At 51.0% G+C, this 212,347-nt stretch overlaps 12 protein-coding genes and 1 long non-coding RNA gene across 23 annotated transcripts; 5 read left to right on the top strand and 8 right to left on the bottom strand.

Annotated features, from left to right (window-relative positions):
• Positions 1-727: 727 nt before the first annotated feature.
• LOC122371379 (protein EFR3 homolog cmp44E-like) lies at positions 728-11,395 on the bottom strand (the record flags this gene model as incomplete). The annotated part of the gene is made up of 3 exons (XM_043347653.1): positions 11,154-11,395; positions 7,560-7,636; positions 728-855 (listed from the first exon to the last, which is right to left on the bottom strand). Coding segments are annotated over exons 1-3 (281 nt in total), but the record flags the coding sequence as incomplete, so codon positions are not given.
• Positions 11,396-16,895: 5,500 nt separating this feature from the next.
• LOC122371390 lies at positions 16,896-20,776 on the top strand. Of its 5 annotated transcripts, none has more exons than XM_043347675.1 (5): positions 16,896-16,955; positions 18,388-18,577; positions 18,768-18,946; positions 19,345-19,476; positions 19,952-20,776. In XM_043347675.1, the coding sequence occupies exons 2-5, from the start codon at positions 18,412-18,414 to the stop codon at positions 19,961-19,963; spliced, it is 489 nt and encodes a 162-aa protein (XP_043203610.1). In that variant the 5' UTR covers positions 16,896-16,955; positions 18,388-18,411; the 3' UTR covers positions 19,964-20,776. The 5 variants fall into 5 exon arrangements, with proteins under 5 accessions (XP_043203610.1, XP_043203609.1, XP_043203607.1 ...); XM_043347674.1 differs by having other exon boundaries at positions 16,896-16,992; XM_043347672.1 differs by having other exon boundaries at positions 16,920-16,939.
• A 208-nt stretch (positions 20,777-20,984) lies between these two features.
• LOC122371385 (vigilin-like) lies at positions 20,985-42,196 on the bottom strand. The gene is made up of 20 exons (XM_043347665.1): positions 42,145-42,196; positions 41,987-42,057; positions 37,018-37,270; positions 35,991-36,200; positions 35,394-35,600; positions 34,618-35,020; positions 33,881-34,011; positions 32,594-32,784; positions 32,059-32,318; positions 31,669-31,775; positions 30,984-31,331; positions 28,954-29,086; positions 28,155-28,315; positions 27,649-27,867; positions 26,176-26,454; positions 25,652-25,801; positions 25,162-25,357; positions 24,627-24,820; positions 22,151-22,362; positions 20,985-21,818 (listed from the first exon to the last, which is right to left on the bottom strand). The coding sequence occupies exons 3-20, from the start codon at positions 37,243-37,245 to the stop codon at positions 21,647-21,649; spliced, it is 3,801 nt and encodes a 1,266-aa protein (XP_043203600.1). The 5' UTR covers positions 37,246-37,270; positions 41,987-42,057; positions 42,145-42,196; the 3' UTR covers positions 20,985-21,646.
• A 967-nt stretch (positions 42,197-43,163) lies between these two features.
• Positions 43,164-49,650, bottom strand: LOC122371384 (putative histone-lysine N-methyltransferase PRDM6). Its single transcript, XM_043347664.1, has 7 exons — positions 49,541-49,650; positions 47,235-47,339; positions 46,769-47,007; positions 46,274-46,498; positions 45,909-45,982; positions 45,379-45,594; positions 43,164-45,022 (listed from the first exon to the last, which is right to left on the bottom strand). The coding sequence occupies exons 2-7, from the start codon at positions 47,335-47,337 to the stop codon at positions 44,890-44,892; spliced, it is 990 nt and encodes a 329-aa protein (XP_043203599.1). The 5' UTR covers positions 47,338-47,339; positions 49,541-49,650; the 3' UTR covers positions 43,164-44,889.
• A 262-nt stretch (positions 49,651-49,912) lies between these two features.
• LOC122371382 (ribonucleases P/MRP protein subunit POP1-like) lies at positions 49,913-55,462 on the top strand. 3 transcript variants are annotated; one of them, XM_043347663.1, is made up of 8 exons: positions 49,980-50,023; positions 50,289-50,346; positions 51,040-51,156; positions 51,481-51,599; positions 51,836-52,075; positions 52,594-53,569; positions 53,833-54,836; positions 55,094-55,462. In XM_043347663.1, the coding sequence occupies exons 3-8, from the start codon at positions 51,048-51,050 to the stop codon at positions 55,280-55,282; spliced, it is 2,637 nt and encodes an 878-aa protein (XP_043203598.1). In that variant the 5' UTR covers positions 49,980-50,023; positions 50,289-50,346; positions 51,040-51,047; the 3' UTR covers positions 55,283-55,462. The 3 variants fall into 3 exon arrangements, with proteins under 3 accessions (XP_043203597.1, XP_043203598.1, XP_043203596.1); XM_043347662.1 differs by lacking the exon at positions 50,289-50,346 and having other exon boundaries at positions 49,913-50,023; XM_043347661.1 differs by lacking the exons at positions 49,980-50,023; positions 50,289-50,346 and adding an exon at positions 50,406-50,467.
• Positions 55,463-55,645: 183 nt separating this feature from the next.
• On the bottom strand, positions 55,646-141,460 carry LOC122371381 (la-related protein 4-like). 5 transcript variants are annotated; one of them, XM_043347658.1, is made up of 14 exons: positions 141,163-141,460; positions 134,848-134,968; positions 91,617-91,890; positions 75,492-75,597; positions 66,549-66,794; positions 65,352-65,488; positions 63,974-64,086; positions 63,249-63,392; positions 62,131-62,397; positions 61,083-61,261; positions 59,420-60,595; positions 58,974-59,085; positions 58,088-58,295; positions 55,646-57,796 (listed from the first exon to the last, which is right to left on the bottom strand). In XM_043347658.1, the coding sequence occupies exons 2-14, from the start codon at positions 134,887-134,889 to the stop codon at positions 57,513-57,515; spliced, it is 3,288 nt and encodes a 1,095-aa protein (XP_043203593.1). In that variant the 5' UTR covers positions 134,890-134,968; positions 141,163-141,460; the 3' UTR covers positions 55,646-57,512. The 5 variants fall into 5 exon arrangements, with proteins under 5 accessions (XP_043203593.1, XP_043203594.1, XP_043203590.1 ...); XM_043347659.1 differs by lacking the exon at positions 141,163-141,460 and adding an exon at positions 137,286-138,048; XM_043347655.1 differs by lacking the exons at positions 134,848-134,968; positions 141,163-141,460 and adding an exon at positions 126,710-127,002.
• Positions 70,169-74,535, top strand: LOC122371380. Its single transcript, XM_043347654.1, has 2 exons — positions 70,169-74,196; positions 74,402-74,535. The coding sequence occupies exon 1, from the start codon at positions 70,250-70,252 to the stop codon at positions 73,886-73,888; it is 3,639 nt and encodes a 1,212-aa protein (XP_043203589.1). The 5' UTR covers positions 70,169-70,249; the 3' UTR covers positions 73,889-74,196; positions 74,402-74,535.
• A 4,458-nt stretch (positions 141,461-145,918) lies between the features above and the next one.
• On the bottom strand, positions 145,919-149,771 carry LOC122371377 (eukaryotic translation initiation factor eIF1-like). Its single transcript, XM_043347652.1, has 3 exons — positions 149,603-149,771; positions 147,097-147,254; positions 145,919-146,375 (listed from the first exon to the last, which is right to left on the bottom strand). The coding sequence occupies exons 1-3, from the start codon at positions 149,628-149,630 to the stop codon at positions 146,229-146,231; spliced, it is 333 nt and encodes a 110-aa protein (XP_043203587.1). The 5' UTR covers positions 149,631-149,771; the 3' UTR covers positions 145,919-146,228.
• Positions 149,772-152,529: 2,758 nt separating this feature from the next.
• LOC122371389 (forkhead box protein L1-like) lies at positions 152,530-156,297 on the bottom strand. The gene is made up of 2 exons (XM_043347670.1): positions 156,033-156,297; positions 152,530-153,019 (listed from the first exon to the last, which is right to left on the bottom strand). The coding sequence occupies exons 1-2, from the start codon at positions 156,288-156,290 to the stop codon at positions 152,597-152,599; spliced, it is 681 nt and encodes a 226-aa protein (XP_043203605.1). The 5' UTR covers positions 156,291-156,297; the 3' UTR covers positions 152,530-152,596.
• A 5,041-nt stretch (positions 156,298-161,338) lies between these two features.
• Positions 161,339-163,613, bottom strand: LOC122371388. The gene is made up of 3 exons (XM_043347669.1): positions 163,528-163,613; positions 162,836-163,028; positions 161,339-161,883 (listed from the first exon to the last, which is right to left on the bottom strand). The coding sequence occupies exons 1-3, from the start codon at positions 163,567-163,569 to the stop codon at positions 161,603-161,605; spliced, it is 516 nt and encodes a 171-aa protein (XP_043203604.1). The 5' UTR covers positions 163,570-163,613; the 3' UTR covers positions 161,339-161,602.
• Positions 163,614-165,309: 1,696 nt separating this feature from the next.
• On the top strand, positions 165,310-189,235 carry LOC122371386 (protein FAM110A-like). Its single transcript, XM_043347667.1, has 5 exons — positions 165,310-165,461; positions 165,772-165,919; positions 186,776-187,091; positions 187,779-188,679; positions 188,955-189,235. The coding sequence occupies exons 2-4, from the start codon at positions 165,826-165,828 to the stop codon at positions 188,629-188,631; spliced, it is 1,263 nt and encodes a 420-aa protein (XP_043203602.1). The 5' UTR covers positions 165,310-165,461; positions 165,772-165,825; the 3' UTR covers positions 188,632-188,679; positions 188,955-189,235.
• Positions 189,236-192,167: 2,932 nt separating this feature from the next.
• LOC122371387 (suppressor of cytokine signaling 7-like) lies at positions 192,168-202,790 on the bottom strand. Its single transcript, XM_043347668.1, has 5 exons — positions 202,570-202,790; positions 195,341-196,231; positions 194,926-195,094; positions 194,238-194,436; positions 192,168-193,897 (listed from the first exon to the last, which is right to left on the bottom strand). Exons 2-5 carry the CDS (start codon positions 196,220-196,222, stop codon positions 193,777-193,779), a joined length of 1,371 nt encoding a protein of 456 aa, XP_043203603.1. The 5' UTR covers positions 196,223-196,231; positions 202,570-202,790; the 3' UTR covers positions 192,168-193,776.
• A 1,117-nt stretch (positions 202,791-203,907) lies between these two features.
• Positions 203,908-205,951, top strand: LOC122371378. The gene is made up of 2 exons (XR_006254728.1): positions 203,908-204,112; positions 205,262-205,951. It is a non-coding gene; the product is annotated as an uncharacterized LOC122371378 (long non-coding RNA).
• Positions 205,952-212,347: the final 6,396 nt, after the last annotated feature.

The raw sequence follows: 212,347 nt of genomic DNA, 5'->3' as shown, positions 1-212,347 counted from the left end.
CATTTCTGGAAAAAAATACAGCTTGTCAATAAAGCAGGCACGTTCCCGATTTCGCACGAGGCAGCACTCTGCGGGCTGGCACCATCTAAGTGCTAACACTCGCCATAATATACGGCGCAAATACCGCGGTGTGAACAGCGCAGAGCTCATCGCCGGCTCCCGGGGGAAACACCCCAGACGTGGTGAATAGGTTATTCATGTCGGCACACTATTCCGAGGAGACCGGACAGTCTGGAATTGAGGTCGGTGGTTTCCCTCCGCTATCTGTTCTGCCGGGTGATGTTATTGGGCTGCTGTAGTTCCCTGTCCACTACTCAGACCTAACACTCGTAACATCACATACGGATCAGCCAAGCCTCCCTCCCTACTCCCTGAATTACGACACTATTCCCGTAAATCCGTCCAATCCTGTAGCCCTCAACTCCCAAGTCTCAGTGCTGATAGCCTTCCGTTTTCGCATGATTCTCTCCCACCCGTTTAACTCCATTCCCTCCCCATGACCCTTCCCCGCTTCCGTGATTATCTCCCTCTCCCGTGACGCCCTTCCCTCTCCACTCCCCTCTCCCGTGACTACCTTCCCTATCAACTCCCCTCTCCCGTGACTACCTTCCCTCTCCACTCCCTCTCCCGTGACTACCTTCCCTCTCCACTCCCCTCTCCCGTAACTACCTTCCCTCTCCACTCCCTCTCCTGTGACCCCTCCTCTCTCCGATACCCGTCCGCTCACCCGGTGCGCCGTCGGTAGATGTCCCGGCTGACCCTCGACTCGAGGTACTCTCCGATCCTGTCCAACTTTTCCGGAGACAAGTGCACGTAGTTGGTCAGCTTCTTCATGTTCGACTTGACCAGCCCATCCTGCGGAAAACAAAAGTGATATGTCAGCAGAGGACATCAGTGGATTGATTGGAAATGAGCAGTGACGAGGTGTTGAAGGTAGGTGATTAAAAACAAATTTGCTTTGAGCCGTGGTATGTAAACAGTGGGTGATAGGGTTGAGAGGAGGTAGGTAGGTAGAGCTGTGGTGCACACACGTCGTAAAGTTGGAAGGCAGAGTGAAGTTGTAATCAGCTGCAGCTGCAAGCTTTCTGATGCGGGATAATGACAACAGCATGATCAAAATAAATCCAATATCCGCTAAATGTCTTCGTCATTATGGATTTGTCAAATGTAACCGAAATGACATTTAAGGCTTACGAATTTTGACGAACGTCAAGTCAGCCTTGGAAGACGTTATAAAAGCCAAAGCGGATACGCAATGCTGAGAATCGAACATATCCGGCTTTTTAACCGATTTGTTTGGAAGTCTGTTTTGAAGAAAGCTGACATATGTTCAACCATTGGCTTTTAGCGCTGCCGCATCAACCCACACATTCCTCAAAGCTGAACTCATACGAAGTCAGCAGCAGCAGTTCCTCGTCAAACATATAAGCTATCGATCGGTTTTCGGAAGTACGCCTACAACACCTGCACTCTAATCGGTTTACATCCCCACAGTGCACGGAGGAATTCGTGCACAACATGGTCTTCGACGAACCCCTCAGGCGAGGGGTCTGCAACGCCAACACGAGCGTGTCCACTGGTGCTGTCTGGGAGGTGAGGACGAATGTAAGCGTGGACGACGAGAGAGGGACTGGGACGGTGTCTGGTGACTGGTGACAGCGGTGGTGAATCACCGTCACCACCACCGGGGATAGAGGGGAACTTCCACTCGGGCGGATTCCGCCGGATTTTTCCAGCGAACTGATTCAATCAGGCAGGTTTAGCACGAGCGCCGCCAGGCGCTCACTGCGGGACGGCTGGTGCGATGACTCATCGGTTCGTTCTATCACCACTATACCGGTGCCCTCTAGCCCGGACCCAGCAAAGACCCCTACCACTGCTCCCCCGTCGGGATGCACCTGGTGCCGCCCTTGGCAGGCAGGTTTGCTCACCCGTGCCCCGTCTGCATAGGCAGCGGCTCGCCGGCGGTCGCCGCAGATCGTCTCCGACCGCGCGGCGGGTGTGTTGTCTGTGTCGAGAGTCTCCTCACTTTGTGTCGCTGAGCTGCGAGTCCTACCGCCGTGCGGAGGTGACTGATATACCTGTGACGGTGAGATATAACCTGTGCGAGATGTTTGTCAGGGACGCCGTGATGCAGTCCTGGCTCGGTGTCACACTGCTGGCGGTGGGATCTCTCGCCGTGAGGGAACCTCTCCGAGTCGACAACAGACTACCGGCGAGAAGTGCCGACCTCGTCTCAGCGCCGGCCTCCATGTCAGTCACGACGACGGGGCCTCCAACTGTGGAGGCCACCAAACGACTGCTGACCACTAACCCCGGCATGCATCGGCTCAACGAGAAGGTGATGGGTCAGGTATTCACCGGCTTGGAGAACGAGGTCGTGTGCACGTTCTGTCTCCTGCAGGTCCTCTCACTCGCATATCAACTGGGAAACAGGACCGTGCGCACTGAGGTTGAGGTGGGTCTCGAGTCGACCCAGCCCGACGATCTGGCCGTGGCGCTGCTGTGGGCGGCCAGTGCTGAGAACCAGACCCTGACGGGCACTCTCCTGGGGTACTACCAGCGCGACGAGCCGCCGACCTGCGACCAGCCGGCGCCGGCAGTTCGCTCTCCTGCCCGCTCCCCGGCCCGCTCTCCGCCGCAGGACCCCGAGAGGTGTCGGAGAATCCAGGAGTTTGTGGCAGACAGCGGCCGCCCGGTGGATTTCAAACAGCCGTCCACCACGGATCAGATCAACGCCGAGGTGTCACGCGCCACCGGCGGACGGATCGAGGAGCTGTTCACTCCGCTACCCTCCGACACGCGGCTCGTGTTCGTCTCCGCGCTGGTGTTCGCCGACCACTGGCGCTCTCGAATGGTGACGGCTCGTGGTCTTTTCCACGGCGCAAAGAGGGATGTGCAAACCGAGCTCCTACTGCTGCGAGAGGACCTGCCGATCCTGGACGGCACCGCGGACGGCGTCATCGGCGTGTCGCTGCCGTACGAGCAGCCGGGGGTGCGCATGTTCGTCTTCACCACGGTGGACGGCAGCGACGTGCGTCGCAGGCTCAGCCAGCAGCATTACGAGCGTCTGGCCGCCGTGAAGCAGCTCACCTATACACGCGTCACCATGCCCAGCTTCGATATCGCCTCCAAGAAACGCTCCTACATCGACCTCGTCTCCGAGATGGGCATGGGCACCATGTTCGCTGGAGGCATGGGCGCCGACGATCAGCTCAGGTGGCGAAGCTGGAGCACAAGGCGGTTATCAAGACGGATCGAGACGGCACGCAGGGCCGGAGCGGCCGGCGTGGCCGTCGTGCCGCTGAGTGCTAAGCCGCAGCCGTTCCAGGCGCGGTTCGACCGTCCGTTCGTCTGCTCGCTGGTGCACACGGAGCTCGGAGTGCCCATCTTTACCGCCTACGTGGCCGACCCGCTGCTCAAGTAGAGAGCGGCAGTCGGGGAAGCTAGGAAAGGTCCGAGAGAGGAGGGAGTATTTAGACGCGTGCATGTCTCATAGAAAAGACACATCGCGCACGGTGAGCGCTATAGGTACCGATGCACGAGGGCATTGCAAATGTGATCCACCTAACTAGCGGTGAGGATAATGCGAGCTAGGCTGTTGTCTCTAGAAGTGATGTGCGAACTAAGTCGTGAGCGAGCGCCCCGCAGCATTCATCCAATGGGCAGCGTATGAGCTGCGTCAGCGACGCTCTCGACAGACTGAGAACGAATAGACCACACCAAATCAGACTGAAAGCCGAAGAACGGCGGTGCAACGAACACTAAGCGAGCTGTATTTTATTGTGATCGACCGAATGTGTTATATGGAAATACATGAGAGCTTTACAAATCGGACCTTGGTAATGTGCTTGGTAACATTAGATGTTGGTGCGTTTATGCGTTTAAGACACGAGAAGCACGCGAGACTGGGAAGGCATTAGAAACGGGCTTGCAGTGCATAAAAATGAAAAGCTTATTGTGACTTCCAGAACCGCGAAAGATCATCTGTTTCATGCTCATTATCGTCGGCAAGCAAATATAAATCATCTTCTTTTAAATGACGTAGTAACGTCGCATGAAAATCGTTGACATTTATTTCTGCTTCTGGACAAATTCGTGGTAGCAGCCACGATTACATACATAAACTGGCTGGTATTATTCCATAAGCTTTTAACAACGCAATCATCTAACATTAAACAATGACTTCTAATTTCATAGCTGGCAAATTGAGGTCCCGGACGTCACGTTCGGGCCTTTATTTTTAAACACGGGCTATAGTTATAACTTATACCCACAAGCTGATTAAGACCAGACCATGACCCCGTACCCTTCGGCATGTGATTATTTGGGACAGAGTGACGTCATCTCCAAAAGTCTTTGCGCTAACGACGAGACTAATTGAGGAAAAGGGCGCCGTAAAATACTCGCTCTATCATCACTTAAATAACACGCACTAGCATGGATTTATGTTAACAGGTTTGCCTACCGGGTCACCATTATAACTTGTTCATATCACAGGTAAATGAAGACATAAAACTAATAAAACATGTTCTAAATAGTGTAAGACTTCTCAAAACAGGTTCCTACGACAATAACGAACATAACCAGTAATCATCACCCGTGAACAAGCCGTTGAAATGCGCATTAAATCACACCCCGAGTGCAAGTCTCCACACAACATTACGTCCACGCCTGTATCCCCTTATCCTCGGACCTGCGTGATAACACCACGGGTCACACGAAGGCAGAGGAGGTCACCGGACGCCCTTGTCCGGGTAGCTCAACGGGACAGCACAGGGAGCTGCAAACTCTCCGCTGACCGGACTCTACTAATTAGCGACCTCCACAGAAACCTGCCGCAGGCGGAGGTGTCTTCTTTCCGATGCGGATCCCAGGATACAGGCAGACCGGTCAGAGTTATCGGTGGGGTAAGATGGCGAGTCCCCTACGGTAAGCATTGCAAGGAGAACGAAAGGACCACAAATACCTACACAAACACACCTAGCACACATACCTACAGACATACATACAGGCCGAGCGGTGGACAATAGCCAGCCCGGACAATGCTAATTGTCCAGCTTCGCCGCAGTACAGGCGTGACGTTACAGTGACGTAATTATGACATCATCGTGACGTCAGTATGACATGAAAGTAGGTGCCGGGCGGCGCGGGGACCGGCTAGGGCGCCTGCAGATGGGATGACCGTGAGCTTTGCACGGTGATACACAAACACGGGCACGTGAATAGGAGATGACGACAGAGCTGCATACGTTCCACGTAGAGATTGTGAATTTGCATCGGACGCGAGACCCGGCAGAGTAACAGACTGTCAATGAGATGCTGTCATGCTAGGCACGGATCAGTGTGTCCACAAATAAGGCAATAGGAATTACCGGACCGAAAGATCGAAGGTAGCTGGGCTTAGAGACCAGCGAGATCTAGGATCAGACACCAGTCACGGGATCACGAGAGCAGTGAATGCCTAACAAGGGTTACGCGAGAGAAAAGCGAATCAATATGGGGAAGAAATATTCAAGCTATTATTCAAATTTGCAGATTTTGTGGAAGCATACGAAATATTCATTGTTCATAAACGATATCTATTTATCTAATTTATACACACTTCGACTTGGAAAGCCTACTGTCGCCGCCCATAAGTCCACCCTGTGCCAAGCCAAGAGCCGGGTACCGGGGCCCTCGTCTGCAGAGAGCTTAGACCTTCGCCGAACACCGTGCGCGGATAGCTGCAGTAAACTCCCCGAAATCCGCCCACCACAGACGGCCGGCCGGCCGGCAATCCCATTCCGCACCGATTCAGCCCGCCCCATTCACGCCACCCGAGCTGCTCGAAACTCGGGATGACCGAGTTTAATCATTCGAGCACACGCCAGTCGCTCAAGTTTCGTCATTCAGTCAAGTCAGGAGGCTGAAGGCGAGCTGCAAATGGTAGTGGAGGCAGCCGAGCGCGAATCAACGAGAGCCCTCTATCACGCGTAGCTGGAAACGAATAAAACTGGAGATCGATGCGTCGCATCACGTAATTTAATTCTACGTTGTTCAGCAAGCGGAGTATAGAGTAATCCAGTTCATATTGCGATCCATGCCTACAAAGTTACGCCAGTGTGGGATGCGCAAAAAGGAGACATTGCGAAAAACGCTCACAGTCCACAGGGCAGTAGTTTGGTCCACGTTAGTTAACAAACTCTCCATAATTAATGAACTTCTCCGGGTGGGCACTGCCACCATCGCTCCCGAAATTGAGTTGACCAAGTTCTTGTCGTCGCCGGACCCCATGATACCTCTTTGAACCCTTCACACTGCTGTGTTACAAATTCAGAAAACTGGCAGCCATTAGCAAACAGGCCACCAGCAGGAGAATGAGTAACTCGTACAGCTGGGCCACTACTTAGGCGTCTGCGCAATTTCGTTTTCGAGAAATTAGCTAAGTCTGCTCTGACAGTCTGACGGAGTTCGGTGAGCTTGGAAACCAGGCAACAATCCATCGGCGCGACCATGCGGTATACGGAAAGAGAACACAAAACAATAGGTTTTGGCAACGAGTACCGTTTGACTGCCATAGCGATAAGCAATTACAATACAAAATACGCTTATTGTTTTTGTTTAGGTGTGACCACTTCAAAAGAAAGTTGCATACATCAATGAGATCCAAACAAACGATAATCGGAAAAGCTCCTCGAATTGGGACCTATTTGTTCGTATAATCTCAGCTGTCGACTTGGTAAGACCGAAACCGAACAAGACCTTCCAAAAAAGAGGCGGTTGGCACGGGCCTTACCAACAAGCTAACGGTGGCTGACGAATGTAGCGGTGTGGCGTGTTCCTGATGGCGTGACTCAGACTGTTTTGGCCAGCCATGTCGCTCATCGCTGTCACTAGTCGGTGAAAACAGACTCGTGGCATATGAATAGGCACATTCCATCAGGCATAGAAATTAAACATTCACAGATCAAGCAGGTGACCAAAGACGGCTACCCAATCCGAAGAAATAAACTAATACATATAAACAGTACGCATATTCGTACATACGCATACACTTCACATAAAAGTGAAGACATACACTGAAATATGAGCATTGAGCATGAAATATAGTGAAAAAAGTCGGATAAATCGGGTTTCGGGGCGCAGTAGCGCGGCGCCTGCCCAGTGCCCACCCTTGGCTCAGCTACAGCATATTAGCAAAGCGTGCGGTGTGCATTCATCTTGGTGTGTCCGACGTCTAACATGCAGTCTCTATAGAGTACTGACGTTCAGTAATTCCCACATGCACGTCCCACTGAGCTGGCGGTATGCCTCATTTTCTCATATGAATGTCTCAGTGTTCTGCAGGTAAGTCTCAGTGACTTGAGGCCGAGAGATGTCTTACTGTATGTCTCACTGACCTGTGGCCAGGTCTCGCTACCATGAGGCATGAGAGAATGCCTCAGTGCCCGGCAGGTAATGTCCAATGACCTGCTGATATGTCTCCCTGTTTCACTGAACTGCGGGTATGTCTCAGTGCCTCATTTTGTCTCAGTGACCTGCGGGTATGTCTCAGTGCCTCACTTTGTCTCACTGACCTGCGGGTTGACGGGGTAGATGTTGTCCACCAGTCGCTTCCATCTCGGTCGGAGAGCAGAGCACAGGCCGCAGCAGCCTGCAGCAGAGACACCGCGTCAGAGTCCGTGTCAGCGTTAAGGCTGAAACAGACTCTTTCCGCATTCAGGAAATCACTTGCGAGAGCCTATTCAAATACATTGTAATTCTTCTCGCATCAATCGCATGCGGGAGGTGCGTGCGATTGGTGCGAGCGAGCTTCCATGTGTTTGAATAGGCTCTCGCAAGCGGTTTCCTGACTGCGGAAAGAGTCTGTTTCAGGCTTTAGATGCACCGTGCCATTGATGCGTCAATTTGTAAGACAACCCACGTTGTCAGTGTCAACGGCGCAGTATCTGTAACACCGTGCTACTAAGGGAATAGCGCATACTAAATATTACAAGCAGCCATCGCATGCAGCTGCTAGTCACTCCATAGAGAGAGTGCGAGCTAGGTATTCGCTGACTGTACGCCGGGGGGGGGGGGGCATATTATATTTCATATACCACTCAGTATACTACATCGCAGAAACAATATCCATGCATCAACAAACTTCAGTATACTCGCGGTCGCGGTGCGATAATATAGAAAACAGTCCCAGTTTTACAGTCTTCCGTTACAGAGACCGCAGTTCCGGACGCCCGGCCACATCGCAGGATCTTCTAGTCGCGGAAGCGACAAGGCATCTTTGCCATTAGCTGTTCCGAGAAACGATTAGCTCAGAGGTGGCCTCGTAATGCATTTTCGCACATCCGGTGATACATAACTTGTGTTATAGGAAAGCTTGGTTGCCGGAAAGAAAATGTATCAAACATGGCCGCTTGGCATAACATCAAGTATTCAGCAGCCACGGCACCATTTAACGATATATGCCAAAGATGATGATTTCTTATTGCTATAGGCATCACTGGGACAGACCTCTTAACACCACTGATCAAAAGCACGCGACAGTCGGCCTCGAGCAAAGTATAATGATTTAGAAAATGTAATAAATTTCCTTGATCGTAAACAATAAATGGAGAAAAGCCTACGAGTATACCTAATCAAAATCAGCCGAGCAGATCAAATATTTAAGGCGTCACCATTAGCAGCCCCAGCCCGGCGTTCCGATGTGAGACGTGGGGAGCCTCCCACGGCTCTGCCGTATCAGAGCAGCACGGCGCGCATCGACACCTCGGCCGGGGCAGGGCCGAAGAATGCCTAATTGCCGCACCACCAGTCCTCCCGGAGATGGCTCCTGTTTGTTACCGGGGAGGGAACGAGAGTCTGTGCAGGACACACGAAGCGGAAACATGCGAGTAATTAAAGGAGCACCGCAACATGGTGACACGGTGACACCGAACCGAAGGCGTGTCGCATAGCGGGAAAAATATCGCCGTTTTCATGGTATGAACCGAGAGATGAGCAATTGGTGAGCTCCGGCTTGTGGGGCTGTGATTTGCATTAGTGATTTGATGGTGTTGCTGTCAAAATATATGCAATCATTATGTGGGAAAACGAGGAAAATTTAAATTATCATTAAGTGTTTACAATTAGCGAGTGAGTATGCGAACGTTACAAGAGATACACCAATTGACGGGCCAATAAAAGCCTCAACAGCTGCTTGGGCATAACAGGCAACAACCTTTTGATACCTTATAATTGTAGTCCAAGACTTGACTTTTACAGTTACATAACATTCAACTTCGTTAAGCACCATAAGTCTAATTAAAACTCGAACGAAAGTAAGAACATCCGAAATGAGCAAAATTAGGCGGAGCACATACTAGGCATCTCGAACTAGCGCAAAAGGTCGGTAGGTGACAACACCACTGCTGCAAAAAAAGAGCGTCTAGTTGGCAACAGCGAGCGATGAGCCACTCCACTCTGGGAAGCTCTCATTGGAGGGCCGGAACATATTGGACAATGGATGACACTGGACGCTGGTTAACGAAGGCTGACGGACGCGTGTCCTCTGGCCCCATCGCTGCTGTCCGCCGTCCATCCCCCGGAAAAGTCCCCGGGCCGCAACAGGCGGACGCTCCCACATCCCCGTGGACAAATGGCCCTCATCCATTCCGCAGAAGTAAGAGTAGATGCTTGCTGCACGTAATAGCCACTCTGCCGGACATGGCCTCGCGGCTGGCTCTGCTTTAGAATTGACGCGGCTGATGAACTACCCTGATGAACTAGCCTGAAAAGATAGTCCCGCACGACACAGAATACAGGTTTGCGAGGCATTTGCGCCGTCAGAAGAATAGTGATAAAAGATGTCTCGTTCTAGGAACCAAGGTAATGAGGACACGCGAGCGCGCAGAAATGATATTTCGAAATGATATTTCTGAGAGACACGAAGCGGCCTCCACTGCCTCCACACAGCAATAGTACCAGTAGACTCGATAAGACCATCCACTCAGACTCAGGGCTTTACACTCGTATCACGACAAATGAACATGATAAATCCAGAAAGGCCCAGCGAGAGGCAGCACACAATAAGTTCAACGAATTTAGAATAGTTGATTCTTTTACATTTTTCTGACACCCGCTTTGCGCTTCAGCCGAAATGTAAGTTAGGCTTCATTTCAAAAGTGAAAAAGGAGGGAAGTTAGGAGAGTCTATATGAAAGCATCTCTCACATTCCCGAATGCAGGCTACAGCTGCGGCCCCCTGAATCGGCCGGTGTATAGCAACATAAGGTTAAATCGTAAGCAGACTTGCAGCATCATTGTCATACGCTGATGCGACCGCTGCAGACTGCGCCTCCTCTGCGTCTTAGTTTCAAACACCGATCATCAAAATATATAGCCACAACTCTAGGGTCGTGCAATTGAGAACGTTACCTTCCATGCTCAAGCATATGTTTTAACGGTGACAAAAGGGCAAGAAACATGCGATGCATGGTCCATGAAGAATAGAAATACAATGGGTCTTACAAAAGCACCATAATGCGAATAAATAGATCAACCCCAAATCAAATCAGTAATGGGATCCAAAGTCCAATCATGCATTTTAGTTCAAATCCAGCTAGCCTTCATTTAAAACAACCAAGAGCCTGCCATCGGATCTGACAAATCAACAAATGGAGATAATCGGAGCGGGTCCATCAAACCAAAGAACGAGGAACAACGACCGTGAAGAGAGGGTACACCAAACAACAAACGACTAACGACTGGCGTGTAGCAAGGCGGTCGTACAATAAGGGTAAGACAACGACCAACGGCCATAGGGTAGAAGCACGATGAGGGCACGAATAGCGACCGGCCAGTCACAGCCCGGTCGACAGCCGGCCAACAATGGGGAAAATCCGTGACTAGCGTCGAGTCCCCGGCTGACAACTGACAGAGCAAGAGGGGCACCGGCCACCCAGGGAGAAAAGCAGCAGCAGGGGCAAAACGACTGCCCAACGCTACACCGAACACACCGGGAGTTCGCCACACGAACAGACATAGATCGAGCAGCTACGGAACAACAACACCAAACACTGGCGGGTGACTGCGTGACAACGGCAGCGGCAGTGGAGGGTCAAAAGGAGGGCAAACCTTGCCCTCCCCCGCCGCCGCTGCCGCCTCCGCCACCGCCGCCGCACCACTACCGCTCACAGGATGGACTGGTGCACTTGTCGGCGGCGGTGCCCAGCGCTTCAGAGAGCTCCGGCAGACCGCACCAGCCGAACATGTTGACGCGAGCGTGCCGACTGGCCGACCCGCCACCCGGCCGCCGACGGAGGCACACCGCATTGATCGGCGACGAGGCGACATCGACCGTGCGCGCGCCACCGCCGCCGCCGACGGTGGGGGTGGAGGTGGTGGGTGGTGGCAGAGAGTGGCTCTGCAACAGGTGTGTGCGGACGACCGGCAGGTCAGCCCGGGTGTCACGGGAGAGGGGAAGGGAGAAAGGGAAAGGGGAAAGGGAAATGAGAGTGAGAGAGCAGGGTAGGTGTCAGAGCGGGCGGCGAGACAGGGAGAGAGCATCAAAACACGGCAATGTGAAGATGCGAGAGGTAAACAGAAAAGATGTGGGAAGGGGACGGAACGAAAGGTCGCGATAATAAAGACAAGAGCTGAACGTGAAGGGAAGAGAGAATTTAGACACATAGTCTCGACCCGGCGTCATTGTGCACGGGGGGGGGGGGGGGATGTGAGTTGAAACGTGCATGAGCTTGACAGGGACGGACCTGTTGGTGGCAGGGGGTTCAGGAGGAGGAGCACACAGCGAACTCATCACGACCGGCCATACCGTGAGGACCTTTACCGGCACCGCACGAAACCGTCAGTCTAGGAAGCGTGGGCGGCATTGGTCTGATGATTGTGGCGTCATAGGAAGAACGACACAGGGAAAACAGCACTGGCAGGGTTCATTTTTGGCGTTAGTCACATCACATTAGTCGCGTGATAACAATCTATCGTCGTAAGCTAAGGACTGGACTAATCATAGCTAGCAGACGCGCAAATGTAGGACAAATGAGACTATCTAGCGCATACCGTGATGGAATTGAAGTGCGCAGAGGATGCGCATTACGCAAGACAATAAAAACTCATTTATCTTCAGTCATAGTCCAGACCACAAAAAGACATCACGTAGAAAAAAAAAATGACGGGAGACATGAATAGTACGATACCATGGCGGGAACAAGGATGCGTCTCGATTTTAAATGCTCCGCGTAACACATTTAACCACCTAAAAATAAGGTGGTATCAATATGGCCAATCAGCATCCTCATATCAAGCAGGATTTCCGCCGAGTCCCTTAGAGCAGGTATCTAAAATGGTCCTTAATTATTCCAATGACGTCATCAAGACAAATGGCGTCACAAAACGTCAATGTTGATCACGTTGTATGTACATCAGCAGTGACGATGTCGTCGGCCGGCGGGCCGCCTGCCTCCCAACTAGAGGTGGCAAAATGTGGAACCGGGGGCCCGGCCCATAGACCCGGTCTGGACTCATATGGATCCAGACCGGTTCCTGAAAATTTTCGGAAGGGTCCAACCGGGTCCTGCCATAAACCACACTTCTCACATACCTCCTAAAAATATGAAGTAATAGAAGGAAAACATTTGGTCATGGTATGTTTTTTTTTTGCGCACTGTAGCTCTAAGTAGGCAGGTATACCCAGTTGGAAAAACGATGTGTTAATTGATGCAACTAATGATTACAAAAAGTTTGAATTTATTGACTTTTGGGGAACGGGTCCAACTGGTTCCGTTCCGATTCTAACTTAGACCGGGTCTGACTGGTTCTAAACATGTCCAGTCGGGTCTGGTTCCAAACATTTCCAACTTTTGCCACCTCTACTCCCAACACGGCGAAAGAAACAAAAACCGTGCTTCTGAGTTCCAAAGCCCCGTACCCTGGGGGTTCGACCAAAGCCGCTCAGGAAAGGTAAGAGGCCCACCTTCCATTGCTGAGGCAGGCAAACTTCCACTCGGATAGCCGCATTCGCCCCCGTGGGTGGGTGTTTCGCCGGACTCACATTATCGAAATTACCTTCCCCACGTCAAAGTTAATGTAATTCGGTTAGAGAGCTTTCCTGTTCGCCGCCTTCGGCCGGTCAATATCGTCTCGGTGGCGGGCAAACACCCACGCTCTGTCAGCGTCCTGGGCCACTCTCACAAAGTGTGAAGCTAGGTCAGTTACGGCCAACAGTCGCCGCCCAGCGCCGGCGCGCAGTTTCGTAACCGAGAGCGACGTACCGGCGCAACAGGTTCCGGCTAGTAGGGAACTCGGAGATCCCTGTATGTCGAGCACGCGCCGGCTGCTGCGAGGCGCGTGATGCCACAGATTCGGAGTATCAGTCTGCATCGCACTACCGACTTCGACGAAAACATCAGAGGTCACCAGCCTGTGCACCGATCGGGAATAGACGCCGCGACTCCGTCCACATCACAGCCGAATCAGCACAGCGCTAACGAAGGACCGGAGACAATGGACCGGCCTTTCCAGTACGATCCGGGCGGGTTTTCCAGTTTGGCCGAGGGCGCGGAGGGCGTCCGCCGGACCTCTCGGCTGTGAACCGTGCCACCGAGACGGCGATAAGACACGACACAGGCAGCCGAGCGAGGAGCCGGCCGATCGCAGAGACTGGACACAATGAGGGGAGGAATGCACCGTCCAGAATACAGGCAATCCGGCATTGTTTGATCTTTGAGCTTTGTGCAGTTACAGGTGCTGTGCTTTGGAGTTCCACTAGCATGTCTGATACATATGCAGTCAAGACGGATGGCGCATGCATTGAAATTAAGAATGGCGCAAAAAAATAGGACATTGATATTTGAAAGCGCAAAGCACCTTGCCTCTATTCCTAAGCGAGTATTTCATCAGGATCAAAAGATCCCAGAATTCACGAGTGAGACGCGAAACAGCCATCAGGAGATACCTACAACTTTTCCGCGAAAGCATTAGCGACCCCGTAACTGACGCCACTTGCCTCACACTGAACACTCAAACCTATCTCACGTGTCACGCACCGCCGACTGGTGCATTATGCATCACCTGCAATCTATTTTACGAATTCCAAAGAGCAAAACATTCCAGAATTCAGGAGTGAGACTGCAAAACAGTCAGCAGCATTCACAATTGCCTGATGTTAGGATAGACATGAGAACTGACGACACATATTGGCTCCTTTTTGACAACTACCTATCAGTTTCCCAGCTGACAGCCCCATTGCTCGGCTCCAAATCCCTCTTCCCAAACGACCCATCCGAAGTTGGTTCACTCGGCTCTGCCTTGTCTGAAAACCACTCGAACGATCGCAGCGACGAGCAAATCGTTCTCTGAAAGCCGACACGCGATCAGAGGCCGGTGTAGTGGCACGACAACCCTACCATGACCGGAGAGCCGTCTGACCAGCCACCTCAGCTGCCTCCTACACACGCCAGGGTACGATAGAACCACCGGGTGGCACCCCCTCGATGACTCGATGCAGAGTAGACAGGCCGGTCAGGAGACGTGGAGAGACAAATAACCGGAAGAACGAACAACAGGCGAACGGACGAAAAGAAATGACAGTGGTTTTTAGCATCAGCACGACATGGGCTTCCAGGAATTCTTGTTACTCAGGCAGTATGACTCAACCGACGGACTGCAGCGATCCAAGACGAATCGTACAAATCGTATAACTGCATAACATGGCGTATAACGCAGGGCTTTGTTGAAGCACAGAATATGCAATCATTCATTTTTAGATGCTGATCAATATCCATACCTACCTACATCATAGTAATCCTTCTTTGGAACCTGAAAGATATGGTGAGCATGGCCGAAAACGAAAATTACACGTCCCAGGGAAACGACACGGCCGATTATCGACGACTGGCGGCGGAGCCTGAACTACTACTTCAGGCAGGGTCTGTGAGAGGTCGCCTCGCTCGGCCACTGCAACCGTGTACTGCTTTCGGCCCAGTTGATTACAAAGGTTGAGGGGAAACAAGCCCTAAAACAGGATATAAATTGCATCTGATGGATCAAGGAATTTAAATTCAGTGAATTCAACCATATAATGAATCTAAGTATGAATCTGAAAAACAAACAATGTGTTTAGGGTTAAAACTAGAGCAGCCCTCACTGGAAGTGTCTCATTTCGGGTTTAAATTACTTAAATATTGCATGTAAAAGCAAAGTATTTGCAGAGCCCATTCACATAGGTTGGCCATCGGCACTAGACTTTCAAAACCTGTCCCGTAGCTCAGTTGGTAGAGCGCTGGACTCCCGGTAGTGAGAGCCCGGGTTCGAGACGCTCCGGCGCTCGAAATTTGAGACTCTTGACGGGGATAGTCTGCGGTTGGTGGGAGTAGCTGCAGTCAGTTGAAGCCAGTTGAGTGGGACAGGTCGTGTCCGGCTTTGAAGGGCACGTTAAACTTTGGCATCTAAATTCTCCACTTACCCGGAATTGCGCACAGTAGGGGTAGGGGTCTACGCAACAAGCTCTGCTTACCGTGGGCTTCGGCTGTCAATCCGTCAATTCCAACATTCGAGTTAAATCTATATAAAAAACAAAAAAACTGCTTGAATTTGGCCAGGCATATGCCCTTATTGCGTAAAGGGCCTTGCATGTATTACATCTTCCCATGTCAATGAAGAGCTAACTGAGCACTGGCAAAAGGTCCTCCAAGCCCAAAGAGTCACCTCTGCCTGTCACCACCAGTATCACCTGTACAGTGTGTATGCCAAAAGGAGCATAAAAAACTGATGAGATTATCAGTGAAAAATACAATAACTCAAATTATTCTTCAAATGAAAGCAAGAATTGAGCATGGATATTTAACAAATCTGCTGAGGCTTCTCAGCCACTGAGCAAAAAATGTGAGCTGTACTGTATAGGTACCAAAGAGACTGAGAAGCACCGTCAGTTTCCACGGCAGGCGGAGCAGCGGCAGCATGGATGAGAAACAAGCACTGGATGGTGCTCAAGTCAAATTATCCATATTCCAGATTTCAAAAATTAATGAAAAAAGCATAATCAGGGTCTAGGGCCAAATCTTACCAGTGGCATAGATAGGATTTGACAGCACTGGCCTGAGTTAACGGCACTAACATAAGAATATCCTCTTTATTTGCATCAAGCTAACCTTGCCCAATGATTTTGATAGCATGAATTGTCTGAATATGAATGAATGTCATATCATGAATGTTGTCTGAACGAATGAATAAATGAATGCTGAATAGTTACGAATGTTACCAAATGTTGTGAATGCGCATTCATGGCATTTGGTAAGATTGGGCCCAAGTATCATCATAACTTAAGATACACACATTGCACATATATGTACACCTATACCAACACTTGAGGTTCAATGAAAAAAGACTTTGACTTGCCAAGACATGATACAAACAAGACACCACCTATGCTATACCTACCTATGCCCCACTAGCCCCCAACCTAATTAGTGGAATATAAATCCTATGTGGAATTCCTTATCCATAAAAGCTAAGTAAACAATAAACAAGACAATACTCACTCATCATGGATCAGCAAGTAGCATTCAACCTTCAAAATCCCAGAATCTCTAATCAGCACGCCCTAATGTCTATTTCGGTTCCAAGCTGTAATTCCCGATAAAAGTATTCAACAGGCAAAGTCGACTGATGTTGACGTAAACATTCAGTTGCTTTGCGCATGCCTTGCGTGATGTCAGTAAGCAGAAAAAGCGAGAGAGCGTGCTATTGAACGCATCAAATGCGGCATAGTTGTAAAAATATTCATTCTTGACTTTATGTTCGCTAGCAGGATAATTGCACTTTGAGGCCATAATCTGTCTTCTTGCACCAATGACTAAATGCATTTTGAAAACTTGCAGGACAAATAGCAGTTTTTGAGCAAAAGGTAGATAGTTCCCTTATATTTTGGGGTCAACAAACCCATTTCATTCCTTCCTCGAGGGCTTGTGTGTGTGGTGACCGGTGATAAAAAGCTATAAACCATATTTTTTAAAATAAGGTTCTGGCATACACTGTGGTTTTGGCAGGAAGCCACATCGTGATCTGGACATTTAATTTTGATTAATTATAGTTACCTCTTTGGTCATGATAAGCTCCTTTATTTATTAAAGTTTTTTGTTGTACTTACCTACCTGGCGGCTGGCTACTGTCGTGCTCTGCTATCGATTCTGGGTGGCCGCTTAATTTCTATCATTTATTTTTAGATAATTCAATGATGCACAGCTGCTGCTATACTCAGTTCCGTTTCAAACTTGCAGCTGAAGTGCCCTGCTGAAAGCAGTGCGTGATTTCTGTATATACAGCTCTTACATTTTAAAGGGACCCTCCCACCTTCAAAAAAGTTAATGAATTGGCATGAAAGTGATGTCGCTCGGTTCAGAAAGAGCAAAAACGAATATCTACCAAATTTCATCGAAAAATATTCACCGGTTTTCAAGATATTAGACTTTTACTTTTGTTTACTTTTTGGGATCTCCGCTGTTACTAGCGACTTTATTTGAAAGTGCGGCATTTGTTGCGCGCAAAGCAGCATATACCACCGCGTGCTACAAAACGTTTTAGTCAAACATTTAACGGACGTTCAAAAGTCTGATGACGTCATCAGATTCCCGTAATGGTTAAGAGATAGGGACCATGCTGGTCCCACCCTGCAAGTAAAGGGAAGAAATTTCTTGAACACCATAAAGCTGCGGGGGTTGCGACCAGGATAAATGGTGGTTTCTGAGCCTGGCCGCAAACTTGGCTATCTCAACTCAAAACTAATGTTAAGGTGGGAGGGTCCCTTTAAGACATAAATTCTTGAGCGGAGGAGCAATCTGCCGAAGAAACTCTGACTGCAAGCTTGATATGGAACAGACTATAGCCCTGAGGGCACCTTTCCCGCCTCTCCCGAACGACCACCTTAATCCTGGCTGCTGAATGATGATGTATGGATCCATGCACCAATGGAATGGATCCATGTGTAAGGCTAATTGGTTGTTTTTTATGGTGACAACTGATAAACATGCTTGAATATCCCTTATATTGCTGAAATGGCAGCATGCTGATGAAGTTCTTCCAAAAAGGCTCAGACTGTGAAGCATCGCAGCAAAAATAACATGAAACAGTTGGCTGAGTTGGTAGGAAATGTCTGTACCACTGCATTCGATGGCTCTTTTTCAGCACACAACACTACAATGAGCACTACTGGTATTGGTGCAGTTTCCATGAAAACATTATGCTCCAGGCTGTGCCATCTACTAGTTTTGTGCAAAATACTTGAGTGATGCCAATAAATCAGGATGTGTCTGCTAACAGACTTCATATTTTTCAGTGATGACTTATCATAAAAGTGGTGTGATAAAGACTTATCATAAAAGTGGTGTGATAAAGGTTTTCTTATGTTTTTTTACAGTATTGTGTCTAAGGGAGCTGGAATATGAGTCTGAAGACTACCCTCAGAAGAAATGTAAATTATGTGGCTGTCATTTGTTTGAGCTTTTTGGTACTTAATCACCTTTTAAAGATCATTACTCCCAGGAAATCTGCAGAAAATTATGGCATGTGCAATGAAGCCATTGAGTATTTACTTAGTGAATACAAAGGTAAGTGAAAAAGCATGTACATAAGACTGCATGAAATGCTAGGTTGAAGTAGATGTGAAGTGTTCCAAATAAAATGACCTTTGTGTTTGTGTATTGGTATCACCATGCTCTTCTTGTGCTGAGGTAAATGCCTCCAGTGTGAATCAATAATGCTGATAAATGAACATTGGACCCCTTCACATTTCTCCAGATCTTGCTGCCAAAAAGAATATTCTTCATAAAGAGAAGTATTTAGAAGTGAAGGAGCTTAGAAGCAGTCTGAAGAAGGCAACAGTTGATTTGAAACTGAAGGAGGAGCAGTGCATCACTGACCTACGTGGCCTCAATGGATCAGTCAAAATGTGGAAAAAACTGTCTTCTGATATTCAGGTATGATCATTTTTCTCTTTTCTAAAGCTACATGTTTGCATGTAGAGATGGTAACTAATAACTGTAATTCAAGGATATATTATTTATTGGCTATTGTGACTTATTTTGTGGTCATCACTTTGTCTAAATTCAGGCAGTTATTGGGGTTAAGAAAAATATGAACTGGCTTTGCTAGCTTTCATGTCAAAACTAGCCTCCAATAAGATATGCCAATGCACATTTCACCTACCAATAATCGATTATTGACTTATTCTCGACTTATTGACGATTATGGACTCATTGACTTATTCTCTTGCAACAGCCGTCACTACTGCCGATTTCCTCACAATTCGGAGATGTCTTGCTCTCTTGTCTGCATGAATGTTTCCATTTATATAACTGTTGTATGACTCTTCCAGCGTCACCTAGACGATGCGCACAACATGATGGACCGCAACGCGATGGTGCTGACGGCCGCGCTGGAGGCACTACGGGAGGCGGAGCTGAAGGTGGAGCGGCTGGAGAGGCAGCTCGGACTAAACGGCACCGTGGTCAGTGAAGGACGAAACAGAGCGGATGAGGAAAGGGATCTGAGTAGTCAGTTTGAAAAGGATAGAGGGTTCGGGAAGATTGAAGCGAGTGATAAGTGACGGAAAGGGAGACCAACACTGCCCTTATTTTCCTACCCTTATGGAAGGGAGAGAAAGGTGATACCGTGGCTAGTATCGGAAAGGGAGAGGGAAGGAGAGGACTGTACAGCGCTGTTAGCGGGCGGATGAAAGGAGAGCTGATTGGATGCTTCCGCAGTTACGAAGGAAACAGAGAGGGAGGGAGGGAGGAGACGGTACTAGAGAACCAGAGACTTGGGTAGTGTGGTATCGGTGGTGCAGCATTGGTCCAAAAGTGTTAACATTCCCATCTGTGGGTGATTACGCTGCTCGTTGTCTCGCCCCGCCACCGACTCGACTCCACGAGCATTTCATGACCTGTAATCCCTCACCGTTGGCTGTTGTGCGTGCCCCACAGGCCGTGGTCTGAGCTGAGCGTGCCGCTGTGACTGCGCCGGTGCACCGCCCGGCCAGTGGAGCCGTCGCAGGCAGGCTGGCTGAAGGAAGATACTCTGTTGACGGCATGGTGAAACGTCGTACGGCTATTCGGAGGCTTTGAAAAACGCCCTGCTCTGTTCGAGTGTCATTTTACGGCGATCGGTTAGAGGCTATTTTTGAATGTGTATGATGCAATGTTTGTTACATATGGGTTGCAGGAAGTTTTATATCTGTGGAATTGATCAGTATTTCCAGAATGACCAGTAACTCCGTCCAATTGACCAAACCTTACATAGCCATGACGTAGGTAACGTCAGTGTCATATGACTTGCATAGACAGCTGTTCACATCGATTTTATAGTGAATAGCCGGTCAGCATCCCGGAAATGGCTGTTGACTCCGTCCAGTTGCTGACCGATATTTTTGTACAAATATTTGTGCCTTTTTATTCGCGTAGTGGTTCCGTTGTATTGTTGGCCGTGAAGGACACGATCTGTTGTGCCAAGTTGTTATTGCGTTAGCTCGTTCGTGCGCAACTCTTTATTTTTTAAATTATTTTCCATTGTTAACCTTAGTGGCAAATGCTCGTTAGGGCTCCGTACCTGGATGTGCCAACTTCGCAGAAGAGGTGGGGAAAACATTTTAGTGTAATGCTATAGTGCGTGCTTAGGATGCCAGTTGCGGTCTCCTGTAAAAGGGACATTACTTCATATACTTACTTACCAGCTATCTGTTTAAAGTGTGCAATTTTTATACTTTTTTACGGGTGCCGAAAATGGAGGTAAAATAAAGCTGCTTCTAATCACGCCGTTGTCATACAGCACTCCGTTCAGCGACATACGAGTGCATCGTTGACCCAGTCCCTGTGACGCTGCCCCCCCCCCCCCCTACCACCCCTCGACACCATACCGCACCATAATGCTTTACCATATTGTCCATCTCGCCATAGCCGCAGACCCTTCTGCCAAACCAGCTCGCTGTAGATCAATCATTCGAACAACAAAACAGCAGTGTACCCGACGGGCCAAATGTGGTGTATTTCATAATTTATATTCGTCGTATACTGTCACCACCACTAGAGCTGTAACATAGAATATATGTATACCGGGCGACTGTCAGGCGTCGCCATGTCCATAGAATGCTATTATGACTTGCGTGCACCACACGCGGCGGCCCTTTGTACAAAATCGGGACCCAAGTCACAATCACATCCCATCCGTGCCCAGCCGCCGGCAGGAGCATCCCGCCCCGCCCGCCTGCCCGCTCCCCCGCCGCACAGCATTCACGAGCGCGCGCGCGCGCCAATTATTGTCGCGGTCAGTCGGGCCACGTCGAAATACCATGGCGCCCTAAAATAGCAACAAAAAGTGCACACTCTCTTGTCATGCACCGGTTAAAAACAACCATGCCAAGGCCAAACCAACCCTAAATAAACTGGAATCATTTCAAAATAGGCTGCCCCGTCTCGGCAAGCAGATCGCGTCCCCGCCAGCCCCACGCCGCCGGGATTCAAGGAAGACACTTGTGGCTAATCACGCTCCATTCACTCTGCTCGCTCTCGCTCGTTCCCAGTCGCTCTCTCCCTCTCGCGCGCCGATCGTCAGTCCGTCCGTTAAGCAGCAGTAGCAGCAGCGGTCCGTCTCCGTCTGTCGTCTCTCTCTCTCGTCTCAGTCGTCTAGCGGCGCGGGCCCCAGACCACCGGCGTGCGGTTGGCCGTGTCTCCGAAGCTGGGAAACTCCTCGGCGCTGGCCATGTTGGGGGCCATGGAGCGGGCCGCAGGCTGGCGAGCACCGGCCGCCGCCGCCTGCTGCTGCTGCCACGGGGCGCCGCTCACCACGAAACCGGCCCTGAGCGGGGAGAGCGGGGGAAGTTAGAGGCGAACCAGGGACAGGGCGGGAATCAGGGGATACAAAAGATTAGAGCGACATCGTGAGAAAATTAAGCACTGGATTTTAGATGAGTGGGTTTTGTATCGGACATGTCGTGTGGCAGAGTTCTGAGATAATTAGAGCGATCTAACTGATAAACCACCAGGAAAGAGACATATGACATAACAGTCGAACCCGATACGCCAAATTGTACGGCAGCTTTCAGGAAATTCCCTACACACCAGCTTTACCAGCCGCCACTTCACGATACACCACCGTCGCCCATCCCCCGGCCCCTCTCCCCCTCTCACCTGTCGGTGCGCTCGGTGCTCTCTCCGTTATACCCAGTGTCCCTCGGGCCGCGCACGTGGGCGTTCATCTCCTCCCTCTCCACCACATCCTGCATGTACTCCTCCTCGAGGTTACGGAGGCGCTCGGCGCACTCGAACACGGCGTCCTCTGCTCCGGTGATGACGACCAGGTCCGGCTCCGGGTCGTCGTAGCGCGGGAAACGCACGTCCACCTGACGGAAGGTGCGGGGAGGGGTGGTTAGGGGTATGGGGGACGTTTGTATTTAGGAGGGGTAGAGGTGGTGGGAGGGCCTGCCATGGTGCTGTGGGAGGTGGGTGATGTCGATGCTAAGTTCTGAACAGATCGAGAGAGGCTAGTTTAAGTTTATGATGGAGAAAGTGGACGATTTTCCAGATCAAAATTGCGGTACTGGCGCGTATGCTGTAGAAGGCGTGCGAGTTGAGACATGATATGTGCCAAGCCATATCTGTCAGCTATTTCTGAAGTTTCCATCACCGGTTTCTCACGCACTGAGCCATTGCTACCCGTGAGCAATAATTTAATCAGGTCTCCACCGCACAACGCGCGTTGGACACGCATGTCCTGGCCGCTGAGCGTTCAGGGCACGCAGTGAGGCAGGCAGATTAGTCGTGCAAAATTGGGGCAAGCCGTCCCCGGTCGGGACAGTCGCACAGCCTGCGCTCCGCCAAAGCGCCCCGTATAGCATCACGGGGTCAGTCATGATCGTACTGGGCTACGATAATGGTACACCCGAGACAGAACGCACTAACATGCAGCAGAAATGATCCCTATTACCCTGAATTATTCACCACGATACCGGCGAGGCGAAGGCAATGAGCACTCACTCGTCACGCACTCTGGTACTAGAGTAATGGTCATAACTACATAGATTATAATCAACAATCCGCCCCTAGGAAGCAACCAGTCAAAGACCCACAACATTCATACTAACCTAACCCCAGCACAAGCGTCCAACCCTACCAGCAGTTTCTTTTCACTACTGCTCAGCAAAGTGAAAGTGAAAAGTCCGACAAAGCACAAATCCCCATCCTCATGGAGTCTAACCACGGTCGGTAGGGGAGAGTGGGGCAAAGCGGCCACCCTAACGTTTCTAACGATGCCGACGCTTGATTTTTAAACTTGGAAAGATTCTTTCTATACCAATGTGATCCCTATTAAATTGTCTTTTATTCCAACTGCGTTTCATTTCCAAAGGCGTTCACATATGGGAGATATTGACAAAACTTTAAACCTATAGCATATTGGCCACTTTGCCCCATCCCTGAGGCAAAGCGGCCACTGGCGACTCCTCAAGTCCCGATATGAGAAACAGAATAGTTGCCTCATGCACGACTAGGGTATTTGAAGGTGACAATGTTTAAGGGAAGATGGATGTTTACTTTGTTATCTTCCCACCTATTGCTAAACAAAGAAAGAATTTTCTTGGAAAAACATTTAATTGCATAATTTGGTAACTCATGTAACCGAAAAGTGGCCAAGATGAATGCATGACGACACATTTGAATATAAATAATGTTTTTATCCAGATGGAAACAACTTATGACCAATTGGGGGCTGGCCACTTTGCCCCGGCCGCTTTGCCCCGCGCATACCGTCCGAGACAAAAATATTCCAGCTCAGCTATTAGTGGGGTAAAAAACATTAAAATTGGTAGAAGGCATGTACGATAACCACGCAATGCATGGACAAAAACGCTTATAAAAATTCCAAACGGTTATGGAATAAAATAACATTTAAAAATTGTAAACATAATTGGTAACCTGGCAAGAAATGCTTTTCCGTGTTTCACAGAACAATGGCGATGGGCCTGAAACCCCGGTCTGGCTCATTCGAACGACCGTGAAGAGAAGTATAATTGGAAATCATGAATTGGAACTGACGCCAGCTGTGGAGGGCTAAAACGATGGATGGCCGCTTTGCCCCGGGTGGCCGCTTTGCCCCACTCTCCCCTACCCATATGTCTTCATAAACCGTCAATGTAGCGAGAGCTGAAGACGGCAGCGGCGAAAAACACTGGCTGGGTTCAGAAGCAGACAGTTATGGGCCGGGTATCGGGTGGTGGACCCCACTCTAATGCGCCCGACGGTGGCAACTAGTTCGGTCGACTGATATATACGGTACGCCCGGGTACGAGAGGTAAAATGTGTGGAAGAGAGGGGTGTGGGTCTCTGGTGTCGATGGGTTGAACTCGCTACCCTAGCCAGCCAGTGAGTCACCATGGAATATTTTGCGCATTCTTAATATTTTGCTACCATGGTAGACACCAGTTGCTGCATTCGGCATGAAAGCTAAATAAAATTATCCGCACCTTCAACGAATGCACCATTCATTAAGTCCAGTTGCGCATTAATTAGCATACACCACGCTCAACCTTCACTGTCAACTCACCTCCAACCTCCCAAAGTCCAACACCATATTCAGCTCCCCCATCACTTCCCATCCCCCGTCACGCACCTGGAACTCGTTCATGATGGCGCGGATGTTCTTTCCGCGCCCGCCGATGATGCGTGCGTGCACGCGCGGGTCGATACGCAGCTCCTCGCGCGACTGTGACTCCAGGTCGCCGACGATCTGCCGGATGGCGGCCTCGGCGGCGTGCGCCTTCTCCTCGTAGCCAGTGATGGTGATCAGGTCCGGCTCCTCAGAGTCTGACAGAGACGGACGAAAGGGGGTTACATATTATAAAGGTAAAAGTATGAAGACGGGTTTAACCAACAACCCGTCACTATTATAGAGTTGAGGCTGAATGAGACGCACGAGAGAAAAACTGAGTGAGAAAGAAATCCGGCCTATGATTGCATTTTCATGCTAAGAGCTACGACCTCAGAAATACGGACTGCGATACGAGAAAGCATATACCAGACACGGTTTTGATATTCGGCGGGTTTTAACTTCATGCTTTCTAAAAAAAAAAATGAATATCAGTGTCGCCCTCAAACCATCACCAAATTTATTCCCCAACTCCCTCCTCAGAGCCGCTCCTGCTCACCCTTCTGCGGGAACTGGACGTTGACCTCGTGGTCCAGCCGGATCTTGGAGATGACGGCTCCCTTGCGGCCGATGATCTTGGGGTGGTAGTCGGGGTTCACGCGCATAGTGAGGGTGAACGAGCGCAGCTCCCGGTCGGCCTTCTCGGCGTCCAGCTCCTTGACTCGCTGCAGCAGGCCCTCGCGGGCGTCGTCCAGCTGAGGGATAAGGGCGGTGGGGGTGAGGAAGAGAAGATACCGTCCCGGATTCTCCCGGAGCAAGTACAACTGAAGAAGAACGGGGATAGTGAGACACCGAAAAGAGACGTGTAGACTGACCATCGAGTTAAATCATTAGAAAAAGTAAGCCATGACAGCATTTTCGCCGTGACTAATGAGAACGGCGTCTGCGAAAGGCGTTAAAAACCTAAACTGACCTACATCAATTCAAGGCAATGCATCCTCCCTCATCCATCCCTTCCGGGGATCACCCGGCGTCATACTGATTTTCACCTTGTCCGGCGTGCCGGTGATGCGGATCACGTTCGAGAGCTCCTCGGCAGGCGGGATCGAGATGTTGACGTCGAAGTTCCTCATCATGTCGCGCACACCCTTGCCCTTCTGGCCGATGATGAAGCGGTGGTAATCGAACGGCACTTCCACCTGTGCACAGCGGGGAGGACGTCAGTGGATCGCGAGAGACAGGGGCGAGAAACTTCATCTATCGCTAGACTCCGATGTGTTGATACATCGGGCACACGTTTTAATACTTAGTAGCCAGCTCAATATTCAGAACGACAACACAGCATTCACTACCCCATTATTCAAAGAGGAGTCAAGCAAGTTTGCCATGAATCAGAATGCTGCAAGCGAGAAACATCGTCATAACAAGACTCAAGCAAAGGTCACCTAAAATCGTCTTACACTGTATGAAGCACAACATCAATTTGCCTAAGCCAATCCAACAACTTATCATTCACATGACTACACCTGTCCAAATATTCAGCCATCAGTTCAGAAATATTGCATCCACCCACCTCGATGGTGATGGGCACCAGGGCCAGTAGTGCGTCCCGTGCCGCCAGGCAGGCCGCCTCTGGTCCGGTGACCCGGATCAGGTCACAGCGCCGGGGACCCGCCTCCGACTCCTCTGAGCCGTTCTGCGCCGGCGGCAGCGCGTTCGGGTCAGCCCGGTCCGGGAACTTGATCTGCACCTGGTGGTTCTGGGTGATTTTCTGCACGTGCATACCGCGCGCGCCCATCACAGTGCCGTGGTGCTTCTGCGGGATCTCCACCTCGATGGTCACCTGCGACTCCTGATGGCAGAGACGGGCGGGGGAAGCGGGTTAGCGCGCATAACTTTGAAGCAAGGCACACTTATGGCGTAACGGTAAGCCGCATTCACTTGGTATATTCCTCCCACCTTCATTCCCATCACATTCTCCTATGCCTTCTCCAGCCATTGGCAGCAGACATCCCCGCCGCCAACACAGCCCTAAGTCCTATATCATACCGCCCCGACCGCCAACACAGCCCTATATCTCGCCGCGCACACAGCCCTCCATCCCGCCGCCGCGGCCGTGTGCCACACTGATGGTGATTGTCGGCTCTCTGTCGCCGGGCCGGGGGGCTCTCGGCGGCGGCACGTCCCTGCCATAAGGTAGCACTAGGAGCGGGACATGACTCCGTCGGGACGGACGCAGTAGGCCGCCGACGGCCGGTTAATTCGCAGCGGTCGTACAGCGGAGACTTTTAGGGAGGTGAGATTGGTGTGGGGAAAGCCCGGGAATTAAAAGTTGAGCAACTTCACGCCTCGGGACATAATGGCCTGGCAACGTAGTATTGCAGGCTGCTGCAAGTTGTAGCATATGAGCTCAAATCTATGCTGCTTAGACAATTCGAAGAATCATATCATTACATACTAGGACGTGACCTACTAACTCACCTAGCATTACACCCTTCCCTTCAGCTCCCATAACTACAAATTGCACTTGAACGTCAACGTCAGCCCATGACGGCCCAACGTACGTCAAATTACTACCGACCACGACCAACAACCGGTCCCAGCGACCAAGTCACCATAGCAGCAATGGCTAAACACGCTACTGACCGAGCCGGGGACCACGGCGGTATAAATCACTTCCGGACACTAATCACAGCACCTGTGCCGGCAGAATGGCGACTCACGCAGTGAGGAAACAGTCGGGGATGACTGAGCCGCAATGCCAATTCTGTACTTATACTTTCTATTCCATCTCCCCATCAGCAGCAGTAGGGGAACTTATTATTTTCCTTTCCTCTGTTTAGTTGGCCTCTCGACACTGTAATTAGCAGGCTGATACCAGGTCGTTTGTTTGTTCCATCACCACCCTTCGCTATACCGATTGTCCCTTCCACACGTAAAATTGTCCCGCCTAACATCACTTGCATGAAATATATCCCTAGTCCCAACACAATGGCATGACGATCCCTGCCATTCCGTCCCCGACCCTGACTCCCCGTATACTCACCAGTCCGTCGACGATCTCCTGGATGCGCTGTTTGGCCGCCTCCACACACTCCTTGGCGCCCTTCAGCGACACCGTGTGGCTGTCACTGCCCGAGCGGGGGAAGCTGACGTCCACGCCGCCGAACTGGGCCTTGATCTCGCGCAGAACCTCGGCGCGCCGCGACACAAAGTGCCGGTGGTGTTTGGGGTCGACGCTCATCTCGGCCATCACGGTCTGGTCCTGTGAGTGGTGGGGGGAATGGCGTTAGAGCTGTGGGGAGGTGAAGGTGTGGCAGGGGCTGTTGGAGAGCTGGGGTGGCAAGCTGAATTTAGGAAGGTTAAATTAGAGGTTTCGTAATATGTTAAAGTCGCAACATTTGACTCGCTTACGATGTTCATGAGTGCGATCATAAAATCAGTGTCGCTCGTCAGCGTCATAACACCGCAAAAGTCGCACATAAAACCAACCCGAACACCAACCCGCACTGGTTGCCCCTACAAGTTACAACTCTCCCATTCCGCACTCACCAGGTCCTTGATGAGTTTCTCCAGCTGCTCCTTGGCCCGCTGCACGTCCTCCTTCTTGCCCATGATGGTGATTATTTCACAGTCCTTGTCGCTCTCGCTGGGGAACACAATCCTGGTTCCCGTGCCCGTCCGCAGCGCCTCGATCTTTGAGCCGTTTTTGCCTGGAGGAAGGGTCAGAAAACAACGGTTACTGGGCCGTCGGGACGTCGAGCCGCTGGTCGATAGGCTGTCTGGCTGAGTGGTAATAAATAACGTGAGGCTATTTACAGCCCACCCATTTGCCGCCTGTTGTCTTTTGGTACGACACCGAGCAGCCGTAACATAATTTGGCAGTATCAGGAGAGGGCAGGCCAGGCCAGAGTTCTGCATCATTGCACCTTGACGAACAGTGAAATTCAATGGTCGTCAGTGGTGATGGAATGGACGTTCCTCGTTGATATCAGAATAAACTGCCTGCAACGCCACCGCATAGCAAATAAACTAAGTAGTGCCTTAAGGTCAGATGCGCAGCCGGGGCTTGTACTGTTCCCTCAACACCAACAAAGCTGTTAGACGCATGAAAACCCCAATCCCAAGCATGCAAATCGAGAGCCATAAAAAGTGCGCCGAATGCCCACAAAAGATACCACAAGGACTATTATTGGTACTTGTACAAAAGTCAATGGCACTCGAGCGCAGCCCAACTGAGTCTCCCCATCCCCCTTCCCACAATGAGTCCCAGCCCTCTCCTATGGGAGTTAAACACTAGAACACTTAAAGTCACACTTATAGTCACACAGTAACACTCCTAGTCACTGACCGATAAGGAAGCGATGATGCTCGTGCTTGGCGCGCACCTCGGCCGTGTGCCCGTTGAGCGTCTTCTCGTTAGCCAGCTCGGTAAGGATGCCCTCGGCCTTCTCCACGTCATCCTTGGGGCCGCGGATTGTTACCTGTAGGGTAGAGATGGTACCGGGGAGTGAGCGTATGTAGGGAAGGGGTTAGATCACTCACAGTCAGCCAGTGTAAGGAGTGTGGACATTGTTCAGTGATCACCCAGACACTATAGGGAATGAGAAAATTACTGTCAGTCAGTATGGTGGGCGAGAGCTCCACCTGTACGCACCATGGTGAGAATAACGTGGAACATCGCCGGTCAGATGAAAATAATGAGCAGGAAATGAGAACGCCATTCAGAAGGGAACATTAGTGCGACATACGCTCGGGACGCCGGGGCACGGGTAACACTGATTGACGCACTCACAAAAAAAATAGCTGACTGCCACTAGATTTCGTTCGTGCATAATTTATCGATAGGTTACGCTATGAGTTGCAAGAAACTTAGATGTGCAATATGGGACCAAATAGCCGACTTCGCTTACGCCAGCGTTGCTCGGCAACCGAAAAACGGTGACGTCAAAGGCCCCGAAAATGCTCAGGTAATCGATGACTCGTTGGACAGGCATACACACACATTTGGGACGTACATACAGCGCTCGATGTTCTACCTACACACTCATCGCATAAAACACGGCTATATACAGAGGAGACGTAAACCAGCAGGACTACGCTGAAAATAAAATAAAACGGCGCAGCTAGCCAGGCAACTAAAAAGACACATTGCCAGCTGACAGTCTAGAACAGCCAGCGGTACAAGACTCTCGTTTCAGCAGCCAGAAGCGAGCGCCGCGTGCTCAAAAGCGCTGCGTGTGTGGCGGCCAGCCGGGCGGTGTCTGGGGAGGGAGGACGTCTCACAGAGCGCTACTCACTCTGTCTGTGCCCAGCTCCAGGGCCAGCGCGTGCCGCGGCGGCGCCGGCCTGCGCCGACCACCTACCTGACGGTGCGACTGGCACACGGTGGAGAGAGAGCCGCGGAGGAGACGGGGAGAGTGAGTGGGGACGTCAGGTTGGGGACGCACGTGGGTTAGATTATTATGGTACTATGCTACAACAATTTAGTGAGAACTGTGGCGTAGATGTTATGTAAGCAAGAAACAAGTTAGTTTAAAGTGTGAAAGCATATTGCCCTTAGAGACACGCGAGTTTTGAAAGCATTCCGTGCGCCTATCAAATAGGGTACTTTGAGAAAGCAAAAAATCGACAGCCGGAGTATAGTGACGAAATTTCAAGTCGCTAGAGTTTTGTCTGTCAGAAACAATGCATTGTGCATAAAGCAATGAGGCAATAAAACGTTAATGTACTGTGTCATTAAGATCACGCAAATGGGGAACTCTTGTTCCTAAACTGCACATGGCCTGCCCACGCGGCAATTATGGAACAGCTCTGGGCCATCGCACTACAATGGCGCACCAGCTGTTGACGCCGGCCGTAAATACACCCGGACTACCATAGCCGCCAATCAGGTGGGGCCATGCGACAGTGGCTGTTTGACAAAATACCGCTGGTGACGTCACGGTGACGTCAGAGGTGGTATCGGTAGCGGCGGCGCCGGCCGGTCGGCAGGGGCCGCCGCTCGAGAGCGGCCCGCGGGCAGCAGCGGCTATTTTAAAACGGCAGACAGCCGCCGATGCTATTATTAACGACACGTTGCTGCAGAGATTGAAGGTGCCGCTTTCATCAAAAATAGGAGTAGTTCTAAGTTCGAACAGCTGAAGTGGGTCAATCTATAAGCTTGAACGGCTATGAATAGCATAGCATAGCAACCAGCATAGCGACGGCACCAACACGACGCTAAGCCCACAGCTGACTGACAAGCTAACTCAACGCCTAAACTAAACCCTCCAAACCTACCTAGCTGGGTAAAGCCTTTAGCCATCAAGCGTCTACCACCACCTCCCCCCCCCCACCCCCCCCCCCCCCACCCCCACCCAAGCCCCACAGCCCTCCTACCTTGTCAGACTTGCTGTCGGCGGACGGGAATTTAATCTGCACGCCGCCGCACTCCTCCATTATGGACTGGATGAGGCGACCGCCCGGACCGATGATACTGTTGTGGAATTTGCTCGGCACGTTGATGTCCTTCTGGATGATATTATCCAGCTCGTTCTGAATCTTCTGAATCCGGTCACGGGCAGCGAGGACGTCTTCCTTTCGACCAGTGATGACGATTTCGCTGCTCTCGGAAGACTCGTCCGGCAGGTCGATCCGCGTGTTGGTCTCGTCGCGGATTTTGCGGATGTTGACGCCGCCCTTGCCGATGATGAACTTGTGGTGCTGCTTGTAGATCGAAACGCGCTCCTGTTGAAAGGAGAAGGCACATCAGCGGTCGGGAGGAAGAGAGAAAGATGCGAGAGATGAAGCGATCATCCGATACAAAATCTCCATGAATTGTCTAAAGAAAAACAATAAAAAAGACACGCTTTGCCAAAATTGTACGATTCAAATAATGCCGCAGGGCACCGTAAGGGAATTTGATGATTGGTAGTCGATGACATACTCGGCACACATATGCACGATAATCAATATCGGACTATACTCGGCGATACGCGGTCGCACATGAAATAATAATGGCAGTCTGTATATGAGCGCGTAGTATGGCAAGCACCCCGCGGCGAGCGTCCTGTTGAGCACCCACCTGGTACCCGGACTCCATGAGTCCCTTGACCAGCTTCTGCAGGTGCTTGTACGACTGGTCCACCATGTCCTTCGGGCCGCGGATCTTCACCACGTCCGACTTCTCACCTGTTGGAGACGAAAAGACGGTCAACGGTTATAGTCCACTTGTCTGTCTTCCAGCACCGCAACTTATCCACAATCCTCGATCATAATTGTTTCGTTTTAGACTAAACGACAAAATCTTTCGGCCATTGTGCACCATGGCTGAGCACAGTACCTATTTGAAAATCGGCCGGAAGAAAAACAATCCCGCATATAACTGCCCTGCTTCTCCGCTCTAAGCCCCTTCCCTTCCCATCAACTCGAGGAATCACCACACTCTAGCCTCTGTCTCATTCTACGGACTCACCCTGCCGGGGGAAGACAATCTGGACCTGGTCAAACTGCTGTCGGATCTGGGTGATGTTCTCGCCCTTCGTGCCGATAATCTGCCGGTGGAAGCGGCTCTCGATGATGATGTCCCGCTCCTTCTCGTTCTCCATCTTGTTCTTCATGTCCAGCAACTCAGCCTTGGCGCCCAACACTCCCTCCTTGGGACCCTCGATCTTGACGATGGTGGAGGCCTCGTTCTCCGGGATCGAGACGTAAACACCGTGCTCAGCCTTGATCCTGTGGGACACGAGGATGGAACATCAAGATTGCGCATGTATGCATTCAGCATTGACGTCAAGAGCTTTCCACGTCATATGGCGAGGCGATTATATAAATTCGGGCATCAAGGCGTGAGCGTAGCTGAAAGTGTACCTGGTGTTCACTTAGAAACAAGACCATATTCTATTTCACGTCGTTCCGTGAGGGATCCAAGCTAGTGACCGGACCCCTGTCATTTCCGCCGCCCCTTCATCCCTATCCCACACTACACAGCATCACCCGTCTTCACAGACCTGTTGATGTTGGCTCCGGCCTTTCCGATGATGTGCTTGTGGTACTTGGTGGGAATGTCCAGCTCCTCGACACACATGCTGTCCTCCAGCTCCTTGGCGCGTGCCGCGATCCTCTCGCGGGCCTTCTCCACATCTTCCTTAGGTCCTTCGATCTTCACCTTGCTAGAGCTGGTGTCGAACTCAACGTGGACCTGGACAGAGAAACGCGAGGTTAGGACGTGAGGTGATGGTTCGCGTTGGGTTTAGAAAACTGCGACGATTGAGTGTCTTTATTACAAGTCACGAATTCGGACGTGCCGGATAACCTGATAGGCAATTGTGCACAGCTGTGCTTACGCGTAACGAGTGCAACTTGTGAGTCTCGTATCAGTTAGCAAAACAGAGATAGTAAAGGGCAATGTCTTAACTAATTCTTGAGTGGGTGTATGGTTCCGAGACTTGCTTGTTTATTGGGGCTCGGGGCTGTATTGATATCGAGGGATCGAAGTCAGTTAGCCGCCTGTTTTCAATAATAAAAGCGACAGGTAGCATGACTCGGCAGACATTCAGCGAACGGTCTAATGGCGGATAGATCAGCTGTAACACCAGCGGAACTGAATGTCTGATTGAGCCGCGGGACGAACGCCATGGCCGGGAATACAGACAAATCGCGCTAAGCTTGGCGCTGTAAATCTGCCACAGTGAGTCGGAGGCTGCAAGATTGACGCTGCTAGTTCGAGACTGTAAACCTGACGCTGTAAAATATCTGCTACTGTGTGTCTAACACGATACGTCTGATACTAAAAGTCTGACATACTGACTGACGCTAATCGTGTTTTCGTTGTTCGGTGCAGTGACAGACGGTCAACCTGGGACCGATCAGTGAAGGGTCAGGGGCGGATGGAGGCAGCGACAGGGGTAGCCGGGGGCCGGGGGGTCATGGCAGAGGGGGGGGGGATGACGACTAACAGCACACAGGTGGCTGAAAATGTCACAGGTATGACACGGAGCTTCATGTACAGACGGCATGTCACAGCTGAGACAACCAACGGGCGGATTGGGGACAGACGCCCGGGGACGTGCTCCGAGTGGCACCATGCACAGTGCCAGCAGAATGAGAAACAGCAGGGGAGCAGGTCATCACACACCGTGACGAAACATTGAGATGTTACCACCAGTCGTCATGACGTCAACAACCCTTCCTGACGTCATCAAACTTCTGACGTCATCAGCGTTCAGTGAAGTGATTACCAACCACTAATACATAAATAATCACTACATCTGAGCACCCCACCCGCTCGCACTAACCTTAGGGATATCGGAAGTGATTGCCTTGATGTCTGCGCCCTTCTTGCCGATGATGTACTTGTGGCACCAGACGGGCGCGTTTACTTCGGTCATCACCACGCTGTTCGCCTTGTCGTACACCATGGTGAGGGCTGTCGGCGGGGGCGGGGGCGGGGGCGGGGGCGGCGCGTCAGAGCTCGGCTATAGGACGGCCCACCGGCCGGCGCCGAGGTTCCGGCTCCGTTAGGGGGAAGGGGGGGGGGGGTACCGACCGACCGCTAGCTGACAAATGGCTGACGGCTGTCACGGGTCGCCACGCGCCGTGGTGTCATCGGTCGGGTGGGGGAGGGGTGGTACGACCACCCGCGGTGTCGCTCGAATGGCCGGCGGGAGAGTGAGTCAGCGGTAAATTGTCATTGGAAAACCATCAGACAGCCTGGTCGGCAGCGATGGGACGACACTATCTCCTAACCGCTTAGGCCCCGGACACGTTCGACACGGTAAAGAAAAAAAATAGACAATAAGATAGATGATCAGCAAGATAGAAGAAAACGGTAGTCTATAAGACTGCCTTCATATTCTCGAAGCATCCACTGCACCACTTTCCTTGATACCTACTTTGCTTCTCTTTCACTTCCCTTCTCGATTCACTCTAGCCAACGCCTACCCTTCCCATCTTTCTCTCCCATCCACCATTCACCGCTTTCCCTGCTCTTCCCACTCTTCCTCCCCTCTCCTCTATCCGTTCTTCAACTTACCCTGCCCGAGCTTATCCTGGGGTCCGCGCAGCGTGATGGTATCCGAAGTCGAGTCGGTGGGCGGCATCTCCACGAACACGCCCGTCTTCTGGAGGATCTCGGCGATGTTGTTGCCGCGCGGCCCGATCAGGTATTTGTGCTGGGCCTTTACCACCTCCACACTAACACAGGTGCACGTGCGCTGCATTTCCTCATAGATGGCCAGGATCTGCTGTTTGGCGCGCATCACGCCCTCCTTCTCTCCCGTGATGGTCAGCTCGTCCTTCATCACGGAGAGAGGAGGCATGTTGATGCGGATGCCGGGGTTCTCGTTCTGCATGCGCGTGATGTTCTCGTTGTGAGCGCCGCAGATGAACGGGTGGTACTTCTTGGGAACCTCCAGCTTTTCGTAGGCCTGCTTCGACTGGAAATCGACCGGGACAGACAGGGAGCGATCAGCGGGGAGTGGACAAGTGGCGGAACAGCCGGAAAAGGGCATTAACTAGACACTGGATATCAAGCTATACATTTGAATCACGACAGATATTTTTGTGGACCTCATCAAAGGCAAGACCAGCTCCGAAGTGGTCTCCAAAACTGGTCATCGGATTGGCGAGTAATTAGAGTAAGTCTGCGTATTAGTTCAAATAAAAAATAAGCAGTGATACTTTGATCAACACGCTCTTACACAAGCCCCGCCCCTCCCCACAGACAGTCCTCATACCCAGCGCGTATCCATAATTATTCACCCTACACCCCAGCACCCCTTCCCTTCACCCCACGTCCACCCTCCGTACCTGCTCGTCGCTGATCATCTGCAGCTCGTGGATGGCCTTCTCGATACCCTCCTTGATTCCCGCCACGGTGATCTTATCGCTGGGGTCGGCCTGGCCCGGCACCTGGATCTTGGTGGCCGTCTGCGTCTCCAGATCACGCAGACGCTGACCGCCGCGGCCCAGGATGAACCGGTGGTGCTCCTTGGGGATGGTGATGCTCTGGGTGGCCTACCGGTCGGTGGGGAAAGGTATGGGGTTAATAAATGGGAGACAACCGCGTGTGTGGTCTCGGGCAGTCTCGGGTAGCCGCGATGGACTAACAGCTGACAAGGCGCTGTCAGAAATAGCAGCAAACTTCTCTCTGCTCACAGGATAGTGAAAACAAACAAAAATAGAGCTATTCAAATTCTCCGTAAAATAACGCAATCAGCGATTAGAGATGCATACTTTATAATAATCAAACAAAGCAAGCAGCCAAAGTGAAGGCGTAAATAACCATGCATCTCGGAATCAAGTTCACATATTCACCGTTCCCTCTATCCGATCTCCAAGTCATGTACCCGCCTCCTCACCCCTCCGCGTCGCTCCCCAGTCCCCACTCGCATGCACTCGCCGCACCTGGGTCTGGAAGTTCTCGAGGATGTGGCGCTTGGCGCGCAGCACCTGCTCCTGCTTGCCGCTGATCATGAAGGTCAGGCTGCCGTCGCGTCCGGTCGACACCTCGATGTTGGTGCCCGTCTTCTGCATGATGTCACCACAGCGCGTGTAGGAGCTGTCCTCGCCGAACTTGCTGTCCGACTTGCGCTCCTCCGTGGGCACGTGGAACACCTTGGTAGGAGGGGAGGGGAGGGGAGGTCAGGAGCCGAGCCGGTATCGGTCTCTGGGCGGTAGTCGGCGCAGAACGACCCCAAAGGTCAATCGGTAAGTGCAGAAGATAGCCTACTGGGGGCCGGTAATCATGAGCGGCTTAAAGATCGCACAATCACAAAGAACAAGATAGTCTCGGCACCTGAGTGGGTACATGACTTCCCCCACAGGACGGGTAGCATCGGTCGGTGGCATAACAACCACGCACGAGGCTCCAGCCGGACCGGGAGGAGGGGGAGTTGGGTCACACGCAGTCGGACCAGCCGGTCGGACCGCGAGGATCCCACACAATTGAGTGATAACAATCTGGGTCGCGACGGCGGCGGAGGCAAGCAGTGACGTCATACTGGTCAGCCGGAATATGACTGGTCGCTTCCCGATCCCAATCTGCGTCATATCTCCGGTGACCAGGGCTGTGTGATTTTGGGATGGCCAGCAAGACAGGGAAACGACGAACATTTAGAGAAATGGCCATTAAAAATCGATCATTTATCAGGACTGTTACTCTCATTAGTAAGAGTGATAGTGAAATCAAGGCAGTGGTGCTACAGATTCATGCCAGATAGAATGATCAGCAAAATATTTTATCATACTCTTCACAGTGCTGTCACTGAATGATCATGTCTGCCCCCATCAAAACCAATTATAACCCGTTACAATGATTGCTTAGCCACGTCGTTACCTCCCAATCACACCCCCCACTGACCACAAGTGTCTGTGTTGTGCCATCCCCCACTAGCTGTACCCTCCCCTGTCCCCTCTCTCCATCTTTCCGTACCTGGGTGACACTCGACGTTCCCACGCGCATGCGCTGCGCCCACGGGTTGGTCTGGCCGGGCGTGGGCCCGCCGGCCTCGATGCCGCTGTCGGGCAGTGCCGGGAACAGGTCGTTGTAGGAGACGGGCGCCGGCGCGTCGGCGGCCGGCGTGGGCTCCGAGACCCCTTCCGGCGCCGCGGCCGGCACCGCCTCCTCCTCCTGCTGCTGCTGCAACTGGCTCTGGTCCATGTTCGGTCCGAGTCGATACAGTACACTGCAGAGGGGACGGTCATAATATGAGATACCGTGTCCATGTTCGGTCCGAGTCGATACAGTACACTGCAGAGGAGTTTATCATAATATGAGATACCGTGTCCATGTTCGGTCCGAGTCGGTACAGTACACTGCAGAGGGGCAGATGGGGAGGGGAGGGTCATATGCACAGGGGAACACTCATAGGGGTCAGAATGACACTGTGAGTAGCCAAAATAGATAAATGGGAATTGGTGAAATAGATGAAAGAGAGACAGCCATTATGGGCATGAAACTAAGTGATACCACAAAGGTAGAGTTTCTCTCAATTGGCCAGCATTTTGAGCTCTTGGCTGGCAGAGTTGGTTTAGGTAAGTAAGGCAGGAATATTATGGTCTATCACCAAGTGACAGAGTGAATCACCATGCTAAGAAATGAGACTTGGGATTGCTTAGGTACTGCTTTGGCTCAATTGTTGGACATAAATTTTTTTTTAGAGCCATTTCTAACAATTTTTTTCTCACAAATTATACAATAATGGCCCATCCAGCAATAGCAGAACGCATTGCATGCTGATGATTTAGTCATCAAGGCAACTGATCAATAGCATGTTCAATTTATACTCACTGAACTAATGTTTCATTCACATTGATCGTCCAGAATTTGACCTGTCTAGCATTTCAATCCAAAAGCTTAGATAATGGAAAATATTCCTAAGCAATAATGTAAATTGAGATTCTCTTCAGAAAATAACAGGTGTGAATTACTCAGTTTCCAATTTACCTTCCTTACATTCCCAACATGAATGACTTACATATCCACATAGGGGCAATAAAACCCTTATCATGAGCAGTGCTGGAAATGTTATTTTGTTTGTTTGTTTGTTTGATGGGGTTAGGGGCCCGCCAACTGTTATGTCATTTTGTGCTCAGCAAATGTCATTTCAATGATTCCCATATGTTTCTATTTTCATCCCAAAATTATTTTTCAACATGTTAATTATAAAAATGAAATCAAACACGTTACATAACAAAGTACTTTCAAGATTGCAAAATATTTCAGTTTGGTATCATTATAGATCTGCATCTTATGTGGGAAAGGTCAGTGCAATGCACTACACTCAATTTTAGAATAGCTGCCCAAAATTGAAATGAATTTACTAAGAAAAAATCAACTGTTGCAATGAATTCAGTTTATTTGAAATTGAAATGAAATTTAATCTGATACTAATGAAGTAGTTTTGTTTTTATGAAGTTAAGGCCTTGTACCTAAACCAAACATTTTACCTGAAATACCAATTTAATTTGCAGAACAATTGTAAAATTTTTAACAGCTCTCGTAATTACAACAGAAAATGAGGGATTAGACAGACAGAAATCTTAAAAGATCATGGCTATAATAACTCAACTACATGGTGTGTAATGCATGCATCATTTAATTAGAAAGCATGAATGATGGGAGGGTGAACCATTCAGTTTCCGAACAAAACATGATTAGGCCTATATAAATTATTTGATATTTTGGTCCTCCATTGACATGGCAGGCTTTGGAAATTAGAGTGAATGTCAAAACTTAATAAATGAGCCTTCCTCAGAGCACATATACATATTATTTTGGCATTATTATGAGCCAGAACCATCAAATATACACAACAGTCGGTGACACACCAGGGAAATAAGCTAAAATTAGAGCGCTCTATTTATTGCTCCTGCCCCATGTTGAAGAGATACCCCTAAAAGCGTGATCTTTTATCGGCCCTTACGCAGCAAGGCAGTAATTCTCAGACCGGTGGATGGTATCAATAGAAAGAGAATGCGTCAAAGATTAACATGAATTAATTAAAATAACATTAAAATGTTAATTAAGCGTGGAAATTAGTCCCAAACATAAGCTACTTATTGCTCCTACCTCGGCGACGGCGCTCCCCGCAGTCGGCGGAGAAGCTAAAATAAAAGCCACCATCCTCCTCCGTAAGTCAATTTTAGAGCGGCCGAGTGGGCCGATGCGGGGCCACCAAACTGAGGTGAGACGTGGCTAGTAATTGCAAACCGCCATAGGAATCAATATCTTAAGACGTACAATATGGAATGATTACTCTGAAGCTGGAGTGAAAGCATGAGTAGATTGCAAGAAACGAAATGCATAGATTGGTTGAATTATGTACAATAGGCACAGCTCAGATGAAGCCATTTCTATGATGTTGACATATGACATAACCCTTCCTCTCCTCACCTATGACCTAAGTGCATTGGCAGTTACCGGCATAGTTTTTGAGCACGAGTGTAATTCGCAATCGGACCGCAATACATGTTGCTAGGCTGCTGCAATTACAACGAACATACGAATACTGCCTTCATTTGTAGACGTTTGTTTTTTAGGCGGTCTTTGACCCTGGTCTTTGACGTGCAAGGGGGCACACCTGATACCTGTCGACAACTTTAGTTTCTCCGAATTTCAAAAACTCCCAGAATTTCAATTCCTTATGCACTGTTGTAGGTACAGCTATGTTCACAAGTTTTCGTTTCCTCCTGTTCTAAAAAGGATGATATTTGTCGATTTCGTGCGTCGCTGATAGGAGGGTGCGTTTAATAATTAGGCCCAACGCTTTCTGCATCCGCGAGTACCTTCAAAAGGGAACAACAGTTTCCATTTATTACACTATGGGACATGTGACAAAATGACCACTGGAACACGCATGAAACGGAGCTCATATTCCTAAAAATGTCTACAATCACTTCTTTTCTGACACTATTAGCAAATACCATCTCAAGTTAGGTGGTTGACAGACAGTCAATGGAGATCTGGGGAGACTGAGTGATGCCAATTCACCACTTAACTGATAATGAGGGCCGAGGGAAGAGAAACATGCAACATGCACAACTGACAACTTGACAAGTGACAAAACACTACCACTATTGCGCAGTGCACAACAAATTACAGCAGCCAGCCCAAAAAATGCTTTTGGTGGCTAATTGCAAAACAAGTCACTAATAAATGTCTTAGTTGCAGCTGAACACTGCACAATAATCACACTGTTCACCACACACCACGAGTGAGATGCCACTGGTGGTTTGAATCACACTTTGGTTCAACTGCAAATCTGAAGTGTTGTCATGAGGTTCATGCCTCCATGATCACAGCACTTTGGTTGTGGTTGGCATAACACTTGTAGTCTGCAGAGTTCCACATGAACTGCAGACACCTCATCTGGTGGTCTTCATGTTGCTCAACTTCTTCAGGAGGCAAATGTCGACCACCCAGCGGAAGCATGGTCCTGCAGAAAAGAAAGGTAATGCATAAGGTACAAACATTATCTGCTGAAAAAGCTCCTTCTGTTGGCTGTTATTAAACTTTGAACATAGGTAACATAACAACATGTATTCCATGTATATTACATTTGTTGAAGTAAAATACTGCCGGCTATTTCAAAACCAGAAAATGAAATTATATTGTGGCATAATTCACCTGCTCAGCTATTGGTATCAAATAATAATTAATTTAATATTTGGCATATTCTATAAAACACATTCATAGAATATTCTACTTCACGTCACAAGGACTCACAATCTTTCTGTTGGGTGTTTGATTGACGCATTAACTAAGTTCGTCTTAGGTTTTATTATTGCAAAAAAATTCATATTGCATTATTGTATCAAAATACTGCCAGCAATAACAAAACAAGAACATGAAATACCAATGAGCAAGCCGCCTTTCCTTAAAATGGATTACTTTGAAAGGAATTTTAGTTTCTTTTAAGGAAAAGGAGAAATGATTATCAGGTAATTATCAGAAAACCACTCAACCAGCAAGTGGCTGGGTGGTTTCACAGCAAACATCAAGCCAAAACATATACTTACATCTATCTAATAATTGAGCCATTTGACTACTACAAGGATATGTGAGAAAAATAAGAATTCAATTATCCAATGTTGACTTCCTTGCAAAGTTTATGCCTTATTTTATGAAAATGTGTCACTAGAATATGATACTTATCATCGAATATTATTTAAATTACGATTTATTTCGATCGGAATGCACATGGAGTCCCGCGCCATTTTCGTCGACGATGAATATGATCGTGCTTCATGAAGAGATAAGGGGTTTCAATGGTCTTTCCAAGCAATAATTTGATGCAAAAATTTGTAGGAAATAATATGAAGCTGGTTCAAATGGCCATCAACCATTTAAAACACCGAAAATACTCACAACTCCGTCCCGACGACCACGCAGCACCGCGCACGCCACACTACTGGCACAATGCCAAAACTGCTGTCACAGCAGAAATGTTTTTTTTTCTCGATTGCCATTGTGGAATTATTTATTAAACAGAAGATGATCTTTCCGAAAATTCGACTGATTTCATACACAGATGCATGGAAAATAAAAAAATCCCGGTAAGTTTATTTGTATTGTTTTGTCGATTTTGACATGCTCCTAGTTTGCAGCCATATTTCAATATGTTCTACAGGGAGTTCAGAATTATTTCAGGACCAATCTTTTCCTCATTCATTTTCCCGTCGATCATGAAATTTTTAGAGCGGAACAATTGGTTTCCAGGCGGTCCGAGCGGTTTTCGTGAGAAGGGTGCAAAAATCGGCGTCATTTTTAGAGCCTCGACACCAGCTCAACACAGGACCCTATGGGAGACGGTGAAGTAGCGGGAGCAATAAATAGAGCGCTCTAATTTTAGCTTATTTCCCTGGTGTGTCACCGACTGACAATGTTAAGGTCAACTTACAGTACTGATTCCGTGAGGTCCGTCCTAAGGTACTGGAAATCCTTTAGTGGGATCCACTTTGTCGTTGGATTCTGAAAAAGATGAGAGGTTGTCAACCCCTTAAAATATCAAAATAGCAATAAAACCCAAAGAGACATAGCACACGTGCACCCACTCACCAGTCCAAAACGACACAAGACCGATTTCTACTGCGCCTGCGCAGTGCCAGGGCACTCGCACAGCTGATGCTGACGTTACGCGGAGGATCACAAACACATAAAAAATGTGGTTTCTTGGATAGATTGGGGTCTATTTAGCTAGTTAATGTTTAGGAAGTTGTCAAGTAGCAAAAATTGAGCCAGATTACGGGTAATTGTATTTGAGAATTGAGCAAATACGAGCACTATTTTTCTTGGAGAAGAAAAGCAGCAGGTAAATTATTTATGGCGACAGGTGTGATTTATGAAATGTCTAAAACGCATTTGATCTGCTATTTACTGACAAGTTAACACCTTCCTTTCATTTCATCGTCACCAAGTCCGCGTTGATATGGGTCAAAGTTGTCTGGTCAATTGACTGCGTCACATGCACTAAAATTCAACAACCTTCGATCAGCACTTCATCTGACCTCGTTTACCATGCTCGGCCAAATTTCACCCTTCAAAGCATCCTCAATTTGTTTTAGAGCGTTTAGCCGTCTACTTTTCATATGCCACACCCAACCGTTGAGCTGGGCTTGTTGCACCACCGGCGGGTCCAGTGAGCCGTTAAAATCAGGGAAGAGAACTGAGGAAACCATGAACGGTTTTTGTTGATTTATTGAACGGTATTATATCATACGAGCACTTTTGCCGCTTACCTACTTTTGCAGTTTGCTTCCTCGTAAAAGCGCGACTCCTTTTCCCGTCGTTTTTCCCCTATGGCATACCTATGCGAAAATGGAACAATTAGGTACCCTAGAATGATGCGACTACCATAGTACTAGTACAGGAATGCTTTGAAACGAGTCCGTCTTGCAGTGACCATTTTTAACGGCTCCGTCGTAACTTTCTAACCGGACCTCGTCGCGTGCCATCAGCAGCTAAAACCATCTTTGCCCCCTATCACAGTCATAATGGCCAGTGGAACAAGGCATCACCAGCGCCCAAACAGCACTTCACCAGACCTGCGAAATGCATATAGCAACAGCACACCGGTATGAAAAATGTTACTTATATTTCCACATAAGCTGCGTTATACCTTGACGCCAAGGTTCCTCTCTCGGCACACGCCCCGCACATACAGCCATCACTGCGAGACAACTGCCACTCGCACAAGTCGGGCGGACACCCCGCCAGGACCGCCGTCTTCCCGGTGACCCGTGGGTAGTCCGACCGTCCGAGGCACGTACCCAGCGACACACCGCCACACACAAACGGAGCGCGGCCGGTCGCCTCACACGGCAGCGCACTGGCCATAACTAGATATCATTCCTGATGGCAGACACGTTGGCTACGCAAAGCTCAGAATCCCCCAGCCCATCGGCTGGCGGTGACCATAGCGATTAGCTATAGTCGGGTCAGAATAATAAAACATACATGTTGCACACGAAAAATAACTCGCTTTTCGGCGACCGATTCCGACAGCCTAGCGAGCATACTGCAAACGAGACACGTTCCCATGGTTAAATGCGGCAATACGTAGCGCTGATAAACGGTTTATCATATGATACACATAAATCAATGCCAAGCACGACGTCAGCACACACAGCAGCGACATGCATAACTTGCAAGCGGTCACACGCGTACAGCGCACTTGACACACATGGTAAGCTACGCAGTAAACCAGTTTTGACATTTGCATGTAAGTTCCGGGATAAATCGAGACTCGTAGAGCGTTTACCTATAACGCGCTAGCAGCCTTTTGTCGAATCAATGAAATACTAGACAGAACCGTAAAATGATCAGAGCTATGCAGGCAACATTTTTCACTCACAAGTTGACAAAAAAAAAAAACGGAAAAATAAATAAGATTACGAATGACTGATCATGTTCATTTAAATCCGAAAGAAAAACGATGTTAAACGTTGCAAGCCATGGAGTTATTGCTTCGTTACATGTAAGCGAATCAGTGAGCGAAAATGTCATCAAATCACTTGTGTATCCCGGAACTGCAATCCACACATTCCAATCATAACCCGTTCGGTGAATAGAACGCTCCTGAATACACGACATACCGACTCCGCAGCACCCTGCAAGAAAGCTGCAGATCTCGCCACCATCTGAGAGCGCCCACTTTCCTCCTCAATCTCACATATTTCACGCGAGCCAGCCGTGCCACAGACCAGCCAAGCCACGGTCCCGTGACGGCGATAAAATGCCAGCTCTAATACACTCAGCCGGTTGGCGTGCGGCCCCACAGCACGAAGCACCCCGTTGGCAAGATAAAACCTCCCCTGGCCCAGGTCTGCAGTCTATGCAGATATTATGCCCCGTCAGGACACCAACCGCAGTGAAACGCAAAGCTATTCACGTACTCGCGGTGGTTTCCATGGCAACCAGCCATGTCTCTGGTGCCCACAGCATCGTCAACCGAACACCATGTTTGGATATTATGCAGTGTGCGACGCAGGTGTTCAGGAAGCGACATAACCATGTTGCACTCGGTCGTCCTGCCTGGTTTTTGGTGTAAATCGGTGCTTGGTCGCGCCGGTATTGCCCCACGGGACAGCGATTTCAGCACCGCAGCGACCAGCCGTTTCTGGGATAACACGGCACGCCACCTGGGTCCCAAATGCAGCTCCAAGCACAAACACGGGCCCGGCTGTGTTCCCCGCTCCTCTGCGACTACCTACCCGGCGGTAACTGGCGTTATTTGGTACGGTTCCACACACCTCACTGGAAGAGTGCCGGTCACTCGGGGTGACCCCGCGCCGCCCGGTCAGGTCAGCAGGGCGGCTCACCGGACGGGGGTCGGCCCAGGTCGGGCAGCGGGTCGGGCCGGACCTCCTCCGCTGCCGCCGCGCCTCCCAGACTGGCCGAGAGGGAGCGCAGACTCCGCACACCGGACGTCAGCTGGCTGAAAGGCACATAAGGAAAATGGTAACTGGGATGTATACCTGGGCTCGACATCAGTCATGCACTTCGATGAAACGGTATTTTCTTTTCAAGTCGGTTCGTCAGGCAAATATAAATGAAAAAGGTGTGCTTGCTTCCGTAGAATAAGTCTCGAGAAAACAATGAAGGGTTTCCATGCCACAAAAAGTCCTACATAACCTTCAGTTATGTAAGCTTCGGAGCCACTGTGGGAAAACAAACTGCAGTCTGCAGTACCACGAAATCTCACGCGAAGATCCTTGGCACCGAAAGACCTAACCCCCCCCCCCCTCCCCCCACACATACATACACACGCAGCCCACTGCAGTTACTACTGACCTAATCAGCTGCTCAGCGCTGGCGGCCGCCTGCTCCATCTGAGCGGCCGCCTGCTGGGCGGAGGGCACGGCGCCGGCGCGGCGGCGCAGCTCGGCGTTCTGCGCGCGCAGCGAGCGCACCTCCTCCTGCAGTCGTCCCTCGCCTTCAGGTGACGCTGGGGGTGGTACTGCCGCCGCTGCTGCTGTGCTGTCTAGCTGAGCCTGCAGCACGCTCGTCCTGTCCGAAGCGGGGGAGGGGCCGGTTAGTCGGCGACGAGAGATAACGGAAAGGTTAAGGCTGGCTGATAGAGAACTGATGCGTGAATCCTCGAGCGGTACTCCTTCTCCTTCCGTGACCTGTGGGTTCTTATGTAACACTGGATGGAGCGACCTTTCGTAACCCCTGGGCGATACCCCTGTACGCCACCTTTGGTCTGTAACCCTCCGTGAATGAACCCAACGGTACCCCTACACCAGCTGGCCACTGCAGCCCGTAACCGATCAGTCTGCCCCTCTCCCTTCTGTGCCCGGTGATCCGCTCCATCCCCTCACCGTGTTCGCTCGTGCTGCAGCTGCTGCTGTAGTCGCTCCACGTCCCGTCTCAGACCGGCGTTCTCCAGTTCCAGCTGACCAGAGCAACAACAGACGAGTTTAGTCACACTCCCCGTCCCACAAGAACTATCAGAAAGATAATAGCTCATAACCATTATGTTTAAAACCAAAATTCCGCCCCTGCGTCGTTTCACAGATCTCAAACTGAGTTTACTGATCGCCTATTTCAGTCATCTAAAAAGAGCTCGCTGCACTTTCTTCTCACATCCTCTAGACACTCCTCAGTCACTAGTGGCACTACTACACTCCTCTTTCTGTCTGCCATCCCCTTTCCCGCTGCCGCGTCCATCTCCTGTCTCGCTCACCCTCTGTATCCGCTGCTGTGATCCCTCTGCATGTCCCACCGCTGGCCTCAGCCTGGCCCCACCGGCACCGGCGCCGACCACGTCCCGGTGAGGTCCCTCAGCGGCGCCGGCCGCGTGCAGCGTGCCCATCGGACCGTCGGACAGGAAATCGGGCAGACCCAGCGGCTGGCCGGGCGGCACGGCCGCCGCGCCGCCCGCAGCAGCTGCTGCTGAGGACGATGGTACCTGGGGGAAGCCGGAAGGTAGATGATGAAAGTATAATAAAAATTATTTCAGCCGACAGTCGAGCGATTTTGTATTCTTCGTAAGACAAAGTAATGTTATCATTGCATCACTGCATACTTTCATGACAATTCAGCATAAAATATCTACACAAAGCATGACCGTTTTATATTACTTACTGGGAAATCTCAGAACTCTCAGAAGAAATGTAAAACGTTAGTCATGTTACCCACTGACAAAATTCCAATCCATCCATCGTAACGGACCGCTCACCTTCCTGCGCGTGCCTGTAGCGGCGGCGGCGGGGGACTGCCAGTCGCGCGGCTCCCGCGCCGCGCCGGCCTCCGCCGAGGGCGCCAGGTGATCGGGGAGGGCCTGTACGAGCTCCGGGAGACCGGCGGCCACGTACGGACGCGCCGCGCCGCCGCCGGGCGGCTCCAAGAACCGGCGGAACGACAGCGGCGCCTCTCCGCCGCCGCCGACGGCACCGCCCACCGCGCCGCCGCCGTTACCTACGCGTGGGTGGGGAGGGGTGGTCAGCTGGTGTTTGGTGTATTGAGAGATTGCTGTAACCTTGTCTATTTGATTTAGTCTTTATTTGGAGTTTTGACACATGACACCAGTCACACACAGCCCACAGGCATACAGGCCCTACGGGTGAATTTGATCAACAGATGCATTGTTGTTTTTGTTTGCAATTGTTTCAGCACTCCAGTACAATTCATCCACATTCCAATACCTTGACCATGGTTCACAGACTCATCGCTGGGCAGACCCAGATCAGGGACAAATGGTGATGGCTCCTCATTTTGACCATCCTGATTATCTTCACCATTATCCATCTCTGAAATACAATGACACAGTTAATGAAACACATTAGAGGTGACCAAAGAGGATCACATTCAAAGAAACCCACCTCCCAATGAGGTAAACAGTTCACATTGGTTTCCATCCATAAACCATGGAACAGATTATACATTCCTGATTCCATGCAATGAAGCTGAACACAGAACCAGTATATTTTACAGGACATCAGCATAATCAGAAATAAGTGAGAAATCATAGTCGGTATGCTTCTATTAAAAAATTGTGGTTCATCAGTCACAGTTTTCTCGTCATCATGCCTATGGCTTGTTAGGTGGCTGGTTATTCTTATTCTCAACCTCTCGCAGGTAACAAATGTGTAGACACTCAACAACAGTGAGAGACCAAGAAAAAGCAACAAGTACTTTCTGAGCTTACATGAATGGCAGAAAGGGCCGCATGCTCATAGCTCATGACTCATGAGGGATCAGGATGCCCAGTGGCCGCCACCAAACGCGGGAAACACCCAGAGGCCGGAGCACATCATATGATGCATAAAATTTAAGAATCCATGTGCCTTCTGGTGATTAAAATTATCAAGTATATGCCTAGGACCAGAATCTAATGAAATAGTAATTTATATTGGGAAAAAAATCTAGATTCACTGGGCACCAGAGAAAAATGAAATCACAAAATGTAAATCAAAATGTAATTCAATACTAACGAGCCTCAGGGGCGGATCCAAGGGGGGGGTCACATGGGTCATGGCCCCCCCTTGAGGCCCGGGGGCCCAAAGACCTGCCAGGGGCACCACCGGCCTATCAGGGGTATCACAGTCCTGACAGGGGCACCACAGGACCGCCAGGGGCACCACAGGCCTAGCAGGGACACCACGGGCCTGGTGGCCCTGGGCCCTGACAGGACTGTAACGCCCCTGACAAGCCTGAAGTGTCCCCAGCAGGCACGTGGTGCCCCTGACAGGCCTGAGGTGCCCCTGCAAGGCCGGTGGTGCCCCTGGCAGGCCTGTGGTGCCCCTGGCAGGTCTGTGGTGCCCCTGGCAGGTCTGTGGCGCCCCTGGCAGACCTGTGTTGACTGGTGCCCCTGCTAGGCCGCTGGTGCCCCTCACAGACCTGTGGTGCCCCTGGGCCTTGACAAGCCTCAGATGCCTGGCTATGACAGGCTCGTGGTGCCCCTGATAGACCAGTGGTGCCCTTGCTAGGCCTGTAGTGCCCCTGGCAGGCCTGTGGTGCCCTTGCTAAGCCTCTGGTGCCCCTGACAGGCTTGTGGTGCCCCTGGAAGGACTGTGGTGTCCCTGGGCCATGACAGGCCTGAGGTGCCCATGACAGGCTCGTGGTGCCCTTGCTAGGCCTGTGGTGCCCCTGGCAGGCCTCTGGTGCCCCTGCTACCCCTGCGCCCGGAGAGGACTATGGTGCCCCTGAAAAGCCTGAAGTGCCTCTCGACAGGCCCGTGGTGCCCCTGACAGGCCCAAGTTACCCCTGCGAGGTCGGTGGTGCTCCTGGTAGGCCTCTGGTGCCCTGGCAGGTCTGTGGTGCCCCTGGCAGGCCTTTGTTGACTGGTGCCCCTGCTAGGCCGCTGGTGCCCCTCACAGGCCTGCGGTGCTCCTGGAAGGACTGTGGTGCCCCTGCCCCTAGGGGTGCTCATGGGCCCAACAAGCCCGTTGTGCCCCTGACAGGCCTGTCGTGTATACTTGCAAGACCTGTGGTGCCCCTGCTTCATGGCGGGCCTGTGGCGCCCCTACAAGGCCGTAGGTGCCCCTGACAGGTTTGTGGTGTCCCTGGAAGGACTTTGGTGCCCCTGACAAGCCTGAAGTGTCAAGGACAGACCCTTTAGACGCCAGGGTCAAGTTCGTCGGACTGACAACGATTCGCTTACCTGATAACGCTCCTGGTAAGTACTCACTACTCAGCGTCCACAACATATACACACATAGCACATTCATATATACTTGCTTACAATTGGTAAATTGAAATGTGGTTGTGGCTAAGAGTTAAGATACTGACTAAAAATAAAAAAGAAAAAAAAACTGAAAATGGGGGCACCACCAAAATGAAGTGGACGAAATCCGCTGAGTTTTTAATTTTGGGTATAGGTAGGGGCACCACTTCGATTCATGACCCTCCCCTTGGAGTATTCCTGGATCCGCCCCTGACGAGCCTCGATGAATTCTGCGTGGGATCACGCTAGGTGTTAAGTAAATATTAAATAAAAAATACCACTCACCGACTTCTTGAAGTTTCAGTTATCCAAAAGTATCCTCCCCCTCATCAAAAGTCAAAAATCACAAATGTACATCTGTTGTTTGTGATTCACAAACTGTCCAAGATAAAATTGCTTCCATATTTCAAAACTCTTCGCATCCCTTCATCGCTGCAAAAAGTTAAGTACGAACTTTTCTTTTTTCTTTTTGAATTAAATCAAATTGCATGAAATAAATCAGTAAAACATTGGGAATAATTAATTTATTATAATTTAGCTAAATTTTATGCTGAAACTGCTTCTCAGTTTCAAAGCAAAGGATAATTGGAATCTTGGATTTAAAGTTTTTAGAAGATTTTCCTTATGGTAGCGTACATTTGTGTGTCAAAATGGCGCAAAAGATCCAATTCTAATAAACAAATGCACGCCAAAAAAAAAAAAAACGCCCTGCATGCACGCCGGTCTGATGAGAACATGCTTCTGAACTTTTATTTTTCAAAAATAGAGGTACGATTTCAGTCTATAACCTATTCACTAAGGTGTGCAAAAATAGTGGGAAATTGGGCTACAGCCTTGAGTTACCTACTTTGACTTGATGTTGACCCTTGTTTCAGTTTTGATTAATTCAGATATACATTGAGGTAGCCAAACAAAGTTGAAGTAGGAATTTAAATAAAGCTATTTCAATTTTAATCATAAAATGCTGCCCGTGGACTCTTCACAGAATTTTTGTATTGACTCGCATCGCCGCTCTCATCCATGCTTTCTTAAGTTTGCAGGACAAGGAATCCAGAAACTTTGATCTTTGGTGACCCACCTAGTTGCACTTGGTGGGTCACCTGTCTCCAAGCAATATGCAATATGCATGGATCCATTACACTGATTAGTGATTATCCATTATGATCGAGCACCCATTCTTCCCATGGCCTCTGGTACTCCATGATCTAAGGGGTATGGTGCTAGAAGTTTCTTATCCATGATGCTTCATGATCCATCATGATGCTTCATGATCCATCATGATGCTTCATGATCCATCATGATGCTTCATGATCCATCATGATGCTTCATGATCCATGATGCTTCATGATCCATGATGCTTCATGATCCATGATGCTTCCTTATCCATGATGCTTCATGATCCATGCTGCTTCATGATCCATGATGCTTAATGATCCATGATGCTTCATGATCCATGATGCCTTAAGTTGTGATCTATGATGCTTCATGATCCATGATTATTTGTGATCCATGAGTTATCACCCATGATCAATGACACTTTGTGAGCCATGATCAGTCAGTGGCTGTGTCTCTTTAGTTTTACTTGTACCTACTGAACACTGGTGTCTTATGGCTCATAGTGATGCACTCACCATGAGAAGTCTGTACTCTGTACTGCCTGCACCTATCTGCTACTTTGTGTAGGTATTTGCTGTTGTCCTGAAAAAAAAAATGTAGCCATGGTCATTGAGAATGTGGTCAGCATAAACCCCTCAAAAATAATTCACTTGTTTTATATTCTACAGGTATCAAAATGGCTGAAGGTCCTGCCCCAGAGCCAGTGCTTACTGGCAAAAACATCAGCTTTCTGGAGCTCACTTCAGAAAGAGCAACTGAGATTCAGCGACTTACAGATGCTATTGGTAAGCAGCTTTCCTCAGACAATGGTGAATTTTTCTGTCCATCAGACATTTGCTTTGAAATATGAGCATAGCCTGGGGCTTAATTGCAAGCCTAAAACTTATATTTTCTGTGGTGATTTCAATTTCACAAACATATGGGGATCCTATTGGTGTTGTAGTAATGTGTTATGATAAGTCAACTAATCTGAATTTTTAGACAGCATCTAACCATGCTCACCTATTGCTTTCCACATTCTTCCTATACCTCAAGAGGCTATATTTACAGTCACTCCTTCACGGCTACTACACATTCGCCTGCTGATAAGTGTCGCGTATCTCGCGCAGATAACCCGAACCGAACCAAGATGGTGTACCAGCGTCTGCCGAGGCACATGCAGCGACGCGCCATGAGCCACGACCCCAAACGTCTGCCGGTCAGGGCGCGCCAGGCCTTCACCGAACAGGTGAGGCCCGGCTCGGTGACCTCCGCCGCGAGATTTCGGGTGTATTTCTCCGCGATTTGTGGCAGTTTTCCGCGCGATGTTGGATGGTTCGCCGCATTTATGTTTAATTGTTCATTTTTTTACTGTCGGGGATAAGTAGTGACCGTGCCTGTACTGTAAAAAAACTTCCTTAGATATGGATCTTGTGGATTAGTTTCAATATTAACACCGCCTTCCCCCCTCGTTCCAATTTGCAGCGCGACTTGACGCAGATGAAGGTCTCAAAGCGGCCCAGTCGGCGGCACCGGCGGCGCCCCAGCAACCTTCTGCTCGAGTACAACCGGCGGCAGCGCGAGCACCTCTGGCTGGAGACGCACATCTGGCACGCGCGCCGGTTCCACATGGTACACCGCTGGGGCTTCAAGCTGCCGGAGAGCGCTACTGATAAGGGATTCCGGGCGGCGTACCGCGCCACGGCGCACCACTGCCTGGTACAGGTGAGCGAAGGCTGGACGATGCTGTGGTGAATTGGTGAGCGTGTATGAGTATGTGGGTATGAGTATGAGTATGAGTGGGGAGGAATGAATTAACTGTGAGGTGATGCGTGGAGATTACGCGCAGATAGACTGTTCAGTAATAAGTATGAGTGAAATGCGGGAATGAAAGGATGAATGGATGGAACCAGATGAAGAAGCTAACGGATCAGTGAGCGAATAGCTAAATGATTGAACTTGTATCAATGAATGAGGAGAGATTGAATGAATGAATGAATGAATGAATGAATGAATGAATGAATGAATGAATGAATGTGCGAATGAATGAATGAATGAATGAATGACCGGAAAGGAATTGAATGAATGAATGAATGAATGCTCGAACGAATATTCTTATTGTTTGATCCTGATGGGAAATTATTGAAAGAATACATTTTTGATGCCACCAAGTGTTTCTCGACTGTCAGTTGCCGTAAATTTGCGGAACTATCGTTAACCTCCCTCTCTCCGCCGCCCCTCAGGACGTGTCCTACCTGTGTCAACTGGAGCTGTCCGGCCCTCAGTCGGCCCTGCTGTCAGCTCTAACCTCTCTATCGGCCGGAGGTGCCGGCTCGGCGCGCCTCCTCTCCGGCCGTCACCAGGGCCGGCTACTACTGCGCTCATCCGACCCTCCCCACCGACCGCTGGCGCCCGTCTCCATACTGTGGGGACCGGCGGACGGTGCGCCGCGCCGGGCCCTCTGGCTGTGGGTCCACCCGGCGGGCTATGACGCGGTGAGAGACGCGCTGGTGGCGGCTATTGGAGCCTCAGGAGAGCCGGAGGAGGTGGAAGTGGAACAGATGGGACCGGGAGAGGATGGTGGACATGAGGGAGGCGATGCTGCAGCGGCAGAGGAAGGCGATAAAGGAGACGGTGCTGGAGACAAAGGCGGCAAAGACGAAGTTGAAGGTGAAGAACCCATGGAGTGCGATGATGCTACGCCAGCCGGTGATGTAAAAACCCCGGCAGCCAAACCCACCTCAAGTGCAGCAGCGGTAGATACGGCCTACAAGAAGAAAAACGTCGACCAGATCAAGCTTGCTCCTCGACGCTTGCATATCCTTCGTCGATGGACTGCGAAGCCGAAGACCACCACCGGCAGAGCCGACATTCCTGCGGGCACAACTGACACCGACACTGCTGCAGACAATAAAGACACCACCACCACCACTAGTACCCCTGTACATCTGACCGAGCTGAAGGGCCGCATGGTTCGGTTCCGTCTCAGCGGGCCCGGCTCTCAGGCGGTCCTCCAGTCCTGTCTTCGTGTGGCCGCCGACCCACCGCCGGCCTGGGACACTGCCGAGCGGCTGGAGGCCCAGCGGCGGCTCTGGAAGGCTGTTGGAGAGGCCACCTCTCCGGGAGAGCTGCCCCCGGGGTGTGTGATGGGGCTGACGGTGGATGATCCCAGGAGGCACCTTCCGCAGCAGCGCACCAAGGCCATTCAGCGGCCCGAAGGTAGGATACAGGACAGGCAGGCTGTGTGGGATCCTTCCTGTTACGGGAGGCATGTTGCTTACATATCCCAAGCGTGTCAGCAATGACAGCTATGTCAGCTAGTCACTGTTGAGCCAGTTCAGTGGAGTTAATTGGTTGATTGGGTACGGATCGCTTTATCTGCGAACTAGGATGTGGTCTCGCGATTCGTTCGTTTGTCCATTCTCCATTCGTTTGTCTTTGAGGGGCCGGATCTTATTACTAAGTGTCGTCTCCGTTTGCAGAGCTGTCGGACGAGCCCGTGGCGGAGCTGCCGGCGGGCTCCGAGCTCTCTCCTCTCTGGGACGAGTCGGTCCGACACCAGGTCACCACCACCAAACTCTCCGACAACCTTCTGAACCGAGCGCGCGGCCACCTGCTGGTACCGGGCGCCACAGCCGAGTCACTACGCCTACCGCCCGTGCCGGTCATTCTCCTGCAGAATCACCGCTGCCCCGGCTGGGACCTTCTGCTGCCGCCAGGCTGGGGTATGGCCTTCTGGGTAGCCCTGCAGTACTCAGGTGCTCGAGCCGGCGGGCTCCGGGAGACAGAGCGGATGGCGCTAGAGACTGGTGAGCTGCGCTTCCCGGCAGAGTACCCCGACTCGGCTGCAGGGAGAGAGTGGGAGAGAGAGGACAGACAGAGGAGGAGAGAGGAGTACTTCAAGAGACCGCCGGCCAAGAGGCCCAACTTTGTGAAGCTGGGTGTGCCGGATCCGTTCAGTTGCTGGTGGAGTCGCCTGGTGACGCGGCTGTGCCCGGTTGAGGGTGGGACAGCGGCCGCGGACTCTGACACTCCTATGGTCTGTCGGGACCCGGCCACGCTGCGGCTGCTCTCCGCCGCTCTGACGGCTGGCTCCGGCCGTCCGGCTGCCCTCCCGGCCGGCAGCGGTCGTCTCCTAGTCGCCGTCCGGGCCCGAGCCACCGGCCGCGGCGTGCCCCGTTCCGGCGCTCTGCTCTGCCTCCCCTCACCTGAAGACAACCCGTCAGCGGGCGCGGCGGCCGGCGCTGTGAGGCCGCTTACCGAACCGCCGGCGGAGGACCCCGCGGAGGAACGCCGCGATAAACTGCGGACCGCCTGGCTGAAGAAGCAGGTTACAGAGAAGAGGAAACGCCACCGGTGCCGACGGCGCCAGCAGGCGGACCAGGCGCGCCAGGCGGCGGCGCGCCTGGCGGAGCAGCGGCAGGGACAGAGGACAGAGATGGAGCGGCTCAGCCTGCCGCCGGCAGACCTGCAGCCGCACAAACAGGTGGGCACTGGGCACTGTGCAGGGGCGGCGGGCGGCGGCTGGGTTCACGGGCGTGGGACGATCTGAAGGAATTGGGAAAGCCAGTTGGGCATTCTGAGAGATTCAGTCGTCGCTAATTGGCGGTAAGACAGCACCGTGTTCAGGTTGATGGGTAGTGTGTGAGGTTTGTCCTAAGCAGAACTTTATCTTAATGGCATTGACCGTTGATCTCATTCGCGTGTATCCCCTAATCTGACCACTCCCCTTTTCGTCCCCAGCTGATCGGTCACGTGACCTCTGGCGACTTCTGTCTGTCGGAGGCGGTCGGCCGGGGCACGGGGTTCGTCGTGTTGGAGGGTCTGCTGCGACTCCTTGACATCGGCGGCGGGCCGCGGCTGCTCTTCAGAAACATCGACACAGACACGTACCGCTGGTGTACTCTGACGCTGATCACAGAGCCGTGCTGACGAGGGCGACGTCAGTGATGAGTCAGTGATGTGGGTGATGTTGCTATTGAGTGGTGACGGCATCAGTCAGAAGTGCTGGGACTTGTGGTGGCGCAGATATGGATGTTTCGCTCAGATTCCGAGGCATAAAATTTTCGACAAATGTATTTGATTGAAATAAAAAGAAACATACCTTTTTGACGAGATTGATTTTAGCGCTGATGTAAGACTTACGAGAATTGGTGGCAGTTATAGGCGTGGAAAAAAGCGGCGGGCCATAGACCTCTAGGAAGCATTGGTAGCAGACGAAACGTGGTCGATATTATCAGGAGCCAGCCTTTCGCACGGCTAAAGCCCAACGGTAAATACCCAACAAACAGCATCGGCATTTTCTCCAGATTCATACATTATCAAGAAACGCAACAGAATCATCACACTCAGCCAATAATTTCTCTCGTACAATCACACCAATCATGCCAGCCGGCCGGCCGGTCCGCCGCGCCTATCAAAACGCCCGATTATGCACAATATTGTAGGCAAGTTTATTTCAAACTTAATTTCAACAGAACCTAATACCCCAAAGCTGTATACACTGGCAGGTACACATCCCGACATAAAATCTAGTGGGAGGGGCGCACGTTCTCGACAGTCACTACCGTACCACGGAGACTACCACTGAAAGGCACGGAAAGTTCAATCATAGCCGAGCAGCGTACGACATCAACGACAATCGATTTTGCATGAAGGGATGGGTGGCCGGGCGGGCGGGCGGGCGCGGGTCGGGCGTCGGCCGGCTCCGCTGGGAAGCGGCTCCCGGCTCCCAGGCCGGCTCCGTGCCGCCACACCTCCCCGGCCGGCCGGCTCGTCATTACACAGGCTATGTACAGGGTACCGGCCGGCCGGCGGACGGGCGGGCGGCGCCGGACGGCGGCCGGTCACCTGACGAACCGACGGCCACCCCTCCAGAGCCGGGCCGGTGTAAGTGGGGCAGGGTAGGCTGCGCTCGAAACCAAGTTCACTTATATACATATAAAAATTAACACAACTAGTAAAACAAAATCATACAATATCATACCATACTCCTCTCCTGAGCAACTGCATGTGCGAGGAATCCAAACCAAACTAGGATTTATGAAAATCACTCCCGATTACAAAATTAGCATGTGTAGACCCCGGGCGGCAGTATACGCTTCATCAGTCGACGGCTTAAAACGGGGGGCGCGGTGGCAGCGGCCGGCCGGGCGGCGGCAGCAGCCGGCGGACAGCCCACGAGCCGCCGCCAGCTCCGCGCCACGCGCCCTACTCCGCGCCACGGGCGGTCGCAGCCGCGGCCGAGATCGAGTCCGGCCAACAGAGCACGTGAAACGACACACGTGCGCGAGCACGAGGAGACCGGGGGAGGGGGAACGCGCGACCGGAGGGGCGACAGAGGGGCGGGGCGGGGCGGGGCAGAGTACAGCGACGAAGAGACAGAGGCGGGGACAGGCAGACAGCGGAGCGACACAACCCAGTCAGATGGCAAAATCCTCAACAACTCACAGCCCGTCTATGTACAACTCAATCCACACTGACGGCTGCTGGCGGCGGCCGCGCCGCGCGGCAGTCCCCATCGGCCGCGCACGGCACTCGTCAAAAATAAGCCACCAGCTCTGTCACTCGCTCACTCGCTCACCGGCTATCTCACTCTCTCACACAATCGGCGGCCGGTATAAATAGGCGCGCCCGGCGGGCGGTGGCGACGCGGGCCGAGTCACCCGGTGGCGCGGTCCGTCGGCCGGCGCGTCCAGCGCTGAGCAGTTCGGCCGCCAGTTTTTGATTCGTTTGGCACACGCACACGCTGGTGGGCGGCGGACGGGGAGCGGCGGTGGCGCCAGCGCCTCCCGCACAACCATCGGCGACTAGTGGGAGCCGGCCGCCGAGCCGCCCCGTGTCACTCTCTCCCTGCCGGCCGGCGCTCGCTCGCTCGCACAGGCGCACGCTCGCAACAGTAGATATCCCTAAGTGAGGCACTTGTCGTCTGGACGCCGGCGGCGTGCCGGGCTCACCGGCGTCCCGTCTCTCTCTGGCTCTCGCGCGCTCCTGCTCCTCGTCTTCCTGCAGCGCGGACGGCCGCCACCGACTCCTGACCCGACGGCCGGCCGGCCCACTCACCGAGCACGCGCGTGTCGCATCATCACAGGCGCCAGCCGCCTCCCAATTGAGAAACGTCGATTGCACAATGGATCACTAGTCTGCGGACTGGTTAGATATATCACTTGGGCGAGCGGGGCCGCTCGGGCTTCCTGAAGGGCGGCCGCTCTATTCGCTCGTCGGCCGGCCGGCGGCGCTCGTCGCGCACCTCCCTGTAGTCTGCGCGCGGCGGCTCGCGGCCGTCCCGCGCCAACTCCCGAGTGTCCCGCAGCTCCCGGCCGTCGCGCGGCTCGGCGGCGCGCGCCTCCCGCGCGGCAGGCGGCTCGCGGTAGTCGCGCGGCTCCCGGCGTACCATCCGCTCCGGCTTATCCATCAGCGGCCGTCGCTTGTCGTCTCCGGGCTTTCCTGGAAAACGGGTGCAGAGACTCGGGTTAGTTCACAGACACGGGGCAGAATAGCAGATAATAACGAGTACGAATAGCAGAAAGTGGTAACAGGGCCAGCCATCATAAAGGCTCCATAGCTGAACACCAAGGCTGGATCTGTGCGAGAAAAAGAGAAGCTCATGCACCCAAAACCCAAAGCATATGCATCAGACAACGGAGAGTATGGTGCCTGGAATATTAAATGCTAAATACGACCCTACAATCCGTGGCTCGGATGGCTAATTACGTCTAATTACAGCGTGTCACTCACTCGCGCTGTTGGAGCGTTGCACGGCGTGCGAGGGCTGCGACTGCGCCTGGCCGGCCGCCGCCGCCGGCTTGGCAGCAGCGGCGGCCGCCTTCTTCTCTTCCTCCCGCTCCTTGACGTCGCGCTCTTTGACCTCCTGGGCCAGCTTTTCGTTCTTTTCGCGGCCCCGCTGTGCCATCTGTGCGTAGCTAACGGTGGCAGCCGGCGCCAGCTGGAGACGCCGAGAGGGGGCGGCGGTTAGTAACGGAACACCCTGGCAACACACCTCCAGCCGTGAGCACCGGCAGTATCACCGAATGAAATAATAATCCCTCACTACCGACCAGCGAACACAACACCCTCACTAATGAACCGCGAACAGACAAGCATTCTGTAAGAACAGCTGCACGATAATCCACAGGTCAGGTAGGCAAAACCGGTGTGTTCGGTGAGTGCAGCTTTGGGTACGGATAAAGCAACATAGCAGCGAGAACACGAAAATATGACGGGGATTAGCCGTCACAGCTGGCTGACGAAGCTCTCACGGAGCTTTGCCCACAAGTTACGGTTCATCTCGTGACACAACAAAAAGCCCAAACCTGGCTCGGACTAGGCGGTGCTAGACTAACAACAATCAACAATCCTTTGCTATTCGTGGAAGCAGTTTATCAGTCATAAACTCCGTATCAGTATTCCTTGAGTCGGCGGCGTCTGACGAGGGGATATCGATAACACTTTCATGATTTATATCCATGGTCCCGTACTTTGTCCCCAGCGACCGGAGGCGGAGACTCGGCCAATCCCGCCCAAATCCCATCACCACCCTCAGCTGGTTATGTAGTTTCAGAATATGCCCCTTTAGCCCTCTAATTGACCAGTTGAGTCTGTCCCGTTCTCCCAGTCGTCTTACCGATCCGTCGGCGGCCTCAGAGGTCGTCTCGACGTCTGTCCGCTCCGACGGCGCACCAGACTCCTCCGGCGTCGACTCGGGCCGCTCCTCCGTCCTCTTCGGCTTGGCCGCACTGGGACGGCCAGAGGTCAGGTCAAACGCGGGGGCACGGGACCGCAGCGGCCAGCACGCGCCCTGGTCACAACAGGAATTAGGCTGAGTATACAGGAACAAAATAATCGGTCTAGTTGGCAAACACAAAATAATGGTAACCTACCTGCGACAGTTACTTCAATCGAAGACATCATGAACAATTAACTCACTAAAATCAAAAGCAGCTAAACGCTCTAACTTATGACAAGCCCGAAGACAACTGGACTCTCCAGCGAAGCCGAAGACAGCAGTGGGGAATCAAGCTATCCCCACGTCGAAGCACATGAATGTCGTCCCTGCACCACCTTACTCACCTGTTTGGTGCGCCGGCTCCCTGGGTGGCGGGCGGTTTCCGCGCGGCGGCCGGCTGAGGAGAGGGCGGCTGTTTCCGGACGGCCGCCGCCGCCGTCGGCGCCGGCTGGGGCGAGGCGGGCGCCCGACGTCCCGCCGCCGCCGGCTGCGGAGAGCTGGCCATCTTTCTGACGACGCTCGGCTGCGGAGACTCGGGGCACGGCCGCGCCGACGGCGGCGTCGGCGGTTTTCGCTCGTGCACCCCGCCGTTGACCATGGGCGTCTCGGCGGCCGGCGCTGAGGAGGGGGCGGTGGTAGCGGCGGCCGGCGCCGCCTTGTCGCGGCTCTCGGCGGCCGGCTCGGGCAGCGCCGGGGAGTCGGGTCTCGATGGCTGTTTGCCGCCTGCCGTTGAGGATTTGGCAGGCGCTGGCGCTGCCCGAGCGGTGCCTTTCACCACGTCGGCCAGCCGCGACTCGAGTCCAGCGGCGGCCGGCGGTGGTGGCGGCACGCGCGGCGCCTCACCCTCCTCCTCGGGCGGCGAGGAGGCGTCGCCGGGCGGCGCGCCCGGCAGCGGCGGGAACATGGAGCCGCCCAGGTCAAACTCGGGCCCCACCGGCTTCACGAGCGGCCGCGGCTCGGCCGGCGGCGCGCCGCTCGCCGGCCGCTCTTTGGCCGCCGAGTGTGAGCCGCCCTGACCGGAGCCGGCCTTGTTGGGGCCGGAGGTGTGCGCTCGCGGCTCGTCCTCCCGCCGCCGCGGCCGCCGCGAGTTGTACGGTCGGGACGGCCTCTGTTCGCGCCCCTCCGACTGACTGTGATGCCGCCCGGAGCCGTACGAGCCGGACTCGTCCCGTTTGCCGTCTCCGGCGCCGGCCGAGCCGCCGCCCGACCCCGAGCCGCTGACCAGCTGACTAGAGGAGGAGCCGGCCAGCTGGTAGGCCGAGACGGAGGCCGGGCCGGAGCCGCCGTGGCCTCCCTCCGACCGGCCGTAGTCGTTGCTGTAGCTGCGCGAGTGCGAGCCGCGTGAGCCGCGGCCGTTCGGGTAGCTGTGGCTGCCGCTGCCGCCGCCGCCGCCCGGCGGTAAGCTCTGCATATGTGCCGGTTGATATGTACTGTGACCTTGAGTATTGTAGGCGCCCTGCAGGCCCATACCGCCCCGGTTGTGGTCCGCCGAGCTGCCTGACTGGCTCCGCTTCGCGTTCCTGGCGACCCAGAACAGAGGCATGTTAGTGTCTGCGGCGAAAAATTACAAACATGTTTTCCTCCACGAGCATAACTTACCTCGCCACCGCAAGTTTAATTAAAGCCACATACTCCGTACGAGGCTGCGTCACATCGCGTGATTAAGTGCCGGCTCAGCGGTGCTGCAACACTTCATCTATAATCCAGATACGCTTGCATGCGACACGGGGGCGGTAACAACTTACACGCATCGCGCACTTTATGGTACGGCTAATATGGAGCATATCAGCACTGGCAGCCCCTAATAAACTGTCAAACACTCTGGGGACTACATCTATTACAAAAAAAAAAACGATTTAACAGCTCGATTCACTTAGCACGCCACCTACAAGCTCAGACTTCGTACCTAGATGGACTAGGACCCGTTCACCTCAGCCTGAACCCTACCTCACTGCATGCGTACCGACCCAGCGCGCGTTTTCCGTCACCCCGCGCTCTCATTCTAACCTGTTGCGTCCGCCGCCGCCGCCGCTGCCGCCGTAGCGCCCATTGGACGAGTTGGGCTTGAAGGTGGCGTTCGGCGCCAGGCCGTTGAAGGCGAACACGGGTGCCGAGCTGATCTCGAACAGGCCCGTGCCGGTGGCGCCGTAGAACGACAGGTTGGGGAAGTAGGGCTGCGGCAACTGCTGTGGGGGAGGCACGCCCGGAGGAGACGGGCATAGCGTCAGAGCGGGCGTCGCGAAAATACAGGGACGGGTCACAACGTCACTCAGGGAGCACAAGGACAGATTCGGGTATAGACGGCGTTACGGGGGGCGTCACAGCCAGGCATGGCGTCACTGGGGACTGACAGCGTTACAAGGTGTGTTACGACTCCCGGACCGACAAGGGAGACGGCCACAGATGGGGTTAGACGGGGTAATACCAGTGTTCACTGGAGCAACCAGGATGTGGTATCAGAAACAACTGTTTGGTTTGTGTATTCGTTCATGGCGTCGACTGTTATTGACAACGCATGACAAATGTGCACGAACGTGTAGGGATAATAGGAGGTATGACACGGGAAAATACTCCAACGTCCGGAAAGATTGGGAACAAGGAGAAATATGCCGGCCAGCGGGACTGACAGCGAGCCTGAGGAGACCGCTTTCCGGCTCGGACCTGTCGCCGTCACATTGCAGCGTTCGATGACGTATTCTAACCACCAACCGATCAACAAACACGAACAAAACACAAACCAGAAGACAGCCAGACCGCAGGATCCGGGCAGACTATTCGTAATGAATCACGACAGAAAAGAAAGTCCTGATACCAGATAGCGTATTCGCATCGATCTCCCGAGTCCCGCCACGTCCCCACAAGCTCCCTAAGTCTCCACAAGCCAACTTATCACGTAAGTGTGTCCCACTTTCCCCATCAAGCCCCTTTGACCGGCCTCCCCTTCCATTCAGGTTCCCACTGATTCCTGTTCCGACCATATCCCCTCTTAGAGCCAGGTTATATCCTTCCCCATCCCTCTAAGAAGTTTCTACCCTTCTCCACCCCTCTCACTCACGTAGAAGGCGCTGAACTGGCTCTGCTGCGGCTGCGGCGGGGTGTAGGCGGCCGCCGTGGCCGCCGGCGGCGCAGACGTCGGCGTGGCCACCGGGTACTGGTAGCGGCCCGGCGGCACGGCACCGTTCACCTGGTAGGGCGCCGCCGGCGGCTCACCGCCGCCCGCAGTCGCCACGAACCCGTTCTTGGCGCCGCCCGAGCCGGGCGGCGCGTTGTACATCCGGTTAATGATGGGCTGCGCCTTGATACGAGCCATGATTGGTTTACCCTGCGGGTCAGACAATAGCGCAGGATTAGAGGCGAGACGCGATCAGTTAAAGACATTGACTGGGATAGGCTAGTGATCAGACAGGACAAAAATAAGCATGATCTCAATGAGTTGGAGTCTGGAGTCAATGAGTAAGAAAGTATTGAACAGACGCGCAATACGGATGTAGCGAAATTCGCTCGGCAACAGCCGGCGCATGCTATTGATTACTCCCACGCCGGTGCTCAATGCGACTGTGATACCGATCCTGTCTCAGCACAGTGCTCGCCTCCCGGACACGAACGTCCGCCCGGTAACCCGAGCCCAGTGTCCGAACTGCTCATGGGACGGCGGCGCGGCGTCAGCGGCCCGCAGCGGGGTCAGGTAACACACCAAGGCGGACCGGCCGGCGGGGTCCGTCCGGTACACAGTTAGTGAGGCTGAGATCAGACCACACTGCCCAAACCAGTCTAATTGAGCCGAGACTATATAGAAAGGTGTTCGGTTCGGTTGATCAGCTATCCATAATATTATGGTCGGTCCTTTTATCAGCTACGCGTTACTACCGTAAATTTAGACGCCGACCAACCGCATTCACGTTTAGGGAGATCCAAAGCCGACCAATCCCAGACACCCAGGATACCCCTTTCCCCACCAGGATTTAGCCACGCCATCAACAAACAAATAATGATCAAAAATTCCCCGTCTACACATCCGTTTGCGCATCCGTGAGTCAGAGAGTCCAAGGTCAGTCCATTAGTCCATGTGTCTGCGGCGCAGACAATCGCCGCGGCAGTGAAGCCCTGCCGAGCCCCAGTCGGGACAGTGGTCTAGCCAGGCGGGTTTAGAGGACACGTCGCGATTTCACTTACCTGAAAGCACCGAACCTCCTCTCGGAGGTATCTGTAGGCCATCTGCGCGTCTTCGTCCGACTCGAAGTTGACGTACCACGAGTTGTTGAGCCGCGCGTTCTGCACGTTTACCACTTTGGGACAGTTGGGACTCTCGAAAATGGCCTGCGAACAGAAAAGGGGGTCAGTCAGGCTATCAGAAAGCTGGGCATAATGGATGTGTGGTCAGGTATCAGCGATATTGGGTCTCGGGGTTATATTTGGAAACCACTGACCGGAGACTCAAATAGGCGTTAGTCTCTGAGCTGCTAACTGCGTCAGTCGAAGGAACGAGACGAGTTTTCTGAACACTTGTCAAAGCAAAACACAATACCTGTTCGCACCAAAAAGCGCAACACACTGACTACTTGACAGAACCACTAAGCGGCCACATCTACCAAAGCGCAGCTCGAATCTCAAGTTGGCCGTGAGCCACTACTTATATTCAGACAAAATGTCTGAGTGACCACACCAACTACGCTACTTTAACGCTAAGCAGACTGACCGATCCCCTTTGTGGAAAACCATTCATCTTCCAATATCACAAAACACTCGCCGACAGTAATTACAAACCAAACATCTCCATAGCAACTAACTTAACACCGTCTTCAAGGACTGGCAGACAGCTTAGCCGTGCCGCCCGAGACCTTTATCCGAGCGTGTCGGTTTAATCGATGTCACTCTGCTGCCTCTGTGTGATCACTGACCTTGACCTCTTCCATGGGCGTGGCGTCGGGCACCTCTCGCAGTATCACCGTGCACCGTTTGTGGTTGGGCCGCACCCGGGTACCCGTCGCATCCACCTGAACATTGGGCGAGTCTGCGAATAGAGCGGAGAGGTGATGGTTAAGCCACGCCGTGACACATCAGTAAATTGCACACGTACTAACACACAAACAGACTGAGACAGGCAAAAGCGTACTGACATAAATCGCTCCATGTTTGCTTCTCGATGTTTAGAGGTGTGTCGACAACAGAGGCCTCTTGCACCAAACTACCTAGCTAGGTAAAATCGAAAAACCGGTTTCAGAATAAGCTAATCTAACGGTGGTAATTTTTTTTTTTTGTTTATTGGGGCTTAAGTGTTTGCAATAGCCCAATATATAACCCTACATATGCTTGCTAAATTTTGCACGCACATTGTTACATTTGAGACTTGGACTGGGTATATGATGCAAAGTAATCCAAGTATTGGTGCAAGAGGATTTTGGTGCAAGAGGCCTCAGGCTGGGCATAGAATATGTCGACAGACAGACAATTGCCACACTGACAGACATATCTGGAAAAAAAAACACGTCAAGTTCACACTACACTTGAAGACCCAGACCCAGTGTACCAGCTCGACATTTCATTGCCAATTGATGACATATACGTCTCAGCACACCGGCCGTCATCGGAGGGATCGCCACGACAGCGAACGGCAGCCGATGCGGGGCCGTCGCTGGCACCTAAATAAACAGCCGTCTACCAGACACGTTCCTACCCGTACCGCTACACGTCAGTCATACCGGACCGGTACAAATGTCCATCCGTCTGTCGCTACGGTAACTCGGAATAGTAGGGAACATTCGAGAGCAACTTGGCGGTTGAGCGAGAGCAAACAGAATTGACGTTCAAACATAACTGACTGGCACCGCCTCGAATCTACTGTAAATTTAATGTTGAACAACGCCGCCGTCAATGTCGTAGAGCAAACTGTCAGGCAGTCGACGGTTGACAGATATTAGTCCTAACCACCGGGCGATGTCGGTAGCCGGGGCAGCGCCGACAAACTAGCTTCCCCGGAGCCAGTGTCGGCTAACCAGCTGCCGCAAACCGGCTCATGGAGGATCCGGCCGCACCGTCAGACAAGCGGCATCGATCGCCGCGTCCGGGGTCGGGGCGGCGCCGGCCGCCGGCCGACCTTGCCGTCGCCGTGATTCACCCTCCGGATGGAGGGAGCGAGCGCTGAGCACAACGGACAAGTCACACCAGGTGACGCAAAACGCCCAGTCAATGCTAAACTAACCCGTCCACGGCCACGAAACCCCTTGATCATCCCCTTCATTCCTAAGAGTGTGCAACGAGCATCGAGAGAACGCTTACCTTGTAGCACCTGCGTGATGAGCTCAATATTGTTGGTCAGCTTCTTGACCTGGTTAAAGTTGGCCACAGTCGAAATAGGAACATACTGATCGGGGTCCATTTGAGACATCAGGTAAGTATCATTGGCCAGGTTCTCCCTGAAAACAGACGGAGTGACAAAACAGTCAGTTTGAGTCCGGCGCCACAGCCTCAGGGTTGTGATTCTCACTCGCAGCCCACGTGGCGCGGCACCCCCTCCCTCCCCCTCTCCGAACGCGGAAGCAGACAGGGTCGATGGCGACAAGGGCAGGGGTTCCTGTCTCCCCCCTCCCCCAGTCAGCTGACCCAGACAGGACGGCTGCCCGGAGGGGGGGGGGGCAGCGGAGGCGAAAGGAGAACCAAAGTCCTGGATTTAAAACAAGAGGCGGATCAACATGATGCAACAATTCGGTTCGGGAGGCTGCTCATTATAAAAGCAATACAAAACAAAGACGAAACAAACATATTGATTCCGGCACTTGCTAGGCTTTTATTTCTGCCGTAAATAAACTTACAGGAAAGTGGTCGGATTGTAAGATTTGCCAAAATAACGTTTAAGGTTTCGACAATACCAAATATGAATTAGTTTGGCACTAGGGTACCGGGGACTTCGTTACTTAATAATTTTCTGTTGATAAAAATAATTAAGGAATACAATGATCATGTACCGTATTATAGTACTTCTCGAATTTCATTCGGTGCCCATTTCACCAGCCCAAGGAGCTACGGCAAAAACACGTAACGATCACAAATCTAACAAAACCACTGCTGTCGAGCAGCCGCTCAGCCCACGTGGCCGCTCCCGCCCACGCGCTCCGGGTTCGGCGGCACCAAACCGCTCCTCTCCAGCACCACTCATCATCGGTGCCCCCTCTCCCACCCGTCCCCCCCCCCAATCGGCCCGGTCCGGCTCCCAGCCGCCATTCACCATGAAACACGGCCGCCAATCATGGCTAGCCGGGCGGGCGCCGCTCGAAATAGACGCCGCTGCGACAAACGCGTCGCGCCATCAGCGGTGCACCGCCCACACGGCGCTGTCGTACAGCCGGCGCCGAGCGGCCTATCTGCGCGCCACAGACGACCACCGCCGCCCGCGCCCCGCCGGCTAGGAGGATGGACGATCAGACCACCGAGCCACCACCGGGGCGGGCGGCGGAGACGGCCGCAGTGAGAGCTCACCTGGAGAAGTAGTACTCGAGCTGGTGCTGCAGGCGCTGTTTGAGCTGGTCCAGCGGTATGCTCCCGTCCATCTGCGGCGTCGGGTAGAAGACGGGCCCGGTCTGCTGGAGGAGTGGCGCCGGCGCCGCGGCCGGGGCGGCCGCCGGCGGCGGGCCGGCCAGCAGCGCCGCCGCCTCGCCGGCCATCTGCGGAGCGGCGTCGGCCGCCGGCGTCCCGGCACCCGTCGTCACTCCCAGGCCACTGTCCCTGCGCGGTCAGGGGTCAGGGGTCAGCTGATATAGGTATCGGCAGAAAAGGAACACGGGGAATAACCGGGTGATGTGGCACACAGGAGGGAACTTCTGCTAGGACTGCTGGCCACTTTTCTAAGAATGAGACATGCAAGAGCTTTCCCTGCTCGCAAACGAATTTTATCTCTCAAGTGGAGGAATGCGGACTAGCTAGACTGTAGATAAAAACGACCACCGGGTGTAAGCGCGAAGATGTATTTCTGTCCTTTATTCCTTTTATTTACCGGCCGCAACCTCCAGCGTGGGCTCTCCTCATGTATGTTTTGAGACGTTTAGTTTTTGCCCCGCCGAGCCTGTGTAGAAGGCGGCCGGCCTGTGTCTGCAGTGGTAAAAGCGATATAATTCGGTAAGATGTTTATTTTTAGGTTATTTAGGCTGGTTTAGTTCAATTTAATTTGTTATTCTGTTTCTCGGTACTTTTATTGTGTTTTGTCGCTTTCGTTTACCTAGTTTGAATGATCTAAATCGTTTTGGCACGGCGCCAGGCGAGGAGGCGAATAGTAAGTCCTCAAGTGCTATATGGGACTTGACGGTGTGATTTTTCGTTTTAGGAACCGTGTGTTGTGTCAACCCGGCATAATACATGAGTACCGAGATATCGCCTCTAAGAGGGGCCCGGCGAGTGAGACACCTGCTACGAGCCCACTTTGAGGCAACAAGCGAACTGCTGCAAAACGCACAGGCGGTCACAGTTCCGAATTCGCCTGAAGGACGTCACAGACGCTGGAAACCACAAGTGCAGTCTCCAGATCTGCAACTGGCGTATCTACTGCTTCACCTCCTCCTGATGAGGGGATCTTCAGCCTGCACTTCCGCAGCCTGGCTGTCACCTGCTGCACAGCAACCTGCGTGAGACCTGACCAGTACTTGGCATTACGCCAACTGCATCTGAACTGTGGTGAGCAGAGACAGCTGTTTCATATATGCTGCTAAGGACTTGTCTTTACTGCTTGCTACCAAATTGCAGCTGGTGATTTAACTTTGTGATGATGTGCCTTCAGATATGTTGCTGTGCATAGCCTCGTTCGTCGTCAACTGGAGATAGTGAATGTGCTGCCTGATGTTAAATGTTGAGACGGTTGTTATATCTGTAGAATTGGCTGTTGAATGAGTGGAACATGCCCATGCTGTAGAAAGTGTGATTTTGTAGGGCATCCGTAACCAGCTTGACGGGTTTGACTTCTGTAGAAGGTGACATTTCAGTTGTCAAATGTTGAAACTTGAAAGCCCCTGATAATTCTGCCTGGAGTCCTTTGCCAGATATTCCTGAATCCTCAGCCTGGAAGGCCATCAATAAGTTCATTGAGGGGTTGAGAGGATCATTACTCTTCAGAAGATCTGAGGTTTCTGTCTTAAGTTATCATGGACTTGTCGAGCCTAACAGTTCCATTGTTGAAGGCACAGCTGCTAGCAAGAAATGTTGACATCAGAGGAACTAAAGCAGTTCTTGTAGAACGATTGAGAGAAGTTCTTCATGGTGAAGGTGTTGATGAGGCATTCTTTGTTGCTCAGCTGTTTGGCAACCCTACAGGTGGAATGGAACAGGCAGATGAGTCTACAGAAGATCCGTCAGCCATTGTGAGGCAGCACGTCAGCGCTCCAGTGCCCAGCCAGCCAGAGGTGAAGAGTCCAGGTGGTCCGGGCTACCTTGCCCCGGTGAATCCTGAAGATGCTGATCGAAGACTGAAGATGCTGATCGAAGACCAAGAGGACGGAAGAGGACGAAAGCAAGGGGACGGAGGTCAGCCAACTGATGATGTGAAGCCAGGTGACAGTGTGTCTCAAGTGGGTGCGTCCCTAGCATCCAGGCACTCAGGATCGTCAGGGACACTGGCGTCTCTGAGGGCTCAGCAGGCTGCCAAGCAAGCTGCTCTGAAGGTTAAAATGAAGTACTTGAGAGAGAAACAAGCACTGGAACTCAAAGAACAAGAGCTCAAGATGAAGAAAGAGGAACTCGAGCTGCAGCAAGCCCTGGCGGAGTCAGAGGCTATTGAAACAGCACTGACGGCAAGCAGCCCAAACTCTGCTGTCTCTGGAGGTGTTGACCAACATGCAAATGACTTTGGTCAGAACCCAGTCACTGTGAAGCAGGTCTCTCGCCCCCAGGTATCAGCTCCGGAAGTTGGAGGAGTAGATGGTGAGGACCCTCACTCTGCTTTGATGAGGAAGCTGTTGACATCAAGCATCCTTCCTAAACCTGAGATTCCGGTATTTTCAGGAGACCCGACCAGGTTTCATCAGTTTCTCAGGGCCTTTGACGGACGTATTGACAGCGTTGTGACAGATGAAGGCGACAAGCTTTGCTACCTGGAGCAGTTCACTTCAGGAGTACCACGTGATATTGTCAGAGGGTGCATGTTTATGTCATCAGGTGGATACCAGGAGGCGAGGAGATTGTTGCTGAAGAGATATGGCAATCCTCAAAAAATGACTGAATCTTTTATCGAAAGGTTGATGACCTGGCCTCAGGTAAGAAATGATGACGTGACGGCTCTGGATCGCCTGGCAGTGGAGCTGCGGACCTGCAGCAATGCAGTTGGAAGCCTGGGTGGAGCCGATGAACTCAACCATCCCAAAACCCTACGGAGACTTCTCGAGAAGTTGCCATTCTCGATTCAAGAGGGATGGAGACGAGAAGTGGACAGGATCGCAGAAAGGAATGAAAGACAAGCTTCATTCACAGACCTGGTGAACTTCGTTGAGGTAGAGGCACGGATAGCGTCAAACTCCTCTTTTGGTCGTCAGCTGTTTTCGAACTTCTCGAAGAAGACGTCAGACCCTAGAAGCTCAAGCCCTAGAGGTCAAGTAAAGAAGTGCAACCGTATCGAGGCTGATCAACAGCGGGCCTGCCTCTTCTGTGGAGAAGAGCATCACGTGGAGGCCTGCAAGAATCTAAGGATGAAATGTCGCACAGAAAGGGAGACCTTCGTAAAGAACAACGGCCTCTGTTTTGGATGTCTCAACAAAGGACATGTGTCAAAGTTCTGTAACAGAAGGAGGACATGCGCGATCTGTAAGAAAAGACACCCAACATCTTTGCACTATGAACAGCAGCCTCAGCAACCAAGTGAAGGAGAACGGATGCAGAGTCCTCAAGAACAAACAAGAGTGAAGAGCCTGGGGGTTGATCTGCTGAAAACAGGTGATGGGTTGAAGTCGAGGACGCCAGCCGTCATGATGTCCATCTTGCCAGTCAGGGTGTGGTCTTCGGATGGTGGTAAGGAAGTTGAGACCTACGCTTTCTTGGATGGAGGCAGCTCAGCTACATTCTGTTCAAGGTCTCTTCTGGATGAGCTGGGAGTTGTTGGGGAAGACACGAAGATCTCTATGACCACAGCTTCAGTCGAGAATCAGGAGCTGGACAGTCGTGTAGTACGAGGGTTGAAGGTTGCCAGCTTGGACGGCGACAACATGATTCCACTCCCTCCTACTTACACTCTCAGTGCCATCCCTGTGAAGCATGAGGATATGGCCTCAAGTGAAGATGTTGATCAGTGTGCCCAATTGAGGGGGATCGAGTTGCCCCGCATCGATGCAGAGATTGGACTCCTGATAGGAAATGATTGCCCAGAAGCTCTCCAGCCTGTAGAGATCAGAAGAAGTCAGAACGGTGGTCCGTACGCTATTCGAACAGACTTGGGTTGGGTGGTGCAGGGCCCGAGGCACAACTCTCTGCTGGATGGAAGAAGAGTGAAGGTAAACCGCGTGCAAGTTGACAAGATGAAGCTTGATGAGATGCTGGTCAACATGTACGACAAAGAATTTCCAGAGAAGATCAGCGCCACCGAGAAGGGGCCCTCAGAGGAGGATCGTCGCTGGATGGAGAAGGTGACTCGGAGTTGTAAACGACAGGCAAATGGACACTTCCAAATAGCGTTGCCATTCCGAGATACTGACCCTGCGATGCCAAACAACAAGACATGCGCTCAAAGAAGACTCGTGGGCCTCAAGAAGAAATTGGAGAAAGATGTGAAGTTCTCTCAAGACTACCGCAAATTCATGGAGGACATGTTCAGGAAGGGACATGCCGAGAAGGTTCCCACGGAGAGCCTGACAAGAAATGATGGAAAGGTGTGGTACATACCTCATCATGGGGTTTACCACCCGTTCAAAAAGGAGAAGATCCGAGTAGTCTTCGATTGTGCGGCAAGGTTTCGGGACGTTTCCCTGAACAGTGTTCTCATGCAGGGGCCAGATCTAGCGAACTCGTTGACAGATGTTTTGGTGCAGTTCAGAGAGGGTCCTTGCGCGTTTGTCGCCGACGTGGAAGCTATGTTTTATCAGGTAGCTGTTCCTGAAGAGGACCGAGACGTCATGAGGTTCTTGTGGTGGCCAGGTGGCGATTTCTCCAGAGATCCGGAGGAATTCCGGATGACCGTGCACTGCTTCGGGGCAAGCTCATCTCCAAGCTGTGCCAACTTCGCTTTGAGAAAGTGTGCTGATGACAAGGAAGACTGTGATCCCGAAGTGAGCAAGGCTGTGAAACAGAAGTTCTATGTAGATGATTGCCTTGTGTCAGTTGAAACGCCAGAAGAAGCTGTGAAGATGGCGAAGGAGTTGAAAGATGTGTGTGATCTGGGCGGTTTCCGACTAACGAAGTTTGTCAGCAACAGCCGTGAGCTGCTCGAGTCGGTTCCAAAGGAAGAACGTGGGAGATGTGTCACTGAACTGAACCTGAGTATCGACGCGCTTCCAGTGGAGAAGGTCTTGGGTGTGTGCTGGACGTTGAAGGACGATGCACTCAGCGTAAGGGTGACGACAAGAAGTTCGCCGGCTACCAGAAGAGGCATTCTCTCGATGATCGCAGCCATGTATGACCCCCTGGGAATCGTGTCGCCAGCCGTTCTTCGAGGACGCCTGATCATGCAGGACTTGATGAGGCTGCAGTTGGATTGGGATTCGTCCATTCCTTTGCAGCAGAAAACACAGTGGGAAGCATGGGTGGCGAATCTTCCTGGACTGGCAAAGGTGACGCTTCCGAGATGCTACCGACCAGTTGGCTTTGGCGACGTCGTATCGGCTCAGTTGCACAACTTCTCGGACGCCAGCCAACAGGCTTACGCCTGTGTCACGTACCTGCGCCTCACGAACTCTGCCGGCAAGGTTCACTGTGCGTTCGTTTTTGGAAAGGCACGCGTGGCTCCATTGAAGGCGATGACCATTCCGCGGTTGGAGCTCGCTGCAGCCACGATGGCTGTCAGGATAAGCACGATGCTGGAGAAGGCTCTTGAGATGTCTATCCACGGAGTCTACTATTGGACAGATAGTACCACCGTGCTGCGGTACATCCGAAACGACCGGGCCAGGTATCACACCTTCGTTACAAACCGCCTCGCAGTGATCCGTGATGGATCAGCAACCTGCCAGTGGAGACACGTCGGCTCCAAGCAGAACCCAGCCGACGATGCAACCAGAGGAGTGCAGACCGAGCGCTGGCTGCGCGGCCCAGAGTTCCTGTGTGAAGAGGAGGCGCGGTGGCCTCAGATGCCGGCAGCCATGGTCACTGAAGAAGACGACCCAGAAGTGAGGAAAGAAGTCAAGGTCGCCACAGCTGTCATCGAGGAAGAGACTCCGACCTGGAGGCTGATTAGGCACTACTCAACCTGGTACCGGCTAAAAAGAGCAGTTGTGTGGATCAGACGCGTGGCGCAGATCTTCAAGGCGCGGAAGTCAGGGAAAGAGGGAGCATCTTTCAGCGGACGCATCACGGTGGAAGAGCTCGATCAAGCAGAGAGGGCAATCGTTGGCGTCGTGCAGGCGTCGGCGTTTCCAGAAGAGCTGAGTTCTCTGAAGAGAGGTGGCTTGGTCAAGCGATCCAGTCCTCTGTTCCGGCTCAATCCCCAGATTCAAGATGGCATCATTTGTGTCGGAGGCAGATTGGGCGCTGCGCCTGTCCACGCGCGTGCACGTCATCCGTTCCTGCTGCCGGGTAAGGGCCACGTAACGGACTTGGTGATCCGAGCCTTTCACGCGCTGGCCGGTCATTCCGGCCGTGAACACGTGCTGGCTGCCCTCCGCAGCAGGTACTGGATCATCAAGGCCAACTCAGCAGTCCGAGCGGTGTTGTCAAGATGTACCAGCTGCAGAAGAAGACAGGCACCGGTCGTGAGTCAAGTGATGTCAGACTTGCCGCCTGAAAGAGTCACACCGGATGAGCCTCCTTTCACCAAGGTTGGATGTGATTACTTTGGCCCGTTCTTTGTGAAGAGTGGTAGAAGGCAGAGCAAGAGATACGGTGTACTTTTTACCTGCTTGACCACTCGTGGGGTTCACATAGAAGTGGCAAACAGTCTTGATACAAGCTCGTTCATCAATGCACTACGGCGCTTTCAAGCCAGGCGGGGTCAAGTTCAATACATCCGTTCCGACAATGGAACAAACTTTGTAGGGGCGGAACATGAACTGCGCGAAGCTGTGTCCAACCTGAACAGTGAAGAGGTGCACAACTTCTTACTTCAGAAGGGCATCACTTGGATCTTCAATGCGCCAGGAGCATCGAGCCACGGAGGCGTCTGGGAACGTCAAGTTCGAACCATCAGGAAGGTTCTGGAAGCCTTGCTTCAGGAGCAGACAATGGACGATGAAGCAGTTCACACACTCATGTGTGAAGTCGAAAACGTCATCAACAGCCGTCCGCTCACCCCCGTTTCCAGTGACCCTGCAGACCTGGAACCGATTACGCCAAATCACCTGTTGTTGCTCCGGGGCGGCGCTGTTCCACCCGGCATCTTTGTGAGGTCAGACAGCTTCTCCAAGCGACGATGGCGCCAGGTTCAATACCTCGCAGACATCTTTTGGAGAAGATGGGTGTCGGAGTATCTGCCGCTGTTGCAGCACAGACAGAAGTGGATGAAAACTGAAAGAAACCTCTCAGTAGGGGATCTCGTCTTGGTTGTTGACTTATCTCTTCCGCGACTTCAATGGCCTTTAGGACGTGTGGCTGAGGTGTTCCCAGATGCTAGCGGCCATGTGAGGACTGCTATTGTCAAGACGGCACGCTCAGTTCTCAAGCGACCAATCAACAAGCTGGTGCTCGTGCAAGAGGAGTAGCGGGTTTCTGTTTGAATCAGGTGGAGGTTGGATAGCTTACCTTGTATTGGTTGTAGTTCAGCTGGTGGCGGCTTGCCAGCCTTCATCAGGTCGGAGAGAGCCTAGAGTTTGGTTGAACCTTGATCGGTTCAAGGAGGAGGGTGTAAGCGCGAAGATGTATTTCTGTCCTTTATTCCTTTTATTTACCGGCCGCAACCTCCAGCGTGGGCTCTCCTCATGTATGTTTTGAGACGTTTAGTTTTTGCCCCGCCGAGCCTGTGTAGAAGGCGGCCGGCCTGTGTCTGCAGTGGTAAAAGCGATATAATTCGGTAAGATGTTTATTTTTAGGTTATTTAGGCTGGTTTAGTTCAATTTAATTTGTTATTCTGTTTCTCGGTACTTTTATTGTGTTTTGTCGCTTTCGTTTACCTAGTTTGAATGATCTAAATCGTTTTGGCACGGCGCCAGGCGAGGAGGCGAATAGTAAGTCCTCAAGTGCTATATGGGACTTGACGGTGTGATTTTTCGTTTTAGGAACCGTGTGTTGTGTCAACCCGGCATAATACATGAGTACCGAGATATCGCCTCTAAGAGGGGCCCGGCGAGTGAGACACCTGCTACGAGCCCACTTTGAGGCAACAAGCGAACTGCTGCAAAACGCACAGGCGGTCACACCGGGTGACAGCTGCTGAGGTCATAAGCTACACGAATCGCGAGGCAATCATTACGCAACCAGCAGCAAACGATCATCAACGTAACAAGATAAGACGACTAAAGTAACTTGTGACTTGTGTAACGTGCACTTAACAACTTGCAAGCGATAAGAAGTGCAGCCATTCGTAGAGGCTGCAAGTATCAGTAGTCGGTAACCGAAGCCAGCGTTATCGCACTACTAGCGGGAGGGGAATACCCACTCGACAGTCACCCTGTCATCCGCCCCACCCGCCGGCCGGAGCCACCCTACCATTAGACTGTCCCTCCCCCTCAGATGAGAATCCAACCCGGCCCAGCACTATCGGTAGGCACTGATCGTCACCAATGATTATTATTCGAGTTCGCCGCGGGCGCATGTCGCTGCAGCCGCCATGGCAACTATTTCCGCCGCCAGCCCCTCCCCTCGGAGCAGCGCAATTAGGCCAGATGTCCGCCCCAGAGTGGCGCCCGCGGCTAAGGATAGCCATCCGCCCCCAGTGACGTCACTGTATGACGTCACCGGGGGTGGGCAGTTGCCGCTAACGATGCCACAATGGAGCGCCGCCGGCCGGTCCAATGCACGCCGGCGCCGCGGGCGATATTTCGCCGTCACTGGCTGGGATTTATGGAGCGGTCCGCGGGGGTCGGCGGGCGAACAGCGGCAGTGGACGGGTCCCATGGTGAAATATCCGGTCACAGGTCAGCCTCGGCTGACCGCAGCGGGCGCTCCCTCCCTTAGTATACCCCAGCCATTAGTGTCAAAATCAAAGCCGCCGTAACCTGCACACTGCACAGCCCTCCCCTTCCACCTCTACCTTCACAGACGGATATGCGGCTCATTGCAGCCGTAACCAGCGCAGCCACCTCCCTCCCCTCCACCTTCACAGAGACACCTGCATTCCATGCCGCTCGACACGAGTCGTCTACTCACACCGACTGTGGGCTACCCTGGCTCAACAGCCCGTTGCCGTTCATCGGAGCTGTCACTGCGTACTCTCCGCCCGCCTTCTCCAGACCATTCACGTACAAAGAGGAGCCTGCAACAGACAGCGGGGGGAGGGGGAGGGTCAGTCTCGGACGCTGTCAGGAGCGGCGGGGATGACACTGTCACGGCTTAGCGCCCTTCCCCTCCCCTCTCGGCGAGTCCCGGCGCGACTCGGCTCGGCTTCAGACTAGCCGAGACCAGTCGGCGCCAGAGGCGATCAAACCGAGGCCAGGAGCGGGGGATCACACTCACAGAGACAGACGGAGGCCATGACTCAGCTGGTGCCGGTCGGACGGTGACAAAAACTCGGAACGGGCCGGTCACCCCCCCCCCCTCCCCGCCGCCGCTAACCAGGGCACTGAGGTTACTAATGCGACGCGATGCGAGGAATGTCACCGAAACAAGAAATGGTTGCCTGCGGCGCAGTAGCAGAGATGCTGAAAATATGTGCCCAGAGATACAATGTCTGTTGGATGTCAATGCACTTGCACATGTTTCGGGTCGTAATGAATGGGCTCACTTGATCATATCATAATGAAAGGCTTGTGGAAAGCTGCCAGCTGTCGAGAGTAGCCATGCATGAGGAAACCGAATTTTCTAATTGCAAACGGACATCAGTAATAAGCATGTCATCTGAAAGAATTAACCAAGGGAAAATGATGCCATGGGAAAACGTCTCAACGGTACCATGCCGTCAGTATTTGATTCACGAAACATGCTACAGCTACTGTCAACAAGTCCATAAATTTAGTCAACGATTCTATAATGAATCGAACCGGAACACCAGTCCAGTTGAAGTCAAAATGATGGAGAAAATACAATTTATCTCATCATTCGAGCCTTCGGTATGCATATGAAAATGATAAGATAAAGTGCAGGTGAGCGAATCTGTGCGATGGAAAAACGTCATTAGCGACCCACTTAGCCCGGTTGAATGACACTTTTCATAGCCCAACATTCCAGCAACTGCTTTATCTAATTATCTATCGACAGGCGTTCTCCAGCATCCGAGCAGATGCTGCAACATATCTTCTCAAGCATGAATGTTATCAAACTACTTTTGATAACATTTAAGTTTAACGTCACAGTACGTTCCATGTGCCGAGCAGAGGTGTCTGGATTGTTCCGCTTATATCATTCCGCAATGACTGGACGGATTACGTTGAAACTTTTTGCATAAGTAGCATAAATAGGGAGATACGCTTCAAGGGTTGGAATACCACTGTACACAGGACAGTGCCGCACAGCAACATATTCTTTATTCAAGCTTGTTCATCGTCAAGAAGGCTTACATATCATTAGTCATTACTATCAATAAATCATACTTTATTAGAACGAAAATAATGAAAGTATGTTATCTGATAGCCAATTCAGCAGCTCCCGAAGCAAAGGAATGTGGCCCGAGAACTTTTCCATTTGCATATGAAGAGTACTGGCGGGTCAAGGGTCACTTATCCAAAACTTCACAACAGCATCCAAGATTTATCATAACTTGTCGGCATCCTCACAAAAAATACAAATAAATTCTTAGGAAAACTTTTTGAATTCCACGGCGACGTGTAAGAAAAACGAAATCCGAGTTATAGTTTTGGAGAAACTCGAACTTTTGGGGAAGAACACCAGTCGCTCAGCTTCTAATTCTAAGCAGTTTGAAAAACAAGTAGCATCAAGCACGAAAGTTTGTGATGTGCGGTATACAATTTCCACAAATAACTAAAATGTTGCGCGGTACAGACTGCTGGTATGGCAAAGTTGGGTTGGATTGGCAACTAAAATATTGTGCAGTACAGACTGCAGATATGGCGAAGTTGGGTTGGATTGCCAAGCAGGTAAATAACAAATATAAACTACAGTACCTAACGTTCAAACCTTATAAGGTACCTAAGGTACCTTACATTTGAGGTCAGTCATTTAAGCACTTAATCATGTCACAATATGGCATATTATTAAATATTAAAAAAGTTATAACAATTACCTCAATAATGCAAAACTGCTTGTTTGGACATGCCTCTATCGTTTGCACTGAGGTGGGGGGGGGGGGGGCAGCTGCAAAGATATAAGGTGAGTTGAGCCTGCAGTATAAGAAACTTGAGCAATGAGTATGCGATAGAGCACCTTTATGATAATGCATAATGAATAAGCAATTCATTCAAGCTGGTCAAAAACTGCTGATTCTTAGATAAATATACATAATTATATGTCAATCTAGTTAACGTGCCACAACAATAAAGATAAGGGAAAAATTACCCCAGATGCAATGAACTCATGAAAGGTCTAATATAGATGGGTGTGCCAGCTTTATTGTTTCGATTTTGGGGTGCTTATCATTTTTCCAGATTTTATCATTTTGCCTTTCCTGCTTGCTAGGGAAATGGTGTCCCATTTCCAAAAATAGAGACGAGATTGTATTAGAACCCAAGCCACATAGGGATTTTGCCCAGAGAATGTGATTGTCAGCAAAATGACAAAAATACTTGAATCAGAGTGAACATTCATGACATAACCTCATGGTGCAGGCTGTACCTTCTCTTTGCAAATGAATATGTACTCTGAAAGAAACCTTACCATGTTTTGATTAGGTACTTATGTAACACAATTTGCAAAGCTCAAAATATCAGCATTCATAAGCTGCATGGGGATCCCACTTTTGCTGGCAATGATAATATGAATATAGCACATCAATATGATTCATGTCATTAGAGATCTTGCAGAGTGGATAAGAGAAAAAAATGGCAATGAGGTTGCACAGAAATTAACTAACATGCCTCGCATCTATTCAAAATAGACAGCTTTGATGTAATGAATCTGATAAGCCAATAATATCTAACTTTTGGAATTTGTAAATGTTCATTTTATGAAAAATCATTAGATGTGGGGCATTCCATGTCAACCGGGACAGCCAAAATCGGCCACCTCTGCGATTTTGTTCAAACTTGGTATACTTGTTGGCTATTGGGTGAAACCTCTGAGGGTCAAAGGATTTTGTCACGTGCCCTCGGGCTACAGAGATACAAGCCGCTAAACTTCTGCTTTTTTAGCAGAATTGGACGTGTATTGCAATCTCGAAAGATCTATAGCTTCAACATTTTTGAAGCTATTAATTTCAAACAAACGGAAACGTGTACATAAGGAGTTATGCTAGTTAAATTTGGCAATTTTAACATTTTTTGGTGATTTTGAATTCATTTTATTTTGAATTAATTTCTTAAAATCTAATTTGTGAAAAATGGGTACCCTTCGATTTTGCTCAAATTTAGATATTATCTTCCACCACACGTAAGGCATACGTGCTGAGAAAATTAGAGTGGGCCAACGATAACTTTGGATGATATAGCAACGTAACACGGGCGATGGAAGGGGCGGATTTCTCCAACCCCACCTGTTTTTCGCCAATAACTCACGCCATAACTATTATATTAACGTCAAACTTTCAGCATCTGTCCAGAATTGAATTGCAAATCCTCCCGTGTAAGCAATAGGTAAATCGGTCCACAACTTTTCTAGTAATAGCGGTGTAAAGTCAAACATCTTGCCGGAGCGGCGCGGCGGCCGTCGCCGGCCGTTGCCGCCTGAATGGTAGACTGGGCCGGCGCCGGACGGTTCCATCTTTGCACTGCGCTTCTTACCGCTGATTATGATCGATTCGTGTCAAATTTTGTGTGAAGGCTTAAAAATGTACAGGCAAACTAATGGTCAAATAAATACGAAAAACAACTGGTAAAAATTGAGTTATTAGGGTGCAAACACAATCTGTGACTGAAACGTTTCCAGCGTCGGCCGATCCCCGCGCCTTTGCCGGCGACATCTTACTCTTAGCACTTAGCAGGCCACTAACTAACTGCCAAATTTTTTGTTAGATTAACTAGAGATTCTCATAACACTACAAATGTCGTATAAAGGAAGAAATAGGAAAATCGGCCAGTAACTCTTAGAGCTATGGGCGTATAAACGCAAAATAGTCACTATAGCAAATTTCATCACGATTAACCTCATTCGTTCTTGAAGATATTGATCAAAGGCCATGAAATTGGCACACGATAAAGTACCCCACCCCGCCTACAATTCAAATTCCGTTTTTTTATACCTTTTTTGGCTAAACCCCCTAGCGCTGGGAGAGTCAGGCGTATTTCCTTTTTGCAACCAAAGAGAGGCGCTGCCCGGAGAATGCCCAATTGCATCATTAAAAAAAAAACTGGCTTACATCTCCGCGATGACCAGCTACCTATCTTCGTGGCTTAGTAGTTAGTGTGCCGAGTGTACCCACCTCGCAATCTAAAGGTGGCTGGCTCGTGGCCGGTTAGCCTCAAGCCCTCAAGTGTTTTAACATGCATTCGTTTTTTAAGTAGCATCTGGCCAGCCGGCAAATGTCGTGAGGGCTAATGTTCGTATCTAAGTAGCAAATGGCCAGTCGGCAACTGCCGTGAGGGCTGTACATATTTACGCGTGTTAGATTAGGTCAGGTCACGTCAGGTCAGGCTAGGTTTGCTTTGGTTTGGGGTAGAAAGAAGCATCTCCGGGTAGCGCCTCTCCTTGGTTGCTAAAACGAAACACGCGAGTGCCAGACATTACGAAGTCTAAAAGACAGTTACTTACACGTCGGCCCATTCTGGATTTTTTATATGATGTAGCTAATGTATGGGAGAATAAAATATGTAAAAATCAGCAAAATCGAAGGGTACCCATTTTTCAGAAAATCAAAATTTATTTTTTGAATTTTAATTTAGTTCATTAATTAGATAAATACGTCAATATTGTTATCCTCAAATTAAAGCCTGATCTATTCCCTCCATTTCACACTTTGTCTCATGGTGATATGTCTAAAACTTCAATGGTTATGACGCTTTAAAGATGATAATGTGCCTTGCCTAAGTCAATGTTTGATGACGTGTATCTCGGAAACGTGACGTCATATCTTGACAAAAACATGTCTCATTTCTTTTCACATATAGATGAGTAGTTTCACAAAGTTTCGCAAAAATCGGAGGAGGTGAGGTTCAAAATGGTCATTTTTTGTCTCACTTGACGTGGAATGCCCCATGTACAGAATAGTTTGAATTGCTCACAGTATCAATGTTGAATTATAATCAAATTGTCCCAGAAATCAATGCTTTCATGGGCCAATTTTTACAAAGTGAAAGGCAAGACATTCCGTTAGATTCTACTAACAAAATCAAATTGTCCCAGAAATCGATGCTTTCATGGACCAATCTTTACAAAGTGAAAGGCAAGACATTACATTAGATTCTATTAACAAAATGCAAAGTTCTAATAAAAATTCTATTGACAAAACTCAATTGATGACCTACCATATCACTCAAAACAATTCACATCAGCATAAAAAATGAAACAAGCTTCAAATGCTACATGTACTGGACCAGACAAACAAAACTCCACCCATTCCTTAAAAAAGGCACCTAAAATTATGCACTCAGGAGGAAGATGGGGATGAGAGGCCCTGACCTTTTCAGTGAGGTTAGTAAAACAAAGTAAGCTACCAAAACTAAAACCAATGGAATATAGGAGTCAGCATGAGTTACATTCATTGAATCAATGGAAAACATGAATTCAGTGCTTCTGTACTGTTGATCAAAAAATTGTAAGTTTTCCTAAATATTTGTGGATAAACTATCATTGGCAAAACATTTTAACTGTCTCATTACTCATGGCATTTTAGCAATAGCAAGTGGCAAAGAATCATTGCAGTAAAAATGGTGATTTATGACCATTAAAATAACAAAATATTGAAATATGTCCTCAAAGAAAGGCAACTTATTCCAAAAGGGAATGATAAAGTGGGAACAAAACTGAGTGTTGATGTCAGCAAGTGACAAAATTGTTGCCATCCAAATTCAACTAGAAAAACAGCAAAAACTTCAGCTCACATTAAACTTCCACTGTAATGTTATTTGGTTTCAGTTGAATAGGCACACAAGATCATGGATGCTGGTTATGTTCATAAGTTCTACTCACAGAAAAGCTTCAATAATTAAAAATTGATTGGTTCTCTTAGGTACACCTTTGACAAATCATATTGCATTTACATGTTACTTCTATAGATGCAATGCATTGTAGTAACTAACAGCAGACCATGCAAAAGCAGACCACCAGAGTCAGTTATGCTCAAGCAAGTAGGCATGATACACAGCTTCCGCACACCAATTCCAACTATGCACATTTAGATGTTACAGAAAGAAAAGAGGGACCAGGCTAATAGTGACTGCCTTGGCACCTATGTAAAAGCAGTTCTGACATCTTAGAAGTTAGGCTAGCACAAATTATTCACACAAAACTCCAAAGTAGAGCACCTTGCTAAAAACCAACATGCCAATGCGCCATCAGAATTAGAAGTGTCAAATCAAGATCAATTTTCCCCTCTCATAGGCCTCTTGCCCATTGGCCCTTACCAACAGTTTGAATAAGGCACTGGCCATTAATCAATATCCACCAATAGTGTCTGATGTACTCAACTATAAACAGCTGCAAAACAAAATGGGAAAATGTTTTGACTGGCCCACCCGAGTCTGCGAATAACGCTTTAATTTCTAAATGCGAATATGACCAGATATTTCAGTAGGCGGAACTATGGTCATGAGTACCCAAATATAGGAACGTTCCCATTTTTGGGAACGGAGTTCCCAAATATGGGAACGGGCGTTCCCATTTATGAGAACGGAAGGCAATTTTTCGGCCGTTCGCCCACTAAAACTCAAAAGTGCATCACGTCTCAAAAAAGTGCACGCTGATTTAAGTATCTACTAAATCTCCATAAAGTTATCTTTAATCTGACCGTGGAACAAGGAAATTGTCCGTGGAATGATATTTTTAATGATTTTTTAAAAATGACAGAATGGTGGAAATATGGGTTATACGACATTTAACATGCAATTTTAAGGAAAATGAAGCATTTTTTACATTTTGAGGTCAAGTATAATAATTTTCGCCTGGTTATGAAATTTCATTCTAGCGACACCAGATGCTGACATATGCAAGCGAACACGCGGACAGTCCCGAGGTAATATTGTTGACTTTTGGTGTCGGGGCGATCGACCGCGTGGAACGTCAGTGATTTTACCGAACTACTGTTGTTAACTCAGTTTCAGTGGTTTAAAATCATTCAGCTGTATTTTATCAGCCCTGAAAGACATATTTTATTTGGATGCTAGCTGTTTAGCGTTGTTTTATAAGCAGCGTCATGAGCGTGGTTTTTGTCTTCGGCGTTTCTAAGCATGATCGTTTGGGGGAATTTCTCTGATATAGGTCGCTCTGTGTGGCTTATTTATAATTTTTATGCTGATTTCGATCATACCTCGTGCCCATCCTACCAGGCCTTTTGCCACTTACACTCATTAAGAAAGGAAAAAACTAGATTTTCATTGGGACTAGGTGTTTTGAGGGTGTAACATATTCAGCGTTCCCATTTTTGGATACTTCTTGTGCTCGTCAACTCTCGGTGATTAGCAGACAGGTGCTTGACATGTCTCCACCCTCGGCGCGGACGGTGGATATAGGTATGGAAGACCTTGTTGAACATCGCTGAGCGTTGTGGATTACGTAATCCTGCAGAGGGGGCGTGCCCGCTGCGAGATCGACGGGAATAAAAGCGCAGAAGACCGGGCGAAACATGCGACGGTCTTGCCGGAAAGGTCATCTGATGATTGTTGCGTTAACAATAATTTGCGGCGTTGGACGTGATGCTTGTTAATGAAAAGAGCCCCTGAAAGGCGTCGGTGAAATCGTTCCCAATTTTGGGTACGCCGTTCCCATAATAAGGAACGCTTGCAGCGCCAGTGTACGAGAGCGTTCCCAAATTTGGGCTCGCGGCCCGGGTGATGGACTGCTTTAGAAATAGGGGAACGATTTGAAACTACGATGGGCCTTACAATATCAAACTCTTTCCCAACAATATTGAGACAACTATCAGGCGGTTCACGATCGTTTTATATTTTTTGGACGTCATTTAACAGTTCTTTTTCTTGTTTTAAATAATGCCTACATGGCGTTCCCATATTTGGGTTTATCGTTCCCAAACATGGGAACGAAAATGCGTTCCCGAAAATGGGTACGCTTGACCATAGTTCCGCCTACTGATTTGTGTTTAAGATGTGTAGCACACAGTTTAATGAGATCCATGCAGCATGTGAATCGCCAAACAAACATATTATAGGCTGCACCTAACTATGTTTTCGCTTCAGTCCCAGAAGGCTTCAATATGGGCGACAGGGGAAAACGCGTGCAGACAGAATCACAACAATACAATCGAGAAAAACCCACGTTAGTTTTACACATTATTACTAAAATTAGAGAATGTTTCTCAAGAAAATTATCCGCCGCCTTACCCTTTCGCAACAGGACCCACGCTTCCCCGGAAAACTTCACTCTCCCAAAATGGCTACCACCAGCATGTGTGAAAGTGATGCATTGTGGGTAGTGATGGGAAATGTCACCGAGCAGAGACTACCGAAAAAGATAAATGCTCTAATGCTCTAATGCTTCAAATGACAATAAAGTAATAATAAAAATCGATTTTGTCTGTAAAAACACGGACAGTAAAATAAGCATTATCTGTTAAAACATTCCAAGATAGGAGTGAAAAGTAACAGATAGCCTCCGCTGATGCCTCTAAAGGCGATGGCACGGGTCCTTTTCAATGGAAAAAGGGCTCATGGCATAGAATATTGACATTTGCTTCGGATGAAGATGGGCTGGATAGCATCTATCGTGCATATATCCAGTAAAGGACATGAAAAAAAACATCGCTCAATACTCTACAGCTTTGGCCCTGCGACGTAAGATGGCGCTGGCATCCGCCGCCGACGAATCGGCCAGGCCAGAGCTGGCGGATTTCGCCGTGAACGGACACGCCACGTGAGAGAGCCGCCACTTTGCCTAGTTATCTTGGTTATCGCAACACACCCGGTTTACATATAGCATATCTGACGAGGCTCTAGCTCGTTAATTTGGCGATAATTTCGTTGCAGTGGTCTTCAAATATTTAGAGGGGATCATTTTGTAAATTGTTAAGCACCATTGGCATCTTTTGCAACATCACGGACGGAGATATAAGCTTGCAAAAAACCCTATGTAAACGCGTCCATTCACCCAGGTCCATACAGTTTGAGCGTTGCCGGGACCTGCACGGAGAAAAGCTTGGATTTTGAATTGTAAGTTTAATTACCATTGACACAAATACGCGGTCCAAATCCTGAATTCCAGAAAGGCAGGGCCAGGGGTACACCAGAAAAGCTACTAACATTATGACAGCCATCGCCACACCACTATCGCCTGGCGGCCATAGAGGGCGGAGAGCAAGTGCACGCTCCTCTTCAGAACCCAGGACCTCATTTAAAGACATAATTTCTAGCATTATTATCACGTTTATGTCCGTGTACGGTAAAAATGCACACCGACCATTTTCGGGTGCGCCCCCCCCCCCCCCCAGCTCTGGCAGGGGACACCAGAGCTGCGTTTAGCAGCGTGGAGGTCACATCTACCACTAAAATGCATGAATATAGTTTTTTTAAGAAAAATTCGAAGATTATTTAATGGCCCGTAATTAACGCCATAGTGCACTGACGGCACTGACCACAATAAGGGTCATGACCTATTTTTTGGAAAAACATGTACCAAGGGGACTTCGTAACTTCAAAACTTCGATGCCTTATGTATGTTATGACTCAACACAGCCCATAAGCGCTGGTGCTAATGGAACACAAAAAAACACCCCCACCGAACCCCTCGCTGCCCATTAGGTACATGACGCGCTTAGTGCCAGCGTTTAGTTGGGACTGAAAAGAAGAACGATAATCAAGTTATTACATACCATCCATACAATTCAAGAGAGAAGAAATACCACCCCTAGCGTCAAACATCCCCGGAGCGAGTTATTTTTGGAGCGCGACAGACTATTGCGTCTGACGCAACAGCGGCCCGCTCGTCGGTCGGTGGTCAGTAACGTGCCTCGTCGACACTCGTCGGTCGGTGGTCACTGGTCAGTAACGGGGCTCGTCGACACCGATCACCCAGTAAATTGCCACTCGGGGGACGTCAGAGCGGATACGCATTTGTAAATTGAGCGAATGCATGAATGGGAGTTTTTGAAATTTCTAAACAACGATAAAAATATTGAAACAGGAAACGTACGGCTGAGCGTCCTCATTCAATAACGCAAGGCGAAGCTTATCCGGGGAAAGTTTTCGCCCGATTCCACCACTGCACCGACCGTCACCATGTCTAGCCTCTCCCTCTCTCTCCCACGCCTCTCGGTCAAGGCAGACAGCCCGCGCGGAGGCCCGTCAGCAGGGCACCCCAGTCAGCCGCTCCGCTGGGGCACCCCAGTCGCTCTCCCAGCTCAGAGCCAGGGCACACAGTGATGCAAATGGGGTTCACGAGTGGCCATAAATACGAAAAAGGCCCAAAATTCAAGTTCACTTAATCGAATAAATCGTAATATGGTCAGTCAGGCAAATGTTTGGGGTATCTGAAAAAGCATGATTTTAATGTTTTTGTCAAAACCGGCCTCGTGTAGGATTGTCAGAAGTCGAGACATTTTCGATGTCGTAAAATGACTGTCAGGTACTTGAAATTCAAGTGCCGCTAGCGTGCGTTCATGTCATACAAACTGCAAAAAATTATATATGAAAATGATCCCCGAAACCTGCTGCTTCTAATGCCACGTCATAAAAAGCCGTATTTATTTTGGTTTGGCGGTGAGCTAACTATTTGTAATCATGTTGCAACCGCAGTTTTTTGCCAAAAATATTTGCTTTCAATTCATCTACAGCACTTCACACAGTGTGTGCCCGTTAGTTCACCATATTATAGCATTCCCTAATCATTTCTGAGTCGCATCGTGAAAGAATTAAGGCGCTAGCACAGGGCTGACCGGCGCTACAGAAGTTTTCGTCCGGCACGGTCGGGTGCCGCGGCGCAGCGGGCAGCCCGGGCGGCCGCGCCGCCGCGCCGCGGACGCCGCGCGGCGGCACCCACCCGCCCACTGCGCGCCCACTGCGGCACCCGACCGCCCGGACAAAAACCTCTGTAGCGCCGGTCAGCCCTGTGCTAGCGCCTTAATTCTTTCACGATGCGACTCAGAAATGATTAGGGAATGCTATGGTATAGTGGACTAACGGGCACACACTGTGATAGGTGCTGTAGGTGAAACGAAAGCATTTTTTTTTCTTAGTAAAAAACTGCGATTGCAACATGATGATAAATAGTCAGATTACCGCCAAAGCGAATGAGATACGGCTTTTTGTGACCCGGCATTAGAAGCAGAAGGCTTTGGGGGTCATTCCTATGCTTATTTTTTTAAATTTGTACGAAATGAACGCAAACCAGCGGCGTTTGAACTTGCGAGCGTCTGCCCGTCATTTTACGACCTAGAAAATGTCACGACTTCTGACGATTATACACGAGGCCGGTTTTGACAAAAACATGAAAACCATGTGATTTCAGATGCCCCAAACATTTGTCTACTCGGCCATATCGCAATTAACTCTATTTGGTAAACTTGACTTTTGGGTATTTGTGGCCACTCGTGAACCCCATTTGCATCACTGTGGGGCAGCGGCACCCAGCCAGCCAAAGAAGCTCTCCGTAAGGGAGCGCAATCGGTATTAGAAGAGGAGGGAAAATTAGTACCGAAGACACTGTGTAAGCAACGAAGCGCTGATTCTCTCCTATACCGATCGCTATAACCCACACCAAAACACACGCATTATTTGGGTTTATTGGGCGTGTCCAGCGACAGTCTTCGGCGACAGCCTCTCGTGAAATGCTCACACGATGTTTTGCAGCTTCCAATAATGCTGAAAAACGGACAGCCATCCGCCGACTAAGACGGAACTATTGAAAACTTTGATGGCTCTCGGCAAAGCTGAATAAATATCCACTGGAGATGCGAAAAGGCAGGGAAAAGCTAGCATGCTGTCATACACTCCTACAGCACGTTTGAGAACCGCCTCGAATGTCCACAAGAAGAGGAAAAATGAGGAAGCACGTCTGATACAGACTTTTTACTGTCGAGAAGAAAGGAAAAAGAAATGTCAGGTATCAACATTCCGTTACACTGAACGAGATTGAACCAGTTTTGATATCTATAATAAACAGCAGTTTAAAGGAAGGGTGCCACCTTTTGGACACAACGCAGTTTTTACAAGATTAGCCTCACATGAACCTAAAAACCGGCTTCACTTACCTATGCTCGAGACGGTCAGCATTGAATCCGCACGTGAAGTTATCATTTGCGAGTTTTGCTGCCAGCATTCGGGCAGGCAAAAATCTTCAGCACTATTTCCTCGTCGTGTTAAGGGTATTTTATAAAACATGAAATCAGCAAAGGTATGTATAAAAGTTATACTTTTGAAGCATGTTTTATCATTTTGAAAGGGTATATTTTTTATTTATGGTATACACTTAAGTTTTAAAATTTTAATTGGGAAGTTTTTCTAGTAAGTTGCATGAAGGGTGAAGGGTTCCATAGATCTCTTAAGCATTGTAAAGGAAAAACCTTTACTCGACTTATTTGATGTTCTTATTTGATGATGAAATATGGCCAACAGTTACCTACTTGGTTACCTACAACTAGTTCAAATCATGTTATCTTCTTCCTTTTTATTTGTTCATCTTTTTGTCTCAGTTGCGCCATCAATGCAAATGGCAGAATGATATGTTGCCATGACAACAGGATATGCCAGCCGTCCTAGCTGCCACATCAAACGACCTTGAGTTGTAGTGGTGATATAAACAACGATCTTTTTTTTGGCCAATGTATTAAATGCAATGTTTCGGTTTTTTGTATATTGTGGACGCGCTAACCACGTCTAAAAATTCAAATAAGTAAAATAGATTCATAGAACAAAAATTTCGGAAGGTGGCACCCTTCCTTTAACTGTTTTACAGTTTATGCACCAATATTATTCAGTTTGGCTGTAAAAAGACCTCTCAGGTTAAATTTTTATCACATTTGATTGTCATGAAAGCCGCTGTCCTTTCGGCATGCGATGCGATAGTTGAGCAGAGACCAAGACATCTGTTCTAACAATGAATAAATATGCTCGAGTAGCTGAACAAGCTGCCGAGACCAACTCTGGGGAGGGAATGTGCACTGCTTATTCTAGGTTAGTATAACTATAGCGACATGTGTACATAGTGTGTACGAATGTGCATGCGAGCCCAACCACGCACAGCGAAGCCAGCACCGCGATTCGTATCCATGACTCACTTCGCTCTATGGTTTAAAAATGAGATACGTTTCACAATTTTACCCACATCTAGCCCACGTAATACCTAAACCTACAATTACCAGCTGACTCGTGGCCCAACAAACACCCATAACCGGGGTCGGCCTTGCATGTTCCCGTAACCACCGGCTCCGCGTCACAGCTGAAAACTTCGGTCACGCACCCGCCACCGTCAGGAATGCGCCTTGAGCGCGCACACAAAAACGGCGCACCCCGCCCGAGGCCGGGCCCGTTCCGGACGTACGCGCACAGATCGCACGCGCATTTTACCGGAACGGCAAATAACAGCGCGGGGGCTGTCGGTAATTCAGGTCACGAAACACGAAACGAGACCCTAAATATCGGGAGTCGGTATGCAAAACAGGGCAGGCTGGTTTCGTGATCCGACCAATATGCGGCCATACGTTACTGTAATGGCTATGTTGTTTCTTACAGGCGCAGCGATATCGAAAACAAATGATAAATGACTGCACCAACTAACTATTGTGTCACTGACGGAGGGATCTGTAGAGAATGCGCTAGACTGACACGAAATTACCACTATCTTGAAGATTCAGCCACAGCATGAAGTCTCATCCAATTGACATTGAGTGGATTTAAGCCTAACTCAAAGCACGCATTTCTACAGTGAGTAAATTATATAACCATGTTCATTTTTATTAATCAGTCTGAATGGTCTGAGCTAATAAAATGCAGCACATACAAAAGAATATAGTCGACTGACTTCCGGTTTTAACTGCTAACCAGCCTCAATTTCCGCCACCAATGGACCGCGAGTCCAAAAGTTTGGAAAACGCAACAAAAACACTCCCAAGGTCGACTTCACGAGTATGTTGGACTAGACAACTTTCCCGCCCGCTTGAAAAGACCTAGGCCTAATGGAATATTTATTCCCCTAATTGTGTACGATTGTTGGAAATGTTTTCGGGATGAAGAATCTCATTAGCAAATGGTTCAGCCGCTGCGCGTCAGACCAGGAAACGGGTGGAGGCGGCGGCCTAGAGAGGCAGGAAGACGGAGACGCATTTCCTCGGACAATGGCAGGAGGCCGTGACACCCCCCCCCCCCCTCCTCCCAGAAACGGAGGCTGCAACAGCCTCTTCCTCGGCCAGTGTTGGAAGGATGGCGACAATCTGCAGTCTGATCGCGAACACGTCAGTGTCGAGTGGTCCCCGACAAAATCACTACCATCTCATAGAAAATGCAAAAGGCCGCGGAAAACAGTTGCATTATTTCATAATGCGATGAAATCCGCAATCACTACAATTCATATTCATAGCGAGTCGCCTTGCTGCATCAGGATAAAAGGGCACCTAGCTGAGCCGCAACACTTCTAGAAACCGGCCCACCAAGAATCAAACGTCTCGGGGTTTGAGACACCCACATCAAGACAAGACCGGTGCACTCGGATTACTCAATGGGCGATTTAAATGACCAAGGAAGCATAGAAAACTTGCACAGTGCACAGCTCCCTATTCAAATAAGCTGATTGCTCTCCGTGCATGCTCTGTCTAATGACAATAACTAGCATCGCAAACGAATCTACCCAAACGCTGCACCACTCCCATTCAGTGACTGCATCTGCCCCCAAGAAGAATCAACAGTGGCCAAACACACCCAACCCGCCATAATACCATTAATTAAAGTGCCGCCGCGTCCTGTCCGCCACCTTAGTGCCAACCGTGTTGGACCTGCGTGACGCCGTAGCTGATGTGTGACCGCCCTCAGTCACGGTCGAGTGACCCCTGAGCTCACATAGTCAGTTCTCTGAGCCGACAGCCAGCCACAGCAGCTATGATCTCACTGAGCCTTCAGTTGATCACGGGTATTTGGGTTTGAATATTCCATCACCGCCACACAAAGACTGTTAGGTAGGGTTATTGGGATTGTTCCGCTATTCTACTCCCCTTGGGTACAACAGAACGACTTAGCAAAATACCAGACAGTTCCTATCATTCAGCACAAGAAGACAGGTTGACAGACGGATAAAACCCTCGAGACGTCGAGATCAACTATAGCTTTATCAGGAAGTCTTATGCGAGGGTGGGTAAAAGCTTTTCCTCCCACAGCACACTAAGCCCAATGCCAGCTAATAACTGCAGCTCTAACGACACAGATAAACGTCAGCACAAACCGGCACTGTTTCCGGCGACATTCATTACGTCTATTTTCAGCCTATGAAGAAATAATAGTTTAACTTATTTTCAGGTTTGGTTCATTTGGCGCGTAGATGCATAATCGGACGTTTCTGTGTATTCTCTATTTGAAGCTCACAGATTGTTTCGCTTCCTAGCAAAGCTACCGCCGACCTGCGAGAACCAGCTGTTTAACCGACAAATCGCCGATACCAGCTCAGATCAGAACTCGGTCCTTCCTCAAATACACTCGCACTTACCTTGCTGAAGAATAAAAAAGGCATGGTGCTTGAAGAGCTGTATAGGCGATCGACTAGGCAAATGAAATGTCTCACCTAAAGCTATTTTCTCTCAGCCGGACACAAGCTTCCCTCCCCGGCGACTAAACCTCAGTTTGACTGTCCATTTAACACATCGTCTACGAGGAAACCTAAATTAACTACGAAGTCAGATTGGGCGAGGTCCTCCCACTAGAGCCATTCTCTGTCCATGAGGGATCCCTTTAACACACCGCCACCTTCCCTTCTACCACTCGCATAACCACCCTCCTCAGATGTGTCTCCCACCTCCACTCCCCTCAGTAGCGTCTAGTAGCGCCCTTCCTACCCCTTAGCGTCTAGTAGCGCTAAGGGGTCCAGTAGCGTCTAGTAGCGCCCCCCTCTCGGCACTCCCTTACTACCCCTCTCGGCACTCACCGTCCCCTGAAGACTGCGGCGACACCGAGGAGGCGCCGTCAGACGGGGTCATCACGTATCCAGCTGCCGCGGCCGCCGCGGGGTCCGTCGCCGCCAGTCCGGTACCGTCACCGTCCCAGCCCTGGACGGCGATATGAACGGCAGCATCAGCAGGAGCGGCCAGTCCGGCAGCGGCGGCGTCCGAGGTGCCGCCCCCGCCGCCGGCAGAGGAGAGCTGAAACACGTGCGCCTCCGGGTTGAGGCCGGCCGCCGGCGCCGGCACCCCCGAGGACACCTGGGGACAGAGAGAGAGGGGACAGTCGTCAGCCAATGTCCACCGGCACCCCCAGTACAACTGAGAAGAAAGAGAGGAGACCGTGATTAAACCCTTCTGACACTGGAAACTTAGATAAATGCAAACACCCTAAACGAGCACAACAATACAAAGAGATCAAGGGTGTGCCTTCAATACCTCTCAAGGAACCGGCGGCGGGGTCGCGAGACGGCTTCGTCACCTCGTGAACCCGTGGCAGACGCACGAAGATGGGAGAATATTGCAAATTTGGCAACACATAAAAGCTGGAAGAGATAAGTCACCGGCTACACACATCCCCGTCCCACAGCTAAAGAAAATCTTATGACAGAAGATAAAGATTCAAAAGAATTTCAACCATGTGAGGAAGACCTGCATAGTCACTAGCCCCAGAGCACCCTACGGCATAAAGGAGGCTGCCAAATGTCAATAACCTCCCATTGCTGGTCACTGTGCCTGCGATCGCTGACACACCATGACCTGAATGCCGATACGAGTTATGAGCTGTCACCACAACATTACCGAGTTTGAATCGGCACGACAACTTCGAGGCAGCCCATCGACCCGGTGACTCCAGCATAACGTCCCGAATTTGAGCCAACAATCGCATTAATTCAGAATGCAGCCACCTCTGACTGTGCAGCCAGGACAGCCTGCGGCCGTCCGGGGTCCCGTCTAGACACTCGGTACCAGGCCGGTCAGTGGGTCGGGGTAGCACCGGGGGACAGACGTGGCTTACACAGGGGGTCCTGTGTCAGTGGTGGCTCTCCCAGAGGGTCCTGTCTAGGGGCCAGAACTCGCGACGTCATGGATCACGAGCGCCCGTGCCGCCGCCCCGCCGCGGCGTCTGTCCCCTCTGAACCGGTGGCAACTTTGCCGACAGGAATGGAATCGCCGCTCGCGAGCAGTGGCCGTCCATGCGTTCAAAATCACCAAACAATGCCAAAAGCGGGAGTCAGGGGCAGTTCCTGACTGCAGGATTCCCAAGTTGCCATTAAGTTATAATCGTTGGCCAACAGCATAATTCAGCATACAGATAGCGGATATCAGCTCCATAAAACAGAATTAGCAATGCACCACAAAGCAAACCAATAAAACCCGTTCAGGTCAAGTCTGAGCCGCGAACAAACCAACAAGTCACGGCGGCTCATCTTACCGGGCAGAAACGACCGAGCCTGGAAAGACTGGAACTTCTTGGCAACAACTACATAGTTACTGCTCCTCTAGAGAAGCGTGCTACATGGCGTACGTAGGTACTCTAGCACAGCTGAGACTAATTTAACGGCACACGAGCCGCCCCAAAACCTAGTCATCAATACTACATGTCTATACTACATCAATACTACATCATTACTACTGTATGTGACAGTGCACGTTGCACGTTCGCTCCCAAGCTGGCAACACATAGCAACCCACTGATCCAATGCAATGCGATGCCGCCCCAATGTTTTAGCTGTTGGGGGCACTGAGAAAAAATGACGCAGTGTACGCCAAAAACACCACACCGTGCGCTACTGACGTTTAAGGTCAGTTAATCATGCTCAGCAGAGCCCATACGTCCTGATATTTGATCCTGTAAAGCGCCTGGCACCAAGCTGCCAGCTTGACGATGTTTTGGGTTAATGCCTGGAACTACGCACGTCCAGGCTGTTGCCGACAAACTGCACTAGGTAGTTGGTGTTGCGGCTCATTTCGGCTCCGATCGTAGCTGCCGGGCCGGGCCGATTCGTGATCCCGGCCGGCGCCGCTCCGCGCCGCCGCCGCCCCATCCCCCTGCCACGCCGCCGGCAGCTGGGCCGTCCGCGAGAGACTTTATGGCAGTGATCGGGTGACGGGACGCTCCTCTCGCCCTGCGACCGTGTCCTACAGCTGCAGTTGTATGAAAGGATGCGCTGTTACCGGAGGGACTGGCCCGGGGGGAGGGGGTGGGCTGGCGTGGCGTCGCACGTGGAACTGTGTCCCCGGCGGGTCGGAGCCGTTAGGCCGACATGTGCCGACCGCGTGGTAGGGTTACCAGGACGCTGTGTAGTCTGTAGCTTCTTTGTTATTTCATCATTCCGTCGCCATCTGTGTCCTCCCGACCCAGTACATAAACGGGGCGGGAGCAACCCTCGCTCTCACTTCTTTACTTTTCGGCGCCGAGAGAGCACTGCCTCGCTCTCTCTGGCCAACTCTTCTTGTCAGTGATACTGTGTTGTCATCGCCTATTCGCCATCTGCAATACTCACCAGTTCGGAAGAATCTTGTGTTTGTGAATGGTGAAGAGTGGAGTGCAGCGGCGGATAAGAGCACGGGAGAGTGGCACACAGTCAGTTCGCACAGTCTTCTATTTCACGGTGACCGGGTCTACTTATCATTCCTATCTGATTCCTTATTTTCCTAATACCTCTTGCTCTCTGTAAAGAGGGTTCCTTTGTCTCTCTGTAAAGAGGGCTCTATATTTAGGTCTTAACATGCTCTCTGTAAAGAGGGTTCCTTTGTCTCTCTGAAAAGAGGGCTCTGCATACCCTTTTAGGTCTTAACATGCTCTCTGTAAAGAGGGTTCCTTTGTCGCTCTGATAAGAGTGCTCTTAAACCTTGATCCAAAATTATATCCATTCATATAGCATCCACTTCTTATATTATAAATTCCCAATTTCGCCTCATTACCATATCAACCTATATCCTGTCAGGCCCCGGTCGCCACACCAAATGATGCGAGACGTCAACGCACACACAGTTATACAGTCCACTGAGTCAAGTTGAAGAACGTCTGCAACATTTTCTGGTCCTCCGGGCCGGATGACCCCGGCCAGAGGTGAGAAGTCAGAGGAAGAGGCCCAGAGGCACAGCCCGCAGTAGCAACCCTCGCCAGTGTTCGTCAAGTGGTATCAACTCGCCCCCTGCAGGATCTAAGTGAAGACTAATGGAAGATTCAAAGGAGGGAGAAGACAGAGAGATGATGCTACGGAGCGGCGACGGCGCTGGAGCAGAGAATGGACGTGCTGCTGGAGAGTTGGGAACCCTGACGCCTCAAGACTCAACAGAGGAAAGCAACGGGAAGGCGATGCCGCAGAACAGGGTCGATGACGGAGTGAAAGAAGGAACAACCACCAGTGAGCTGAAGGTCCTGAAGCTGCAGCGTGGCCGCAAGGCCGCCCAGTTCACCCGTGCCTGTAACGCGGCTGAGACACAAATCACTTGCCGTGCGAACGAAGAGGAACTAAGGAAGCGGCTTGAGGCCCTGAACACGGCGCTGGACGGCGTCCTGAAGATAAATGATGATTACTCGGAGAAGGTGCAGGAAGTGAGTGAGATAGAAGAATCAGAAGAGTATGCCACCCGGATGACTGCCAGGCACGCCTCAACAGTCAAGGCTATCGAAGATGCCATCAAGTTGAAGTCCTCAGGCTGCTCAGCGTCCGAGACAGAGGGGAAGCCGATGTCGCTCGCTCCACGGCGAGACGGAAGTAAGGTCAGTGGGTCCCGGGCTTCAAAATGCTCAAAGGCCTCAACAGTGGCAAGGGAGGCTGAAATAACTGCAGAGATGAAGGCCCTCGAGCTGAAGCATCTCAGGGCAAGAAAGGAACGAGAAAGGCAGAAGAGAGAGCAAGAGGACATGCTGAAGCGGCAGAAGAAAGAGCAAGAGGACATGCTGAGGAAGCAAGAGGACATGCTGAAGAAAGAGCAAGAGGACATTCTGAGGAAGCAAGAGGACATGCTGAGGAAGCAAGAGGACATGCTGAAGGAGCAAGAGGACATGCTGGAGGAGAAGGCTATGGAGGAAGAGGTTGAACGAGCGCTTGTGAAGGCACGTCTCTGCAAGGCAGCTGAGAGCGACCTTGAGTGGGAGAGACGGCACGATTTCGATGGCGAGAACGTCGCTCTGGTCCCCAGGGAGTGCAATGTGACGGAGGGTCCAGTAACGGTCGACCTGCCTCAGCGTAGACCACCGCCACAAGAACAGCGCCGAACACTGCAATCTGAGCAGCAGACAGCCGCAAACAACGCCAAGCTGCCGAGCAGCAAGAACGAACAACATCCCGCTAACTGGGTGACAGATGTTCGCTCTGAGCAACAGCCTTTGTTTCATCAACAATCGGCGTTTGTGAAGAGCATCCCACGTCTTACCCTGCCGACGTTCCGAGGAAGCGCTCAAGAGTGGCCACGCTGGATTGGGCTGTTTAAAGCTTTGGTGCATAATCAGCCGTCGTTGTCAGACTCCGAGCGCATGGCACACCTTCAAAACGCGGTGGAGGGACCAGCTGCCCAAGCCATCAACGGCATGCTCTTCAACGGGGAACTCTACCAGGAGGCTCTCAAGACCTTGCAGGAACGCTTCGGCAGAGAGGAAGACATCATACAGGCCCATCTGCGAAAGATCTTCACCTGCACCCCGCCATCTCTCATGGATCTCCCAGCCATGGAGCAATTCTACTCAGTCGTCCACAACACGGTGACAGTTCTTCGTAATCTGGGCTACTCAAGCGACCTAGCGAGCAGCGAAAACTTGAGAAGAGTGGTGGAGAAGCTACCAGTCGAGCTTGGTCGAGAGTGGGGCCGAGAAGTGCATAGGCTCCGACCAGTGCGACCCACCCTGGAGGCGTTTAGCTCATGGTTGAAGATAGAAGTCGATGTCCTTAGCCACTCTGGCAGCCAGTTTGTGACAAACGACAAGACAGAAGCAGCCAAGTACAGGGACGGTGGGACGGCAAGAAAGTCGGCATTCGCGACAGGCGTCACTTCTTCGGAAGATCCAGAATCCCGACGGGCATGTGTGGTGTGTGAGGACACGCACAAGCTCCCAGACTGCCCGACGTTCAAGGCCAAAACTACCGAAGCGAGAATGAATATCGTGAGCGCTGAGACACTGTGCTTCTCGTGTCTCGGCAAAGGGCACTGGAGCCGAAGGTGCAGGGTGGCCAGAAGGTGCGGTATCGAAGGCTGCAAGTTCAAACATCATCCTCTGCTTCATGACAACAAAGGACAAGCGGTACCCGACAAACCTCGCAAGGAAGAAGGCAGTAACAGCGCGCCGTTCGTGGCGGCTTCACTGAACGAGGAGACGGACACCCTGCTTCAGGTAGTTCGGGTCCAAGTCCATGGCACCAGAGGCTCGAAAGAGGTTCTTGCGCTGCTCGATACCGGGGCGCAAACATCCCTCTGCCGTGAAGACGTTCTGCGCGACCTGGGGATCACCGGACACTGCCGTCAACTCCGAATTCAGAATGTGGAAGGATGTGGCGTCCGGAAGCCCTCGCAGCGCGTCTCACTGACCATAAGCGCACTGGACCCTGATGGAAGGAAGAGTGAAATCCAAATCCCGGAAGTGTGGTCCGTTCCAGCTCTCAATGTGACTGCCCCTGTGGTAAAAGGAAGCCAGCTCAAGGGATGTGAACACCTTCACGGACTTGAGTTCCCACAGTACGACGGTGGGCAAGTGGAACTGCTTATCGGAGCGAACGTCTTAGAAGCGGTCCTGCAAAGAGAAACGCGTGTCGGACGCCCGAATCAGCCAGTAGCAGTGAAGACCGACCTCGGATGGGCACTGACAGGATCGGTCTCGGCCATCGTTCCCAGTAGCTTGCGCCAAGTCATGTCCACGAAGCTGCTGCTGACGGAACAGGAGGACGAGCGGCCTGCTGCTGTAAGTGAAGGGCAGTCTACCGAGCCTTTCGGGACTGTGCGCTGCCAGACTAAACCCAGGTCAAAGGAGGGAGAAAGAGTGGTCAAACCGTTGGAAGAGAGCACAATCAGAAGTCAAGGACGATATAAAACCGGTTTGCTGGGGGCTCGATCGTCACCAGGCATCGCCAACTATGTCCTCAAAGAAACGCCCCAAGAGCACTGGAATGAAGGATGGACAGCGCCTCCGAGAGAACCCGAGCAGATCCAGCAAAGTTTCTGCATGGATGACTTCTTGCTGTATGACGCGGATGTGGATACCGCCAAGCATCTGAAGCAAGGAACCATCCGAGCCCTCTCTGATGGGGAATTCCAGCTGACTAAACGGAGGAGCAGCCGGCACGAAGTTCTGGAAGGCGCTTCAACCAGCGATCTGGCCTCCGCCTGGGTGCGCCGACGGCTGCAGCGGAGAAAACCTCAGGAGTCGTCTGAAAAGAAAACCTTCAGCGGCACCAGGCGGCACGTCCCAGAAAAGATGAACCCGGTCGATGACTGCTCGAGGGGACTGGCTGCATCCGAAATCACGTCCGAGAGCCGGTGGCTGAGCGGCTCAGCGTTCCTGAGCGACGACGAAGAGAGCTGGCCGGCGCAAGCGCCACCGCCACCGCTGACGGACGACATGGAGGAGGTGAAGTCAAACACCCTGGCCAGCGTAGTGAAGGGCGGCGACCAGCCGGAACGTCTTCTTCAAGGAGCGGACTACTGCCGCTGTCGCCGTAGAGCAGCGACGGCGGTGTGAGTGATGAGCTGCAGTTAGTGGATGTGCCGGAACGTTTGTCGTCTCCTTAGTGTGTGTGTTTAGAATGCATATCTAAACACAGGGGGGAGTGATGTTGCCGACAAACTGCACTAGGTAGTTGGTGTTGCGGCTCATTTCGGCTCCGATCGTAGCTGCCGGGCCGGGCCGATTCGTGATCCCGGCCGGCGCCGCTCCGCGCCGCCGCCGCCCCATCCCCCTGCCACGCCGCCGGCAGCTGGGCCGTCCGCGAGAGACTTTATGGCAGTGATCGGGTGACGGGACGCTCCTCTCGCCCTGCGACCGTGTCCTACAGCTGCAGTTGTATGAAAGGATGCGCTGTTACCGGAGGGACTGGCCCGGGGGGAGGGGGTGGGCTGGCGTGGCGTCGCACGTGGAACTGTGTCCCCGGCGGGTCGGAGCCGTTAGGCCGACATGTGCCGACCGCGTGGTAGGGTTACCAGGACGCTGTGTAGTCTGTAGCTTCTTTGTTATTTCATCATTCCGTCGCCATCTGTGTCCTCCCGACCCAGTACATAAACGGGGCGGGAGCAACCCTCGCTCTCACTTCTTTACTTTTCGGCGCCGAGAGAGCACTGCCTCGCTCTCTCTGGCCAACTCTTCTTGTCAGTGATACTGTGTTGTCATCGCCTATTCGCCATCTGCAATACTCACCAGTTCGGAAGAATCTTGTGTTTGTGAATGGTGAAGAGTGGAGTGCAGCGGCGGATAAGAGCACGGGAGAGTGGCACACAGTCAGTTCGCACAGTCTTCTATTTCACGGTGACCGGGTCTACTTATCATTCCTATCTGATTCCTTATTTTCCTAATACCTCTTGCTCTCTGTAAAGAGGGTTCCTTTGTCTCTCTGTAAAGAGGGCTCTATATTTAGGTCTTAACATGCTCTCTGTAAAGAGGGTTCCTTTGTCTCTCTGAAAAGAGGGCTCTGCATACCCTTTTAGGTCTTAACATGCTCTCTGTAAAGAGGGTTCCTTTGTCGCTCTGATAAGAGTGCTCTTAAACCTTGATCCAAAATTATATCCATTCATATAGCATCCACTTCTTATATTATAAATTCCCAATTTCGCCTCATTACCATATCAACCTATATCCTGTCAGGCCCCGGTCGCCACACCAAATGATGCGAGACGTCAACGCACACACAGTTATACAGTCCACTGAGTCAAGTTGAAGAACGTCTGCAACACAGGCAGTGTAAGAAACGTCGCGTGCCTTCTCAAATATACGCCGCCAGGTATTCCTATTTCATCCCAGACAAGCGTTTACAGTCCCATTATTTACTGCCAACAAAAATAGAGAAAAACGGCAAGATTTTCAGTTGGTGGCTCACAGCCCAAGCGCCGAAGGCCGTGAAGCGGTCGAGCGAGGGATACTCTGTCACAAGCAGCTCGGTTGGCAAATCTGCCACTTGTTACACTACGCGATGGCTTGTCCAGAAGCTGGCACCGAGAAATTCCGCAAGGACCCAGTGACTACCTCGAAGGGGCTCCCACGCCTGTCTGGGAGAGTCTGAGAACACCTCGGCCATTAACAGTCAACGAACCCATAGACAATTTAAGGAAAGGTCCCATGGTCTCAAGTGTGGAATGGAAGAGCTTGAGAGGGTCCAGCGATCGTTTGAGAAGGATCCCGTGAATACCTTGAGAAAAGGGCCCCTTTCCGTCTATGAGATAACCCGTTGAGCGCCAGAGAACTCCGAAGGTTCCGCTGCGCAGAGAGAACCCCACGACCGCCTGTGTGATCCGACAAGACATCACCTCCCGACGGCTTCTGGGCCCGGCGGATTAAACCGACCGCCGGCGCGGCCAAGAATACCCCAGAAATAATGATAATAAAATGGGTCGTCTCCGGTAATGGGGATGTGGCGGGAGGGGGTACGTCTCCTGTAATGGCCTCGGACCCGGCGGCAGCGGCGCAAACAACCAGCTCGGACGGTCGCGTCAGACAGGAGGGCGGCCAGACCAGACGGCGGCGGATTAGACGAGGCTCGCGGACCATATGGTGGCCGCAGGCGGGACGGTGGCCGGTGAGGGGCAGACAGTGGACGGTAGAGCACTTCACGGATAGGCTTTTTAGGATCCGGCCCGGCCCATATCCGGCAAGTCATATCCAGATCCGCCCATTATCCGCCTTTCTTTGAATATCAGAATCCGGCCCACCCATGGCCCGTATTGCAGCCAAACTTCCAAAAAATATCCGTAATAATCCGTTTCACCAATAACTGGTTTCACCCAAAACTGGACTAACAAATTCAATCTAAGAGACCAGACAGCCATACATCTCATAGACCATCATGGTTCCAAAAACCATGCATACATTGCATACATTATCCACTTGAAGACAAGTCTTGTGACAAGTGAGTGTCATAAAATGATGCCTATTACTTTAATCAAACCTCTGCTGCCGCTTAACACATTAGGTTAATTTTTAACTTCAATGTTGAATGTTAAAATTTTGATCCGTTTTGATCCGGGTTCAACCTTCAATTCCCAAATCCGGCCCGCCCATATCCGTTCTTTTTTAACAAATTTAGAATCCAATCCTATCCGGTCCGCGGATTTATCCGTGGATAACGGATTTATCCGGCCCATGAAGTGCTCTAGTGGACGGTGGACACTGGACAGAGGAGAATAGACAACCAACCAGAGAGGAAAACAGACAGCCGACTTTGGAATAGAGTAGACCAGACAGCGGACAGCAGATAAGACAACAAACTAGATCACGGGCATTAAATCTGCCAGGAGACATTGAACCTGACAGCTGACATGCCGACGCAAAGCCGACCAGACTGACAGCGGACATTGGAAACGACAGCGGACGTTGAATCAGACACCACACCACTGCCTCCACACCATATAGCAGATATAAATAAACAAACAGAACACAAATACAGGTACCGACCGGAAGGAAGAAAAACGGGCTACTCCGCCAACAAATGAGGCCCAGGTGACAGCAGCAAAAGGCCAGTCGGTCCCTGCATATCACATGTCAGGCTCCGTGAGCGCGGGACGGAAAAGACAGAGGGCACAACATAAAACAGACACTACGGGAGACAAACAGGCCGAATAAGCAAGCAAAACAGACTGATGGGATACGAACCAACCGAAGACACGAATCGAGGTGGTGTGAAAAGGGGGTAGGGCGACAGAACGGCAAGAGGTGTGGCGCGCATTTGTGCAGTTGCACACAGCAGGTAAGGCTCTCGTGAGTTTAACCGGTAGGTTTTGCCTTTTTACATTTCCGGCTACCTATATCTCAGAAACTAATCGATAGGGTAGACCCAAGGGTAGACTGGGGCAAGGCGCACCCCGTAACGTTCGACTCGTGTTATGGAATAAATTAGGAAACAGCGAAGGACAGCATAGCGCTTATGTCAACCACTGAACATTTGTCTTCATAGCCCCACGGACAAAATTCATGACTCACTCACTGGTGACGTGGCAAATGGGGAAAAGTAATCTAAGTCAAAATGGGCGTTTTGCCCCGGCACCGGGGCAAGGCTTCCGAGGAGCGTAAAAACAAGCCTCTGTTGCCCAACTGTCCCGGAAGACAGGTCCAGCATCCGCCCACAAACGGTCCATGAGACAGATGGAACGTAACGGCAGGTCAAAATGAGCTTCGCACACGTACGAGCGAGAACGGAAGACGGTCCAATTCGTTGCTCGCCACCTCCAACTATGAAGATTGAAACAACCTACGGTCAAGAGTACTGGTGGAAAATGGTGGGCACGCCAGTGAGCGCTGATGAGAACAACGGTACACGGATGATGCAACCATGTCGTGTAGAATTAGGGTGATGCAATTGCAGTCACAGGGAAGAATTAGGCCGACTGACGATGCTGATCAATAAAGCCGCTTGGTCCTTGAGCCGCTCAACACCCCCGAAAACCGGTGCCAGAGCCCAAACCATGCAACACGATCTTGACACAAACGTTTACCAATTACCGACACACCGACACATACCCACACTCTTCCTCCACATCCTCTGTCACCAGAATCGTCGCCAACCGCGCCGTGCCATCGCTGACCTTACCTTGGCCCTGACAGAACACACCATGGCCATCCCACGTGGTCGGCGCACAAACACCGAAAGGCCGGCGGCCGGCGCGGTGCGCACCCTTCCCCGGCCCACCAGACGGTCACGTGGTCAGCGCACGCACACGCACCGTGCCGCCGGCGCCCGGCACGTGATCGCGAGCCAGTCGCGCGGTCGCGCGGAGCGGAGGGCCGGGCGGGCGGGTTGGGCCGAGCGCGGAGCGGGCCGTCCCAGCCGCACCGCGCGGCGCGGGACCGGCCGGCCGGCGCGGTGGGACAGGGGCAGAGGCAGGGACGGGGCACAGGGCGGCAGGGGACGCAACGGCGCGACAATAGGAGCACCGGCGACCATGGAATGTCACGGATCGATGCCGCGCCGTTCAAACGCGCTCCAGGGGGGGGGGGGGGGCGTCAGGAGCCGACCGCCACCGGTAGCCAACGGGCCCGCGCCCGAGGACGGCGGCAGAGACAGGGGAAGTGGCCATTTGTGGGTCATTTCGACACGCCTGATGAGATCGGAAATTTATCGCGGTACGTCCAGTAGGCCACTCCGAGAAGATATGGTCTGCGTGCACGTATGGGACAAGTCAAGTGCAAAATTGACCCCATCAGGTCAGCTTCACGAGCAGCTGTTACAAAAAAAACTGCTTGCAGGGCTCAGGCCGATAATGACAACATTGCGTCCGGAACGGAATGCTTCTCAAAGTCAGCTCAGGACATCAGTTTACCAGCGGCTCAGTGCCTTAGCCACATGCAGGGGTGTCGCCACGGATTTTTGACTGGGGGGGACGGATTGGCTGACTAAAAACCCAAAAGTTAGTTAGTTTACCGTACAATTTCGGGCCTATGCACTACTTGTAACGCATACACAATACACATGTTCTCATGTTCTCGCGTGGAGGCGTTATTAGTCACACTCTTTTCTACCTGTGCATGAATTGGCGGCGCGAAGCGCCGCGAAATTTGGCAAAAACTCTTGGCATAACACTCCCAAAACGTATAAATTTTGCATCCCGCGTAATAAGTTTGATACCAGGACAGTTAGGGTCTGGTCACCAAGTCCAGCAGCCCTGCCTCTAAAAAATCGTGTGGTCCTCTGTAAACCGCTGTTAACCATAGGTACAGCTTTTTTCCAACTTCTGTGCAGTGGAGCTGCAGGACTGCGGTGTCGGAGTCGACTTCGGTCGTAGTCGACGGTTTTGGTCGGATACGGAGTTGGAGTCACCAAAATCGTATAACAGACCTCAACTCTGAAGTCAGAGTCAACGTCATCCCCGAGGATGGGTCGAATAAGAGCTGGAGATTCTGTTGGCTGTGGTGATTGTAGGGGTCATGGTAAGACCAATGTAGGGGCATACTGAGCATTACGTCCTCCTGGGCTCTCTCAGACCAGGACGAGGTCCTCTCACCCTCAAGCATCAAACGTTCAAAGGCCATGGTGAGACCTTCTGCTGTCGGATGGCCTCGAACGGGAAGAGGGCCGTTTGAGAGTGAGCTGAAGGTCTTGACTATTACGAATATCCTATGTAAAATGTGTGGTCTCTGCAAGCTGTTGTCCTACTGCACTCTGAGACTTTGGGACTGATCTTCAGCCCTTGTTGGATATGGTCGCCCCTACAACTGGAGCTTTGGCTCCCTATCGAGGACCTGGGAAGTGGGACGGACAGTCCAGAGCTGCACCTCGTAGGCAATGTTATCTTTTAACGTGCCAAGAAACGTTCAAAGAGACAAAAGCATCACATCACATGTTTTTTTCACTCCGATGCGGGCCGAAGGATGCCGTGGTCGGAGATGGAGTGGGGACTCCGAGCGTTTTTTTTTTTTTAAGCCGGAGTCGGAGTTACCAAAATCATCTACTCCGCAGCCCTGTAAGCAAGGGTACAGTGTCAGCAATTCGCAGATTCAATTTGTTTACGAGTAGGTATCCGCAATTTCATCCCAAAACGACAATACACCAATGTCGTAGGTCACTTTTTAAATCATTCATGGGGATATTTTTGCGGGGGACGTCCCCCCCGGATTCCTCGACTGGGGGGGACGCGTCCCCCCCGTCCCCCCCGGTTTCGACGCCCATGGCCACATGGAACCGAAACCGCGATAAACATCGCATTTGGAGGCAAATATTCCGTTCACACCGGAAACCAACGGTGTTGTGGGCACTCTCAAATAAACTAGGCAGAGCTTCTATGCATCAAACGACCTACAACCATACACCAACACCTGATAGTTTTGAATGGGTTCTTCTGTTCCTTATGCATGAATCGGTAAAAACATGCGCACACGCAGATCATTTACAAGCAATTGATGGCGATGCAGCGGCGATGACAGCCGAGACATAAAGTCATAAAGGAGCCACGCATCAGCCCATCTGCCAACCACAATCGCATTTTGATTCGTTTCGTCACAACTCGCTCTACAGGGCTAGAAACACCACTGTTTCCGATAAGGAGGGTCACCAGTCCAAAATAGCGTTGTTGTGTAACCGTGTTACCTGCAATACTGATAAGGTATTGGGACAATCTATAACCGCTGCTTCTGGTGTTATGCCAGAAGTATTCTCCAAAATATTCTTCAGAAGCATTCAAGTCATTTATCTGGTTTACATTCAACATTGGCAAATTGGGTTTAGCATACATCAAAGGTCAACAAATAGTTACTCAATATGAGGTTGCTTTTGAAAAGGAACTGGTCTATTTCAGAACGACTTATACTGAGAAAAACATTTCGTGGCTACTGAAATAGCGCTTTAAAAATAACTCAGTCACTCATGTGAGACTGGAGCTATTGCTATTGCAAGTCCGGCACCGCCGTAAGGCAAAACCAAACTGTAAGCCCGATCTACTGCAATTCCAATGGAAATAAAAACCCAGACGTTTGGCAGTCTGTCAGCCCCATTGAGAGTAGCGATTTGATATTTTTCTCGAACATAAGTCAGTGACAAACCAACTCAGATGCAGCTAAGGCGCCACAGGTATTTGTGGCATGTCGAGTCCGTTTACAACACAGTAAGAATGTGAGACAAGGAGGCACAGATCGTCAGCACGGACAGGCCGAGGGCCATGTTCCGGCCACGTGACAGTTTAGGGTGTAAACTGTCCAATGACCAGAGAGACCGGCCACAAGGAAATCCGCTTTAACCGACCCTCTCCATAATTCAGCAGCGCTGAACAATACGGTAGAAGCCAATAGTCATGAAGCCGCGTCAAAAATAAAACAGCATGCAAGAGTTATTAAATGAGGAGGTTGTCTTCCCAGAAAGCTTTGCGATTATGGCATCACATGTCAATGAGCATGCATGACAAAATAGCAGATGTTTGTACAAATGTTTAAAGGCAGTATCTATGCGAGCCATGGAACATGGAAAGATATTAATGTAAGCATGATTATCAGCCCAAACCGACATTGCACTTTGAGGCAGAACTATTGTCAGATTACATAAGTGAATGTGGACAAGTGCATGCCTTTGTGGACGTTTTGCAGAGCTGTCACGTGTGTGAAAGACATAGGCAATTAAAGCCAGCATCAAGATCTCCTGTAATATTTACGGTTAATTTACATGGCAACCCCAAGCAGTCATACGCTAACAATGCACGTCACTTAGGGGGAATTAGTACCTGCATATCCTACCGACAGCGGAGTCACCGGATCTGGTGTGCTTCGAATCACTTGGGCCTTGGGGAAGGGGAAATGGAGGAATGCAGACATACCAGATCGATAGTCTGGGGACACGGAAAGTAATAGTGGCTTACCGGGTACGTTTGCAGTTATTAACTATTCAGGATCATTAGCGAAGCATTTGCATTAGGAAATAGGAAGTTAGGAATGGTTAAATGCAGGGCCGAGTACCCATGGGTGGAACTGTTAATAATGTAACACATCCAGCGTGACATACAGGGTGATCCAAAAAATTTGGAACCCCTAACTTAAAATGTCTGTGAGTCCGAAAGTATTCGTTTTATTGACAAATTGCAAACACCATTAGAAAGAGCATTAAATCCTCTATAAAATCACGTCCAATTAGTGCATGTATGTTGTAAAGCATTGACACACTATTAGCTTTTGGAATGAGCGTCAGATAACTGAGTGAAACGAAATCGCCAATTGTTAACAATGCACTAAAGTCCGTTAGCACTCCATCTGTTGCTTTTTGCTAATAACACCACATCCAATTTCAATTTTATTACATAAAAGTTTACACAGAAGCACACAATAGAACAGATACACGCGTCCTAGCTTCCGCTGTTCATCACAGCATGTGCTCAAACCGAGCTCCGTTGGCCGTCACGCAGGCCTGCAGTCGCTTCGGGACGGGTCACGGCTCCGACGGCGCAGGCCAGCAGTCTCTGGGACAACTGGTCCCAGCAGGCCGTCAGCCTTTCCTTCAGCTCCTCTATGGTGCTGATCCTCTGACCTCGATACATAATTCGCTCCAGTTCGCTCCACACGAAGAAGTCCAAGGGGTTGAGGTCAGGACTCTTCGGTGGCCAGGCATCTGGCTCGATGAAGGCCGGGCAGGCCTGTTCCAGAAACTCGACCACTGAGTGGGCCGTGTGGCACGGAGCACCGAATGACTTTTTTTTTGCTCCTGTTGAAATTTAAATTCCTTACAATAGCACGTGAATGAGCATTTTTTATTCATGAACCTCCAACATGCGACATGGTCAGAACAGCAAACCGCAAATCACTATTTGCGCATAATGTTCAAAACTGTTTCAGTGAGTTTCGTGACACAAATTTTATAGGCATATAACTAGGGCAATATTTACAGTAATAGTTAAGTTCAATCAACTTGGTTTTATAGAGAATTGAACGCTCTTTCTAATGGTGTTTGCAATTTGTCAATAATGTGAAGAATTTCGGACTTACGGACATTTTAAGTTAGGGGTTCCAATTTTTTTGGATCACCCTGTATAAAGAGAAGTCGTACCTACTATGCATTTCAGACCCCATGAGACCCTGCTTTTCGGCGATAATTTCTTCAATTTTTGTCCAATTAGCTTGAAATTTTGGCAAACGATATTTCAGCTCAAGCGCCAATTTTTGTCAATATGGTCTCTTAACAAAATATCAAAATTTAGAGCACTTGTCGTTGGCTCGTAATGTTAATCAGTTTTTGCACCCGGATAGAGGCTCGCTCGCTACCGCACCGGATTGGATAGGAGCGCTGGCCAATCACGTTGCGCCGGGCCCAACTAAACTCCGCCCACTGGCCGTGACCGCGATGGGTCTATTCAGTCGGTGTCAGCACCGCGGAGAGGTCGGAGCGGAACCACATACTGGAGACAAGTGAAGCTGGCAAAGTTGTTTCGGGACGAAAGCAAAAAAAAAAAAATATCCGTTTGAGGGCATTTGGTATCCTCTTCACTAGGGCGGGTCGATGGAAAAAGTTTTCAAGTGAAGAGCGATTTTCCTACGGGCTGATCCATAAAACGGTTAAAACATATTTTTTTGCGAATTTTTGAAAATTAACTGGGCGCGCCGTCCACGGTTTTTCGAGACCACTTTTGCTAATTTTTCTCGTTGTTTGCAAAATTTAGTGGGAAAAATTCGAGAAAGGTACTATATTTACCTCTTTCCTAGTTCTACATGCTTACCCCCACCTCTTCACAAAGTTTGGAAACCCCAGTGGCAGAATCGTGCTCAGAATAGCGATTAGCATCGGCGATCTGAGCGCAACGAAACCAGCGCCATCTATTGAGCAAGTTTGGCATAACATTGATTTTGACGGCTTTCCGACCGTTAAAAGCTGACGCAGCCGCTGCCACGTCGGGTATATGGTGTTCTTTGGTGTTCCTAGGCGCCTGGTGTTCCTTATTTGACACTAAGTGAGTTGTAACCATTCGATCCGAAATACTTCAGGAATCATAAATTGCTCCGGAAGCTATACCTATAGTGATTTCGCCAAGAAAACAACGAGATGCTTAACTTTGATATATGTTTATCAGTTAAATTAAGTTTTGCAGACAGATAACATCAGTCCAAACCGTATGCTCATTTTTGAATGCAATGTAGCCAGCCACCTTACCATCCTAGGACAGAAAATCACACTTCGATAATTGATTCAAACGCCGGCATGAGAGCGTTGCATTGCGTCCTGATGGCACACGTGATGTAACCGAGACGTGCTCTTTTAATAACAACAGCGTATGCTGCCTAAGTTACGAGCCGGACGGCTCGCTCCACTGCCTGAGTAGTGAGTATGGGTATGCACCGGATCGAAATTAATTTGTTAAAGTGGATCGAAGGTCACCCTCTTCCAGCGACATTGTTATTGGTGACTCTGTAACGCGTTCTTTGGACCGATCTATGAGCTGCATGCAGGGTTGTATACCAATCAAGTCGATTGAATTGATTGATTTGTTTCAACGCGTATTTTGAGTTGATTGGATTGAGTCGATTGATTTTTCGAGATGACTGGTTGACTGAATCGTTTGACTTTAGCGACTGGTTGACTGATTTGATTCCCGAAAATTAGAGTGACTCGTATGATTGAGTCGATTGAATGGAAAGTTCAAATAAGTTTTAGTTGATGAAAAATAATGACACCAATTGATGACATCAAAGATCACAAAACTACACTGAAAACTGCTTGTCAATTGTCATCACAACTGCAATATGGGGTAGATGGCCAAATAAAGAACAGGGCCTAAACATGAACAGCCAACTTTGACTTTCAACTGCAATAACTCATAACTGCTCCAGCCTCCAATCCTGGTGATAGAACCTGGCGATGCACCTACCTACCTTTCTGCACTCAGCAGGAAACGTTTTTTTTTTTTTTTAAACCAGATGATAAAGTGCAAGGCCCTATATACTAATAAAGTGTGATTAATTAATAATTCACATCTCCACATCTCCTCAGAAACAACCCACTGAACTCTATAAATATCTGAAACCCCTACAAAAATAACTGAAACAAAAGCGCCGTTTTCGTCTCGCTAATTACGTTTACGTATACCAATTAAAGGGACTATCCCACCTTCTAAAATGTTGTTAAAACCAGTTAAATTGTGGCCGACTTTATAGATTGGATGACCAGGAACACGGTTCTAGCATTTATTTTTCATTAAACATCTTAGGCTTCCCATATTCCAAACACAAACTTTCAAATATGTGACGTCACAGCCCAAAATTACCTCCTTCCCCAGGCCACATTACTGTCATAAAGCTGATTCTTTTTACTCTGTAGGCACCACAACAAAGTTCAGACCAAGTTTTAAGCGATTTTTCAACGAACAAACCCATTTAAATCAGAATGAATAAAACGAGGTGACGTCACACTAACGGTCGCTCCATGTTGAAGAAAGGGCCTTGTACAAGGCCCATTTTCAAATGAAGGGAACGAATTTCTTCAACACCAAGAGGCCGCGGGGGTTGCAACCTAGATAGATAGTGGTTTCTGAACCTCGCCGCAAACTTGGCTATCTCAGCTCAAACCCCATGTTAAAGGTGGGATAGTCCCTTTAATAGCTAATTTGCTGCATTGTTTAAATTGCAGCAGAACGTTTGTTGATCCTTTTCTCCTGAGAGCCTAAGCATAACATATCTAATATATTTCATTTTCCTTAAAATATTTTACCGAATATTATTAAGTGGTTTTATTTCAAATGAAATAATAATTAAAACGAAATTGGTGTTGTACAACCGATTTATTTTATGATGATCTACCATAGGACATGATAATCAATGACGTCATCTTACAAAAAAATCAAAACACGTAGAATAAGGATTTATAAAAGCTTAGCATACTTATTGGCAAAACGTTTTCTTTTATTCGCAGTCGCACCGTGCCGTTTTCGCGTTTTAATTTTCTTTGTTCCTGCTTCCTTTGTCCTTATCTTATCCTGTGGTTCCAGAGTCCCTGTCCTCTCCATTTCCTTTTAAATATATTTTTAATCCTCATCCTTATCCCCCAGTCCTAACAGTTTCAAATTGTATTGCAATTAAATGTTTTGAATTCTTCACATAGGTACCTGACATTGACATCAACATGCCACGTCCAGAGTCGTGGACTACTAAATACTTCAAATCTCTTTCTTCCCAATCTGACAACATCTCACGCCTCAAATGCACATTGTGTGGAAAGATTTTTCAGGCTGCCCGTCAGTCTCTGTCTAACCGAAACCGTCACATGCAGGTAAGATATTTATTTCTATTTCCCTATGGTTAATATGTTATTGATGCATATTATCCATTAAAATAAGCGTGTTGTAGGGTAAATTGTCCAAATCACGAACACTGCCAAAATCCGAGCAGCCAACTTTCAACCGGAATATCTGATATTTAGTGTAAATGGAGTTGGAATATGGCCAAAATTAAATTGACAACCTTTAGGTGAAAGGTGGTGATTTGGGTTAAGGGGCGAATCAACTACTGGGTTATTTTGCACCCATTAAATGAAACTTCTGCTCCAATTCTACCCATTGAACCTCAATATCATGATCCACCTGTCCATCACTAGGTATCCATCCTTATTACATAGAAACTTTGAATGGCATGGCAATTTATAATTTTAAATGACAATATTTTTATGTTTCTTCTGTAGGTAGGTAGGAAGGTAGGTAGGTAGGTATGTACACCAGACTGCTATGGACACTTTTCCAAGTTGGTGGGGCAAAAAACCTAATGTATGTGTTGGTTTGAGTCGTTTGATTGAGTTGATTGATTCCTTTCATTGTCGCGTTTGAGTCGATTGAATCAATTCCCGAAAACTGCTCTGACTTGATTGATTTGATTGGTTTCCCAAATTTGTCGTGATTGAATTGATTGCTATTGATTGAGTCGTATACAACCCTGGCTGCATGTTTAAACATGACTTGTTTATTGCAAAATGCTGATAGAATCGCATATCTTTATGTCTCCTGCCTCATTCGTTTCCTACACTTTTTTGCCGTAAGTGGCTCGAGTCTTTGTATCACCATTCCTTAGTTCAGCAAGCATCGCAGTGTATGCACTGTTTGCTGGCTGTCTGTATCGGCCAGTGCCCAGTACAGCCCAAAGAAAGTTTCCTATAGTGAGCCCGGTACTTATTCCTGTCGATCACTGGGCAAATGACACAGACCGATGAGCTGAGAGGTCTCGCAATAGCTGGATGCTTTGGAGTAATCCGTCTCTGCAATGTTTACTCCGTAATTTCGGACCACATTGGGACATAGTGAACAACATTGAACTCGGTGATAGTTCGAAGCTGGTCAATTTATGCTGTATGATGGGCGATCGCGACGGAATACGTAACTCGCAAGCTGCCAATGTAAGCCATTTTACCAAATTCATTGGCTCAAGCTTCCTTACTGACAGCTACCTCGGGATTTGTCAAGAGGTGACGCCTGCTTCCGGGCTGTTCAGAAGTGTTCTCTGATCTGGACTGCATGGCGTTGCCCGAAACGGCACGAACGGTTCCTGCTCGATGCACAGGCACTCTTAGTAAATGGTCCACTGATCGGCGCGGCTTTAGTCCAGTGGCTTTTCCACAAATCTTGTAAACCTGTTTAATAATTTGGCCGTTGTCTGATTTTGGTGTAAAATAGAATTAAGCATTGACTACCGGGCTCATTTACTGAAGCAATATGCTCGTCCAGCAGGCTCGTCATAGCCGATGATCCAGCACGGCTATCCTATTTATCATGATAAACGACGCATCCTTATGCACGTAAAATGCAGAAGGGCATTTCCTTTGTAATTACTTGCCTCTCCGAGAGCAGAATGTGAAGTGTCACCGAGGACCACCACGCGGCATTAGTTCCGTTTCGACATGGAGGCTCCTTTCCACTAACTGCAACAATGTCGCATGATTTGGTGGATTACAAATTGCGTCGGCGACCGCTTAGCTATACCGCGGTTATTATGAGATCAGTTTCCCTCGAAGGCCGAAGCTCGATGCTCCACTGCTTGTAGCGGTGGCCCAGCCCCAATAGGTCATCAAAATAGGATCTGATGGTCCGATGAGAACGCGCACCTCGGGCAGTGATATGATACGCGGATCGCCGATCAGCAGGATACCTCGCAACTCATCCTCAGTCTGTTGTCAGATGAAGCCGGGCTAAGTTGACGAGGCCAACTTAGTACTTATTCTGCAATTGAGCTGCTACTGTTCAGTTCTAACACTAGGCTTGCATTTCAAAAGAAAGGTTAAATTTACAGGCAAGGAAATAATCGAAGCCAAAACTGAGAATAATGCTGCTGAAGTCTCAGCGCAGAATCAAATGACTAATAGGTCCAGCGGACACTATCGCACTTGGCGAATAATGGCTGTGCTAAAGTCAGGTGAACTCCTAATATGTACATTTCATGGCTACTTTTATTGCAATTGACAGCTTTCACGCTATATACGCTCCTGTGCCTCACGTTTTTCATCAGCGTCCTAAGATCGCATCAGCAGAATGCATATTGTCTCGACCGACGCAAGGTTACAGTCCTCTCAAGAGATGGCGCTGCGATCGAGTTGCGGAAAACCGATACAGAGAGCATGGCACCATGGCCACAGTTAGAGAGATACAGCCAACAGACTTACAGAATAGGTTGAGGAATAGCTGAAGTTTCGATGTATATATTTGAAAATAATTAATTATATGACATTTGTGCTCAAAACTCGCGTGCAGTGAAAATGTAGCGAAAAACCCGGTTGATTAATTGGCTGCGGCGACCCGCAGCCTCGACCAAAAAAATTGAAAAAATTCACACAGTCTTCTTGTGACATGCTCCGTAGGAATTTCGGTCTTCATTTTGTGTCCTCGAAAAAAAGTTCTCGGATGACCCGCCCTACTCTTCACCTTATTTTGGTATTTAAACGTCGAACCAGCTCAGAATATTCAGAATGATCAGAATCAAGGTAGGATCTATTGGAACGGAACCGGCCGTAGAAGGAAAGATGGATAGACTCTTGGGAGTCTGAACATTTATTTAAGCCGGAGTTGCACCTATCTCATCGTCAGGTTGGGTCAGGTCACTACCCGATTACCTATAAGATCATGTGTAAGCCTGTGCTTAACCCAAAAATATTGATATATTTGGCAGTGCCAATAAATGTTTCTGAGGAAGGCGCAGAAAGCAACAAAGTAGGATGAAGAGTCTCGGGCACGGCCGATTGCCTGGGGCATCGCTCCAGCGAAACGACCGTATTCGTGATTCGTGAAGCGGTGCGGGGCGCCGGGTGGGGCAGAAGCGTAATGTGTCGTATGGTAGAAATGGCCTTTATCGCGGTGTCATGTGTGTGTTATATTGTTAAGACGTGCACAAAAAGAAATAGCAATGTGGCAGGCGGACGTTGGGCACTACACGAGAACGATCATCAATAAACTCGTATCTTTTTTGTTAAACTTAAGTAACAGTAGATATGTCCTCAATGGTGAGGAAACTATCTCTAGGCTTTTACTTTTCATGTTTGCATTTCAACACACAAGCTCTGGGGGCAAAGTTAGTCTGGCGACCTCCTCAACCTAAGTCGATGGTCAAATGGATTAGTGCTGAAGGTGTTCAATGCTTAGTTGCACCGGGATTATATAAATCGATCACGCCGGCATACATTCCTTATCAAATTTCATATATCAAACACATAAATTGCATCATGTTAATGGTGATTCTGTTTTGCAATTTTGACTAGTCTGACGCGATACATTATCTTACGCAGTCATTTGAAATCAACAGCGTCTTTTATGCGCGTTTTTTTCACAAGCCCCGAATCTTGTGTGGAAATATATTTTTTTGTGACTGAACAAGATGTACGTACATTTGTGATAGATACAACGAGCGAGATAGTGAGCCCTGCACGTGCGGAAGGGCGAGAGGGTGCTTCCAACGGGCTTGCGCAAAGCACCCTTCTAACTGGTCGCTAGCGGTGTGCCAAATTTGAACGCAATCGGCCCAGCCGTTCCTGAGATCTGGAAGCGGCATTCTGCACGTGCGCACGTGCAAACGGGGTCCAAAATGACTTTTGCACGGCACCCTGCTAACTGGTCCCCAACCGTGTACCAAATTTGAGCGCAATCGGCCCAGCCGTTCTCGAGATCTGGAAACGCCCCTTGCACGTGCTCACGTGCAGTAGCACCCTAACCGCAACACAAATGGGAATGCATTGCCTGGTGGGTGCCTGCCTGTATGCCAAGTTTCAGCGAAATCGCCCAAGTAATTACCGAGTTACTGAAATGGGAACAAATTTGGCGCCTCTTATTGTTGTATTTTGCACGTGCACTGGGGGTGACCCACATGCACCGAGAGTATCCTATTTTGGGTAGAAGGGATGCTGCTACCCTATAAAAATTACCGCAAGTCAATCGCCCAAGCGGCTGCTGAGATATGAGCCTCTCAAAATCACTACTTTTGCAAAACAGCTTGAACACCCTTGACTTTTCACGTGGCAGCACGTGCCACGACGGTCACTGATATGTATCAAAAGTAGTCAATTACGGGGTAGAAGGGATGGGGCTACCCAACAAAAAAGACCGCAGGCCAATCGGTCCAGCGGTTGCTGAGATATAAGCCTCTCAAAAGCGTTACAGGCCGGGCCGGGCCGGGCCGCTCATACTGAGATTTTTCCGTTATATTGAAGACTCACTTCGCTCGCTGCGCTCGCTCGCTCGTAATTAGTCGAGGGCTTCAGCTGGTGCGTTACTTATGCGCGCTATTTAGCTCATTCGATGAAATTACGGCTGCAACGACAACTGCACGGCAGCTACGGTCCATGCGAGCCGCCCCGGTGCGACAGCTACTGCCCCGCCCGCTCCACGCAGCCGGCTGACCGGCCAAGGTCACTACCCCGTCCGCCGGGAGGGCGGAGCTTAATGGTCACGTGTTTGTGACGTCACACCTACGCACGGATAGCCTCTACTCCACTGACGGATTTACGGAGCCGATTTTAACATTACGAGGCAACGACAAGTACCCTAAAATTTGATATTTTGTTAAGAGACCATATTGGCGAAAATTGGCGCTTGAGCTGAAATGTGCATTGTGAAAATTTGAAGCAAATTGGAGAAATAGTAAATAAATTATCGCCGAAAATTAGGGTCTCATGGGGTCTGAAAAGCATAGTAGTCCTACCATAAAAGATCCTGCACTTTGCGTTAAGGGGAGGGGTCGCTCGTACTTCGAGTAGGTATCTCACTCTGGCCCTAAAAATGCATGACCAAAGTTTGATCGAACCTGCTTGATTAACGTTTTACCTACTTGGTAACAACGAAAAAGTCAGAAGGCTGTTCATCGTAAAAAAAATGTATCGCTACCGAACAAATATTTCTCACCTGGTAATTTGTTATCACAGCCCCATTAGCCTCGGATACAAAAACAGTGCCTATACCATTCAGAATCCGCTGCGGAGACACCTGCCTGGCAAACTGCATTCCGCGCTCGGATGCGCCTATGCGTCCCAGACCTGAGGACTGGCGCTGCCTTTATGTACTGCCTTGGACTGGCGGATCCAAGAGGGGCATCCGCCAATAAACCCGTCTTTTGGCGATTCCCGTCGCTGGCGATGACAATACATCCAGCGTTTGGTACAAGCTGAGCTAATTGTGGCACTGCAACACGCGGCACGTTGAAGTGCTCGCACGTAAAAATATGATCATAAACGTAAAAATACCGATACCGTGGGAGCTAATTGGAGCCTTGTCAGTGCTGTTATAAATTAATTCCAACCAAGGTAGGGCTCAAATAAAAAGTGATGCACCAAGCAAAACAAGCCCTCCTTCATCGCAGTCTTATTGGTCAATCGCTGCACTGTTACAGTTCCATCGTACGGTAAAGCAATTTGGTGTGTATGGCCGAGGACAGCATGACCGGAACATACACGGTGTGTACGGACTACGGATGGGGACAATGCCGTACACTATGTGTACGGCCAGCCGTACCCGGCCACAAACGGCCCCCTCCCCCGGCAAACTGCCACGATAACGAGCGCCTTTACTGCCCGCCTCAATCAGGCACGCACCATATGCCGGTGACGGTGCGGGCGCCCGCCGCGCGGCTATTGCCTCTGAAACATGCAGGCCGATGAGGTGCCGACCACGAAAGCGGCTGGCGGCACCTCTAGAGACGAGAGCTCCGTTGGTAACGCTGAGAGCTCAAGGTTCGTGGGCAGTCCCGAGAGATCCACAGAGTCCGAGAGGCTCTGTCGTCAGCGGCGGCGGGGAGTTCAGTCGAGTAGCGCTCATCGAGCGACGAGGAAAGTGGCGACGGTCGTGGGAACGCCGAACGGTTCTTCAGGTGTGCAGTGTGCACCGCCAGCCATGCACGTGTAGCGCCAGGGTGGGGCCGATTTTCTGCACGTGCACATGATCCCACGTTAAGTTCAACTCCACCACCTCAACCCTCCATCTCCTCCGCCGTTTTTCATCACAGCGGTTCATTTTCGGCTCCGATCCATCTCACCGCCATCCAGGCTGGCCGACAGCCAGCCGCAGCCAGCCGCAGCCAACCGCAGCCGACCGCATCGGACCCCCTCTGGGGACATCAGACCGGCCAGGATACGACCTTTGGCACCGGCTGTCGCCATTCGGAGCGCGCGCCCACCTTTCCGCCAGTGTTCCTTCACCTTTTCGCCGGCGGGATCGGCAACCTTTGGCCGACATCGCGGCACGGCATCGACCTGGCTGCGACGGCATTGCGGAGCTGCCATCTGTTCTATGGCGGGCAGCAGCCAGCGCCGCTCGGCTCCGCCCAGTGCTGGCCGGAGCCAGTTGTTGCATTCACGGGAACAGTCGCTCTGCGGGGCGGCGGTCGGTCGCCGTATGGTCGGATCCCACCGGAGCGGGTGGTATGACTGGCTTCAGGGGTGTCGTCACGCACCCCCACCCCCAGCCACTGTCGCGACGTGCCCCCGGACCGCCACGGGAGAGGTCCAAAGGCGCGGCGGTGAGATTCGCACACCTGCGCCCGCCGCGCCTGGCACCACCCCCGCTGATAGGGAGGTGGCGCGATGGGTCACGGGAGTCACCCCACCAACCAAACCTGTCCCTCGGAGTGACGCCGTCACCGGCGAGTCCCCATAGCCTCAGCGGGCACTCACGTGCCACCAACCGCGTCCAACCGTTTGTCTGGCTTACTGTGATGAAAGAGCTGCGCTGAGCCGGGTCGCAGCTGAGCTGAGCCGGCTCGGAGCCGAGTCGACTGGAAAGCGAGGTGCCCGCCACAGACTCGGTTATACGCCCCACCAGCGGAGCATGGCGTCCAGTATGCACCGCTGGCTGCAGTCATTCATTACGACACGGACATGAGCTCAACTCGATCCATGTTGACCCAACGTTCCGGTCGCATAGGTGCCGCAGAATAAACCTTGTTAAATAAAGGGGCATTAACTCAGTTGGGAGCAGCGTGTCGTGTGAAGCGGCCACTGTTAAGGTCACGCCACTGCACGTGCCCTGACCTAGAGACCAACTGGGACGGGTCACGCGACCGATTGACACCCGACTACTGCCCGGGCACGGTCGGTCCCGGGTGTGATCAGTGTGCAGCACGTCATGCGGAACCGATTACCGGCGGTCACCGCTACCGAGCATAGCATGGATTTCTGCCACACACGGGGCTTGGCTGACACGAATATCAGTGCAGCCGCCTCGAATCTCAATCGAAGAACCTCACGTCAAACAGACACCATCAAACCGACGTAATCAAACACCAACCAGTCGCCCCAACATCAGACTGACGCGTTTAACACCAAATGGCGTTATCCAAAACCCCGAACATGCCCTCAGAATCATGTCGTTGATCTCCAGCCGGGCAGACGGCCGAAACGGCAGCGAGCCCAGCCCAGCAACAGGCGGACGAGACGGACAGCCACCGCCGCACAGCTAACCGGGAGACCCTGGACAAATCCTCCCCAGTCACCGGCTAAGCCGCGCTCAGTTCCTGGTCTGTTGACTCGCGGATCGCCGTAACTCCGTGACTCAAGCTCGTGACAGGCCGGATGGTAAGCCAGCCGGAACCCAGGTCTTCTTGGCGGCCGGCGCCTCATCCTACGGAGAGAGGGGGAGGGAGAGAGAGAGAGAGAGAGAGAGAGAGAGAGAGAGAGAGAGAGAGCAGCCAACCCTACTCCATCTCTGTCCCTACTCTGCAGCTCTCATTATATCTCTACACCATATTTTACTCAGCCTTTCCCGCCTTGTTTTTCCGCTCATCTCATTTCACGTAGCCGTAACGACGTTAGGCTCGACGAACGACGAAATTCGGCGTGGAAATCCGCACTCACCCGTGTCATATAGCAGATGGTCGTTTCGCATCACTGGAGAGGTACTTATTCCCTATCTCTCTCCCCGTCGCTCCGACATCGTTCGTCGTTAAATTCTTTGGTGCTTCGGGATCTTTTTCTAGCTTCCCTTCCGTGATCTTTTCCCCAGAGCAGCATTTGCTAGTTTCTGTTGATCTTTCTGTATTTTGTCGTTCTTCCTGTTCCTGAACCGTTTTGCCATCCTCCCGTCCCTCACTGTTCCTTACAATCCAAACCGTTATTCTACGTCTCCCGTGTAACCCTTCTCGTCCTTCACAATCTCTCTCACTTCTCTCCAGTTCTCCACTGACCTTCTGGCTCCCTCTCTACCATCTCTCCCCCGTCGTCTTCCCATCCCTTCGCCAGTGTTCCGCTGACCTTCTTACTCCTCCCTCCGTCCTCCCATTCCTCCCCGTTCCTCCGTTCAGCACCTTTCCCCGCCTTTCCCGGTGGCGGAGCGGTGCGCACGCGAGACACTGGACCAGTTCGATCTGGCCCGTGCCGGCCAGCTGCGCAGTTGAGCGGCACGGTGGTAAGGTAGAGCCGAGCCGTCACCCGTGAGGGCTGGGGGAAGACGAAGGCTCTGGCTCACCCCTATCGTGGGACAGCTAGCCCCTATGACATTTCCACACCCCATAGTGGTGAGCAGTGTAAACAAGTAGGGGTGAGAAACATCCGATGTTTGTGCGCGGAGCCGAAGAACAAGCATCGTGTCCTGCGAATGGCCGCTTGCTGTTCACTCTAAGAACAACAGACAGTTTCGAAAGCCGTTAAAAATCCAATCGATCCAGGCGTCACTTCTGTTTGGGTGGCGTCTGGACGAGCTAATGCTCGTGCCATGCCCCTGGGACGTCGTTCCACACGAGGACGTTGTCGGTTCCGCGCTGATCGATGGCGCTGCTCACACTCGGCGACAGGCGAGAGTGACCGAGCAGGAGCTGCCGGTTGGCCCGTGTACCGATCGACAACAAAGTCATGGAGCCGTCACTGCTGAGGCGTCACGGAGTCACGGAACAGCGTCACGGTGTTACAAAGGCGTCACGGCGCGGCCGCCGTCGGATAGGTGAGCTCGTAATCGGATGGGGGTGGTTCGTACTGATTGGTCAGCGTGGAGCTCCCGAGCTGTGAGCTTCAAAAGGCCAGGCTGAAGTGTAGCAGAAAGCAATTATCATTAAAACAGTCAGTAAAACGGATCCGACAAATTCTTCAGTTTCTGGTTTTAAAATTAAGATTAGAAACATTCAAAACATTATCTTGATTGTTCCGTGAACGCATACCAGTGCACAAGTTAGCAGGTATAGCAACTTCCCTCAAAGTTGTTATATCTTTTCTAATTCCCGGAGGCATTTTGTAGGGCTTTCCATCCTCTCTTCAAAGGATCCAGGCGGGATAGCAGCGTTTGGCAAATTACATCGATGAAAATGCATATTTGTTTAGCTTAAATCGAGCGCATGAAAATGTTTGCTGAAATATGGGTCATGAGTATGTGTTGTCTGTTGATTAAATCAATTATACTATCACTGTGATCATAAATATCCGACAGACAGCATTAAACGAAAAAGTCTGACTAGATAACACGGCCCGACATTGGACGCCCACCACTTTGTTTATGAACCGGAACTGAAGGCAGGTCTCCCGGGCGAACCGAATAAACTTCCCGGGTGAAATGGAAACTGGTCGCTGCACCCAGGCACCGCTACGAGCTGCATCAGCTCTGGCCGGCTTGGCTCCACGGAGCGATACCGCACTCCCACGCACCCCGACCAAACACTCCACCGGGCTGCGGCCGGCGCCAAAACCCTCCAGCGGAATCCACCTCCACCGGCGCATCCCTTACGAGAAACGTCACGGACGACACAATCCCGCCGCGCTCGGCAACTTGGCCGAATCGGTCTCTGTCTCCAGAACAACCTTCGAGCGGCACATCACGTTCCCAATGTTAATTCATTCCACAAGTTGGCTCTCGGAAGGTCGAAGAGAACGGGATAGCGGGCGGCGCGCGGGAGCGCTCCTGAGCGGGCGACGCAGCGAGCGGCGGCATCGACGGCAACGACGCGACGGCAGCGACGCTGTAGCCTGTACCGCCGTGGTCGACCCTAGGTCGGCGGCCGGACTGGAGGCGTGGCGTCACCAATAGTATGACGTCATACACACACGCCGACGACGTCTCTCGGGCCGTGCTGACGTCACCGGTCGCCGAGTACGTCACTGGCAGAGCCGGAGCCCGGGGTAAGGTCAATCCAGGCGAGTCTCAGCCGCCGGAAACGGCGTATAACCGGACTGTACCAATGGCACAGGATGTCCCATACAACAATGGCTCTATCTCGAGGCAATGCAATATACAACAAATAACCTGCATGCCCGCATTACAATGATAGGGCGGCGACCATTGGCGTAACGGCCGAAGCTTTTGTTCGACTGTACCTATGACGCGCGCGATACATTAGAAAGAACATAAAAACGGAACAGAAATGAAAGGCGTAGCTGACGATGCGTTGCACTGGCTCGTTGCTATGACAACGGCGCGCAAAGCGTACGTCTTTGGCCGCCTTCACAGACACCCGGCGCGAGGCAATGTCGATAAAGCTGACACACATTAGGATGTGCAGGCAGGGCAGTCAGTCGCGAACAGCTAACAATGCCAATAAAGTCATTCAATTTAATAACTACCTAAGTTGGTAGTCACTCCGGGCTAGCGAACGCCATGAAGAGGTTAAAAGCGTTTCGGGGCAACGATTGGCTCATAAATGGATGAATTGGATATGATTTTAATATTGTATCGCATGGAAAAAGGATGAGTTTATCATGACAAGTAAAACGACCGAAAAACATGACGGTTCTCAATCCCCACTCACCAGCATTCAAGGAATTATGGTTGCCTGCTTTCTACAACACCAGTTTTCGATCCACTAAGCAATAATAAGTCAAGTGCATCATTAAAAAGAAGGTCACAGTGCAACCGCCTGCAATGCTAAATGCATGCTGCAGTGCAACTTGTATGACATTACGGCAACCAGCTGACAGGAAGGCAAGCATTGCAGGGTGTTGTTACGAGATCGTTGACTGAATGTTGCCGCGAGTCACGATCAAACAAATATGTCACCTCGAAAAATGACGCTAAGTGGCGGACTCGGTCAATAGAACACAGGAGCGTCTGCCTGGAGGGAAATGATACCGTGAAAGCCCTGTTGAGCTAAAGCAAGAAGTGCGGTCAAGTAAAAATACATGTGATTCCAGAAACTAACCACAGATAGCCACGGCTCAAGACATTCTGAGCAACAAGCAGTCAGCATCGTGCAAAAACAAGCCAAGAAGTACAGTAAATTGCTTATGCCATAGCCATTGTTAGCGCTATTATCCGTGGATGCTTGCTGCATGAGAAGCAAATAGTCATGTTCAAAATCCGCTTATTCAACGCATACCTAATTCCTCAAGATCATGTCTTTATATACGAATATGCAAACTTAACGTTGTCATTTATTGTCGTGCACTGATGGATTATTGGTGGCCCATTACTGAAGATTCGCATCTCTGCCAGTCCAGGGGATCGGCCAATGACGATCCATTGCAAACCCGAATCCTTGGATGGCCCATCTGCCGACTGCAGTTAGACAACTTTCCCTTTCACCGACCTTTATTCCAAAACACACCCCAGATTTAGCCTACCGACATTACCGCTATCGGCAGCTGTGCAATAAAAATACACCCGGCGACTAATAGATCCAGCTCGCGTCCAAACCCGACGGTGGCTTAATTAGTTCACCCACGCCTCTAAACGCCGGGGTACTGACCGCCGCTCCGGCGACAGGCCGAGCTAAAATAGTGCGCCGCGGCGGGGGTGGACGCAGGGTCAACAAAGCGGTGTCACTACGTCACAAACTGAGCAGAGTTGTGCATACTGCACGGTGTACAGGACTGGGCTGGATGGCATCACAGGGAGATGGAGTTACAATGGCAGGATGATGGTTAAATGCCGGTGATCATTGATCAATGAACAGTGAGCAACAGCGTTAGTAAATACCCGATGGAAATTTGATGGGAACATGCATGAATCGGATGCTATTCACATTTTAACAGAGGATGATCTTTCAATGAGTAAGCTCGCGGATACATCGGAAACGACACTGAAAACAGACCGAGGAAAGACACAAAGACTGGGGATAATGTTTAGATTGGAACCAAGCTGCAGTGGTGTGGATGGAACGGCAGATGCCGTCGTTGCCACTGTCATTGGAAAGGTATGGTGTAGCAGGGATGGAGCCAAGAGCACTCCCTAGTTATGCAATGATACGGGTGAAAATAACGAAATATAACAGTTGCGATGAAACACTCCGGTCCCCCGGTGGGACGAGCGGCTAACACCAGTAAAACGCCTTTTGGGCGAAGAACGAGCGAGCGAGATAGTGAGCCCTGCACGTGCGGAAGAGCGTGAGGGTACTTCCAACGGGCTTGCGCAAAGCACCCTTCCAACCGGTCGCTAGCGGTGTGCCAAATTTGAACGCAATCGGCCCAGCCGTTCCTGAGATCTGGAAGCGGTATTCTGCACGTGCGCACGTGCAAACGGGGCCCAAAATGACTTTTGCACGGCACCCTACTAACTGGTCCCCAACCGTGTACCAAATTTGAGCGCAATCGGCCCAGCCGTTCTCGAGATCTGGAAACGCCCCCTGCACGTGCGCACGTGCAGTAGCACCCTAACCGCAACACATGGGAATGCATTGCCTGGTGGGTGCCTACCTGTATGCCAAGTTTCAGCGAAATCGCCCCAGTAATTACCGAGTTACTGAAATGGGATCAAGTTTGGCACCTCTTATTGTTGTATTTTGCACGTGCACTGGGGGTGACCCACATGCATCGAGAGTATCCTCTTTTGGGTAGAAGGGATGCTGCTACCCTATAAAAATTACCGCAAGTCAATCGCCCAAGCGGCTGCTGAGATATGAGCCTCTCAAAATCACTACTTTTGCAAAACAGCTTGAACACCCTTGACTTTTCACGTGGCACGTGCCACGACGGTCACTGAGATGTATCAAAAGTAGTCAATTACGGGGTAGAAGGGATGGGGCTACCCAACAAAAAAGACCGCAGGCCAATCGGTCCAGCGGTTGCTGAGATATAAGCCTCTCAAAAGCGTTACAGGCCGGGCCGGGCCGCTCATACTGAGATTTTTCCGTTATATTGAAAAGACTCACTTCGCTCGCTGCGCTCGCTCGCTCGTAATGACGCACCTTCTACATTGTTCGATGTGAAGCGCCAGTGTCGCAGTCTAGGGACGGGATGTCGACTGTTACCGGATGTCCGGAATAGGGGGGGGGGCAGATAGGGGGTTCAGCTACGCAGTGGGAGGGGACTGAACAGCTCACGGAGTAACTGATCGGTAGGAGAACTGCATCTGCAAACCACATCAAAAGACCCTTAGGTCCTTCGACGAGCAGGGTCGACGATCATCAAACGATCAGCACATTCCATGCATATTCATACGAGCACACTCCACATTCTACACAGTCTACGGACTCTACCTACACCCAACTCACATCTACGGAGAGCCACATTACATCGACAAATTGCAGCAGCACCCTCAGATGCCAACCGCTTAAAAGCTTTTACGGGACTGTGTCACATCAGAGTGGGCTTGCTGTACGGCGAAAACATGCGTGTTTGCGCTAAAGTGCCTTAAAGCGTTACGGAACTCACTGGGTAAACACGAAGTTCGCGCAAACCACATACTGAATAGGAAACACTACCAACAGCGAGCCCATAATGTGGCAGCGACGGTTTAACCGCTGTTACTGCAATATCATATTTATGCGCGATATTCCAAATTCTATTAGCCAATACGACCCGGACTGTTATGGTGTTCCATTTATTCAGTCACAAATCAACGAACAACTGAAATACAGTCAGGGTCTTACTCAAATAAAAAATAGCACAATTTACGTCCACCTTTAGGAATTCTGCATAATAACCAAATTTGAAATAAAGCACCCGTGCACTAAATAGCATTAGTCGAGATCAATCAAGAGCAAAATACATGTTGCAATGTTTACTGTCCTCCATTGAAAATTTCGTGGGCTTGCAAAATGATGAAGACGATTCAACGGCCGAACAGCAAATAGCGGCAATTGCATCAATTAAGGCAGCTGGCGTTAAAACGATTTATGTTACTCAATTCCGTCAGCTAATTACTCAAAGTATCCATTCAGTCTCACAGTCGCGATGAAACTAATAGCCGACCGATAGCGGCCAATTGGACGTCCGTTTCGACTTGTATCCGTCGTACTCTAAACTGTGGCAAAATCACACGAGCCATGAGGTGATGAATTCGAGTTAGAATGCCGCACAAACAACAAAATACGAATCTTATGTTTCGTGTGAACCCGAGAAACGTCCGTGCCACCTGTGATTCTGTCATGGTAATCCACCGCGGATCTCTCAGCCTCGTCTCATGGCACCTGCCTGTCCCGCCCGAACCATCTGAGGCGGGTCAGGTTCGGACGAGCCTGAGTCATCACCGAGTCAGGTAGGTGACCTGTCATCAAATATCGCTCGTTCATCTTGACTGCCGTCGTCAAGGCTTGGACACGGTCCTCTGGAACCCATGAAGGCCATGACCTGGGGACCTGTGCGGCGCTGGGCAGAGGACACCATTGCGTGAACGCGACTCATTCATTTAAACACGTGCCCCGGTCGGAAGCGCAGCGCACCGCCAAACGGCGCTGAATGGGGTGCAGCACACAGCCGGTGGCCATTCACTTAGGGTCGGCTCACACCATGCGGCGATGTGCCGCCGGCAGCGAGCCCACGTGGGCAGGCCATTACCTACCCAGTGGGGCCGCCCCCGCAGCAGCCAGCGCTAACTGCGGCAGTGGGTGGCGGCCGGACGGACAAACTAGCGGCACTGACATCGAAACGAGGAAGGAAACGCGTCTTCGGTGACCAATTATAATGCGGAGGTGCAGCTTTGCCGGACTGATGGGATCTCCATACGAGTGATTGCTTGATGAGACACTCCCAATTGGATAGAGTCCGTGAATAGACACCCACTGTGACAATGGGACATTCCGTATGGAATAATAAAGTCCCGGCGCACGACTGAAGGTTTAACGATGCACTACGAAATATATTTGAAATAATTAGCTTTCGAAGTTATTACTGGAGTCTGGAAGGAAGCCTAACGGATAATTCTGGTAATCATGCAAAGGTAAATGATTGTCGAATCGTCGTCGTCCAAGGTCATGGATGGTAACGACGGGCATGAAATCCTATGTAGAACCACCGTAAATTTGAGCAGTCAACAAACATTTTATGGCACAACTTTCATGATCATCGCTAGCTACCTTTTACAGGAGCGAAAGTTGTAGCCCTGAACCAAAGGTTGCCCCATAATTCGGTAATAAGTCGACTGTCCACCTTACCCCAAGCTCTCTGCATCTCTACCCACCCAAAAGGAATCGTCCTAATAGAACATCTCGAGCTCTACATCGCACCCTCTCCTTCCATCCGTCGCAGTACTCCACAGAGTTGCAGTATCTCTCTCCAGTAAGCTCCACGGCAGCTCTCCTCTGAGCTGTGGCAGCTCTCCTCTGAACTGCAGCAGCTCTCGGCTCTGCGGACCGCCATATAATCCCCCAGGACCGGTCGGGCCGCACCGAGCGCTGCGCTGACGGACCACTGGGCCACCGGGCCGGCCGGTCAGCAGCGAACGGGACACACCTTCAATAGGTGCGGTCCAATCACGCACCGCGGAAACAGAGAACCGAGGAAGACAGCGGCGATTTAATCAACACCGGAAATCGGACTCTAAACCCAAAACAAGGATAGAATGACGTTCAAGCATCGCGTTGAAGGCGGGACTGCTCGAAGCCGGGCTCCGGACGCTAATGTGCGGTGACCGGGCCGATTTGCGTGCTCTGTTACACTGGGTGCACACTGTTCGATCAGATCACGTCCCGTTCCACCCCTCTGTCCACTCCCCGCTGACCCCACCCAGGGCCATATGGCAGCGGGCAGCACCTGAGCCGGGCCGGTCGGGGCGACACTCAAACACCCCGTGTCACACCTCTCCCCCAGCTCCGTGACGGCACCAGGGACATCCCGAGGTGCCGACAGCACCCCCGGCTCGCCGGCGGTGGTCCGCGCGGCACCCTCACCTGGTGCAGGACGAGACAGCGCGGCGAGAGAGCCGTGCACAGGTAGACGCCGCACGGCTCCAGACACCGATCGAGCGCCCTCTTGATCTCGCGGTGCACACACGGCTCTGGCGAGCGGTGCCGATGTCGGTGACGCGCCTTGGTGGCCATGGTGCAGCGCGCGCGCTCCGGCCGCTCACTGGCCCGCCGACATCGCCGTGCACCTGTTGAATGGCACCGCCGGCCGACTCGCCGGCAACCCGACCATATGGCGGCGGCGGCGGCGGCGGCCCGGGCGCCGGGGGGCGGGGACCGACGGCCGAGCGCTCGCGATCGATGTCTCCGTCGGCGGCGGCCGAGAGCGGGCGGCGCAGGCACAGCGCGCACGGGGGCCGACCGACGGCAGGTCGCGCCCGGCCGCTCGACACCACAACACTGCCGCGCCGGGGGCCGCGCCGCCGCCGCCGCTGCCGCCCCCGCCGGCGGCGCGCGGGGGCGGCTGACGTCAGAGCCGGCAGCGCCAATCAATGACCGCTCCCGGGTCGCCCACGGCCACCAGGTAGTGACCCGACCCGACCCGACCGCCTGCGGGCCTCCGGCGCCGTCCCCGCCTGGTCCCCGTCCACTCCTGTCACCTACCTCCCCGGCACACCTGGCGCTTCACGCCCCATCCGTCACCTGCCAGCGAGCCTCTCCCCTCGCGTATGCGTGCCGGGGGAGCTCCCCACGGCGTAGTGCGCGTGGAAGGTCAATCGATACATCCGGAGAGCAACTGGTAGTCCTTGGTCGACCGGCCCACTTTTCCGGTCCGCTGCTAGACGGGCCATTAGGACAGGCCACCCATGGAAATTCAGACCGAGAGCTGCGCCATTTTCTGCATACAGTATACAGATATTTCCCCGTCCAATGTCCATCCGATGTGTCCATACGGCTGCCCTTTTCCCAGCTGTGACCAGTCGACCTCATCGGCACCGACAGTCGACCTCATCGGCACCGACGACATGCGGCGATTTGTCTGTCCGGTTCGGCGCGGCGCGCGGCCCGACGCGCTAATCACATGTCCGCCCCGGCCCGGGGGCGCTGACTAACGCCGTGACATCAAGCAGGACGGGTGGCACATTTGTCGCCGATGTGGTCATATGTTTTCGTCGGCGGTCAGCGCGCGGCGCGGCCTTGCTCTGAGCGGGCCCCGAGGGCGGTGGTGGTATACAGACGCGAGAGGCGTGACCGATTCCGTCCATAATCGGGAGAGACTGATGATCGGGGATAGAGGAGGGCTGAGAAGGTACAAAATCACCGCCGAAGCTCAGTCAAAATATCGGCAACAGCTCGAAGAAAAGCTATAGAAGGACCGCGGTGATGATTGGGTTACGGGGTGTAACCAAACTGTATGTCAACGCAGCCATATGGAACCATCCGAACCAACGAGGCAGAAGAAAATAACCCAATCGAGTGGCCCCCAGGATTCAGCCACCAGTGCTCAATTCATCAGCGGGCAAACAGCCGTATCGGTGGCCAACGAAGCTCATGAAATCACACGGCCAGTGAGTCATCCCAGTCAACCGCTGCATGAAATTCGCCGCGGTTAGCAGTGAGGGACGAGGCCTACCGGAACTTGACTCTGAATCACCCGACCACCACAACACGAGTTCCAACAACGCCGGAGCCAGGCCAGACCAGTTTGTTTGTCATCGCTGTGGTCGGGCTGACAGTTCGCACGAGTGACGTCATTCAAACATGTCCAACATCTCACAGCTGTTCACGATGCCGACCTTCCGTCCGGTGAGCTGTAAGGTGTCCACAGTCGCCGACCGCTGTCTTCCCTTGTATCAAAACACGGGGATCGCTATCACATACGGCCGCGTAGCGCAAGGGTGGGGAAGCTTCCCGTCCGACAGGATACTGGGGAAGCTCGTCGTCCCGCGGGTATCCGGTCTGCCGAGCGGACCTGACCACAGCTGGTGAAGCTCCTCGTCCTACAAGGTCCTCTGATAGCCAAGCCGTTTCACCAAAGACAAGGCTGGGGATGCTCCGCGTGGGGACGGCCCCCGTTTGTCGAGCGGCCCTCATTCAACACGGCTGGGGAAGTTCCCCACATGGTTTACGGGTCTCCCCATAGCTGGGGACCCTCCCTGTCCCGCAGGCTTTGCGGCCCTCACCATGGCTAAGGAAGCTCGCTATCCGCAAGGTCCCCGCTTCCCGAGGAGGCCTCAACAGTCAACAGTCAACACAGCTGAGAAAGTCCGCCGTCAGGATTGGCGAGTTTGCCACGTCACCAATCATGTCCCGCTGCAGCTGTGCCGCCCGACCGGCACCAACATCCACGTGACGTATCCGCTGTGATGAATCAATGCGCCATAATTCGACCCCCTGCGCCGCGAACCGTCACAGCTGCGGCGCGGAGCAGTGCGTAGTGGCCCGGTCGGCGTTACGCAACTACAGACCCAATCAGAACTTTCCGCGGCGGAACCGGGGTAACGCTGAATCTTGTAACTGGATGATTTATCGGTGGTAAGTGATCCCCGCAATCTTCAATTTGGGCGGGGAAAAGCGGGAATTTGGAGCGTAAAAACGGTAGCGTGAAAGCGTCTACGGGCACAACCAGTCCGCAGGCAACAAAAGGCAGGAATCTGTGAGTCAACTTTGAATATTGGTGTCTTCATTCGGTGTCAAAATAGGAGAACGGCATGACAGATATGATAGAGCCCTTGAAAAATCGCCTGAACGGGCTGAAAATGATACACAACAACCTTGAAGGACAAAGGCAATGAGCCATGAAATAGACTTATTTGTGAATGATTTCATTAAATGAAAGAACACTGTCATCATAGGTATCTCTACGTACTAGTTATGTCATACGAAAAAGTCCCCCAGTAACGCATTCCAGGAGTAAAGCATGAAAAAGCCCAGGAGGCGGCCTCGGTCACGGGCGGGATTTTGTAGAGTGGGCATATGAATTTTTCAGCTCAATTAAGTCGAGCACGACTAATGCAGAAACACACGGCTCAAATTATTATCTATTCACCGGTTCATTTGGTCCGAGCCAATTCATAACAGCATAGCATTCAGCAGGGTTTTGGCAGTTAAATGTCTGAGCATTCGCCGTCGCAAATTAAATAGCCATGGAAAGCGAACAAATAAAACACAATCTAGTTACGCGGGTGATCAGCTGCATGTAGATTCATTTCACTACACTATGCTGTCTTTCCACTGAGGTAATACAGAGAGTGTAGTATCATCAGTAGGACCGGTCCGCCAGGTGGGGCGGTATATCTGACAGGCTGCCGGGCGATCCGCCCCGACAGGTGGGCCGCTCCGACTCTGCCTCCTCCGACCCGCAGCACCGGGCCAGGATCGATGTTACAGCGACACCGCCAGCCTCTGCCTCTCCCTCTCCCTCGCCCGCCGGCACATCACCTCCCCACCACCCCCGGTATCCGTCCCACCAGTACCACATTCTCACGGCCCGTGCAGCTATTACACCTGCCGTGCATTGTCACCCGGACCATAGCCGTGCCACCACACACCGCCATTACCGCTCCCGGCCCGACCAGGTTTCTCAGAGTCCACACCCGTTTCTTTTGTCATCCCTCCCCCGTTTCCCATCACAGACTTTCCATATGCTTCCGGCACACAATCCCTTACAATCGTTACAGTATCATATCGAATGGAAAAGCTCCACGCCGGGTTTCGTCGAATCTGCTTCCCATGGGATACCAAACGAGTCGTTCGGTCGCCGATCCTACGTCACGCCAATAATTCTATGACGTCACCAAGCCAATCCATTTTCCGCGGCAGCCGGTATGCCTAATACTCGCGCCCTGATGCCGAGTGTCTCCTATCTGTCGGCCGGCAGAACTGCGCACAACCGAAATTAACAAACGACCGCATCCACCGCGTCGGCGGACAGCTCCAAGACCGTCTGGAAGCCGGGTAGAGACACGGCTAACTGAGGCGAACGGTGCTCGAGAGCAGCCCAGCGCCCGATTCCCGGAAGGCGAGCTCCTGTTCCGTCGGCAAACCGGCCCCAAGTGCTCTCAAACGTTACATAAATGTTACATGAACGCGGACAGTATTGAGTTTGTGATGTAACTGTGCCTTGGAGATGGTCGGGGGATGGATACCTGCGGGTGTCGAGAGGGTCGGACACGACTAGCGTTTAAACTCTCCAGAACAATCGATGTAGATTTAGTTTCACCTGAAGGAAAAACGAGATTTTTGTTAAGAAAATACATAATTTCAACACAACCGGTGACCACCAAAGCGTTGCAAAAATAAAATTAAATAATCAAGATCGAAATATTGATGCAAATTTTCAATTTTATATTCCGAAAATTGTTGAAAATCGCAAATTTATGGTCGCAAAATGCAAAAAGAAGACAAAAGTTGCACATAACAAAGAAAACAAACAGCACCAAGAAGGGTATTGGGAAGTAAAAAAAAAAACGATAGCAGATACTGCGCAGCGAGAATTCTGCGAACATTGTGCACTAGTGAAATTAACTTATCAACTTATTGACTCAAAAAATATTCATGAAATATGTTTTCTTTATTACAGCTGAAACAACCACCACAGTAGATTGAAAGGCACGGACTTACATTCACTGTAGGTTATTCCGGAAAGAAAAATGATGGCAATAAATATGAAATGAAGTTACGGAACAAGCACGCAACGGACGAATGAAGGAGTGCCTACCTGTGGAATTGAACGAGCTAATACGATTGAACTAAGGGCGTAAACGAATGAATGAATGAATGAATGAATGAATGAATGAATGAATGAACGGATGGAAAACAAGATGCCTTTGATGCGTCATTCTTAGATTCCATTCCATACCTCATCTTGTTGGAGAGGAAAAAAGGCACCTCCACCCCCATCCGACCCCTGTGACAAAGCAGGCTATCCTGTGGACAACGGCAGCAAACGAACGCCATCGCCACGCCAACAGCCGACCTGACATGCCGGATCGGTGAGACATCTGGACCACAGACGACATGTATTTGTATTGTATTGTATTGTATTTACGATCGTGGGCGATCCACACATGGCGTGGCGATTACTGCCCCGAAATAGACCAGTGCCGACCAGTGCAGTGCCGACCGCATCTGCCTCATCTCAGCGCGGATCACTGGCATAGAGGGATTGAGCAAATGTGAGCCCTGCAGAGTCTCAGCCCGAGTTGACCGGCCCCAAACACGTCCAGACCACCTGCCATCCGGACCACAGCAGCGACCTGCAGGCACCGGAGACGTCGCACCGACATGGAACGAATCCGGCCTATTACAGAAATATTCCGACTGAGAGAGGTGGTCTATTTCAGAGGCGGCACCTCGCCCACACTTTGGACTTGGAAGTGATTCGACGAAAGCTCGCCTTTTTGTGATGTTGTTTCCGATTGAGGCGATAAATCATGTAGAAGAAGGATGCGGTGCAAAGGATGCGGTGCATTAGAAGCGGCGCGTTAGACGAGCAGCGACTGGGGGAGGGTTTAGCTTGAATGTCATGAGAGAGGGTTCACAATATCAAACATCTAAAAAAAATGCCAACTAAAAAAACTGCTTGCAATCAGTTATAGTTATATTGCTCAGTGAGTCGCAATTAGCCAGATTACCAGCCCCACGCATCGTTTGTAACCTTTTTGATGCTCTTAGCCAAACTTGACACAAATACAATTTGATTCACCGGAGTAAACTCCTTTTACGAAGAACAGGCACTGTGCCATTAATTGGTAATGGCGTTACTCTCCAGCACTATTTTGGAACAACGCTTACGTAAGTAAGAGTAAAAGCGAAACTTGGCCGAAACAAAACACAGCGATCGCTTCCAAGCGTGTCATTGACCTTCAGAAAATAGCTCATCGTGATTTCATAACCGAAACGGCGAAACGGCATATTCCTAACGTGCAACAGCATATGCACGATAGCGAAAATCCCCACCCTTTGAGCCCACCAGACAAAGGGGCCAGACGGCGGCCGGTGTCGGCGGATGGCCTGCGGGTTTGACAGGGGTCACGGCCAAGGGGCAGCTGCGCCGGAGTGTCCTCGCGCCCCGTCCGGCGCCCCTGGGATCGGCCATGGCCGCCAATCTATCGCTCACAGAGTCGGGTGCGCGGGACGGGACGAACGGTACGGGGAACAAGGACCAACACGGGGAAAGACACGCCACTGGCACAGAGGCAGTAGGCAGAGACACAAGGGTACGGGGACCGATTGGATTTCCCCACGGAGCAGTGGGCCAGCACCTCTCTCTCCCTCTCTACCGAGGCCGCGGCGCCGCTCAGATCATGGTCAGATAAACCGGCCGCGGGACCGTGCGGCGCCCGCTCGGCGCAGAGCAAAACAACACTGGACCGACCCGAGATCGGAGCGAACAGAGGAGAGAGAGAGACGGCCCACCGCGCTGCCCGTGTCCGTCCAAGGCCGCCATTTTTGCTGAACGCTCACCGGTTAGACAGAATGGTAAGAAAATGCCGACCAAGGCTGCTCGGATGGAAAGAAAGGTGAGCAGCAGGCTTTGTTGTTACCATTTCTCCGTTCGGTCGTCGGAAAGACCCAAGTTCATAGAGTTCAAAGCGGATACAAAAGATGCTTTCACTAATCGGTAATGGCCGAACGGTACCGGCTCGTCGGACGAACAATTGGTCTGTAACGTTCGATTCGACTGAACAGCTGGCGCGGCAGTCGGTGCCAAGTGGCGCACTGATCCCCCAGCACTACCCCCTCCCCCTCCCGGCGTTGTCGGGCCAGTGGTCATCGTTTATCCAACGGTAGTCGATAGCAACTCGGTACGTATCTGTCGGCCGCGCCCGTCCATCCATCCGCCGCTATCGCACCTGGCAGGCTCCCCACCCGCCGAGACAGCCGAGCGGTGCGGCAAGGCGTCCCTGGGTACAGTGCTGCTACCTATCGGTCCGTCTGTAGGCTTCAGTTCGGCTACCCGCCGCAGCGGCGTCGGGCACGGCGCAGCGCGGCGGCGTGGGCCGCCGGGCGGCGAGTTTCCGAAGTGTGGAACTGCGCATACCTAAGGTCTATGATTGGTGCAAGCTTCGCCGAGATGACGTTGCAGGCTGTGACGTCATGGCTCACAGTCGGCCGACCAATCGCTGCACGATTATAGGCTAGCGGCGCGCGGCACTAGCGCCCCTGGTGTTATTATGGGAAGTTGAGCAATACATTGAAATCTAATGCATAGCTTGTGTTGGGAACAATTATGTGTTACTAAGGCATCAATGTCTCACAAATTAATTCGTCCATGCTCCTCACATTTTGCAAAGTGACCTTATATTATGCGTCATAAGGTACTACAATACGCTTCAAACAATCAACACAAAGCACCAGCCAGGCACTGTTACAAGTAGCGAGCAGTTAAGTGGCGGCAGGTGGCGCTACCATCTCCAGCATCGGTCCAGATGGCGTCACTCACTATCCGCACTATAGTTCCGCACTACCTGCTAATAAAATAAATAATAAATCCGCTAGTAAATCTGCTAATAATCTCGCTAATAAATCTGCTAATAATGAATTCGCACTACCTGCTAATTTATGTCCTATTGGTGTCAAACATCATTCAACGCCGATAGGCAGTACCTAGGTATCACCAGCCGTAATACTGAAGACATTTACTCAATGCTGAAGCGAAACGCAGTGCACAAACCACACCGTCAAAACTCAAGCACCTCGTAGGAGATATGCTTCCAAAGTGGGCGAATGCACGAATGATAACTGAAATAACACCGGTTATATATTCACGTAGAACAAGTTACTTTTTCTCTAGCTAGGGAACTCGCTAAAATTAAGACTGACTAAATATTTACGCAGGATAACTGGCTCCGCCTCTTCGCCAACTTAAGGACCCGCCAATCCATGCACCTAGCCGCCAGCGCCGAGTGATGACGTCACTCGAACGGGCGACGGTATGAATAGTTCCACACTTAGGAAACTCGCCGCCGGGCGCCGCCCCTCCCCTCTCCCCACGTGGTCCAATCGATAACATGACTCGCCAGTTACTGCGACAGGGGCAGCTGGCGCGTCGTGCCGCGCAGCGACTGCGGGAAAAAATACAGCCGAGGCCAGGAGCCAAGGCCAGCCGACCTAGCCCCATGCGTGTCATAAAAATATTACGTCATTCCACGAGCGTAGCTGGCCGTAGATCCACTCACCGTGAACTGTCCGGCTGGGGCGAACGCGCTGTCCGATGTCATGAGCGCTGTGACGTCACTGTGGGGCCGGCCAATCAACGGACGAGCAGCTGGGTCGGCGAACGGTGGCCGCGAGAAGGGCCTGGAACAGGGCGGAGCGTCGGTCAGCAGTCGGTGACGACAGCGCAGCGTCGGCGACGACAGGGGTGCGGGGGAGGGGCATACAGTCGGGGCAGGCAGGCAGACGGTACGATAAACAAAGTTCAGAAGGGCAAGGGCAAGTTCAACGACTCTCGACCAGAGTTGAGGTGACCTTTCCCCTAAGCGTGCCCTTCCTCTACTCTACCCTTTTCCCTCGCTTCCCTGTGGCGTCCCATGCCGGGAAATCGCCGACCAGCCTGCGCTATCTTATCACGTTGAACGCTCACAGGGGTTCCTTATTCGAACACTTCCTAGCAACGCGTCGGCGATGGACTTCGCCCTCAGCGATATCTCCCCTCCCCCTGTAGATTGAAGAACGAAGCATAACTGCAGTGTTCAAAGCCGTTCAAATAGCACTACTTATGACGCTATGTGACCGTGACACAGACGGTTCAGTAACTCGCGGCACGAATCGGCTTCGGTCAACAATTGGCGATACGTGCATCCGTTCTGTTCGCGGAGTGATGGAGTCAATCGGACAGCACTCCGCACATAGCGCATAGAGCAAACGAGATAGCGTGAAACCGTACCACACGGGGCACAGCCGCATGTGGCATCGACACAATACCATGTACGCACGTGAAGGTAAAAGGACGACTGACTCGTATGACTAAAATGACTCATGTCGATTCAACTTTCTGTTTGAGAGCCACCAATGTCGTAGCTTAGTCATGGCTGTCAATTGTCAACCTTGAAAAGATCAGCCCTGTCAACCATCAGCCAGACATCAGTGCCATTGCCAAAGCATAAAACATATAGAAAGGTTACATGACCTGTAGGATATAATATAGACCACAAGAAATACCACAGCCATATTCTTTTTTGTTTAGCTGGGAGAGGGTCACCACCAGTTCCATCGTGTCGCCGCGCTGACCCGGGGAGAGCCCGGTGCCCGATCTGTCCCAGATCCCGGTGGTCTCTCCCAGCCGACCGGTGAGCCGCCCCGGGTTCCCAGCCGCCCCCGCCCCCGCCCTGGCCGCCCCCGCCCCCGCCGGCGGCACCGTGCCCGGCCAACACAAACAGCATCGGAATCTGGCCGCCGCCGCCGCTACCCAAGGCCGGCCGGCCAGGAGACAGCGGCGACCGTGGACGGACGGAGGAGATCAGAGCGGTCACCGGGGGAGAGAAAAGGAGAGCAAGTGGCTACTTGGATAGCTATCCGCCGCCGCTTCCAGAGGGCAGACGATCAACAAAACTTCGCCCGCAGTGGCACCGAGACCCGATAACGGCGCAGTGAAAATCTTATCAGGCATCCAAGATCAAAAGGCGACAAAGCATCAAATGATTATATCACCCATGGTCTAACTATGTATGTTCGAAATTTGTCAGCACTGTCATGGTCAAAAAGACTTAGCACCATCTGACTCCCGTCTCGACCCTTCAATCAGTGTTGAGCTTCCCATGGACCAGGAGGACCAGCAATCAACACCTCTCAAGTTTATTATGCCGGCAGAATGACAGCAGCCACATGGCAACGATCGAGCCACAGTCGCTGAGGGTTGAGGTTTACAGAATCGTGTAAACTGTGGCGGCCATCGCCGGCTTCCAGTCCAGGCCACAGCTGGCCGTATGAGTTGTCAGAGGGAGAGAAACACCAGCCGCCGACACCAGCCGCGGGCAACAGACGGGTTATTTTGCAGAAAGAATGACGCCCAACATAAACATTGCTGGACGATGATAGGCGGATCGGACGCTTTAGTAATAACATCGACCGAAGCCGAAGGACTGAGCTACCGCATAGATCCCGGCATTGTTTAGAACTATTGCACAGAGCGAGTGCAAAAATAGCCAGGTACGGAAAACCTCCGGTTGATGATAGACTCAGGGCCATAATACTGCACGAGAGCAAAATAATAGCATCATCAGCAGACAAGCGCCTCTCAGGGAAGTAAAATTCTGCAATTGCGCTGCAATGCTCAGACTTAACTGAAGCGACTGAGTGGGCATAATGTAGAAGAAAATATGAACATCATAAAAGATCCGAAAAAGATGCATTAAGTTCAAAGACACATGGACCCATGAGCTATGATGACACGTCGGAAACGCTCCAAGATCTAGCAAACTACCCAGCATCTGAGGGATAGGAAGCGACACCAGCTAATGATGCAGTTTACACACTCCAGTAGCTGCTCCATGTCAGCGCTGTCGGCCGATTTAGTGCCACATTTCACGCCGCTAACAGCGTCGTAACACTCTCATCTCTGTTGACAGTCTTGAGACGGCGTGGCGACTGGATGGGACGACAATTTATAGCTCACCTGAGGTGGCCGAGCCGCGGCGGCTCTGTTCCGCTCAGACCTGGGACACCGGAACTCTGTGAACGTCCTCTGACAGGTGATATCTACGGTCTTCTCAGGCAGAGGCGAGACCTGCACTTGTCATCCAACGAAGAGTTATATGAAAGCTGCGGTATCTGCAGAAGCAGAGCTGCCGTGGGCGTTTCGCAATCACTGACCGAGAAGATCAGATATCCGTAATCACTCCCGAATTCAGTTCGTAACACTCGTCAATGTCTTCCAATCTCGATCACTGCGGTCACTGCCGAACACAATTCTATCTGAGTCTTCACCTTGAATCGGCGCCGCGCGCCCCGTCACACCGCTTCCGCTGATGACGTGCACTGACGAACACCGATCATCCGTTTCGCTCAGCTCCCGAGCTGCGGTCCGACCACACCCAACAGCGCGCCCGCCACGGCCTTCCTCACCAGACCGCCGCACGGTGACTCTCGGAACCAGCCAGCGAGCCACGCACCGACAACCTTGGGCGCCACACCGTTAGACGAAGGCCACCGAGTTAGGAGAGCGTTCCAACACGATTTCTGCCGAGAACAGAGCACAGAGGGCGCACCTCTCACGGCTGCCGCTGGCTATCGAAATCACCGATGGGTCGCGATGTCACCTCACGAGTCTCGCTCACGACTCAGGGTCAGGGTCACGGTCAGTTCACGACTGTGCGGGACGGTACTGGACGCGTCTGGGCCGGCGCGGTGAGGCACGCCCCCTCCACAGCGGCGGCTCTCGACTCTCGGGCCTGACTAGAATAGCCGGGCCGGGCGCGGACCGAGGCGGGCCGGGCGGGGGTGGGGGCGGGGAAGTCAGCTGGCAAGTGCAGCAGCAGCGGCACACTACCGCACCAGCGCGAGGAGAAGGGGTGAGGTCGACAGACTGCCCCCTCCCCCCCCCCCGCTCGCTGCCATGGGGGCCGCAGTGGCCACGCCCGGGCCAGCCGCTGGGCAATGGCTAGGCCAGCGTGCAATGATTTAATGATAATCGATGGTGTACAGACAGTGTCGGGCGAGCGACTTAATCATGGCTGAGCCGATAAAAACTGGAATACCGGGTGACGATCGCGCCTGATCAGTGTATAACGATCAACAAGTGTCTACATATCTGCCTGTCGGTCGGGGGGCGCCGGCCGTAATGATTCCAGCGAACCGCTTGCGAAACAGAATGCAATCGAGTGTTACCGATTGCAAAACAACCCTTCTTATCGAGTGGCACTTTGAAATGACGCCAGCTTGTTTTGCTGCGAAGGAGTTCAACCCGTCTGGTGGGTGATGGGGTTTGATGACGTGGCTACTTCAAATCCAAAGACGTTTAGTTTTTTATCGTTAAAAAACGGGTCCCAATCGTAACTTACGTGACGTAGCATCGACAATTCATAACAGTGGCGTCGTTACCCGGAATCTGCACATGAATATGGAATATTAATGAATGTGTCATTATTCCCAGCACTGTGTCAGACCTACGTCATACCTGCGATGCCATGGGAATTTGCAAAAGATAAAAATATCAGAGTCACATGTTCCGAACCGTTACGTAACAGGGTACGGGCTCAATAATACACTACCGGTAGGACCTTTGCACAACGCGTTATGTAACGACATTGCATATTACTACCTGGCAATTGACTTAAAGGGACCCTCCCACCTTAACATTAGATTTGAGTTGAGATAGCCAAAATGGGGTCCCTGGCTCACAATTACCGGTTTCGGCACTCACAACATCGAGAAATGCCTTAAATCGGAAATATTGAATTTCAAAATTGCAGCATTTTGATTCAGAGGGGCTAATGCTTAGGAATACCCCTCTGAATGTGTGACGTCAGCGCAAATATCTAACGATTTTTAAATGTTTGACTAAAACGTTTTGTAGCACGCGGTGGTATATGCTATTTGCGCGCAACATCTGCCGCAAACGCCGCACTTCTAAAATAAAGTCGCTAGAAACAGCGGAGATCCCAAAAAAGTAAACAAAAGTAAAAGTCTAATATCTTGAAAACCGGTGAATATTTTTCGGTGAAATTTGGTAGATATTCGTTTTCGCTCTTTATGAACCGAGCGACATCACTTTCATGCCAATTCATAAACTTTTTTGAAGGTGGGAGGGTCCCTTAAACCGGCGAATTCAGCGTTTCATTTTTCATTTCTGTTCAGCAATCCTCGCAGGCACGCAGTATGACATTCAAAAGATGTTCTGAGACCGTACTGTCTTTGTTCAGAGCTACTTGAAGGTTTTGAGTCTTTGGTTGAGGTGGTAATTAATTTTTAGCCCATTTGTCTCAAGTTCTGAGTGACATTTATGTCCCCATTGCCACCGAACTCGTTACCTTGGCGCTCATACCCATCATTATTTCTCCACAGAGTTCAACAATCAACAGCTCACAATGACATGACAACAGACAATATGTTTATGTATGAAGGCATCATATGCTGAGAGCAATGTGGAGTTGAACACTAGCAAACAACATAGGGGTTCTCTTTTCAGTATTTTTAATCAAAAATATTTGTAAATCTCAACACAAACTAATCTATAAAACTGAAAAATGGAAAAGAGAGCACCTTAAAACACTGTCTACACTACACTGATATCCATAGTATGGCCACTGTTTTGAAAAAGGCAAAAGCAACTCTGTCCATGATAAAGCAAACTTATGTCTTTTGGATGAGCTGTGGCAGGTCACACTACAAAAATTCAAAACAAAAATAGCTATATCCTGTGATAGATTTCTGTTCATAAAAGCTTCCAGCAGGGTATGTTTCTGCCTAAACTTAAAGAAATACATAAGAGCAGTCACACTTTCAGACAGTCCTTAGCATAAAAAATGCACTAAACACAAAGTTACAAAGAAGTGTTGACTACTACCTACATTGGAGTAACTGGTTTCAAAACATGTGCAGTGTAACTGCATCAATGTTCACCTTTCACGTTTTCATCTTTGTTGGTGTGACCTGAAGTTATTTTAATGCTACTCCTGTCCCCTGCTCCTTTTACTTTTCATGAGTGGTATATTTGTTGAATTCAAAGAAGATGCAGATATCCAGTAGCTAAGCTATTATCTTCATCTATCCTGCTTTAGCACTGTAGTTTTAACAACTATAGTCCCCCAAAATAAAATTATACCAAGAGGTTCAGATCAGATGCTTACATCCAGTCATATGCTTCAGATGCTTACAAATTCAGATGCTTTCATCCAAACAAATTTATGGCTTGCTAGGTAGATATAAAATAGGCAAGCCAAATGGTAAGAATAGGATATTCAGTGAAATTTCAAATGCAAATAGAGTATAATGTTATTGTAAATGTAGACTGTAGTCAAGTGGTGCATAACTCATGCTTGATGAGATATAGATCCGATAAGGACTAGCAACCAAGCATACCTGCCTTAGCTTTACATGCCTTATTTGCATCTGCCCTTTTTCCCATCATTAGATATAATCTATCATCTTCTTTCACCATTTTTTTCATTATTGTTATAGCCAAATGATAAGTAATGGATGTCTGCCAAAACGGATGACTTCTTATGACATACTCAGATGGCAAATTAGTTGGAAAAACTTAGGGGAGCTAAGTTGAAATCAAAATATGTTTAACTCAAAAGTAGAGTGGATATTTGATCAGCAGACAGCACAACTTACATACAATTGCATCAACAACATACATATCAATATGCTTTCATTGTAATTGCAAATTTGTCCATCACAGAATTAGGAGTGCTTCCAATTTCCCGCCTCACCTGCCACATAAAAGTTAACATGATAGTCTGCAGTCTGCACTACGCAAGAGCCTGTGGGCTGTCAGTGTCACTGGCCTCATCCGAACAGGCAAAAAATAGAAACGTATCAGTACTCACCTTCAAAAAGTCAGTGATCCTTGACGCTTCAATGAGCGATCAAATTTAGCCTATGAGATGAAAATAATTCCCTTCAAAATATTCAAAATCAAAACAGATGTCGAAAAGCAATTAAGCATGAGACTGCCCACCGCCGTTGGCAGACGCGAATTCAAATTAGGCAAAGTCCGGCACGAATGCAAGAAAATCTGCAAAGATTCCTAGCACTGTGCTCTGGCAGAAGCACACACTAAGCACAAGGAGAAAATTAAATAATATCTGCTGATGATCATATGTTCACCACCAAATACAGCACACGCCTTCCGAAGGGCTCTCTCTATCGTCTGGAGGTTTCGAAAGATGCTCTCCAGAGATGGCGCTAGTAAATTTGGCTGACATGACGTCATGCTAAAAAGTGATGGGTTTTGTGAGAGCAAATGTAATAATAGTTGAAAATTTTGTACTTTTGCTTAATTAAGAAAAAATAAATATACAATTGTTCAAAACAGCGTTTTCCTCATTCATCCTTCATTGTTTTTAGAGGAATATAGACAGTTTAAATATTTTTTCTTGACCGCAATTCGCACACGCACTAAATTAAAAGCTGGAGTTTTGTGCGTTCGTAAATCGTGATTTGAGAAAATAAGTTGACAATAATCTTTTGCACTTTTGCTTTACAATCATTTTTCAATGCAGATAAATACATAATTTATTCGAAAATAGGCATATCTTTGAAATATTATGATTTTCCACAAGCAAATTTTCCCAAAAACTTGAACTACTTACAACTGACGAACGCATCCAATAATCTGGATGTCTTAGGATGAGTTCGTCATTTTTTCCCAAGGAAATACGATACAGTTCAAGCTATTTTACCGATTTATTAGGGTACTTTTGCCAATGAATTAATAAATAAATGACAACAATTAATCTCATTATCAACCATACTCGGAAGAATTTTCTTCGCATAAGCGCGAACACATCCGCGCTTTCATGAAAAGTCACGCCTGTAGATGTCAGGACTGCTGCTTTATGTTTCGCAAGGTGGCGCAGCGCGCAGGGTACCGACTACCGAGGCTGAGGTCTCCAGACTCTCCACCACGATTTAACTTGGAAATGGCCGATGGGGAAGGTCTAACCCAAAAACGGACGCCCTTTTACACAGCTGCATAAAGAGAATGAATTATTGGCATAGCTGACCACACGTCCCCTCCCCCTCTCCGCCCCAGCTCAATAGGAAATATCGCCTATTTTCCTTAGTCAGTTATATTCTGACTAATTTCTCACTCTTCCCAGTAAACCTTAACATGCATGATGCAGATGTTCACTGCGTAAGTCGTGTGCTTCCGTAAGTGTGCCAACTATATAGTGTTGCCTACACTCTACAGTACAGCCTACTGCTTCCCCATTGTCGTTATAATTGGTGATTCTCAGGTCAAAAGTTACACAGTGGTCTCAGAGAACAATCGTTTCAACAAATTAACGATTCAAACCGTTGCATTCTACTTATATTCCGGTCAGTTCTGCTACTAAACGATTCCGGCAAAACACTCTTTAGGTTATGTATTAGCGAACCACCACACAAAATTCGCCCAATCAATGGTCAGTTATTACTGCTGGGCTGAACCGTCATACGCTATATAGCCTATTGCAGTCAATATTTTCAGAACGATACTGACTGACGAAACACAACGTATTCGCGGATTCGCACATACGTTGGCACCCAGGTGGCCTGTCAGCAGCCGCACAAATCCGCACAGCGCAGCCGGGATTTGACATTGAGATGGTACACCGTAAAGCATGCCTTTCCACACAGGCACAAGCACAGGGACACAAATTCTCAAAATCCAAACTTATTCCAATACTGGTCAATTACGAATAGGCATAAAGTTTTGAGGTTTTCTCATGTTCATTCTTCTTTCAACACACGCGGCAGACTGCAGCAGCTGCAGAACATCTCACAGAGCTGCGCTGGATGCAGTCATGAGCTGGGACACGGTTTGTGACCAATGACCGATCGGGGGTGCCAGCCTCCTCCCGGCACGCGATGCACTGGCCGCCGCGCAGTCGATGTCGGGGCACCGCCGGCATTCGCCGACAGGGTTCCATCCGATTCGGTGTATTGGTGGCAGCCCGAACAGTGACCCACGCGAAGCTGGCGGACGTCGATGGCCGATGAGCGATGCCCTTCCGCGACCGGCGGTGGCAGTCGGTCCCACATCAAGAACAGATACCAGTCATGCGGTCAGTCGGCGACGGCGCTGTCGCGAGCCGATCTGATGGTCGCGCGGTGGGCGTTGCCGACGTCCACCGGGACCGTCGACTGGGGGAGCGCGGCCGCCTCTTGGCCGCCGCCTCTGGTCGGCGCGCTCGTTGCGCTGTGGGACGGCATCCACTGCAAGTCGTTCACTGTGAAACGGTCGTTTGACCGGACCTGGCAGGCGGGGAAAGGGGGCCTCAGATGAAGTAAAACCATCCCTCAGGCCAGCTTGAACTGGCTCTCCACCTCACCATGTTAGATAAGCAGACACCCTCGTGATCATCGCAGCGATGATTGCCAATTGGTGTGTCATTATGGGAGAGGATGCCAGCCTCCTTTGCAAGATAGTCTGCCTTTAAATTAGTGCAGCCCGACCCATTGCCTGTGGCGCAGACTGGGCTTGATAATGCAGTGCAGGACACACCAAACGTAAGCTGTCATCTGTACCCCCTGTGCAGTAGGGCTGACTCAAGAGCCCAGAGTTGCCCTCCCCCCACCATTCTGTGCACGTGATAACTGGATGGGACATGCCATGGTCAGCATCTGTTCAAAAGCTGCCCTAAGCATGTAAAGCTCCACTGGCATGCTCAAGCATGGTCACAGTCAGTTCTCACTTCTCAGTTGAACCTCCAATGGAAACCCATCACAAAGTAGAGATCAGGGCGCCTCTCACACTGCAGCACACTCAACGACTGAGGCACCATCTCATCACTTGCAGGTGGTTCTTGCCAGGAGCAATGCCAGCCACGCACATCAGGTGATAACAGCAGTGTACAACTGCAATCTACAAGCATCCATGTTCTTTCTGGTTTTCTCCTGTTGAGATCCACTGCCATGCATGAACTTGATGGGCTTTTGTTGCGCTCCTCCCATGTGCAGACAGGTTTCTGCTGAAACAAAGCAAAGCAAATGTGATTAATAATGGCCCTGTTTCACGGCACCATCCAGACACTGTGTGCACTGGTAGCTACGGCATACCATAGCATCACTCAAATGACGTTGCATGTGATCTCTTAGTTTATGATCAATCGCGTTTGGAACAGAGTGAGAGGTTCTGAAAAACCGTACCAAGAACAGAGGTTTGAGTTCAAATACTGCTAGCATGCTGCTGGTGCTGGTACCGCAGCGTGCTAGCGTTCTGGGATGCTGTCATAGCTTAGCGTCACAGTGAAGTTTGTTGACACTGCCATGGAAACCCAATGCTCTGACACACGCAGCGCACTGCAGTGCACTGCAGTGCTGAGCACTGCAGTGCGTGCTCTGCTGTGAAACACCACCCATGAACGTTGGTTGCATGACCAGGATGGAGCAGTGTGGCAGACAGTGATTTTAATTTTAATTGCACTTCCTAGAGATTAAAATGTTGTTGGTGAAATTGCTATTCATTATTCCTATTACCATTGTCTAAATTTCACATTTCAAGACAGCATCAGCATTGACATGTTATATAAAATAAGGTTTAGACTTCAGGTGGTCCCGGGTTCAGCAAAAAAAAAACAAGGGCAAAAAATTGTCAAAAAAAAATATTTTAAAAAAATACCTGCTTTCATCAACACCTCATCTAATCTAACCTCATCCTCATCTAACAAGGCCCTAAAAGCAAACACCGTTTGAATAACAATGTAATATTTTGCAACCGCTGCACCATTACTGTCACGTACGCTATCCCTAGATTGGTTGCTGGTAAGTAGTGGTTGTCGTCATCAACTCGTCATGCAGCAGCTGATTGGGATGGGCGGGGCCTATTTTTATCCAGGCGATAGAGAGAGCCTTCCGAAGGAATTCGCAAGTCGCAATAGCAATGCATTGCGAAAAGCCACGAAAAGCAATGTGAGGTCTGCCGCTGGCGCGTCACAAATGTAACGTCTCATCTACTTGCTTGTCATATAGGATGACGCCACTAATTTTTCGTACCTGCACATACGCCTATTTATAAAGCTTTGAAAAATGTTAGATGATCGGTTACACTTTCGCGCGGGCATGCCACTTTTTGGAATTAGCATTAAGTGTGATCAACTTCGCGGAATAAGACTAGCATCAAGCAAACGACATGGCAGGCAAGAACATAACTCGTTTCCGCGAAATTCGCCTAGTGCGGGGCGTGTTAGACTGCTGAAGCGGTCCTCAATTCACTAACCCCGCGTTCGATGTCTCTCGGACGACGAAGATTCTACGTCGTCCGGCCAATCACGTTCAAGGTTAGCGGGGGCTCGGCTGCGGTTATGGAACGTGATTGGCCGGACGGCGTAGACGGTAGAATCTTCGTCGTCTGAGAGACATCGAACGCGGGGTAAATGTTGGGTTTTGACCAAACGCTCACTTAATGTTTGCCTTTGGCTTATCCGATTTGATGCAGCACCGATTTAGGTGATGGTTTTACTTCTCCACTTCCACTCCGCCCTGTGGCAATCTTCACATTGTAGTTGGAGTCCCATTCCATTTCCCAGAGCAACATTCTAAAAGTGAACAGTTTCTCCCTGTCCTCCCAACAACAACAGCCACAACACACGAGTCTCCCTCACCAGAGAAGCTCCATTTATTGGTGTAACGCGTCCGAACGGGGATACGACGACGACACGCTTTCCACGCGACAAGGCCAAAGTGCGCGGCAACGGACCTCACATAAAAGAGCGCGGTGCAGCAGCTTTAAAAGAGAGGGGGAGGGACGGGGAATCGCGCGGCGCAAAACGGGCCGGTGGCGGGGGCCGCGCGGCGGTGGCGCCACCGCTCGGCCCCTCACAGAACGCCTTGTACTGAGAAAACCGACGACGGCCGGGGCGCGACGCCACACCGAGGCGGCATGGCTGGCGGCTGGTGCGGCGGCTGGTTAGAATCCGTGCACCTTGAGCTGCGAGCTGGTGGCCAGGTCGTACTTGGTCAGCAGCTGGCAGATGTTCTCGCGCTGGTCGCCCTGCAGCTGGAGCACCTCGCCGTACTCGGGGTGCTCGATCACCGTGCCGTTACACGCAAACTCCTGCCGGGGACAGGACAAAATGGATGGGCGTTAGAGTGGAGTCAGCGGTGGTTCGGCGGGCGTTAGAGGATCAGTGTACGGGACAGAGAGAGGCTTATACAATCACCGCACGGTACGGAAGACGGGCGGGCGTCAGACATGGTGGGCTCTGGTGAGCAGGCACGTTGGATAGGTGAGCGTCAGGCAGAGCGGGGACTGAAGTCCAACGCATATAGCATCAGTGAGCCCAGCGGCATTAGCAGCACAACAAGGATGGATGAGCGAAACAAGGACAGCATGGCAGAATTACGGAATTTCTATCGGGAAAGATGGTGCTTTTCTCGGGTAACAGAGAAGCTGGATAAATATCATCTCAAACAAGAATCATATAACAGCTCGGGATAAAGCAGAAGGGTATGCCACAATAAAAATTATGAATATAATCTGTACAAGTATTGCATTGAGAGTACCTTATGAAATTCACGATACAAATATAAAAGTTATATGCATGGCGTACCAGTTTCGTCTCAACGACTTCATCAGTGCCGTTGTATCGAAAACTTTTCATTCATGTAACTTTTTATATTTGTATCGTGAATTTCATAAGGTGCTCTAAATACAATAAAAGTTACACCAAAATGCGTTCCTTACATATTATGTAATTGTTAATAAGTGATAACCTATACCCGCATTTATTGTTGATAATGCAGGGCTAATCCCATATTGGAGGAGTCCCACAAACCTTTTTGCATGTTTTGACGATTTTCTTCAGGTCATATTCGGCGGGGAGTCCCTGTACCGTGGTGAGCGTCTTCCTGCGGTTCCGCTGCTGGATGCGGATGTGGATCAGGCCGCCCTGTGCGCCTTCATTGAGTCCCTCACTTGCAGCAGCAAAGGGGTCTGAAAACAGACAGAAAACACAGGGGTCATATGACGAGCTGATTATGCTGCCTGCTGCTCAGCAGATGTGTACACCAGAGGCTGAATACAATCATCTCATAGCTGCAATATGACAAAAGTCATTGGATAGCTAAAACCCAAGAATTCCAAACACATTAGCTAAAATTCAACAACTCCAACAAATGTTGGACAGGAGAGGAAGTCCAGCAAGCAACACTTTCTGGAGGCAGACTGCAAAAGTATGACAGCTGTGTCAATGAACCACACTGCCCAGGCAAAAAAAAATCTGCACCACCAAACAACATACATGTCTTGTAAATTAAACTAAAGAATTGACAAATTTTAGGTTCTGATCAGATAACTACAATCAAAAGTAACAGGCGAGACCTGGGAGCTATGGGCCGCTGGGAGGCATGGGCCATCGCCGTGCTGAAGAAGTTTTGCGTATTTTGCCCTATTTGACCACATAAACTGGTAGGAGCCAATGTGGTATATAACCCGCGCGATTCCCAGAATCCTCCTCAGTCCCCTTTGACAGTGAGCACTTGAGCAGTGATAGTGCGTTTTTGCCCTTTTCGGTAAGTAAAATTCGGTGGGTACAGAAAACATGTGATTTATGTCAGTCAGGTTCGCTTTGTTAGGTCACACCATCGCTAACATAAAGTTAAAGCATGCGAATTTAGACCGGGGAGACAATTTAAAGTTTTCTTTCAAGATTTTGAGCTGAGATGCTGCGCAAATTTTGGCGTCCTTACCGGGAGGTTCGGGCCGGCAATGCCTCCCCGTTCAACTGCCATGTGACAAAGCATATCATACGAAGCTCTAAACAATTTTCATGCCAGCAGCTTTATTCACCTCTGTATGACACCGATTCACAGGATATTCATTAATGCTTAGCAATACCCAAAGCTGCTGCTGGTAGTGGTACGATCTACCATTTTCATACGGCACTTTCTTCATCAACTTTCATCAACAAGTGTAAACTAAGGCAACATGGGGCCTCCTGCTCAACATCAGAGGTAGTGTAAAAGTACAGTACCATAGGCAAAGGGTGGAAGAGATAACAGGCAATAGTAAATAAAATATTTTAGGTTAAGTAGTTGTGTATCTGGCTTCAGGCTCCACCTGTAATCTACTCCTGGGAGTAACTTTTTCCTAAATCTTTCTTGGTAGGTAGGCACAAAGCGATATGTTCAGTTAGGCTAGATTACTTTTATTTTCATTTTTAATATCATTTCTCCACTAGCTTAAATCTTATTCCAACCTATTTACAACTTTTATCTTATTGAATTCTGGAGTGTTTGGCATTAGTAGAGCAGACATCACACAAAGGCTTTCCAACCAAGGTGAGGCACTGTAGGCTTGTAGGTTAGGTTGTAGGTTTGTAGGTTAGGTTGTAGGTTTGCAGGTTAGGTTGTAGGTAGTACAAGTAGGTTGTAGGTTAGGTTAAGTTCATTTAGCTTTGGTTAGAACAAAGCAACTCTGGGTATAGCGCCTCTCCTTGGTTGGAAAACCAATAAATGTCAAGATAAAGTCCTAAGAGGATTTCAAGGATAATTTTTGTATATTCTTACATTATTTGACACCCTCATTCCAAAAAAAAATATACTTACATGTCTTGCAAATAAAAAAGAAACAATTCAGCCTGCCCTAACCTCATCTACTTACCTACTTACCTACTTACTTACTAATCACTTAGCATGTGTTTTGATCACTTGAAATGTATGGTTTATAGAAATTTGCGTAAAAGCTGTGAGTGAAAATATGTTCTCAAAGTATAAATGCACATGCATCAACAGCAGTTGCACTTTGAATCCCTTCTTTCCCAGCTTCATCACACTAAAATATTAAGTGTTTTTAACATAACATTTTTGCTGCTCTTTACACACATCACGCATAATCATTGAAATGGCGTCATTAGTGTAATCATGGGACGACAGTGAAAACAAATCGCCTGGGGCGATTTGATCAAGGAAATTCACTCAAATAAACCATTTGACATCCAGTATGTAGAAGGCATTGAGAGGGGGAGAAGTTCTTAATAGTCATTTGACTTAATATGACCTCCAGCGCCCTGTTTTCACCAGCGTCCTTAAAGTGCTTTTCGGAATGCGAACTGTTCATACCCACTTCATACAATTGTTTCATCAAAAATAGTCGTCAATGTCATCATTTTCGTGTCAGTTCCCATGTTATTTAGCATGGAGAAGTAGATTCTTACTTAGAAAATGCGTGTTTTGATAGGCAAACGAATTAAGTACACTTTAGTAAACTACGCACCTCAAGCTTCGACCTTGAGCCAAAATACCACACATTCTTCGAATTGCCACAAAATGCAAACAACTTACCAACGCTCTGGAGGTTCTGGACTGACATGCGACTATTGCTGTGAACTCTTTTCAATAATATCTCGCGCTACTTGATAAAAACAATTGTAACTATATACGAGTGCTTCGCACGAGACGCCACAAAGAAATGTTCGAGAATGTTTATCGACAATTATGACGCAGGCGGATGTTACAGTGCCATTCAAGAGCTAAAGTATAATTTGATGTTGAAATTATGCCTATTTTGTTCAATTCAAATATCATTGCAATTATTTATTAAGATTCATTAAAACTAAACATATTGATTTTAAATAAAAAAGCTTTAAAAATAAAAAAATGTAAGGCAATCTAAAAGAACAGTACTATGACGTCACATACCTATCATGACGTAATTAGTTGCGTCATCATATTCAGAGAATATGACGCATTAGATATAGACGGGAATTGGACGGGAACGGCCAGTGATATAATTTCACATGAACTTATTTGACAGCTCATTGAAGAGAGGCGGTTGACACGTATTAGGTACCTACGAATACCCGCCACGACCTCTACCGGTTGACCTGACCTGACCTGACCCGACCTGGTCTAAATGCTTAAAGACATCATCTCTGATCAAAACTAACACGGTATTCGTGATCAGCACCCCGGAAAACTTCTTGATAGCCACACTTAACGACTTTCTAACAGCCACAGGGCCCGATTTTCCCGATTTTCGGGTCATTGACCTGACCTGGAAGGTCACCCGATGACCTAGGACCTTAAAATTGGATATCATCGGCTTCCTCTCGTGACGGGCAGCACGCTCGTTGTAGCCGTAAGCGGTAGGTTTTTCCCTTTTACACATCTTTTACATTTCCGGTTATAGGTAGGTAGGTTTCTCAGAAGCTAATCGATCTACGATGAAGCCATTTTATACGGTCATGGCAGGCTTGTGAACGAACAAGTCTATCGCATCTAACATCTTCAACACTCCATTCAAAAGCTTAAGACGACGAAGACATGAGCCTGGAGGAGGTATACTAAATTCATAGGTACAAAACCTGCCGCTAAAACCCGTGGGACCTGTGCCTACCAAGCATGCCGGAACATATCTTTTTTTTCTCTTTTTTTTCTGACCAGTGACCACTTTGACTTTGAGCCTTGAGGGTACAATTTCATGTGACCACAAATAAAACAGCTAGGTAAATACCCAGGGGTAGAAAGAGGGTTTTATAAGGTCAAAAAATGGCAATGGATTATGGATACACTGGAGTGGATACCTTTAGGTATCTATCGTACATATATCCTATAGGCTATAGGTACCCGACTCGAGAGCGGAAGAAGGCAAAAAGCCATTTAAGACCGATAGAAAGCCCTCTTGAAGACCCTCATTCGGTATCAGCTGAGACTAAACCAGGGCACTCTGAAATCTAAAACCAAGGCAATGAGATCAACAAGGCCCTTATTGATTCGAGTATTCAGAGAGGAACTTCATGACACCATAGGACGGGCGGCAGGACCATGATGCCAGTAAAGGGACCCTTCGATCCGAGGGGAGGGCCCACTGGGTAGGTACTGAGACCGACAGAGGGCCCTGAGGCCAATATAGAGGACTCTCTGAGGCCATCCGAGGGCCATTGTAATCTAACAGAGGAGCGAGAGCCTTTTATGCTACAGACGGCCAAAGTGTCGGACAGACGGCTGTCTGAGCTCTGACGTCAGCCCGGGGCTATGAGGGCAACAGAAAACCCTCCGGTCATAGGGTCCCCTGACATTATCCCACCCCACCTTCCACTTATTCCAATAGATTATGCTCCTGCTCCCGCATTTACCGTTTCCACTTGCCATCTAGCTATCGCGCATATCCGTTCATAGCCCATGCATCACACTCGTGCCTTATCCCCTCTCCCCGACCTCGGGACAAATCCATACGATACTTCCTAGTTCCTCACACTTTGGCAAGTTAGTTTGAGCTGACAGTCAGCCACCCAGGCAGCCGGTGCAGTAATGATGTATTGATTGTATGTATTGTTATATATTTTGGGCCTCGTTAATCGTTTTATTATATAAAAATACATCTTACTGCCATGTTATCGGTCAATTTCATCGCCATATTTAAGGTGCAATGATGAGGTTAACTTTACCTGCTGATCGTTTGACTGGCGGGTCGGGTTGTCTTATCGGGACGGTCTACCGATAGTCCGTATACCAATCAATGGTCCACTGGTAACGTAACGGTCGATGGCTCACTCATACTAATGTCTCTGGCGCTGCTCTGTCCTACCATAGCTACACCTAATTTGACGGCATTGATGCATGCATGAGCGGTGGATCCATTCCATTGACCTAATGGCCTATGCCCGTCCACACATTAATTACATGAGTGAAAGTGGATTTATAGCGATAGTAGACAACAGGGACGAAATAAGCTTACACGAAAAACGTGACATCCGATGCTTTAGACGCCACGCTCGATTGGGAAAAAAAATGCGCAGTGCGCTCATTTAGACGGTACGTGATGGGGCCTGAAGCATTTAGATAGATTTGAATGCCTAAAAGACAAATGAGGTAAAGACTTCAATCAGTCGGAGGAAAGCGAGCAGGTATCATCGCGCCGGCAGTATGATTTCAGTTCTTCCCTTGCAACACTTAGGTATCGTATACCTACGTTCTAATGTTAGTTTGAGATGGGCTTCGGATATCGTAAAAGCCACCGTTTTGAAAAACAATAACTCATTTCAATGCATTCTGCACCACTGTTTACTTTATTTTCCGTTTCTTTGGTTGGTAGGTACCTACTAGCTGAAGAAGGGACTCAAAAGAAGAGAGGGAAAGAGTCCGAGAAGCGGCCATGAGTCTGCGCGTCAAATATTTTACGACATTCTTTTATTGAACTCGGTAGAGCATTAGACGTTTCACTCTCATATGGACAATACAGCACGAACAATCCACATACCTACAACGACACACCACCAGCAGCGGCCTCTGGCCCTGACGTTTGCCGCAGCATGGGTCAACACTTCTATCAGACACTCATCGTTCCATCTTTACTATCGTCGCCGCCGCCGCCTCGGCCGCCGCCCCCGCCCCCGCCCCCGCCCTCGACCCTGATGAGAACAGCGGCTCCGGCTTGATCAAATTCTCGATGGTGAAGAGCGAGGACTTGCTGGGCTGCGGGCTGAGCTGAGCCGCCCCCTGCTGCGGCTCCTCACCGGCTCCTGCCCCGGTCTCGGCTCCCGGCGGAGCCGTGGTGGAGCTCTCCGGCTCCGCGTCTGCCGGCCGAGCCAGGCAGCGCATCCGCCTCTTCCGCCTGCGGAAGTTGCCGTTCTCGAACATGTCGGCAAACTTGGGGTCGAGAGTCCAGAACGAGCCCTTCCCGGGTCGACCCTTCTGACGAGGTAACTTACGGAAGCAGTCGTTGAGGCTCAGGTTGTGCCGAATCGAGTTCTGCCAGCCCTGGGGACAAAAAAGAACAAGGCACGGCTTGTGTCAGTAAGGTTGGAATATGGAAAGTTTGGTGAGTCAGCGAGTGCCATTCGTCACTTACAATAAAAGCTGACATTTGTTAGCTGAATTAAAGGGACCCTCCCACCTTAACATTAGTTTTGAGTTGAGATAGCCAAATTGGTGGCCATGGCCTGCAAATACCGGTTTGGGCACTCACAACATCGAAAAATGCTTTAATTCGGAGAAATGGAATTTCAAACTTGCAGTTTTCGGATTCTAAGGGGCTAATGCATTGAGATGCCCCTTAGAATTTGTGACGTCAGCGGTAATCTAACGATTTTAAAACCTTATACTAACATCTTTGTAAAGCAGTGGTGGTATATGCTATTTGCGCGCAACATCTGCCGCGAACGCCGCACTTCTAAAATGAAGTCGCTAGGAACAGCGGAGATCCCAAAAAAGTAAACAAAAGTAAAAGTCTAATATCTTGAAAACGGGTGAATATTTTTCGGTGAAATTTGGTAGATATTCGTTTTTGCTCTTTCTGAATCGAGCGACATCACTTTCATGCCAATTCATTAACTTTTTTGAAGGTGGGAGGGTCCCTTTAATGGTAGGCATAAGGCATTTAAATGAATAAAAGTTTGTTGCTCTTATTTCTTAGCAAAATCGATGACGAATACCTAGGTGTTATGGCCAACAAACACCAATCCAAATAAAAGCGTAGGTAACTGAGCATTTTATGTGCAGAACGCGCGTCTCGCATATTACGTCGCTAATCATGTTCGTACGTTGTAGGCGCAACATGATGCTCGTAGAACTTCATTTTGGTAAAAAAGTAGCTCCGCAAATAACATTTCAGCCATATCGGCTGACCGTGTTTCGCCGTGGCCGATGGCTACTGTTTGCACTCCGGCTCACTAGGTGCCAGTAGTAATGGACGCCTGAATTTATGCTGTACCGCATAGCATAAAACATCGCAGTCATCGAGTAAGTACTATTTAGACTCGCGGTCACCAGATGGCATTAGTAACAGACGCCTGAATTTATGCTGTGCCGCACAGCATGAAACGTATTCTCGGCCATTGAGCACTGTTTGCACTCCCGCTCACTAGATGGCACTAGTAATGAACGCCTGAATCTATGCTGTGCCGCATAGCATGAAGCGCATTCTCAGTCGGCGGGAAGGACGTTGGAGCTCGCTAGGGCTCGTTATGATGTAAAATGTGAGGACCACTGATGTCTGCAGGGTGCAAGGGACAATATCCGCCAAATTGTCTCGAATAGAAATGGACACCCAGTACTAATTGTATAAAATAAATGAACAATTCGGAATAAGCGGGCTCCCATCTTTCAGCCCTTCCTAGTGACTTCAAAACATCAGAGCCAAGATCAAACCGATGTGTGATTGCCTACCAATAATTCAAGGTATGTACCTACCTATTGAGTTGAGCATTGGATTGATTTATTTGGTATTATTCTGGTAGGGTAAGGGCGGGTAAGAGTACGCGGGCGATAAGAGTACGCATCAGCTGTTTTGGTTGCTTAGCAACGCGGGCTTGTCGAGTTCATGAAGTGACATGAAGCCGCCAGTGCGTGCTTGTCACCAACGGAACGTGGGCGTTGAGCGGCGACGCTGTTGAGTTTAAGGCGATGAATATTATTTTCGAGCGTTATGATATTATTATGGTATGGTACAATAAATTTGATACTTGGCAGTTGAGATAAGGTACATTTCCGTGATTGTTGTGGGAAACTTGTGAGGTTATCTGGGGAAATACTGTGCAGTGCAATATTATGTTTCCGGAGTTTTGCACAACGTTTCGGGGTTGTTTTGTGCGCGAATTGCATGTACGGTAAGAGGACGCACTGTTCAGGAGGGTAAGAGTACGCAGAATTATACATTAAATCGAATATACAGAAATATAAAATTATTAATACCTATATCGCTCAATGACGTTTGTTTTGTAGGTATATCATCAATGGAGCATTGTGATGCAGATGCGTACCCGAAATTCTTCCAAATACGAATTATTCTCCCTTTTGATTGTGCATTTTTTTAAAGAAACACACGACATGATTATTTCCTGATTTATAGACTTGAAATATTTATTTTAAGCTTTTCTTTTTGGATACTAGAATTAACTTAAATGCCTTCTGAGTTTGAAGTTAAGCATTTGGACAGTACAAGCTGCATAGGGGTGTGTTCATATGCTTGCGTACTCCACCCGCCTGGCGTGCGTACTCTTACACACCCCATATGGTAAGAGTACGCAACTGCAGCGGTTCAGAAAATGTCAGTTTTAGACCAATTCCATTTACGCTGAAGGATCGTTGCCCCATGGGTTGATCGCTAATTTAATGAACTTTAATATTCCCTATTTGCGATTTCTTTCTTTCAAATATTAAACAAATGAGAGCAAGAAATCCACTAAGTGCGTACCTACTCTTATACGACTTCACCCTACTTCACAGTCGCAACAGAGTCAATTTATTAATCACGGTCACGGCCGCTAGGTATATACATGACTATAGCAGGCAGTAATCGCCACGCCATGTGTGGATCGCCCATGATCGTAAATACAAATACATACATACAAAAATGCTCCAATGCCCGAATGCATGAATGCAAGAATGAATTGATGAATGAATGAATTAATTAATTAATTATTTAATTGTTTAATTAATGAATTAATGAATTAATGAATTAATGAATTAATCAATTAATGAATTAATGAATTAATGAATTAATGAATTAATGAATTAATGAATTAATGAATTGATGAATGAATGAATGAATGAATGAATTAATTAAGTAAGTAAGTAATCAATCAATCAATGAATGAATGAATGAATGAATGAATGAATGAATGAATCAATCAATCAATGTATCAAATGATTCAATAAATCAAAAGGTTTGGACTAAATTTATGAAAAAATAAATGAATTGATAAATAAATCACACAATAAATCGGTACCTTTATGCTGCACAGGGCAGTCGACCGTTGTTGGTTGTACCCACCTGTTTATTCTGCTGGTAGTACGGAAAGTGCTCCATGATGTACTTGTAGATCCCACTGAGCGTCATCTTCTGCTCCGGCACCGACTTGATGGCCATGGCGATGAGGGCAATGTAGCTGTACGGCGGTTTCTGCGGCGGCGGCGGCGGTAGCGGGCACCCGGCCAGGGGCAGGTAGTAGAAGGGCAGGTAGGGCGAGACGCAGCCCGCGCGCACACACACCGTACCCAGGCTGGACAGGTAGCTCTCGTAGCTCTCCATGCTGTGGATTCCTGGAGATGAGACGGGGAGGGGAAGAGTGAGTTGGGCGAGAGAGACGTTCACGATTTGCTTGACTGTAAGAAAAGTTTCTTAGATGCATTAGTCCATAATTAATTTCGTGCTTGAAAAGCTAATACAAACGTTTTTATAGGCTATATGTTTGCAATTAAATAAAAAAAAGTTGAATGGACCGTAGACGATGTCCCACCTCTTTCGATGCAATAAATCACTGGTTGCCGGCTTCAAGTTTCCCTCTCAACTAGTCCGGTACCGTGCTCTCGACTGCACGGTTCGCCGGTCCTCGGAGAGTCTGGGAGTGTGCTGCTGATCGTCTGAGCTCAGAGGCGATCCCGGTGTCGGAGGAGACAGTCCTCGTCGAGAGACGGCCTCGGGACGCTGCTCTGTCTCGCTCGGTCCCCGGCAGACTGACGACGCCCCCGCCCATCAATCGCTCCTCTTCTCCGCGCACGAGCGCTGTTTGTTTGGACGCCTTCTGTTTGTGTTTTCTAGTTGGCCAGGTTTAGGTAACAATTTGTTCTGTAAAAACTCAATGTTTGCGCACGACGCAATGTTATTGAGGTCTGGTCAGGAGTTGTTTTTGAGCGCGCCGCGCGCAGCGGTGCCATTGTTTTGGCAGGGTATCAGAACAAGCACCTCGGACACACAAACGAGCCTGTCCGCACGCACACGGCGGCCGCCCAGGTGGCACCAATTAGCTGCGGCCATCAGCGGCACACACTAATGGCAGCCGCCGGCCGCGAATACCGGCCAATCAGCGGCCAGCAGCCGACGGCAGTCGACCAATCACAGGCCGAGCTGGGGGGCTCAGCCAGTGGCTGTCAGCTCTCCGATGGCAGCCGTTCCGTCCGTGTGTGTGCGAGAGCAGGATTGTCGGCATAGCTCTGGGGCTAGTAGGGCGAGGGCGACACTGATCCATGTATATTAAATGCATACACGGATTGGACTTTCATTAAGGTCAACAGCCGATCGAAACTTTTCGCAATTGTTAGGCACTTACGTGAACGTCTTTTTATGAAATCTTATGAAAGTGGGGCTCACGTCTTCAAGGGTCAAAAAGAGAGCTTAATAACCATTCACACTGCTCTCATCTATCCAGATTTAAAAAATATGTTTATTGGTTTAAAAAATCGAAGTTGGATGGACTCGTGTCCGTTTCGCGCCTTTCTCTATTTTTATTTCTGCCCTGAAACACGTAGGTAACATGCTGCTCACATATCCGAAATGCTGCTCCGATCATCCAAAAGGTTGGTTTGACATTTTTAACTTCATATCTTTATTCATCGTCCTAAAATAAACGATATCGAAGCAAACAATAAAAAGAAACACTGGAAGACTGAAATGCAGTTTACGTTATCCGTATTGCCTGCCTTCTATTAAACGAAGTGCTACTGGCTGAGCCGGTGCAATTCTACGGTAGCCGAAGCCCAAAAGCCCAAAACCCAAAAGCCATATATTAGGTACTACGAGGAAAGACATCTCTTCAAAACGTCCTTAGCTGAATCTGAAAGGCTAGGTATTGTTCTTCCAAACGCCAGCACTATGCGATATCACTCGAGTCGGAATGGTGGCGTGGTATATAGGGCCTTGGGTGGCGTCAACGGTTCACGGTATTGTAAAAGACTGGCAGGTGGCGTCTCTGGAACACATGCCCTGCTACCCTGAAATACGCTAACGCTTTACATATCACTTCACCCGGGAGCCCGCACTTATGTTACAAGAGTCCTTTGCACCAACGCATTTTTGCAAGCAACGAAAGAAATTTATCGGATATGATTGAATCGCAAACGGATGTGCCTTTCGGCTTACCTCCAATGATAAAAGTAAGCAATGTGATTAAGATTCATATTTAACTGAATGATTTGGTTAAAATATATTGCCGGACACCTACGCGATCACGCATGGATTATTGAACTGTGTGCAAGACGGCAAAGACTGATAAACATAGTCTTTGACGCTGGTATTTCATTTGAGCTAAAGTGGAGGCATGAGTGTAAAAGAAGTAGAACAGATAAAATGGTAGATACCGGTATAGCTTTGGCTCAGCTCAGCGTACGAGTATTTACTTTTGGGTTGTTTAAGCGAATCGCTGCTCTCCCCAAACTCTACCCAAACCACTGCAGCGGCTCCCTGAACACCGAGCCAACACAGGACCCGTCAACAGGTGTACCCTCACCATCCTGTCACCCCCCTCCCCTCCCGCTTCCGGCCGGGTTAAATACCCATCAGAGCGGGTCGGGGCCCGGGTCTCACTCCGCTAATTCCCCCTGCGGCTCCGCAAACAGTGGTTTCCGCTGGGGCCGGACAGTAGCGGCAGTTGTCATTAGCCTGCACCAACAGTGCGCTGTGAAAGCACACATAAACAGTGGAGGGTGACAGACGTCAGGCGTCAGACGACATGGACGGCAGACAGACATACAAACACGGGTGCGGCGGATCGGAACATCTCTCTGAGTCTCTCAGCTCTCGGGCTTGGATTCAGGCAGGCAGGCATAGCATTCATTGCAGCTGTCTCGCGGCTGAGGAACCTAACAAGTTCTGCCCCTGTGTAAGTAAGTTATTCTGAGAGGAAGCAGTTTCTTGATTAGAAGTTCTTCCTTTCGTGGATTACGTATCCCGCTTGACCTGACTGCTTGGCCATCGATCATTTGCATTGTCGATTTATTCTGTCGTCAAAACAAGCGTTAAACGGTATGGTGAAATGATGCAAACTGAACATTGCAAATTGTAAAAGAAGATTTTGAGGTGCTACTTATTTGATGCAGTATACAAGCGATCTCTAACGCTTTTGCTTTGTTGAATCATCAATAAAAATTGAATTAAGTGAAGGCTTATCAACGCTATCCGTGGATGTCTTTCAGTTTATTTGCATAATCGTCTATCCATTTATTTCCTATACCGCAACCGTCTTCCAGGATACATTCTTCCCGGCGTAGGTACCCGTCTACCAGTGCCTCTATCTGTCTATGCGTTTATCCGTCTAACCAGTATCCATCTACCCCTCTAGCAGTAGATGTATCTGTCTGTCTCCCGTTCCCCGTCTACCCGTCTCCCCGTCTCTTCATCGCCGGCCTTATTTCGCTCTGTCTCCCCGTCTCCCCTATTCCACTTATCCATCTAATATCTATCCATCTATTCGTCTATCTCTCTAAACGATTATCCATCTATTTAATATCCATTTACTCCAGAGCGATCCGGTAATCTGTCCGTCCGTTTCCCGTCTGCCTGTTCGCTCCGTCTCCCGTCTACCCGTCTTCCCGTCTTCCCGCCGCCGGCCCCATCTCGCGGTCAGATGAAGGTGCCGGGGACGTTTATTATCCCAGCCGACGAGAGAATGGCGCGCATGTTTCAAAAAGCGACGCCCGGCGCGCGCCGTGACGTCATCGTTAACGAGCGGGCGCCGCGAACGGAATGAGACACAGCGGCGGCATTGACGGCGCGCCGGCAAAGTTTGGACTCCTAACGAGACGGCGGCGCGGCCGTTTGTTTTCGTTCGCCGAGCGGTGGCCGGCGCGCTTTGGGCGTCGACAGTAACGACGCACGCGGCGAAACAAACCGGCCCGAGAACAGTGGACGCCAGCAGGCGCTGTTTGGGAGCCGCGTGCCGCCGACACCGCCCGCTGAGAGGCGCGCTTTTGTAGGCCGGCCGGGCGGCCCCGTGCGCCGCGCGCCGACGGAGACTTTGGTGGCGACGCTCCTACCTGAGGGCGAGGCTCTGTGTGGAGGGGAGGAGTCGACCTAGATGTCAGTTTCACGCTAGATTTAGCAGAATTAGTGGGGTAGGTGCCTACAGTTGCCTACAGGTCTGAAGGAAGTGATGGACCTTAACCCGCGCACCGACGGGGGGCGGATATCCGCCCCCCCCCTGAGGTTTTTCGCGGATAGCGGGAAAACCGCGGCGCGTAGCGCCGCGAAATTTGGTATGACTATTCTCTCATCAATTTTACACATGGTGTGCAAGTTTGAACCTCCTAACTTTTAAGGTCAGGTCACCAGGTCACTTTGAATGACCCAACCTCAAGTCACTTTTTTGCAACTTTGTCACCGTGCCAGAGCTACAGTAGATGTCGGAGGCCTTTGAAAGTCGCAGGATGTTATTAGGTCATTAGTAGCTACAATTTGTATATCTCGGAATTTTGATGTCGGTGACCTAAGGTCAGGTCAATTTCGCGACCTCCCCATTATAAGTCAATGGGGGAAAAATCAACTCCCTGTTTTTACCACTAAAACGGGTCGGAATGGCCCCATATACCATACATGACTTCACATACGATCAACCTTCACTACCTTGAGGTCTGTTTTGCTGTTGGGCAGCTGTAAGGTCATGTGACGTCATCAAAGGTCACCAAAGGTTTTTTGCCAATAACTCCTTACAGGAACAAGATACAGCCGCGCGGATGGTCTCATTGTGTTCAGCTCGTCAAGACGCATCGAATGATATACATGATGACCTCGAGGTCACGTGACCTGAGGTCAACCTTTGACCTTGACCTTTCGAGGTCAACATATATACCATTCGATGTGGATTGACGAGAGGATCACGATGATGCCCTTAGTTTGTTCCTATCTTGACTACTTCGAAAGTTATTCGAGAAAAACCCTCTCCATATCTAGCGCCGCCATTTTGACTTTTTCGACCCCTGTGACGTCATCTTTGACCTGACCTGAAAATGACCTTAGTAAAAATTGTAGACCTTGTCCGTGCGTATCCGATGCCGTTTACCGCTTGTCGCTATCTTGCTTCGTTCTCGAGATCTCAGGGGGGGGGGCGGTCATCCGCCCCCCCCCCCCCGTCGGTACTAAGTTGGCGCAGACCCCCGTCGGTGCGCGGGTTAAAAACACTGCTGTTTATGAGAATTGCGAATGGAATGGGGAGCTGTTATCTACCCAGTTCCGGGATTTGAAAATTTTCCATTCTAAGTTAATGGTTGCTACAAGTTTGCCTCCTTTCATGCTTTGACTGAACGTCATTGTCGATATATGTAGATACGTAAGTCGTAGGCATGCCTTATACAATATGCACACAGTCGTACAGCACAAATGTTTTATTGCATCGAGATCGCTACAGCTCAGTACAGCCAGTGAGAACGGTCACGACTCACACAAATGTGACAAATTGCTCACGTGTAAAGCATTTAGGCATGTTTGTTCAGCTCCAAAGGCGGCCAGCCTAGCAATATTCCTGATGCATCTGTTTGGCACTTTGCTAAGAATCTGACAAGCATGTGGGCAATTAGCTTTGAAATTATATTTCTAGGATGCCTAAAAGACTAACACACTTTGCAGTCAGGCTCTCAATCATAATAATTCCGTGAGTCATAATCAAACATGGGGATTTTAATACCCGAGTAGGGGATATCAAGCAACACCAAAGGGAACGCGAATGCCACTTCACCGAAAAAGGGCAGACTCTCGCTTTCTTCCTCTGTCGTTTCTTCCCCCGCTTCTTCTCCGAAGGCCTGATACTGGAAGAATCCGTCTTTTGTTTGGTGTCCGGGGTGACTGTAGAATCCTGTCTCGAACGACGAGGCTTGTCGCCGGCTGCGGTGACCTCTGGGATGTGTCCGACCTCCAGCTGAGGGTCAAGGTCAGCATAGGTCATTATCAGGGTCAGGAGACCGTAGACTGATGGAAGCTATATCGACGTAATCTGCAAATCCATCCAACGTTAATTATTGATCATTTCGATCAAATTGCTCACGTGCATTAAAGTACCTACCTAAAACACTTGTTTGGCTGGAATGTTTTTTTTTGTGTACGCTGCTCTTTATATTTATCTAAGTTTCTTTTCTTTCTTTCTTTTTTAGAAAACTGGATGCCTATTTGTTCTCCGTATGTCAATGAGATATTGGCTACACTTAGTTCTTCTAATAATGAAAATAATTTTAGCGACATAAAATATTGCTCATTCCAATAAAGCAATTAATGTGTAGGTAATGTTTTGCAATTTTACTCTAAATTCGGAAGTTCTCTAATTTTTCTGCGGCACCTCGATAGCCGAAAGGGCAAACAGTCTGTAAGGTGTTTATAGCGACAATGGCCCAATTGTTCTCCGCTAAACATACAGGGCTCTTTTGCAGTCGTAAAATTCCCGTTTCGGGACAGCGTACAGTTGAAGTCGGTGTTCCGTCGGCCGTTAACAAAACAATAGAACGCGTCCAAACAATTATGGTGTTGAATACACGTCGTTAAATGTGGAACGTCTGCCTCCGATCTTGTGAGTGTTTGGTTTATAAATACGGCAGTAAATGTTACGAGGATGAATAAGGCTCGCATACTGCAATGCACAATGCAATTGCACACAAACCGAATAGAAATCCTCCGATTTACTTTTCTTACTCCATCGATCTGTCCATTCGAAATCACGGTTAAAATGGCTTTATACGATTCAATAAGCATACCAATAGGCATCTAAACGTTCGTTTATCAATTAATGCAGCAAAACCCCGCATTTGCCACATTGTTCCTTGCAAAATATATCATTAACTTTCCATATTAACTCCATCCCCCGTCTGCATTAAACTCACGTCCCCCGTTGAACGCCACGGCGGAGAACAGCTCCACAAGCTGCTGCCACGGGTCCTCCCCTCCCGCCGTACCGCCGTGCCGTTCGTCCGCCGTACCGCCGCCGTACAGATAGTCGTACAGGTGGGAGCCGTTAGCGAACCGTGTCGCGGCCGGCGGTGTCAATGGGGAAGCTACCGGCCAAACGGCCACCGCCTGGGTAAGAGAGGAGGTAGGTGAGCACTGAGCACAGTGAAGGAAGTTATATGTTAAAAAAAGAATAAGATTTACGAAGGCATATATATTCAAGCGTTAAATGCATATTTTAATGTCTATGGCGATTACGAAGCTAATTATGTACGCAGGTTTATGCTTTATATTTAATTGTATACGATGCATACATATGTACACCCGTACACCGGTGAAGTTAACTTTCGCATAATTAAATTCTCATTTTTTGATGTTTCGAACCACCGAAGTGCCAAAACACATGTTGCATCGATATCTAACATTATCGTAACAACGACGATCTAATAAGTTTTTTTTTTCATCAGTGGACACAAGATCATATAACTATGAATATGAACTAGGTACCTATAGGTATAAAGTGAAAATGCGTAATAATTGTACGCAAACTACAATAAAAACATAATTCTTGCAATACGATTTGTAATTTTGTACACAATGAAACAAAAACTTCGGTTAGGTGACTTACCATCAGAATGCAGACCAAGGAGCACTTCAGTGTCACGTCCATCGCTGTTCACCGTCCAGCCCTGTCTGGTCCGTACCTGGGTGGCCTGAGACTCCTCCAGTCGTCTGTTTTCGGCTCCTATTTCGGACGGATTAACCCCGTTTCCGGGTGGTCGAATACCGAGCAGGGGTAGATCTGCAGACAGGGTGGGCGAGGGAGGGTCAAACGCGGAATAGATGACTGGGTGAGATAGCATGGGAGCTCGTTATTTATGCGTCTTTAAAGTCGACTCATGCGTGCCTTCCTGTTGTACCAGTACCGTCTGTGTCCGAAGTGTTGGCAAGTAGGTAGTGTTTTCAAGAGCTTTTCCTTTTTACTTTTTTCGACTGGTTCCATTATTAGTTATTACACTACTGAACTTACCAATAGCTTCGATTTGATTATTCGTTAGTTGACTATAGCCTCCGCATTATGACCGTGTGACCTGGATGTAACCTGGATGTGACCTTGGTGTGACCTGGGTGTGTCCTGGATGAGGCTGAGGATGAGTGACCTCTCCCCGGGCCATTGAAACACTCCCGTCTCGACAGGGGAGGCTCACCCAGTAAACGCGCGCCAACAGGTGGTCGACCCAGTCCGATGCATCAAATGGCAGTCTCTTTCTTATCAATAATACCCTCGCTCCACGATCTCATCAATCCTAAGCATGCCAGTAATTACGCTGTCATGAATTTTAACCATTTATGACATACCTGATACCTGATACCTGATATTTGGGGATCATTGAAGGCACTAGGATTGCCCGGTGGATCCGTCGTAGAGAGCTCGGGTAGCATTAACAGTCTTATCTATTGTGGAGCTATGTTGCATGTTCGATGCATGTTCAGCATATCTATGCTGAACATGCATCGTTCTGCCTCCAAGCGCTTACTGCAGGTCACATCCTGCCTGCCCGCTTAAACGGCGGTTGTTGGAATCGCCACTCGGACGTACCTAAATATATTTGTATTTTTATCCCGCAGCCGCTCGTAAATTGGGTTCCGGTGTAACAACACCAGCGTCCAGCATAGCACCAACATAGAGCACAGGGCTATCGGATGATGAGAGGCAAAACATTGGTCTGAGTCACCTCATGTGCCGTCGCCGTTTATTCTGTCCCAAGGGACATCCGATTACTGAGCTGCGCTGAGGGTCACCCAGGAGGGAGTTCCCCCAGTTCGATCCCGGCATGTCACATGACCGTCCATGGCATCCAACCCGGGGGCGCAGCATGAGGTGGAAGGAATGGCCAAGATTATTGTAAATACAGAGGCTGCTAACTTTGGAATTTACTGTCTGAGCATCAGAATGAGGCGTTAGGTTCGATTCCGGTGCATACCTGATACCTACCAATCCCGTGCAATAGAGAACAAGTAGTGTGGCTAATAAGTCCTTGCATGGTGCTGCCACCTACAAAAGATACCTGAATCTGTCTACTTCGTAGTGCTGCCATCTGTAAAGTGCATGTGTCCTAGCCAGTACTAGCTCTCTCAATGCTCGCTAGATGGCAGAATATGCATGATTGATCAATAACTTGCCTTATTTCCGACCAGTCAATTAATAATTTCAGTTTAATATTGGTAAAACATGTGAGAATAAACGCTAAGGCTTGTACTCTGAGGATTAAAATACAGCATGAATCTGGCAGAGCCCCTTTTATTTTATAGCCTGAGAACGCCACTGTCAAAAATCAGCTGACCGCACTCCACAGTCAGCTGTTGCTGCCAGCTTTGCGCTTTTGTTGACATTCTCGTCAGTCGTGTTTCTCTCTTGGGACGTGGAAGGTCCGCGCTCGCGTGTCGCGTTTGGGAACGGGGCGTAGGAAGGGAGGGTGTCTTAGTCAGACTAAGGGATTGTCACAGTCTTGATGCTGGTTTTAGTGGTGTCTATAGCTTTGTAGCTGCTAAGAAAGACAGGTAAATGGAGCATTTGCGGTGTTATCTCAATCTCGATGTTTAGTTCATGGGTCATTGGGTGATAGGCTTAGAGTGACTTTTAATGACCAACAATATCTTACACCATAATCTATTGTTATGTGTGATAAGTGGTGCTCGAATTTTCCAGGGCTTTTGCTTCAGCTTTTTTTTCAGCCATGTCAATATTGGTCTTTGACAAAACCTTTGTCAATTTGTATCAACAATGTGAATGTCAGTGGCGTTTTTCAAGCCCCCTATGCATTGTTGTGTGTTCCGAAATAAGGCTTGACATATTGTTCTCCTATTGCAGGTGATGGGCTCAGTGTAGCTGAACTGAACATAGCTGCTGCTGTGCTCAGCCAATATGTCTGTCCTTCAGAAGAAACATCCCCTGAAGACCCTGAACGGCAATCGGCTGCTGGCGGCCTATGGAAGCCTGTCACTACGCCCCAACAATGGTCAGTCAATGCTCTTATCAGCTAGCTGTCTATCCTCTTCTCTAGAGTATTCCCTCTAAGTCAATCTGACATTCAATCATGCCTACACATTATCAGCTCAACAATTTGTCAGGAGCTGCCCAGTAGTTCACACCTCTTTGGGCTTTGCTCTCTTTGTGCAATGGCTTTCTGTTGAAATTTGTTGGCTTGCTGATTTCATACTCCATCTAGGTTCCACTGGACTGCCTGTCCAGACCGTCCATTCGGCAGTGGGCCCACGGACATGTTTCGTCACGTAACCAAGACACCGTGAATGGGCACCGTGCCCGCTAATGGCTCATTACGTGGCCATTGTTCTCCATTTCTGTGACGTTTTTCTCGGACAGCTGACGGATTGAACTGATTGTGGTCAGAGTAGGTGGACCATGCTCTGTGGAGCGAGTCAAAACGGCCACCGCGCCGTGAGGTTTCTGCTCGAATTAGTTCCGAATTGGGCCAACCGAACGCAACAATATACCATCATTGTTTTAGGGCCCTGCCGGCTGCCGGCTTGTGGTCCCTCTGTAAAACTTTGTGTGCAGGCTGCGACTGTGACAGGGCATGGCTGTGGGCTGAGGGCTTTGCTTTCAGCGGAGCCTAGCCGCCGAAATCGGACCGTTTGACCACAAACCGCAGTGGGCGTCTGCAGCCCGCAGGGGGCGGAGCGGTAGCTGCCCCTGGTCCGCCTCCGTGAGGGAATCGCACGCAAAGTTCGATACACTTCTCAGCTGATCCACGTAGATAACAGAGCCCGGCTGATTGGGGCACCTGTTTCGAGGCTAGATGTGTAGCAGTTTCCTCTAATGTTCGTCGAATAATATTGCCGTCGACGCGCATCTAAACCCCACGGGCTGGCCATCGACATTCGGCATGCTGCATGTTTAGGGTGGATAGCAGAACCAGACGTTTGATGCTGAGCTATCATTCATAACTCACCCATCGTCGTCACATCCGTACCGCTCCTCGCCGTGACGTGATATCGTGACGTGACGGTCGTTTTGTGATAGTCGGTCTGTGACGGTCGTTTTGTGATAGTCGGTCTGTGACGATCGTTTTGTACTGTCGCGATGACTTTTGCGAACAGCTGGAACTGACGGCGCGACATAGGACCACGTGGTGCTGACGTGGCGCTGGTAGGGGTTGTCCCTGCAGGTGGCGGATGGAAGGGGACGGAGGGGTGGGCGGGTGTCACATGATGACATCCAGAGCCCCCGTGTCATGTGTCAGATGGTGACACCCGTCAGGGAAAGGGTGCCGCTGAACTGGTGTGACATGAGGGTCAGAGGATGAACCCTGTAACCCCTCCCCCGGAATGTCGCAGACCCGAGTAACCCAATCGTCCTGTGTCAGTTGACACCACGTCTCGGAGCCGCGTCCGGTTCAAACGCTCTCTCCGGCGTCGTCAGTTGAGCGTCAAGTCAGCCTTTTCGTGAGTTCACCGTTCGATCGATTATCTGGTCACGAGCACGGACCACGTGATCAAACCCTTGTGTCGGCTTCACGTTCAGTCCGCCGTTTGCCGTTCCCGGGAATTGTCGTGATTCACGTCTGGCCCGGTCTGGCAGGAACTGGCCGGGCGCCGTGGCTGGCTGGACCGTCCCACCGGGCGCCGCTCGCAGCACGGAGCGGGTCGGTGGATGGCCGACTTTGGGCGCTGCGCGTCCGAGCGGCGTGTCTCCCCGGTGAATCACTGTCCGTGTTTTTGTGCCGGGACGTGGCGGCAGGATTGGTCACTGGTCAGCGGGGACGGCGAGACAGAAAAGTATGTATCTTACAGAGGAGAGTTTTTCTTGTTATTTTAGTTGTTTGTGATTAAAGTAACACAATCTGGCCTTATAAGTGGATTTTGGATGAGTTCCGGCTATTGGGTTCTTGGAGATTTCCGGCTATTTTTTGTTGAATGCAGACTTTGCGACCAGTATAATCCGTCAATGTGATAAGTGCGGACGGGTTTCATCCCGTCTGAGCCAATCTTACCGTCAAGGTCAGCAGATAAACACACTTCCCACACCCTGTTCGTGATGTCGGGACCGGCTGGGCAGCTCACACTCTGATCCAAAACAACGGCGGAGTGTGATCCGTATCAGCTATCCCACGAAACTGGTGGGAAAAGCTGGATGCAGATGACATCAGAGACCTATCCTTCGGAGACAATCCGATCCTGCAGTTGTTTGAAAATGACGTCATGATATTATGGCGTCATGCTGCTAATGCACGTTTCGATCACTTTGTTTTCATTTCGTCACCATAAGGTCTAGAGACCAAACACACTGGCTTATCACACGCTCCGCTGTGGTGTTGTGTCCCGTCGGGCGATGGTCCTTATCGCTGCGGGCACAGGGCAGCAAGGACGGCCTTGTTGTGTTCAGGCGACCCTTGAACCTTACGCCATAGCTGTTGGCAATGGTGGTGAACGACGATAGACTGCGATAAATGCATACGTCTGAGCATATACAGCAGAGCTGGGCGGTGACCTTTCAGGCTGGGTTTTTCTCTCCATTGTGAACCATGCCAATCACTGCAGGTTTTTTTGCCGCCCCCTTCGCCCATCCCCGCTCCGACAGCTTCCCGTCGACAGCTGACTGTACCAACATGGCTTCCTCCCTCCGGCCCCGCTACCTCTCGACCCGTGTCTAACAGACCCGTGGCCTCTCGAACCCACCCTTGTCCTCTCCGGACCTCTCGACCCGCGTCGTTCCATACCACGTGTAGTGTATCTTCCTAGTCGTGTCCATCCTTATCCGTCCTTATCTGGACGCAGGATACCCCGGCACGACCCAGCCTTGACGGCATGCTGGACTGTGCCCGCGGGCCGGGAGGCGCATAGCAGGCTTAGAGAGCCGCCAGTCGCCCAAGGCTGCTCCTATTGTATTTACCGGCCGGATGGGAGTGATGTGTGGCTGTCCCGGCCCAGCTCTGCCAGGACTGCCGCGCTGTGATTTGGTCCGCTGTGCTTTGGTCCGCTGTGATTGACCAAGGTCAAGGTTTCCGTTGATAGTTGGTTTGTATTTTGATTTGTAAATCACCATCTGATTCGCACAGAAGGAAACAAATCATTAGCCTTCACAGATGGGAGATCTCCATCTTCTCATAGTTAGCAAGTCTTCCGGGTGATTTTGGTTACCCGGCCATTTGTGGTAGAGCCGTGCTACGTAACTGACGCTTAACCTTCCACGGCGGAACACCGCCAGCCAGGCGGAGACTGCGCAGTGGCGACAGCCCGGATCGTGCCAATGCACTTCATGCTTCAGAACATGTGACAGACTTGGTGTTCACTGAAGCAGCCTGCTTGCATGATTGCAGTGCCGTCTGGAACAATGCTGAGGTAACGTTTCCTCACGATGTTGAAAACAGACCGAACTCTCTCTTGAAAGTTTCTTGGAGTTTAGAGTTTGTTCCCGTTTTAGTCGTGCTTCATCGGAGGATTACATCAGAGTGCAATCATCCGCATTGTTGGCTCATTTCAATGGCCGCAAACACAGAAGCTATTTGGAAAAGCTTACCTCATCGTGAGTGTGGGCTGTTCGTGGGTATTACTGAACTCCGGAGAAAGATGACTAGAACTTAGAAGCCACTGAGGATGCCAGATATGTTTAAATGGAACATCCTTGAACCCCGGGGGTCTTTGAGGGAATCTTGTATGTATTCCTGCCTGCCCTATGAGGTGTCCAATATTATGACCCTGAACTGGCCAAGTCAGCCGCTGACGGTGGAAGGCCGTCATACCACGCCCCGGGGTGACCGCCCCCGCCGCTGTGGCGGGCTCGTGGCGTCGCCAGCATTGATCAGCCCCGCCGGCCGGGAGGGGTGTCGTTACTGACACGTGTCACCCTCAGACCACCGTGTGACGTCACCAGCAGGGGTCGTGACGTCAGCTGGGGGTGCGAGGAACGGACTGACCACTGACCGCGCCCATGACGTATCACTGACGGCACTGACCGCTCCCTGGCCCCTTCTTCAGCTGTTTCAAAACAATATCTAAAACAACCGTCTACCGGACTATCGGTCATTTTCCGCTATCTGCCATCTCCTGTGTGACCCAGAGTGCTCTCGGATGGAACCTCTCGAGCTGCAGAGCGGTTTCGGAGAGAGGACCGAGTATGACAATCTCTACGGTAGGTACCGTGAGCTATTTCTCTACCTCCTTGCATCACATGCCCCTCGTGGCCAGTGCTCGTCACTGTTTGGAAGTATCGACCCGACCACTCCCTTTCCTTCCGGCAATGCGCTGCACTGTTTGGACAAAGCCGACAAATGAATTCTCTGCACGGCTCCGTCGAGAATCAATGCCAGCGGCTATTTTCGCTGACTGGCCGCGATTTAGCGTGCTGTGTCGATAATCGATCATGGTTTTGACGCCAAGGTGGCCATGGGAGTAGTCATTTTGGGTTTTATGACGGCTGCTAAGGGTGGGATCTTATGATGCCTACCATCAGGCAGGGAAGCGCTGTCTTTGGATGACTGAACCGGAGCGTCACCATATGGAGCCGTGGTGACGGCTGGGAACAAACACCAGCTCGTGCGTGACACTCCTTTGTTTGATGTGGGTGGACTCGAATGCCAGTGTCGTGTCGATCTCAATTCTACGCGCTCCGTCCGTCCGGCCGCCTTTTGGAACCTCTGGGGATGTTTTATTCATCAAATATCTACCTCTCTTCAGATTATAACCGTACCGGCGCATAATGAGATCCATTCCAATAATGAACGCCTTAATAACGCACTTGACCCGGTACCGCTTGGCCTAAGGTCCGGCGGCGCCTTATATAAGGATCGCCAGGGTAATGCCTTATAAAACCCTCACGGAAGTGTATGATGATCAGAGTGAGTCTTTGTCTGATTTGACGACGCCAATTTTGCCTCATTTGGTGTTCACAGAGTAGTGCGTTATATAATAAATCTCAATTTTGCGACCGTCTCGTGTTACCGAAATAAGTTACTTTGTAGACTAAGCTTGATTCCTTTGGAGCAGGAATCGTTTTTCTTTAGGGTAGAACCTGAATCGCCGATATTAATTGGAGCGTGAATCGATTTGGATCATTGGCTTATTCCAGCCTTTGTTGACTGATTCCGCGTCCGGATCCAGCTCGTTTGTGTAAACGATATCGAGTCAGCTCTAATTTCTTTTCCCGTGCAACCTAGCTTACTTCTGACAGGAGTTTACCTAACGGCAACATGAGCTCCCAGAGAAATGTCTTTTTTTCTTTCATGCGCCTCTCGTCAATTAGGCTTATTGTGATTTCCAATTGGTATCATTATGTCGGGAAATATCCCATTTTGCGTACCCACAGTGTACAATTGTACAACTATAATGAGTGAACATCCGTGAGTGCCTTGGTGTCATGTTTGGGTCGTGGATTCTGTTTGTGCTGACGATTGACGTACGAAGTGTAGTGTCGTACAATGACGATACGACCCGTATCACGAGTGCACGGCCCGTATCACGGCGAGTGCACCGACTCTCACATGTGAGCGCTGAAGGACGCGGGACTGCCGCGACATTGAGCGGTGTATGATAACACCTCCCACGCGGCACGGCACACCGTAAGTGCTGCTCCGTCGCTTGCACGGTGCATAACGGTCCGTGGCTGTTTTCCGTATTGGTCTGGCACGAGAAATTGACACGAGTTTGTTGTTTGCCGTGCAGTTTATTTTTGTATGAAGCGAGGCCATGCACGAGTAAAACAAAGGGAGTGATAATCACCCGTACTTGGAATGGAAACGACATGCCACAATGGCAGCCTTATTTTGGACTTCACGGGTCACCTTGCGGCTTGCCAAAATATTTTCCATTGTGTTGCTGCCCGTCTGCCATGCTGCCGAATCTGGCCTCTAGTTTGGAAAACTCTGAACAAAGACTTCAGCAAACTCCTGAACATCATTCAAGGCTGAACTTGAATGACTGACCCAGAACTGTTCTGACACGCGATCTGAAAGTTATTGAGCTTGATCGGTTCTTATTGGAACCACAAATATCCCCAGAATCTCGTCTCCCAGTTTCGTTGCTGAACCAATGAAATAGTGCGACCGTTGCGGTTTGGCGAACCTCCAAACACTGACGACTAACACAGCTGCTCGCTAATGCCGTGTCCGAAATAAACAAACATCGGTGCCGAAACCCGGGATGGCTGCCACTCGGCAGTTTGGCAGGCTGTGTGTGGGGCAGCACCTCTCTCCAACCGGAGAGAGGAGCGGAGACCTGCCGTCTTTGTCTGAGGTTTGCCGCTGGGAGAGGGCGATAATGAGATCTCAACCGCTGAACTCAGCAGTCGAGTCGGTCGCTCGGGGGCCGCAGAGAACCCAGAGTGGCAGCCACTCTCCAGAGGCTGCCGTAAATCACAAGTTCGGTGATACTCTCCGGCTTAATCTGGGGTTATTTCCGACTGGAACCAGGTGAGCCGGTTTTATCACGACCGTAAAGTGGTTGGGAAGTCCCAGACGATGAGAATCAGACCTCCTGGACCAGAAGTGAGCAGTCTTCAGGCCAGGACCTACTCGTGCGATCCTTGATTCATGAGTGTCAGTGTGGCTCTCAGACTCCTAATGACCAAGTCTCTCCGGATCTCGATCATTCTCCGGCCGGCCCGGACGGTGGCCGCACTGCCCCACCGGCGGCGTGCCGTGGCGCACCACGTTCGCCGCCGTGCGCCGCGATCAATACACGGCCCCGCTGTGACGTCACGGGCCGTGCGGGGCCACCGCCGCCGGCCGGGGGTGTGGTGTTTGTGTGTGGGGAGAGGCGGCTCTGCAGCGGCGACGGTGCCAGACCGCGAGACGACGCTCGCCAGAGACGAACTCGGCGCGATGTTTATAGTCAGAGAGGAACGCCCCGGGGTGAAAATGGGCCGCTCCGGTTACATGTTTATATGACTGGCGACGAGGCTGCCCGCTGCAGTGGGCTCCAGATGCCCAGTGTTGTGACATCTCCTGCTGAGCGATATGAGCTCTGATCGGCACACGTGGCGATAAACGGAGGTCAAATGTGCCACGTGAAGCAGATCATAAACCACAGGGGTAGTTTGTATGATGGACCGTGAATTACACAATGCGTTTACGATCGATTTGTGTGATTGATGGTCTAGTTGGGGCCTCATTGGGGCTCTGTGGTAATGTCTCTGTTCCTGGGGAGCCATCCGTGACCGTATTATCGAGGAAACGCAGAACGCGGAGCTCATCTGGCACGAACTGCGTGTGATGAGAGAGCGAGGGAGAGGAGATAGAGAGAGAGAGAGAGAGAGAGAGAGAGAGAGAGAGAGAGAGAGAGAGAGAGAGAGAGAGAGAGAGAGAGAGAGAGAGAGAGAGAGAGAGAGAGAGAGAGAGAGAGAGAGCGAGAGAGCGAGAGAGCGAGAGAGAGGGAGAGAGAGAGAGAGGGGAGGGAAAGGAGATATGTGGCGGAGCTGGTGACATCCAGACCCCCGCACCCCATCTCATTTGTTCGCCTCTATCTTATCTATGCTCTTCATCTATTTCTTTTATCTGTTCTTTGGCCCGCATCCATCGCCACTGGTCCTTTTCTCTTCTTCTCCTTCCCCTTCTTTGTTACGCTCCACGCCGTTCCTTCCGTTCCCTATTCTGTTTTGTCTGTCTCCTTTCTCCTCCATACGTGTGAGCGCTGCGTCACGGAGTGGGTTGTTTTGTCAGCCGGACGTGACAACTGGCTGGACACCGTCCGTCTGTTGGGACTGGCGCCAGAGAGTTATCATTGCTGGAACTACCGATTGGTGATCTGGAACCGTTGGGCGTGCTCCTGGAAGCCGAAGCTGCCCTCTGCTCTTTTGCAGCAATGGCGAGTCAGCCTGTCAATTCGTATTCAGCATTGATCGGGTCTCTGAGTTTTATACCGACCGGGCGGGGCGTGACTCTAGAGCTCAGCGTGCGACGGCACTGATTTTGGTGGCCGGCCCGCTCTCAATGTGGGGCCTGTTTTGGGCGGTGTGAGGTTAGGGAGGTTGGAGCGGTGGACAGCGTTCGACTTACCCCGCAGCTGATCGTCAGTCTCTCGGCATTGCACCACGATTTCCATCCAAATGACAGTCCGTCCAATTAATCCAAATGTGTCAGTCAGGGGAACGCTCCATCATACGCAGTTGCACCAGCCTGTCCAGTGTCCATCCCTCACCCACAGTTGCGCAGTCCATCTATCCGTCACCCACACATGTGCTAGTCCGTCCAGGGGTGCCGTCCACCGCCCGCAGTTGCATCCGTCTATCCATCTGTTATCCACCCAAATGCGCTGTCCAGGGGCGCGGTCCGTCACCCGCGGCTGCGCCGCCCGGTCAGTGGTACTGTCCTCGTCCAGCGACCTGTGACGCCGCCAATCAGTGGACCCATCTGCCCAAACTGCCGGGGTTGGACCGTATACCGCCCCGCCCCTTTGTCCGACCCTCTGTCGAGCTATGTCCGCCCCGAGTATGTTCTGTTCTGTTCTCTGCTGGGAAATGTCTCTCCACCCGCCTGTCACACTACTCTGTCAGGGTCTTCGCCACTCTCTCTGACATCAGACATGTCCGGTTCTGTCCAGGGTAACATGGGCCGACCCGGCCTGTCATGTCTATCTGTTTCTGTCCACTCCTGTGTGTCCGGCATGTCCAATCCTCTCCTCTGTCCAGCCCTGTCCAGTCGGCTCCTCCCCTTCTCTCCCGGCGTCGGCTGACCTCTCCACGGAACCGATCATTATCCCGTGTTGTCGGTCGCCGTCCGCCCACCGCCCGCCGCTGAGCCTTCTCCGACACGGGCCGTACCCCGGATCCAGCCCTTTGGTCCGTCCCAGCGAGCGGTGAAATCGGGCCGTGATCCGGGGACGCGGAGTGGGATTAGCCGGGCTGACCCCACCGCCGGCGCCGGCCCATTCTACCCTGGGTAAACGGGTATTGTTGGGTGGGAATACGTAATAACAGTGGCGGCTCCCGCGACGGCGGTGGTGGGATTGATGGCAAGATTACCGACTTCTTACTCAGGCGAGAGAGTGGGCACGGAAGTGATTGTTTGCGGTGGTTATGTGGTCAGCCGTCGGTGAGGAAATTACAAATGAAAGTCGCCAATGATCACACCGTCGGACCACTGGGAACTGGGGGACGGGTTCCGATTCCGTGTGACACCCTGGAACCGTGAGACACCGCGGGCTCGGTAAGACACCCCGGGTTCTGTGAGACACCTCCGGTGGCCGCGGGGCGGTCCTACTGACCCACCAACCCAGCTGGCTCGGACTGTACCGGAGCCGCCCCCGACCGGCGAGCAGTGGGCCAGCCCGTTAGGTTCTGCAGCCTGCTGCCCGCCCGCTGCTATACCGTTCGTACCGGACGGTGGATAGGCCGCCGTCTGGCCGCTGGGACGTGCCGTGACGTAACGCTTGCCGGGTTGTGTTTTGCTGGGCTGATCGACAGTCAGCTGACGATAGAGCTAAGTTGGTCACGGACCGGTCCATGACCCATCGCCGGTCACCGTGGCTTCAATCAGTTACCGTGACCTCAGTCGGAGGTCACCGTGAGCTCTGCAAGGGGTGGTCACGGCGAAGGGGGATGCGTATGGCGGTGCTTGGAGTGCCGAGGTCGCTCATACTGAGAAAGGAGAGTAGAGACTAGAGAGCCAGGCACTAATGTTTGCTATTGGCATGCCTTCTTTCGTCATTTGTTCTAGAAGTGACTGATTTTCGTATGCATGCCTTTTTCTAACCACGGTGCTCTAATTTGGTTCTGATCTTAGAACTCCCCTCTGATGGCTCCAAATGTGGAACTAATCACTCAGCTCCCTGCCTTAATTATTCCTGCCCGATGACTTCCACCCCAGTCCACCCAGCTCTTCCGCCGGCCGTTGACGGGCTGTCACGCGCCGCTGGCTCGGCGTTGCACCTCCCGCTGTGACGGTAGCGTGACGGAGCGTGACACGACCGGAGGCAGCGGCCGGGCGCCCTGCGTGGGTCCGCCCAGGGAGGGTAGCACTCGAGGGTAGGACTGGAGGGTAAGACTCGGAGTGGCTATAGACGAGCAGTGTCGGTAGCAGCGTCCGACAGACATCCGGGAGTAATGATGGAAGGGGAGGGGAGCTCGTGAACCGTGACTCCCTGCGTAGGTGCCGCGTGGGGAAGCCAAACTACGGTCACGCTCCACGTACCACGTGCCACGTGAGGGTGCATCGTCTGACGACACGTGTCTACGTGCCTCCGTGGCGTCTCGCGTGGACTGATTTCACACCTGAGATATCGGGCGTGTTTTGTCGCTGAACAATGCCTGCCTTATCAGAGGAGGGAGGGGAGTAGGTATGCAGCCGTCCGGGTGTGATATATCGCTCTCATGTGCGGCTCGCCAGTCGTGCCGGCTAGTCACGACTGTGGTCTGACCTTGACTCGAGGACTCGAGGTCTCGGTCCGGCTGGGCGTTTGTAATGCGCCTGCCAAACCTCTCAGCATGCTTATGTCTGAAGGTGTCTGTTTAGGCATGTTGCCGTCCATTTAAGTGGTCAATCTTCCGGATCACAGTGTCTTGTGTTGGCAGTCTTCTCACGTATCACTGCTCAGTGTTATCAGTGAGCTCAGTTCGTGATTTCCGGTTCAATAATTTTAATCTAAATTTCCCGGATACGATCAATTTAGTCATTGATAACCGCTATGATTGTCTACTATCCACACCTGTTTTCAATCGTTTTCCGTTTCCATAAGTCCTCTGTTCACAGTGAAATTGTTGATTACACATCCGTCGCCGTCACCGGTTATCCTTCCCTCCCTTTCCGCTCTTCTCGTACGTGACCGGATCTCTTGGGTGGGCTTGGCCTCTATGTAAGCATCGTCTGGGTGTTGCGGGAAAGTCGGAACCAATTGAGGTTCAGGGATGATCCGTTTCACCACAATCATGCTTGATCTTCGAATGTTTACATTACTAATGCCCGTCGTTCAAGTGTGAGGAAGGAATCACTGTCATTATTGAGTAGGTCGAGAGCCAAGACTGATCCAAAATGCACTTCATTTGAATGACTGAGTGACAAAACAACTCTTCACGAATCATACTGGGTGTCTATCACGGGCGATAAGAACATTTATAACGTCCTTCCCTGGCTCAATTTGATACCACAATCGTCCCAGCTGTATTTGAAGATATGTTTGGCAATGATAGCGGGGAGTTTCTACTTCTCTGTTCGGTATCATTATCACATTCCTGTTTGAATCACGCATGTTTTGTTTTATCTGTCTGGAATGAAATATTGATATGCCCAATCAGTGCTGATTTTGTGATTCAGGGTCGAAGCCCGTCTATGACCGGTATTTAGTCTGAACAAAGACCTTCCTCCGCCGGCGCTGGAGGTCATTTGACCCACGCACTGTCCTCGGTACCCATTCATTAACTGTTCGGTGGAATCGACTGCGGGGTCAGAGGAGCCTGCTTATTATCGAATTACGATTCAGCCCTATACGAGTAAGAAGGCAGCAGGTTATTCTTACATTTTCGATTTCTATTTATTTATTTATGGTTGTCTTTTCTTGAAACAATGTCGAATGTTCCGACCTATTTCGCGGTGTCATGGAAGCCGTGATTACGATGTGAGTAAATTCCCTTGACATATAACTGCAACATTTCTGTTTCTCCTTCTGGTAATCCCTGATGCATAATTAGATTAAGAAGTCCCGGTGTCTGAACCCTCGGCATTCTCACGCCATTAAAAACGATCAATAAAACTTGTAGCCTTTCGCCGCGCGGTAAGAGGAAAAAGTTGCGTACGGCACGCTGCTATGGGCCGCTCACTAAGACGTTCTCACGGTTGTAAAACCGTCAGGGGAAGCTGTAAAATCTCCACCGTATCCGTGACGCCTGTGATACTCGGCTCTGCTGCTGCCGGAGCCGTAGTGACAGTAAAAATTCACGGACGCAGAGCGGCTATCTCTGCCTGCGGTTGCAGTGGTGTCGGGGTGGAGGCCCATTCCAAGATAGGTACCCACTCAGCTGTGCCGGTTTGGCCGTCCGGTCTCTGACATACGCTCCGCTCCGTCTCAGCCTCAACCCTGCTGCTGTCGCTGTCAGAGGTCGTACCCGGCCCGGTCAGCTGATCGTCCAGCCTCCACCGTCTCCTGCCTGCGGCGGCGGCGGCGGCAGCCCACAGAGCGGCCCCGCTCCTTTTTGTGCACCGGCCGCGGGGGCGTCAGCAGGCACTGCCGGCCAGTTTGGGTCACCTTCCCAGCGGGAGGCCTCCCCGCGGCCCCACCGGACCTCCCGCGTCGGTGGGGTGCCCCGGCGGCCCCCAGCGCCGACCCCGCCCGCCGCAGTCGTACTCCACTCCGGCCCGTCCCAGGCCCGTCCGAGGCCTGTCAAATAACTGCCGGTGTGCCTTTGAAGGCTAATACGCCTCCCGTGTCAGCCCTCAGCTTCCGCGTTCCCAGCTGCTCGGAGAGCTCTCCCGGTGACCCTTTGACGGACCTCAGAGGCCGACCGACTGCCGGTCGCCCTCTGGCGGCTCCCAGACCCAGCTGGGCCGTCTGGGATCGCTGCGGTCGTGGAGGTTGACCTCTGACCGCAGACGGGCCCCGGGTCACCCGAGGTCGGCTCGTCAAACCGTCTGCGCCGCGTGAAGTGCGTCTGAACATGCGTGCTGGCGGTGATCAGACCACAATATCCCCGGATGGAAACTGGCCCCAGTATCTCCCCCGAAAGGATGGCGGGCCGGGCAGGAGTGGGCTTGAGGCGCTGAGCTCAGTGGTCTCGTTTCTCGGGGAAACGGAACGCTGCCAACTTCTGCCCCGCAGCTTGACTGCACACTGCCGAAGCCGGTCTTTCGTGGGTTTTCTGCTCGTCTGATGCTCGGCTAGCTGAGAAGATCATCAGAGATAATGTGTGTCTTGTACAGGCTTATGTGTGACGTTTTCAATATCCAGTTCCTCATGAGGGAAGATTAACAATGAGCTAACGGACCACCCGGACTTTTAAATTAACACGCACTTCCTTAGAACTTCGCTGAATGTGAGCTCCGCGTCTGTGACGAAAGCGATAACCATTGTGACGATAGACTCCTGACGCAGGTGGCAGACCTTTGATAGGCTCTCAAATGTGAGGCGTTTGACGTCTCTTTTCATGGCCGCCCTCCCCCGGTTTTCGCTCGCCTCCTTTCAGGTGGCACCCGTTCGGTATCGTTTGAGTGCGATCGTGTCCAGGCGTGTGGTGTGTTGTTACCTCTCCGCTGTGGATAGGGACGTGTTGACGCCGCTCGGAGTCTGTCGGCCCTTTGTTATCGAGGGCCGGCCGGCGGCTGCCCGCCGCGCGCGGGCGCCGGTCAGTGGCGGCCGCCCGGCGCCCGCGGCGCCGTCCATTGTCGGCGGGCGCCGATGGGCGCCGCTCAGCTGCGATGCGGGCCCCGGGGCGCCCCGACCGCCGCCCTCAGCCCGGCCCGGCCCTGCCCGGCCCTGCCCAGGCGGGCGTGCGGGCGTGCGGGCGTGCGGGCCGGAGCGGCCGACGGCCTGTGACCCAGTTCCCCACCCGGCGGGGCGGCGGCGCGGCGCGTTTGTGTCATCTGCGCCACGCTGGCCGCGCCGCCGATAGTGCACGCGCTGCACGTGCTCTGCACAGCGTGCACGGCCCGGCGGCCGCGCTGACCCGCCGACCCCCTGCGCCGACCAGCCAGCCTTGGACGCAGCTTCTGTGACCGATCACTGACGCAGAGGCGCGCGCAGGCGGCGGGGAAGGGCAATCACGACTGCTCAGCGCTCGTGACTGGAGGTCGAGCTGGGCACCGTCGGGAGAGAGCGTTCACAGACGCAGGTTTGGCCGCCTGGCGGACCCGAGTGGGGATCGGTATCGCTCGACCCACTGTCGAGTTCCCACGTGGCAATTTGTGCCCATTGAGCCATGAGGAGGCTCACGATTCGGTGGCTCGTTCGGAAGGTATCTTTTGTTCACTGATTCTATTGAAGTGTAGGTCTAGTCTGGCGGTTTAAAATTGGTGGCTGCTGGAATTCTCCCACAGTCGGCTAGGCTTGCGTTGCGACACAACCGTCTGCAGGAGTGTCGATTTCTGCGATGTGCCACCTCACAATCTCTCCAGTCATATTTTTCCGTCATCCTTTTCTGACGATCGTATCGTGATACACAGTAATCTCCTCGGAGACCCAACCGCAAATGACAAACCCTTCTCCCTTGAACCCCTTGTCTGGACCGCTCCCCACCTCTCATTTCATTGCATCACAGCTGGGGCTCGGTCGCCTCCGTGCCACCGCCGCCGCGACGGTGTGATTGCCTCCGTGGCCTTCGCGGGCGCGCCTCACTAGGCAGATAGCCGGCCGATGCACGCGAGCCGGGCGGAGCGGCGGCGGGCCGGCCGACCAGCTGACCGGACCGGCCGCCGCCGCCGCCGCCGGCAGGGCCTTCGCTGACGGTCCGCCGCGCCGGTCAGGCTCGCACCAGCCCACACCAGCTGAGGCGGGCCGGTCCGAGCACGATAGACCGACCGGCCGGCCGCCGGCGTGGAGCGGTCGCTCACGAAACCGGGCCAACGAACGCGCCAACTTCAAACTGGGAAAACTCCGCAACGGTGCCGGTGCTAGACACGGGACGGCGACGGCGTGGCGGGCGTTGAGCCGGAGTAGGCTGAGCGGCGGTAACGGGTGAGAACTGAGAAGGCACGCCGTCGGTTATTTGAGCCAATTGCGGCGCTCTGCACGGGTGTCGCGTGCGAGCGAGTCGGAAGTGAGCCGCTGCGAACGCGACCGTTCCGAGGCGGCCCGTCGGACACGCTCCAGCGGCGACGGCGTGGAGGACTCCCTCGGCAATTGTCGACAATTAGTGGCGCGGCGACGGCGCCGTCGGCGGCGGCGAGTTCCGGCGACGCGGCCCGCCGTGCTGCCGCTGGCGTCAGCTGGGGCGCCGGCACGCGTCATTGCCCGTGGGAGCGGTCTCCCCTACCTCGTGTGCCCTATAACGGCAGCGGCGGCTGAGCTCCGCTCGAAGCCGGGGCGCTGAGTGCCCTGGTTTTGTCATTATCCTGCGCGCCCGGCTGAGACAGCTGACGGAGCGACTGCGCGGCTGGTGTGTGTGCGGAAGGGAGCGCTGAGTCGAGGCGCTGCCGGTGCAGCAGCTGTCGGGCTCTAATGACGAGGGGTGTCTCGGCACGGGTACTGCCGGAGCGACCAGCTGCCGTGGCGCTGTAAGGACCCGGTGCATAGACTGGGAATGCGGAGGGGTGTAGGCAGTGCCGAACGGCTCGGCCAGGTGCAGTTGTGCTCGCCGACAGCAGGTGTTTCCCGTAGCCGTGCCCTGGCTGCCGACACGCGCGGTCCCAGCGGCGGGCGCTCCGGCTCGGTGGGAACTGCAGCACGGCCGGCCGGTTGGCCGCTAACCCCGTCCGCCGCCCACCGCCCGCCCGGCCGCACCACACTGGGGAGGCACACTTTTTGTCAGCAGCGGCGGCGGCGGCGGCGGCGGCGGTGGTGGCGGTGGCTTCTCGCCGACATTATCGCGTCAGCTGAGAGCGGCCGGCGCCGGCGGGTGGAGAGATAACTGGCCTGGACCGTCTGCTCGGGCGTGTCCCTCTGTGAGACGGTACGGCTCAGCGCGAGAGGGAGGGAGAGCTAGGGTACCAGAGGACGGCACAGAGGGGCGGGACACACAGCGAAACAGATGGCTCCACGGGGCGCGGGGGACGCTGAAATGTGACGGCGGGCCGCAATACCGACCCGCGCGCCGAGCTCATATATTACCGAGGGTCCAAAGGAGGCAGATGAATTCGGAACGCGCACGTGCATCGCCGGATCGGACCGGAGAAAGGGAGGTGATGATGGTGGGGAGAGCAGAGGAGCAGGGCAGAGGGGGAGCGGCGCCGGCCGGACGTGCCACACCAATTGGAGCCGAGCCGAGCTGAGCTCGACAGGGCCAGGGCCACACGGCATAGCTGGGACCATCATGAAACCTGCCACCCCGTAATTGTATCACCACCCACGCATAAAACACTGGCGTTTGGAGCCGCAAACTGCATCCCAGAGCCAGACGCCCCAGTCCGGCCGGCGCGGAGAAGTGTCTCACGGGTGCCGTGCCGCCGCCGCCCGGCGCTGCCCGGACCCGCGCCGCGCGCTGGCCGGTTTTGCAGACGGCGGCGGAGGCTCGGCGCGGCGCCGCCCTGCTTTCCGGGCCGGCTTTGTGGCGGCCCGCCGCACTGAATATGCGGCTAAGCGGCTCCGCTCGGCGTTTGATTCATAGCGAGCCGTCAGGATAAAGCACAGCGCCTGTCCTAAAAGCGGTGACGATGCGTGTTTGGTTTGGCCATTTTAGGGCAATGACGCTGTGTTTAACCTTGAACCGTCACGGCGGGCCGATATCTGACATGGAGAGAAACGAGAGAAAGAAAGATGTGTTAAAAACTAATCAACACGCCACGGATGATAGAAATGTCAGAACTGTGAGATGTTGGAAGATAAGGATAGCGATGGCGACGCCAAAAATGGGAGATCTGGCGGGCGATAGGCCATCTGTGGGAACGCCGAAACAAAAGACACAGCAGCGCAGATGTCATGAGTCTGTCTTTGGCTAAGGGCTTTGGGCAGACACATTCAGAAGGCTGGGGAGTCTGGGCTTACTACCAGCTATTGGAGAACGGGAGGCAATCAGGCACTTGTCCCGAGCGTTTTTTACCCAATGACCTCGCAGCGTGCAGACTTCCAATCAATGCGTGCACTTACTTTATCCCCATGTGTTGCGTGCCTGTGGCTGCACCGCTGCAGCGTTTCTTTACGTGGAGCGACATGACAGGCACTGATGGCGGGTCGCGTGCCTCAGCACGTGGGAGTGAGGTCTGGACTTGTGTCAAGGGGAACCCCGCTGTCAGGGGAACTCCGTCAGTCTGTGGTGCGGTGAAATCATGGGGTGGCCCCGCCCTTTCCACAACTCGAAGGACGAAGGGTAACTGCTTTTTACTGCTGTTTTTACCACTTTTTAATCTGAAGCTATCTGATTCTCTGGCAGATGATAGTTTGTAAATGGTGACTGCTGTCAACAAGCCATGAAAGAAACCGACTCTTCTGACGGATCCTTTCCAAATATAGATCCTCCACACCTCCAAATCTACCGTGATCATCCACACAATACGTACACTCCGCTCGGCTCACATTTTTGGCTTCCATGCTCCTACAGTTGTGCAGTCTGGCTGAATTTTAGCCACACTGGTCGTGTTTCTGCCATCTGCCTCACTCTCGACCCGTGGGAGACTGGCGTTACCGCGGTCATTTGGGACTGGAGCGTCCTGTCCTCGCCCGAACCTGGGCGTGGCTCCTCCGGCCAGTGTCTCCGCCGTGACCGAATCGCCCTTGAAAAACGACCAACGCCGTGAGAATCCGCGATCATGTCCGCAGTGGATCGCACGAAAAAGGTCCGGTGGTGCCTTGATGGTGGCTCGAGTCAGCTGGAAGGGAGGTTGACACAAAGGAAGCTCGGTGGAGGCTTGAGTTCTGTTCGAAACTGACTGGAAGCTGACTCGAAGGTGGTGACTTGCAATAGTCTTGCTAGCAGTTGGCAGCTCACTGACGGCAGTTGGCAGCTCTACTGCGGCAGTTGGCGGCTCCAGATCAGTGATCCGGCCGCGGCCGGGCGGTTCTCACGGTCATTTTCCGTGGCGTTCGACCGTGCCGGACGGAATTACCTGCGGTGCCTCCGCCGGAGCTGGATTTCAGCCGCGCCGGGCCGAGCTGCCGCTAACGGCTGGCGTTCCGATTCGGCGACTCCACGCCGGTGTCACAGACGAGCTCTGGTGGGTTTTGGTTCACGCCTCTGTGTTGCGTCTGGTTCTCACTCTGATGGGTTTTGGTTCACGCCTGGTGCTGCGTCTGGTTCTCACTTTTTGTCGAATTATGTGGGGCTCTTGTTATATTTACGCCTGATTGTAGGTGATTCCAGGCGGCATGCGGCACCTCTGATGTGGTCCAGAAGCGGTAACACACCGTCTGCCGCTGTTGAATGGTGGACCGAGGGAGCGCGGGGAGCGGGTTTTCCGTCCGGTACCGTCTGCACCCCGGGTACGCGGAACGTGCTGCAGCTTGTAGCCGCAGCGGTGGGGTGTGTCTGCCAGCCAGGTCTGCAGTCTGCCGGTGTGTAGAACCCGGCTGTGGCTCGCGGTCGGCGAATCACAGCCCACCGGTGACTGATGTTTTCCTCATGCCGGGGTCCGAGACGCTACAGGGGCGCCACATAGCCCGTTTGCAGCGGTCTGTGACCGTAGAGGAGGGAGGGGAAGTGCTGGCTGGGGAGAGGGAGGGGAGATGATGGTGCAGCTCTCCAACTGTCCTCTGATACGGCTGGACGCCATCGCTCACCACTGCGGGCCGTTAACTGAGTGGACACAGGTCTGCTGGCCTGTCCGTGCCTGCTGCCTGTCCGTGTGTCGGGCCTAGTCAACCAGGTCGTATCCACCTACCATTCCCAGTCTGTGTTCCGTTTCGTGTCCATACCGGTCGGCCAACCGGCGGGTCTCTCGTGACTCACGGCCGGCGGAAAGTCGCCGTGTCGTGCCGTGTGAGCGCTGACCAGGTTAGCTGAGCTCTGTTTCTGAATCACACACAGAGCCTGCCGAGGTGACCGTGCACAGGCTTAGTGGGAGCCGTCTTAGCTTTGAAACAGGACGATGGGCTGATAAACGACCACTGGTTAGGTGCAGACTGCCCGAAAATGCGACAGAACATCCTGCACCTCGCTACATTTATCCGTTGCGGGTAGCTCATGCTCACGTTATCATTTTGTTTCTCACGTCTCGAGAGTCCGTTGCGGTCACGTTTTCCGCTGTTCTGTGGTCTCCTCTATGTCGTTTTCTCGGCTGAGGATGTCCTTATCTCGGACTGGCGCCTCCTTTGCCATTTCCTCCAATGTCGCTGTTTTGCGAGTGCAGGATGGAAATAAAATTTAAGACCGAGCAGGTGGTTTAGTTTAGTCCCGGGTCACGAGTTTCGGCTCTGGATGGTTGGAGACATTATTTGGATTTAGATCATGTCACATGCAGACAACTGCTGCATGAACTCATAGAGATCTTGTATATAAGATCTCTATGCATGAACTAACCAGCATCTGCTAAGCAGCTAGGTATATCCTGTGAATAAACCGGAAACTGCTTAGTGTTTATTGTGAACCGTTTTAGTCAAGGCCCTGACGAGGAATGAAGGAGTGTTTTCCTGGAGCTTATTGATAATCTCCAGCGCGTGTGTAGTGTGGACCTGGTGGATGCTCACCCCACCAACCCCCAATATTGGGAAACTGAATCATAAGGGAGCCAATCGCTATGCTCCTGTATAGCTGACGCTGTGTGCCGGTCTGATCCAACCTAAACCTAAATCTATGACATCGACCGACCCGTGAAGTGAAGTCGCCGACCTGTCGTGACTATGGAGGCGGCATTAAGGCACTGGATAGCCGACACAAGCTCATCTACATTTGGACAGACACCGAGACATTGTTCTATTGATGAGAATAGAACACAAAACACCAAAAACAAGGTATTTCCAGGAGAATCCCGCCGGCTGTGGCTGTCCCATAGAGCCGACAGTAGCGGTACCACGCCGTCCACGCGGGAACAGAGCCGGACCGGACCGGACCGGACCGGACCGGCGGCCGTGTCGGGCTGTTAACTTCACAATGTCCGCCCTCACCGGCGGCTATCGGTGTCTGCCATCGACCTCAGTCGGCCGGCCGACGCTCCAAATACAGGACGTATGAGTCAGGCCAGCCGCCGCTGCCGTCAGGTCGAACTGGGAGGGTCCGGCTCCGACTGCCGGGTTTGGCTAGGTGTCTGTCTTTGTGTAGGTATGTATGTCCTGTCTGTTTCTGTGTGTGGCTGACTGCGGGTTGATAGAAACTAGAAAGGCACAGTGAGGGAGTGACACTGTCACAGTGCTGGTACTTGGACCGGTATGATGTATGTGTATGCCCGTATGATGGAACTAGGTCTCCGTGAGACAAACACTCCGTTGTGCGGCGGCTCCCGCCCGTCTGTTACTCCCGTCCAAACCGAGACGGTGTCTCTGAGAGCCCCGGCAGATAGCGAGACAATGCCTCGTGTCTGTCTATCTCGGTCTCCCGGAGCGCGGTGGGCCGGAGCGACCCGCCGCGCCATGACACCGGCGTGACCCGGTCCCGTGCGCCGCGCCAGGTCACCGGAGCGCCATTGTACCGTGTACGCCGCACGGTGGCGCTCCGTCTCTCTGTCTCCGTCCCGTTCCGATCTCATCTCGTGCGGCGCGGCCCGGGCTCCTCAGAAAGGCGCCGGTCGTCATTGTTCGCCCGCGCTGGCGTGTCCGGACCGGGCTGAACGGAACATCGAGCGATGAGTGCCGTGGTGGGGGAATTGAAAATTAGGCATGTCGTAAATGGCGCAGTGGCTGCGTGATACAATGCCTGCTGCATAATGGCGCGATTTTAACTGTTTGACGAGTATGCAATGGAAGTGTATTGCATGTTGAGACTCTGCAACGCAATAGGCTTGCATCATTCTGCTGGGCCTCCTGCGTTGACTATTTATGTCAGTGATTATCATTTGGTGCTTTCTATTGTACCTGTTCATACCGGTTTGGCAGTTGTCACGTGCTTCTGTGACGTGTGAATGTAGGAACCATCCCCTTGCCCCATAAAACATTGTTTTTTGTTCAAAACGCGCTCACAATGACACTTGCTCTCCCATCTCTTGAACCTCGAGGATAACACGCTGAAGCTTCCCCGACCCCTGACACCTCTCTGACCCAGTTCGCGCTGCCCATCTAGCGAACCAAACGTACCCATACCAATACTCTCAGCCGCTGACCCTGGTTGCGTGCAGGACGTTTCTTTTCTTCCAGCACTATCACAATGTGGGAATCTCTCTGCGCGCGGCCTCTGACCTCCCTCCTCCCTCTGTTCTCAGGGAAGCGGAAGTCAGCCGTGGAGATGCTGCAGGAGACCAAGGCGTTCTACGTCAAGTCGGAGCGGGTGCTGGACTCGAAGCAGGAGATGAAGCACGCCGACCACCTCCAGGTCACAGCTGCTCCACTCTGTCGTACCCCCTGGCCACCGCGACCCTACAGCGAACCGCCGCCGGAGCCGGCGCCGCCCGCGCCGCCCCCGCCCCCGCCCCGGCCGGCCGCCCTGCCGCCCCGCCTCACCCCCGAGAAGCCGCCCTGGAAAACGCCCGAGAAGGGTGTGAGGGGCTCAGCAGACAAACCGCCGCCGCTGCCCGCCAGGTGGGTGTCGGGATGAACGGAACATCGATCTCTTGGGCTGCTCTGGCTGCTCTAGAGGTGCCATAGGTCTTCATAACTAGCTATTGCTACAAATGCATGGGTCCTGGAAGTCTTTGATGTACTAGTGCCGTATGGTTTTTAGGTGGTTCAGCGTTACCAAACTGCGCTTAGCAGGCATGTTTGTGGCACTTTGTATTTGCCTTTTCATTGACCGGGCTTGCATCGTCATTGCCAGTTGCCACAGGTTATCCAGTCATGCGTTGATTGGACTGAGTTGCGTCAGGATAAACTGCGGAAGTGGATTGCGGAAGTTGATTGACCCCGCTGTGACCTTCCTGTGACATACTGTGACGTTCCTGTGACCTGTGACCTGTCGGTAACGAGGTACCGGTCGGCGCAATTTGTGACTCGAGTAAAACCGTTACATCCTGCGACTCCGGAGAGAACCCGTTTATAATTCGTTTCTAGCTGTCAGATGGCTTCAACTTTAAGCTTTATTGACTGTCTGCCTTCTTAGTTCTTGCCCACGCACTTTACGTCGTTTTGCCCAAGCGACGTGCGACCAAGCGACAGCTATCCCAGACGTCTGCTCAACTGTCGATCTCTCTCGCTGCCTCGCTCAACCGTATGCCCCCTCGTCTCTGCTGCTAGCCTCCCCCTCTGACAGTCTGTCTTCTCCTTCCCCAGATCTCCCGGCTGCGCCGGCCCTGGCCGCGCGTGCCGCCTGCTGCGCGGCGAGCCGACCGTTCCGGAGCGGCGCCGCTCGGGCGACTCGGTCCAGGCGCGTCTCCGTCAGCTGCTCAGTCCGGCGGCGCGTCCCCCCTCCGACAGCGGCCGGCACAAGTCGCTGCCCGACATCAGTGCGGACAGTTCCTCCGCCTCAGCGGACAGTGGAGGAGCCTCAGAGACGGGCCGACAGAGTCGGTCGGATGCGCGCAGTCGCGGCCGGGCTACCTCCGACTACGTGAGCCGCTCGCCAGGCTCGGCGCTGACCCCCAGTGACGGCCGGCGCGACCGACGCGACGCGTACACGGACGACGGACGGGCGAGGGCCGACACGGAGGCCTGGCCCCACCGGCCCGTCACCCGTTCAAAGTCGGACGTTAGCCACCGGTACGGGCGCGGCGCGGCCGGCGGCGGCGCTCTCGGCCTGTGGACCGCCGAGCCGCCGCCGCCGCTGCCGGCTCGCGGCGCGCGCAGGTGCTCCACTGAACTGGGCCGCTTCTTCGACCAACTGGGTATGGACGGCGAGCGGTTCGGTCACCTGGCCAGGGTACCCTCCGACCACTGGTCACCCCTGGAGACGCCCAGCTTCTGGGACGGCCTCTCGGAGTCGTCACGGTCGCGCGGCCGGCGCACCAGCGTGGCCAGCGAGGCGTCCTCGGCGGCGGCGGCGGCGCGGCGGCGCGACGGCGGCGGCCTGCGCCTCCTGCCGCCCGCTGTCGCTGAGCCCTCCATCGTGGAGAAGAACGCGCGCATCGTCAAATGGCTGTTCCAGTGCCGTCGCGCGCGCGACGAGTGGACGCTGGGCGTCACATGAGGCCGGCCCCCGGCGCCGGCCCAGATCCCGGCGCCGCCTGGGTGGGAGGTGAGAGAATGGGACAGCGAGAGAGCTAGAGTTAGAGAGGTGGGGACCTAAAGTTCAGCAGTTGATTTCTAGCTTATATTTGTGGAAAACGAACACCATATTGCATTGTGACGTACCAATAGGTAAGGCTTTTTGGGTCCATGAAGTGGGTTTCAATTTATTTGGATCGGAACAGTGGTAAAGATCATTGCATCATGCGTCGATGTCCGATTCCTTGAGTTAGTGCGTGGGACAGCCTTTGGTTGTGCTGATGCTGATCGCAAGTCTCTTTTCAGGGCTCCTGAGTAAAGCACCGTGCACGCCCCTGATATTCGCGCCTGGTCGCTGGTACGGCACGCTGTCGGTGTTCGGCTCTGCTCTGCTAATTTACTGGTGGTCGGACACGCCGGCCACCTGTCGGTGGAACTGGTAACTACTGCTGACTAGCCCAGCCGTGGGGCGGCGCTAACTGCCATAGCGACAGTAGCGGTAAACGTGATCAAAGATCTGCTAATGACGGGCATAACACTGTCGATTTTGCGCTTGTTTTGTGCACACCGGCCACGGTCGTCAAGTTAGATGTAAGTGAATCCTAATCTATAATCTAAGATTCGGAATCAGGTGAGCCCCTACGATTTGGACCAAACTTGGTCAGTGGATAGTACGTAACGTCCTGATTACGATGTACCCAAAATCTAAGCTCGGCCCGCCATATTTACGAAGTTACGGATGTTTGAATTTCAAGGTCATTCGGGAGAGCCCCTACGATTTCCGTCAAAATTTGTGTACGGACACTCTAGATACTGCTCATTACGAATATTACAAAATTTAAGCTCGGCCCGCCATATTTACGAAGTTACGGAGGTTTGAATTTCAAGGTCATTTGGGTGAGCCCCTGCGATTTCCGTCAAAATTGGTATACGGACATATTACATCCTCCTTATTACAAATATCATAAAAATTAAGCTCGGCCCGCCATATTTTTCAAGTTACGGAGTCACAAAGTTACGGAATTTCAAGGTCATTCGGAGAGCCCCTCCGATTTTCGGCAAAATTTGTATGCGGACACATTACATGCTCCTCATTACGAATATCGTAAAAGCTAAGCTTGGCCCGCACTATTTCAAAAGTTACTGACGTTTGAAACTCACTGAAATTCAAACATCTCTAACTTTTGAAATAGTGCGGGCCGAACTTAGCTTTTACGATATTCGTAATTAGGAGCATGTAATGTGTCCGCATACAAATTTTGACGAAAATCGGAGGGGCTCTCCGAATGACCTTGAAATTCCGTAACTTTGTGACTCCGTAACTTGAAAAATATGGCGGGCCGAGCTTAACTTTTATGATATTTGTAATGAGGAGGATGTAATATGTCCGTATACCAATTTTGACGGAAATCGCAGGGGCTCTTCCAAATGACCTTGAAATTCAAACCTCCGTAACTTCGTAAATATGGCGGGCCGAGCTTAAATTTTGTGATATTCGTAATGAGGAGCATCTAGAGTGTCCGTACACAAATTTTGACGGAAATCGCAGGGGCTCTCCCGAATGACCTTGAAATTCAAACATCCGTAACTTCGTAAATATGGCGGGCCGAGCTTAGATTTTGGGTGCATCGTAATCAGGACGTTACGTACTATCCACTGACCAAGTTTGGTCCAAATCGTAGGGGCTCACCTGATTCCGAATCTTAGATTATAGATTAGGATTCACTTACATCTAACTTGACGACCGTACACCGGCCTTCGCTCGGACACCATATTTAAGTTTTTAACGCTGGATGACCAAATACAGATCTTTCAAACGGTGGAGGCCGCGTAGCATTGCGGCGAGTCATGTGTTTTGTGTTTGTTTACATGCGCGTGGATGCGTGTGCGGGGCACTGCCGTGTGTGGGGAGCCATTCCGTTGTGATTTGTGTGGTGTTAAGGTTGTATAATGTATGTGCGGCGCGGTGCTACCCGCAGACTGTGGCTATGGTCCTTCCGTGGGACGATGAGCGGCTTTGGAAGACATCGGTGGCCTTTCGTCCTAAGCTTTCTCGTCTGTGGTTATCCTGACCTTCCAAATTTGACTTTCTGGAATGTACTTGGCTAGGTGGCAATCGCTCCTCTATCTGGCTTCGTTCCACTTTTTTACAAGCAGCTGTTGCTAGCTAATGGTTATCTCGTGCATTTACAGCGCAGCACACCATGCTTGGTCACATCACTGTCACCATGTATCTCGATACGCTTGTACCCAACGCTTCAGCTGGCTTTCTTCTATTTATCCCAGCCTCTGGTGGTATATACGCCCTTGCTCCCGAGTCCGAGCAACCAGTTGGCTGACGACTCCTTGACAGCCCCAAGCCACCAAGCTCCAAGTCTCTGCGTTTTGTCCTTCGACACTAATTGTACTGCCTCTCACTAGTGTACGGACTGAGCCGGGCACCGCGCCGCGTCTGTCACCGCCGCGTCTTTTTTTGTTATTTTTGTACCGTGTAGCCGAGCCGGCCTGTGTCGTTCAGTGTGCGCGACGACGTACTGTGGGATTGGTTCGTTTTTACCGGTGTTTGAGCTTTCTACGTGTATCGGCGTGCGAGGTCCGCGGAACGGCGGACTGGAATGTCTCGTGAAATGTCGTGAGGACCTCTGTGAGAAGCAGCGTCCGTGCGGCCGGGCGGGCGCCGGCCAGCGTCGCAATATTGAAAATACACGGATGTAATCTGAGTTAGTGTGTAGCTGAGGGAAACTGAGGGAAGTATGTTGCATGGGAAGGCGAGAGAGAAGTATGATGTACAGAGGAGCTTTTCCTGACGAATAGATGGGTAGGTTGGACAACCATACATACACATTTACATACACATTTATTTTCAACATTACAAATGAGCAAAACATACACAAAAATATTATAAGATTGGTGCAAAAGAATAAAAATTCTTAAATTAAAGCACCTCTCTTAATCAATCGGTATAAAATAAACATGAGTATTACATAAAAAACACAACATAATATGAAAACAAGTCTGTTTGACCACCGCCAAGCCGCGCCACACCACGGAGTACCCTGTATGAATCTGATGTGTCTGAGACCGACGTCCATCCAGAATTCAATCACCTGTCTCTTGCGCATCCGGACACGACCTGTCCCACTCAACTGACTTCAACTGGCTGCGGCTGCTCCACCGACCGCAGACCATCCCTGCCACTCGCCAGGAGTCTCAAATATCGAGCACCGGAGCGACCCGAACCCAGGCTCTCACTACCGGTAGTCCAGCGTTCTACCAACTTAGCTACGGTACAGGCATATTTTTCCAGATTCCGAAAAAAACGGCAAGTGACCGGCGGGGGTGCTAGGCCACATCCACGCTTGCTGGGCACCTTGCAATGACAGCCGCCAGGCGAGCTCACGATACTGAGGGGAATACTGGATGAGTTTGGGTGTGTGCAGCCAGGATCATGTGCATCTCAGCCAGTGTTGTTACGTAAAGCACACGGAGGTATCAACTCAGTCACCTAAACACATCTCAGACGGATAATTTCTCATTTATTAGTTATAACATTCAAATAACGCTCGGCAGCGGTGACATAGATATATACTCGCCAATTTTTGCCAGCTGCACTATCCCCCCGGCTCGCTCCTCCCTCTGTCTCCCTCCCTCTATCCCCTCTCCCCGCAGCTCTATGACACCGCTCGCTCTGGACTACTGTGCCGCTCTCAGTCACAGCTCTCAAGCTCACTCAGAATACTGTCGCCCTCACGGCTACGTCGCACACAGGCGCGGAATAATTTAACAAGCGGCACGCTGACACTGAACGCGACTGGACATCTCTAACCGGGCCCCCGCGGGCTCCGGCCACGGGCTACCGCCCGCCGGGGCGCGCGCATCTATATAGCATCTCTCTGGGGATAGCATCGCTCTCATCCGCTGCCTAGATATCACAGAAACCGAGCTCGCACTCTCTCGGAGTCGCGCGCGCGGGGTAAGTACATACATCAACTGCTACTAAATGCGGACCTGTGCCGGACGCGGGCGACGTTAACGAGCGTCCGTCGGTGGATACAATCACAAAACGCACAGCGGATTGGAGTGCACGGAGTTAGACGCCAAAACAACGCGACACACAGTCACTGAGAATCGCACACACAGTCGGGAGGTAAAACAGGAGACACGTAGTCACGTTCAAAGAAAGGAAGGAAAGAGATTCAGACGGGTTGTCGAAAGATAGACGAAAGCAACTCAGCCCACATGACGGTGGGCGGTGTCGGTCGGTTTGTCGGTGAAATTAGTAAGCAACAGCCGTCAGATTTTAAAACACAAGTCCGAGTGATCGCTCCCGTATCTCGGCGTTCACAGGCAGTGTCAAAGCCACGGCAGGACCTCAGTGCAAGAGTTAGTGGCTAGGCGACCGGCGCAGGTGACGGCCATACGCAAGTGCTCGCAATATTAACCCCCACAATTAATACACTGGACCAGGGACAGACGCCCCAGATCTCCCCACCAAACAGAGTGCAAACATAGAACAGATTTGGGACAAACGACTAGTCTTCTGGTGCAGAGCTCTGCCCCAGCTCAGCATAAGCAGAACTCTGCATAACACATTCGGCAGCCTCTACCAGCGCTCTATCAGTCAACAACATATAATAAATAAATAAAGCGAGACAGTGCCGCGGGACGTGTCACGCAAACACACCGTGTAATACAGCATCAACAAAAGACATCTACCGCGCTGTGACAAAAATAACTATCAAACGATAAGCTCCAGCGACGGCTGAGCCTGGCGAGACTCGCAGGGAAGCGACGCCGAGCGCCGGCTATCGGGTTAAAGCAGTCTGCCAGCTTGTACCCTAAGCGAGTGAGCCGGGGTGGCGCCATTCGCCCCATGCGGTTCGCCCTCAGTCCTACTTAGAACATCCTATCGAGAGGCAGGGTCTGGTGCCTTCATTCAACCCTCCAGGGATACAGAACGGGTGCTGGACTACCCCAAACTCAACGCAACTAGCCTCCACGCTCCATGTGACCAGAAATGCCTCACAGACGCGCAACAGTACGCGGGTATTCACCTTTGCCCCGACCGAGACGCCGCCTATTGGTGTGGGGGCGAACTGCAGCCGCTGCCGGCGCCGCCAGGTGTCTCTCACGTCGTCTCCTCCAGCTGCTCGGAGAAGTAGCACGGCGAGCTGAGGTAGTGTTTCAGCGGCTCCGGCAGCGGCAGCTGGTCGATGTGGTCGCGCGGGATCTGCTTCAGAATCACAAACCTGAAAAACGTGAAAACAAAATGTCAGTGTCCCTGGGAGAGTGACAGTTTTGGGCGCATACATCAGCTGATGCGGTTTACATGCCGTATTCCGTGATGCATCCCAAAACTGATGCAGTCAGTTTTGGCAACATGTCTACATCAGCAAGATCACTTAACACACATCACACCCACATCCATACGCTCTGCACCTTCACGCATCGGCCATCCTACAGTCCTGTAACAGACGCTCGTAACGGCCTACCTTCTGATCCATATCCACACATCCGCTCAGACCCTTCTCGCCCTAACCCAACCGCCTCCACCTAGCTTTCTCCCCACCCCGTCATCCCTGTACCAACCTGCACAGGTGTTTCAGACTCTGGATGTGTTTGAAGCGGGACACGGGGTGGAGCAGCTGTACCCTCATCGGTCCGTGCGCCGGCCGGCGGTGCAGGAAAAACAGGTACCGTCCGCTGCGGGAGTACTCCACGGCGTTCTCGATGAAATCCACAATGGTGTTACTGCGGAACTTGTGCATACCGCCGAAACTGAAGTTTCCTGTGAAGAGGAGAGAGGGCGTTGCTGCTGGTGATTACGCGCGATGGAAGCATTTGCGTTCGGGAAGAGGACGTTAAACGTAGCATACAGGTTAGGAACAATGCAGTGGTAGGCGTAACAGTAAGATCGTACCTTACAAACGATCACGTAGAGCCGGGTTACTGACTCTGACAATCGCACTGTCAACAGCTTTCAGGGTCCATAATGCACGGAAGTTTAAACAAACCGGAAATAACCCCATCAAGTCAGTCAATTTGTGAAAAGCACACATTCTCCCATATCTCCAATATCAATTTGGACTCTAAATTATGCCATAGAACCGGAATTGCGCGATCGGAGGGTAGAGGGCAGGGTAACCGCAACAACCTTCGCTTAGCGGTGGCTCTTTCCTTGTGAATCCTTCCAATCAAAAGGTTCGGACTACAGTTATTTTTTAAAATATCCACCCATATCCCATCCCCACCGTCCAATGCCCATCCCGTCTCTCACCGTTGTTGTGTTCGATGCGCGCGTGTCGGATGAGGCCGCGCAGTTTGAACGTCAGTGAGAAGATGTAGCGGTCGTCGCTGCTGTCGCGGACGATGAACGACCCGTCCGGCTCGTTCTTCAGGATGGCCTCGGCAGAGGAGCAGCTGATTGGACCCCAGTACCAGCCGCACTGAGGACAGAGAAAGGGGGTCAGTGGGTTAGACGGGCAATCAGGGTTCCGCAAGCGTGTTGCACAAGCCTCTAGAAAATGTCCAAAGAAATTGATAACACGTCAAAGTTAGTGACAATGGAAAGTGGAAACTAGAATATTTTTTTACTCACTTTTTCGCATGCTAACTTATAAAATTGTGAACAGTCCAAAAGAGCAGCGGTAGCGAAGCCTTAGTAGCGATGTGCCACGGTCGGTTTAACTCACGTCTTTGACTTTTTCGATGATGGTGGCGAAGTCGGCCGGGCCGGCGGAGGCGCGGCGCGCCGGTGACGGTCCCCAGCCCTCGGTAATCCCCAGCATCTCCAGGTCCTCGATGCCGCTGCCGTCCAGGTAGTTCTCGTCATCATGGTCGTCATGCTCTTCCTCAGCCTCGGCCGGCGGCGGGCGCTCCGGCAGCGGCGGCGGCGGCGTCTCGGACGGGGCCGGCGGACGCTCAGTAGCGGCAGTCGCGGCGGCTGGGCGGCGGTCGCGGCGAGGTGTCAGAAGCTGCCGCAGGTCCTGACGGACGCGGGCCAGACTCTGCAGCACACGGCGCGGAGAGAGAGGCGCGCAGCGCAGCCCTCTGCCCGTCCCCAGTAGTGGCAGTGACGGCCGCCGGCTCACCCCGCCGGCCGGCGGTGGCGGCGGCGACACGGGCGGGGGCGGGGGCGGCGGGGAGTCTGTCTCCGGCCGGGCCGCCGCCCCTGTTGCCGCCGGCAGCTCACACACTGACCGACGCACCTCCTCTAGGGTCATGTGGAGCGGTTCGTCGGGTGCGGAGTGGCGCAGACTGAACAGAGCCGGCTCCGTGTCCAGATCGGCGTCTCCCAGTTTGCTGATGAGACACCGCGCGCTCTGCGCTCCTCCTGAGCTCGTTCCACTACCTGCCGAGTGCAGGCTCAGCGACCGTCCGTGGCCGGGCCGACAGGGCGGCGGAGGCGGCGGCGGGGTCTGGTGTCTCAGCTCGGCGGCAGCAGAGCTCACCAGCTGCTCGGCCAGACTGTCGGCAAAGTCTGCGATCGGCGAGTGGACGCTGAGAGGCCGCGGACGCGTCAGCTGCAGTGTGCTGGGTCGCTGCGGTGGCCGGCTCGGGCCCCGCTCAGCCATCCCCCAGCTCTGGGGACACAGCGGAGAACGGTCAGCGTCAGGAGAACACCGGCAGTCAACTGACGGCGACTGACTCAGGGCGGCATATCAGCGGCTCTCAACAGAGCGGGATTAGATAAAGCCCACGAGTGGGGTTCATAACAATAGGCATATCAAGACAATACGTGCACGGAGAGGCAATGATCTGCACAGTACAGTAACTATCAGTGCAGCAAGCGGTCATCTTTTGATACCACTCGGCATTAAAACACTTTACGATACCAAAGGAACACGCGTATTGCTCAGGATCAGATAATATCACGCAACATGTCCTACTGTCGTCTGAGTTTCTATAAACAACACGATGACCTTCGAGGATAGCCATCTGCAATACTGACTCGGCTGTTTCGAAGTGGGTCCAGAGCCCGCTAGGGTTACCCCTTTTAAATGCTGTCCGCTTCTGGCAAACACAGGTTTGTCTTAAATAAGGTGGTAGTTACACCAGTTGCTAGCTGCTGGTTTTCTATTTCAATTCAACGTCAAACCTTGACAAACTCAATTACTGGTCGATAGCAAGGTGCAGAGACCACGGCTAGACTAAGCCACGCTCAGTAGGTGCCAAGATTAAAGTCCTCACGGCCAGCCCCAGCGACCACTTGATCTCTGAGCAGTGAGACAGACGCTCGATTGATTTTCAACCATATGTTTCCCAGTCGAAGTAACGGCAATGGCTCAACGATTGGTAGAAATCCGAAAAAATCGACAAAGTCAACACGTAAAAACAACCTACACTCCGTGCGACTGGCCGAACAACGGCGCAGCTTGTGAATACGAAAAGTAAACATGATATAAAAGCAACCATATACAAAATGATTCGTGCTACCTATGAGGCAAGCAATTACTTTTAGAGCATACCTTGCATTTAAAATATAGTTTCTGAATATAGACTGTGGATGAGGGATGCTAAGCCTATTGAAAGTAGAATTAACGAATGTCATTTACATTATTTTGTAGCCAAGAGTAAGACAATCTAACGAAATGTTGCAATGAAATAAAGAAAGCTTGAGCCATCACCGAACTTACATAGGCACAACGCAATTGCTTCCTCTCTTGGGAGTCCCAACACTCAGCTCTGCGCTGGACGAAATGAGTAAAATTACCAAATATAAATCACAGCTAAAAGACCCATAAGCTGCTATGGTTTCCTTGAAGCCTGTCGCCGTCCCTCACCCGCCAGTAGAGCAGGTCCCAATGCGTGAAGGGACCCCACACTGTCAGTCAAACACTAGGAGGAAGCCTCTCAAATCGCACGGCACCACCGCCGCGGCGAATCGAAACTGGCATCACCTCAATCACTGCGTGAAATTACCCTGCGGAAACGGGACCGGAGCTCCACCTAGCGGTGATAGGACGCGCGTCACCGCTTAGAATGGCTGACTATGTGAGCGGATCCATCGAGGAAGTATCCCTAGACGTGGTGATTTACCGATACTGACTTTTCATTGCCCGTTCCAGTTCAATCGCGGAACACCGGTGCAACAAACCATTGCGAATTTCCGGCTCCTCGCCCGACTTGACCGTCACAAGTTTGGCTGGGAAGACTAATTGGAAACAATTTTCCTGGTCATCCAACTTTGCCGGAGTTTAATCAGGGTCGGTGTCAGCCGGGATGCCTTGCAATAAAGTTTATATTTAGGGAGGCCACGCTGTTTAATGGCACATGACCCAGACGTTTGGCCTATAAGGTTCGGTCAATGTTTACAAACCCTATCAGCTGGGCCTGGGCATCTAGGAAAAACAGTCACATATTGCACGGCAATTCAGTGAAGGTGACACGTGGGTGTCAACGTCATTTAGCGCCACGGCAAAGATAGATGTGGGTATTAAAGTTGGCCAGGATAATCCTTTGTCATAGCCCGAGTGTCTATTATACGAATTTCATTCAACAGATTGACTGCCAATGTAAAACTGAGGCTTTTAGCTAACACAATTAGTTAAAAAAAAAACAGCCAATAACCAAAAACTAGATGACGATTCAGTCACATCCTTTTCCATCAACTGAGAAATTGATTATTCAACATCAACATCAACATCAACTGAGAAATTATTGTATGACCTCTCTTGCTCGTGACAAGATACTAGTCCAGGTTATCAGCTGTTCCAGAGAGAGCTACTACCGACCAAACACCGGAGGGGTGGTCTCCAGAGTATCCAGACTCCCCCTCCTCCGACCACCACCAATCAGGGGTCACCTGGGAACCTTCTCCATCCATATGAGGGAGCATATAACCCTCTCATAGACTCACCGTACCCAAGAAACACTCTTACCATACCATACAGGGAACACTCTCTGACGAAACTAGGCACACTCTCTGACCATAACAGGGACTCCTAATTCTGACCATACACAGGGAATCCTCTCTGACTATACCCAAGGAACCCCCTCTTACCATACCAGGCAGGAAACCAACTCTGGTGATACCCAGAGAACCTTCTTTGACCATACCCAACCCTCTTTGACAATACCAGGGAAACCTGTCTGACAATATTACAACACTCTCTAAACATAACAGGGAATCATTTCTGACCATACTAGGGAACCCTCTCTGGCCATACCTACTAAAGGAACTCTCTAATACTATACCAGGAAAGTGGAAACCCTCTCTGGCCATACCCAGAGAACCTGTTTAGACCATACCCAGGGGACCCTCTTGGACCATACTAGGGAATATTCTCTGACCATACTAGGGTACCCTCTCTGACTGCACCAGGGAACCCCTCTGACCATGGTCCATGCCCAGGAAACCCTGTCTGACAATACCAGGACTGGAGAACCCTCACTGTCATTGGCCACACCTAACCATCTCTAAAACCTAGCCATCCCTGAACACACTGGCGGATCCAGGCTTGCGTTTTGGGGGGGGGGGGCAACTCATGCAGGAGCCAAACCTAGGGTACCCCCAAATCCTGTTTTCTCATCGGATTTAGGCCACTTATTTTTCGTCACAGCCCTGACACTATGAATTTTTTTAACTAAAAAGAAAAATATATAAATGGTAGCCCACCCGACCCATGCCTTTATATTACTTTGCAAACACTTACCATTGTTTTTATCGACCAGTTAAAGGGACCCTCCCACCTTAACATTAGATTTGAGCTGAGATAGCCAAAATGGGGTCCCTGGCTCACAATTACCGGTTTCGGCACGCACTCACAACATCGAGAAATGCTTTAAATCGGAAATATTGAATTTCAAAATTGCAGCATTTTGATTCAGAGGGGCTAATGCTTTTGGATACCCCTCTGAATGTGTGACGTCAGTGGAGATCTAATGATTTTTTAATATTTTACTAAAACGTTTGGTAGCATGCGGTGGTATAGGCTGCTTTGCGCGCAACCAATGCCGCACTTTCAAATAAAGTCGCTAGGAACAGCAGCGGATATCCCAAAAAGTAAACAAAAATAAAAGTCTAATCTCTTGAAAACCGGTGAATATTTTTCGATAAAATTTGGTAGATATTCGTTTTCGCCCTTTCTGAACCTAGCGACATCACTTTCATGCCAATTCATTAACTTTTTTGAAGGTGGGAGGGTCTCTTTAACCCGCTTCGAGTCAGTGCTTGGGTCCCTTTGCGGGCCGGGAGGTGGTAAAACAGCCCTGTCTAACTCGGCTCCTGGGCCACGCCCTGATTGAACTATGTTTCATTATCGTTTGGGGGAGGGGGAAAACGGGCCACTTTAGGCCTCTGGGAAGGGGGCATGGCCCTAAATGCCCCCTCCCTGGATCCGCCAGTGTAAGAAGAGACCATTGGAGCTGCAGTTGGGTACCTCAGACATCAGGGTACGCCCTCAGATGTATGTATAGGACTCGCATGGAGACCTCTTATGCTATAGTATACTGAAAGGACCCAAAGGACCCTGTCTATATGGGCTCCCGGAGATAGACGTGGGCCCTCAGGAGCCCGCCAGAGCCCCAATGAGGGATAAGTGAGGGATACCAAGTGCCTGCAATTGCATATTGCATAAGCCATAACGCCTTTACAAATCAATATATTATGCATCAGTGGCAGATCCAAGGGGGGCCACATGGGTCATGACCCCCTTGGTGCCCGGGGGCACCACAGGCCTGTCACTTGTCAGGGGCACCACCGGCCTAGTAGGGGCACCACCAGCCCGCCAGGGGCACCACAGGCCTAGCAAGGGCACCACGGGCCTGTGAGGGGCCCCACAGGCTTGTCAGGGGCACCCCAGGTCTGTCAGGGACACCAGAGACCTGCCAGGGGCGCCGCCGGCCTCGCAGGGGCACCATGGGCCTGTCAGGGACACCAGAGGCCTAGCAGGGGTACCACAGGCCTTACAGGGGCACCACCGGCCTTGCAGGGGCACCTTGGGCCTGTCAGGGGCACCACAGTACTGTCAGGGCCCAGGGGCACCAGCGGCCTAGCAGGGGCACCACAGGCCTGCCAGGGGCACCACCGGTCTAGCAGGGGCACCATGGGCCTGTCAGGGGCCCCACCGGCCTCGCAGGGGGCACCACCGGCCTCGCAGGCATCACGGCATCACGCAGGGGCACCTTGGGCCTGTCGGGGGCATCACGGGCCTGTTGGGGGCACTTTAGGCTTGTCAGGGGCACCACAGTCCTGTCAGGTCCCAGGGGCATCAGCAGCCTAGCAGGGGCACCCTAGGCCCGCCAGAGGTACAGCCCACCGCTAAAGTAATGTAGGGTTTTACCAAACTCAACGGTTGGCTTTGACTGGCGATTGTTTAATGCGAAGTGATTGAAAAGAAGATGTCAATAGCTAAAGTTGCAGCTGCAAGGGTGACGATACATATAAGCTACATTCAAAGTTTCATTGTAGTCTGGCTAATCGTTCCTAAGCTTCAGAAGCAGAACATACCCATGACTGAAACCCCACATTACTTCTGCTGTGGACTGTACCACAGGCCTGCCAGGGTCCAGGGGCACCACAGGCCTAGCAAGGGCACCACAGGCCTGTCAGGGGCACCTCAGGCTCCCGTGCCCCCCCCCTCCCCCAGATCCGCCAGTGATGCCACACCACGCGAAACACCGCCAACTGCCAGCTGCCGCGCCATAAACACGTGCCAACAACAGTCTTTTTTTAAGGTCGACTCCGCTCGCGCAACTTTTGACTGACCCTCACTGCTACTATATTGCTTCCATATTATGCTGTGGAAAGCTTTACTTCACCAAGTGGCTAAAAACCTCCATCAAGGTATATTTCCTTAGCAATTTTTCTGGCGTTTTTCTGGGGGGGGCCAAACAGGCCACTTTAGGCCTTAGGGGGGGGGGCATGGCCCCCGTGGCCCCCCCTGCATCCGCCAGTGCCTGAACATACCTAGGGAACCCTCTCTGACAATGCCCATCAGCCAAAATCCCTCCATGACCATACCAAGGGAACCTTCTATCAACCAGAGCTCTCATGGATTGTTACAATGAAAACCCTATCCCACAATCACAAATGACAAGCAAGAAATTAGGACTGGCAGGAGATTGAGAGGGTAACCATGAAGTGATCAATAAGTAATTTGTATGCTGAGCATTATGCTGACAATATTGATATTGGCATCATACAAAAATGGTCTGTCTGAACCTGAATTGGTGTTTATTCTAGTTCCCATTTCTTTTGCCTATAGGTATTTTAGAAACATTTTTATGCATGTGAAATCATTAAAAATGTTTGATTGATTGATTAAAAATGTTGAACCAGTGCTTACCAATGAAACATCACAATTTACATAATGACATGATCTAGGAATTAAAACTAGTGCCTGAAAAATATGCTAAACAAACTTAAGGGCTGCTCCAACTTCCATGTCAGTTTGTTGTATATCTGCCTGCTGCCATTCTGCCATGCATTGAAGTTGCTTGCAGGCATTACTAGGCTTCCACATTGGATTGAAACACACCCCACCTGGATTCAGCTTATGAAAAGCAGAGAAACATCAACAGGCTGACAGCGTGCATACAAAAACTGACCAAACAGCACTCCTGAGTCCTGATCTTGCCCACTCATAATGTCAATCAAACACTAATGCTTATTATCTAGTTAGAGCTATTGTTAGTGAGAGAAATACAGTAAACTTAAAGAGCCTTTGAAACCAGTGAATGCCTTGCCTCACAATTCACAGGATGCCGTCCTCAATTGCAGCCCAATGAGCCAGGGGGCCAACCAAAAGCCCAAATTCTTAGTCAAGACATTACGTTTTAAAGTGTATGAAAATTTTATGGAATTTAATTATCAGGTCAGATTTTGGTATAAAAAGAAATAACAGGTGGAATACTCCAAACAAGCACAGCACATGAAGCCAAATTGAAGTTGAAATTGAAATGTGGGCACCTTCCTTACCAGCGAGGTCCAGGCTTCAGCAGGGGTTCAATATCAATATCAAAAGTGTCTCTTATGAATATAATAACCAAGCTATCAAACCTGCGTGCAGGACTGCACGCATTTTCACTGACAACTGTCTTCTTATTCCCCAGGTGCAGAAAATCAACTACGGATCTCCAGCACGCATCATCATCAAATGCTGTTGTTGTTGTTGTTGAAGAGTTAGGGCGCGCAGCACATCATCATCAAATGCAATGCCAATATAATTGTAATGGCTGACAGAAATGTTTTTCTACAACTTCGACATACATGGCGTATAAGTTTCGATTTGGGATTAAGATGCTGCTACCAAATACAATTTGCTAACTAATCCGTCGTGAACTACGCATTCTTGAAGTCCTAGGCAGGTTGAACCGTTGAATTGTGTACATTTTCGAGTTTTTGAAGATGAAAAAAACAAAAAATTTAATCAAAACTATATACGAAGAGAGCCATATTAGATTGAAGATTCAAACGCCCATGTAGCACTTGAAGGAAGTTAGCTGAGGGCTGTTCACGGGCCCTGTGTGGCGTGTTTCTTTTTTCCAACCAAAGGAAGGCGCTATACCCGAAGATGCTTCTTGGTAAACAAACCAAACAAAAACAAACATAACCTAACCTCACCTGACCTAACCTACAACATACAAACCTACAACCTACAACCTAACCTACAACCTAACCTACAGACCTACAACCTACAAACCTACAACCTACAAACCTACAACCTAACCTACAACGCGCCAAAAAGTTCGGCCGACGGCGGGGATCGAGCCCTAGTTATTAGATCACGAGGCGAGTGTGCTCACCACTACATCACGCAGCCAGCTGGCCGGTGAGAGGTGTAAGTCACTTTTCAATGACGCAATGGGATATTCTCCGTATAGCGCCTTCCTTTGGGTGGAAAAAAGAATTACGCCCCTGTGTGCGGTCGGACCGCACACAGCCTCCAAGCTCCGCCCACTGCGTCCCTACGTCAGCCTTCCGTCACCGCACACAGCGACCGCTGTGGCCGGTCGGGACTGGCCACAGCGGACCGTCCACCGCACGCAGCCGTGACGTCAGAGCCGCCTACCCATCCCCTACCCCCACGCCTGCTGGACGCACCGCACACACCGCACGCAGCAGTGTGCGGTGCCCGTGAACACCCCTCAGGCATCATCGACGTTGCTTTCGCCTTTTACGTTCACGGAAGCTATAGCTATTGACAATTGTATCTTGCAGGCTGCAGCATTGCACTCATCAGACTCATAGGTGCTTATATAAAGAATAAACTTTAACGAATGGATTTTTCATTAATCACATAGTATAACCATGGATGAAGTAGTACCTGGATCGGCAACTCCTCGATGTTTGTGACCACCGCTAGGTGGCAGTGGTGTCGAGCGCTAAGGACGCGGGGGAGCGGGTGCTATTCAAAACAATGGTCGGCGTCGCGTCGTAGGATCGTTTGCCTTGTTTTTTGAAAAGTTAAGCCCCTTTGGAGCAGATTGGAAGGTTTCAGAAGATGGAGGAAGATGGCAAGGTAAGATTGGTAAGGTTTTTTTGTGGTTGGAGGGTCTGAGTGGCCTAAAATATGACTGTAAAGAGCGGCTGTTGACGATACTGGCGCACATTGCTTCTCGCCATATGTCGTTAAAAATCGTATAATTTCCGTAATTGAATGGTTAATCACTTATTTATATGTTTAATTTTATGTTTTTATATGTTTGTTATATGTTTGACACGTCATATCTCAAGCTTATACATGCCGCTGATATAGCCATGGTTTTGCTTGTGATACAATTTCGGTCTTGGCAGCGCATGATAGGTGGTGGATGATGCATTGTTAGTTGTGAATTGCTTAAGTTTTTGTTAAGTTTTTAGTTTAGCAAAATCAGTTAGTGTGCCATTATTTTTTAACTCAATATTTGTTCAACTATTGAAAATGGTTTCTGTTTTATATTGTGTAGTGCCAATACCTACCTATAAATTGGTCAACTGCTCACTGTTCAGACTCACTGCTCACCCATATCAGTTTCCTACGTATTTCTCTGAACGGCTGACTAGAGTGCAACACACTAGGAGCAGTTGACTGGCATCATGTCATTTCAGCTAATTTTTATAACCTGCTTGCCAATGCCCTGATTTCATAAATAGTTGAATGATATTGAATAAAAAAAACACATTTAAATAAATCATGTTCTCAGCCTGAAAAACTGAACCATTTGACAGTAAAAAGAAAGCCTAATGGCAGCCAGTGCCATTGTCAACCACAAATGACAAAAGAGTGCCGACCCTGGTCCCTGACATCAGCTTCCTTCTTTTCTCAAAGCCAAAAGGTCCAGAGTAGTACGAAGAAGTTTGTGAGTTTCCCTCTATTGAATGATATATAACAATCACCTTTTTAGAACGAGTGCTAGCCAAACTGTGTGTAGATAGCAGATAGATTTAAGTAAGATAAAGCCATTTTAAACTATGTAAGCCTAGCAGATAAGGTGTTAAGCTTTTGGGTACTTTTGTTTGGGAGTATCTTGTCAAGGTATTATTTATTTTATTTTTTGCCAACATCATCGCAATGTAAAATACTTTTTGTGATGTTGTGGGGAAACAGTTTGCCTTGGAATGCCCTCACTCTCCATTTCATTACGGTATGCTCAGGTATCTAATTTCCCTCTCTCACTCTTCGTTTCAGATCAAAGAGATGGGTTCAGTTTCCACGGTGTGCTGACTTGAATTGGCATCCTGTGATTTGTGATGTGAATTATGATGCACGCACTCGCAGGTGCACGCCCACTGCGGACACGTGTGACGTGACGGCAGCAGGCAGCCGGGGTGTGAACTGTGAACTGGCTCGGCCGAAAATGTTTAAGGTATTACAGCGTTTGTAACTGACTAACATACCCACTACGGGCATACCCATTGAGCGGATAATGCGTTCGTGTGCATCGTGTTTGCATTTATTCCCGATATACTCTGGTGGTAGGTGTGAATTGGAAACCAGCTTGGTGCTACGACACCGTTTAGTAGGCATGTGGCACGTCGTTTCTCGAAACCTACCTATCAGTCTATGCAATAATATGCATTGTATACATTGTGTGTCATCGTTCACAGTTGTCATTGAACCTGTGTTAAATTCTGAACTTCAGGCCGAGACAGACTATTTCCACCGTCAGGAAATCGCACACGAGAACCTATTCAAATCCATTAAGTTGCAATAGCATCAATCGCACGCAAGGAGGTGCGTGTTATGGATGCGAGTGCGACCGGGGTTTATTTGAATAGGCTCTCGGTCTCGCACATGATTTCTGACTGCGGAAAGAATCGGTTTCAGCCTGTACTCAGTAGGCAATTCGCTCATGCGACGGCAAATATAAGTTCAATATGGAAACAGTTTTTTAACGAAACGGTGTATGGTAAGCTTATAATCATGGAATGCTTCTTGATAGAAATTGTCAGTGGTGCAGATATTCGTTAATCGATATGACAGCATTTGTCTTGATCTTTATAAGTCAGTCAAAATGGCTGTAGCAATGATTTGGATGTTTCACGGCGGACGGCACATTTCCTCTGCGGTCTACCGACGACTGAGTTGGAATGCTCAAGTTGATCAGGGGCAACCCGAGTGATAGACAAAGTCGTTTGATCGAAGGTATTTTCAGGCAGCTGGCAGAAGGCGCCTGGCCTGGCCATGAGAGCTAACAATACGACGTGCTGAGGTAAAATCGGCCAGTCGCGCTCGGTAAACGACCCACCACACCATTCTTTCCAAAACGATACATAGTCTATGGAACCGCCCTGGACCGCTCTTCCGGAACCCGACACTGTTGGCCTATGCCAAACTTAGCCGCGGCTGGTTCAGGCCATGTAACTTGCCGGTCATTTTCGGACTTTGCTGGTATTGGCCGCTGCCTGACTGGGCGGCGGCGGCGGGCTGTCCTTAGCAGGGATCAGTCTGCCCGATAGGTGGCAGCACTTTCGGGCGGTCGCGCAATACAATGGGAATTCCGCGGAGTTGCCGATCCAGGTAGTAGGTAATCCATGGTATAACAAGGATGCAAAATAAGAACAAGAGCATCGACCAATGCACTCTTCTGGCGCTCGCCATGGAACAAAACAGACTGGTAACTGGTAAGCGCTGGTAAACGTGGCTGCTGGGATCATTCCGACCGAACCCGTCCATGCTTTGGTCGCGGCCCGATCTATATCAGATCAGTGGTCACTACGCCGGACGTCCTCGCTTCTAAATTCATCCTCGTCCCTCGAGGCCGCCGTCAAAGTCAATCTCTCTCACTATGACGGTTGTCAAAGTCTCCGCCACCATGGCTGAAGACACCATCTGGGCTTTCGTTTCCCCCGAAACTACCATCTTTGCCGCCAAAAACTCCTCCGTAGCCGCCGCCGTAGCCACCGCCGTAGTCGCCGCCGTGCTCTCCGCCGCCGTAGTCGTCGTACTGCGCGCTGGAGCCGCCTAGCAGGGCGCAGACATAGGTAGGTACGCCAGTGTGTCTGTCGTTTCGTTTCTGCTTATGTAGGGAATGTGGTTTCTTTCCCGATGACAATAGCAGGCCCGACATAATATTCGTTGTCGTGTAACGGAAGGCGCTTGGTCGACCCGGAGCCCTCGACGGACCCTGCATCCCACTGGCTCCCCCCCCCCCCCTTCACCCCATAGCGCCCGCCTTAGCAGCCGGTGTCTCCCACGCTACTTCTGTGACAACCGAGGTGGCCCGGGACCGTACAGACCAGCCGTCCTGGCGCCTGATTTGGTCCAGGACCGGTCAGGGCAGCCCCTCCAGACACCTAATTTTGTTCGCGGCCGGTCAGACCATGTCACCAGCCCGTCCTGACACCCGAAGCGGCCACGAACCACCCACGAACTCTGTCCTATATCCTATTTGCAGGTGAAGCTGTGAGAGGAGTTTATGAATTACATGTGACAGAAGGAGTGGTGGCTTCTTTTCGTTTCCCTTACCAAGACTCCGGGGTTTGGTGAAATGACTTTCATGCGTAACGCGCGAATCGTGTGTTAGCCGGCTTAGCTGCGACAATATACGGTAATAAACGCTTTTTAGTTGACATACACGCACTGCCCAAATATATCTACCACGTCGTGATAGCGGCAGCGGACCACTCCTATCCAGAGGCTGTGTGACCTCTCAGCCACACAGGTCTTAAGTCTATCTGACCGCGGGTCACCGTCCGCCCCGTCCCCGGGGCCCGATCAGCTCTCCCCCACCGGGCCACCACGTGTCACAGTGTGCCGCGGCTATCGCACTATCAGCGCGTGCGTGTGATTGACCGGGGCGAGGCGTCCCTTAGGAGACCGGCCGCCGAGCGGAGAGCCGAGGTGACGGGAAGTGTGTCACGTCCTATAGATAGGGCAGCCGTGTATAGAGGGAGAATGGTGCGAATGTTTTCTACCTTCAAAAAAAGTTTGTTGAACAGAAATTTTAGCACCGCCACCACTGACCCGCCAAACAACCATGTTGACCACCGTCACCATTCAAAAGGCAATGGATTTAATTGGTCCGAGAACTTCACGCTTATAAGTACATACTACAGCAAATGGAGTCATGATCCAGTTAAACACGTTATTGGGGCATTTTGCTATTTCCCGCGCTGATTTTCTTATTTTTCGTCGACTGGCTACATCACGTGCGCTGCCGCACAAGTCATAACTAAGCATTTGATTGTACATATCTTATGATAAGCGAAAAAGGATACATCCGCTTGTTAACATTTGTAAGCTGAAGCCCGTTGCCAGCAAGGCCATATATAGGGTTATCAGTTTGCCACCAACGACCAACATGTGCCAACATGACCTGAACACTTGACCGTCCATTTCTCTCACGGCCCGTTTAAAATCTGATAGTGGCGGCGGTTTGTTAGAACCACGGGACAGTTAAACGAACCGTCCTCGGGCATAGCGACGCACTTGGCCTGCGCTTTAGATGAAACACGGCTGTTTTCCGCGCCGCGCCGCAGATGATCCACACTCCAACGAGTCCCCGGCGAGCAGTTAGACCGAGCTGGCATCAGCCCGGTGAAATTTATACGGCATCCGCAAATCCGCATTGGTGACTACCCCAAACAACGCCGGCAAAACGGATATATGGCAAATCACTGACGGGACGGGCTTCAGTTAGATGTTTCCGGCTCCGAAATCCAACGGTAAGAACTGAAGACGTCATGAGATTTGTCTATCGCTATGGCCAGGGGCGCGGGAACTACTTTCCGACTGGGGGGGGGGGGGGGGGCACACCATAATAGAGATTAACCTAGGGTACCCCCAAATCTAGTTTTCTCACCGGTTTTAGGCCACTTATTTTTCACCCCTCGGCTTTTTCAACAAAAAAAGAAAACATTTGCAAAAAAAGTGTGGTATTCCGTCTCAAAGCTGTGGGGGCACCGCCCCCACGGCCCCAGAGTTGGGGGTGGGGGCAAGCTGCCCCCACTGCCCCCCCCCCCCCCCCGGCTCCCGCGCCTATGGCTATGGCGAATCAGCTTTGGCGTTTCATTGCAGATTTAATGCTGAAGCGTAAGCTCTCAAGGATGATTTAGTAGTGCAGTTCTTTACGTTTTTGCAGCTGTCACTTCATGGACGTAGGAATGTATTTATCCAACATAGCACTGCATACTACCTATACACAAAAAGGAAATGCCAAAATAAATCACTCGCTGCTATGTGACGTTGTGTGGTCATTTATTATAATACCTCGACCATTTAAAAAATAAATGTTATCGGCCCCTCGTACTGCAGCTCTGCATGAAGTGGGCGACATTTCAACAGTCGTAAACTCACACAGCACACTGTTGAGCTTTATCAAGGCAACCTTTAGATTAAAACTTGTTAAAAGATAACCATTTCATCTCTTCGGCTTATGCCATGAGATGAGCCTGGCAGGGCAGTAAATAACACATTTACTCATAAACATACTAAAAGTTTATGACTGAAACTGCTTGGGATTTATTTCCTGTGGCTTATCTTGCGTGCTCGTGTTCCGTAAGAGAGTCCTTGACAGCGATGTAAGCACTACGGTTGCTATTTTAACCCTGTATCAGCTGGGAAAGGATTTGCATGCTCCTCTCGAATGTTTATTTTAGGCATAAAAACGGTGGCGCGCATCTTAGCGCCCACCTTATGAGTATTGAGCACATACAAAGAGCATTATATTCATGATCCCTCAGCCGAAAACGGCATACGTAACCCCTGATTGAAATGTAACATTATAAGTCAACTGATAATGTTTTTTCTCCGCGGTGAGGGCGAGCGCCGCCCATGTGATTGCGTCATACCGCCCGCTCGTCAGGTCCGCATGACCCGAGCCCGGGTCATTCGCGCTCGCAGCGCCGCCGAGAGCAGTCAGCCACTGAGCCGTGGGCTGAGCGCGGCGCTTCCTGCTTTTCGTGACGTGTCGTGTTTTTTTTCGACACTGCTGCTGCTTGACAGCACTGGAGGTGAGGTGTCTTGGAGATCGCATTAGTGATAACTATGTCGATACCTTTGCGGCCGCATTGCCGATCAGCAGATATTGCATCTAGATTCTTTGCTTGGACTTGACTTTCCAAGTCTGACTGGTTTCATCGCTGATGACATCTTAATGTTTCGCGTTACGTGCGAGCTTGACAGTCTGTGCTGTGCGCGCAATATTCTCGGCCCTCCGGTCTACCTCGTCAACCTCCGGTCTAGCAGCATGATTTTCGCATTTTAGGAGGCTCGTTTGTAAATTACCTAAGTACCTATAGGTAGCACCAATCAAGCAAAATCTAACTTCTCGCTGAGTTTTGAGCTGCATGGGACGGTCTAATTCCGTCCCCGCCTACCGGTTTCCTTCCCCGTCTGTGCCGTGGACGGTCGCCAGCCGCATCAGCTGCTCATGCCTCGGGGCATTTATCGGCGTCTGGTGCCTGGCCGGCGCGGCCCGGACACTAGTCCGGCCGACCTGCCCACTGGGCCCCCGGGGCATTGACCTACTGACCTCTCTCCCGCAGGAGGCGATTCGCATTGACCAGATTCGGACGCAGATACATAAGTGAGTGATGGACAAATAACTTACAGCTACATCACTACAGCTATTACAGCAGCCTGGCATGAAAATTTTGCGATGGATTAGTACATATGAGCTTTTCCACCGCTGCATTGGCGTCTCAGTGCATCGCTTGCCTCAACCTCGGTCGTCTCCGGGCGTTTTGCAAAATAAAAAAAATAATAAAACTCTGGTAACACAAAGTAGCCTTGGGTAACACGACTCATTATGCATTGCTGCCTCAGTACAGGGCTCGCTTAACGCGTGCCCCGTGCGTCTATGGTTTGCTTTTTTTCTCTAACGAGCAGAAATGAGCAGAAGTACGCGTCACTTGGCAATATTATTCCATTAGTAGTCAAGTTCCGGTTGTCTCCGGCACACAGGGCAGCCTGACGCATTAAATGCTGCGTTTTCTGGCATGAGACAGTAGCATAAAGGCCTCTCAATTGCACTGGCTCAGGACATGTTGGATTTTTCTCCGGCCATGCCAAGTGTTACCGGCTATTACTTAGAGTACGCCATGTTGGCACGCCACATACCACATTTTTAGGTAACACAAGTTGGCTTGTTTGTCCGGTCATTTTATCGGCATTGCCGGTTCTTCGTATTAAACGGCAGACTATGTAAAGAAAAGGCTGCACTATTTGCGACTTTTCCGTCGTTTATAGGCATCACAGCTGCGTTGTCGGCTCAGTGCATATTATCAGTATATATATAAGTATATATATAAGTATATGAATAACTTGTTTATGCTACGGTCGCACCCGAGTCCGGTGCTGCCGCCTTGTTAATGGCAAACCAGTAAAATACTGGTCAAATTTCAGTAGCATATTCAGCTAGCGCTGCGTTTGAGTCGAGCGCGCGTTCAAAGCGTTGTCGTCTCAGGGTCGAGCTAGCATAGGCTCCGGTCGACTCCGGTGCTGCCGCCTTGTTAATGGCAAACCAATAAAAGGGTCGAGCTAGCATAGGCTCCGGTCGACTCCGGTGCTGCCGCCTTGTTAATGGCAAACCAATAAAATACGTACTACTGGTCAAATTTCCGTAACACATTTCACAGCTGCGTTGTCGGCTTAGTGCAGTCTCGGCTCCGGTCGTCTCCGGTGCAGCCGTCGGAGAAATTAGTACGTAGGTATCTCCCGGCCGTTTCCATAGCCCAATGCGTAATACCTCGTTAGAAGCACATAGGATAATTTGCACTCGATATCTTAAATATCTCAAACAAATTATTAAAGTAATGAAATGTCCAGTAGAGCATAGCATCTCTCAAATTCAGTAACTCATCAGCTCAGTATATATAGCTCGCTTATGCTCCCGTCGTTCCCGGTACTGCCGAATGCCGGCTGCAATACCAGAGCTATGTTTGAGCCCCCAGACAGAGTTTTCTCTCAAACTACATGCATTATCCGGGTGTGTCACTTGACGGTTTTTGCGTCACGCCTCTAGCAATGCAATCGTTGTCTTCGTATACGAAGACAACGTTACGAAGGCAATGCTATACGGAGCTGCTTTCCGCTTATGTCTTACCCCAGTCATACCGACTTTAACCTGCTGAGTCAAACTGGCTTTTTATCTCAAGTTTAATAACAAGTGTCTCAATGATGTCGTTTCAATGCAGAGCTTGATTATGAGCCGGTCGTCTCCGGTATCGCCTGCTTATGGCCTTGCATAGTCCGGTCGTCTCCGGTATAGCCTGCTTATGACCTTGCATAGTCCGGTCGTCTCCGGTATAGCCTGCTTATGACCTTGCATAG

The sequence above is a fragment of the Amphibalanus amphitrite genome, unplaced genomic scaffold (assembly GCF_019059575.1).
Source record: "Amphibalanus amphitrite isolate SeventyFive unplaced genomic scaffold, NRLGWU_Aamphi_draft 001238F_arrow, whole genome shotgun sequence".
NCBI lineage: Eukaryota > Metazoa > Arthropoda > Thecostraca > Balanomorpha > Balanidae > Amphibalanus > Amphibalanus amphitrite.
This window is presented reverse-complemented; position numbering and strand designations above follow the sequence as displayed.

Excerpts from the sequence above, each read along its gene's own strand:
- LOC122371390 (XM_043347675.1), top strand. The coding sequence starts at position 18,412 with ATGAGTCTGAAGACTACCCTCAGAAGAAATGTAAATTATGTGGCTGTC. Across the intron at positions 18,578-18,767 it reads TTTACTTAGTGAATACAAAG|ATCTTGCTGCCAAAAAGAAT; the intron begins GTAAGTGAAAAA and ends ACATTTCTCCAG. Across the intron at positions 18,947-19,344 it reads AACTGTCTTCTGATATTCAG|CGTCACCTAGACGATGCGCA; the intron begins GTATGATCATTT and ends TGACTCTTCCAG.
- LOC122371385 (XM_043347665.1), bottom strand. The coding sequence starts at position 37,245 with ATGGACCAGAGCCAGTTGCAGCAGCAGCAGGAGGAGGAGGCGGTGCCG. Across the intron at positions 31,776-32,058 it reads GATTGTCTTCCCCCGGCAGG|GTGAGAAGTCGGACGTGGTG; the intron begins GTGAGTCCGTAG and ends CGTCTCCAACAG. Across the intron at positions 22,363-24,626 it reads CCATCATGAACGAGTTCCAG|GTGGACGTGCGTTTCCCGCG; the intron begins GTGCGTGACGGG and ends ACCTTCCGTCAG.
- LOC122371386 (XM_043347667.1), top strand. The coding sequence starts at position 165,826 with ATGTCTGTCCTTCAGAAGAAACATCCCCTGAAGACCCTGAACGGCAAT. Across the intron at positions 165,920-186,775 it reads GTCACTACGCCCCAACAATG|GGAAGCGGAAGTCAGCCGTG; the intron begins GTCAGTCAATGC and ends CTCTGTTCTCAG. Across the intron at positions 187,092-187,778 it reads CCGCCGCCGCTGCCCGCCAG|ATCTCCCGGCTGCGCCGGCC; the intron begins GTGGGTGTCGGG and ends CTCCTTCCCCAG.
- LOC122371388 (XM_043347669.1), bottom strand. The coding sequence starts at position 163,569 with ATGGACGTGACACTGAAGTGCTCCTTGGTCTGCATTCTGATG. Across the intron at positions 163,029-163,527 it reads CCTTGGTCTGCATTCTGATG|GCGGTGGCCGTTTGGCCGGT; the intron begins GTAAGTCACCTA and ends TCTCTTACCCAG. Across the intron at positions 161,884-162,835 it reads CGTGGCGTTCAACGGGGGAC|CTGGAGGTCGGACACATCCC; the intron begins GTGAGTTTAATG and ends CTTGACCCTCAG.
- LOC122371381 (XM_043347655.1), bottom strand. The coding sequence starts at position 126,859 with ATGGCCACCAAGGCGCGTCACCGACATCGGCACCGCTCGCCAGAGCCG. Across the intron at positions 75,598-91,616 it reads GCCGCAGTCTTCAGGGGACG|GCTCCTCTTTGTACGTGAAT; the intron begins GTGAGTGCCGAG and ends TGTCTGTTGCAG. Across the intron at positions 59,086-59,419 it reads GGAGCCGGCGCACCAAACAG|TGCGGCCAAGCCGAAGAGGA; the intron begins GTGAGTAAGGTG and ends TGGCCGTCCCAG.
- LOC122371387 (XM_043347668.1), bottom strand. The coding sequence starts at position 196,222 with ATGGCTGAGCGGGGCCCGAGCCGGCCACCGCAGCGACCCAGCACACTG. Across the intron at positions 194,437-194,925 it reads GCGCATCGAACACAACAACG|GAAACTTCAGTTTCGGCGGT; the intron begins GTGAGAGACGGG and ends TCCTCTTCACAG. Across the intron at positions 193,898-194,237 it reads AGTCTGAAACACCTGTGCAG|GTTTGTGATTCTGAAGCAGA; the intron begins GTTGGTACAGGG and ends CACGTTTTTCAG.
- LOC122371377 (XM_043347652.1), bottom strand. The coding sequence starts at position 149,630 with ATGTCAGTCCAGAACCTCCAGAGCGTTG. Across the intron at positions 147,255-149,602 it reads CCAGAACCTCCAGAGCGTTG|ACCCCTTTGCTGCTGCAAGT; the intron begins GTAAGTTGTTTG and ends GTCTGTTTTCAG. Across the intron at positions 146,376-147,096 it reads TCGTCAAAACATGCAAAAAG|GAGTTTGCGTGTAACGGCAC; the intron begins GTTTGTGGGACT and ends TGTCCCCGGCAG.
- LOC122371389 (XM_043347670.1), bottom strand. The coding sequence starts at position 156,290 with ATGGAGAGCTACGAGAGCTACCTGTCCAGCCTGGGTACGGTGTGTGTG. Across the intron at positions 153,020-156,032 it reads ACTACCAGCAGAATAAACAG|GGCTGGCAGAACTCGATTCG; the intron begins GTGGGTACAACC and ends TTTTGTCCCCAG.
- LOC122371380 (XM_043347654.1), top strand. The coding sequence starts at position 70,250 with ATGATTCCACTCCCTCCTACTTACACTCTCAGTGCCATCCCTGTGAAG.
- LOC122371382 (XM_043347661.1), top strand. The coding sequence starts at position 50,416 with ATGATCGAGCACCCATTCTTCCCATGGCCTCTGGTACTCCATGATCTA. Across the intron at positions 51,157-51,480 it reads GCGACTTACAGATGCTATTG|ATAACCCGAACCGAACCAAG; the intron begins GTAAGCAGCTTT and ends TATCTCGCGCAG. Across the intron at positions 54,837-55,093 it reads ACCTGCAGCCGCACAAACAG|CTGATCGGTCACGTGACCTC; the intron begins GTGGGCACTGGG and ends TTTCGTCCCCAG.
- LOC122371384 (XM_043347664.1), bottom strand. The coding sequence starts at position 47,337 with ATGGATAATGGTGAAGATAATCAGGATGGTCAAAATGAGGAGCCATCA. Across the intron at positions 47,008-47,234 it reads GTCTGTGAACCATGGTCAAG|GTAACGGCGGCGGCGCGGTG; the intron begins GTATTGGAATGT and ends ACCCACGCGTAG. Across the intron at positions 45,983-46,273 it reads CACAGCAGCGGATACAGAGG|CTGGAACTGGAGAACGCCGG; the intron begins GTGAGCGAGACA and ends TGCTCTGGTCAG.